The sequence below is a fragment of the Passer montanus genome, unplaced genomic scaffold (assembly GCF_014805655.1).
Source record: "Passer montanus isolate IOZ18808 unplaced genomic scaffold, ASM1480565v1 scaffold36, whole genome shotgun sequence".
NCBI lineage: Eukaryota > Metazoa > Chordata > Aves > Passeriformes > Passeridae > Passer > Passer montanus.
Window position 1 is genome coordinate 8,917,369 of NW_024368374.1, and position 288,358 is coordinate 9,205,726.

Genomic DNA, 288,358 nt, shown 5'->3' on the forward strand with positions numbered 1-288,358 from the left:
ATCCTGAAGAGATTTGGCTGACACCAGTTAAAAACCAGCAGAAACAGTGGTAACCAGTGGCTCTTCTTGGGACAGCTTTTGTGGCAGCTAATGCTCTAGAGAGGTGAACCCTCCTCAATGCTGTGGTTATGTTGGAGTTTCTCCTGACAGTGGAATCTCATCCTGACATAAAGAATAATGGGGTTAACGTGGGGCCTCAGGAGCACCTGGACCTTCAAATGAAAAAATCCCACAGCTGCTCTGTGTACCCAGCAGCTCTCTCTAGCATTTTTGGTGGCATTTCTCTGGACAGGTTATCCTGCTGGTTTTGTCACTACAAACACTGAGATGGATGCAGGCATAGATGCACAATAGTTTTTCTGGCTAGCCCTCCTCGTCATGGCCAGGAAAGGAACAGAGGGGTGCCAGGGGGTCCGACAGCAATGCACGGGGCACAGACGCCCGCAGTCACATCCTCACAGCCACGCTGCTCTGGCACCATCCATCTTCAACACCTGCTTCATCCTCAAGTGTGTGAAACCGGGCAGCACCAACTGCAGCCGCTGAGGATTCTTCTGAATGCCCGTGAGCTACGAGCCAGGCTTTCCCCCTAAGCCTGAGTGCTTCTGCGCCTAAGCTTTTCATCTTCTATCACAGAATTTTGCATATTTTCGTTATCCGTATTGGTGCCTTATCCTCGCTTATTTCCCGCTTACTACCCAAAAGAAGGGGCAAGGGAGGGAGGGAAGGAGGAGCAAGGAGAGGAGAATTTGTTGTCTCTTAGTTTGCCCTCCTGTCAATTGATCAGCAGCAATTCCTTTTAGATAATAACACACAAATTTTCTGTGCATCTCAGCTGCTGCTTTGCCTCTGTGAGAATCTTCTGGGACTAAGCTCGAAATCAGCGAGTTAATGAGCTGTGAGAGCAAAGGAGAGGGGGGAGAGGAGAGAGGGAGGGGGAGAGGGACAGAGGGAGGTACGTCTGAAGATCCAGCTCCCTCTCCAGCTCAGCTGGGAGTTAGGTGCTCAGCTAAGCTGTACCTACAGCGTCCCGGCTCTAGAGCCAAAAACGGGGCCATCCGCGGTGGCAGCACGGCAGCTTGGTAGGATGAGAAAAGAGGCAAAGCACTCGCAGTACCTGCTGTAGCCACATCCTGCTGAGGTCTGCCTTAGGTCTGCCTCTCCCCGCAGCCTTTTTTTACCTCTTCAGACCATCACTTTGGGTTTAAGTACTGCACTGGACTCCATTCTAAAGCAGCTGTGACTGTGCATCTATAGATAAATATATAGCTCTATGTGATACATACATACACCCTCCAGGATGAATGGGAATGGGCAGAAGTGATGCAGCCTTTGACAAGCAGTTTCATGCCCAGTCACACCTCTGTCACGAGCAGACCATTTTTGTGACATTGAAGGTTTGCAAAATGTTAGCTCACGGTCCCAGCAGTTATGGTCCCCCATAAAATGATGGCAGCTCCCCAGGAGGCATAGGGACATCACCTGGGTGCAAGCCCTGCTGTCCATGGCTCACTTTTGTATAAGGGACACCCACTTTTGGAGTTCATCTCCCCCGTTTTGCAGGCAGCACAAAAGAAACGCAGAGTTTGTTGCTTTCTCAGCTTCATAACAAAGCTATCCAGTTCTAAAATTATCAGAGTGAAATGGAGGCTTGCTTAATGTGTGTGTGGGTGTTAATGGAGAGAGAACCGCTCTTATAACTGCCTTAAAAGCTATTTCATAAAATAGTTTCATTGTCAGGGACTTTAAACATACAGGATTAATATCTTAACTGACTGTGCCTCATTTTGTATTATCTCAAGGACAAATTTATAAGATGATACACACTATTTAGTCTTTATAATGCTTACATCTGTAACTGCCATGCTTTGGGAGAATTTTACCATCATTGCTACTTACAGAAAGATATGAACTTGCCATAAACAACTAAAAATAAATTAATCACATTCACAAATATGTTAAGGAGTTAGCTACTATATATAAACTGCCAAAAGCAACCTGAAATCTATATGAAATGAGGCAAATATTGCTTAGTGATATTAAATAACACTTGTATAATTCAGCTTAATTTAAAGCATCATTGAAACTACTAATGCTATTTTGACTTGTAACATAAGGTTGTGTGTTTTATTAAAATTCTTTTACTGAAAATTCTTAGATTTAAAAAAATGTTACAATTATTTTATGGATTTTCTATTTCTTGACATTTCATTTTAAGGATTTGAATTATTTTCTTAGAATACCTATCCTACTTTAATAGGTAACCTCAATGTGCTAAGAAGAAAAAATAAAAAGTACTGATGACAGGATGCCTTAAACCACAGTACTTTTCAGAAAAGTTTAATGCCTGGTAATTTTCTATGCACATCATAGGAATTCCTTGGCTTCTCCAAGCAGAGTTCTCACAGTGTGGGATGCTTGAGGGAAAGGAGACCTTTTCTATGAATGGACAGAGAAAGATGTCAGCTTGTTTAGTCTTGCAAATTGAAGGCAGACAGTAGATATGTTTGTTGCCTGTGAATGTATTAGAGTAAAATCCCAAAAAGCTCTTTCATCCAGTGGAAAATATTGACATAGAAATAAATAAGAACATGTTAAGGAGATGAGAATTGACAGACCTGTGCAGCCCAGAGATCCTGTTTCTCCTGTAGTGACACTTACCTAAGGAAGAGTATAAAAATGTATCCATTCTAAGCTATCCCAAATATTTTGAAATATGGAAATCAAGAAGGGTATCACAAAGCTCTGAGATTAAAGAGGGAATGTGATGCCCCAGTTTTCTCAGAAAGGAGAGGCACGCTATCCTTGTCTTCATAGTTCACCACAGCACCAGACACGTCTCTACTTTCTCTTGGCAGCAGTTCTCCAGAGCCTCAAAGGGAAAAGCAGTCACTTTTCTGGTGTGAAAGAGCTGGGTGGTTCTACAGGAAATGCATCAATATTCCTGACAGTAGGAGCTGAATAAAGAGGGGGAAGGTACAGCAGGACTGATGCACGCCCTGTGGTTTATTAGCTGTTCAATATTTAGGACACTGGATTACCCTCTGAAGGGTTTTCTGATCCATAGTGCTGGACCTAGGCACTGGCTCCATCCCCACTAAGGAGAACAGGCACCAATTTATCCATCATTGCAATATATATGCTGGAGAGTTGAAATAAACTTCCTTTGAGGTTATGGATTAAACTGAGCCTGCTGTGGCAGATGACATTCCTGTCACCTGTCCTGTGGGGGACACCTGCATACATTGCTGGGGAGGACTGTATAAACTTTGAAAAGAACACTGGAGAGGAGATCTACTGGTAAATATGGTCTCCGAAGGAGGCATGCCCTTGCTGCAGACACAGTTCCTCATTTCCATGCCTTGGTACCCTTTCTTGCACAGACTCATCCCTCTCTGTGTGACACAGAGCCTGCTCCATCACTGCTGCCTTCTGACTTTTTGGGGAATGGCCTCTAGACAATTTTATCTACTTAAGTTTGGACACCAAAAAGGTGTAGCTGATTCATGATTGTAGGTGCACACCCCATGAGAAGGAGATGCACCTCCAGGAAATTGTGGTTAATTTGGGAATTTCATTCTTCTCTTTCTTGACTGTTGGGATGTTAAGGCAATTACACCCCTAATTTACCAGCTGCTCTTGGTGTGCTAATTGTAATGAGGATGACTCAGGCAGTGTAAGATTTAAGGTGTTATCAGCTATCAATCATATGTCACTTTGGTGGCAACTTTTATAGCTGAAATGGCTCCAGCCACACAATGACTTATGTGCCAGGCTGCTCTAAAAACTGGCTTGCTAAGGGTCTGCTTAGACCCCATGTTGCCACATTGCCCCCTCTCCTCTCTCCACTTTGGGCAAGGCCTTAGCCCCCCCGAGCAAGCTGTTGTGTCTGCTAGTCCTGTTTTGGACCCTAGTCCCATCCCTGTAAATGAACATCAATTAATTGCTGGAAATTATTTCCAAGTGCAGAATTGTTCCATTGTAGTTGTCTCAGGTTTTAATTCCTTTTTTCTTTTTCATAACATGATGGTTTTGTTGCACCAAGAGTGCTTTGCAAAGGAGCTTTTAAGTGACCACAACCTTTCATGCCTGAAGCTTTCAACAATTTGAAGATAATGATAGACTTAACTTCACAAAGGTATAGATAAAATATCTCCTTGAAAAAGTCCACATTGTCTGAATGATACAAAAAGGGCAGAGAAGAAGAAGAAGAAGAAGAAGAAGAAGAAGAAGAAGAAGAAGAAGAAGAAGAAGAAGAAGAAGAAGGGAATTGTTCACATTTTCATAGCTATGCTTTCTAAATGATGTTCCAGCTTTCTATCTTTTACCTCTGGGTTTGTATATTTTGGTGTTGTCTAAGCCTTGATTTGAACTCACAGACTTTCTTTACAGACTGCACCATTTTTTTGGGAGAAATCTGCTCATGCACAGAAGTCTCAGAAATCTGAGCTATTGTGGAAGGCCAAGGCAAGAGATTTAGAAGGTAAGCAAGGAACTGGCACACTAAGGGATAGTTGAGGTTAGACACTCTGATAGCAGCAATAGCCACCCTCATCTAAAAATACCTAGTAAGATTACATTGACCTGAGGTCCCTGTGTGAGAGCTATTGTCGTGTGAAAACCATGTCTGTGGCTTTCAAGGCAAGTGTATTTGTTGCTTTGCAAAAAACCTTCATCTAAAGAACTTTTCTATCTTCTCCTGTTGCCTCATGCTCTCAACTCCCATCATGTTTTTGTTCTTTCCACTGTTTAATGTTTATCTTCCTTTGCAAAAATAGAAGTCAGACGGGAAACCATATTTTGTGGGTATTCCCACAGTGCATATTTGCATTTTTGAGCAGTATCTCAATAGCACGGTGTTCTCCAGATAACCTGAAATCACAGGGGTTATGCAGGTAGCAATCACAATACTGTGCACAACTGTGGCTAACTATTCTGAGCAAAAATTAACAGTACAAATACAAAACAGACTGACTCAAAGTACAGAGGTTAGGTAGCAACTTTACCCCAACAAATATATGCAGTCCTGGCTCCTATAATCTGCAGGTTAAAGGACAGTCATAGAGACCCAGAATCATAGAATGGACTGGGTTGGAAGTGTCTTTAAAGATAATTTAATTCAAATCCCCCCCTGCCATAGGTTTCATCCAACCTGGTCTTGAGCACCTTCAGGGATGGAGGACCCAGAATTTCACTGAGCAAATTGTTGCAGTGTCTCACTGCCCTCACTGTAAAGAATTTGTTTTCCTCATATCTAAACCTACTCTCTTTCAGTTTGAAACCATTCACCCTTGTCCTGTCACTAAATGCTCTTGTGAAAATTCCCCTTCCTTTCTTGTAAGGTCCCTCAAGGTGCTGAAAGGTCACAATTAGGTGCCCTCAAAGACTTCTTTTTTCCAGGCTAATCAACCCCAATTCTCTCAGCCTTCCCCCCAGGAGAGGTGCTCCATCCCTTTAATCATCCTTATGGGCCTCACTTCAAGAGATCCATGTCCCTCCTGTGCTGGGGACCCCAGGGCTGGATGCAGCATTCCAGGTGGGCTCTCATGAGAGCACGGGGCAGAATTCCCTCCCTCACCCTGCTGACCACGCTGCTTGGGATGCAGCCCAGGACACTTCTGGCTTTTTGGGCTGGGAGTGCTCATGGTTGGGCTGTGTCCAGCCTCTCCCTCACCAGCACCCCAGCTCCTTCTGGGAAGGGCTGCTCTGGATCTGTTCATCCCCCAGCCTGTGTAGATGCTGGCCCAGCACCCCAAGTCCTTCTGGGAAGGGCTGCTCTGGATCTGTTCATCCCCCAGCCTGTGTAGATGCTGGAGGTTGCCCCAGGCCAGGTGCAGCACCTTGCACTTGGCCTTTTTGAATCTCATGGGATTCCCCAGGACCCCCAGTGCTTGAGGTTGTGGGGTCCCACTGGATGGCATCCTGTCCTTCAGTGTGTCAACTTTACCAGTCAGCTTGATGTCATCTGCAAATTTGCTGAGGGTGCACTTGATACTGACATCCTGGGCTGGGGATCTCTTTCTCTGTTGTCCAACCACAGTGAATTTCAGGATATATTTTACAGTCCTTAGGTAAAAGGAGAGAAAGACATTAGTTTCCAAGAAAATCTTTAATCTGAAAATGTTTCAAAAGTCTCAGAAAACCTTCATGTAATCTGACAAATTGCAGCACCTCCAGAGGATTTGCTCAACTTGAAACATTTCATTTTCTTTTTTTTATTTATTTATCCTCTGTCATTATGTGAAAAGGTGATAAAAGTGCCTCCCCTCCCTTTTCTGAAATGAAAGGTATCCAGTTTCCCCAGTGCTGATGTTCTGACAGGTCGAATAGTAGGGGAAAAGGAATTGAGGAGTTTTTGTTTGTTTGTGTGTTTGTCAGATTCTTTTCCTACCTGTATGAGGGCTGGGACTGCATTTAAAAAGACACCATCAACTTTAGATGATAGAAATGCTCCAGAAGGAGTCAGAGGTGAGGGGACTTGCTGGTGCCAGCCTGGCTCTTGGTGGGTCTAAATTAACACAGGCAGAGGGAAGATTTCTGTAGGAGAGAAAGATGCTAACACGAGTATCTGCCACAAAACAGGAGTCTAGTGTCCTGTTTTTACAGCCTCTGGCTTGTGTCCATCCTTTAACCTCCCAAATTCCTGCAGATTCGGTGTGTGGAGATCAGCAATGCCTGGCTCTGACTGGGACTTGGATAGGTTTTTTGGACAGCTTTGCTCTGCATCACTGATGCCTGCAAAAAATCCCTGCCTCAAGGTTTTCAACTGGACCCACTCTTTCCCGGTGTCTTGTTTTCTGATAAATCAGAGCTAAGCAAACAGCCGCCAAAACAGATTTAAAGGAGCCCCAATATAAACAGGAACATTTTGCTGCTGTTTTCGCTTGGCTGGACCAAACACAGCTGCCTGTTGGACTGGGTAAATAGGGAGCAGAGTAGTATTACACTTCACCTCTTTATCAGGGCTCAAGGCAAACCTTTCTCTCCTTTTATTTTTTTTCTATGTTGTGCATATTTTGGAGTTCTTTTTATAAGTCACATTTATTTTAAGTTTCAGTTTGGGTTTCTGGAAAATGAACTAGCTGAAGCTGATTGTGAAATTACTCCCTAGCAAAAAAGGTAAGCAGGAATCATGCAGAAATGATGACAATGGGAAGAAGTTTGCACAAACACACACACACACACACAAAAAGAATCAGTTTTTTAAAACATTATCCTTTGGTTACTGATTATGTGCTTGCATGTTTTAACATTCTCTGTATTATAAATAAACTGGAGTTGCAAATCTTCCATCCTGGACCAGATCTAAAGTTGAGCTGACTCCCCTCCTGCTTACAGTTGTCTGGGAAAAGGGCCAAGCAGGGTGGCCAGGATTTCATGGAGGGGAGTGCTATGAGATCCACCTTCATGCCAGGTCCCCAGCTCAGTTACTGAAGCTGGAGATTTTCCAAATGTGAAGTATATTATGTCTTGCAAAATACATATATTTGAATAAACAAAGTTTATTTACCATGACAAACTTCTGATATTCGCCTTGCACATGCTCAATGGTGGTTTAAAACCTCAGGGTTTCTGATTCCCAGAGGTTGATTGCACACAACAGGAAAATGCTTCCCTTGCTCACTTATGATTTTCCCACCTCATTTATTGGATTTACATACTCTGACATTACAGTACACCCATTCAGAGGGAAAAGTACTTATAGAATGGCATTACATACCAAATTAAATCGTCTTTCTCAGGTTCTAGATACAAAGAGAAGGTCCCTGGCTGCAACTGCTCACAGTTTGGGTAGACAAGGCTAAAACCAGGGGGCATAAATATTGTTTTTAAAAATCACAGATTGAGCAGCCCTCATCAGCCCATACAGGAAAGCTGGGTGAAAGTAGAAACTGGCTTTAATTACAAAGTATCCTTTTGTGTGCAACAAATTTTCTCCTTAACACACAGCAGGTCTATTTCATAACAGTTTGCAGGAGCGCCATATATTTCCTTTCTGGATTATTTTCATTACCACTACCAATGAGTTGCAGCAGGGCAAAACTACAGATCAGTTTTCCTCTCTTGCAGTTTTTATCTAACAAGATAGTCTGATGAAGAAGGAGACCCATTTGCATCACATCTTCCCTCTGCCTTCTCCTGCTGAGCATCCCAGTGTCTCAGTCTCACCCTCTGAAATTTTGCTGACTCCTATTAACTCTGCCATCCTCTGAGCATTCACCCTCCCAAAAGACCACACTCCTGCTCGTCTTTCTTCTCTCTGCATGGTGTTACTCCTGCTGTTTAATGATCTCTAGCAATAAACAGGAAAGGCAGGAGAGTGCAGGGAATGCCAGATCAGATCAGGTCAGATCAGGTCAGGTCAGGTCAGTGTCTGTGTGTCCTGGCTCTCTGGACACAGCACACAAGCCTTGGTGCCCCTCAAGGCCCTCTGTCCTTGTAATGCCCCACACAGCAATTACAGGATTAGGGAGGTTAGAAGGGACATCCTGGCTTATTTTCTTTAGAATCTGTTTATTGATCTATTGTTAATGACTTATTTTTTTCTCTAGTCCCTTTGCATCTTATGTTACTGTCCATCTCCACAACCTCCAGTGGCAACAAGTTCCCAAATTTCTCTATTTGCCATGTAAAATTTTTCTTGCTACTCTCTGTTACAAATTCTTTCGAATTTCACTGAATGCCCACACTTCTGCTATTGATGGATGAGGTGAACAACAGCTTTTCATTGCCCTTACAGTCCCCTTCATGTTTTGTAAGCTTCCGTCATATCCTTCCTCAGCCTTCTCTTCTCCAAATTGAGGCGATCCAGCCTTTTCAGTTTCTCTTAATTTGCAGTTTGCTCCATTCTCCTCATCATTTTAATTGCCATTCCCTATAGCTTTTTTTGATTCTACTGTATCCTCTTCCAGGTGTGGAGAACACACACATCTACAGGAGATCCAAGGGTGCACCAAGTCTTACAGGACGGCTGTTTCCACCAGTATGAGATGTAGGGTCTATCTATTAAAAGCAAAACAACCAACCAAAACAAAACAAAAGTCCCCACCAGAACAAGTACACACAGCCTGAGAATGTCATCAATACTCAAAAATGTCTGTAAGTAAAAGCGGTGCTGAACAAGAAATAGAAAAGCCGCTGAAAAATGAAGATGCAGCCTAAAGAGCACAGGAAGAACATGGTGCTTAACGCAATCAGAGATTTGATATTGAGGTCTTAGGGAAGGCACTACTTGGCACAGTGCCATGTGATAAAGAAATCCCAGGCAGCTCTGGGGTGAAAGGAGCCAAAAGATAGAAAACAGGAGAAAGGGCTTGAGCAACTGCTGGATGCAGGAAAAGGGGGAAATTAAATCAAAACCTTCTCTTCTATGTGTTGTGACTTAAAAGAAGCAAACAAACAAATCAAATAAACAAACAGAAAATAAAAACAAAACAAAGGAAAAGGCTAAAAAATAAATCACATTTTCTAGAGAATACACCTTAATGGCCTTCAAAATTAAGAAGTTAGAGAAAAACCTACCCTGAACCTGATTTTTCACAGTGAAAAGTAATTGATTGAAAGTAGTAACTACTGAGAGTGGAGCCACTTAAATTTAGATTACCACAGGGTAAATTCCCAGTGCAAATGCCTATGATTTTATGAAAGCAATCCAATTAGTCACAAGTGACTAGGACTAAGGATTAAAATCACCCACGATGGGAGAAGGCTGAAAGATGCAATCTGCAGTTTGTGATAGAAGATGATGCTCCTGGAAAAGGGAACAAAAGCAAGGAGACTTCACAAGGGAAGGGAGGTTAGAGAGGGAAACTGCGTTAGCAACAAAAAAGGGAGTCAAAGCGACAAGATAAAGAGAGTAAGATGATTGTGATACAGAAAAGATAAGGGCAGAAGAAGAGAAGAGGAAAAGGGTGTACCATGTAAAAAAACTTCAGTTTTTAGGTAAGAGATTTTAAGTATTTATAAGGATAACCTAGGTGAGGGTAAATATCTGTGCTATCTCTACTCTCATTCCCCATCTACTCCCCACGACCAGCTTAACAATGTCTTAGTAGAATGAAACAGCAGTATAAGGGGCAGGAGAAAGTAAGTTCTGTCTCTAATGTAGAAGAAACATTGATTTAGACAGCAGACACAGCTCTCAGTGAAAAAATTAATCTGGCTAGGTGAAAAATTAAGAAATAATCTCTTTCAATAAACTTGAACAGCAGCAAAATATAAGCAAAGCCTTAAAGCTGCAATTACTTTGGGTGAATTCTTAGTTAGGGCCAAACCTGTAGTTCTGTAGGTGTTTATAACCCTGGAATTCTCCTCCGCAGGCACACATCTATGCTTTACACCCGAGCTACCTTCTGAATAATTTGATGCTAGGCTGCTTGTTCTGGCTTTAGGACCTCATTTATTATTTAATTATGCAACTATTCTTACCACTCTACTACCTCATAATCTTTGCTAAATGGTGTTCCAGATGAGGGCAGAGATCTGGCATCCATCTACAAACCTGCTGCAGAGGCAGAGTAAGAAGGGCAGGTAAGCAAATTTAATCTCCTGCTGCAAGCAGAAGCAAAGGGATGCACAAGGAGGGCTGGGCAGAGCCTCCTCCTTGACTTTCTCCTGCACCTTGTGGCCAGATACCAGGGCACAAAGAGAGAGGAGAGATTCGGATTAGACTGCCAGCATCAGGGTAATAAAATATCTGCTCATTGAGAGCCATGGTTTTGGATGTGAAAGCAGAGCAGAGAAGCCCTTTCCTCTCCCATGTGTGTGCTCAGGATCCTCCCACCCGCCAGGAGCGGAGCCTGGTCCTGACTCCAGGCGAGTGTTTGCAACACCCAGCGTGGGGAACTGAAGCACAGAGATTAAGTGACTTCCCCAGCACTGGTGACAGCCACGAAAGAAACCCAGATTTCCTGCTTTGCTGTTTCCACTACAGGCTCTGCAAACCTCTCCCCTGCTTGTTCCCCTGCTCCAAGCAAACTTCTCCAGATCATTAGCAAACAATGGCATCAGGGTTGCTGGGGCTCAGGCGGGGCAGTCTCCATCTGTTCTTCTCACTTCCCTTTCTCTTCCCACAGAGCTCACTAACTTCTAGTGCTGGTGCCAAAAGCAGAAATGGTCCCACTGGCCGAGTGCATCCCTACTGCCTCTCCCAATCATCCTCCAAGGCTCTTCAGAGGCCCTCCATCTTCTGCACAGGGACAGGGGACAGACACAGAGCCACCTGTCTCCATCACCTGCAGGCTGCATCATACAGTCTGTGGCACTGCAAATGGGAACAAGGATTGTGCCAGCTGTGGGGCTTGGAGGCTTATGGAAAGGTGAATGTGACTTCAGGTGTTTTCTAAATGAAGGGGGTTTTCTTTCTTTGTGCCTGGCATGTGAACATCTGCAATACACTCTACTGATGTTTCTGACATAGATGGGCCTGTTTGAACTGTCATTACCTGAAACCTGAAAAGCCTTTATTCTTGCCTGCCATTTCTAGCACATGGCAGGATCCTTCACTCCAGAGTGATCATTAGCTCCCCGTTAATTCCTCCTCTCTGTTTCATTGCTCAGCGAGCACCCTCTGATCTTGCCGCTCACTCCCCCTCCCCACCTCTCTGAAACAGTGGAAGAGAGTGCCCTGCTACCCACAGAAACACCTTTCCCTCCTTCCCTGTGTCCTGGCAGCCTCCACACAGTGCCTTGTGCCCATCACTCAGGCTGCAACCACCTCCTTTATCTGAGCTTGCCAGCCTTTCCTCTGTCTTTCACTGTGCCATCAAGGTCTAGAGCAGCTTCCTGTAATGTTCTCTGAGCCACTTGTATCTTAATTTCTGCCTCAAGTAATCTCTGCCTCTCGTGAGCATTTTCCACGTCATGTCTTTCTCCAAACCGTATCTTTCCTTGCTCCCATCCCTCACACTTCCTCTGATTCTAGGGAATCTCTTCTTTACTGACTTGTGATTTTAGGGTTTCCTGTTCTCAGGAGCTGGGATCTACAAGCAATGAGATAAAAACTGCCAAGCCAAATTGCTTTCCACGAGCTGGGATCTACAAGCAATGAGATAAAAACTGCCAAGCCAAATTGCTTTCCACCTTCTGATTAAAGTATTTAAGCTAACTCTTGCTCTCTTGCATTCGAAGTGTACACTGCACACGTTGTTTTCTCCTGCTTTCTTTCTCCATCAGGGTTTTTGGACCAAAACCTGCTTTTGATCATTGCTGCAGTTAAGACTTTTCACAAGGAATCTGCCACAGGCAACGCATTTAACAGCTTGACTCTAAAATAACAGTGTGGATATAGGAGAGTCATAAAGGATTTGCAAATGTTCTGTATTGTGTCTTGAAACTACAAAGAATGGGCATCATATAAAAATGTGGATCTAAATTCACAGCACTCCATGTATTTCCACTTGCATTGCAAAAATCAGGATATACTGTGAAGATTGAGCTTTAAATATGTGGACTATTGAAAAGTATGGTTTAGAAAACAGATAAATGGAAAATAAGTGTGCCAGGGGATTTCCATATTCTGTGCTCTTTTAACACTGAGCAGCATCAATATCCAAGTTACACACTTTATTATTAAATTTGTCTCTTTTTCCTTTTAGGAGGGGATAAAAAATTCAGTGAATAGATTAGTTTCAATATATTAAATCTGAGGTTAATGGGAGATTCTCTCAAAGGGTAAACACCAGCCAATATACAAGTATAAATTTTTGCTCATATTTTTAACACACCAAAATGCTGAAAGGAAAACTTATTTTCTACTGGTTTTTAAAAATCTCACTGTCAGTGGTCTTCTCCATGGAGAGAGCTGGACTGAGAGTTTTCCTCTAAGTACATTTGCTGGATTCAGCCCTTGACTGGAAGAATGTTATTTCTCTGTCTTCAGTTGCAGCCAGAATAAACTCAGGTGTGATGGTACAATCTTAAAGGTTATTTTAGGATTGTACCTCTGCTGAGAGACCAAACTTCAAACAAATGCAGCTTTTCATGTGCCTGTGGGATGGAGGTCACAAGAACAGATGTGTGAACATGTCCCCTTCCTTTGAATTCACCTCCTGCATTTGAAATATATCCATGCAGTAGGATTACTTGTGTGCTGAATTGTGTGTAAAAAGTTCTACAGCTTTGGGAACTCAATGGAAAAACAAACTATGGAAAAATCAGGCAGTCCCATGCTTCACCTACAGCCACTCCACCCACTTCAGTCACCTGCAACAGAGCTCTGAGATGATTCTGGTTTCCACTTAGGCAACAATGGTGGCAAGTTTTCTGGACCAAGAACCTGACTTCAAAAAATGTATCCAGGGTAAGTGCACATGGGAAGCGAAAAATTTTCTGCTTCTGCAAATCTCAGTACCCAAACAACACATTTTAAATCCACTGCATTTCTGCATCCAGAAAATCAGTAAAATCAATCTCAGAAATGCTGCTATTGCTCAGAAGTGTGCACTTGCTTACCTCATGAGAAAATATGACATCAGGGGAAGGAAGAAATTGTGCCTACTAAATCATGTAAAGTCATCTCTGCTCAGGAGTTTGGGGTTTGCAGTGGCTGTTGAGTTTTTCAGATGGAGGAGACAGGGGCAATTAGGGGGTCTCAGCCTCAGTTTTGCTGTACGAGCTCCTGTCGCTGTGGCTGCAGTCAGGGTAGGCACCTGTTGAAAGAGGAGTGTGGAGCAGCAGGCTGTTCATGAGCTGGGCTCCAGGCTGGTACTGGCAGAGCTTAGGTCTCATGACATCCCAGACATGTTGAGGAGGATATTGCTCAAAAATATCTGGGAAAGGTTGCAGCCTACACATTCTGTCCAGAAAAATACAGACAGGAGTGTGTGTATGTACCTGGCTGGGTAAGTGCCCATCAAATTATTTTGTTTCTGCTGGGATTGTGGCATTTAAGTGTATTTTAGGCCATGCTGGAATCTCTAGTTACTTAAAGCTATGCCAACCCAAACAAACTCAGTTTCCAGTTTGCAGATAGCTGTATCCAAACTGGTCACCACTGTGGTGTCTGTGGGGGGAGATAAGCAATTCCACAACACAGTTAATCTCTTCTGAAGCAATTTTCTCAGCCTGATCAGAAAAGCATCACTCTGAGCACTAAGTCCTGTGCTCCTGACATCAGTGTGAGCCCTCAACAAGAGTAGTCTTTTGGTCTCAAGCACCTGTTGGACTCCAAGTAAATTTACATTCCCATGAAGTCACTTAGTCTTAATTATACACTGAAGAGTTTTAGCAGAGTTGATCCAAAGTTTGGATGTTTGGAAGTAACCACAAAGACTTACAATAGAAAGTTAGGAAAAAAAAAATCAATTGCTCTTCACATAACACCCTTATTTATCCCCTTAATTAATTTACAAATCTACCTGACAGATGCAATTTTTATTTTCAGCTGTTTTACTTGTGATCTCTTTAGCTGTTTTGTTTCCTAAAGTTAGCCCAAGTAAATATTTGACTTTGTCCTCTAAGTCACTGCATACCGTTGTCTAACCTAATAAAACCTTTTATTTCATTAGCACCAGTTTATCTAATGTTCCAGACTAATTGAGAGTGGATTTCCAAGAAGAAAAAGGAAGAACATGTTCATGACCACAGACACCTCCTCACCTGTTTATGAAAGACAACACAGGCTCTGCAGGACAGAAAAAAATATCGGTAAAAAATACATCTCACCTTTCTGCAATTTTCTCAGTCCATATCAATTCCCCAAAGTAAAAGCCACGTGAGTCATTCAGTGTTTACATAAAAACATAAGCTTGAAAGTAAGGTCGCTATTTTCCTCTGCCCAGTAGGGATTACTGGAACAGATTCTGCACTTCCCTGTGTGGAAATCACCTCTCTTCCTGGGCTCTGCCTTAGCAATCAGAGGGGTGGGAATGCTCCTTCCAAAAGTCCATGTTGTTCTTATGCAGGAGGCCCCAGAGCTGAACACAGTACTCCAGGTGGGATTTCACAAGAGCAGATTAGAGGGGCACAATCAACTTCCTCACCCTCCTGGCCACTCTGCTTTTGATGCAGCTCTGGGTATGGTTGGCAGTTTTCAGTCCTTTTGCCATTCTGGATATAGAAACATAAAACTCAACTTTCTAAACTGATCCAATTTAATTAGAAGGTTGACATATCATTATCACTACTGTGATATTCCTGACTGCTGCCAAGAAGGCCTGGGGAAGAGGATCAACATATGTGTATTTTATAAAATAACCAAATGGTGCTTGAGTGTGTTCAAGTAGAAATTACCACTGAAACCAAAGGGAGCACAGCAAGGATAGAGCATCCTCAGATTCAGAGCCCTTTCCACATCAAAGTGCTACCAAGCTGATCTTGGCAATAGCTTGGATCCCTGTCCTGGAAGCCCATGGGGCACCTCAGCTCTGCCTTGCAGTGTTAGCAGGGCTGCTGTGAGAAGACACCCAGTCTGTTCTGCTGGGCTGGAAAGGAGCCCCAGACCTGAGGAACAGGTTTCTCTCTGAGCCACAGCTGGGGATGGATCTTCACAGGGATAAAGTTTTGTCTTTCCCACGGTACGTAGGTATGAGGCAGCAGGGCCACCAGATGCAAAGGCAGAAGGGTTGGACTTGACACTCAGATTTCTGACAGGACAGCTGCTGAAGTGAAGGTTTTATTTCACCTACACAAATCAAGTAGCTCATCTGGTAATTTTCCTGTTTCTTTTCAGCTGAGGAGATGGACAGCCCTATCCCAAGCTGTGAGTTGCACTCAGGACAGAGGTAATGGAGGCAGCAGAGAACCTGTCCTTTGTGTACAGGGCCAAGTCTCTCCTGCTGAAGCAGATAGGTGTACCCAAAGGTGGGGAAGGGCTGGAGAGAGCAGATCTGCTCTACAATCCGGGGCCCTGGGAGCTGGACGTGTGACCAAGGATTCTCACCTCTGTGTCCAGGAGATTTGAGGTCCTTTGAAACCACTGGATGCAGCAATTCACGATTAGAAACGTTGCACTTGGACAGTTTATAAAACAGAGCGTACAAGGACAATCAAGAAACTGGGATGGTCATGCAAAACTGCTAAAGACAACCAGGAAAAGACCATAAAGGATTTCCCCATAACATGGGGACCATAACATGGTCCTTCTAAGGAGCATTTTCTGAGACATTTCTAAGGGAGAAGACCTTTAAGAGCTTAGCCAGTCTTTTAAGAGACTTGTTTTTCTTTTCATTCTCTGAAAATCATTCATAAATTCCTATTAAAAGTTCATGAGGCTGCCAGGCTACAAACAAGGACACCAAAACACTAAGGAAAAAAAGGAAAAAATTATTATAATAAAATACATGCCCTCTTCTGACTCTTACCTACTTCTGACTTCCTGATCTTTCAAGGTCAACTGCAGATCCAAAGAATGATCTCATGTCCTGCCTCCACAGCCTGGCACTGCTGCCAGGACCCCTCTCACAGCCAAGACTCAATGAAGTTTCAGCCCCATGCTCTGCCCCTGCAAAACTTGCCCTCATCCAGAGAAAGGTGCATGGCTGGCCAGGGACTGGCACAGGATGCACCCAGACAGCTCAATTTTCTTCCCTTTTCACTTTCTCTGTGACTCCTGGAATGTGTTTGCACATGGTGGAAAAAATGCAGAGGAGGGAGAAGCAGCCAGGAACATCACCCTCCTTGCCAGCGCTCAGCTCTGGGGTTGGTAGCTTGTGCCAGCATTGGTAGCCAAAAAAGTTGGAGGAGACCCTGATGCCTGGAGTAGGTGAAGCACAGATTAGATTAACGTTTTGGGGTAATCGTTTATTTTTTAATTAAAAAAGAAAAATGTATAATCTTCACAAACTCAGTTAACACAGGCTTGCAGTGAGAAGCGAAATCTGTTTTGATCAGAAAACTGGCTTGCAATGACTACAAAATTTTTCACAAACTTTCAAACCCATCTTTTCCTCCCCTTTTTCATTAATGGGCATCTTTTATCCTGTCCTAAGCAACAGCAACCAGACTAATTAGTTTAACAAGTACAACAAATGGTTTTATTGACAAAAAAGAACCCTTTGATATATACATTACATTCACAGAGGATTAAATTACACCCTATTATCCATTTTCCATAAAATAAAGATTACTTTGATAAATCACAACTAATGTTATCTTTGGCTGATAAGAACTCAGTACTTATTTGTGTGGCTTCTATAAATAGTGTGTTCTGATTTTTTTTCTTCCCTAAAATAGTTAGTGATACAGTCTGCCAGGCATTTTCCTGCAATTTGACAATGCCACATCTGTGAACCAAGCAGCAAGTGAAAGTTTCATTGTCTGAATATGAAACATGCAACAGTCTCTTTCTTTTCCACCAGCTCCTCTGCAGTAATCTATCAAACACCTTTCAGCCACATCTTGTTCCATCAAGATTTCCTTACTACTAAAGCAAGGTAGTCAAAACAAACTCCTTTTATTAAGAGCAAAGCCTTTGTGGTTCATCTTTCCATTGTATGCAAAGTCAGTGTGACAACTGTAGCATGAGGGGGTTCTACCCTAATTTCAGCCTTAATGCACACAAGATACATAAAATAATGGACAAAATTGTGCATTTTCAGGTGTAAAGGGCTCCCCTGTAAAAGCCTTTCCTTGGCTTTGCACCAGAGGGTTCTGCAGACTGTTGGAGATCTACTGGCACCATCTCTGGGTGGATAAACAGTTGGTGGAGGACCAAGCCATGAGCAATGTCCTGTGTTTACTTCAGACCTGCATTAGCACTGCACAAAGTGCCTCTTTACTAAAGGATGGAGGTAGTTAGGATATTGGAAAAGGATCTTGGTGTGCCAAGAGGTTCACCCACATTTTGAGCATTTGGTAACAATGTACACCAGGCACGGACATCCCCACTGGATCACAGCTCAGCCGCCTCGCTGGGCAACCAACAGCTGAGCACAGCACAGCAGTACACGAGCACCTTCAAAAACTTCCAAGGAGTTTGATTCTGAACAACTGAAGCCCATTTCCTACTGTGTAGTGGACCACCAGAGAGATCTGCCCTGCCACATGAATGGCATCGCCTCTCCTACCCCTCAGGACAAATATCCAAGCTCAAATTAATTTCCCATTTTTTGAAGTTCTTTCAAGAAACACATTTGTTCTGAGTTCAACTACTGCTTTGTATGCACTGGCTGACTCAAAGCATCTCATTTTACTCTAAATATTCAAGGGTTAGAATTTGTGTAGCAGTTGCTGGATTGGCTTGAAATAAAGTTTGCAAAGTTCTTAAGACTGGTGGGGAAAAGATGTAGCAGTTCTGGAAATCTTTACCAAGTAAATTCAGTATGAGTTGAATATACGATTTTTGAAAATCCTCCGAACTTCTCAAACATAACATCAATTTAATATCCATTTGCAGCATCTAACCCTAGCCAGGCCATTTTGGATGGGTGTTATCATAAGCAAATGTCTCTTTTCCCACATTTTCCCTCAGAAGCAGGTGGCAGTGGATTTCAAATAAACCCACACCCATGTCTGTGTTCCTTTCTGGAGGGTGTGTTTTGTTCATGGAAATATGTCAAATCTCTTTGTTTCATTTTCAAAACTTTGTAAGTGTCCCACCCCCTGGGTTGCCCACAAAGTGATTCAGCAAGCCAAGCAAAGGGATCAAAGAACAGTTCCATTTTTTAAAATGAATGGAAAAGTTTAGCAGTTCTGAAAGTATTTTCCCTCGACACATATTTCAAAACATTAATAAAAATAATTACAGTTGAGTCTAACAGACAAAATGCAGGGCTAGAATAATAAATTTTAGAGAACAGGGAGGAGCACTGTGAAATGCTGCAAAACAAATAGATTATCACCTTTCCAAACCTCTGCAAACTCCTCTTTCCCTGTAATAGAAAATAAAAAATCACCATGGCTGGGCTGCTACTTGCTTGCTGTAATTAAAACAACTTTAATATTGTATTTCCTCAGTGGTGTGCACACTTATAAAGCAGGAAGGAGGAAATTGTACATGTAGGAGTGAACACATAGGAACTGCCACCAGCACAGACTAATCAGCTTGGGTCCAACCCAAGCCCAACTCTTTATCTTGATGCTCACTGGATACTCTGTGGATGATAAAGTCCTGGGAACCTGATTCTGTTTCAGGGACGCATGTACTGGAATCAAAGATAAGGTCCTGATGTAACAAATGGAGGAAGATCCAGACCTTGGAGGTCTCAGAGACCCCTTACATACCTGCCACAGGGCCACACTCCTCCTTGCTTATTCCATCTCCTGCCTCCCATATTTTGTGCTGATTTATGCACAGCTGCTGAACTCAAAAGAGAAGAAACAGACCTGCCCCATCTCACACTACACAACAGTCAGAGGGCTGGGTGCTCGCCAGGAAGATGGGATATGTTGTTTCCAAACTCCTTTGGCCCAGAACCCAGCTCTCCCACTTCCCAGGAAAGTGCTCTTTGTACCAGACAACACGTCTGTTCTCAGCACGGGGCTGTCAGGGTGTCACACGCAGGCAGTGCTGCCTGCTGTGGGCAGTGTGCAAACCCCTCTCTTTTCCCACCTTCACCAGGCATGGCCCAGCACAGAGCAGGGAGTTGCTCTCTCCAGGAAAAGCCATGTCCCTCCAGGAAAAGTGATAAGGACCAACAGCAGGAGGGCTGACTGACAGCCCAGCCACAGGACCATCTCTTGAGGCATGGGATGCTCAGGTCAGAGCTGCAGTAACTGGTCTGGAAACAGGCCAGGTACCAACAGCCAGAGTGATTTCATTTACTGCAATGCTTATGGGTCCTCTAGCTGACCAGGGGACTGCAGGTTCCTAGCGTGGAAATCCTGGGAATTTGTAAAATAAAAGGGTCAGAAATGTAAGATGGAAAAGGCAGGTCAAAATCGAATCGCATTATCCTTCCTACTCACAGGAAGGCAAACAAGAGAAAGTAACAACATGAAAGACACGAGTCAGTAAGTCAAATATTTTTATTTATGTCCTTTCTTATTTGTGACCATTGGTCATTAACTTTAATTGCACAGACCAAAATTAACGATTTATTTTAATTTCCCTAAACTACAACTTTTATAGCTTTTGCATTTTTATCAAGAAAAGACAAAATAATGAGTCAGTCTCTACATGGAATCAAAGATGGGAAGCAACTTCTTACTAATCCTCATGCAAGCTACTGATTATTGGAGACTGAGATTGAGCGTTATTTCAGGAAAAAGTTCACTGTTACGACTATGCTCATCTCAAGCTGATTTATAGTCCTTTCACAACTGATGTAATTTTCATATATTAGATAATAATTACAGGCATATTAAGCAATATTAACATTATTAAACAACAATGAACAGCTGCCTGAAGGTATACTATGGCAATGCAAAATCTCAGTAATATAAAGAGACTTACCTGGTAATTTTCCATTAGAGCTTTTCTAAGCTTCTGGAATTTTTTGTCTTATAGGTCTAGAGATTTTAAACAGAGTAAATCTAACATTCATATTTACAGAAATGCCTGGCCCAGGAACTCCAGGGATACTTACACTTTCTATACCAACAAATTACTCCCATTTGGAAAAGGAGCTATTGCTTTATTGTGGCATTGCCACAGAAGCTGCTTTCTGAGCGCACTGAATGCATTTTGTGCAATGAGTCTTCCAAGAGGCTAAAATGTATTGCTGCTGCTCTTTATGTCTTGCTCTTTTGCAAGCATACACTAAGCTGCAGACTTGGCTGCCACCAAGTATGTATTTTATATGTGGACTATTACTACTAATAAAAGTAAAATAAGTTATTCAATATGAATGACTGCTCCTCTCCCCCTTGATGTACATAAAATAAGTCTCATATGATGTGAGACTAAACTCGGGTGACTGTAATAACTCTGTGGCACTCCTACAGTAACAAAGAGAAGAAAAAGTGAAATGCTTCCAACAAAACAGTTCACTTAAATTATCCTTTAAAAACAAATGGACAAAAAAACCTAGTCACAAATCCGTTTTACTTTTTGTTTCCCGAAGGTTTCTCTTTAACAATACTTTCCTAAAAAATAACTATGTTTAAGGAATTTGCAGATAATTATCACAAGACCCAAAGGAGAACAAATATCCTACTTACTTATTTTCCTCTTTTCCTGGAAGCAGAAGTCCCTAAATCATAACTCTGTAATATCAGAGCTTCTACATAGAGAAGCTTCAGCTTGCACCAAGGAGGAAACAAATGAAAGCTTCACTTACGGCTTTCTACACAGCAGACTGGGACATCTACACTCCCCAACTCTCCCACATAAATCCCAAGTCATGTAAACCATGAAAATATTTTGGTGGATTATGAACTGAGTAAATACTTGTACCAGAGCAGATGGACTTTTTCTGTACAGAAAAACAAAACAAAAATCATGTACACATGAGGGAGGAATGGCCACACTGCTGTGCAAACCACTTTCCTAACCTACACTGTTACTGGTCCCAGCCTTAGGAGATCAGCATGTTTCAACTGATATAAGAATTCTTACTGAAAACAACTGCACTAAACCAAAATCCTTCCAGTAAAACATAATTATAAAAATAATTTAAAGCATTAACTTCTAGGTTATATACAAGTGTGTAGTTCAAACATTTCTTTTCCTGGCAGAAAACACCAGATAATACATTGCAAAAAAACCACACAAATTTTGCCTCAAAGATTTTATCAACAGGATTTGCAAAAGAGCATCAAGTACTTTGAAATGATTTATGAGCTGCAAAGTGATGCATGAGTCATTCAAAGTATATCGGTTGTATTAAAATTTCAGTTATCGGTGTTTACCGATGGCAGGCTGAGAAAAAGAGTGAGAGAACAGACAATAGAGCAAATAAAAATATTTGTGAGGTCATAACAGACACTGGTTAAACCTGTAGTTGAAAGGATTATGTACAGCAAGGAAAAAAGCTTTTCTCCTTTTTCAAAGAGATTGCACATTGTCAAGGTCCACTTCCATCACAGAAATACATTAAAATAATTTTCAATCTATATTCTATTTTCTGGCCTATTGAAAGTATTCAAAGACACGGGAAAGACTAGACTTCCGCCAAGCAGATTAAAGAAAACTGCATTCCTACATATTTTAACAATATAGTTACACATCCAAATTCAAAGCAGAAAAATAATTCAATGCAAATACTGAAGAAATACAGAATTATGGATTCTGATTAATCTGGGGGACGCAAGACTATGAAAGGAGTGCCTGAACTTGATGAGGAGATCTGTGTAGGATGGTTTCTGGATCCTTGTATTCATTTGAAGGATCCATCACAGCTGCATATAACTCACTGTAAGCTCTGCAGACGAGTTCTGTTGACTGTTTTATTATCTGCTCTCTAAAAAACCAAAACAAAATAACATAATTTGCAACTTGTAGGGAATATACCTGTACTACAAATAAGGAATTAAAGGTATACATTAAAAATAAACATTAAAAATTAAAAAAGAGGGCTCCTTCTCTCATTGTATCATACACAGATAAACCCACATATATGACTTGATAACCAAGACAGAAGCTTTTTTATTCCTAGTCATGCAAAAGCTAGTAGAAGGATTTAATTTGCATACATCAGTTTCCCACCTGCACTCACCTGTATCTTTTAGAAGACCGATAAACTTAGTGATCTATCTTCTACCTCCAGAGGCTTCTCACTGTGTACACTTTTATCTACTAGAAAATATATTTGATTTGCTTTATCTTGATAGCAAGATTCCATTGTGATTCCATGATCAGACAAAAACTAGTGATAGTGGTCAGAGATTTAAAACACAACCTTTTACCAACAATGCTATGAAGTCTGTATCCTATTATTTTTTCTGGAGATAAATGAGTAACAATGTAGAGACTGAATGCTAAATTTAACTGGAAAGTTTAATATTTTTTAAAGACAACCTAATAATTTTATTTTATATTGCCCATTGAATCAGTTTACTTCAATCATCATGGTGACTGGTGATGGTGCTTACAGTAGCAGATGAATTTTTATCTATTAGCAACAGCAGTTGCAACTATTTTACAGCCAAACCCATGCAACGGGAACTCCAGCAGAAGCTGAAGAAACCAAGGTAACCACAAATACAGATTCAGCCCTGCTGTAATATGCAGCAGAGAAACAAAGACAACAAAACTGCATCCACTAAAATCAGGGCTGAATTCACAGACTGTTGGGAATTGACAAGTTACAGAAATTTCAAAGATCAAGTACCAAAATCTTTGTCTTTACAGGAAACATTAAGGAACAGAAGCTCTGAGAAAGCAGATTAGAGGACCAAACCTGCATTTTATTCTGAGACACAGTATCCAGTTTTCTTTATATACAGCATCAACTGCCAGTACTACCAGGTTATCAGAACACCTGAAAAATAGACTGTCCTTATAATAGCAAATTCAAACCCACTATTATAAGGGAAATATATTCAGGGTGTTCAGGTAACACAACTGTCTCTGACCTCAGCTTGGGATCCCTAAGGTACTGTAACATGACAATCTTCTGTGAAAGCATTGCACACTGAATTTGTGTAGAACTAATGCATCAAATGAATAAATAAAAAAGTTTGTTAAAATATTCAGAGAACAGAACAGAATCACATGTGTTGTTCAATCAAATAATGTCAGTGTCATTAATCAGTACATTAGATTTCAGTTGCCATAACAACGTGATACATTTATTACTAACACAAATGGCAGCACTTGCTAAAAATAGTAATTTCAGCATTCAGTTTCTGAGATCCAAGACGAATGAAAAGAGCTTTTCAAGACCAACAACCATATGAATACATAGCTTAAGGCTTTTTAAATGAGTGAAGGAATTTGAAAGACAAGAACATGCACTGGTAATGTTGGAAGGAATGTTCTTCACAGCTGCAAATCTTAAATGATTATTGCCCATAAGTATATGATACATTGCTCCCTCATCAAAGCATGTGGTTCTGATTCTGAGAACCAAAGCCCTCATAGGTTACAGATCTCCATTTTCTGATTTCAGGAAAAATTACTTCAAAATTGAAAATTTCAACTACTATAGCGAGGGATTAAAATTACAGCGCTGGTTAAATGTTTTGTTTGAATTTTGAGAAAATTCAGAATTTTCAAGGCTTATTTACTATCAAAAATATTGACTATCAACACTGATTCTACAAGCATCTCTGGAAATGGGTATTTTCATTTCAGAAGGATTGCTTGTGTTTAAAGCTAGTTGTTTGAAGGCTAATGGGCTAACTGATTTATTTTGTTTACATTCTGAGCAGAACCTTACCTATAGCATGGATTATAGCAGACAATCTATAATAAACTTCTGCATGTTAGCTGAGTTGAAGCAGCTATAGCAACCACCCTCACTCAAGGCTTTCTTCTTACCTCTAAAGTGTCTACTGCTGCAAGATTATATGAATTCAGCTTAACATGTGCTGAGAGGCTTAAAAAGCTTATAAATGGGATAAGGCTAAGAGTGCCTACATAACCAGTTTATCTTGGTTCATCTGACAGAAGGATTGATTAAGTTCAAGTAATTTCATTGTGCCAGAGTCATTATGGTAGCATAGAGTCTACCTCTTAAAACTGCCTCTGTGTTAGCAATGAAAAGTTGAGGCTTTCAAAACACATTTACTGTCATTACCATTTTTAAATAGACCTACATTTAAGAAAATGCATCAAGAGCTAAAATACAGGTTTAATGCCCTAATGCTGAGAAGCAGGAGTTGTGATGTTTCAATGACATTACTGGTCAAGCTACCCAGTTTGAACTGTACAGAGAGTAGAGCTCTCCCACAACAGGGTCAGCTCTGCCAGCTGAGCTGTGGGAATGGTAAATCCAGTGGTAAGACCCAATGCCAGCTGAAAAACACCAGCGTTCCCTGTGGCCAGCCATGCTCCACCTGTATGGTGTGACACTGGAAGTCTTTGGATGAGGAGAACGTGAGCAATGCAGCACGACAACCTGGCAGCTGGACTAGCTGTAGGCCCCTTCCAAACAAACTGTTCTATTCAATTCCCAACAACAATTATTTTTCCCTTGACACATCATTTTTTAATTGCAAGATGCTGCAATACAACCCCACCAAGGACAAGCACTAGTAATGAAACTCCAAATACTGCTGCAAATGTGATGTACTTGTCTCAGTTTCTGGTATATTCAGTTACCTGCAATCTTCACAAAAGTGTGAAAAATAATGTCAAGGAAAGTTTTTGATCAGTGCAACATATAATTCTCTGACTTTAAGTACAACAGAAAGTCTTCATGTGGTTCACATTTAATTGGAAAGAAATTCGTGGCACTTTCCCTAGCCTTAGGGTTCAGTTATATTCAAAAAACAAGGTAAGAGATAAATAATAAAGTTCTTACTTCCATACTTCAAAGAAGAATTCTCTAAAAAAATACATTAGTGAAAAGTAAAATAATCTCAGCAAAATATTCAATTAGACAGAATGCCAATATTCTACAGCAGAAGACAACAAAGGTGAAAATTCTAGAACTGACAAAGCAGTAGGGATAAAAGAAAACTTGGAGAATTATATATTTCACCTGTCTTTGGAAAGCTTACAAAATAGTTCTAAACCAATTTCCAACTAAGTTGACAAAAAACTGCTGACACAGCAGAATATGTTCAAAATGGAATTACTTTTGATGGTAACTTTCAAACTTCAGAAAATTAAACAATTAGATACTCCTCACTGCTTCAGAAAGAGGAGAGTCCAAACACAACTGAACTGTGACCTGAAGGAAAATGCAAATATCATCACTACTGGTAACTTGAATTCACATCATGATTCACTAAAACCTAATCAAATTCATCTTTGTGATTGTGATCATTATTCAGGCATAACAGAAATTCAAGGCAAGGTACTTACTTCACAGTGGCACTGAGAAGGAAATTCAGCTGGGACATTAACAGACTATCTGGAGCAGACAGATAGCGATCAAACTGAGCCTGTGAGAAGAGAATAAGGGAACATTGCTATGGGATCAACACCTTGCTATAACATGAAAATAGATAAAACAACAATTTTTGAAAACAGCACTGATTACATTAACAGACATAACTTAATTGCCCAAAACAAATTACTGACTTCAGTACTTCTGCCACCAAAATTTTGTTTCTGACTCAGAGGCATATGAGTGGAGGACAAATAATGAGAATCCAGCTTCTATAATTATCCATCTAAGCTTCATATGCATCTGGTGCAGGTACTTATACACCACTGAAGATCACACTGAGTCTATTCGATGCAGAGGGAATACAAGACAGCTTCAGAGCTATCTACTATCTATTCTGTCCAAATTAGACATGTTGCTTGATTCTTTTTGCATGTTTCTTTTTACTTTTTGGCAGGGAGTCACTGCTTATGCTGGGAAAAATAAAGAGCAAATCCTTCACTTCAGGCTTCTTGAACTGCTTCTAAGCCTACTTCTCTTTCTCACAGAATATAGTGATAAGAAGAGCAGTGCTTTGATTCTAAGAAAAAACATTACTCCTGTCTTCAACAGTCAATCAGAAAAATTGTGGCTGCCCCATTCCTGGCAGTGTTCACGGCCAGGCTGGATGGAATTTTGAGCAACCTGGCCTAGTGGAAAGTAGTCCTGGCCCATGGCAGGAAGGTTGGAAGAAGAGGGTCCTTAAGGCGTGTTCCAACCCAAACCATTCTGTGACTGTGTGGTCAAATGGGTGACTACTGAGAAGATGAAACCAGGTCTTCTCACAGGTGAAAACAAAGGAATATTGAACACATTACAGTAAGAAGCATTTCAATTAGACGGTGAGAGGAAAAATTCTTATCAAGAATGTCAACAAATATTGAACAGATTATCAAAAAAACCTGTATAATCTCCAATCTTGGAATTACTCACCAAGACAAGGCCCTAAGTAAGTTTATCTAACCTGTATAATCTTGGAAATACTCACCAAGACAAGGCCCTAAGTAAGTTTATCTAATGATGGCAACCTTCCTGTTCATTCATTCACTGAATAAAATATTCTCAAGCTGGTAAATCCTAAAATCCCCATCGATCCATCATTTATAACAGAGACAAAAATGAGTAATGAAGTTACAGTTCTTACAAATTAATTTTTGGCGGTTTTCTGTCCCAAAAGCAAGGGAGCTTTTGCTGAGAAGGGTATAAATTTAACAAGCACCACATTTGCAAGCATGTATGAACAACTTAAAAGGCTGGAACCTGGAAAGCTTTCAAGCATAAATGGGAGGCAGTGAATCTGCCTGCAAATACTCCCCCTTAGTTTAAATTCTGAAAAACCAACAGATTAGGCTGATAGATGGGATTTATGTGGGTTTGATTTCAGCACACTTAGTTCCATTCTGGTTAAAGTGTGTTCACAGAAGAAGATGTTAAGTAATGAAAAAATAAAACAGCTGGATTCTTCTCTTAACTATTCAAGAGAAATTATGATGTACCACTACAGATAACAGTGTTACTTATGTATAATTTAAAGAGAAGGTCCCCAAGATGCAGCCTTTAAATTTGTTGTTAGTCTACAAGACCATGATAAATAGAAGATATTTTAAATGCAAAATTCCTAAGTTTTAATGAGAATGCATGCTGATCTGAGTAAACCACTGAGTGCTCTGTGCCAGAGCTCTGTTCATCCAACCAGCTTGGGAATTGCTGGTTTAAATCCTGAACAGAAAAAATGGGTTACACTATCATAATTGGGATACATTCAACATGCAAGTTTTTTTAAAAACCTTTTAAAATCTACTTTGTTTCTATAGGTGTGTACATACACTGCTGTATGAGCAGGCCTTTACTGTTAAACTTCTAGAATAAAGCTAAACTTGGCTAAGCAAGAAGAGTGAGAGATTATACATTATTGCCTACTGAACTGTGGTACTGCTATCTCTATGCAAAATAGCCTTCACACACTCTAAGAAAAAATATCAGCTAATAATTTGCTTTAAAATATATTGTAGCTTTCAACTTAAAAAAAACATAACTGTGACATATACCCAGAATCTAACTTCTGAGTAAAGCTGAACTATTTGCATAAAATCAAAGCCTTAGGACTAAGATTATAAATGATAGCAGAACCTATATTTCAAAGCATAGAGGCAAAAAAAGAAACTTTGGTGATTAAAACTAATTAGAGCTAAGTATTTGCTTTTAGCAATTTATGACTCATGGGACAGCATTCGTCTAAGTAAAGATCTGCTTCTCAAGGCTTAGAAAATAATATTCTACTACTACCTCTTCAGAAATAATTTATGTATTGATTACTTCAAGTGGTCAAATTACTACAAACGAAGGAAGTATTCGCAGACATGCAAGTTATCTATTGTTAAAGAGCAGGACTGATTAGATGAATATCTTCTACTACAGATGAATATCTTCTAATCACATAATTAACAGTATTCTTTACTATGTCACAGCCATCACCACCATAATATGAAAGTTATAAATACTTACCATTGCCACCTTCAGGGACACGGAATCCATACTTGACAAATTTGAAAGAGGACCCTAAGAATCCATAAGCGAACAAGGGGATAAAAAAAGGGTCATACTAGCATATAGAAAAACATAAATAATAAAGTCTACAATTCATTCAGTAGGTAATTTTTATTTGGTCCTGCCACAGGATCTTAATTGTTTGGAAACTACCACCATTTCAGTACTGCAATGCTGTTAACAGCTCATTTGTATTCTACAACTCCCTTAAATTAAAAGCTGAGAATATTCAATTCTTAATACGTCCTTTCAAAACCTTTTCTTCCTTCTTCACCATTAAATAAAGCAAAAAATAGCCTTCCACAAGGTCTACAATTAAAACTGAACTGCAAACTGTTGATAATCCAGACTTAAGAGACAACAACTTTGCTCTATCTGCTCTTGGACCATGAAGAATTCAGACCTGCATCCCAGTAAACCTTCTGTGCTAGTATGGCAGTACAATGCACAAATGCTGCTTAACCCCCTACCCAATTCTGCAAATCACCACCTCTACAGCCAGGCAGCTGTACAGACAGAAATGGAAATTGCTACATCCCATTAACAACCTGCCCTAGGTCAACTTGAGATTGGTTTTAAAACAGGAACTAGGCTCGTGAATAGAAAACAAGTTGAGTTATTAATCAGATTATTTATACATTTATTTATTCATCTTTATACATAAAAATCTGTTGAGTTTAGGCACTTTATGCAAAATTATTAGCTGAAGAAACAACATAAAGCTTTCCAACAGAGTTCTGCTTTCTCCAGAAAACACTATTTTTTAATTCTACAAAAGATCACAAAAGGACACAAGCACAGCTGAAGGGAAGAAGGGCTGTATTAACACCTACCACACTGCAACTGTGCTTCACAAGAAAGGGAGAGCGTGAGCACTGAATTCCAGTTTTCAGCTCCTCTAAGAAATCTCAAGTTTTCACTTTGAGAATCTCACTGTCTTGGTACTAGAATAGCTACAGCAACAAATAAGGGTGAAAGAAGAAACTATTTCAAACTACTACTAAACTCATCTGCCAATTTTCCACAGAAGAAAAAAAGCAGCAATTACCAAATGCATGCAGCTATCTAGGGACTCCAGGCATGGTACTACAGGAGGCAATGAAGAAGCTGAATGCTGCTTACACACACAAGTCTAACATGTCCTAGGTGCCATGGGAGTGCTGGTATTCAGAGTGTACAAGACAGGACGGTTGCACACAACCCTGCTAGGCCTGCTGAACACACAGTAAAAAAAGCTGTACCTGTAAGGTGCCTGTGTCTGATAGTCCTGGTCCCATGTGAAAAACCAATATTACTGAACCTTTGCTTTCAGAGGAAGGTCAATTTGCAAAAACATTAGTGCCAAAATTCTACTAGCTGGCAAGTGTATGGTACCACCTCAACATGATTATTCTGTAAGCTCACCTGCTCTGGTTTGTGCTGCTGCAGAGCGTTATAAATGTAACTCAGACCGGCTCTCGTTAGCACGTAGGAAGCTTGCTCATTTATCAGTGTATCTAAATGAGCTTCAATCTGAAATGTTAAGCATAAGGTATTTATAAAGAGTGTGTGAGAATATTAAATGTAACAAGTTCTGGGGTTAAAACGTCTAGAAACACAAATAACAAGAAAAAAAAAAACCACAAATAAGGAGACTGATCATCAAACAAGGAAATACTACAAATACATACAACATAATTATTTTATCCATTTACATCTTTCATATTATAAGCAACCAATAATAAAAATGCAGAGAGTTCTTTCATGTCTGACTAATAAAATAACCTATTTTTTTGTATTTGTAAATATAACACCAAAAAATTAAGACTCTAGCCTTGATCTTAAAAATTCCTACATAATTTTATTTTGCTGTAATTCTTTGAAAATACATGATAAAAACCATTCCACTCTTATTGAAAATATTGACAATAACATGGCAGTTTTTCAGTAAACAAGAGACAGTCTTTTATAAGGAAAATAAAACTGAAACTAAATCATACTCAGAATTGATTTTAAATTCAATACTGATAAACCTATATTTCAAAAAAGTCAACTGAAAGAACAATAGACAATGAAATTACAGTTATCCACTTTGTTTTAATTATCTTAATATAAAAAAACTTGTAAGAGTATTTTACATTCTTAATATAATCTGTACTTTGCAGGAAAACCTAATCCCTAAATCCAGTCACAGCAGCAGCAATCATTTTTCAGTTCAAGCAGTCTCAGAAAGACATTTGGGTATATATACAATATTACTTCATTTTTACAGATAAGTACCCCACAAACTTTTCTTCCAATCCTAAAGAAGTTATAATATATTATAAGTCTAGTAAAATGTAAGACTCTTTTGTCTGATACTTGAAGAGTTCACCTTTTTACTTCCTAAAATTGTTTAGAAGAATACACTTTCCTTTTTAAATCAGAAGGGAAATCTTAATATTTCAATTTGTAGTTTTTAACTGTCTTAGTGAGTTCTTTTTCTATGAAAAATGTTTCTCCTATTAAATATGCCATTCTAACTCTACTTGAATAACCTACTTATGTATAATCTTAAAGATGTTCTTGTATTTGTAAAATGTTTGAAGAAAGTAAATGGTATTAAATGTGTAAGCTTCAGCTCTACTGCTTTTCTGAAGAATAAATCAATTACAACATTTACTGTGAAAGGAACTCTGATAAAAGAAATTAGAAATACCCAGCCAGTTTGGTGAGTTTGTCTGTTTACTTGTTTCAGAGCTAAAAGGTGCTAAAACTTCTGATTAGGATTAGAAAGTGGAAAATGGCTCTCAGTCAATCCTTGCTGATCCCTTCAAATAAAAATTTGTGACTTTTTTCAAGCACCCCAGCTCCAAAGGCTCTCCTGAGATAAACTGCAGAAATATTCATGTAGCAAAATATATACGGGCAGTGGCCAAGTTTTTGTAAGTCAACAGTTTCTAAATTTTGACTTCCATTTCAAAATTGTACCACATATGAACAACTATCCCAGGATGTGAGGAGAAACCAAACAAATGAGAAAAGAGGTAGAAAGCAGGACTGAAGCAGTAATTTCAGCTACACAATATACTAGTACAAAATAGAAGATGATCTAACAGTAGATGATGTACTAACTGTATGATGGAATATAGTCAGCCATTTGGCTGAGCTTTCAATTTCCATTTGCTTCTTCTCATACAGTTTGCAGATAAATATTAGAATGATTATGATAATGAAAATGTTCACTGGTCTGGGTTTATATGCAACTAAACCAAACAAACACAAATCTTGTAATAACTTTTTGTCTGTTTGAAATGAAAGATGCTATCTGCTTATGGTCTCTGATAAGAAGCCCTCTTATCCCACTTCCCTGATTTTGATAATGTTTGCTTTGGGTTGATTTTTATGTTCACAGCACAACTTACACTGTACAAAAATCAGTAATAAATTGATTTTCTTTTGGGGGTGCTAAAGCTTACCTGAAACTGCAACATTTCTAGACGTTTGTCAGTGAATTCAAAGAGAGCCAGAGTAGTCCTCATCATGTAAAGTGAATTTACCATGTAGGTTGCCATATCTGCTGTGCCCAAATTACTAGCAGACATAGTACACATCTGTAACAACGGATCTAGCACACAAGACAGAACCTAAAATAGCAAACACACAGAAAAGAGGGAGGGGAGGGAGGAAATCATGTCACATGAGGCTTCTAACCTCATTCTGTCTCTATCACATATTTATCCCCCAAAGCAGAATAAAGAGGAATGAGAGTTTCCAACTGTGAAAGCAGTTTTCTACTGGATTTGTCAGCAGGTGATCACCTACCACAGTGATGGGGAAAGTATAAAAACTTGACAAGAACAGATTCCAGCCTAGCAGGAGGAAGAATAACCCAGATTAGATAATTGGTAATTGTGCAATCTTGAGGGTGTATTTACTTAATGGAGTAGTAATTGGATAACTGAATTTAGATACTGTGTTAAGAGTAGCACTCCATACTCAACTGTAATTATCCATATTGTTAGTCACCCTGTTATGCACATTACAAACTCTGGTTTGACAGAGAGCTCCAAAATGAGACCAGACAAAAAGATTAATGCTCCATCTACCTTTGTGCACTGAAGTTAACTTACACATTCTTTTTTTGCCCCCCTCCCTCCTCTTCACACACACAAAGCAATCAAACATTCTTGTACCTGTACAAAGTCAGCCTGACGGGCATCCAGTGGAACAACAGATGAGTCATGAGATGCCAGAACCTCCCGTAGCAAGTTAAGTGTCTGATTTAGAGCAGAGCTTGGGCCAAGATCAGGAGGTGGAAGCTCAACCTGAAGAACAAGATTATCTGTTTGGGGTGACTTTTATTAATCTCATTTACAGCAAATACCATCCAGTCTGTCAGCACAAATGCAATGAGCCAACAACAAAATTACATATAGGCATACAGAGAAGAATTTAAATTTGACACTGGACAAGTCTAGCACATTTCAGACAATAACTGCCTGCACCTTTCAGCATAACCATCTCATTCAGCCAAACAAGTGACACTGAATTTCTCATTTCATTCAGACTACATCTCCTTTACCATTTGGAGAAACCCAAACACTACTGGTTTTGGCAGTGAAAAAAATACGTTTACTAGATGAGGTGCCAAAGAGTAGCCACCTTGTTGGTACCACTGAGTTCACTTTGCCCCTCTCCAGAAGGAGGTCTGATGGCCAAAGAAACCAAGGAGAGCACAGCAAACATCTTTAGAGTAGAACACTACAGAGCCTCCTGGAAATGAAACTATACCTGATGAACATGCCAGCAAAGAAAGAAAAAAATCCCATCTCTCTCTTTGAAACCAGGCCGAACTTTCACACTTTGTGCTCTGAAACATCTGAGATACAATACATGTCCCCACACTGTTATCAAGAAAGATTTAATGAAAACTTTTTTCATCCTTCTGAATATAGAATGTTCCTCTATTCTCACATTCCAAAAGAGAGTACACTGAACTCAAAGGACGAATGGAAAACTAAATCTAATAGGTTCAGAGAACACCTGTTCAGCACAAGTAGTCTTGAAAGCATGAAACAAATATTCCAGCAATAAAGTATCAGTAATTCAAAAAGAGGCACTTAGTGCTGATCAGCAGTAAAGTTTACTGAAATTTACAGCACTGAATGACATTCTTTTTCTTTCTTCTTATTATTAGGGCTATTGATGCTCCTGAACACACCATTCTCACCCTTGAACTGGACCATGTTCAGTGATATTTTGGCATTACTTTGAGACTAGCGTTTGATGGAGTTTTCACTTCCAACACACACATAGATCATGGCAATTATAATTTCAGGCTGCTTTGCACAGAATTTTTGTCTCCTGAGGTAGCTAGTGCTCAGAAGCTCTTAAATTAGCTTAATCTTTCATTTGGCTGTTCCTTTACAGTCCACTGTCTTCTAGGTAAGAACTGGGAACAACAAAATGGAAGAAGAAAATATAGTAAGGAAAAAAGATTTATATCACTAGATTTTATTTGGGTTACCCTGAAATTCCTGACTACTGCAATAGAGACAATATTATCAGAAAGTGGAAAGAGAATCAAAGTAGTGCTATATTAATTTTGAATATTCTAACTTTTGACAGATGAATACAAAGTGAGGGCTTTTTTTCAAAATCAAAAAAGAAAATTTAAAAACAGACACTTCAAATTTATACAGGAACCTACGGACTCCAACTCATGAGCACTAATCACTCCTTCTAATAAAAAAATAATTGGTGCCCTGAATGTTTTACATGCACTAAGAGATCATTATAATTTATCATATTTCCAGAAAAATAGGTTTCAAATACATGCTGAGTTCTACTTTTGAAGTACCTCTTTCAGATGCAAGCTAGACAGCAGCTAACTAAAACATGATTAAGGAAGTTCTGCAGCAGTGAGTTCAACTGCATTAAAACATACTCCAACACAGTATTAAGTCTCTAATTTGTTTTGACTATCAGTTCAGTCATACAGAAATGATGCCAAACAGCTCTTCAACCTTTTAAAAAACCCAATACATTGTCCGTTTTTAAAATCCAACATACAAAACTGAAATGAATTCTGAAATGGGTACTAAAAGTTGTACATAAGCTTTAGTACAAAAATATGCATTTTCTTTTCTGCATATTAATCAGTGGGGAACAGATACCAGGCCAGTAATCTTCCTCCAAACATAGAACAGGTTCCTCTGAGAGCAAGTAGCTCAAAGGCTGTCCTACAGAATTTTACAAACAGCAAAGGAAAATACAGAAAAAAGAAAAGGCAGTATCAACAATCCAGAAGTGTGCATGTATTTTGTTTCCCTTTCTCATTTACAGAAAAGGTTACATTTTAATAAAGGGCAAATTTTCTTCTGAAAATACTGCACAGCTCATCAGAACTTTATATACTGCAGTACTTTAGCATTAGAAAGTTAACAGTTACAATGCTCACAAAGGGAATGGAATACCTCCCACACAAGGAGAGGCTGTGTTCTGCCTGGAGAAGAGAAGGCTCAGGGGAGATGTGTATAAATATGTGAAGTGAGGGATCAAGATGGAGCCAGACTTTTCAGTGGTGTCCAGTAACAGGTCCAGAGGCAATGGGCACAAGATTAAGACACAGGAAAACAATTCTTTACTGTGAGGTTAGACAAGTACTGGAAACAGCTGCACAGAAGAGAGGTTTTAGAGTCTATCCTTTGTGATATTAAAACTTCAGCTAGAGCAACCCCTGGGCAACCTGCTCTAGCTGACACTCTGTGTCATGAGCAAGATGGCTGCATGAGATGGTTTCTAGTTTCCTGCTGAGCTCATCCATTTTTTAATTCTGTGATACTACTACCAAATAAAACAAAATGGTCATTTAAAACACAGAACTCCACAGAGAAAACCCTACTTAAAAGTCTCAAATGGAATGTTAGTGGCTTTTATAAGAGCCTAATCAGCATTAAATACAGCCTTTTAAAAAAACCCCACTGGCAGGAGCTGGGTCCGAAGTACTACAGAGGGGGACCTTGTAAAAATGTTATGAATTTTTCATGCTGTCAGTTAACACTGCGCAGCATCAACTGCAGAGTCCATTCTCCTCAGCTGACACGATATTCACCAGCACTCCAAGAAACCTCAGTGCGTGTCTTATCAGAGAAGCCATTTTAAGATTTTCTGGTCCTATCAGGATCCTACAGAGGTCAACAAAGTAGAATGCCTAATGGCATGCTTTTCTTTTCAGCTATCAAGCTGGTCTTGGAAGAAAAAATAACTAGGTTTTGCTTTGTTCTCATGGATCCATTTAAAAGCACAACAGCATTCAGAACACAACAATAACAATCAGTTTTATTCAATGTGCCCCACATCTGATTTTCCCGAAACCTAATAGGTTTCATTCTGGCAGGAATCAAATTATGAAGGACAAGTTTACAATTATTCCCATGCAACATTTTAATATCTCTCTCACTGACAAACTTAAAAGATAATGCAATCACAGCATTTAATTAGCATACATCTACTCTAAAAAGAACAGCATTAAGGAATAATAATCCCAGAACTTAATTTGGGATACTCTACTAATAGTCTTCTAACAGCTCAGACAGCAGATGACTGGAGTTTGGCACAATCTTCATTAGTGCCCTTATGATAATTCTCATTCCATTTTATTAAATGTTTGCAATTATTCTTTCCTGTAATAATTGTTCTGGAACGCTAGTGAAACCAGAGGAAGGACATGTGGGCTTGAAAATTCCCACTCTCCTAATTTAACAGGTGGTCCAATAAAACATGCTGACATCAGTTGGTCTAACACACTTGTTAAAATGCCTCACCAATGGATTCATGATATTAAATAACTCCCATACTGAGGGGACTGAAAGAGCAGTCCAGCCACTCCAGTCCATTAGGTACTCTGAACTTTACTTCCAGTTTCATTGGAACAATTTCTGTTGTTCTGATGATTATTTTCATTCACTATTTTCTCCTGGATTTATAATCATCCGTAAAGTGGTCATCTGTAATGGGCTGTTCTTAGAATCAGACAACGGGTAACACAAGCAGAATCCTGAATACCTATACATTTATTCTATAAGCACAGAGTGAAAAGAACCATGGAAAAGGATAGATAAGGATTTTTATGATAATTCTGATCCACTTTACTAGCACTGTTGGTAGACCCATGGCTGGGTCCAAAAAAGCTAAAAAGCAACAAATACAGACACCATTTTTTTCAGCATAACAACACCAATAGTGGTGAAAAAACATTCCAGTTCAACCAAGAACCAGAACAAATCAATTGCTACCAGAACTAGAAAGTACTGGCAAGAATGCCCAACTGGCTCTGAAGGGTAAGAACCACTAAAGCAAAGGAGAGACACTGCTTCCCATGAGCTGATGCACCAAACCTTCAGTGACACAGGAGATGGCTGGTGATGCACAGCTTCTGCAGGATGTCAACATTGAGCTCTACAGCAGCCTGAGAATCTCAAAGTTGTGAATGGCATTTTAAACCCTAAAAAAAAGTGGCTTTGCAACAACTGTTACCAAGCTTTGTGACAGGTTTCAAGAAGTGTCAGAACTAGAGGGACTCCCTTGTGTACTGCATTTCTTTGATAACAATGGACCTGCTTTCCAGCAGACTGCTGAATATTTCTGTTACAGGGATTTCAGCTCAAACAGAGCTACCTGAGAAGCTGGAATGAGAACACCATAAAAAAAGCTTTCACAGAACAAACAGTTTGAAGCTGAGAGCGGCTGAGTATTTTATTTTCAGATTCCAACCAGGATGCTTGAGATTTTCTTATGTAATAAAAAAAAGTTAATAGCGAAGTGCTTCTGGGCAAACCACTAAGTATTCTGAAGTAACCAGGGATTTCCCGCTATCATTTACACCGATGGCTTGACAACCAAGAGAGAGAATCCTGATCTAAGACTGCCTAAAAGCTCCCATACACCTCCACACTAGTGACACTTCTTATGTAATGTGGGACTCTTCTCAAAAATAGATGTGAAGAGGAAGCTATTTTCTTGTCCTAGAAAGAACAGCCTGAAGTCTCAGTTTCCCACTGTACTTTAGAAATTAAATCCCAGGCAGATTGAAGACAATGCTCAACTCAGGATAATCAATAATCTAGGGAATTAAATTGTCTGTGGCGATGAGGACACCCAATTACCATGCTGTCACTTGTCTCCACCCTAAGGCTGGGATCTTGAGGAGTTAGCATATTTAATGAAACCTGCTTTGTCTAAAAAATGTTCCCAACTAACTATACTTAAATGAAGGATTTGCTTAAATAATATTCTGGTCTATCAGCTAGATACACTAGATACAATGTGGATATTAAAAAAGAGAATTATCAGCAATAATAGATGACACTGAGGAAATACTATTGTTAAAATTGTCTACTTGACAGGCCATTCACCGCTTTCCAATAATCTAAACAGAAGAGGCATTTAAACTTAAAGAAATAGAAGTATTTTTACTTCAGAACATCCCAACAATTGAAAATTATTCAAATTGTCTTAAGGATCATACTTTAATCGAAGTATTGGACAATTGCTGTTCTTTGAAACAGGCTTATCAATGCCTTAAAATGCATAACCTAAATTGAAGTAAGAAACCACAACTCCCAGACTGTTCAAGTGAAAAATAATTTACTAATTTTCCCTAGTGAATACTAGTGAATATTCACTAGCTGCACAACATGAACAGCAATGAAGCTTTTGCAACTGTCTATGTAAGCACAAAAGGTCTATCTTCCAGGGGTTTAATCTCCTCTGAAAAAAAAAATCTGGAAGCAATTGCATTGCATTCATAGATGGCAAGAAGCTGGAAAAAAGTTGGATGTGAAGAAAATCCTACTAATACATATACACAATTTTGGTCTGAGCACGCATTAAAAAAAACACGGTAAAAAGCAACCTTCAGTTTCCTCAAAATGTACAGGCATTGTGACATTCACTACTAAATTTACAAAGACAAATGAAAAGGCATAAAACCTGCTTATCTGTACACTAAACACAAAAAAATAAGTAACAAGATAATTAAATTTATGATAAAAGAAACATCTTTATCACATGGAAATTAATATTTTTCTAAGTGTAATCAGCCTATAAATTTTGTATTTTTTATGAAGGAAAACTAATTTCAGTCATGAAGAGATAAGACATTATTCAATCAATTTAGAAATCCACTCACAAAGGGTAATAATATAAGGTGCTACAGAGGACTATCAAAAACTCAGTTATAAGAACTACACATTAGAACAGGAAGATTTCTTCTCAGACAGAGTTACCTCATTGTTAACTCCCGAAGCAGATTAATAAATAATTCTGGAAGCCTTTGTTACCCATATACCTAACAGTCCTCTAAATCTCTTTAAGCTTTTGACCTCAATTATATTCTGAGGAAAGATCTTCATAAAGCACACAGGCAATGTAATATTGTCGACATTTCAGATTTAATTTATAAATGTGTTTCTGAGAAAGAGCAATATTATGATCTTTTCCCATTACATGGTAGGTTCAGCATGCCATTCATTACTTGTAATAAAACACCACTGAAGGTGGCAGGGCAATCACTGCCTTCATTTAAGGCCAGTAAAAGCAAATTTGACTACTCTATAAACAATGACAGCATCTAGAACCAGCTACATCCAGACTGGGGGCTGAGGGAAGGGGAACTAAGAGGGCAAAGAGGAATACACAACCTTCCCACAGTCACAACAGAAAGAACACACACCCATGGACTAGGGGATCATAATTCCTTTATCATCCTTCTCACGAATTCTACACATTTCCAAACTGAAAACAGTGTATCACCCAAAACAAAACCTCACAGACTGTGAGTTACGTGAGCTGGAAAATCATGCTGGATCCTAACTGAGTATAGATGCAATACTCAACAGGATAAATAAATAAGAAAAGACATGAATAAAGAGATATTTTCAAGCCAATATTTTTTTTTTTCCTTAAGCACTTTGTAAGCAAAGAGCAGGCATACATTTTTGCTGCAGTCCATCACTGATTTCTTTTCGTATAAGGAAAATTTACACCAATTTTATTCTAGCCTACATATTAGGAAATAAAATGGTTTTTTTTGGTAAATTCATGTCGTACTTGTCCATTGCATGCTTCAGGAACAGCTTTAGCTGATTCTTGAAGAAGCATTGATAGCAAAGGAACTATTACAGATATGATCCTGCATTCAAATGGAAATACCCGACAGCAACAACGCATTAAATGCACTTCAGCAGTACGGACTGCGGGTGGCAGCAGCTAAGGAGTAACCCAGTGAACAAATGAAACCACTGAAAGGGGTCACTGGGGTATCTGGGAGAGAACAGGAGGAACTGCTTCTTTGAGAAACTCATTCCCTAGCTCCTGCAGAAAGACAGGAAATTAGGACCAGACAGACTGTGCTGAATGAGGAAACTCATTTGGAACCAGAGAACAATACTGACAAAACTTAGAAAACCTGACTGAGTGGCCAGCAAATTACAAGCCTGCACAAATAATAGTTTCTGGAAAATGAAGTATTTTTTTCTATTTTTTTTGTAGGTTAAATAATTTAGAAATGCATTTACAAATGTCACAGAAATGTTCATATGGTAAAACTACTTTTACAATAGACAGAAAATTTTGGGATATACCTTGCAACTTCAAAAAACGAATTATGCACAATTAACTACTGATCTGATGATGTATTAATACACATTATGCAACTCAATTGCCTGACTTGGCTCTATTGCACTTAAGAAAATTTCCTACTTTTGTTTCTTCTTGTAGATTTTAAAAATATGTAAACTGTTCTCCAAAAGAATATTGCTAACCACAAGATTTTAGACACATATCCACAAAACCCCCACCATTATTAGAGTTAAAATATAAACAGCAAGTTTGTAATGTAGTTCTATGACTAAAATATTGAAAATACAAGACTTAACTTTAGGAAAAGCTGACATATAAACCAGCTATTTACCTAGTAATCTTACTAGACAAAAGGGAAATGCAAGCATGTTTTGAAACATGAAAGCTGTACAATTTTGAAACAAACCTTGTCCATTAGTTTACTTGCATGAAGACTCAGGCTATTAAAGAATATTTTCTTGCTCAACAAATGCATTTCTTCAATTGTTGTCAACAGTGTGGCTGCACTGTTTCCTACAATACCACTGAAAAAAATTAAAATTATTTGACAAATCCAAAGGGAGAACATGATAGTCAGATACTTAAATATAATTTTAAAAAATATTATTTTCAAAGTTTAAAATTTAGAACAAATAATTGCACGGAACAATTCTCCATAAAGGCTAAGAGATAAGCGGATTGTAAGAACAAGTATCATCAAGTATGTCACTAAGCAAATATTAAACATAGGCTATCAAACTTGCATAAACTTTTTTGTAGAGTATTAGAGTTTACCAGATTCTTGCTTTCTTATGCAATAAAAGTACTTCTGTTATCAAAACCAAATTACATAACAAAAAGGGTTAACAATATTCTATCATACTGCCTGTTAGGAATAGCATTACCTCTCTCATTTCTGCCCTGAGATGCTGGGCATTCCCAAAACTGTAAGAATTCATGCCTTGCTATTCCGAGTGTTAAACTATCACACAGCACAGACACCACAAAATCCTTAAATGGCACTACAGGACTATGCCCCTCTCACAGATATACCCTCCCTCTGGCTATAGGAATTGCACTCTTAAGCCACAAACTGTCAGTGAAAATTCATCAGATCATAATAGGACTAAACCTCTATCTCGATTTTCAGACTGTAAACTTGTATTTATATTTATTGATCACTTCTCAAACTGCTTTTTCCTTTCATTAGTAAGGTGGACCTTTCCTATGCAGAAGAAATTATTCATCAAGTAGAAGGTACTTCAGTGGTCTTTAAACACTGTGCTGTTAACAAGACAGAAACCAACAGGTAAGACTGTGTAAGACCTTCCATTTTAACATCACGTTTTCAATTGCACCAAGCTTTATAACCATGGGGAAACAGTAACTTTGGAGACAGCAAAACAACATCAAAATGTTCCAGGACTTTTGGACAATAAAATTAAGACTAGGTCTTACATGTGTTTTACAATAGTCCTGCCATCACAATTGAGGAATTTAAATAAGCTGGGAGATGCCCAAGAACCACTTATCCCAGTCTGCCCAACATCTGAAGTATTTTCAGACAAAGAAGCTCAACTGGTAATATTAATGTTTCAAATTCTCAGCAGTTCAGGGCTGTAGAAGATCTTTCTCCTACTGCTCTTTCTAACCAACATAAACTACAGCATATGCCACAACATATAAATGATATATAAATTAAGAGCTCTGGCTTTTCTCCAGTTTCTGTACTCCTAGGGACCTCTAGGAGGTTGGAAGGTGATCAGTGCATCTTCAACAGTAAGATAAGGGAGTGCATAATTAGGAAAAAAAAGCTATCAAAAAGTTATCAAAACACAACGATTTAAAACAATATTTAAAACAAAACAAAAAACAATCAAACCTCCCAAAAACATGAAGAAATTTTATTTAGTAATATTTTCTCAAAGGGGACTTGACTTTGTCACAGGAAATGTTGTATAGAGTTTTTTTGTATACTACTTGAATCTACACAGAACAATAAAGAAACAGTTATTGTGGCAAATTTGTGCTGTATTCCAAAGCAGTTTTGAGATGAACTGAGGAATGGCAAGGGGTAAATGGTTTCTGCTTGACATCATGTATGTTTGTATTTGATGTTATAGTGCAGAGCAACAACTAAGCAACAAAAGCACTCTTCCTAGCAGATTTGTTCTTACCTATACAATTAGGGAAAAAAGGCATTTTTAAAATATTTTGTAATTTTGCATACCTGATTGTATGGTGGTAGAACTTGAGCAAATTAGAAATCTTGTACAGTAGAACTGCTCCTGGTTCAGCAACAATCACCTGCTCAATTCTAACCTGTAGCATGAACAAATACAAACATTCTTCAGGTCATAAATTCTGAGAGCCAGCCTTCTATGACTCCGTATGCAATATATCTCTGATTTTTGAGAAATAATACAATCAGAAATAAATTTTAAAAGAGAACGTCCAGTTAACTTTAATGTTTGGCTTGAACTGAAGTGCTTTCTGGGCTGCCAAGCATCTGGGCAGAAAACACAAAGGCATATGTACTCTTAAAAAAAATAAAAACTACAAACCCTGCTGTTATTGGAAATTTAAAAATATTCAGATCATTTGATGGATTAATACCAGTACATACTGGAGTCTTCCTCAGCGCTGAATAGCAAGAACAGTTGCAATGCTGCAGAATCACTAAACTACAGCAGTAGATTTCTAGCATCATGCAGAAATTCAGAACATCAAAGTATTAGATATTTTGCCTAAGAAACAAATTTCACCTGGATAAATAAATTCTTCCCTGAAAGGAAAGCATATATATATCCCCTCCAGTATTTAGTTAGAAATTTATAAGTAATAACCAGCTATGTTGATTGTTTATCTCAACCAGGAGATACTGGCTACACAACAAAATGGTGCTGAGTGTCTTTACAGTTGGACAGCTGATGTCTTGTCTCCTTGGTACACACAGTCTCAATCCACTCATAAAAAGCTGCCCCAGGGTCAATCTTTGTGCACTTATGAAGCAGAATAGACAGTGACTTATCCCCGCACTGCTCTCCCACGTGCCTGAGTGTGAAAGGGCTACACACAAATCAGCAGCCACCACCCACTCTCCTGTTATTTGCTGTTCAATAGAACATGATGTGCTGCAGTCCTTTCTTCTCAGAGCCAGCTGTAGGGAAAACCAACCAACATTATGTTTCCTCAATCCTTTCAGTTTGTATCTAATTCACAGACCAAAACCAAATAACACTTTTTAACTCTTATTCGCAATACTTAATGCACAAAGTTTATTTCAACACAAAGGTGAACTCTGCTTTTCAATGTGTCTGTATATACAAAGGTCTATATACAAATATATGTTTCCAGTGTTACCTAAAAGGTCCTGTGGGGATGAATACTGAGTATTTTCTGGTTGTACAGCAAAAGAGAATATGGCAGGCAGGGGAAAAAGAGGGAAAACAATACACTAACAACAACAACAAAAAAACATGAAAAACTGAAAGTAAATCAAATAATTAAAAACTGAACAAGAGAACAGGCAGAACAAGAGGGGGAAAAATATTTTAGTGTGATGAGAGAAAAATAAAAATTTAAAAGACAAAGTGGGAAAAGAAGAACTGCTGCTTCCCATACAGAAGTCTTCACTGCACTGGAGAACCAAAATTTGCAAGCGACACAACCGAACCTCTTTGGGGAAGCTCTGGACTTAGAGCTCCTACTATTTTTCAGTCCTGTATGTCCTGTTGTTAACTGACCATATAACACTACCTTCAGTCCATGGAGGGCATCAAAGACATTTTGCTTTGAACTCATCTTAAATGTTATAGAAAAGATGATGAGTTTAATTTAAATGTTTTTTAGGATTCTCCTTCCTCCATCTGAAATGAGAGGCCTGTGCTAAGATCTACCACTAGGGAGTATTCAAGAGTCACTTAAGTGTCTAAAATACAAACCAACTATCAGTAAGAAATGTGGGCAATTTAGACTGCATGTAAGCATAACTGTTCTACAATGTATTGTAGAAAAACTGAATCTACTACTGTTGTTCCACTGAACATGGTGGCTTGTAATTATCTAATTACCTATTATGCACTGTATCAAGGCTGTTCTGCTTGGGGGCTTCTCAGGGGGGATTTTTTCTACCTTTTTTTTTCTTTCCCCTCAGGAAACAGTAAGTGTTTCATTCTTTTTACTGTAAAGTCTAGACTGTCAGTGAATTAATATAAGTTGTATTCTATTAAAATACAGCATACAATGGAAAGTCTTTAACTTTTCTTTTAACTTTTTTTTTACTAGCACAGTAACTAACCAACAACAATATTTCAGGGGATTATATCTAAAGATACCAGCAGCACATAAGCGTAGAGTTTGGCAACTGAAATTAAAGTTACTGTGCACTTAACTATAAAAATCACGAGCACTCAGATCAAGACCAAAACTTCCTCTGACTTACACAGGAGTTTGATTTCATTCCTAATCACTTTGTTAGAATGCACAGAAATACTGAACTCAAACATCAGCATTCAGTATTAAGAGAACTGATTCAAGAGCACAGAAAGTTTTGAAATATATTCCAAAAAAACAAAGCTGTGGTGATTGTGTGTCTATTAGGACAGGTGTCTTCCAACAGATCAAAAACAAAAAGGTTGTGAAGGATAATCATAATTCTGTGGCAACAAGCACAAAACTGAAATACAACAGATTCTGTCTGAACATCAGGGAATACTTTTTTTCACTGTGCAAAGCAGGTGGCTGAGCACTGGCATATGTTGCCCAGCAAGGCTGTGGAGCCTGCATCCTTGGAAGTATTAAATAAGTCACTAGGACATAGTCCTGGGCAACCAGCTCTAGGTGGCCCTGCCTGAGCTGGGAGTTTGGACCAAGTTTGGACCAAGTGACCTCTGGATGTCCTTTCTAATCTCAATTCTTTTGTAATTCTGTGACTTTCTAAAAGGCACCTCTGAATTTTACCTCTCTCCAGACCTTATTCTTTTCCTAGCAGAAACTTATGTATAGTATCCAAAAACTAGCTGTTCACATTTGAGACTGATTATTTGTCAACTGGGTATGGTTGTTATAGATACAGAATTCTAAGAGAAATTTATTATAATCATATTTAGGCACAGTAGATTTTGCTTTAAAACCACCTGGATTTATACACTGCACAGTCAGGCAATAATTGGTATCAGCTTCATCACCTTGATTACCTCAGTACTTATGTGAAGCACATACAACAGACAAGTCAGTCAATCATTTGATGGATCATCATTAATGATTTCTATCACATGTGTTCCCTAAACTTACTATGGCTGTAGTTTGAAAAAAAGACAAGTACAGAAAGATGTGACAAATACAAAAAACTGCAGTAGCATAAAGAAGGTAATTAGGAAACAATTTTTCATGGTGTCTTTAAAATACAAGAGCAGGAGTTATTAAAACAAACCCAAAAAAAAACAAAACACCAAAACAAAAAAACAAACAAACCCCACAAACAACAAAAGGAACTGGCTTTTCACACAAAAGCTGAAATGTTCACTTCCCTCCTGAAAGATATGTTGTGAATATCATCAGTTTATATCAATTTGACATGTTCATGCAAGAAAACATCTATTGAGATCTATTATATACAAAGAAGTTATGGCTCAGTAAGTCCTTAGTATATTAACAAACAGGCAAGGAAACTATCCTATGGAAGAATGACACAACTGCACAACCTGTACACTCTTCCCTAAGCAAAATGATCACTATGAAAAACAGGTTAGTGAATTACATTGATTTTTCATTTGACCCATTACAGCTATTCCCATACACTTATCACAAAGCTGTAATTTTATACATCAGCACTCCTCAACAGAGGAAAAGTAAACCAAAATCAAGACTCTAATTTAGCATCCTAGTATCCCTCATTATATGACTATTATAAACTGTGAAGGATAATCATAATTCTGTGGCAACAAGCACAAAACTGAAATACAACAGATTCTGTCTGAACATCAGGGAATACTTTTTTTCACTGTGCAAAGCAGGTGGCTGAGCACTGGCATATGTTGCCCAGCGAGGCTGTGGAAGTATTTAGAAGTCACTAGGACATAGTCCTGGGCAACCAGCTCTAGGTGGCCCTGCCTGAGCTGGGAGTTTGGACCAAGTGACCTCTGGATGTCCTTTCTAATCTCAATTCTTTTGTAATTCTGTGACTTTCTAAAAGGCACCTCTGAATTTTACCTCTCTCCAGACCTTATTCTTTTCCTAGCAGAAACTTATGTATAGTATCCAAAAACTAGCTGTTCACATTTGAGACTGATTATTTGTCAACTGGGTATGGTTGTTATAGATACAGAATTCTAAGAGAAATTTATTATAATCTTATTTAGGCACAGTAGATTTTGCTTTAAAACCACCTGGATTTATACACTGCACAGTCAGGCAATAATTGGTATCAGCTTCATCACCTTGATTACCTCAGTACTTATGTGAAGCACATACAACAGACAAGTCAGTCAATCATTTGATGGATCATCATTAATGATTTCTATCACATGTGTTCCCTAAACTTACTATGGCTGTAGTTTGAAAAAAAGACAAGTACAGAAAGATGTGACAAATACAAAAAACTGCAGTAGCATAAAGAAGGTAATTAGGAAACAATTTTTCATGGTGTCTTTAAAATACAAGAGCAGGAGTTATTAAAACAAACCCAAAAAAAAATAAAACACCAAAACAAACAAACAAACAAACAAACCCCACAAACAACAAAAGGAACTGGCTTTTCACACAAAAGCTGAAATGTTCACTTCCCTCCTGAAAGATATGTTGTGAATATCATCAGTTTATATCAATTTGACATGTTCATGCAAGAAAACATCTATTGAGATCTATTATATACAAAGAAGTTATGGCTCAGTAAGTCCTTAGTATATTAACAAACAGGCAAGGAAACTATCCTATGGAAGAATGACACAACTGCACAACCTGTACACTCTTCCCTAAGCAAAATGATCACTATGAAAAACAGGTTAGTGAATTACATTGATTTTTCATTTGACCCATTACAGCTATTCCCATACACTTATCACAAAGCTGTAATTTTATACATCAGCACTCCTCAACAGAGGAAAAGTAAACCAAAATCAAGACTCTAATTTAGCATCCTAGTACCCCTCATTATATGACTATTATAAACCAGATATCTTTGAAGAAAGAAATCTTTGAGAAAAAATCCTTCAGAAGTCAACAATCTAATTCTTAACCAAGGGCAATGAAAATACACTGAAGAGATGGGAGCACAAGTTCTGAAAAAACATGACAGAACAGCTTTTGTATTTAGAGTGCTACGGAAAACAAAATACTTCACCTTCAGAGGCCTGCAGACACCTTCTGTGATGTGCCCAACTACTTCTTGAATATTTTCTTCCACACCTATAGTTAATGCAAACACATGCTAAGATTATGCAAATGTAATTCTCTTTTTTTTTCTTCAAGACTATAAAACAAATAAACAAATGTAGGAGGTACTCCTCCATAAAAAGCATTATGAACTGTGTGTTCTTTTCTCCACACGACTAGTTCACACCTCCACTGTACCCCCAATCTAACCATTAAGAAATAGCTGCATGGCAAAACAGTCCTGGAGTCATTACCTTTCGCTATGCAATTGCTTCCTAGGGCAACACAGTGCGTGGGAATTTGAGGTAGAAGCAGCAAGGGGAAGAATAAATGATTTAGCAAGAAGCTATCTCAGTAAGGCTCAGTATTAGCACTTCATGAAATTAAACTAGAAAAATACCCAAAAAACAACCAGGCTGGTGAGACGCCCAAGGAGCAGCAGTAGCCCCCATCTGAAAGGCCTGACTGGCAAACACACGTGTCTGTCAGTGCTGCTTACTGACGAGCTCGTGGCGCTGTTACTAATGAAGTGACATGTGTACCTCCACACTGCTGCGTGTGCAGCACTGGCAAACGCTTCCTCCCCAGCAGCAATTGAAACTCATCTTTCACAGAACGATGTACAAAGGAGAATATTGCCCTATCTTATCACGAAACACAAATGAATTGTTGCATGGCAACCACTGCTGTCATAAATCAATCAAACTGAAAGCAACAGATCTTCAAGCTCTCACTTCAGTAACAACTCAGAACAGATTTATGGAGAAAGCAATACTTTAATTCTAATTTAAAACTTGTCAACAGGAGTTCATCTTCAGATGGGACCCATGCAATGAAAGTAAACAAACTGACTGTGACATGTGACAGAAATCAGGTGACCCGAAGCTATATTTTGCTTATTTCAGACTGAGACAGATTACCTCGGAGAGTAAAAATAATGAAAGATCAGAGATCTGTGCCAATGCCTCTTTACACCAAGTTACATGAAAAGCCATATAAACCGTAACAACTGAATTCAGTGTGGTGGCTGTAAGAATTTCAACATACTGAACTGGTAAGGTAATAAAAATACACTTATATACTTGAGTATTGATATCAAGGCAAAAAGCAAGATTAAAAACCACAGCGTGCATGCTCTTTTACGTAATGGCTAGCTCTCAGACCTTAGCAATTTACACATTTTTTAGTAGGAACAGTCACACTTGTACTGCTCATCAATGTAACAAGTACCTAGCACATATTTGCAATAGTGTATCTAGACCAGATTGACTGAAAAACAAGTTGTTTGGTATGAAAATTTTAGCTCAAAAAATATACAAGTTCGAATACCAAAGGACATGGAATAAAAATTTTGAGACACCACATGCTTGTGCCTTTGCATGTATTTTCATGTCCAATTAGAATATCTGGATTCCAAAAGCAGTGAAATCTTCCAGCAGAATGGGTTACATAAGTGGTGCAAGTTTGACATAAAAGACTTACACAATAAACAATTCTCAAAGGTCCAAAATAACTTTTAGAATACAGCTCATAACTGAAGATACACTTCCAACTCCTTGCTACACCACATATAATTTTTCTCTGAGTATCCTTCTATAAAAGGAGAGATCTTTTTTGGACTTTGTTTAGCTTCTGTTCTCCATCTGGGTTCCTGTAACTCCACAAAAAATGGGTTTCGACTGCATCTTTTAAAATGCCTGCAATTCTCCATTCCTTGCAAGGAGAAGATTTTCTATGACTGGCAGGCTCCTGCTAGCTATAGAATACCTAAACTCTGAAGAGGAAAACCAGACGCTTTATGCTTGTCCAGCAAAAGAGCTGAACTTTTCTGAATGTTTTCAGCACTTAAATATTTAATAGCATTTTTGGTCAGATTAATCTGAAACAGCTAATTTTTGCAAACTTAATATTTTAAAACTTTTTAAAAAACAATCCTTGCACACTCTGCTTATGGGCTACATAGTTTGGTCACTTTAAAGTAAAAACTGGGATGGAAACATTCCTCAAAAAAAGAAGTGCCACATATACAATTCTTCATCCAGTGGGACCATATCCACGAACAGGTATACAAGTGGCTTTTTTTTTTGTTGTTGTTTTTTGAGAAAAGAAATTTTTGTACAGCTGTGATTTACCACACTCTCCACAGACCTGAAAGTACAAAGAACTTATATGAGAATTTAAACAGAAATCTGAACTCAGTACAGGCACACCTGAAGGAAAATAAAAGAAGTGGTTCCATCTGCAAAAAACTCCTCAAGCTGAAATTGAAATGAAAACATCTGACTGACCTAACTTCAGACAGCCAGGTAGGTGTTTTATCTATGCAGCTCCTTGGGCTCCCTCTATAGGGGAATGGAAAAAAATCCCAGTTGGTGATGAACGTCTCCAGAAATGCTTACATTAGATCTCAAATTTTGTTAGGAAGCACTGCACTCTGAAGATGCAAATCTCTGTCCTTATTTCTAAATGATGTCGATTTGTTAAATGGCTACATGAAATTAACTCAATTTTAACTCTAGCCTGCACAGCCAGACACCTAAAGACTGCACACCAGCAGAGAAAATTCACCTTGAGTTTTTTCGTACCATAGATACCGTCCTAACTACCAACTCAGGACCTGAATTTATAAAGAATATATAATCTCAGGGTACTTTGGGGTTGCACTGCCCATACCTGTTTCTTGTTAAATCTAGTGGTATGCTATTAAGTACTGTTTTGTCTTACAGACCCTTATCACATCACTATCTTTACCACCAAAAAAATTTTTTTCCCAAGACACAGAGGAATAGTTACAGACAGCACCTCCCAAGCTCCCAGTTTTTGCTTCCAGTATAAAAGGAACATATATTTCTTGAAAACTGTGCAACAGTGATAGCAGACCCACTCCTGGAGAGCTTTGGAAAACATATTTTTCCTTCAGACTGAAATACTGAATCTCTTGTTTATACCAGTCTTCCCAGAAAAAGGTTTTATCCTGGTGATTTTTTTTTGTTGTTGAAAATCTCTCCCCCAAATATTTATATTCTCTGTATTATCAGGTATCTTGCTCTGTGGCTGAAATGCTCTAAATATATCTCATTCCATGTTCATATCATCTCAGCCCAACATCCTGTCAGGAGGTCAAAGAACTTTATAGTTAAGCAAAGCACTACACAAAGAAGTAGGAGAATTTCAGAACAAAGCACAGCAGCAGAAGTCCAGCCCACAGCAGAACCAGACACATTTACTTGCTCCACAGGCCCAGCTTTTCTTGAAGGGCTCCCCATTGGTCAGTCATCTACAAAGCACTGCCATGCCTTTTTCTCTACCATAAAACCATCATGAGGCCTGCTTTCCTGTCTCCCTGAAATACTGTTAGCAAACAGTATTGAATTCACTTCCACAGTACACTGTAACTGTGCTTAAAAACCAGCATTCCTCCAATTTGATTTACAACAGTTCCTAAACAGCCTCCTTTTCTCACATATCATTAATTAGGAAAGGCAATTAATACTTAAGCAGTAAGGCAAATCAGAATACATATTCACTTTAAAACCCAGAGTAGGATTGAGACATGACAGCCTCCTTTTCTCACATACCACTAATTAGGAAAGGCAATTAATACTTACAGCAGTAAGGCAAATCAGAATACATATTCACTTTAAAACCCAGAGTAGGATTGAGACATACAATCAGAAGAGCTCACCAGATACTGATCACATTTAAGTTCTTACAATAAGTTTGTTACAATTAAGTACACATGCTTAATTTATAAAAAATATCTTCCTCTGAAACTATGGTGGCAAATCATACTATAACTTCTACAGGATAAAAGTCTTAAAAATATAGGTCCAATCTACTGAAAACAAAGCAAAGGGACTGAAGACCAAGCACGAGAATCTGCAGTTCTGAATTGAAGGAGAGTTTTGTTTTTAAAATCTTCACCTATTTGTAAGTGGCCTATGTCAACCTCCATAAATATGGAATGATGTTAAATGATAGATGAAAATTCCATTTTCCTTGTAGAACAAAGAGGCTTAGAGAAACAAGGAATTCTATTTTTAAAAAATAAAAACTAAACAAAAGAACAAAGGCATAATGAAAATCCTCAACATAATATGTAATGTTTTCAAAGAGACATGCTTTCATATAAATTGCAAACAATTTCTGAACTCTCAATTACACCCTAAAATGTCCCTTTGTAAATATAATGTAAATCTATTATAAGTAATATACAGTAAAATAAATGAGTGCATTTTGAAATACTCTTCTTTTGTTACAGGCCTTTTGGTAGAATGCAACCACCAGCTATTCTGAGATTGGTTTTAGGAAAATTTAAACTCAGACTTGTAACTGAAGCTCAGCCTAAGAAATTAATCACACTTATCACAGACTTACTACCATTTCACAATTTATATCTTAAAACCAGTACTACCTTGAATAGTCACAAGCTTTAACATAGCTTCTAAGTGTTCTTTTTCAGAAGCTGTAGCTTGATGCAACCAGGCCAGCATGTCTCCTACATACCTACACAAAGAAAGAAATTTCTGCGTAAATTAGTGGTTTATTGGTGTCAGGAATTCAAAATGCCAACAACAACAAAAAAATATTATTTTATATACATTCTTGTTGTTACTGTACCTCAGAGGATCATGAGAGTGCATTTCAATAGGGCGGGGAGTACCGCCCAGACCTCCTCTAGTAAGAGCATCTATAAAGCCACGGACCACAGCACTCCTTCTAGCTGTCCCAAACTCATCCAACGTGTATCTGTTATAGAAACATGAAAATAGGTTAAAAAACCCAGTCTATCTTATCACAGTTGATTAGTTCAGCCATAGCTAATACAAGTAAACATTTTTATAGTTCTAGAAATCTTGCATCAATGCTTCAACTATAAAGCATTCAAAACCACATGATGATGCCGGAATTCATATCATCCTGCTCTGCCTATGGTACATCTGATAAACAGGAGAAGACAAATTTTATGTTGTCACCTGCCTGTCTGCTCTAGAGCAAATGTGCAGGATGAGACAAGACTTTTGATACTGCAGACAGGTGCTGCAATATATAGTCTTATACACACACACACACATATATATATACACATGCAGTCCTCTTCTTCTTTCTTGGTTGGATAGCTCTTAGTTTCCAGGCTAAATCAATTACCTGCCAGATTATTATTTGCGGGGATTTTCTACTGAATTTGAACAGTTTTTCTAGTGTGCCTCCTCTGATACCATTGCAAAATAGACTGAAAGAAGTACTTGGCACTGTGTTTCCTATACAGGAGCATTGGCAGAGGCCATAGTCTTGCCAGGATCAGGTTACTATTACTGAAGAAAAAAAAGGGAGCGAGAGAAGAAAATGAAGTGACTGCTTCTGCAGGGCCCTGGGGGGCACCAGGCACAGAATCACCAGCTGGGCAAGGGAAGGGATTGTCCCACTCTGCTCTGCACTGGGGCTGCTTCACTTCAAGTGCTGGGGGCAGTTTTGGGTGCCACAATATAAACAAGACATTAAGATGCTAGAGTGTTCAAAGGAGGGCAATGAGGGTGGTGAAGGGCCTTGAGGGGAAGCTGCATGAAGAGTGGCTGAGGTCACTTGGTCTGTTCAGCCTGGAGGAGACTGAGGGGAGATCTCACTGCAGTTACAACCTCCTCATGAGGGGAAGGGAAGAGGCAGGCACTGATCACTTTTCTGTGGTAACCAGTGACAGGACCTGAGAGAACGGCCTGAAGCTGTGTCAGGCGAGGTTTTGGTTGGATATTAAAAAGTTCTTCACCCAGAGCATGGCTGGGCACTGGAAGAGGCTCCCCAGAAGAACTGATCACAGCATCAAGCCTGACAGGGTTCAGGAAGTGTTTGGACAATGATCTCAGGCACACAGTGTCACTCCTGGGGATGGTGCTTTGCAGAACCAGGAGCTGGACTTCATCATACTTGTGGGTATCTTCCAACTCAGCATGCTCTGTGATTTTCTTGACTCCTCAGAACAGGTACTAAAGAGAACTCTTCCTTGCTCCTCCCATTCCCTCACCCCCAGAAATAAATAAATGAAAACTCAGCTTTTCAATTTTTGTACACATAAGCATCTTGGACAGGTTTGGGACTCCTGTTTGCATATGGTCCAGCTGATTGACAAAGCAGCATTTTATTGCAATGCCTGCAGCACAAGGCTTATTCCTTCTAGGCTACCACATGACTAGTAGGAAGAGACTTATACTCATTTTATGGTTGTTCACTGACTTTAATCAAAGCAATCTTAGCTAGATATTTAATGGATGAACAATTACAGCCCAGAATGCGTTATCTCAAATGGCTTGCTGGTGGTAGAGGAGATGCCAATAACTTACACATGGCTCATTTCTGGAGTGGGCTACCTTTCTGCTGGCATTGAAGCATGAAAGCAAGTGAACGATGGGAAATGAACACTGGTAACATTCCAGTTACATTTGCAAGCCAGAGAACACTTCTATTTTTTTTAAAAACCAATTTAAGCATTTTGAACAACACACAAACTACAAAGGAGAGAAAGAAAATAGACAAAAATAAACATTATAGATTATTTTCCAATGTAACTGAAAATTGTCAAAGAGTGAACATAGTCACTTACCAATGACACCCAGCAGAGGAATATACATATAAAATAATATTAATAAAAAGAATGTCATTCTCTGACTTATTTAAGTCTGCATTTAATAAGCAATGCATTCACATTTAATAGAGGTAGAGAACAAAATTTAAAAGAAAATAATACATTTATTATGGTTTCAAAAATGTTCAACATTAAGTTCAATTAGATTTCTACTCTGCTATATAAAGTCAGAAGGAACCTTCAGTTTTTTTCTTTTTAATCCCAATTATAATATTAAAGAGGTGGGAAAAGAGCACACTGAAGAATCTGGAAATTTCTGTTGAAGCTTTTTTCCTTATACAATGTGCCTGTTAAGTTGAAGAGTAAATATCTGCAGTAATTATAGCATCTAGCATCTGACAACTATCCACTGTCTAGAAGGAGCAGAACTGGAGTGAAAAACCTCAAATCTGTAGAAACCAGTTAGCCTTTTTTTTCCTCCCCAACAAACAGCTATACAATAGATCATTGAATGTACAGCAGTGAAACAGATCTTGTGATCATTATTAGTTCTGAAAACAGCATTCAATAACAATAATTTTGTTTTAAAAAGGAAACTACTAATTTTCCTTTTGCTCTCAGTAGAACAGGGTATAACCATTACAAAATCCTGCATGTTAAAAAATTCAGCAATAACTATTATTTACACAAGAACACAGTATTTACTACTATGTTATTATACATACTCATGTTCAGAGAAGAAAACATTGGATTTTTTTCAACCCAGCTTTAATGTTTAAAATATACAGTAATGATCACTGGGGAAAGAGGAAAAAAAAGCCACCTTTGTAAACCTGAGTGGATGACGGAAGAGGAACACTGCTTTCAGCTATATCTGCATGCATTTTCTAGGAAACAGTTCTCAATTTTTCTGTTAGAGCCAGGAAGTGAAAAACAATCTGAAATGTTTATTTTACATCCCCTACTGACTGTAGTTCCAAAAATTCCACAGTGCAGTCCTTTCGACACTTTTAGTTAGTAAATCAATATAAAGAAACAAGAATTTGTAGATTTGGTTCTAAACTCTTGCCCTTCTCCATCAGATTCACTTTCACCCAATCGAATCACAATCTTTATCAGATGCAATGGCAGTGATCTGGAGGAAAAGTGTTTAGTTCTCACAACAGTGTTAATACACAAAAAAACTATTTAAAATTGCTTTCTTCTGTGACCTAGCTTCTATATTATGAACTCAGCAATTTGTTACTTAAAGGTATACAAAAATTTTTGGAAAGGAATAAATTAAATCTTGAGATTTAAAATGTAAAGCATCAGTACTGCAATTTTGATAATATGCTGTAGTAAGTAATTAAGCTTGATAATCTATGATGAGAGACACGTGTCTGCATCATCTACAGTAATAGGGGTTTTTTGCCCTTTTGGAAGAGGAAAGGTCTTACCAATCAAATTCTGTCTTTGTTAATACTATAACATTAATACTATTACTGTTGTTTGTGACAGAAGTGTCAGAAAAAAAATTCTCTTCTGCAGATTCATTTTAAACTGGCCAGCAGTGGATTTATACACAAGATGGGATTTTCCTTCCTTGAACTATGAAAGCATAACAATGATTTTATGAAGTTTCAAAGCATCATATTTCGAAGTAGCTATTACAGAAAATAAAACTGTATCTAAAAGGAACCCCATAAAATGTTGTGAACAGCATAGTGACTGATCTTTTGCAGCTGTAAAAGAGGGTGTAGGGGAGAGAAGCAAACAAGAAAGGACTCCAATTCCCACCTATGGCCTGAAGTACATACAGCTGGGGAGGTCAAGTGACACCACCTCTCCCTCACGTTAACCAGAAAGCTGACTGAGCATGTCCAGACCTGAGCTTTCTCTCTAACACTGACAGCATTTTTCAGGTCCACATGCCCTATGCATCTTTCCTGTGAAGGGTTCCATGGAGCTTTACAGCATCATGTACCTACACCTTCACACTGACACTCCTAAAGACAGGGGTAGTCTTTGAAAGGCTGCCTGTTACCCTGCTGCCCTGGATACCTGTGGCTGAAAACAATTTTCAATGGTTGCGAAATGTGATGAATGCATTAAAAAAAAAAAAAAAGTTGAATGAAAACCAAAAGCCCAGCAAGAAAAGACTGCAATTCCCAGCTATGGCCTGAAGTACTCCAACAGCTGGGGAGGTCAAGTGACTCCACTTCTCCCTCACGTTAACCAGAGAGCTGACTGAGCATGTCCAGACCTGAGCTTTCTCTCTAACACTGACAGCATTTTTCAGGTCCACATGCCCTATGCATCTTTCCTGTGAAGGGCTCCATGGAGCTTTATAGCATCATGTACCTACACCTTCACACTGACACTCCTGAAGACAGGGGTAGTCTTTGAAAGGCTGCCTGTTACCCTGCTGCCCTGGATACCTGTGGCTGAAAACAATTTTCAATGGTTGCGAAATGTGATGAATGCATTAAAAAAAAAAAAAAAGTTGAATGAAAACCAAAAGCCCAAAACCCAAAGAAGTGTAAATAACTCTTCAGGGATGGTCACCCCAATAAACAGTTCTTACAGTGCCACCTGCTGGTTCATTCTCCTAAGTACCATTTCATCTACTTCAACAACAGCAAATTCAGAATAAGAACAGTAGTACTTTACACAGATATACATATATAAATATCTCTACACTTTAGAGGTCCATGTGTAGGATTTTTTAATAGATTACTGTATAACTCATAATGGAAGACATTCTTACTACCACAGGCATTTCAGTAAGAGCTACTTAGCCTTTACCAATTTTTTACTTTGGGGACTTAAAAAGACGCAATCACATGTTTTGAGCAGGATTTTTTTACTTCAGAAAAATCCTAGAATGAGAGCACAGAAATACACAATTCATTTAAATAAAAACAGTCTGACATTTTACTTTAATTAGAAACCTGTAAGTTAGAAAAGTCCAATGACATTTCCTGTATCGTAATTACGTCAAAAAGACTTCTGCAATTTAAAACAGTCAAAATATCATTTTTTATAACTTAAGTTTCTGGGTAGTTTTGAATTTGGCACAGGACCAAAGTACCACCAGTCTTGGCACTGTAATTCATGCCCATCTTTAAGTTTTATAAGCTCAAAATACTAGCTTCTGTTAGAGATAATAGCAAACACTTACTTGTACAAGACAGGTCTGTCTTGTAAGGCTTCCATGGCTTGAGCGAGAACTGGAGAAATGTCACATGATTCTTGTGTCAATGTCCTGCATTCATCTATAAAATAGCAACACAAAAGCACATTCTTTACCCTGCAATAAATTTTATACAAGCTGTCAAACAAGAAAATGAGTTAAAAACTCAAAGGCTTTTAATTTTGAAGACTTCAGAATATGCTACCTGGGCTAGTTAGTGTTAATACAATTAAATTCCCCTGCAAGCAGTACTGTAAAATGCATGTCCATCACCAATTTCAACAATAAAAACGATTAAAGGAAGCTTACTATCTCTTCATGCCCACATACCAATGTTGACTCACTCAACCTTCAGAATTTTATTGGGCTCTTTTGTAATTTTTTACTGCATTTCAGGTAAACTATTAAGAAAAAAATGGAGCAACTAGTTAAGCAAGCTGTTTATTTTGCCGTTTGGTTCTGGTATTTTTTTCTCTCATCAAAACTATTTACCGCATTTCAGGTAAACTATTAAGAAAAAATGGAGCAACTAGTTAAGCAAGCTGTTTATTTTGCCGTTTGGTTCTGGTATTTTTTTCTCTCATCAAAATAATTATATAATCTTTTATAGTCCAGGCAAGAATGTGGAAATCACATAAACTAAATCAAACATTGACAGAAAAATTATGACTTTTCGTAAGGGTGAAATCACAATTACTATTTGAGGTTTCAGCAGTCAGTGAAGAACAGTTAATGAATAATCCACTTTTATAATAATGAAATTGACCCAAAAAATGAGAGAATTGACAATTAGCAGTTTGGTTCCCTAAGAAGTAAACCAAAGTGTTAATATATATTGGAAGGGGTTTCTGCTAAATTCAATCCACATGAAGAAATTATAGAAATCATCATAATAATAAGCATAAACATAAAAACATTCTTAGTCCTACTTTGAGTCCATCTGTAAAGCCGTTCATAAGACGTCTCTTGCAGTAAAGCCATCTGTTCCATAATTTCCAAGCTACAAGACAAATAAAAAGTTTATTTGCAAATACTATTTTAGGCAGTATTAGCAAAGGCATGTGCAAGTCAAATTAAACATACCATTATTAACATTTTGAGTATTTAAAATTTTTTTGGTGAAATATTCTATACATTTCTGTATATATTCTGTCATATAAAGCAAAGAATGAGACCTTGCTTGAACTTCTGCTTTTAACTGTAAATGGTTCTCTTCCACTCATTTAAACAGGACTCACCCTGCCCTTTGTTGATTTGTTCGGAGGAGAATCTTGACATCATCATGAATTTGTTTTACTCGTCCCAAAGCCTTGAAAAAATCCTAAATAAATTCAAAAACAAAATACAAGCAGTGTGTAAAAGCAGTAATTTCTATTCAAATCTCTAGCACTCTATACTCCCTCTTTCAATTCCACTCCTAAGTTTCTTGCAGATCTGTGTTGCAAAAGCTGCTTTTAAAATTCACACCCCACCTTTGCCACTTAACTTTCATTCCATCTTAAGAGCCTTAGGATTTTTTAGTTTCCCGTTGTATCAAACTTTTCACTCACAAAAGAAAAAAAAAGAAAAAGCACTAAAGATGTATTTGTAACCTGTATTGTCAAGCTGTGAAGTATGTGTGTTTCACATCCATTAGGTAACCCTAGGGAAATTTTGAGGACACTGCCATGCATTACATCACTGTTTCCCATTACTGTTAGAAACTAAAGAGCAAAATGAAACATTGTAAAGTACAATGATTACAGGTTGAAATAACTATTCTTTAAAAAAAAAATTGAAAAAAACCATTTGCAATTGACTAGACTAAGGTTTTCCAGAATAACCTTTCTCTGTGGAGTAACTCAACAGCAGCAGTGGAAAAAAAAAAAAAAAAAAAACGAACCCAAAGCCTAGAAGACAAGTACATATGGCTGAAAAGGTTACTTTATTAGTTTCAGAGTGCAAATGGAAAGCCAGTAACATTTTCAAACAGACCTTCTTATGAAGACATATTTCAAATGCCTTGGAGGAGACCAGGTATTTCAGATACAACTGTTTGTTAAATCTTTTGTGATTTGAACAGAGTTTGCTCAGCAAAGTTCATTCTGGTTCAAGTCACATAAAAATAGATATATTCTAAGTACAAGAGGCCAGCAATTTAATCTACCGCCTTACATCAACTGTCTTAAAGACCATGTTTATAAAAACCCAAAGCACTCTTCCTTTGGGATAAAAGAAAATTTCCAAACCACAGGTCTGACTAAAGGTGTTTTAAGCACACTGGTTGACTCTGTCATAGCGGAAATGCACACACACGATGTTCATGAAGACTACCAACTGAAGCAGAAGAACTGTTTTATCTCATTTACTTCTGCACATTTTTTAGAAGAAGTATCAAAAAGACGAGCCCTTGCTGGCTGCAAACCAATCACGCAATAACTGGCACAGTGTTGCTGTCATTGCTCCCTGCAATGGGTGCTTTCTAGAAACTTGAATGTTCTTTCATGGCAATAGTGGTACAAAAGCATACAGCAATTACTCAAGAGCATAATTATTTAGTACATTCCATTTATGCTTTCATTAGCACTGTTTATGGTTATCAGTTCCATGTTTTTAATAGTGCTTTAACTGCAAACAGGATACCAGTGAGAAATAGATAAATCTGGACTACCTGCTGATACATTACATGAAGCTTTCCATGCAACTACAGTGTCTATTCAGTCTACTCAGTATACTCAATTCTTTCATTATTCAGTTTGCTTTTACTGTAGAACAAGTTTCCTTTTACTGTGTCTTCTTATTCAAACCATAACATATTCCAAATCTTGTTTTGGAAGGTGGCTGAAGTGAATCAGCACCTAATATCCTTAGCAACCAAATAACATTGAGGGAAAGCCTCAGATCATATTGTCCCAAGTCACTGAATACCTATATTCATGAATATGCAAAATGTACACACATGTGCACAGTGGCAGTACTAGAGAGCTGCAAGCTTCTCATTTGCTTTGAGTGTCATGAAGTTTTAAACTATCTTCACTGAAAATTCAGACTTCATAAAGGTCTTTTTAAAGTGTAGAACCATATGAGAACTACTTTGCCTCAAACTGATTACATGAGAGCTCATTTACCTCAAACTCATTACATCATTACACAAACTAGAATTTAATGTTGGTTTTCTGTCTCTTTACTGGAATTTTTCATCACACATTTCAAACTCATCATAAATTCACCATTCTCTTAAAAGGTACATTTCTCCATAAAAATTAAATTGCAAACCAAAAATAATATCTCATGTACAATTCAGTTAGGGCATTTCTACATTTTAGTTCAGGGTGAAGATTTTAATGCTCATTGAGTTACCTCGGTAATTGGCTCATCTTTTGTGCCTCGAAGCAGATTCATTTCATCCGATGTCAGCTGGAATTTTGCTATGAATGCATCTGCAACTTGTGCTTTCATTTCTAATCTCTGACTATAATAAAACAAAGTGAGGAGGATATTAGCTTTTTATGCTTATCTTGAAGACTTATTTTTCATATTTATATCTGCAAAAATACAACCAGCATCAGAAACTGGTATTATAAATTATAATAGCATATTCTTGCCATCAAACACTTGAGTTGCTTTTTCACATAAGACTTTCTATTAAGCTTACACAGATTTTTCAGTAAAGACAATATAGAGTTATTTTAACACATTTGAAAATTACAAAGTACTTTAAAATAATATTTCTTCAGCATTTGTATCATAAGTTATCTCCAGATACTTTGTGCTTGCACATTTGTAACAATTGCAGTTATTACCTTTCAAATTCTCCAAAGAAAGGAAAAGCCTATAGCATCCAAAATTACAAAATTAACCTTAGACTAATCTACTTTTCTGCAGACCAGATCCATTTCTTTGTAACACCACACAGTTGGGATATCAATTTACTAATGTCACAAACAATCAAAATGCAATAGCAAATTCTCTTGTTCCTGAAATAAACACAGCTAGGATGCAATGTGCAAACAGCATCTCATGGGCAGCATTTTCCTGCATATGTTTTGTCACATGCCTTACAACCACAGAAGGACCCAAATGGAATGGACTGGGATTGCTGTAGCAACAGAAAATTTGCTCAAACTGTGGTTTGAGCACACAGTACTCCTGGAAATAAAGAAACTGCTTTTTCAGGACATTGAGAAGGCACCAATTAGTTATTTACAGAAGAATAAAGCTCAATTCCTTTAAGATAATTTCATCTTTCAATGTGATATAATTACTACAAGACAAATACACTGTTATTACAGGGTGGTAAGACAGGTAAGTATACTTCTATATACTGTAGAATTAAATTTCCTTGCAACATCAAAGCTTTAAAAGAAAGCTTTCACTTATTTACCCAACTAGTGTCCAAACTTCATTCAGCTACTAATTATGGAAAACTGGCTTCCCTTCTGTAGATATGGATGACTTTCCCACCTTGCAGTTCCACAAAATCTTTCAGAGATCAGATTAAATGTTTTGCAATTGTCAGTGCTCTAGCACACTGAAAATGAGAGGGAGAGTAATACAAAATCCAACAGTACTTTAACAGTAAAATCTATGAAAATCAAAGAGGAAAGTAAGCCAATACTTCTAAGTTACACAAAAGAGACCTAATGAAAAAGGAAAACCAAAAACTCATATGCTTTAATACCACATCTTTAATTGATAATTCAGGTTTCACTGGGGTCCTAGGCAAATATAATTATTTTATCTTTACATTGACAGTTTTGCAACGCTTGAAATAAAACTATTTCATTTTCTCTAAGTAAACTCTACAATTCCAAATTTTGGGTCTTCATGGAGCCAAATGTTTCTCAGGAAAGGAACAAGATTGATGGAGGATCATTTTAACCAACTCTACAGGCAGACACATTCATGAAAAATCCTGGTACTTTCCAACACAATGGAAGGGGAATGGAACAAGACCATTTTGAACAAATTCAGTAAATTTTCAGCAAGAAGATTTATGTGGTGAAATCTGAAGAGAACAAGTCATGCTGTAAAAGGCAAAAAGACAAGTGGTCTACAGAACATACAAGAAACAGACAAGAAGATATTAACAAACGAGTATTTTAAAATCAGTATTTAAGCCTGTGAGAGATGTTCTGAGGGTAACTATGAAATTCTCACAACACAGATGAAAGATGGGGCAGGTCTGCTCTGCACTAATATGCTCAATGCAGTGATGTGTAAGCCAGGCTACTCAGGCTGCCTCAGCCATCCCTGCTCATCCTTGACCTGTACTGACCTTCCCACTGTGCCAGGACAACTGTTTATAGCATCATGTAGTGAATTAGATCAGGGAACAAATCTGACAGGGAAGAATCCAGCAGTTCTTACTTCTTGGGGGTGGATTACATGTATTTTCTAATTCAGTTTTTAAGGGACTGGGGTGTGCCAGCACCAGGAGCTGTCACAGGCAAAAGGCACTGACCTCACTGCTGCTACAAAACTCTCACAAAAACTACACTCCAGAACTCCTCTGGAGCATAAGAAGAGCTCATTTCAATTGTCAAGTACTAATTACAACTACTACTACTAATCAAAATTATAAATACTGTGACTCAAGAAAACCCTAGAGGCATCAAGACGGCTACTCAAATTGAAAATGAGCTAAGGACACTTAAATTTTAACACAATGAGGCTGCTTTCAACAAAGCATTCCTGTTTCACACTTTGCTGAGCAAGTCTCATGCCACAACATCACCACCACTGTATTTCGTTTAAACAACAGAAAATGTAAATTAGTGAATTAACTTCAATAGCTGCTCCGAGTCTCTCCTCTTGAGATGGAACTCTCAATTTAATATAAACCCACAAAGCTGAAAACAGACTGGATTTCGATAAGAGAAGGAAGGTAACAGAGATGAGAGAAGGCAAATGCAAGGTCTTCTTTGGTTTCAATTAAAATCTTCCAGAGAGAGGCGCAGACGGATGCTGAGAAACTTCTCTGTTCTTTGAGCCCGTGTATCTCCTGAGTGCATAAACTTTAAACTGCTCTTACAGAAGATCTCCATTTATTATTATTTTCTCTTCAGATTTTTTGAATCTATACTTCCATCAAACTGGGGGTGGGAGGAGGTCTGATTTTAAGAAGTGTAGTATATTGGGCATAATGGTTTTCTCAGTTTTCAGGTGGAAGTTGGGCTGTGGTAGAACAAGGAACAGAGTCAGGAACTGTCCAAACAGCATGCTCATGAGTCAGTCCTGGAAGCCTGTGCCCTGTTTTACTCCTTCTTTATAAAAAAGAATAATCTTGCTAATCAATATCTCTCCTTCTGCAAGTCCTCACTCTTTACAATCCTGCCTCCAATCTTGCTGCTATGGAGAACAAGGTTTGATCAAACCCTGTGCTTTAAAGCCATTCCCATCCCTGGTTGTGTCTTGGGCTAAGGCCTAATGCACACTGATGGACTCCATACACTCCTAATAATTAACTTTTACAATATAGAGTCAATACATTAAACTCAAGTACACTGTGCAAGCTAAGCTTCACACTGTACTCAGAAAATAACAACCTCAAGGTGGCAGCAATGTTTCATTCACTTTTCCCAAGCTGGTGATTGGGAAGTGGTGACAAACATCTCCTAAACAAAAGCATGTGTCTGAATTTTGAAAGCTGTTTCTGTTGGGCTCTTTACAAAAAAAAGCACACAGGATTTCAAAGAGCTACTCTGTTTCAGAATCCAGGTTAGCCAGTTCTTGAGATGACTGACAAAGTTGCCTTCATTATCAATCTACACAAGAAAGAGACCCATATCCTAGATGATGGATCAGGAACAAAATATGTAAATTGTACATACCTTTGATCTTTGCCTGGCAGTGAGACCAATAAACTCAGATCTGTATTAACTTTTTTCCATATATATTTATTTATGTATTAATTTCCTCACATACAAGCTAACAGATATTTAACTAGAATTTAATCTATTTTACTAAGGCAGGGCATGGGATTAAAATGTCACTCAAGGCTGCTACAATCATTTCACTACAGTAAGTGCCTAACAAAACACCATGCAGGTAACAACAAAAGCCAGTGTAAGGCTGTCTTACATATAACCCACAGCAGTCAGTACCTGCATGCAGACAACTGGACACTTCAGGACCCAGTGGCCTTTCTGTAGATATAATAATTTCTAAATTCTAAGAAGTGCAGTACAGCTGAGGAAAGGCCACACCACGTTGTTATCCCAATTTTTTTTTCCTTTAACACAGCTAATCCTGCATAAATGAACAAAACTAACAGCTTATGGGAACCCTGTATTGATGCAAAAGGGGAAGTGCCAAGTGTTGGTAGAATTTAGAACTTGGGCAAAGGACAGCATTCCAACAAAGAGCAATTTCCCCAGTTTTAATCGTTACCAAGGAGACAGAATTCTTTTGCAAGAGAACTCAAAAGGCTGGGAAACTATGCACTTCATGCACTTTTCCCTTGAACCAAATACAAATGTGCACTGTTTGTTAGGATTATCACCTAGACAGCTCAAAAATGAGGTGGAGAAGAGCAGACTTTTCCGTAGCTGAATTTTATCTTGCCACCACACACAGCATAAAAATCTGCTAGTTTCTTCTACTTAGGATGAATCAGAGCAGTCATTCTGAAATTACTTTCAATTTGTAGTACTGAAGATTCAACACATTTCTAAAGCCTCAGGACAATGGAGTATTTCTAACTCATAAGTAAATAACAATCATCTTTAACAGACTTGTATAAAGCTGCAAAATTATTTTTCTGTCATGTGAAAGGCAAATATACAAGATTGTGTAACAAAACGGTTACACACAAGCATTAGAAAACCATTCTAAAGAATAAGTAGAGGTGCAAAAGTGCATTTGTAAATGCTGAGAACAAATGTTTTGTTCTGTATTTTATCTGTCAAACATGTCTCTTATTGAAGCAGAACTGAAATACTGTGAGGAGGTATTCAGTGACCCATTCCATCATTATGAATTATTATGAAATATTCTCCTTACTTAAAAAATAGGAAGACATAAAAAAACCCAGTGAATTGTCTGATGTTTCCAGGATACAAGAAAATAGCAGTAACAGTAAAGAAGGCTTTAGTGAGACCTCATCTGGAAAACAGATCACAATCCTTATCATCTGTGTGCAAGAATAATGGATTCCCATTAGACCACAGCTAGCAGGATGATCATGGAAATGGAAAAACTAATTTATCACAGGAGATGAAGGCAGCCTTTAAAACAAAGGACAAGATGAGAAAACAGTCAATTTATATCCAAAAATTAGGCTGGAAATCAAGGAAAGGCTTTTACTGGAAAGAATGAGCTTTGGTAAGTGTTCTATGAATAGTAACATACACAACATACAAAAATAATGCACTAGTTATGTGTTGAATAGTTGATGAGTTTACCAAAGTCATCGTGGAAATAATAGGTGGCAGCGGGAGAGTGGACTTGAACTCAGAAGGTTCCTCCCATCTGTAACACCTATCTGAACACAGCCTGCAATGCTGCAGCCCTGCCATCTCACACATTCTGTGATAAAAATAAATGGGGAAAAATTGAAAAAGCTAAATCAAAACTTTAGCAACAAATCTGCACTGAAATGATTAAAATCTTACCAAACACTAGAATAAAAAAGCTTACATGTTGTACATAAATTTGATAAATTAAATAATTTTCTACTTTTATACTGGTAAGGCTTCCTCTAAATGATGGGTATGCATCTACAGAGTATTTTTGACAAAATTTTCATATGCAGAGCTTTGCAGAAATCATGTGATATATACAGATATAGATGTGCGAACACACGGTAAATCAGTGTTTGGCAATGGTTAAGATCCATGATCCATGGTTTCTAAGTAGTGCACAGAGATTAAGTTTAAAAGCAGTTTATTTGCAATAAACACATTCTTTTTCATCTTGTAAAGATGAGCTATTTGATATTTCCATACCAAACAATCTGGTATTATCAGTTTATCTTTTATAAAATCTATATAAAGTCACTGGAAAGGGGCCTGCTTAGTCTAGCTTCAAATTTGCCATCAAATTCAACAATGTTGCCAAAGGCACGGAAATGACACACTGTTCTCTACATCCACCTGGAATAGAATCAAAACAAATGAGCTTAAGCTGCAGCAAAAGAAGAACTAAATCAGATAGCAGGAAAACAATACAACCAAAATCAATTTGCAGTGAAGACCACAAGCTCTCTGGCCCTTCTATTCCAGGGCTTTTCTTCCCAGAGCAGATCAGACAAACATCAGTCAGAAATGGTACCATGTAACTGATTCTGCACTTCTGCTGAATGTTTCTCCACCTGTAAAACCACACCTCATTTCATACCGACCAAGAGCACTTCATGTCTCAACAGAGTTGCCAGGAAGAAAAGCTGGCAAGAAAATAAGGCTTTGCAAGTTCTCTGCTGGTCATGGCTAGAATGTGACAAGTTAGTTTTGGTTTTTTTCTTTCAGCTCCATTTTAGCTGATCAATTTTCTTTCAGATCCATTTATTCCTCTGCTACACCTTGTCACCTACACTTTACTTTACTACAAATCAGGATAGAAAATGAGCCTCGGAATTTCAAGTCTTCACCCTCTGCCAAATGGAATTATAATTCAGTTTAGGCACTCACTGCTTTTTCTCATGAAGCACATTCGTAAGAATAAATGTAAATACAAGTTTCAAAAGGTCAACACATGAAATACATCTCATCAATGCAAACCACCAGATCACCACTTTTCTTAGCACAGTCTGATAAAAGCAAACCTCTCTAACTTGCCACAAATAGTGCTGAACTTCCTACATAAGTTCCAAATTGACTATGACAAAAAAGATATTTGTTAGAAAAGGAAAAAGGTACCACCAAGACACAACGATGAGAGACCATACTGAAGAAGACGTTCACTTACAAACATTTTTCCTAAGACTTCTAAGGCTGTATTGAGCACAGAGGTGACAGGCAAATAATTGACTAAATTCCAAGAATGTTTTTTGTTATTTTTTAAATAGAGATCAAGCCTGAATGTAATGTGATTCAATTAAAACAAACTGAAGTACCCACTTACATTCCTGTCTGGGAATCATACTAAATTGTATTTTAAAAAGTAAAACAATCCCAGGGCTATGTAAATGGCTGTTTTTGTAATTGATATAACTAACAATGATTCTGACACCAAAATACAAATTTCACTCTGTTTAAGAACACAATTAAAGAGAGTGTAGCAAAATAAGGTAGCTTGTAAAGGTGTTCAAGTGCATAATCTCCACAAAAGCTGTGAAGCAGTAATTTGACTCAAGAACTAAGTTTTCAGAGCATTGTGGTTTTTACTTTTAGAACACGAGTTCTAGTCCTCAACAGCTTTTGTATTTCTGCAGACCTATTTTCAGCAAAGTCCCTGAGCATATACATACACTTACATAACTGCTCTTACTTACTTTTATAAGTATTAATATTGCAATAAGGCAATAAGTATTACCTTCTAGTCTCTCTTCTCAATTGTTACATTGATGACTGTAACTTGTGGCTAACCTCAAAAACAGCACATCATCTTGCACAACATCTTATTATTAAGTGGCTGGCAGAATTACTACGAAGCCAGGATTCCAGCATTCTGCATAGAGTATTTGGAACTATACAAATTATTTCTCTGGTGTGGGAATTACTGAAGTCGGGGACACTTGTCTTCTATGCAAGGTGAAGTAGTTCAGTATTGCAAGTAAGTTTTAGCCTCACACCAATTAAAAAAAAACCCAAAAAAAACCAAAAAAAAACCCAAACCAAACCAACACCAACCAAACAAAAAAACCCCAACACCAAAAACAAATAAAAAACCCCAACAAAACTGGAGTCAAATGTAACAAGAGAACCAGAGAACCAACAAGTCAGAGGAAGCTATTATTAAAATCTCATTTCAAGGAGCAAGATACTTTTTCTGTCAGCCTACTAGCAATAGCATATAAACAACAGATGATCATTGTTTGAAAACAAAATAATCTCTTCATTACTATACATAAAAAACCTAATGCAACCCGAAAGCAATATTAGTGTGCTCAAGTAGAAGTATACAAATCTACCAAAGATAACTGAAGTGGAAGCAGATTTTTAACAAACAAAATTGTCTAAATTAACCAACTCAGCTTTTCTTTATTATAGAAGTTTGTAATTAAATACATTAAAATGAACACTCTATTCAAGACTATGTTCCTGAGAAGCAATAACTTAACCTTTTGTTACGAAGAGATGGGTTGGATGTCTGGACTACTTTATTTCACACAACATGATTCTATTAAGCTATGGTAAGTCTCAGTTTTAAAAGAAAAAGAAATCATCTTAGTTCCTACACTAAGCAGGTACCATAATTTAAATAGTGTGAAGGAAAACAGTCTCCAATGTGCAGTAATTTAACTAGACTTCACTGAAGAAATAAATTCAGAATAAGCAACCGAACTTACCAAATAAATGCACCAACTCTGACATATTCACAAATATAAAAATGCAGTTGTATTAATTACTTTTAAAATTTGTTATCTAAGTAAGACCTTACATTTAGCATTTGTGCCAAAGCAGGTGTAAAGCTCACAAACTAAGAAAAAAAATGCTGCCAAGCAAACACCCAAGAATGCTTAAGTTTTAACTTAAATCTGAAACAGAAATCTGATTTTCTGTCCCAAATATTTACCTAGATATCTTAAAGTCACACATTTCACCAATACAGGAAGTCCCAAAGCACTCATGAGGACTACCTGATGGCAAGCAGCTCTACCTTCAAATCACAAACCTGAGTGACCAGGACAACCAACAAGAGTTCAGGTAAGAAGCTTTGAAAACTGAAAACCATCCTGAACTACAACTAATTATATAGATGATAATACAATGACAAAACTGCTTAAAAAATCTAGTACCCACACAGAGCCACTGAGACAGCCATTCCTTTTTAAGTACAGCAAAAAAAAGGAAAATAAAAGGAAAATAATCTAAATCCCTAGTTAACATTAATACATGAAACACATCTAGAAGTTTACAGTCTCCCTTCAGTTTCAGATCATTGAATAAAATCCTAACATTTTTCCAACTACAAAAACATGGTCAGCTAAAGTAAATCACACAAATGCTAAGCCTAATAGAAAAAGGTAATAGAACAGGTCCAGTTTTCATCTCTGCATTTCAACCAGACAGCATTTTGGGACAACCCTCAGACGACAGAGAAGCCGTGTCCTTCCAATTTCATCACTTACTCATTTGTTGGCTAAAAAAGGTCACATTAAGTTGAAGGCATCAGCAATTTAAGACCTGTGCTTTTTCAGAGGCAAGATTTCAGGTGTTCAAGAATCCCCTAACATGTGGCAGCAGATGCCTCTTCATATGCCTGATGTAAACCAAAGGAATGCATCAGAACAAACAGTCCTTTAACAAGTTGAAAGAACAAATTACTAAAATGTCCCAAATGGAACCAAACAGTCTTCACAATTTTTCTGTCAATATGTTTAGGCAGGGAAAAAATTAACTTTGCTAATAAATGGTATTATGAATCTCCATAACTATCAGACTGCAAAAGTCACAAGTACTTTCCGGCTTCTGCTCATTGGTACTTCATGGTATACTTAAAAAATAAACTTCCGAACTTCTTCCTACATGTGCACTCCAAGATCACACGGACCCTCAGAAGGACAGATTACTTCCTAAACATTTTTCCTTTTCACACTAGGGGAGATGTTCTGTCTTTTAAAGGAATTACCAGAAAGTTTTTTAAGGAAACTATAGTGCAAGTAAGAGGTACTGATGTACAGTCTGCATAATCTCCTTTAATGGAATTTAAGGCCAGTTAACCATACACCTCTTGGGACTGGTCTTGGTATCTCCCATTCTGCTTCGGAACAAGGAATCAAAGCAGCTTTCCTTGTCTTGAGACTACAAAATATATGACCACTTCTCTGTTCTACTACTTCACATACTCATATTCAAAATGATGTATTTGCTAAGACTTCTGCTCACTTACTTTAAATGTCTTTACCAAATCCTTCACTTTATATGAAACAGCACTGCATTTTATGCAGTTATTCTACATTCAATGTTTAAAATACGTACAGATTTTCTACTGAAGCTCATATCATAAACCTACTGATTCTGAAAGCTCACAGAGACCAATGCAAAACCATAATTTCCAATAGAAACTTACTGCTGTAAAATAATTATTTCTAACCTTCAGTGAACTGTATATAATTTTCTGAAGAAAGCTCATAAAGCAAGGTGATTCATTCTTCTACACTGAGAAAACCTGAAGCTGTAAAACCATACATCCTAGCAAAAAAACAATAAACTGCTTGAATCCACCATTGGCTATTATCCCCTTCTCAGGAATAAAAATACTGAAAAGCAAAAATTACAAATCTTTTCTTCCACAGGAGGCTAGAGAACCAATGGAAAAAGTGGTCTGTGCTAGGCTCATTAAACAGCACTCCTATATTTTACAGTCACCTTTAAATATGGTAGAGTAGGTTAGCATCCAACTTTGCATTCCCTCATACAGCCCCTGAAAAAGAGAGAGATTTCCACTGGATACAAAGCATTAATAACAAGGAGCCTGTCAAACTGATGGGAAATTGAGTTGGTCCATATCTGTTATGACACAATATAACTTACATTATCAACAGACTTTAGGCAAAGCACATACATATTTAGCATGTGCTACACTGTAAATTATTGTTTTCCCTAAAAAGCTAATTTTATTGAAACACACACTAACACACATTCTTATCTTTTTGGATCATTTAGCTATAATCTAAGAGCACAACTGAGCTAAAAACATATAGTATTGAAAAAAAAACCCCAAAGTCCTAAATCAAAGTGTCAGAGTCACATCAAAAAGAGAATTCTATCAAATAAATAAGGCAGTATACATACTTTTTAAATAAGGTAGTATACATACTTTTCTGCCTGGAGTTTTGTGGTTTTTACAATCAAGTCCTGGGTTTGTTCCTTTGCTGCCTAGAATACAATTAGAATTGTTAAGCATGTGAAAAACACAAACATATCAACTGTATTAAACAATCTTTAAAATAGGTAATACTTTCAAAGCTTTCTGAGTATAGGCAATTTAAAGAGCATATTCTTTGAAATAAAAGGCCTTCTTGAAACAAGTATTCATTAACTCTCCCTATGTCCATGCAGAAAATACATAAATTTTTATCCTTATCCATATATATTTTCATATTCATATACACATATATTCACACAGTTTATTTTTAATTTGTATTTAATAGAGAAATACTACCAATATTAGTGTAATAGCTCTGATTATTTTGTATGCCCATCAACTATAAATCATTTGCTGTCACAAAATAAAAAAATGAAACAGCTCTGGATGCTAAACTGCCCAGTACCAGTGTCCACTCAGACTTTTTAGAAAAGATGATGAACACAGCTCTGCTAGTCTAAGCAAGTCTTGCTCTACAGTCCAACAGCTTACAGAACTGCATGCACCAAGGACAATTATTAGGAAAAATTTCTTCACTGAAAAGGTGGTCAGGCATTGGAACAGGCTGCTCAGGGAGGTGCTGAGTCACAATCCCTGGAGGCACTTAAAAGATGTGCAGTTGTAGCACTGAGGGACATGGGATGGCGGTGGACTTGGCAATGCTGGGGTGGACTTGATCTCAGAAGTCCTTCCCAATCTAAATGCTTCTACCATTCTAAGTTAGGAAAATCAACACAGCCCTAAATATTGAGTGATGGCAGTGCAAGGGAATCCATACAGAAACAATTCTGCATCATACAGCAACTGCATAACTGAAAGGATTGCTGCAACTGAAGTTAAAGAGTTCTGGAAGTTATTGCTCTGTGAAAAGCTAAAGAACAGCTGGATTTTTTGGCTTCACACTGGATGCCACCAGTGATCCCTTATGCAGAAAAATAGAGACAATTTAACAACAAAAAAATCCTAAAATCAAAATGCATTCAGTATAGAATAATACTGCAAGTGAGGAGATGGAAATGGCAATAAAGACATTCTGTGAATAATTTCAATGAGATATGACAACCATATTACAGCTTGCCAAATTGAAGATGCCAGTCTTGAGACCCCTGAGAGGTTTAACAAAAATATCTATACACACTGATTCATTTCAGCCTATCTGCCACTACGTTAGTTATAACAGCAAAGCAGTAAAGGTACAGGAATGCTTTGATAGGTGAAAGTAGGACTGTAGCAATTCATGCCAAACTTAATTGCAAATTTCAATTAAAAAAGAGGAAATTTGCCTTCTTTCCAGTACTTTCTGGGCAGAAGTACTGATTACCATGAACAATGCCAACAGTAGAACAGCAGAAAAGAATTAAAAGCATTTTTTCTGAATCTACCTAGATATACCAGGAAGCCATTTTTTACGTAAGTGCATTCAAATACACACCAGATATTGTCAATACTTTATGTATGAAATGTAAGAGCTTACATCTAGCCTAACCAGGTAGCTGTCACAAATGAGCCAGACAGGCTAGAGAAATCAGAAAGTTGGTACTTGATGTTTCTTGTATATCCAAACCAGAAATATTTTTCCCTTCCTCCCCACCTCTGTACATTAGTTAACAATTTTATTATACTTCAATTCCACTGAACTCCATTTTACTACTTGCTCCTTCTCTCCCTTTCAGCCACTGTATTTATCAAGTCACTGTCCTAAAATCAGATGTGACAATATATGACTATTTGGATCAGATAGTATTATAAATTTACAAAATAACAAAGCCAAAAAGCTTTTTGGCTTATCCAAATATATTCCCTTTCATGTCCTGCATTTGTTCTGCTTTCTTAATATACTGCTCTCTTTGCACACTTTTCTGCATTATGTGCCCCAAATCCTCCTCTTTCTTTCTTCTATTTGCTCTATTTAGCTCATTTTTGTCTTCTTATTCAGCTTGAGCACATGCCTGCAAGTCTTCCTGTCCTTCTACAGATAAAGTACCAGGGTATTTCACATCTGAGAGCTAGTTCATGAGCTTATTACCTTTACATTCATACAAAGGAAATATGGATTGAATCAAGACAAGTTATGAGTTCTACAGGGCTCTAGAGGAAACCCCCTATGGGGCACAGAACAAAACTACCTACAGACTTTAACAGTAAAAGAAATCTCTGCAGGGTGGCTCTACTCTGGGAAAAGAAAAAAAAAATCACAGACGACAGTTACACTTCATGATCTAAAGACAGAAAAGAGCAAAAATCTGCATGGACACTTGACTCATTTCCACATCTAAGAGCTCAGTCTAACAGTTCCTGAACTGCACCAGAATATATCCACATTAACAATGTTCAAAAAGAGATCTGAGACCTCTGAGGCGCATTACCCAGCTCCTTCCAAAACTGAAAATTAAGTACTGCAGTTGGCTACACTGTACTCTCACATCTCTTGGTACAAGTTCATCAAGCTACAAGCATTTGAACAATGACTGTGAAACCTATTTATCTAAGTAGGAGGACATCTAATATCCACACACACATGGAGAGGAAAACAACTGTTTTCACAGGACTTTTTTGGGGGAAGGATTCTTATTTAGGTATTATAACTTATGTGCTGTACTGGGAACAGGTTTGGTTTGGCAATACATCTACACTTCAGCATCCATAAGCCGTTTATACGCGTCACTGCACTGAATTTTGAATTTGTACCCTAAAACCAAGCCAGATTTAGTAATGCACCATAAAACACAAATGTCCTGTACTCCCCAGTCCTGCCAGGAATATTATGGACTCAGGATAAAGATGAAACAGAATTGGTTTTCCTGCATATCAGCATTTTGAGACAACATTAAGAAACAAAACCAATATACTGAAGATGCCAGATCTGCCTCCCTCTTTGAATTACCAGATACTTTCCTATCAATATACTTGAGATATTTGCATGAACACATAACTCAAGAGATACAGTCAATACAAAAGCCATTTTAAATGGAAATACACAAATTAACCCTTACATCTCACACACATCCAATCTAATAAAATATTTTCTCTCCACTGATGGACACATGGATTTCACATTGCTGTTATCAAAATAAGTATATGGCTGCATTTTGAACTGCAATTTGGAAGAAATTAAAATTACTTCCTTGATACATTTTCTAAACAAGTAAGAAGAAGCATATTAATATCCTAAAGTAACATAACATGCATACCATAGAAACATCTCACTGCTCTTAATCCTCAAAAATAACTCTCGTCCTTTCAAAAGGACGCAGTCACACCTCAAAAGGAAAAATATTCGAAGCACTTCCATTTATATATTACCTTCAAACGACTGGACATGTCTTCACAGCAGCTGCTCATTGCTTGCACATCTTCATTTATACTCTCAAGTTCCTAAGTAAGTTCAAATAACAGTAATTGCATTTTTAATCAGAAGTGCTGTGTCCAGGCCCAGTTCCCCACCACAACTAGATGCCCCAGTTTCAAGGTACATGCTCAGGGCTCCCTGTTAATCAACACAGAGTAATGCACCTCTAAATATAATATTAAGATGCACTCAGGATTTGGATCTGTTTGAAACATCCAATGCAACACTTCCAATAAATGAAACAATTTTACTGTAAAAGTATATCTACTCTGGAAAGTTAAAATCTCTTTTTATCCTTTTTCCTTTTTTTAAAATTTTAAATCACACAGCAGTACTCTTGCAAAATAACTAGTTATGCTGCATCCTGGAAAGTTAAAATCTATTTTTATCCTTTTTTCTTTTTTTAAACTTTAAATCACACAGCAGTACTCTTGCAAAATAACTAGTTATGCTGCAAAAACATTACCTCTTTAACTTGCTTGAATATGTGCACAAATTCCTCATTTATGGCCAGGCTTCGTCGTTCAATGTCTCCACGCAGGTTCCTTCGGGTGCGCAAACTGTTTTCCACAAAAAAGGTCGAGAGAGCCTTGAGTGCTTCCAGCATTTCCTGGAAAACAAAAAAGGACCTTCAGTTTGCATGCAGTTACAAAGAAGCAAGTTAAATAGTCTGTACCCACCTCAAGTTCGTGGTCTTATTAAAAATAAAGCAAACCTAATAAATGGTTTTAGAGGAAAAGCTACCTTAACACACTCCATATCAACTGACAAACAACTAAAATCCTTGCAGAGCCTTCTTCTTCTAACAGAAAACTCTGTCCACAATTTTGCAGTAGCTTTAAGCTGGCAAACAACTAAAATCATTGCTGAGCCTTTCTTCTTCTAACAGAAAACTCTGTCCACAATTGTGCAGTAGCTTTAACCAATAACACTATTTTCTGTAAATGAATGACCTATCCACAACAAGAAAACATTTAAGTTACAAAAAGCTAGAGAAGCGCCCTTCCGACGCAAGTAATACAAACCTCCCTACGATCCGAAGGGATAAAGTAGGAGCGTGGCATGTTGCTGGAGAAGCGAACACTAATTTTATCTGTAATTAACGCCGCAAAGGACCGCCCGCAGCTCCGCAGCGGAACTGAGGCTCCGGCAGGACTCGCCTCCCCGCCGCGAAGCCTGTCGGGGCCCGCGGCCCCTGACGGCTCATCCGGCCCCCACCCGTCCCGCCGCCGCCGCCCGACCCACCTTGTCATTGTCCAGGCGCGTCTCCAGGATCTTGTTGAGCTTGCGAGACAGCGGGTTGGTGCCGGGGGCAGCCGGGAGCCCCGGGGCGGGGGCGGCGGGCGGCGGCGGCGGCGCGGCGGTGTCGGCCATGGCTGCGGCCCTCCCGGCCACAGCGGCGCCTCTCGGAGCGGCTCCGGCGGAAACGCGCGCCGGGCGTTTGGTTCCGGCCTAGCGCAGGCCGGCCGTGGGGCCAGGCCCGGCCTGGTGCAAGGTGGCACTCGGGGTTTTTCTGTTTATTTTTTGTTTGTTTTCACTGATAAAATATAAAAAATGCATGAAAATTAAAATATTAATAATTAAAAAGAATTTACTCACTAAATAAAGGATTTTGAGTGGATGATACAGGGTTCGCTTCATGCGACAACATAGCTGAATTCATTTCACAAAACAATTGTTTTAATTATGAGCACAGCTAGAAAGGAATAAATAAATGAGATCTCTGTTGTATAAGTTCACAGCAGTGGCTGTAATATATGTCAAAATGAAGAGGCTGTCTTGTTTCTGCTGTGCATTTGCTGACACAGAGGTGACCTCCCAAGGTCTCCCCACCGCCCAGAGCACAAAATCAGAGTCAATCAAGTTGAAAAAGATCTCTGAGATCATCGAGTCCAACCTGCGACCTGACAGCACTGTGGCAGGCAGACCCTGGCACTGAGTGCCCCATCCATCTTTCATTAAGCACCTCCAGGGCGGTGACCCCACCGCCTCCCTGGGCAGCCCGTTCCAATGCCCAGTGACCCTCTCTGCGAAGAAATTCCTCCTAAGGTCCAACCTAAACCTCCCCTGGTGCAGCTTAAGACCGTGACTTCTCGCATTGTCACTTGTCCCATCAGAAATGCTGAGGTGCAGCAGAGGGATTTCTGTGGCTTTTCCAAAGGATGGAAAGCGGGCACCAGATAAAGATAAGATGCCATGGAGAGAGGATGACTAACAGTGCACAGCTGTTATATAAGAGGACATGGGTTCCACCATGGTATTAGCTGTGAAAACAGCACCACCTTTCCATTTGTCTGATGGTGTGTGGTCAAAACCCAAAGATTCAAGCCGTAGCTTAACTCTTCAGGAGTTTGGGGATCTCATATTGCTCTTCTGAAGACCCTTCCTGAAAATAACTGCAAGCACATCAAATAGACATTGCCTTTATGTCCAAGGGGGAGCACTGAGCTTCTGAATGGTTTTATTCATTAATTATTTATTCTTTTACTTTGAGTCATTTACCTCAAGGAAAAACTGTATGACCAGAGCCCTTGAAATCTTAGTGTGATGCAGACAGTGATAGGATATTTTGCTATTTAATTGTTTGTTTGCTTCCTCACATGGATCCTCTGCATAAAAGGGCAGCTTTTCTGAACAGCCAGTGTAGTGCCTTGTTTCTATTCTTGGCTTCTCGTCAGCAAGAAGGATTTCAAGCATTTTCAAACACGTTGTTTTCCTCAGTTTCTGTTTCTCATCCACCCTATTACACTGATGTTATCTCCTAGAAGTCCTTTACTTCTGACTAAGCTTCCAGGAGCCAGGATCTCCCTTCTCCATGTCAGAAGAGATAAAACAGCCTGCAGTCATCACAGGTGTAAGCAATTAATATTAAAACATGTCAAGAAAATCCTATTATTAAAAAATCCCCTCCCACCTATAAGCTGGATGTTGTTAGTTGTCTGAACAACGCTTCAAATGTTGTTAACCTGATGGATAAGTTGACAGAGTGAAGGCACACCTTGAAGTCAGAAAGGCTCCAACATCTGAAACACAAATGTCAGATAAGTCACAACCATTGCCAAGTCTTGTCCAACAAGTTATACCACAAACATACAAGGAGCCAGAAAGAATTCCCTCTATCAGTTGGTACATGCATTTCCTTTTGAAGCAACCAGTTCTGTTTTCAGATGCTTCTTCATGGGTGTGCATTTCTTCAAGAATGTGTTTTGTGAGCCAGAATGCTTCTAGCTAATGTAAAACATTGGGCTGACAGGAACCAATGGAGTTTTGAAATAGCATGTGTTTATCTATGCATATATTCTTTTGAAAAAAATGAGAAAAAATAATCAAGGGAGCACTTTTTTACCTCTCACAAGTCTAAAACCTGTTTGTCTGAGGATACCAGTGCTTATATCTTGTTCATCTTTTAGGAATATTAGATGCAGCTATAAAAAGAAATCCTCTCTTTTTCTGATATGAATAATTTTTACAGGGTAGGTTTTTCCTCAGAACAGATTTTTTAAAACAGAAATGCAAATGTAACTGCAACAAAGTCACCATCTAGAACTCAGCTGGTGTGCCATGTCTTATATTCATCACAAAAGTGGGTTTGGCATGACATCCTTACCAATCTGCTTGCCCACCAGCAAACATCCTGTTAAATCAATTGGATGTACGCTGTGGGATAAAATGCTTGGTATTTTGTGATCTGTAACTCCCAGAAGGTACTTTGATTTCAGTGATCAGTTTCTGTGTGTCAATGATAGACAGTTTGTGTAGTGTGTGTGCTACTGCATGTTCCCTTACCAAAGCCTGACACAGCAGCAGAACTACAGGTGTCAGTAAAGACACCTTACACAGGGCACAGGGTATTTCTGTTAATTTGTTTAGTTCCTTACTGTGGTGGTTTCTGGTTTTGCAGGCTTTCCCTCTCAGACTGCAAAACTGTTTGACAGCTGTTAGTGCTGTACCGCTGGTGAAAGTGTTCACAAACCACTCCTTTGGTGCACAGACAGGAGCACAGTTCAGCCTGCAGAACAAGGTGTGGTCAGGAATGCCACCTGCTGTCTATCTAGCCAAAGCTAGCAAGTGCTGCTGTACTTTCAAATGCTTGGGAGTACGTGTGCTTTCTGAAGACAAAGACAAAAAAAAGTTTGTAGTAGTAATCTGAATTTGTTCCACAAAAGGCTAAGTAGTAATAAAACTTCAGTGGATGAATAGGTTGACTGGGGTCAAAGACATGGCTGGATGTATTTCTCTACCCTGGGACGAAAGAGGAGTGACAGAGCAGGACATAAAGAAAATATTTTCTTAAACACAAAGAAGAAGGAATAGCTCTTGTTAAGGGTGTTGTCATAGGCAAATGAGAGTGAGAAAGGAAAATTTCTGTGATGAAGGAAAAAGAAAATACAAATACATTAAAGGGAGGGAGGGAGGGAGGGAGGGGAGGAAGGAAGGAGGGAAGGAAGGAAGGAAGGAAGGCATAATGCAGAATTTACCTCAATATGATGCACAGAGCACATAGAAATGGGAAGCATTATGAAGTCAGGGATGTGAAAGGTCGTATAACAAATGCCCGTAATTAGTTGGATTTTTCTTACAGTATAATAGATAAAAATGATTTGACAATGCTGTTTTGCATACAATTTACAGGTCCTGCAGTGAAGAAGAGTATCTGAAGGAAGCTGGCCATGATATATTGCTGCTCAACTATGTCATCCCTTTGAAAATGTTTGCAGCCTTTTATGCTTACATCCCTATAGATGGTGGAGTGGAACTTGGCTCTGCCAGGCTCTCCACTGCACACAGCATACTCCAAAAGAAATCCACCAGTGCCTTATAATCTTCACTAGTTCTCTGCCATGAAATTATTCCTTGGCTTTCTCTAGTATTTTGATGTCTTCTTGTGCTAAGGCTGGACTAGAAAATGCAACCAATAGGCAGGAGCACATGAAAATGTTCTGTGTCTTTAAGTCAATTAGAGCTGGGTTTTGTAATGATTTATTTTCTTACAGTTAAATATTATAGAATCTTTTCACCAGACCAAATCAATCCATTTCCTGAGCTAACCTTTAAAAAAAATTCAGACAATGTTGACATCATCTGAAAATTGGAAATATGACTCTGTGAATGATTTGGCCAAAGGTCACCCTGACAGCAACATGTAGTCATGTAGTCTGCGTCCCTTGAAGGTCCAGGAGAATGTACAGTTCTGAGGTTTTAGGTTAGCTCATGCTGTCTCACTTGAGGATTTATTGTCGTGCCTCACAGTCAGCAGTAGTGGCTCTAATATATGTGATGCTGAATCAGCCACCTGGCTGAGGAGCTATAAAACTTCTGTTTGTTATAACTCACTGAAAAGATAACACTAGCAGTACAGTGTGCACTTTAATACATACCAAACCCATGAAATTTTCCTGTTCATCTCCTGCTAAAAAAACTCAACCATTGATTTCAAGGGAAGTACTGTATCAGCAAAACTAACAGGATTTGGTCTAAATTTATTTGATTCTAGAACACTGCAGAATAAAGGACCTTTCTAAGCAGGTGGTTGTCTAATCTATGTGGCCACATCCCTGGCAAGGTCAATTACGTTGGTATGGTACTGCCATTCACTTCAGTGAGGGCCCAAATTTCACCTAAGAAAAAAAGAAAGAAAAAAGTTATTTAGATCATGGAGCCATGAGAACAAATATCTGCTTGTGGCTGATGAACTGCATCATCTTAGTGACACCACATCTCTTTGACTCAAGTATAAAGCTAAAATATAAAGCTTATATTGCTTTGCATATGCTCACTAGTATGCTTACCATTACAATAACAATAAAGAATAAAAAACTGCAAAAAGAAAATACAAGCAGGACATGTAACAAATGATAATGATGTGTGCCAGGTCTGCTGACCTATGTCTTCAAGCAATGACTGTCTGCTGGCAAAAAGTCTCTGGAATGTGTTGTGTTTTATAGGTGAAATAAAAATAACCCAAACAACTAAACAAAAATTACAACTATTCACCATCAGACAAAAAAAAAGTACCCTTCATTATGTCCTGATCTCAGCTGAAGTCAATGTCTAGCAAAGAAAATCTAAAGAATGAAACCTAAATTACTGGGCAGTGCCCTCAGTTCAGCTGATCACCAAAAGGCTCACTATGAGATCATGCCAGGGTCATGATGTGCATCATGACAAGCCAAAAGTAGATCTGATAAACTGCAAGAATGTCGACATTAGAAAAATACCTTTTGAGTCAGTACATCAGCAACACAAGTATTGACAAAGACTGCTGCAAATTTTGATGCCAACTGCTGTATTTTAATCCAGACATCTGGGTCAAACGTCCATGTCTTATGGATCTCTATCAAATCTCTTAGTATTTTCCTCCTTTGACTTTTCTGGTATGTTTCTTGTGAACAGGCTCTTGTTGTGATCCCTTAGTGGAAACTCAGGCATTGCCTTAAGCCCCCCCAGCTAGTGATCAAGTATGACTATTCTTCACTGAAGCATTTTCCTTATTCCCAGAACAAATGGGAATAACAATGGGAATGTTATTCCCAATCACTATGGTCACTTTGTTTTTGTAGTTCAGTATATTGACTGGCTGGTCTGTGTTTTGAAGTGGATTTGAATTTTCCAAAGCTCCTTTTAAACTCCTGTTGTACATCTTCTGCCCTCTTGCCTTTTTTGCATCTACACACACATACTTCTGCCACGCAGGCAGGGTAGTATGACTGGCTTCTCTCAGGTCCCAGCAATTTCTTTACCATAGTCAGTATCCAAAGTACAGTCCTTAGGGTTAGTAACTGCTCTCCTGAATCAGGTAGCTGTTCTTTGGGATGCAGTTGCATAAGATGATAAAATTCCAGCTAATCCTACACAAATATTGTAGTGGCACAGAACAGAAAAGATTATATGGTCAGGGACATCTGGTACATAGAAACTCCCTTTTAAATGACAGATAACAATTTTGTCAGGCAAAAGTGTATCTGGAGCCATGAGCGCACAAGGAGCTCTTGAGGGAAAAGCCATAGCTGGGCATGAGGCAAAAATTATATAGCTTCAACACATTGTCTTGTGAAGGAGCACTTGAGGGATGTTGCTAGTAAAAGTTGCAAAAAGCATGTTGATGATCACAGCAATTTTCATAGCAGTAATATAACATCAACCTAATTTTACAGGTATGGGTGTCGTAAATAGCTTTTCTTAGTGTTCATAACAATTCAGTTTGGGTGATTTTAATGGAACTTTATTGCTACTTCAGGAGAAATAAGTTTCCAAAATGCCAGAAGTTGCACTCTCAGACATCTGTCAGGAGCCTAGCCAAACAGCTTCTCAGCAACTCCAGTGTGGAGCTACCTGGTATATTTGGATTTGATTCTTTCTGTAAAGTTGACTCAGAAGTGTCATCTGGGCTTGCCTCAACCATTCATCTTTGTGTGTCAGCTCCTACAGCCCTTCCAAAGCCTTGGCAAGATGCCATCACCCTCAGAGACACTGGAGAGCTGCTGTGTATAAAAATAACTTATTACTTAATGCCTGACACTGGTTGCAGTCACTGCTGTTGGCTGCAAATTGCAAACAATTTCTATGCAAAGATCTGCTCATCTCCAGATGAAATACATTTAAACCTTCAGTTTCTTGCTAAAATGACCTGGCAGCCCTTTCTGGTGGTCATTTCTGCCTTCATGGCTTTATTACAGAACTAGTATTCCCATGACTGATGCACTGGAAACAAGTAATTGTGTCCCCAAGAGCAGGCAAGTGTTGTTTCTAAATTTTGGTATATGTGGCTCATATTTATCCATTCCCAATCTGAAATAGTGGGGACAGAATGAATCTCTGCCAAAAACTGGCTGCCTGATGGTGACTTAGTGTGTCCTGGGATCACCAGTAGGCTGCAGGACATTGAGGGGAGCATGGTGATGGACTGGCTAGTACTGGTGTCTCTCTGTGGCTACACTGGAAGGAAAAAGCACTGTGTGTTTGCTGCTTAGATGAGAGTTTTGACAAAGCAGGAGTTCTGTGTTGGCATCTACTGCAGCTGACTTTGTTGGTGAGGCTGGGTGTACAGAACAGTGTCAACAGCTTTGTGAAGCACTCACATTCCCTGGCAGAAGCTCAAGGAGCATTTCCAGCAACCTCCAATTACAGTACTAATTACAAGAGATTATCAAGTTCCCCAGAATAGACCCCAAGCTTCCTTTTGCATGCAAACTAGCAACAACTTTCTTGTTCATGCAGGTAAAGCTCTCTTCTGAATATCATCTGTCTCAATGTACATCACTTATCACTGTCAACTTTCTTTAAACAATGCCATCTTAAAATATTGTTGTGCATGCAGAGCACATGCCTGTCAAAAAGCAAATGTCATGTTGAGTGAACTGCCAGTCTAGAGGTTTTGAAAGTATATCTTTACGTTAATTTTGATGATTAGAGGCTTCTTTCTGCTTCTATCCCATACGTGTCCTTTTATGTGATAAAGTCTAGAGTTCTAATAATGTAGGCAAGGTTATCTCAAGGAAAAGCATTAGGTGCTTTAACCAGATTGCAGTACTAACTGACAAAATTAACATATTTGTGCTTTACTGAAGAAAGCTTATGAAAATAAATGCCCATGCTGGCCTGGAGCTAGACTTTCCTTTTACTGGTTAAAAAGCAGATTGTTTTGCTGTGGTGTAATTGCTGATCCATTGCTGATATAGTGATATAGGGACCTCTTAATATTAAGTGGTCTGAATCTATTCTTACTCTCTTCAACTTGAATATCTGAACACTTGCAGACAAAATTAAGAACTTTTAGAGGGATACATCTCAACAATCTTCTAACACCTAAAAGTCAGAGGTAAAACCCGCAGCTAACCATCTATCGGACCATGGAAAGAAAGGCACTTTCAGAATGCAGTTCATCCTCAGATTCCCACCGAGTCTTCTCATCTGCATAGAAAACTTGTGCACTGGACTGTTGAGTAGACAATTTTTTTTACCCCTATTTGTCTGACTGTGACTTTTGACTTCTCTGCAAGTAATTCTAAGAGTATGCCCCAGCTTCAGTACTCTGGAAATGAAATACTGTCTTTGAATCCTGGTGTAACCCCTGGTTCTCCTTATACTCATGGGGAAAGGGGTAAAAAACCCAGATTTGATTTTACAATTAAAAAATAAAATATCTTGTTTTCACAGCAAAATGATCTAGTTTGTGCCTGTAGGCATGTGACATATCATGCAGAGGTTTATCCTTTTGGATGACATATCATGGATTTGCCAGTTGAAAAGGTAGAACAGCCCAAGGGCTGGTTTAATTTTTGCACCTGAATCAGAAAAAATGTTTACATTTTCATTCATAAATCAGTGTTGCAGTCTAGTTCATACCTGCTTCTTCTGTTCCCTCTTCTGCTGTGCCTCTTTTCTTCATTTGTCACCTTCTCTCCATCTTCCCATGGAAATCCCTCTCTCAGAAGTATGTGTTTCACTCTGTCACAGACATGCCCACTTGGAATGCATTATTCACCTTCTCAGATACCAATATTTAACTAAATTTCTTTTTATGTGATGGGATTTGGACACAATTTCTACTATCAGTAGTGGAGATATGCCAGCATGCTACCACAGGGATACTGGCTTATGTCTGATTCATTGAGTAGCTGTTTTACAAGAGACTTGAGTGTGAGCAGGAATACATATGTTGAGCTCCATTTTCCAAACTGTCAGGCACTGTCTTGAGGATATACCTAAGTTCTTCATGATTCGTGGACAGAATTTCTGTGTTTTATGAGGTTGAGCCAAAGTTCCTTTATTTTTTTCAGTCACTGAAGTTAACAGAAGGCCTCATGGATGGGTATTGCAGAATAAATTAACTTCAGCTGAAGAAACAAGATGGTTGCAAAGGAAGAAGAAAGTAAATTCTTACTACATCAATAAGAGAGGAGGGATTCATTGCCTTTGAGAATTTGAAGGAAGAGGATAAGGATTAATTCCCTTTTTGTCACTGCCTCAGCCCTATTCTGCCTCATTTTTCTGCAAATATCTAAAGACTCAAGCGATGGGCAGTTATTTAATATGCAGAGCTAGCACAGAGTCCTCTCTACTCAAATATGGAAATAGCTTAGCAAATATCCAGTTTCTCTAAGGCCAGCTTATGGTGTATACTTGAGTAAAGAATTTTTTCCTTAAAAAAAAAAGTCCTTGTTTTAATGGGTAATTTCCCTTGAAAATGGTAAACTGAAAATTAAATGGCAAAAAGCAATTAATTATTGAAATTGTAATATCCTTGTAAAGGTTAAGAGGTAATATAAATGAAGTTCCTGTGAGCACATTAATAGAATTACTATCTTCCCCCTTATAAGTGGTAACTGTAACGACCTTGCTAATTAGCTTTCTCATCAGGAAAAGGAATATTGAAATATGCAGTTATATTGCAAAAGCACAATCGATGAGTAGGTTATTTTGTTACAATATAATATCGAGAGAATACTCTCGCATGCTGAACCTCCCAAAGATGGTTAAGAGATCTTCCCAGAGCACGTATGGGAGATGAGTGAATCCCCCATAAACCAAGAGGAGATGATTAGTGACCTGCTAGAGCAATTAGACATGCCCAAGTCTGTGGGCCCTGAAGATCCACCCCAGAGTAGTCAAGGAACTTGTGAAAAGAACTTGCCAAGCCACTCTCAATCACCCAGCAGTCCAGGTTAACTGTAGAATTTCCAGCTGACTGAAAATTAGCAAATGTTACACCCATCTACAGGAAGGATTGGAAGGATGCTCTGGGGATATACAGGCCTTTCAGCCTGACCTTGGCACCAGGAAAGGTTATGGATGAGAGATCCTGAGTGCCATTGCATGGCCCATGCAGGACAACCAGGGGATCAAGCCCAACCTACATGGATTTACAAAAGGCAGGTCCTGCTTGACCAGCCTTGTCTCCTGTATCTATACCTTTATATCTATTACAGAGATATGTATGTAATCCATATATCTGTGTTATAAATACACATATATATGGATGCTATATGAATATATATGAATATATATACATGAATATATATGTATTACAGAGATTTGTATATAATCATATATCTGTGTTATAAATACACATATATATGGATGCTATATATGTACTGGATTTACTAAGCACAAGCCTTTTGGAGAGTTGTAAAAAAAGGAGCTTGTTTCTTCCCCCATTGAGAAAATGTTTCGGACATTGATACACCTGGAAGCGAGTTCTGTTTGGGTTTCAGCTGACAAGAGCTGGCACTGCAATTCTTCTGTGGATGAATCTCTGCGAGATTTCAGAAGTTCCAGCTTCGTGGAGTCCCTGAGTTCTGTACAACACTCAGGGTGTGATGGGGAGGGGAGGAAATGAGCTTCCACTTGGAAAATGAATTGGCCATTGTCCCCAATTAGAGGATTTTCAGCTTTCCTTTCTAAAAACCCCAGAAATCATTAGCCATATCCTTGGGAATGTGATCTAATAGGGTGACCTAGATGCAAGTGATTGCTGGAACTCACGGGGAGAGGCAGCTCTGCTCCAGTTCTGTGGAAAAATCCTGGGGGAGAAACAGGACACTCAGGACACTGCCTTGAGCCCCCTTCTCAGATACACCCAGTTTAACCAAACCGCTAAAAGTCACCTTTGGGCTCTGCAAAGGCACCTTAGAAGCCTCAGCGCAGTGGCCCAGAGCGGTTACAAATCCCAGAGCATTTATGGAGAACAGAAGCCCGCTCTGCTCTCTGCCCCCGCTTTTCACACGCACGCCCTTCCTCGTCTGCGGCCGCATCAAACGCTGCGGAGGGGCCGGGGCAGAGCCCGCGGCAGCCCCGCGGGGCCGGCAGGTGCGAGGGGCCCCCGGCCCGGGGTTTGCCCGTGGCGGCCGCCCCCAGCCCAGCCCGGCCCCGCCGCCCACCGAGTGTCACTGTCGAGCAGCGCAGCGCAGCGCCCGCCGCCCCGGGCACCCATCGCCGGCACACCGGAGCGCTCCGGGCCCTGAGCCGAAACTGTGACCTCCTGCTGAAAGCTGATCCCGGACTGAGGCTTTAAAGGAAAAAGAAAAATCTTTTTGTTGCGCGTGTCGTTAAACAAAGCCGTGTCTCCAGACGCGCCCGCTTAGGGCGAGAAAGCAGCGCGGCTAGACGCGCTCTTTGTGCGTTCCCCGCATCTTTCTTTACCAGCATCAGGGGAACATAGACAGGTGTCCCACTCCTAAGTAAGATGACACTACTACATTATTGGTATTGGGTCTACATGCACAGAAAGCAGGCTGCCAGTAGATGAGCATTTCTTACTGGGAAATCACTCGTTCATCATCCAGATGTTCCTTATTTTAAAAAGTCCAATTAAGAATAGTGGAAATTTGGTATTGAAACCAATCATGTTTTTCGTGAGTTTGTGCAGGGTTAAAACAGTTCCCTGGTAAAGGAGGATGGGTCTGGGACTGTAATCTCAGAGCTCAGTCACTTTGGCTGTGTTTGCAAGTGCAGAAAAGGCATTCCTCCCTTCAGCCAAGGGGTTGGTGCAGAATAAACCACCTTGGCCTCTCCCACAGCCACCAAGCTTGTCAACAACAGGACACAAAAGAGAAAATCAATAGCTGTGGCTACTATATTAGAGCCTTGCAGAATGTAGAGCTGATGGCTTTTATATAATAGATGATACGTAATAACTTCATAAAGATGAAACAACATACGGAGGGTTTATGGCAAATAATAAATATTGTTTTCCTCTTTTGTTTTGCACTGACATGTTATTTTTATGTGCACCCAGAGATTAAAAGACTGATGTTAGCAACAACAGCATTGTGTAAGACAACTGTCTTTCAGAAAAAAAGGCAAGTTTTGTTATAAATTGTTAGTAAGAGAATTCACAAAATTTATCACTATTAGAACGACCAAAAAAATAAGTGTTGATGACAGGATACTACTAAAATAGAAGTGGAAAGAGGCTTTTAGTTAGAGCTAAGTTTATTGCCCAAGATTCAGGTCTGGATGGGACAGCTCGAAACTCCAGGTATCTAGTTCCACCCACAGTAGAAAACATGCAATTTGTTTGACTTGGGATGACACCATACAGATGGACAGGATCTGGTCACTTGAATTTGTTTTCTTACCTTCCCTGAGAAATTTTCAGGTGTTAAAGTTGAGGTTCTCTTTTCATATCTTTTTAATTGATTTTTTTTCCGTAGCTGCTTCGAGATTGGACATAATTTCAGGCAAATGTACTAATTATCAGGTTATTTCTCTAACAGTACTTGTCTGTTTGGTTTTCAGTGACTGTATTCGAATAATTGGGTTGACTTTCTGTTGCTCCCAGTACATAACCTCAAGTCTATTTTTGTACCTATACCTTCTTTTTTGATTTAAAATCGAGTACAGACACGACCTGAAGATCCAGTTTTGTGAGATGCTCGGAACCATGCTGGTGTGATCACTTTCCTGCAGACTGCACAACCAAAAACAGATGGTGGCCTGAAAGATAAAACTCTTTTTTTTTGGTTCATTTTCTGGTCAAAGACTGAAGAATGAGATGGGTTTGGTAGCTGTTTCATTTTCCTTGGATTCAGGAACATACATATTCCCCTATGGCATATTATGTTGTCTTACAAGTCATACTGCAGTGAAAGAGTCTGTGGTCGAGCCTGTGATGTGTATATTAGCCAGGATTGATTTAGGTACAGTGACAGGATTTTCTGTCTTTATTCTGCAGTGCTGATTAGCTCCATCAAGTCTGTAGTGCCCCAGCTGTAACAGCAGCTTAGTCAATGGATTGAGGAGAAGCAAAATGGTAAAATCTATAAGCATTTTTCCATGTCCCTGCTGGGGTAGTTTTCTGACAATGTATTCATGGGTGTTTGATTCAGCCTGACTTCAGTGGTTGCAGCAGAGAGTAATCCGCAGCTCAGGTTCCCTTGACCAACTATGAAGATTTCTCACAAGTGGATTCTTTTAAAACTCAAAACACCAGGACCAATTTTAAAACTAGCTGCTATTTCAGTATAGACAAGACCATGGGGACCATGTGTTTTGTTATTGCTATATTCTGAGGAGGTATCTGCTTTTGTGGTTGTGAGAAGGATTGTGAATCCTAAAGCACAATGTAATAGCTCCCCTTTTGTTTTGAACAGGTTAGACTGGGACAGAAACATTTCAGCTAAATTTCAAGTAAAATACTTCCAAGCACAATGATTCTGAAAGGTGAATCAAATGTTGATACAGTTGAAGCATGATGAGTTTTAAACATTAAGAGAAAATGGAATGAGAGTTTGGATGTTACCTTATATACACAATGTGTTTAATTTGTTCCTAATCAAAACAAAACTCCCTGGACAGAATATGAATTGTGAAATAAAGCTTATTTCCCTGCAAGCGACTAAGCCATGCAGCCAGCTTGTGGGGGCATTCAGAGAAAGTTGGCAAAATGAGATGCTTCAGGAGAGATGCAAAATTCAATGTACAGTTTCCATGAGGGAAAGCAGAATGGCAGCAGCTCAGGGAGTGAATGTACAGGCCATATAAGGCAAATAAATGAACTGCTGTAGAGATGCCATTAGCAAAGCAAACACTGACTTGGGGACCTTGGCATATATCATGGAAGAGATAAATTGCATGAATAAATTCATGCTTGTTTGCTTCTCCCTAGGCTTCCAATGCCAATTTTAACTGAGAAACAGTTTCCATGTGTGAAACAGAAGTTTTTCCACAGTCATTTTAATGCCAGGCAATTTCTACCCATGTCTGATCCCAACACATGCCTAATTTAGACATATTTATCACAGTTTCATTATAACCCAGGCCTTTGGCTAAGAAAAGAATGACAGACCTCAGTCTTTAAACAATTAAACAACTGTTTAATAACAGTACTCAGTTATTCTCTTTCTTTACATCAAGAGGAGAGTTCCATTAGCACAGTGTTAGCTTAGTATCCCTGTCATTTCAGGCATTGGTAAAATGAATAGCAGGGGATAAAACACCACACTGAGCCAAGTGAAGGCATGTGAGCAGTAAACGAGGAGTGTCTACACTCTCCCAAACGTGCACAGCTCCTTGCAGAAGTGAAGACCTGAGAGCTCGTGCATGCTTGGGGGTGGAGGCACAGCACCGGGCGGAAAGGTGATTTGAGGGGAGGATGCTGGAATGGTATGCTGTGGAGCAGGCTCCAGCTCTCAGCTTTGGGAAAGTCATTCATACCAGCTCCCTTTCTGTCAGACACCCTGTGGGCACATCCACTTTCATGTTTTGGTGTGGATCAAGGGCGTGCTTTTGAAGTGAATCTCCAGATCATCCTCACTTACCACGTTTTATTTTGCCCAGCAGAGGTGGGTACACCGAGTGGATTCAGATAGCAATACAGCAGAAGACAAGTGCCCGGAGTGCATCAGATGCATTCTGAGTTCTCATGGGGCCCTCAGTTCACAGGCCCAACCTGGAGTGAAACTGAAGAAAAAGCTATGAAAAAGTGTGGGCATCACTTAGGCCCTGGACACCATGAGATCCAACACCAGAGTGATCCACATGACTTGCTAATATAGATGTATACTAGGTGGATGTAGCCTTGGGGTAGTCAGCTGTGGGTATGGCTGCTTTGGGCTTATGCCTTCATTGTCTTCCTTGTGGAGTATTTTATTGCATATATTCTAGCATTCAGCCTACATTTAACCCACTTTTTGATTTTTTGAAACATGTTTCCTTAAATAGACTTGAAATGTTAGGGTGGAAAACTTGATCATGCTAGATACTTTCCAATCCATTCCTTATCCCTTGAGAAAGAATGCATTTTCAGTTATATTCTGATTTTAAGACTTTGCATTATAGGGAAAAAAATTGAAGTCTAATTTTAAAAATGCAATAAAGTGGCTTTGTAATTCAATTCTGAAAATAGCTGCTGTTACTATTAAATGGTGTAAATGCAGACTGAGTACAATAAACCTCACTTCCATTTAGCATGAATAATATTAATGAATGGTGTTTAAATTACATGCCAGGACTGTAAAAGAAACATTACCAAAGAGACTTTGCATGTCTGGTGCTGACACAATTTAAACCTGTCATAAAATTGTCTTGTATCTGAGAAATGTATTCACGTTTCTGGGCGTAGAGGAAAAACCAGAATGGGAAATGTCTTTTTCTCCCAGAGGCTCTCTGTGCAGAAGGCAACCGCTCCTCAAAACTTTCCCACTTAAGACACTCTGGGAAAGGGCTGAAGCTCCCGTCTCTCCGCTTGACCTAACCCATCCGGGAGGAGCTGCTTGGTACTGTGATCACATTTGCTCTCTCTGTAGACCAACTCGGGAACTGTTGCGATCAAAATGCTGGATCAGCAGCTCGCATGCAGAGACAGACACAGTTCTTATCACACGCACACCATCAGGAGATTAGCCCATATTTTCCCATGTAAGGACTGCAGCCTTCCTCCTTTCCTACAAATACTCCTTCTTCGCTGTCTTTCTCCCGCTCTCCTCTCCTGCTCTTTCCTCCCCTCCGTCCCCGGCTTCACCGCCCCTTGCACCCCGCACTGAGCGGCCGAGCCCGGCGCCGCCGCAGCGCTCCCGCCACCCCCGCACCGACCGGGCCCCGGGACCCGGGACCCCCCCGTCGCAGTCCAGGGCGGGCTCGGGAAGCCGGGACCCACCCCCGCAGCGACCCCGAGGGGCCGGGACCACCGCCCCGCCCCGCCAGGACTCGGGGACGCGCCCCCGCTCTCCCGTTCGCCGCTCCGCCGCCGCCGCCCGGCCCCTCGCCCGCCCCCGGCCCCGTCCGCGGCCCCGCAACTGCGCCCCGCCCGGGGAGGCGGTGGCGGGGAAGGGGGAGGAGAGGCGGCGGAGTGCGCTGCCTCCCGAGGAATCAAACGGGGGGAGAGAGGAACGCGCGGAGGAAAGGACGGGCCGGGCTGGGGAGGGTGCCGGTCCCGGTCCCGCCCGCCTCGGAGCGCCCGCGTCGCCTCCGCGCCGGGACCGCGGGTAGAGTCGCTTGGGGCGGCCGCCGCCCGCCGGCCCCGCGCCCATGTGCTCCGGCAGCCGCGGCGGGCAGCCTCCACGCCCGGCGTGTCCGTAAGTAGCCCTTCGCTCCCCGGCACCGCGCCTGCCCCCATCCTGGCGCTCCTGCTCCTTCCAGACACCGGCTTTCCCGCACTCCATGCGCGGCTGAATCCCCTGTCTCTCACGGACCCCCTGCACCCCCTTCCTTTCTCTAACCCCTGCCCTCCCTCGCTCCCTGTACGTTGCATTCCCTTCACGACTCCGGATCCTCCAGCCTTCAGAACGTCCTTTCCCTCCCCGACCCCTCCCTACCCTGCACTGCCACATCTCCTGCATCCCCGGACCCTCTTTCTCTCCTGCGTTCCCTTTCCCCGCTCTGACACCCAGCCTAGCCGCTTCCCTTGCCCGTTGCACTGGACCCTCTAGACTCCCTTCCCTGCTCGGCTTCCCAGCCCTCTCATCCTCTTGTCTTCCCGAATCCTTCCTCTCCCGGGCCCCCGTCTTTCCCTTATCTCCCTGCCATCCCGTACCGCTTTCCCTTCCCGGCCCCGCAGTTTCCCTGCTCTCCGTCCTCTTGGGTACTGGGATTCCCCACACTCTCGGCACCTCTGCCTTTCCAGCTCGTCCCCGGCAGCATCTCCTTTCCCTCCCATTCTGCTCCTCTTGGACCCCCTGTCCCCAGGAACCCTTCTCCTCCCGAGTCTCCTGCCCTTCTAGGATCCCCTGCCCCTCTCAGGTCCCTGCCCCTCTCAGGTCCCTGCACCCCAGCCCGCCCCGCCCGGTACTCCCCACCCTGCCGGCTCCGCGGGCGCTGCGCCCGCTCGCCCGCAGTTTTTCCCTGGCATCACCCCGGCGAGTTTTGGTTCCTGGCCGCCGCCTTCCCTCGGGGGAAGCCGTATCTCTCCGCCGCCCCCTCCTACCCCTGGAGGGCGGGGAGCGGGGTTTCGGGGCCGGAGGGGTGAGCCCGCCTCCCGGGAGAGCGCCCAGGCTGTGAGCTGGCAGGCTCCAGGGAGGCAAAGCTGCTGCCCCGCTGGAGCAGCAGGGTTTGTCGGGTCATACCCTGGGACGCTCCATGTTGTCCCCTATTTCCAGATGTACCTCCTCCTGCGATTCAGGGAATGATCTTCCCTAAGTGCTGTGACCCACTTTGGCTTAGACTTTTGGTGCCACGCCAAGACACAGACAGATCCTTCTCTAGATGATGCTTCTAAAGAAATGGTGCCCCCCAACCCCCATGCCTCTCTGTCAAGTTTTTATACCCAGGGGTTTGGCAGTCTGCAGGTTGAAAGATATTTCTGTGGATAGGCTACGGGTAGATAGGTGAACACTTCTTCAGTAGCAGTATAGGCCTTTTTAATATCACAGAAGAGACTTCATTTTCTTAGTGTTTTAAAAGTAAACAAAACTTTTGTGTAGTGCACATGGCTAATTTCACTTACAGACTTTCTCTAAGTTCCCTCCTTGTGCTGAAGTAGTATTCATTTTATTGCCTTTTCATGAATTCACTGATTGGCGCCTAATCATGCTTAGAAGAAAAAGCCCCTGTAAATAGCTATCAGAATTAATTTGGCAGCAACTGTGAGAAATGATCATAAATTTACAAATGCAGTTAGAATAATGATCCAACATGAATTTAACGAGAAATACACCCCCAGCCTCTGGGAACAGCATGTAGGTTTCGGTGACAGTAAAATGCACTCGGGAACACTGATACTGAGCTGAGAGGCTGGGAGTTGTCTGCGAAGGATACAAAGGGGTTATGGCTCCTGGGTTTGAGCTGGGAAGAGGCAAAGAAGAGCTGGGCTGAATGCAAGCAGGAATATGAAGAGAGACTTCTGTGTTTTAATTGTGAGCTCCTTGAGATTGTGTAGGGGTGAAAAGATGTGGCAATGTCTTCACTTACCAGAAGCCCACCTGGAGTTCGGGTTCCTGGCGCTTTGGGACATCAAGCGATGCCAAACAACTTGGAGTGCTGGGAAAAATGCCATCTCATATCATGTCTTTTGGGAGTGTGTTAATAAGTTTTACCTGTGCCACAAGAGTCTGAACTTGAAATGCCTACGGGTTCCTGGCACTTTGGGACATCAAGTGATAAAAGGCTCCTTTTGCACAGCGATGCCAAACAACTTGGAGTGCGGGGAAAAATGCCATCTCATATCACTTCTTTTGGGGGTGTGTTAATAAGTTTTACCTGTGCCACAAGAGTCTGAACTTGAAATGCCTTAGCCATTGTGGGTGGTTTTGTACTGAAGCTGCAGGACCATCTATAAAGCGAAGTACATTCTCCAGGCATTGTAGGAGGAAGGTCTTGCTAATTAAGGATAAACAAGACCTTATCTGTTTTTTCTATTGGTACTGGAAAGATCGGGACTTGCAGTGGAGAAAAGTGAGGCAAGTACACAGGAGACCCCTGAAGGTGGCTGCAGAGCATTCCTGGATGTGCACAGCAGTCTGTTCCAGCTGGGCTGCTGGCCACCACCATCACACTGACCACAGAAACTGGTGTCACTGAGAGTGATTTTAGGGTCTGCTTCCAAGGGTGGGACAGAAAAGTGACACGTTTTATTCAGAAAGGAAAAACACAAGACAGCACAAGTGACATGTCTTCTAGGAAGGAAAAACATTCTGGCAGACAAATATTCTTTTCTAATGTCAGCGTTACTGAACTTGTATTTTTCTCCTTTTTGTGTTTTGTTATTTAATTAGGGACCTTTGACTTCATGATGGGAGGAAATATCCCCCCGGCTCTTCGGATCCGAGCTTCTCCCAGTGTGAGGATTTGTCAAGGCTGAGAGATTCCGGATTATCCATAAAGCCCCTCTAAAATACACAGTTACTTTTGTCTTCCCATCTTGTGGGGTCTTGGAGCAGACACAAAGATGGCCTCCAGCCTCACCTGTGCTGGCATCGTCTGGGCCCTCCTCTCCTTCCTCTGCGCTGCTGCCTCCTGTGTTGGCTTCTTCATGCCCTACTGGCTCTTGGGTTCTCAGCTGGAGAAGTCTGTTTCCTTCGGCACTTTCCGGAGGTGTTCCTACCCGGTGCGGGATGAGAGCCGCCAGATGACCGTGATGGTGGAGCAGTGTGGCCGCTATGCCTCCTTCCAGGCCATCCCGAGTGCCGAGTGGAGGATCTGCACGGTGGTGACGGGCCTGGGCTGCGGGCTGCTTCTCTTGGTGGCCCTGACAGCGCTCATGGGCTGCTGTGTGTCCGAGCTCATCTCCAGGACTGTGGGCAGGGTGGCAGGAGGAATCCAGTTCCTGGGGGGTAAGTGCTCTTGCGGTGAGGGTATGGGGATGTCCAGGCTGTTTGCTTGTGGGGAGACTCTTCTGGTGCTTTGGGAAGAGGAAGGGGTGATTCAAACTTTCTCCTAGCAAGGGAGACCACTTGGCTCCCCCAACGACTGAGCTGCTTGTGTGGCTGCCCGAATGTGGCCCAAAGACACAGTGGCCTGGGCTCTCTTGTGCTCAAGTCCCTGTCTGGTCATTGTGTGACCTTTGAGAGCTGTGTGGCAAGTTGACTTCTGTGGGCCAGCATCTTCTCAGCAGTTTTGTGGATTGTAGTTTCCAGCACAGCATGGCTGAGTTGGAGGTACCTGGAGAAGCATGTGGGCTACAGATCCACATGAAGCATTGTGGTTTGGCAGAGGAGAGGCTGTGTTGTGTGGGAACAACCTCCCTTTCTCCTTCTTACCCCTGTTACTGGCAGAGCTCCCTCCAGCTCTGCTCTCTGCAGCTGCACGTATCTGGCAACAAGCTTTGGCCCAGGTTTGAAGTGTGGGCTGTTTATCCCTGGTGGAGGTGGCCCACCATCTCCTGGGAGGAGCCCTGCTGGGCTGGCTGACCCATGCTGCCTGCTGATGGTGCCTTGGGTTTGTTGGCTCCATGGCCTAGACAGCGTGTGGGAGAATTACCTCCGCTCCTGTTTCTAACTTGTAATTGTGTGGCGTCTTTGTAACTGTAAGAGTATTTGAAGGGTAGGAGACAATAAATAGGATCCACAAGCATGCTTTTTACTGGGCACTATTCCCAGTAAATCATCACCCTCTTGTCATCGGTGACATGCGGATCAGTGGCACTCACTTTTGCCTGATGCAAGCACTCCACCACACACACGCACTTGCCCCCATAAGGTAACGTGCTTCTCTGAGCTTTGGGTGCTGAGGCAGTGCAGGTGCCAGCTTTTTGGGTGCCCTGCAGCATCTGGTCCCAGCCAGGCTCCCTGGCTCATGCCCCAAAGGAGTGGACTCTAGTGGAAGCCCTGTTTCTCTCCCTTCCAAACAGGCGCTTGCTCTGCAAGGGCAGTCAGGTTACATGGCACCACTGCAGCTTATAAGGAAGCACAAGACAAAAACTCCACTAACTGTCCAGCTTGGTGAGGACAGCTGAGGCTGGGAAAGGGCCCTGTGCCAAGCCTTCAGCCAGACGATACCAGTGTAACTCCCTCCTGGCCACAGGGAGTCCTGTCTCCAACTTTTTGAGTAGTTTCTGCACTTTAGAGCAAGCTGACCCCATCACTTCACCCTTCCCTGAGCTTTGTGACACACAGGCATTCTTGTGTTTAATCTGTCTGACAATTTGAAAGTGCAGCAGCTGCTGGAGAGTTAACTCTGCTGGGAGCTGTGGTTTCTTGAAACCTGCTCCATTATACAGTTCCAGCCAGGCAGTTGGGGGTGGAGGAGTTTCTCAGTTTGGTGACAATCTACAAGCCCGCTTTGTCTGACTATTTTCACTTAGAGCTGTCACAGGCTTTAACCACCCCCTCTTTCCAACTGCTATCTTGGTTCATCTGGTTTTAATTTGCATTTGGCCCCTTTCTTGTGACCATGCTCCCCTGTGTGCCTGTGGAGCAGGGCTGGCAGGCAAGCTTACAGCTGTTTGCTTACAGCCACCCCAGCAAACACGGCAGCTCCAGCAGTGGGCACGTGGCCAGGGGATGCAGGAGGAACCCTGCTCCCCATGACACTGGTGTGAGCTGAAGGCGTGCACCCTTCTCTGAGGCAGGATGGTTGCTCCTGGAGAAGGAGCACACCATGGCAACCTCTTAAACTTGTCCAAGCTGACCAGGGAGCATCCCATTCTGCCTGGAAGGGCTTGAGCAGCCAGTGCTTGTTCTCAGTAGGTGGCAGTTCAAAGAAACATGAACCTATGATATGAAATGAAAATTGCCAACAACTTTGCTTACAGTTCAGAAATTAGTTACGCAGCATGTCTAATTTTCCCCTCTACTGGCTTTTATGGTTGTCTCGCATTTCATTCAGCACTGCTGGAATTGTGTAAGAAAAGACCAAAGTGAGGACTGTAATTTCTTAACCTGCTTAAAACCTAACTGTGGGGGCACAAGGGAAAGGCCAGGTGGTGAAGGCCAGTAATTTGGATAAACTGAAGGGACATATTAGGGTAAAGAGGAGTTTCTTACATCCCTCATCAGATCCTTAGCTGCTATAAATCAGTGTAGGTTAATTGTTTAAATAACATGACTACATTTACTCAGATGTCTAACTTAGGCACTGTAATTATTATCTTGTTTTATGTCAAGATAGCCGTGAGCTGTTCACCTTATTTACAAGCAGGGAATGCCATCTCTTTGTTCCCTGTAATGCAGTTGTAGGTGTAGTTGTGTACCATGATGTGGGCTTTGAATGTGGCTTGGTGGCAGCACAGTCATTGTCATTTTAGTTGGTCTCCACTTAGGGATCCAATCAAATAAAACCCTTATAAATATTGGGTTTTTTTTTTTTGGTTTTTTTTTTTTTTAATTGTGAAGTAGAACTCCCACCTAGCTTTATATATGGAAAAGCCTAGGAAAATAAGCAGCCACTGAGTGATGCTAGTAATTCATCCTCTGTGTTAGGACAGGGAGGTGGCTAAATGGTTTCACTTCCTTTTTGTTTCAGGCATCTGCACCCATACCCTGCTGGGGCTCTTGCTCCAGTGCCAGAGGATGAGTATTGGAATAAACCATATTTCTCTTGAAGTTAGAAACCAGCATAAAGACAGGTTCAGTGTAGCTAGTTTATGGCTTTACTTGTGCTCCTTTTGTTTAGGATCCAAGTAAGTTTCTCAACATGATTTAAAACCACAGACTTGAGGAGGAAGTAAGCCAATGAATAATGGATTATTGTGGGAGGCCCAAGAGCAGAGGAGATGTACAAGCCACTGAAGCTGTGGTGAGCCAAAGCTAAAACTTAGTCCAACACTAGAAGCATTTTTACTGCTATGAAGACGTGGCAGAGAGGTTTGCTTACCAGAGGTGGTAAGCAAACAGCCTGATCCTTTTCTTCTAGCACTATGAAGGAGGAATAACTCCAAGTAGGTCAGTGGAATAACACCTGTAAAAAAGTAGTGCAGCTTGTGTTAGCTAAATGGTGCCAAGGTTTTATAGCTGGGATTTCCCCAAGTTGCATGTGGCAGCTCAAGGGAGTGAATTATTCATGAGTGATTTTACCATAAATCTGCTCTTCTGATAAAAATTGAATGGCAGAATCTGCAAGAAATTGCAGATCTAGGCAGAGTCAGAAGGGCTCTTTGGATATTGCTTGTTCCTATGTACTTAGTCTGTATTTACTATTTCAGATGAACATGGCTACAGGGTATACATGCATTTTAAGGTGCCTCTGGGATGAAACATGTCAAGTTTCTGTTCCTACTAGAAAGATTGCATCGTAGACTTTTCCTCCTGTTTGTAATTGTGGGAGCGGCTTCCTTTCCCATACATGATCATGTGGCAGCTCTGTAGCCATTACAGCAATGGCTTGCATGAAAAGTGACGCTTTTAGCTTTTTCTAAGGCCGTTTGGTGGTGGGTGACAATTAGTGGCCAACTCCCCAAGGCCAGCCTTTTCTGCAGTAGGTGTCAGTGGTCTGCAGTCCACAGCTGTCAAATGTCTGCTGTGGGCGCTCAGACCATGCTTCCTGGACATGTCTCTTGGACTGCTTCAAAGAAATGACAACTGAGGTGGAAGTTATGCTGTCTGTAACCTCTTGAGGGCACAGTCATGTAGATAGATACAGTCTTCACTGATAACATTAAGTACAGTGTTTCCAGCTGGTTTCCTTTGTGTGTTTGGAAGGCTGAGGCATATATAATGTAGCTAGAACAGATTGTGAGGATGTAGCTTTGACCATAACTATTGAGGATATGACAGCAGGGAGTGAAGTTTAACAAATCTATCACAAATTGGAGTCTGTAATTATTGATCTTCTTTTCATTGTGCCATGGCAAGTCAATTCCACTTAAATGGAGAAACTAGAAATTTAAAGGTAGGTAGCTCAGATATGACATACTAATTTGGTGAATAGTTTCACTCTCTAAATGCAGAGCAATGATTTTAAGAACATAGCAATATTTTTAAGAACATAATGAACTTAAAGGTTAGCTAGTTTTATGGGAGGCAGTGGATCAAAAGGCACAAGTACTGCAAGGATGGTCAATTTAAAGAGCATTACGCTGGCAAGATGAAGCTTTTCATTAAAGTGGTCAGCACGTGGGAATGAAATCTTCACTAGCTCAGAACTCCCTTTTGCTGGGTAGAACAGCTAAACCAAGCTCAGAATACAGATCTGAGGGAACAAAGTGTGGAACAATCTGCTGGCTGAGACATCTCTCTGAACCTGACACTGTGACCCTGATTCTGAGTGCTACATGAGAAGTGAACCCTTTCCATGATTATGGGGTAGCCATGTGGCTGTCAGCAACTGGCATGTTTACTGTCATCTTTAGTATTCATTGATTCCACTCTAAAGAAGTACAAGTTTTGCTACCCCCTTCATTAAATGAAAAAAGTTTTCAGCAGCATCTATTCTTCCTCTCCTTATTTCTCTGTATTGTTTCCCTTGTGTCTCATGGAAGTGCTGAAACTCCTGAAACTATGGTCCTTGAAATTGTTGGTTAGAAAATCTGGAGCAGGGCGTGGTGAAAGGCACATTTTTTCATTTGAGAAAAAAGTGACACAGTTCCTAACAACTTTTGATTTTGTCTCAGAAAATAAAATGTGACCTTATGAAAAATGCTCTCAGGAGTACATGAAATTGCTGGAGAGTCCTTCTCCAATTGTTGTGTGCCAGTAGAGGCCATCATATTTTCCATCAGCCATAAGGTGCTCAGGGCAAGTGTTTGCTGGGTGCAAAAGGCAGAAAAATATGGACTGATCCCTAAAGATGAGGAGAATGTAGAGTGTGAGGTGATGTTTTGATTCTGTGTTGTCTATAATGAAACCTCAGAGAAAGCCTTTACGATTTTGGGCTAAAGATTCTAGGGAGACAGGTCCAAACAAAATCTGCACATTAATGGCATATTAATGGCCGAATCTGACTTTGTGGTTGAGTTGATACTGAAATGTAAGGGACAGAGGAGGAAAAAACACTAGGTCGTGGCTGTGTGGGGTCATGTAGAGAAGCTCTCCCTCAAAGGATTTGCTTGGGGAAACAGTTAAAACAGTAAGAAGAGGCTTTTGGGAGAGATGGAGTCACTGAAACAAAGTTCTATTTCAAGAAAAGTAACTAGCAGTTACAGACAGCTCTGGGTTCAAGTGGAACAAAAGAGTCTTGGTTCTGAGGCTGGCTAAGAAAGGGGCTCTGGGGAGACTAGTTCCAGTTGACTACAGGAACTAGAAACTTCTGGGAAGGGTTTTTGTGCAGCTGGAGGAAAAGGCACTGACCAGTAACCATTATTTCATCTGACAGCTCAAGTGAGGCTTTCTGCTTTCTGCCTGGAAGACTAAGATCAGTGTAATTTCCTGCCTATAGGGAGAAATTGTAACTGAGAAAAGCCTTGTGGGAACAGGGAAGATCTGAGATGGTCAAGGGACTTCTACCAAGAAAACAGTGACCCCAGACTTGGAAATTGCTTGTGATTCTTCCAAGCAATTTCATCCTTTCCCCCATTTGTACATATTCTTGCCATCTCTTCCTGCAATTTGTACCTGAAATAAAACAGACATTAAAAAAAAAGCAAAAATGTCCTTTTAGTTCTTTCATTCTTTTCAGCCCAAAAATATGTTTGAAAGGCTAATTTTTGGGTGGAGGCAAGGCAGGGTCATTGTTTCTGTTAAACACCAAGGCCCCTTCTTTACCTGCAAGTTAGCTTTTGGGGCTGTTTTGTCACACCTTCCTCTCATCGGATGCAAAACTTCAGTGACTTTGCTGTGCTCCTGTAAACACATGATGGGGCAATCCTCATCCTAGACAAAGACAACCTGCAGGCTGAGTACGGATCCAGCGTGTGTGTGCACATATAGACACTGCAGGAGAGGCAAATGAAAGGACAAGAAGCCTCACCAAGGTAACAGAAGAAGAGAAAACAATGAAAGTGACACTGTTAGAAGTTGGTAGTGAGTCATTATGTGTCATGTCATAGGCTCGTTGATTCAGCAATAATAAAGTCAGCAGAGAACACTGTGACTGCTTAGTCTGAGGTCTGCAGTAGCATGGGTCATAGGACAGCCTTCATATCATTTCAGTTTGAACTAGAGTGCATCTCTGAGAAAAAAAATTCTGGTCTGAATTTAATTAAGTTTGAGAAAAGCCTGATCTCCATAAGTTGTTCCAGTGGTGAATTACTCTGGCTGCGTTTCTTCCAGATCATTAATGCAAATGTTAAAAATATAGCACCAAGAATATATCATTGCAAAATTATGCTTTCTCAAGGAATATTTTGTCTTTTTTCTTTTTTTCTTTTAAGATCCGTCACTTAGGTTGCTTTTAATCCATTTAAGCTGTGCTTTGTTGTGGTTTCTTTACCAGAACAACCTGTATAGAAGCTGCTTTGTAGCTGGTGTGTTTCACACTAGTTATTTCTTCAGTTTTCTCTAGCAATCCACCAAAGGATTAAATGCAGTGTATAGTTTTCCAGCTTCATCCCTTTCAACTAGACTTTGCTAAACTGAATCCTCTGACTGCTTGTGCCTATCTTCATCTTTGCTTCTCAGCACTACAAGGAACCTTCATGTACTGTGGGACAGCATAGAGTCAAATTCTTGGATTTATGTTGTAGTCTGTTTTTCCGCTGCTGCAGATTTAGATTTGGAGCCCAGAATAAGACAGGGAAGTATAACTGTTTGGGAAGATGTTCAGGACAAGAGAATTTAGACAGTGAAATTATCTTAAAGATTCAGTAGCATATGTTTTATTGAAGATAAGCCAGCTCTCTCTCTGCTGTGTTCAGATAGAATTAAAATATGAGACAAATTCAGGATCGAAGCCTGAATGTAATAGATGAACCAATACAATGTACGTCCTCTGTCAGTTTATAAAGGACATTACTTAGATTCCTACTGTCTTAATTAGATAGGGACTTGCATTACTTGAATCTTTCCTGAATGCAGGGGCCATCAGGTCTGACTGACAGGGAATCCAGCTAGCAGGTGCTTACCTGAAAGAGGTAAAGAAAGGTGCACACTTAGATTCTGTATATTTTCAAGAGATGATACTGTTTTGCATGGTTGCCTTCACCTTGGTCACAGAAGTTCCTGCTGCTGCCTTGCTAAAGGCTGCGTCCCTGGCAGATCTCACAGCACAGGTTTTTGTGATATTTTCTCTAGAGTCCCACTGAAGGAAACCTGGTTACCAAAGTTTGCAACTTAAGCTAACACTGACCATTTTAACAAAACTGGTTAGCAAGGAAGGATCAGTAATAAACATCACTGGTGCTAAGGTGCAGAAACAGTAGCTCTGAGGAGGCGATCTCTGCCAGCAAGGTCACAAGCAGTGCAGAGCAGGCAAGGGGCTGTAAGGCTGTTGAAACAGAGGGGATGTAAAACGAAGAAGACAAATGATGTGGAGAGTAGCCTTCATACTTAGCTTAGTAGTTTTTTAATTCTGTCCTCAACCACTTCAGATATCTCTTCTGGTGTTTCAAAATCTTCCTTAAAAATCATCAGGGCCCTTACCGGCTGCAAATTTTTGTGTGTCCTTTGAAGTCAGTGACACTTAGTACAAATTACATCACTATTTCTATTCTAGGATTATTGGATTTGACATTAGTCTAAAACAAGTGTGGTTCTCATGATGACTTTCTTGTTGAAGAGCTACCCCAGTGAATTAACTTGTTTATACTGAATTGTTTTGAATACATATTCATTTTGGTTTTTTTTAAAAATTACATTTAATCCCAATATAAATTTTGACTAAATACAGAGGAAGAAAAAGCCCCATGCAGAGTTTCAGCCTGGAGCAAATTCTTCAAATAAGGTTTTAGGTGTTTTGGAACCACATTTAAAATGGAAATTCTGATGTATATATATTAAAAAATATGTTGCTAAAATACTGGGAAGAATCTCTTTACTTCACTTGTTGTCCTATTAATGTTGAATATAAAAGTGGTGTTTTGAATATTGCCGCAGCTGTGTTGCGTTTAAGCAGAATTTTGCATTAATAACAGAATTTTTGATCTAAAGAAGTCCCGGAGTGCTGTTTTATATATCTGTAGAATGAAGTTCAGTCTTCCTGCTTTGTTATCCCCTTTTTTTATTACAAAGAAACAATGGTGCTCAGCACTTCTGTGACACTTTTCACTTCAAAAGGTTTTGCTTGCATAACTTAATGAAATTTCAGAAAATGTGAGGCAGGGGACCAAAAAATCTATTTTGCTGGTGCGGAGTCAGAGTAAATTCAGAGGTACCTCATTTCAGATCCTTCACATTGGTGTTGATTAGAGAAGAATCTAGGTTGGAGTTAGAAATTTTGTTTCTGCATTGAAAGATCTGGCTTGTTTTGCTTCCTGAGATATTTCAGTGGATATTTGAATATTGATGGAAACTGCATTTAGGCATCAAAATGTTTCCATATTTTCCAGTGCGAGTGGTCATATGTCCTACAGACAGGACAGAATTGTTCCTAATGGTGTATTTTCCAGGATTTTCTCCAGTCTGGTGTTAAACGTCTATGTAGTTTGTATTTTTTTTCTCATTTCTCTTAGGAAACTCAGCTTACTGTACATTCCACATGGAATTTTTTTCACAGTATTCAAACTGCATTTTCTTTTCCTTGCTCACATCCTTTTATTTCTGCAATGCATGTTTTTGCCTTCTAAGGACTTTAACTTTGGCTTCACAAAGTAAAATAAGGCAGTTTTCAAACTCTATCATCTCAAGGGAGGAAGGAGTAGAACTTGAGAGTAGCCAATGTATTGATTCCATGCAGCGAGCAATTAGGAAGGAGTGTGGTGTAATTAATAAACACAGGATGTATTTGTACAACCAAAACTCCAACCACAGCTGCTTAGCTTGTGGTGACCATCATGCTGGCTGACTTCCTGCTCAAGGATTTCCTTTGGCACTGTGGAACACCTTTGTTGAGTTCAGTGATATTAAGCTTTTTATGCTGCACAAGTGCGAGGTCCGAAGTGACATTCAGATCATATGAAGAGGGCTTTAAGTCACAGAGAACCAAGAAAGGATGCTCTCCTTGTTTTTGGGATGACTCTGCCACTACAAGACATCACAGGTCAGAGGGGTAATATTGCATTTGACAGATCCCTTCTAGAAGCTGTCCTGTATCTTCTCAGGCATGAAAAATTTGGCATGGTCACTGCACCCAGACAATGCTGGTGGTAAGGCTGATTCACTAGGCTTGATTAGATCTCCTATTTTGTTTGTTCCACTGTCAGTCCCCTGATGTCACAGGTACATCTGAGAACAGAGGCAGACATTTTTCCCCTCCAGACTGGCTTTTCCTTAGAGCCTGGCCTGTTGAAATCAACAGCAGTATTCCGCAATGGAACCCAGGGGAAGAGAGGATCTGGAGCTCAGTGCCGTTGCTACTTGTTGTGACTAGAGGGATTTGGGGGAGGTTGCTGCTGGGTGACAGTGCACAGACCTTCCTGGGATACCAGATTCTCCCTAATTCCCCAGGTATGGAATATTAATTGCATCAGGACTAACACCTTGACACAAAACTCTTTCTTGGGAGGATTACTGTACCTTGAGCTGAGTCCACATTTTCTTGCGTAAGCCTGAGAAGCCCCAGTCTTTCATGAGGACTGACCACTTTGAATTTATTTGTGGGCACAGTTCTTTACTAGGAGGACAGACTTTTATGTAAGCTTGGCAGTATTTTGTAGGAATATGAATAAAATTATAATGAATGAAAACCTAAACAATAACTTAATAGAAATCATTGTTATTTTATCTTGTGGCAGAATCCAAAGAGCTTCAGAGAAAATTAAGCAGAAAATACAGAATTCTGGTAAACATGGTATAGTTTCTATAGCAATGTAAAGATTTGACCCCTTTTTTTGTAAGCTGACAGTTCCGTTGTCTTGCATTGTTTCCCAATAAAGATGCCTTTGTAATATAAATTTGTATTGTTAATTTGAGAAGAACAGTTTTCTAATAAGTGCAAAGTGAGAAAATATTGACGTAAAGCCATGAATGGTCAATCTGGAATAACAGAAGCTGCTTCTGAAATGCAGCACCCTGTGAAAGGATATGAAACCTGCTAACATAGCCATGTATGAGAAATGGCCTTACAACTTCTGAGGAGAGCACTGCCTGACTTGTTCACAAGTACAGGTTTTTGTCCAAGTCTGCAGTCAAATGAAAGCCTGTTTATGAATATTTATAAATTTTATTAAACTGAGAGCAAACTTAATATTCAGAGCGTCACAAGTCATTCAGGTTAGGCACAATACAGTTGAATGCCAGTCACTGGGAATGGTTACTAGGATGTACTAAAAAGTGCTCTGTGTTGGGGAATTTGTACAAACCAAGGTAGAGTGATGTTGAGGGACCTTTGTGAGTGTATCTGTGAGAGGAAATTTATTTGTTTCAAAATTTGCTCTGACTCAGCCCAGGTGCTGCTACATGACTATGAGCTTTGAATGTCATTTGGAGATTAGTACAATCTGTCTGGCAAATTTGTACAAACATTCCCAGGTGTACCATGTTGCTTCTGTTATGGTTGTTGTTATAATGTATGAAAGTCTTGAATTACTTTGTGATAGCAGAAAAGGCAGAGGCAAGGGAAAGGCTTTGCTGCTCCAAAGAAGTCCTTGCTGAAACAAAGTCAAATGGGGAAATTGAGGGAGATTTGGGTTGATTTAATTTTTAATATGATGAGAATTGATGCTGACCCATTTCTTGTATGCTTTGTAGAGGACTAAGTAAAAGGAGACCTATAAATGTTGGCTAAATGTATTACTTTCAGGGGTAAAGTTCAGATGATCTTTATTCCCCTAAACACTCTTATACTTCAACTGTGTCCTCAGAAAGGTATGAGCAGAGGAGGGAGCAGTCAGAGGCCGGGGCATGTGCAGATAGGGAAGCAGGGGAAGTGGGAATGGAGAGGGCTGTGAGAGGAGAGGAACTTCACGTCATAAAATTCCATTCGCCATACCTGCAGCCAGATGGATTCTTCAGTACTGCTCACTTGCAGAGGGTATTTCAGATGTGGCATGGGTTATGCACAATAAAATCAGAAACTTAAGGCTTCTGTGCTATAGTGTGTTTTAGATTTCAAGGAATTCTGTTGTTTTCAAGTTCCTTTTCTGGCACAGCAGTGAAAACATGACAAATGGCACTAAATACTGGCATAAAACTCTTACAGCCAAGACAAGCCCTGAAACTATTACAGGCACATTCTGCAAAATTGAGAGGTCATGGTAAAAGTCAGGGCATTTTTCTAAGAAATATTTTTAAAAGAAACACAATGGCTGGCTTTGGAGAGCTTTCTTCAGTACTGGAAATCTCTCTTGCTAGAAACTTTCTCTCCAGAAAGTATTCCAGCTTCACCAGCAGACCATTAAAAGGAGAATCTAGCTAATTAGGCCAGACTACAAGTTCAAGCAGGTTGCAATGTTAAAATTCATCAGCGAGGTAAAGGTGCAGACTCTGAGCCTCTCTGTGTTGTCCAGAGCTAAGACTGCTGATAACTCCCTGAACAACTGAAGCAATGAGTGTACTGAAGCTGTTTCCAACAAAGATGGACTGCACAGATTTTTTGTCCCGTGTCCTTAACTAGAGTTTGAGGGGTTACTTGCACAATGAATGCAAGCAGTTCTGTTTGGGAGATCAGGCTTTTCTTATTTCCAATTTACAATTTCAACATAATGTTGTTATAATAATTGAGAAGCAAAATGATTCCTTTAGAGGCTGCAGTGGAGTGATGCTTTGCAACTGCTCTCCATGTGAGCTCCGCTGAACAGAGTCCTTCTCCTGTGCTGGCATCATCTTCTATTTCATATTTCCCTCTATTGACTTCATTGCCCAGGCTGTGGAAGGGGACACCATGACTGAAGGTAGTTTATGCTGAGCCATTAACAACTCTGATTAGCTTGTTCCTCTTTTCCATAACAATTTGCAATAAAAACTCAGGAAAGAACCGTGCAAGGGCTGGGACAAGCCATACACTGGAGATGGCAAATTCCATTTCATGCTGCTAAGCCAGAGATCCGGTGCTAAGAACACAGGAAGCTGGGAAGATAAATACTGTAACTTTTCATCTCATGCATAAGAATTGCAGTCTGTTTTGATCTAGTGATAGAAAAAAGTCATTCTGCTTATCTCATCTAACATAGTGGCTAGTCTGATTACAAGCTTCTCTGCTTGGCACTTTTTAAAATTCAATTTGGCTGCCTGTGCCCTTGGCACACAGTGGGTTTCATTAAATTTCACAGCAGTTAGTTTTCATTCCCTCTGTGACACCTTTTTATCAACATTTGACTCTAGTGTAATTTCAAGCAATTGTGCTTTTTTTTCTGAAGTGCTTGTACCATAATAATTTGGCAGAGCAGGTGGGGGAAGACAATTCAGACACTGTTGCAAATCTCTGTACAAAAGTAATATATGAGAAGCCAGGTCAGCTTGCAAGTGTTTTTCACATATGACAGCAAAAATGATCTCCTTCCCTTTCTGTATCATTGAAGACTGTCAAAAGTGCAGTTAAAGAGCTTGCTGTAAGAGGCAATTTTATTTCCTTCAAGCTAATCACAGCTTCATTTTAAAAGCAGACCTAGTGGATTGTTGCTGGATTGATGACCCAAGATTGTTAGACAAGCCTGCAACCCAGAGTGCTTAGCAAGTCTGTGTGAGTTTCCTTATCAAAAACAGATGAGGAGGTGTTTGGTAGGAAGGTTGTGTGTGTGTGTGAGCACAGGAATACAGACAGCAAATGCAGTTCTTTTCCTTTCAGTGTTGGATGCTCAGTTTTTGGTAGGTGGGGTGAGGCAAGACGAGCACCCCAGCATGGACCTGGCATCTCTTGTCCCCCTTGCAGAGCGACACTTTCTCCAGACAGATACTGGGCAGATTTTTACAGCTATGAGTGGTTTTGCCAAAGTATAAGTGGTTTTCAGGTGCAGTCTAAAAGGTCTTTATTTGCAGAGCGCAATGCTAGCCCTTTTTCATTCTGCCAAACTGAACTTCCAAAAATAATGTGTTATGGTTTCTCAGTAAAATTTTAAAAAGTACCTAATTAAAAATTAATTCAAAGTGAAGCTTAAAAGTTCTTAAAAGTGAGCCTGCATTCTGAGGTGACTCAGAGACCAACAGATCTGTGCCTCTCTGCCAAGGCAAGGGCAGCCAAGCTTGGGAAAACATAAATTATTTTCAGAATGAGACTTCCAATTGAGGAAACTTTTCCTTATGCCCTTTAGAAGGTGTTTGTTCTTGTCCTTTTAGTTTAACTAATGGAATGTCTTGCTTTCCTCCATCCTAAGGTCTCCACAGTGCCCTTGTAGGCAAAGGGTTTCCAAATGTACACAGTTGTGAGCATCCTGAAACAAGTCAGGTTTTTCTTAAACACCTTAGGAAAGCTTGAGATTATGGGCAGTTCCCCAGATTCTTTGCAGGAGAGACCTTTGTCCTCTGTAGTTCCTGGTGGGAGAATACCTGGTGGGAATTTTCCTCAAGGCACCCCCTTCCTTGGCGGTTCCCCATGTGATGGGACTGGTCAGTCCCGTGCATGCACTGGCACAACACTTTTTGGTGGATGGGCTGACTGTAGTTTACATTTTAGTCAGCATCTTGAGTTCCCTGAGAAGGAGGAGGCTTAGCTCTGCCAAGAAAGCAAGGGAGTCTTTGTGGCAGTGACTCTGTGCATCTACCGTGTCTCTGAGGGGCAGTGGCTGCTGCAAGATCTGTGTGCTCCAGGTGCCACTTCCGAACCGTGAGCCGGGTACCCAGCCAGTGCAAATTGTCACGGTGCCAGTGAAACTAGCCCTGACCTGGGTCTGGCTGGAAAAGATGGCCTCACCCTTTCTTCTGGGAATGGCCTTTCCAGAGCACAGTTTTCAGTGCATGAACCTCTGACTACAAACTGAAAGCTCATTTTGGTTTTTCCAGGCTGGCTGAGTACATTGGTTGGCTGGTTTATGGGTGAAAGCGTAGCTCATAGCTTCTGTGAACATTTTTTTCCTACTAAGCAGAATATAAGAATACAGATTATTCTTTGTCTTAGCATGATGGCTTGAAATACAGAATCTTGGTGTTTCCAGCATGAAATGTGCCAGTGTAAGTAGCAGACCTAATACTATGTAGCAGACTGTTCAGCAATAAAATTGCCCTGAGGGAAGTTTCTTCCTCTTCCACAAAATTAATGAGCATTTTATATCCTGAAGTCTGGAGATTCCTATAAATTTTATACCTAGCATAATGGTAGAGGTTTAAACCACAGAAATCACATTATGGTTATGACCTAATTATGCAGAGATCCAAGACACAGGATTTTTGATCCCCATATGGGCCATTCACTTAAGAGGGGACTCAATGATCCTTGTGGGTCCCTTCCAACTTAGGAAATGGTTGTTATTCTGTAATTATTTGATTTTTTTTTTGGACTTCAATATTTAGAGAGAAATTTTTTATCAATGTGGCCAGCGGCAGCTCTGAAAGAGTAAATAATAAAAATATTATTTGAGAATGAAAATTAATGCATACCTTAGAAGAGTTATATCTTCATATTTTTATCTTAGAGGACTTTAATAGAAGGCCACGTCTTTTTGCTTCGAGATGATGCATTTCGTTATCAGTGCTGGTGATCACTTGACCCTGTGGGCCTAGAGAGAAACAAGTGTCAGTGCCATGTGGATCCTGACAGATGTCTCTGAGCACTTGCAGGCCTGTATATATATGCATTCTATGGATATTTCAAAACTGATTAACACTTCAGAACCTGAGTTAAAGTTATACTTGGCATTTCAGTAGTATCAAGGCAAAATTAATCAGAGCTCAAAAGATATGCACTCTTACTGACATGCTAGTGACAGTGAAAATATAAACCACTGGGAAATATCCTGCTGAAAGACAGACTTTAAACTGGATTTTGGAAGGGGATCTGCAAAACTGGCTTACTGCCATGGACAGACTCTGAGGTGGTGTCTAATAGTGTAGCTGGCATTTAGTGACTAAGGTAGCAGCTTAAATGACTCAGGGCTCTGCCAAGTTATATGTCCTGTAATAAGTCACTGCAAATCTTCTTACTTGTGAAACATTAACATATTAAATATGCAAACTAATCTCTTGAAACAGTTCAGATAAGCAGCATTTTTAAATGTACCCAGTCAAGTGTTTTTCAGCCAATGAAGCTCAGCAAGCAAATGCTTTCATCTCAGTGGCTCTCATGAGAATGGTCAAAATTTATACCTGGTTGTGAATTTAGGCTGTGTGACTGTTGGTCTTTGTAGTAAAAATAAGAGAGCAGAATGAATTTTTTTCTCCATTAGTTTTGTTTGTCTTTGTTTTAAATAGGTCAGCGATAATCTTTACAAATTTCAAAAGATGTTAATTCAGCCTCAGTGAAAGCTGTTAGGATCCAGTTTGAAAAGCATCAGATCAAATAGGATGCCTTTTCAGAAATCGTGCTTTTTATTTGTTCTGTGAAATGGAGCCCTAAATGAGGGACAAGCAGTAGTTTTGCTTTAATGGCACCAAGTACCTGTAGGAAGACATGATGGACCCTGTGTCTGCAGAAGGGTGTCTCTGTTTCCCAGCAGAAGGATGGTGTAGCCCGTCTGTCTGTTGTGAAGCTGGCCATCATTTTTAGGTGGAGAGGAAGCTTCAGCTAATTGTTTAATTAGTTTTGAAACTACAAATCTTTTGCCATATTTTTGTTCTGGAAAAAACACCCAGTGAACAGGGCAAAAGTAAATAACAAAGAGAATCTACACAGAATCAGCTGCCACTGCAAACACTAAAGCCAAAGCTAGAGAAGACCCAGTAGGCGGTGATGTTTGGGGTGAAAAGGGGTTGGACTTAATTAGTTTCGCCCCCCTAAATTTTATATTTTTTTGCTTGCTCATTGTGAAAATTGTCTTAATTCAGACTTTGGCAAGAGTGTAACAGCCTCCACTACTTTCACTTACCTCTGAATTCAGAACATGGTGACCTGTGTACTGATCCATTGGCACAGTGACCTGGATTTTATCTAACATCTGGAAAACATTCATGTCTCTCTCATGAAATCTCTTTGATTCCTCTTCACATTCCCCACCCCGTCCTTCCAGGACACTTTTTTTGAAGCACTTTATGCCATATCCAACAAGTATTCCTTAGTATGCTACTAAGGAAGGGGTAGCATGCTAAGGTGGTATGGTAATGGTTGTTCCCATTTAAATCCAGACTATTTAGATTCTCTTTAAAGTATGAGAGATTTTTCTTAACCTCTGAAGACACAAGGACACAAGGACAATGGAGAGTCTTCTGTCGTTCAAACATGGTGAGAGGTGCTGTTTCCAGACTGGGAATATGAAACCACTTCGAAAATAGAGTGGGATTGCTGTAAACCAAAGGGACTGGTAGTGTGGTTTTCAGAGATCTTGAGAATGGGAGGCAACTGTTGCCACAGGACCATGGTTTCAGCAGTTTTGAATGTGAATTCAAAAGTTGCAATCAGATTTTTTATTGCAGCCTATCTTCAAGTGCTCACAGGTAGAACTCAGAAGACAGGTGCATCTCTAATGAAGCGAATCAGTCTTTGAGGTGGATGAGATGGGCAAAACAGGATGGAAAAATAGAGAAAGATTTGATGGAGAATAAGACTGCATAATTGTTTTTTTTTTCCTTCACTATTTGAATACAGTTTGATGTAATCTCTGGCAAAGCTGATTGACAGAATTCTATATTGTAAGTTATAGAAGTATCTTTCTGGAAAATCTTTATCTTCACAGTGCCTCAGCACAGATGCAAGGAATAATTTTCCCTTTTACTGTTAGGAGGCTAGAAACTTATTGAAGGTTACATTTACAGAAGTGTTGAGTGGAGGCCTTCCAAGTCTTAGGTTCAAGCGTAGCCACTGACCCAACTGTCATGTGCTGCTTCCTTATAGTAGTTCATGACTAAAGGATTATCTGCCTGGCATTTTTGAGGCAGATGGGAGTTTATACTGTGTGCAGCCTGAGCTGATGGTGACCGTGCAGTGTTGGTCACAAGCTAACACAGACTGTTTCTCAAGGAAATTTACCCTGTTGAGCTTCTTACTGCCATAATTAAATGGCTTTATGTAGTCCAGCTGTACAGAAGGCATGTCCTAACTGAAAGACACAGCTAATTTTCTTTCCTTTGTGAAGCTTTTCTTGCAGTAATGAATACTACCCCATGGTTCAAAAGAGGTCATAGCTTCTTTTATGTACAAAGATTATATATGCTTGTTTAGACGACTGGTTTTCAACTTTTCCTGTCTGGTTGACTCCCTAGATTGCTGAAAAGCATGGCTGAGCTTGCTGTGCTTAGTTACCTTTTGTGGGTGATGAAACAAGAGTCTGTGACACCTTCTGTGGTCTTGGGTCACTCCCACTGAGAGACCATTTTAGAAAAGAAAACATTTTCCATGGATATATTTGTAGGTTAGAGCTGCTTGGTTATGTGTCAGTATTTAAAGGACATTTTATTTTTCCTGTGTACAAGGAACAATGGTCCTGTAAACTTCTGGCCAGAAAAACAAGCAAACATGCAAACAAGGAATAGATCTGCCACATAGATCATAAAGGAGATTTTGGATCAAAGATCTCATAGAGCCATTAAGTGGTCATCTTATATATCTGTATAATATACAAAACCTGCACATTTGTTCTGTTATACAGATATGTATTTAGAGGGTTAAGGCAATGTGGATTATACATTCTTTCAAAAGCTTTGTTCAGGTATTTTGTCCCACTTTCTAACTGGATCTTTCATGGGAGCAAGCAATGGCGCTGCAGAGTACCTGGCACTGAACAAACAACACATTGCAGCAGGCTGCACAACATCATATTTACAAAGAAAGAAACATTTAAGACCAGTGGTGGACCAGCACCTGGTGGGAAACCAGTGTTTGGAACCTGATGGAAAATTTACCATTTGTAGGAGTGGGATCTTGATACACTGAGCAACACAGTGACTTGGAGTCTGCATCTGATAGCTGAAGAAGGACCAAGACATTGATACATCTCACTGCAAAAACTACAAGAAATCCTGTATAGCTGGGCCTGCCAAGGAAGCTAAAGTGACCCTCTGGCATGTCCCAGGGATTGGGGTCTCTATGGAGCTGTGACTGTAAAGAACAGGGGAAGCTCTTTTATGTTCTGAGAAATAAGAAAAAGTGCCAAACAACATAGTTTTGTGAAAATGTGATTGCAAGATTAATTGGCACATGCATTAGCAAAGGACACAGAAAATTTGCATTTGCTTGTGGGAAGAATGAGTCAGAATGACTTTGTACCTGTTTCCTATTATGCGTCTGTCACACGTATTTAATATTTTTAGTTTAATACTTCATTGTTTTCTTGATTATTTTAATTTTCTGAGCTACCTCAGTGTGAAAACATATCACGGAAGATGCTGATACTTTTTATTTATGTAAGATGCTTAAATTATACTTCTGAAGTTACTTACCCAGCGTTTTATTTATCTTGCAGTCATAATTATTTAGTGCCTCCTCCATCTGCTTTTATTTAATTATGACTGTATAGACAGCAGCCACAAAGATAAGCCTCTTCAGGTTGATCTGTTGCACAGAGAGCTTTCTGTGCACTGTAATGAGCCTGCTTAACACCTGGCAATTGAACAGACTTTTTTTTTTCTATTCAGGACGGTTGGCATGATATCAGGCATGCAGTGATGTGACTTGGTTCTCACATGTGGGGCAGACTCTCTCTGGCCATATGAAAAGGACAGGTGAAAAAAATTAGAATTGCCCGCTGCTTTAACAGCCCAGTTCAGCTCCATAACCCAGTCTTGTCAAATTTCTGGAATTTGATACATTCTTGTTTGAATGTCTTCTTCAGCCTTTTTCAACTGTTGCCAGAAAGAACCTCCTACTGAAGTTCTTGCTGCTTAAAATTCAAGAGTGCTTTCAACACCCCCTCTAAGTCAGGGTTTGTTACAGAATAAAGATATTCCTTATCATGCTACTTATTTAATATATCCTTTTTGATGCTGTAAAGAGTGATGGAGAGACTGGAGTCTGTGTATGCCTGTTGGCTAAAATTACACTCTTACACACCTGTTCATTGCTAGGACAATATCATTGATTCCCATGGGATTTCTCCAGGTTCACTCCTCATGTAACCAAAATCCAAATATGCACCTGCCTCTTTTCTGGGCGCATAGGCACAACCCCAGCTCCCTTTACAAAGAAATTATTTTAACCAGTGTGGGCTATTTGTCTTTAGCCTTGACTGTATCTTAACTCTTCATGGATGTGACTTAGATCTACAGTTGCTGAGGTCAATGAAAATAAAAGTTAAATTAAAAGTTTATCAACAGTGTTATCACTAAAAATATATGTACTGTGTGTATACAAAGGTAATAGTTTGCCTTTAGTTTTCCTTATTATACCTTTCTTTCTGTGAGCAATGTCCTTTAAATTAGTGTTGTGACTTTGAGCCACTAACTATTTCCAAAAGTGCATTTATTTTGTAATTTAAAGAAGCAAACGTTGCAATTAATTCGACAGTAGGATAAAATCTGTTTATTTTGATCCAAACATTGGAAAAATTCCTTGAACTTAACCTTAAAACAATGATGAATCAGCCTTATTTCTCAGTGGTTGCTAATATGACTTGGATCTGCTCTGCCTTAATCCTCATCATGCCACTCAGCTACCCACTGTGAAATAAAAAAGCAGCTCCCAGGGAGAAAGACAGAAAAAATTGCTTTCAAAACTTGTTTTTTAAAAATAATTTGCAAGAAACTATAACTTTTTTTAAAGGCTTTTTTAAAGGTTCCTTTCTTCTTGGTCACTACTCATGGACCTTGTGCAACTTCCTGGATGCATGAGGGGAGAGCAGTGGACATTGTCTAGCTTGATTTTAGCAAGGTTTTTGACACTCTCTCTCACAACATCCTCACTGGCAAAATCAGGAAGTGTGGACTGGATGATTGGACAGTGAGGTGAATTCTAAAAGGCAGGTCCCTGAAGCTCATAATCTGAGCCACAGGATCTAGTTGGAGGTCTGTCGCTTGTGGTGTCCCCCCAGGTTCAATTCTGGGCCCAGTAGTGTTTCACTTACTCATCAAGAACTTGGATGAATGCGTAGATGCCTTTTCAGAAAGTTCACTGACACAAAGCCAGGAGGAGTGGCCCTTCAGAAGGACCTCCACAGATTGGAAAGATGGGCGGAGATGAACTGTCTGGAGTTCAGCAAAGGCAAATGCAGGTTCCTGCACCTGGGGAGGAATAACCTCATGCACCAGGACAGGCTGGGGGCTGACCTTTGGGAAAGCAGCTCTGTGGTGAAAGACAACAAGCTGTCCATAAGCAGCATCTCCTTGTGGCCAAGAAAGTCGATTGGATTTTGGGGTACATTAGGAAGAGCATGGCCGGCAGGTCAAAGGAAGGAATCTTGCTGCTCTACTCAGCCCTGCTGAGGCCACATCTGGGGTGCTGTGTCCAGTTCTGGGCTCCTCAGCACCAGAGAGACATGGAGATCCCGGAGCAAGTCCAGTGGAGGGCAACAAAGATGATGAAGGGACTGGTGGAGGAAAGGCTGAGGGATCTGGGCCTGTTCATCCTCAAGAAGAGACAGCTGAGAGGGGACCTCACCAATACATATAAGAATCCGAAGGAAAGATAAAGATGGAACCAGGCTCTTCTCATTGGTGCCAAGCAATGGCACAAGAGGCAACGGGCCAGGAAGTTCAACCTGAATGTAAGGAATAATTTTGTTTGCTGGTGTCTGAGCACTGGAACAGATTGTCTGGAGAGGTTGTGGAGTCTCTCTCACTGGAGATATTCAAGAGCTGCCAGGTTCAGTAAAATTTGCTCAAGCAGGATCCTAAGTGATCATGGAGCTTACACCAGATGACCCACTGTGGTCCCTTCCAACCTTACAAATTCTGTGATTCTATGAGATGAAGGAAACTCTTGGAAAGTAATTGAAGCCTGGATACTCCAATGATACCATGTTGGTTTCCCTGGAACTTTGGGTCTCCTGCTGTTTCGCCTCAGTCTTTCCCATAGTGGTTAAAGACATCTTTGACATAATTTCTATCCCTTTCTTTGCACTGATCAGCAATGTCACCTGCTGGTTTTGTATCTGTGTGCTTCAGATTATAATGTGTGTTTTAGTATTTTCTGTCTTCTCCAAGAGGTAAGTACTTTGGGCCATGCTTGTGCTCCTAGTACACTTTGGAAAAGTATTATGGGCATCTAGTTCTCATGTTCTTTTATTTTTCAAGCCATTTATTGCTTAAAAGACCAGTGCAATAAATAGCAAGCTCAGTAGCCAGACAGGAAATTCTTGAAAACTTGTACCTTATGTTCTGATCAGCTTGAGCCAGCATAACCAGATGCAGGGGGGCATCCTCCTCTCCCAGCCTCACATCCTGATCCTGCTGCCCAACAGCTTTCCACCACGCTGCCACATCAGGAACTGTTCTGCCTGAAAACTGACTTGAGAAAAAAAGAGTTATTTTTAGCCAGATCAATTCCCCTGTTTGATTCCCAGCATGGCTGCATAAATGTTTGTGCTGGCACAATTGAAAGCATGCAGTGAGAGTGGGAATGAGCAGTCCCAGATCTGAGGAGGAGGATGCCAGGAACTGTATGCACCACCAAAATAATGTCTGTGCACTTGGAACCTTAAGGTATGACCCTCTGTTGCAGCATCTGTAGAGTCCTAAAAGGGCTGTAGTATGTAGCACTATATGTAAATGCAGGTGATGATGAATGTGGAAAGTGAATGTTTTCTGCCAGAATACTTGAGAAGCAGCAGCTGGAGTTACGGAGCAAGAAGTTTTAACAGAGCCTTGCTGAACCTGGGGCAGTTTTTTTTTTAATGTGCTCATCACAGAAACAGCAGGGTTGTCTCTCATTGTCAGATTTTCCTAAGTGCACACTGCAAGTGAGAAGTACATGTGATAAACAAGGTTAGGTGCTTAATTGCTTAGAAAGCAAATAACTTCTATTACAATATATTTTTTCAATGGCAGCTTTTAGGTTCCCTACCCTGTAGCCTCTGTGACCAAATCCTTAGTCACACCTCGAGGCTGCAGAACATTGTCATTATTCGGTGGTTAATGCAGAGATTTCAGTAATCCTCAGGGGGTAAGTAAAAAACAAAAATGAAGAAAGGAAGAAGGAAGCTTCCTGCTGATGAGATTTCCAAAGCCAGAGTTTATGCACTGTATATTTAATGAGCACAGGTGAAGCAAATCTATTGTTTCTTTCCAGGATTGTATGAACCTTGCATTCAGGAGTTATTTTCAGTGGGATTCCTGTACCCAATATTTAAACAGTACTTTCTGGAGGGAAGCAAATAGATCTGAAATTTCAAGTCATGGATCTTTCTAATGTGGTTTTTCAGGATTAATTTTGCATGTAATCATGATACAGTTTGTCTTCCCCAGCAACACCAAATGCCATAATACATCACTGCACTTTTCTCTGAGAGCTGATTGCTACTTAAGGCCTGCAGCCAGGTTGTGCAAATTTGAGGCTTTTTCTCTTCGAAGTATACTCTCATAAAAAAGGCATTTTTTCAGAGCTGCATCAGCTGAAGTGTTTTTGTTATTATACTTGGGTGCTTTATGATGCTGTTAGCATCCTCCTAACATACTATACCAAAATGATCCATTATGCCATGTTAGTAGCTTCACTATTTAATCTGCCTTGCATTTTTTGTCTTGTATTTTAAACTTAAGACACGGTCTTCTAAATGTAACCATCTTCTCTTTGTGGGCGTAAAACCCACAAAGAACATGTTCACTGTGGATTGCAATATCTAACACTTTTTGTTTACAAAAGGAAGAATGGCAGGGGTATCTATGTTCCCAGGGACTTTGATCCTCTGGAATCTTTCTGTTTGCAAATAATGGAGCAGGAGGTGTCAGCGGCTCCAGAAATCTTACCAAGTTACAAAGAATTGCACCAGTTTCCCAGAGTGAATGGAATCCATGCAGTATGTTATTGAGCACCAACAATTAAGATGACTAGTCTTTGTGTCTGCAAACATAAGACCCCCTTCCAGAGACACAGTGGATTTCAAATCTCTCCCTTAAAATGCCTTGCAGTGTTATTTCTTTACACATCTCTTCTTTACTCTGCTGTATATTTGCTTGCTTGAAGTCCAGTCAGATGTCTGACACTGGCAGGTAACTATGTAATTTTCAGAAGAATAAAAATATCAAAGCCACAATACCAAAATGACAGCTGAAGTTCAGTGTGCTCTATTTTAGCCTTCTCCTCCCATTTCTAATTTGCAATGGGATGCTGAAGTTAGCATCTACTGCACGGCTGCCCATTGTGAAGCTGGTGCCCACAGTCAATCACTTTTTCTATGGAACCAGTGGGGCACAAGGGGAATTTCATGATCTCAGTGACAGTGATAACAATGCAGAGTCAGATCCTGACATTCAGGAAAGCTGGTGTTGAAGCTTGGCAGTCAAACAAAAAGAGCCCAGTTTTAAACCTCTGTGATAAATTATCCTAACACTTAGAATTAAATGCGGAGTTGTTTTTAAAATGTGCACAGTCACTCACATTGCAGCGGGTCTTTCTGAAATATTTTATTTCAGAATAGTTACTGTACTTCAACAAGGGTTGCACAAGCAGTTTTAAATGCTTCATGATAATGTCTTAAAGGATGCCATAAACATAGCAGAGCAGCTTCTTTACAGGCAATGTCATTCCAAAAATAGTATCTCACTACTCCGAAAGGCTGTTCCAGACCCTTGGTCCTTTGGTGGTTAGAAGTCTTCTCCTGATCTTCAGGATGAATTTATGTGTTCTTAGTACATACTTGTTTGCTCTTGGGCCAATGTTGCACCTTAGATTATACGACTGCTTTCCCCCTTTGCTCTAAGCCACTCTGATGTATTTATATAGACAGTAATTTCAGCTCAGGCTTAACTTCCATTGTTTACTTCTGTTCTTTTTTGTTTAAAATCATGGGTAGTTTCACCTCCTCTTTTGAGACAGGGTTTTCAGTTGTCTGTCTCACTCTGTTAATCCTTGACAATCTTGCACAAGTTTATTGCTCCTGTTTTTAATTTTTGCTTCCCTCAGTTTTTCAGGTGAATGGTTTCAGCCATCGGTTGGGGTGATCTATGCAGTGAAGGGGGATTGGCTTCTCCAGTAGGAGCTTGGTCCCACCTGTGTCACATCCCATCTATATTAAGAGACAATACATAGTTTGGAGGTGCCTCTGGTCAGTGTAGAGAGAGCCTGAACAATTAGCTCATGTAAGATACTTCAGTTTTAGCTGAAGTTCAGTGAGATGAATCCTGCTGCCTCTGGACAACCTTATTTGGTAGCAGTCTCTTGCAAGACCAGGGGATGATCTATGAGTACACCCATATCACACATTGATATGATTCTCCTCCTCCAAGCTGGCTTCATAGGGCATGAAAACACCTTGCAATCTTTTTGAGAATCAGTTCAATGACACCATGGCATAATGCTTTATCATCTGCTATGCTCCACTGCACTGAGTACATCCCATAGGACAACTCTAGATGGAGGTGGTTGCCTGCTGTCCATGTGGAAGGTCTGTTCCCTGATTGATTATCCTTCTGCATTTCACACTTCAGATCATCCCTGCATAAGAGAGCTCTGCCTGATGAATGCTAATATTGGCACTACAGGTTGTGCCTTATTTAACATCAGACTCACATTACTGATTTCCATACTTCGGTTTCAAGATCTTCACTGGATGACCCCTTGTCTGTACATTTAAATGATAGGAAACTGTGAACTTGCTCTCATGGATAGTGACAGCATCTTTTGTTCACTAATAAGGCTTGACAATTAATTGTGAAACTTGTGTCTGCACAACAAACAATTCAGAACACGTGTGGCATGTAAGCCCCATGTTCTGGATTCAGTAGATCTTTCTTTGACTCTCACTCCACAGGCATAAAATTATGCCATGAATGAAAGAACATGCTTGAAAAAAGGACTCAAGTGTGCTGCCTTGCCAATGTAGTTTGTTAATGTCTGAACAAGTGTAGTCGAGTTTCAATTATTTATGATAATATCTTCTAGCCTGCCAATAAAATAGTGTAATAGGTTTTTTAAGAGTAATGAATTCCTAGAAATATGAGATCTTGTTACTAACATAAATTAAAACTCTGCTGTGAAGTGGGATGAGTAGTACCCTTGGGGGTAAAGGGGTTGTTGAGTTCTTTAAATGTGTGGATTAGCAAAATGAGAATTAATGAGCTGTTATTATTTATAGAAGCAACATCTGATCAGTGTTTCCTCATAATTCATACCTTCCAAAACCTGGCTTTACTTTGCTTTTTCTCAGCTAAAGGCTTTAGACTCAGTAATATTTCTTCTACAGAACCAAGATTCAGCAGTATTTTAAACAGGTTCTCCATTTTATGCTAGAATAATTTTTCCTGATTTATTCTGTTTTGCATATAATGGGTCAAGTCCCTACTTAAAATTCATGTAGCCCCATTCATGTGAAAGAGTCTTCTAACAGTTCAGAGGTACAACAAGGCAGCTGAGGAGATGCCTGAGACCAGGACTCAGATCAGAGGCTTCCTTTGTGATCCTGACCAAGACTCTCAGGGTGCATTCATCCACCTGCAAGACAAGATAACTGCATTCCTGATCTGTCTCTACACTCAAAGGAGAGAACAGTTCATCAATCAGAGGCTATTATTTATACCCTAAATAGTTGTCCTAGATGATGGAGGCTTTATCATTTGTCTGTGCTCTGGTATTTGGTGCTCTGCTTCATCGTGCTCTTTCATAAGTGTCAGAAACTTGCCTGAAAGTCGCCCAGCTTTGGTGGTGATTCCTCACTGAGAATTATTTCTCAAGTAATAGAGCTGTTTCTAAATGCTTTTTTTGGTGTAATTATATTTGATAATATTTGGCTTGTGTAACTCCTAAAACAGCTGCAATTACATATTATCTGTATTGCTGTATCTGTAGTGCTTATATATACTGCTATTCCTATATAAAGGAGCAATGCCAGTGAGTTTGGCACCAGGAAGAAATGGAAGGTGACACACCATGACATACACTTACATATGCTATGTCTGTCTGCAACTTCAGTGCTATCTCAGCACCTCTGGCTGTGTTTTGTACTGTCTGAGCCGGTGAAGTATCTGAATCACAAAGCTCCACCACTTAAGAGTCCTCCCTTAGTGCTGATTTCTAAGCTTTAGACTCTGTGATTATTTCTGATCCATAATCTCATTACATAAACACTCCTATATTGAACAGTCTGAGTCACTTATCATGCTGTAAACTAATTTATTCCAGTCTCTTCTGAATGTGTTTGCTTTTGTGTTCTGATGGATAGAAATATCTCTGTGCTTTCTGTGTCTTGCTGCTGGCATCCCATCTATTTCTGCCACTTCCCAGGCCGGCTGGTATTCTCAGAGAGCTGCTGTTTCCTTCAGTGAAAACACCCCGTATTTCTCTGCTGCATTTCCTGGCTTGTTCCTAGTCCTACTTTTGATCTCCTTTTAATTATCTCTTTAGTCTTAAGTATATTTTCTTTCTATATCCTCAAGATGATATTTAGTGGTTTCCTTGATGGTTTAGTCCTCACTTCGTATGCCATATTACAATAACCCTAGCTCAGATATGTAGGTGTCTTTTCCTATTATTACCATTATTATGTCTGCCACATTCATTAGCAACTGGCAGCCACAAGCTTTACATATTAAATAGTTTTCCCCTCAAATACCCTTTACTTCTCCTCTCTCAAGTTTATTTTCCTCTCAGTGTTTGGGACAAATTACGTCCATAACTACATTAATGACAGTGGGAGCTATGGGTGTAAATCTCCCTTGTGCTGAAAGGAGAATGGGCCTCCAAGTCTCTTGTCATCTAAGATGCATCCTCGTGGGCTTGCTCAGTGCTTCCCCTTTGGGGTTTCCCCCTGTCCTCTCCCCCTGGCACAGAATACGCAGCTTGCAGGGAAAAATGTGGCGCAAGTCATGGTGAATTAAACAGATATCAAAATCCCTACTGAAGAATGGATAAGCTATGGTGGAGAAGTGCAGAAAGCAGACAGACAATAAGGAGATGAATGCAAGCTGTGCTTTGAATAATTAAATGAAACATAAATAAAACAGTGACATGATTTGTTTCCCCACTTACCTTGTGAATAGGAGACACCAGTCCTGATTCTTCCTTACTGGAAGGGAAACATCAAGTTCAGTGATGTTACTCCTGATTTGCAGTGAAGAGAGTGAAAAAAAAGGCTTTATTTTGAGATACGATATTGAGGTAGTTGTTGGAGAATAATGAAGCTACTGGACTGACTAAAGTCTCCTGTTACAGCCTGGTATATGTCAGGGCAGAACTCACACTTTGCCTTCATGATAAATTAGTACTTATTCTGGAGCAAATATATTTATATATATATTATGGTACTAACATGTCTTATGAGTGAGATGGGAGACTGAACCATGACAGAAAGAAAACTGCAAGAGAGTTAATTTATTTGGCATGGTAAAGAAGGCTATTCTGTAAGGTATAGCAGATTATAATATAAGAAATAGTGTCATATGACAATGTTAGTAGAGTGCCTTAACATATTCAACAAAGTAACCTAACTGAAACAAAAAATCTGACCACACTGAAGTATACCTTGAAGGGTTTTTTTATGTGTTTTTCTTCAGAGGTCATAAACAAGCCACTGAATATTGCTTTTTGCACATAGTGGAAGGCACTAAGTTGTCGCATTGGTTTCAGTAGAATGAGATGGCTTTTTGTGCAGGCATCAATTTTATTATTCTTTATTAATTTGCTTGGCATCCAAACAGGACTTTGCAGACAGACACAGTAAGGTTTTTACCCTGAGGAGCATAAGAGTGTAATTAATCCTAGCAATGATTTTAATGGGACATTTCAGGCACTGAAAATTACATCTTGATTTTAGAATCAGATGTAGAGGAGAGGTATGGACCGGTTTTGCAAAATTGTGGTGTCTGCCCCACAAAGCCCAAACTTTTTCCCTCCCCTTTCAGCATCTTTCTTAATCTGTGGTCTGTTGACCCTTTGCATTTGGGCTTTGACATGCAGGAAGGGAGAAGAGCTGGAGCTGTACAGCTGCAGTTAGGCTCTCCAAATGTCCCTCTAGGAAATGCACAGGACTCACCAGCTCATGGTGGAGCTGTTCCCTCCTGGTGCTTGGCTTGACTGAGATGTAGCTGCTGTGTGGGTTGTGTCCTCACAAACAATCACCTTGTTCAGCAGAAGATTGGAGAAAGCTGCCTAATGCCACATCTGGACAGCAGAACACTCAAGTTCTTAAATATTTTCAGTGTTTTTCAGTGAGACTTAGTGGATTATTACTGTCATGTATGAGTTATTTTTAATAGTGCCATGGTTCTAATTTTTATTTATTCAAGACAGATTCAGTCCTGGAATAAGCAAGCACAGCTCCAAGGCAAACCCTAGGGTCAAATATGAAGTAAGGCTCTAAAGATCCATTTGGCAAGAGGATGGGTACTGGTATGTGAGAAAAGGGCATGACAGAGCTTTTTAACCCTTTTGTGGGTTTGTTGTAATGCTCTTCATACCTGTGCTTGTAGTTGTATGCCTGTGTAAGGATTCACATCCATTTAAGTGGATGGATACTTGAGCCTAGAAAGTACCATTTATGAGTCAATGGCAGTTCACAGGTGATGCACCATTAATATTTGACTTGATTGAAGCAATTTTGAACACTGAATTAGAGAAATTAAGACTTTACTCAATCTGAAACTAGTTTAACTGGCTTTTTTTGGTTGAAATTTTTCTAATTGAAAATGTAAAATTACAATCTGCATTAAAATTACAATAATCATAATAATGATACCCAGATTTTATGTAGCATATGTATTTCTTATTAATGGCAGTTTCCAGTTATGATGATAATATATGAAATAATTTCCATGGGCTCATGTGCTTGCTATAAAAATATAAGTTCTACCCATAGTCTTTAGTGAACACTTTGTTATGAAGAATCTATAAAAAAATGGCCACTTGGGAAGCAATTACTAATAATTACAGAATCCTTCATCACTGCTTTTGATCTTTTGCATGCATGGATCTAAACCCCTAATATTCACGTTGCTGACAGTACAGCATAGTTCAACAATAGCTTTGATGCCAATAGGAACAAAAGGGCTTTTTAAAAATATTCAATTCAGCAATTACTGTCACAGCTCTACTCCTTAAATTTAACTGTGTGTGTTCTTTGCAGTTAATGAATTCATATTACACTTTAGAATTCACAATGCTTTTCCCAGCACTTTTAGTTTTAAGGTGTGAATTGTATCAATAGTGATATCCATCATCACTAGGTGTTTGCTCTGTGGGCGGATGGTGCTCTCTGTGCAATGTGTGCAATTACTTTTGAATTGTAGACAAGATAATAGTCAGGCCATTTCATGCCTCAGGCAAGGGACATCTGCCAAGCATATAGTGTACTCTATCAATAAGTCTTCAATCTTTTGCATCCCATGAAATTAATTTTTCCTGGGGCTATAGATAATTTGTCTTGTCTAATGAAAGTACAGCTATTTCACAAACAACAGACAATAATTCTGGAAGCTTGTATTATAGAAAATATTTTTCTTCTTTTTAAATGTGAGAAGCTGATTTGTTCAGTGAAAAAAGTTTAATTATGAAAATAAAACAGAGGATGTGTCAAACACACAAACACCTGTCAAGGCAAAGGTATTTAGAATAGGTCTGGAATGCAAAGTGTGTCCATAAAGACATATGGGATATATTTCTATATGATTCATGTCACACATGTCTTATATAAATAATGTAAGGTGAAGTATAGCCAACATTGTTCACTCATTTGTAAGCTACAACTCATTGTTTTTTGTCACTTGAGACTGGGGACCAGGACAAGGGACCATCCTGCCATTCAGCATCTCAGCAGCATCTCAGCGTGCTCCTGTCTGTGTTAGAGGGTGCTGCTGCCTGGTGCCCGTTACTGGCAGGTCTCCAGGGCCATGGAGATGGGCTGCCCTGAGTGAAACTGCAGACATGGGCCCTTGCCTCTTGAGGCAAGAGGTGCACGGTGCTGTGTCCTGTGGCCGGGGAGCACCAGAAGCTGGACTGCCACTGGTGCATGTGCCATCTAGCAAGGCTTCTCTGAATGTGGGGCTGGGTTTGACCTCTTCTCCTTTGCAGAAGTTTGGTGCTGAGGCATTCTTCCAGCTTTAAACTCACCTGTACCTATCTGGCAGATGTCTCTGCCTGGCTGTGGGGCCAAGGAATCGGCGTAAATTTAGGATTAGGACTGTAAAAACTCTACATAGTTAGGCTACACTGAAGAACTACAAAATCCTGGATATGGAGAAGGTGAATAAGGGCTAAACCTTCAGTGCTTCATCGTGGGCAAAGATAAACATCCCTCAGATGGACTGCTTGGGAGACATGTTCAAAACCACCAGAAGAAGGTGGTTCCCTGTATAACAGACAATGAACCTATGGGTTTCGCTGCCAAAGGGTGTTATGAATGCAAAAGTTCAAGGAGAGACTGAAAAGGAGTACTTGAAAGAGAGATTTACAAAGGATCATTAAGGGGGTGAAACACATAAGGTTTTTTAAACCTTTGCTCAGTTGAAATGAGTAAGAAGCTGAGATAGTGTGTGTTGGGAAATGTTGTAAATGTTCCCCCATTTCTTAATTTGCAATGGATATGGCTTATGGCTCTGCTGGAGGCTGGAACTGGGCTAGACAGACCCTTTGTTTGCACCAAATACATCCTCATGTAAACCACAGCACTGGGGTAGAAGGTAGCAAGGCAGGGAACCCCCTGAACAAAGGCAGGCATCTCTTAATGCCTGTCCTGGAAAGATGACAGTATTGGAAATCAGTTGAAGTCATGCATGTCTGGGGCCTTCAGGAACAGGCCCTGAGATCTGTCTGGCTTGGCAGTCCTTTCTTATCCTTTTAAAGCTTTTAAGTAATTTATTTCCAGAGGATTTTGAATGCCTGCTATGGCAGCTGGAAGTTTGCCACTGTTGTTCTGCATCTGTATCTCTGGGGATTTGCTGGATGTTTTGGTTGAGTCAATTCCACTTTAAATACACTTCAAATTTTAAATGGTGATGCCAGCAGCAGACTCAGTTAGCAACAACATAAACAAATAGGGCTCCTTCATCTCTGTGTGGACTCTTGTGCCACAATTCCCAATATGCTTCAAGAGCATGAAGTGGCTGTAGAGTTTCAATGACCTTGCTTATCTCCTTCTGTCAACTTAAACATGAAAAACTCCTTAATAAATCATGTAATTACAAGTTACACAGAGATAGGAGTCTGAAACTTGCAGTATTAGGGTTCTACCTGTAATTTGCTTCTCCTGAAGCCAAAAAATTATGCCTTGTGTGCCACTGCTCCCCCACCTTGTCTTTTGCATTCCCAAACCTTGTGGACTTTACAGAGGACTTGTGAGCTTCCTTCTACATTAATGAGTGCAGGTTTTCAGTCTCCGGTGAATCAGCTTTTGTCCTGTAGGGTTTCCACTGCTGGGCGAACCACTTTGCTTCTCTTTGGAAATTTCTTGAAGAAAAGCTGGGATACTAGAAAGCCTGCCTATATTCACAACTGAATCAGTTGGTTTAACAAAAGATATTGTATCTTCCTGAATACTTCATCATTTTGAGATCCTTCAGTGGTCTCTATTATAGCAGAACTATGTTGAGAAATGGCCAGAGCAGCAGGAAAGCTATCAATGGTTTATTAAAAAACACATTAACTCTTTTGATCACAGAATGAGTTCCCATTTTTATGAAGTTTGCTCCATTTGGAAATAACTTTAAGTGACCTTTACAGTAAAAGATAGATATCTACGTTTTGCATTTTCCTTCTTGTACAGAATACTGATAGATAGTCTCGAATAAGAAAATAAGATAATAATATATCTATGAGCAGACACGTATTGGAGCAAAGGTGTTTACAGATAAGTTAATACCTTCATATTTCTTGGTTTTATTTAACATATATATTTTAGACCTGACCCTCTCTACGTTGCAGAAGAGAGCTCTAATTTTGAAGGGAGGCAAGGCCATATCCTGACTAGATGAAGAAAGTATGGGACCAGGTCCTGCCTCAGGACCTGCAAGGAGGTTAGGCTGAGTGAGACCCATGCTGCAGAGCACCCTGGTGAGAGCCTTCCTGGGCTGTGACCATCTGAGACATCCTTTGCCTTCTTCATCCTGCTAGTATGGTACTATGTGATATTTGACCGCTTTTGCAGTGCTCATCACCATACTGACTGCCCACAGGAATTATTGTTGCCTTTATTCCCCCCACAAACTCAGCAAAGAGTAGATTAATGCACTTTCTGTTCCTTCTACTTTTCCTCCTACTCACTCATTTGCTTTGGGCACCAATAAACTCAGCAATTATAGGAGCAGCAGCAGCAGCAGCAGCAGCAGCAGCAGTAGCAGGAGCAGCTTCCAAACAATGGATTTGGCCAATAAAAAAGGCATTCTTCAAACCTGCACTCTGCTGTTCAGCCCACAGTCAGAACAAAGTCTACACCTCCCAGCAGCAAGGAAGGCAAATGTGCTTAAACAGAGGCATGCAAATGCTCTTCCCTTCCTCCCTTGCAATTGGTAAATACTGAACTGGTTTGCAAACCCAGCTAAGGGTGAGGAACTGTTTTCCCCAATGTGTTTAAAAAAGGAGCTTCACCTTCCTTTGTATGGGACAGCACCTCCAGATGAATAATTTTGAAGCTAAAATATTGGAAAAATCACCTAAGAAATGAAAACAGGGGGATGGAGAGGCACTTGATGGGGAAGACTGCCTGCCCACACAGGGGGCTCTGTATTTTACATTGCACTGAGGGTGTTTCATCCCCAGCCTCAGATTTCAGAGCGTCACACTTGGTAACATTTCATTAGCTATAGCAAGGGGAATGCTGCAAGAGCTGACACATTAGACCAAGCCAAAGCTTTCTAATTTGCCTGTGTGAATAAATTAGGGGCTTCACAGGCTTAAATTTTATTATGAGGTACAAACTCTTTGAATAGATATTACCGTTCTCAGGTGAGTCACTGTCAGAAGACAGAAAAATTGAGGTCCTTTATTGCACACCTCAACAAGGTCTGCTGGATCTCACCATCATCGGGGCAAAAGGATATACAACGGTCACCAGTCCTTATTCCTTTCCCAGAGTTGGGGAAAATTGAGTTTTCCTTTCATAATATATTACATGCCAGCTTAGAACCTACCAAGATTTATAAGGCCAGATTCTAGCCTCAGTTGGCTTCAATGTGGCAGCACTTAACATACATCTAAGGACAGCATAGTTCACCTTTCAATGAGTCTCCTTCCCTGTCTGTTGACAGGCAGTGTTTTAGATTTAAGATTAAGTTGCAAAGCCAGAGTGGAGACTTTAATGAACATTCCTTCTTTTTTTTTTCTTTGTTCCCCTTAATCAGAACCAACACCAATAAATGTCACTCACACTAAACATTTATATATTTCTGCCTCCTGGATGGGAACTTGTGGGACCCTTTGCTTTGATAGTCACTGCATCTGAGTCATATTTTGAGTTTCTTAACCAGCAGGTCTGTTAGTTTACTATGGCTTTTTCTGAAGGATTAGTTTGGGGTGTCCCTGTTGGCACTCTTATAGAGATTGCCCTGTGGACTGTATTTCCTTTGTGTCTGCAAAAATGCCACAGGACAGATGAGAGGTGTGCCTTCTGCAGTTAAAAAAAAAAAAATTAAAATAGTATTGCCAATTGAGAAAGTCAGTGAGGACTTTGACCTTTAGAATGAGCACTGCCAGAAATAAAATAAAGTGTCAGGGTGTTGTAAGAATTAAGTGTATTACTGAGTCTAGTGGGAAGGAGTCCAGCATCTTAAATGGAGGGCACTGGAGTCTGTTGTTGATTACAAATGACACTGCAATGCAAATCATGAGTGATGTTTCAGGCTATTCTCCTCCCTTCTTCCCCCTCCAGTGATCTCAGTGATCAGTGTGCTCATTTAATCCAAGAAGGAGTTAAGTCTCCCAGAGATGCACATTGACCCACACAGCCAAGCCAAATGTGAACCCACAAAATCCTGAAAAGCTGGAATCTGTTGAACAATAGGAAGAGAGAAAATCCTAGGAATCTAATCTTTGATCAATGTAAAGCATTGCTTGTTAAGGCAACTGTCTGTAGGCTGGCAGGGGGAGGGAAGCAGAATAATAATTAGAAAAGGAGTATATGAGGGCAGTTTTTCTGTCTTAATATTTGCCTCCTTCTGCCTCTCAGAAGACTTTGAAAGTGATGCAGTGCCTCTGCTCCGTTCCTTGTATAGACAGGATGAGGGATTTGCTATTTTAAGAATGTGGACTTTGTCAACGCCTGTCTAAGTCCACATTATACAGGGTGAGGATCAGCTATCTTTCCCTGTGTTTGTACCAGGCCATGAAATGCAACACTGGCTGATGAATGCTCTCTAGCCATCCTAAGGCTGATACCTGATGTTCCAAGAGTACACGAAGAACAAAATAGGATATAAATCCCTTCTTCTAAAACAAATGTAAGAGGAAATGTAACTCTTCTGTAGGAAGGGAATTTTCATTTCACCCATGTGTGACAGAAGGTCTGTTAAGTAACCAACATGCTCAGGGCTTTGAAAAGGAGTGTAACATGGTCTGCAGACAATTATATTGTACTTTAAACACATGAATTATCAGCAGAATAGGAAGGAGAGTATATCTGAGGAAAAATATCTCCATAAACCATAGTAATAACAAGGAGGCTGATCCTTCCTGTCTCTCATTTGGACTTTCTGCTGCTGCCCGTTCTGCATTGCAGTGCTCATTATAAGCTGAAAAGTGGTTCTGAATTTTACTTTTAAACCACCAGCAACCATTTTGCTACAAAGCTGAGCCATTTATATTTTCTAAGCCTGTCCTCATGGGTATCAGAACAATACTGTGAAGAATAAAAAGAGCAATTGCCATGACTCTTCTTTGAGAGGGGTGAGTGTTAGCAACTCATTTGCCCCGGGAGCTCAGTTGCAGTTGGAACTGAGGGGCTCAGTGGTTGGGTAGTCCTCTGATCCGCGCAAGGCCGTGTGGCAGAGACAGAGGCAGAGGCAAGGGCTGAGATCAGGAATTTGTGGATCTCCAGACAGACTTCCTTCCACCCCGACCTTGAAAATTCAGCATTCCAAATCCCTCTCCTCATATGCATTATTTAATAAAGAAGAACCTTTTCTTAAATATTCAAAAAGCCAGACACCTTGCATTTCTTCTCTCTCTTCTACTGTCTTTGTGATTCTCTCTCAAGAGCTAAGCCTATTTAAGTTTCCTATAATGATGCATATTGTAAAAGTTTATTACAACAGAATTTAATGGCTGGGAAGCAGAAGTCTGCAGACTGAAACATTGTGTCAAAGGTAACCTTTTGATAGAAAATTTTGCAGTCATGGTAAATTTAATCCGACTCAAGTATTTAACTCTTCACAGTATATTTCTCATATCTCTCTGAGGTGGGGAGAAAAGAGGCTTGATTTCCCTCCTGTCTTGCATAATTATTTATACTTCTGCAAAGTGGATACAAAGGTCTCCAGAATCTCAGTGGCGGGATTTTCCATGCAACTTCTGAAGAAGCTGAGAAGCACAGAAGGTATCAAGCAACAGAGAACTGGGGGATAAAAATCTCCATTCTGTTGCCTTAACACAGGTGTTTAGCATCATTTGAGATGGGCTAAGGAGCCTTACCTGGCCTCTAGCTGCCGCTCCAGAGCTGCATGGATTTCCCATAGATCTTATATCACACATGCCAGGCCTGTGAGCTGAGATACCCTAGGGAATTTTGGGTGGCACCAAATGCTTATGTTTAGGCCGTTGACTCAAGTTCTAATTAACTTGACTGCCTGATTCTGGCTGCATTCACTGAGATGAGAGAAATTTGAAGTTTGTTATAGGCAGTCTGAGTATAGCCTTTAGTTCTTGCTCGGTGGAAAACCAACTAACTTCCATCACACAGGCTAACCTATTTGGTAGCACTTTGGGCATCTTTTAGACCTTGCTGAATTAGATGTGAGCTCAGAGAAGGAGAACACAGGCTCAAGCGAGATCTTTAAAAACCTACTGTAGACTTACTTGCCTTGCCTTTGCCATTTGCCGGGATACAAGCCCAAGAATTGGAGAAAGGATTGCCTGGAAATCAGGGTTTATTTCTTTTCTAATCAGCTCCTGGATGCTTGTGATTAAATATTTTCACAGCTTGGTACCTCAACATCCTTTTCCAATAGCTGGGGGTCATGACACTGACATCCCTTCTCATGAGTTTTGACAGTTATGGAAAAGACTGTGATATCATCTGATTTTGGGAAAAACTGAATAGACAGTTTGTTAACTGTATTTCCTTGAGAAACTAGATCCTGTGTGTGCTTTCCCAGCTTCAGGATCATGCTATGGATGGATGCACTATCTTCTCCTCTAGCAAGTAAATACTGCATTCTGTTACTCTGAGCATCGAATTGTGGTATCTGACTTGAAGTACAACCAGACAAAAAGCACTGAAATTCTCTGAGGTATGATTGTTACCAATCCCCATCACAGGTGTTATAAGGCTTGATCTAGCATATATAATAATCTGACACTTATCTAGTGAAGTCCTTGCCCACTTTGACCAAGTATTTAATTTTCTCTGTTGCTTATACTTTGGTTCAGTCCTTTACTACTTATGACTTCTCCTAATTACCTAGAAAACCAATTGTGTTTCTTCTATTAGAAATTCTTCCACTGAGAACTTTCATGACCTGTAGTGCACATCCTGAGCTCCAGCTGACAAATTACCTAGAAAGGGAGCCTAAGACTTCCCATGGCCAAGTGAGAGCAAATTATCTAGTCCTAGAGCAATCATTTCTTCCATCAAAAAGGACATTGACCCCCACCACTGTCAGGAATACTCACTATATTTATGTAAAGCCAAGCTCAGTTTTAACACAGTATTTGACCTTGGCTCCTTATGTTTATAATTTTCAGTAGTTATGAAGGTGTAACGCTCTCTTAGGCTGTCTAATATGATTCTACAAAAATTACTCTAAAATTGGGAAGCTATTTTAAGAAATGGAAATACCCTTTTTTGAAGGTAATTCGAACTATTTTACATCATGCCATGAGACTGACATCAATTTCAGTGCAGTGAGATTATTAAAAAATCCCCAGGAAAATACTGATCTTTTCTATTACCTTGTCTGATGTTTCTGGTAATATATTTAGGAGGTGAATTGAAGCAACACTCTGTAGGTTTCATTAGTCCAGCTCCCCAGTGGATTTTTTTTTCTGAGTTCAAGGCTCAGAAAAAAAAAATCTGTTTCTGACTAAACAATTTCCCTGCTTAGTCTTCTAAAACGTTTTGAAGTACAGAATTCCTTGGTTCTCTTGGTGTGTTGGTGGTAGATAGCTTTCACAGCTAATTCTCCTTTAAGTAGAAAGAAGGCCATTTCCAGGCTCAAGGGTAGCTCCTTCTTATATGTTTAATTTGGTTGAATGACTTCAATTTCAATGTTAAATTTAATATACTTGTATTAAAATTCTTAATTCCTTCATGTGATTAGGAATCTTGTCCTCATATGGACTCACCTATGTTTGATTCCAGAAAAATTCTGCACAAAGCCTTTTTCAGACTTAGCAGCAAGCCTCTTTGTATTATGAAGTTGACGGAGAGACTGGATCAGATTAAATAGCATGGGAGAGAGGGAATGGTGGGAGGCATACCCCAGTAAAGCATACACCAGCATGTGCACGTTGTGTACGGACACATGTTCTGGGTTTGCACAGCACCCTTCCTCCATGCTGCTAACATCACTAACTGATGTTGGCATTGTGATGGGGGCTGTGAAGGATATCTGATGAAGCTTTCCTAGGGGATAAGTCATTTTTCAAAAAAAGGGTATGAAAAGTTATTACTTTGTTACAGGAAATTCATTATACAAGACGATGGGCATGGGGCTGATAGCCACCTCCTGCAGAGCAGTAATCCTTTGTCTTTAGGATATATAGGCGTGACATTATCACAGCCTCTTCTAACAGGGATGATATTCAGCAAGTGAACAGGGCTCAACTGAGCCACTGGAAAGCTTCATTTGATGTGCAAATGAACGGTCCTGTTCAATAAGGTACACATGTCCCAAGTGTGTGTACATGAAACTCCACTTAATGTCTGCCAGAGCCTGCAAATAACACAGTGTATCAGATAAGGACTGGGTCCCCTTGGGGGACTGCTTATCTTAATGTCACTAGCAGGAGTAAATTGAGTTTTCAGTCTGGAAAAGCCTTTCATTCAAAGTGAACAGCTTTGACATGTGCTGTAGTCCTGATTAAGGAATAAACTCATGAACCAAAGGTTGAAAATTATCATACCTAGCCAGAATGAGCAGGAAGAAGCTTTCTGGTATATTCTAAATGCCTGTGTCCCTGAGAACAAAGATTTTAGCAAAAAAAAATCCAAACAAAATATTCACATGTAATCTTTTCATCATGAAGGAACAATAAAAATATCTGCACTTGCACAGCATGGAGGAAAGAGAAAGAAGTGAGATCGTGGAGGAAAGAGAAAGAAGTGAGATCTCATCCCACTAAAAGACACGCAAATGTCCTGTATGTGTCTATTTCTTGCCAAACTGTGAAACTCAGACAAGCTGTTACTGTTTCCAGGGAGGCTTTGTACCTGCCAAAGATCTACCCAGAATATCCTAAAATTAAGCCAGGGTGACAGATCATGTCTATAGAAAGAGCATAAAACTTTAGATGATATGCTGTGAGCTGCAGTACAACATAAACAGGCCTAAGTGAAGAGGCTTAGTACAATGGGAAAAATCAGATAATGCCATTAGAAGGAGCAACTTTATGTGAAACCAAAATAATTCAGTTTATGTAGTCTGCTTCTGCTTAAGACAGAGTAAACACAAACAATCTTGATTTTAACAGAACTGCTTGGAAAAATAAAGGGCTACTGAGTCTGAATAGAAGTGAAGAAGTCTGGTCCTACAACGTGAAACTAAATAAAACCAATCTTTCTCCCCTGAATACAGGAACTGAAAGAGTCTGTTCTTGAAAACATCTATTTTTCTGTACTCAGAGGCTGTGTGAAATAATTTCCTAGTGGTAGACAGATCAAATTCCAGCTATGTAAGGGGTACTTGAAAGAGTAGAAGCATTTGAAGTGAAATACTTAGAGTTAGATTCAGGAGGGTCAGGACTAATTTGTGAATCATCAAAAGGCCCAAAGGCAACCCACATATAAGTGCTCAATTTTGTGCTTTAGTTTGTCATCATCATAAAAATTGATTCTCCTGTGCTGCATGACTAATATTTATAGGCAAGACTTACTGATGGAATGGGGGTTATAATAAAAGCTTTTGTCTGCCCAGGTAAGATAAGGCTCATGCAGAAATTTACCGTGCTCTCGCTGCTCAGTGGTAACTCTCCACAGAGTCTCTCTACTGGTGGGATTTATTGCACATATAAAAGTATATATCTTGCTTAAGCCTACTGGTGTAGACTCGCTTGAGAATCAGTCTGCATCTAAGGAAACTATTTCACATCGAAGCATTTTCAGACTTTCCCAGTCTAGGTGCTAAGTTTGCTTATTGGTGGATTATTTTGGGTTTGCATAGGAGTGACTGGAAAGAGATTTTTGGCCAGTAATGGCCAAAGGTTACTTATTATAAAGATAAAATTTTGTCAACTGCAGAGATACAGAAGATACAGCCTGAAAATTAGAGAATTAGATTTATATAAAAGTTTCCAAATAAATAAAAAGTAAAATACAATGTAATTTACTAGGATAGTGGCAGAGAAAAATAGGGAAGTAGTAAAAAGGAATAAAAGTGAGACATACAGGAATGTTGGCAAAAAATGGCTTTTATTTTATGGATGCAATCACCTTACATAATTAAATGAGGCTTCCGAGGTAGGGGTCAGTCTTCATTCATGCCACCATCACAGAGGTGAGGAAATGATTTCCCTAGGGAAGGCACTGCAAATGACAGCAGAAAAAACCCTGTGAAAAATCATTATAAAAAGTGCAACCACTGCACTATCTTTCACTATGGTTTAACCCATTCCTGTACACCCGGCAATAAGCCATGCTGCTTTGAAGTATTCTTGCTCTCTTTTGTCTTTGTGATATAAACCATACCAAAAGCCAGCAGGTGTAGTGGGCCAAAGGGATTTTCTTTCAGCCATGTCTCATGATGTTGTGGTTAAATGCAATGATTGTACAGAATCTTGATGCTGCAGGGCTGGCTGCTATTTGTTGCACTAATGTCTTATTCCTCTTTTTTCCCTCCACCCCTGCTGTGAGCACTAGTGCAAGAGGCAGAAAGCAGGGCAGTGCAGAAAGGCCCCACTGTGATCCTTGTTCTGGAGACATGTGTTAGCTCTCCAGTGAGTATTCCAGAGCCTGCTGTTTCAAAGTCAGGCTTCTCTGAGGCATGCTGAGTGCTCTTATCCACTACCCATGACATGCCTTGAGTCAGCTGGAATGCAAAATATGCTTGTTGGAAGTTGCAAGAAGATTGTGTCAACATTGTGGGGTTTATCATTTAGCTCTCTGGTTAATGTTCTTTTGTAGAAATTCTCCAGATCTCTTTTGCTATGATTTGATGCTGATTGTTGGGAAAATAATTATTTGAGTGCTGATGCTCTGTGCTAGGCTGGTAGCACATGTGACACAGATTCAAAGCCTCTTAGATGTGACTCTTTTACTGGACTGCCTGAACCTCTGGAGGATGAAAGTGCTATGATTTCATGTTCAGGTTTGAAGAGATTTGCCTTCCTCCCATGTTATTCCTGTCTGCTTCTTGCCTGTCCTCATAATTATATCTGGCACTTGATTGAGATGGAAGAAGATGAGCAGCCAGATGTTGCAGTGTCCCTCATGCCTTGTGGGCTATTTAAAACCTCACTCACATTTTAAGCCCTCCTGCACTCATTTTACACTGCAAAAATTCACCACAGATGGCGTGATGGGAATCTGGTCCCTGATGTCTTTATGCTGGTGGGGTGATTCAAGAAAGTACAAAGCCCCTGTGACAGCCTTTGCAGATAGAGGGACTTTTGAGTACTTGCCCCTCTCAAGGGTGAGGTTGTCCCCAGCAGCGTCCATGCATTTCCTTACCTTGTCCCTCCTCACCTTTCCCCTGTGTCCAGAGATATGACCACCTGTGTAGTGGTGTGGGGCTTGGTGAGAAGAGGGAGATGCAGTTTTTACGGGCACAGTTGGGAAGCAGGTCTGCAGAGCTGCCCCTTTAGGGTTGTGTGGGGGTTGGACATCTGCAAGCTGCACCTCAAAGGCTTCTGCCTTAGAAGTGCTGCCGTTAACTATCATTGACTTGTGCTAAGCTTGTGTCTGTACTCTCATAAGCATTATGGCCCCTGCACCCCAGTTTTCAAAGGCACTGAATGTGCTCAGGTAACCAATTCATTCTCACCAGTCATGGGACATGTTTTCTCACACTCTTCCAGCCTGTGTTTGCACCTGTCAGTAGATCTAAATTGTGATATCGCATTGGGGAAAATGCCTTTTGCAGAGCAGAAGTTATTTACCCAGCAGTGGAATATTTTGCTTGACTGAGGCAGTCTTTGATCTTTTGTTCTGGGGCTTTAAGCGTTGTGCATCCAGTCTCCAGCAGAATGGTAGCTGGAGCCTTTTGTAGGTAATCTCCTTTAAAAGCCAAGTCACTTTGGCTACCTCAAGGTCTGAAGATTTCTCGTTTATAAATTACATGATTTTCTAGGAAGTGGATTCACATTTTAATCTGCATTTGAACATCTACCTTGCAAATCCATTTAAGCAGCTTAAATTATTTGGCAATGCAGTGGAACCCCAAAGTGTGAGTTAGCTTTTCCAAGGAAGATTTTTCACTCATGCAAATTTGGGTTTCAAATACCACCAGCAGAAAAGTAGAACAAAGAAGGAGGAACTAAACCACCTAAACAGAGATTTCTTATTACACCTGGTTGTCTTTGTTTTTCAGATTGTGAATGAACCACCGAATGAATGCACAGAAACACTTCCACCCTGGTAGTCACCTATTGTATAATGAATATACCATAATTCATTTAGAAAAATGAAAATACTGGAGGGCTCCAGGCAGCCAATTAAAAAATTTTCCTAAGTTCAGATAATGCCTCAAGATCTATTTTTATACCTGCTGACAAATTAGGCCTATACTTTTTTCCTTCCTGAATATAATTCTTGCACAGTTAAACACGCAGTAACTTTCCATTGCTTTGCTCTGATGTTTTACTGTTTCAAGTGTTAAAATACAGCAATTCACAAAGAAATGGACCAAAGACAGGTAGCCAGGTAGGTGCATTTTTCTTCTGCAGTCAGATGCCTCATGAATCACTGCCCTTGTAACAATTTTAATTAACTCAATATGTTTCCCATCAGGAATTTAAAACAAATAACCATTTCAGAGGGAGTTACTGACTTCGTGCACCTCTCACGAGCAGCAATATTCATACAGGAGAAGGAAGAGTTTAGAGAAACTGCTTTAAGAAACGTTGTGTCTCTGGAGCTGCCTCTTTCACAGCTCCCTTTCTGCCTCCAGCTCCTGCCTATGCAGCATTACTAATTTACCTTGACAATTGACACTCGTTGTGTTTCCAGCAGCAAAATCTGTAGTGACAGAGTGACTTAGCGTTTCTGTGTTTGCTGGGAGTGCAAAGGGAATTGTGCCGTGTGCTGCTGCCTGACCCTCATTATGTATTGCATCTGTTCTGGCTGGGTGCTGAAAGAAGTGCTAATTCCTATCTTGCCATCTGCCTGGAATTGTCATAGTCCTTCAAAGCCATAGACGCATTTTGCGTTGTTCCATACGATTTCTGCATTTAATGGGGACTCTGAGAATCTTTTGGGTCATGTGTCCTGGCTGTAAGATAGAAGGTAATGCAGGAGGGTCTGCAGCCTCTCACGTGCCTTGTGGGTAGCTGGATGTGAAGTCCTGATGTCTCTTGGGTGGGAAAGAGGCTCTGTGTTCGTGCTGTGCACAGCATGGGGTCCTGCTCATGGAGAGGCACTGAGGGACAGCGAGTGCTGCAGTCCTGAAGCCATCCCATGTCACCTGGCAGCTCAGCAACACTACCAGTCCTGTCCTGCCACCTTTGCATTTTCTTTAATAAACTCAGGAAAAGGAATATGTCCTCTGGAAACATTGTGCCAGAGCTTAGGCTTGAGGAATGGGTGAGAGAAAGAGGAGGAGAAATCCCTCTGCTTCAAAATTCAGCTTTAATTACTGCCTGTCCCCGGCATGACTTCCATCCCCTTGGCCAGCACAGGCTGCAAACAATGGCTATGGGTGAAGCCTCCAAAGTTAAATCTACATCACCAGTAAACAGCAAGCCCTGGTGAGAGCAGCTCCCACACTGATGGCAGTGTGGGGGGGTGTATGAGCAAGCATCCCACCCATCTGTCTGTCTGTCCACCATCCATCCATCCATCCATCCATCCATCCATCCATCCATCCATCCATCCATCCATCCATCCATCCTTGCTGTCACCATCACTACCTTTGGGAATTCACTACTTCTAGCCCAGCTTTTCAGTGAAAGCACCATGGAGAAACAGCCAGTGGCAAGCAGAGAGTATTTTTTATTTTACATAATCTCAGGAGAATCTCCTTCAACACTGGACACCAGTGCAGGGCCAAGCTGTCAGCAGCTCGATGGGACACAGATGTGGCACAGCAAGGCCTGATCTGCCTTAGTCTGTCCTGGGAGAAATCCCATTTATCTTCTCTCTAACCTGCTCTGGCACATAGGGTCTGACCTTAGCTGGCACCTGCTTATCTTGGCAGCTGCCACCAGTGTGGGAGTGCCCCGAGGCCACAGCACCTGGGCAAGGGGTGGGGGAAAGGAGATGCTGCAGAAGGTGACTGTAAACCTTTATGTGGACACTCTCTCTGCCTTGGGAAATCCCTGAGCTACAAACTCTTGTTACAGGATAAAGCTGTGTTTTCTGCACAAATATCTCAGTATGTTTTCTCTGGAGTCATACCAGTCTGCCAGCATTCTCCTTTGGCCCATCTCACTGGTTCCTGGGCTGGATGATCTTCCCATCCTGACTTGGCCAGAGATAGAAATTTGCTCTGCACCTGGCATTTCCCAGTAAAGCAAATAATAGCTAATGAGCTCACTGCTGACATTAAACATTTCAGAAGGTATTTTTAAAAATAATTCTCTTTGTTTATAATTATATATATATATAATGATAATTCTGTTTGCTTCCAAAAGAAATGAAGCTATGAAAGCAGCTGCACAGACTTTACATAGAGACCTCTGAGAGAATGAATTTGTAGGCTGCAAATTTGTAGATGGGTTTTTGTTGGCTTTATCAGTTAGGTTACAAATAAAAGCTTTGACATGGGTAAATGCAGTCAAGCATGTGTAAAATCAGTGAGAAAATTCTCAAAAATCCAATAATTGACAAATGCACTAGGTCACACATGTGTAGTTGAGTTACTACAGTATAAGTTATATTAAACATTTTGAATAATCTAATTTCAAGAAGATCAACAGACACATGAGGTCATCTGGGTTTTTCCTGATGGGAAATAAGTGGGAGGTGTCAGGATGTGCTCCTCTAAAGGATGCAAGGGTGAGAGGTGTCCTCCATGGAGGGTGGCTCCATGCCACCAGGCCTGTGTTATTTACTGTCACAGGGACCAGTGGGGATGGAGAGAGGCATGGATAGCCCTCTGTGGGACAGGCTGGCACGGACATCCCCAGCACAGCCCAGCACAGCTGCTGCCTTTGCCCCTGCCAGGTTGTCCAGCTGAACATCAGGAGGCTTTTCCCCCCTTCCCTCTGGGAATAATTAAGATTTTTCCTAAAGCAGGTCTGGTGAGGAAGTGGGTTTGCCACAGGTCATTTGGAAACATTTGCTAATGACCTCCTTGGTTCCAGTGCTGAATGCTAATTTACATTATGAATTTCACTCGATGGCTGTGCTTTCTGCCAGAAATGCTGACTCAAGATGCCATGAGGTGAAGCCGTTGGAGCTAACAGATATTTAGTAAATCTGCTAAAGGCTGCACTAATCAGGACAGAAAAGGATAAAATTTCTGATTAGAAGTGACATCATTTTACTTAATGTAATTTCTTAAATGCTTTTAAGGGTGGCATCACATTGAAGCTTCATATAGTATCTGCATCTTAAAGCAGATAAGTTAAAAAAAACTTGCATATAATATTCAGATCTAATCTTACCCTGCCAGCCAGCAAGTTTCCAGGAAAAGGAGTGGGGACCTGTAATTTAATAGCATTCATTATAATTAGCAATTGATGCCAAGAGAAGAAAATGTAGAATTAGATGTACTAACTTTGAAGGGCCTGAAACAAAGGGGGAATATGCATGAATAGCTGGAGATTCCTCAGATAATAGTAATGTCATAAATTTAGAATATTATAATATACTTTCTAAAGCAAAGTAATTTCATATTCCAAGTAGAGAGCAAATACAAAGAGCTTTCCTAAAGCATGCTGTAGATTAATGAATTTCAAACAGCAACATCAAAGTAAATCTAACAATAACACTGCCACAAATAAAAAATATGATGGGAAGCAGTTAAAATATAAAGACAAAAGGCCAATTTTTTCTCACATTATCCTGGTGTAAATCCAGCGTAACTTCGTAAATCTCCTCTGCGACTCTGGGTCTAGAGATGGGAGTGACAAAGAACAGAATTTGATTCATGCTTACATTAAAAGAGTATAGAGCCATGAAAGAAAAAAGCCTGAGGGTTTTTAGGAGATGAGAGATCTTGAAAGCAGGGAGAGAAATGCTCTGGAGGAAATGCTCGGAAAGGCAGAGCTGTCTTTTGCTATAGCGTGTTGTATCCCAGCTTGCTGTAGGATCCTTATCCACATTCTGATCTGCAAAGCACAGGAGGAGTCACTCCAGAAACCCAGTGGATCAAAAAGGACCTGAAGAGACAGATAACTTGTGTGGGGTTTGGAAACATACAGGCCTGCGGGAGAATGTAAAGCACCCTTATGAGCTTGACTTTGCTCCTAGAGAAGGAAGAGGGGAGACCTCCAAGACAGCTGTCTCCTGGGTCACCTCTGTGCATGCTGCCTGTGCCAGTGAGCAGAGCTGGAGGTGGAGGGGGCTCGGGCTGGCCGTGGTGCAAAGCCACATGAAGCAGCCGTGGTGCACAGCCCCTGTGACTGGAACAGCCCCATGGGTGTCTGAACTGCAGCCAAGTCGGGGGTGAATGCAGAGTCCTCCAGGCTGGGACTTCCACACCAAGGGAAGCAGACAGGGGAGGTTCCCTGACCCATCGTGACCAAGGCACCTTCTGTTTCCAGTGTCAGCCACTTTGAGCCAGCTGCAGCTTTACCCTCAGGTGGCTGAGCAAATGGATGATCTCCCTCTGCTGCAAGGCTGATTAGAGGGGAATCACTGGGTCATATGCTGCCACTGCTGCCTCCAAGACTCTCACCTCTCCCCAGGCAGTGGGAAGGAAATGAAGGAAGTGACTTATGCATCCCCAGAGTCATCAGTAATGCGTGAGACACCTGAACATTGCAGCTGAAATGAATAAATATGCACATGCATCCACTTACTGGGGTGACTTAGCAAATGCATTCAGACAGTAAGATACTGAAGCCTGCACACAATGAACATAACTAACTATTTTTGCTGGAAGCTGTTCAATTGTTACCATCAGGGAAAGCACGGTTAAGGCTGACATGTCCTCTCCCTTCTGTTAGCTTTATTCTCCCTTCTAGTGCTTCTGCCATAACAAGCATTTACACACGTACATAAAAAAGAAGGCTGGGTAATGATAGGACTTGGCAGGACATGTTATTTGGGTTCTGCAGCAACCTACTGAAGTGCCACTTGCCAGGTTGCTATTCAGCCTGAAGAGATCAGGCAGTCAGTGTATCACATAAAAAAGAATTGCTAAAAAATAGAAAGGACTTGTGTCAAACTCTGAGGAAGTATTGATTGAAGCCAGAAGCGGAGTTAGTGCTTCCTTCAGTGTTTCTAATCTGTCTAAATGACCCACACAAAGAAGCCAGCTGCAGACTGCTTATGTTTGCTCTTACCTGTAAGTGAAGAGCAGGCAGCAAAAAAAAATCAAAGGCATGTCAGATGTGCTGTGAAACTGGGTCACTGCACAGCAAATGGTGTTTTATGTGAAAATATGAAGAAAATGATGGGTAAAAACATGAAACACATGAACCTAATGAGAACAGCTCACAAAGCAAAGCCTTTGGAGTAGCAGTTGCCTGGTTTACCAAAAGAGCTGAACAGTTGAGAAATCAGTTTCCAGGAAATAAATCAAAACCTGAGACACTGCTAAGATATCTGGCTACTCTTCAGTACAGGACCATTGTTTTCATCATATGGCCTATGGTCAGGGAGAGGATAAGCAGGATATGGCACCTGCTCAGATTTCCTTGGATTTCCTCAGATTTCCTCGTTTTCAGCTTTGTAGCCAGTCTTCCAAAGCAGAAGAGAACTGAATTTAGTCCTTTTTCTGGTGAGAGCTGCAGAAGCTTGTGTCCATTAAGGCAAAGGGAGAGGACCCTGTGAGGCCTTGGGAGAAATCCCATTACAAAGGCAGTAGGGAATTTTAAAGCATTTGTTTTAGAAGTTCTGGTAATATCCAGTGTAGTACTTGATCGAACAAAGAGCTCCTTGTTAAAAGCTGTCAGCTGCTCCAGGGGACTGGGAGGAGGAAATATGGCAGATCTGGAGCAGGCAGATTTCCCTGGTACACAGTGGGAGGTTTGGGGATGCTGCATGCACTCCTTGATATGAATAGGCAGTTGCAGGTCAAGAAGTTCTTTGGGATTTGACTGAGGAATGTCAGATGGAAAACTGGGGAAATAAATTTTAAGTGGAAAACTGTGAAAACTTATTTTTTCTCCTTGTTATTTCCAGGTCGTGGCATTTAAGTTCAGGAGTAACTCCAGGACATTTCTTCTAAGTGGGTGGGACACTGCATGCCAAGTTTCAGCAGTAATGAGAAGGATGAGTTTGGAACACACCTGCACATTCCTATTCTTTAGTCAGGAGCCAGAGGACTTCTGGGGTGGGATGTAGTGTTGGGATAGAGGGTGGTGAGGGTGTTAAAAGTAAGAAATCTGTATGACCTAAAGTGGCAGTAGCCCCCAGCAGCAGGGAATGGAAGGAGAGGTGGTGTGAACTGGATGTCTTCACCAAAAAACTAGGTCTCCATGCACATACAAACAGAATAAAACATATTTTCAGCTGGCATTCCAAGCTAAAGCCATCGAGGTAGAAACACACTGGCGTTAGTCGGTAAATCATAAGTTGCCTTCTTGGAGGAAATAGAGCGTTAAATAGAAAAGCTAAGTGAACTCTGATGAACCAAATGGCCTAGGCTTGTTCCATCATTGTTTATTAATTGCACCAGGTGGCTCATTTTGTGTCTCAGAGTAGATGTGAAGAAAGAGCTCTGCTCTTTCTCTGAATTGTCTCTTGGGCTCTGGTTACTGGAAGCCTAAAGTGATAGTGACAAACTACCCTCCCCAGGTGTTCTCTGGTAGAGAGGTTTGGGAAAAGAAGGACTGCCACATGGATACCGAATATGCAGAAGCCACCAGAATGATGTACAAATAGAGGCTCAAGGGGACATGGAGTTTGTTGCCCTGCAGGAACAGAGTGAGGTTGTTGGGGTGAAAACCAGCTCCTCTGATAAACCACCATGTCAGAGATAGGTCTCCACTGCTGCCTTTTTCTGTATTGCTTCCTCCTGAGGGCAAGATGGCTTTCAGAGAGATTCTTACCCAAATATGGGGGTAAGTGGGTGAGGGACAAACAGCAAATACACTTTGCTGTAAGCCTGAGCTCAGAAGTCCCCCTGTCTTTATTTTAAAATAGGCTTTTTGGCATCAATTTTAGGTGAACAAGTTTTTCTTCAGCCTTCAGCTTCTTTTCTGCACTCACCTCAGATGCTACTGATCCACCACAGCGATGACAGTTCATCCTTTAGATGGAGGATGCCAGTTGCCAATGCAGAGTATTGATTTCTGCTGATTGCTAATGAGTAGGTGGAACTGGAACTTTGCATGGAGAAATTGAGCTGATTCAGGCAATTGGAAGTGTTACTCAGGCCGGTGGAAATTTCCTAGCTTAGCATTTATCTGTGAGCTTCTTTGGTACAAGCAATTCCCTAGGGAAAACGTCTCAGCCTCTCTTTGCCTTGGTCTCTGAAGCAGGTTTGCATGAGGCTGGTACCTCACCCTAGCCTAGGGCAGGGAATTCAAAGGAGGGGATCAGCTCTCACATCAGAATATGAAACTACGTGACATATTTGTATTTTTAAAGCAGCTGCTCTGATCTGTTGGAAGTTCATCTGCCTTCAGAATAGTATTTACATGGATAATGTAGTGCACCTCCAAGGGTAGGCAAGCAGCCACCTCCCATTCAAACTGATTTTCATGGATATTATATCTGCACCAACAGTTAGCTTTAAATCCTAACTCCTGATCTGTGTAGAGTAATTTCTGGCTGGTCTTGAAAAAAAAAAGGAAAAAAGAAAAGTCTGCTTAATGCAAGATGCAAGCAGGACAAGAAATCCCTCCATATGAGTTCTAAGCAATGGATCCTCTGTCATCCCTTGAGATTTATTCAGCTAAATTTTTCTATTTTGATGTATCTCCTCTGTGCTTTGATATATTTTTCTCCCTGTCAGCAAGTCACATCTTAAGCAATACAGATACTTTGCAATTAAACAGCATTTTGAAGAGTCAGTTTCCCCCTCCTCTCTCTCTCCAGTCTTCATCTGGTATTATGCTTGCAAAGTCAGTGGCAGCTGGAAACTAATCCCGTTAACCTCACTGTAGGATTTCCGAAATTAACTTTCTAGAGAGGAGAAGAATCTTACTTCTTACTGCATGTTGAGACTTCAGAATTACTCCCTTCCCTTGAGCCATACTGCTTTCATATCTCCATAATGGATGCTGTATAAAACTTAGGACAGGTATTCGTGTTGACAGTGTTAGTCAAAAATCATATTAGGATGTCAGTATGGTCATGTGGGATAAGATTAGTGCTCCAGCTGATCAGGATCCATCTTCACCTGCTCTAAAGGAACTTTTAAATCGATTATCTGTGCCACCTGATCTAGTGGGAGGTGTCGCTGCCCTTGACAGTGGGGGTTGGGACCAATTTCTTAACATTCCATGATAACCGTCAAATTTTTCTCATCTTCGATTTGATAACAAGAATTAAGCGTGATTTAGCACCAAATTGATTTTCCAAGTCTCTTCTAAAGGGATGGATAGCTCAAAAAGGTGTCCTCTGTTTAGTCTAGGCATTTCTCCACACAGCTACGTTATTCTGTGTCTCATGTGAAAAAAAAAAAAAGAGGTTACATAAGAAAGCTTGTTTGGATTAATTTAGAAACCACATATATATATTTATAAAGGACCTTCTTTCAGCTCATTTTGTGGCTTGGTTTACTAAGTTTTAAGCAGGCAAGATGACTTTGCCAAGAGCACACAGGGCCCTAATGTGTCAGCTTTGATGAGCTCTCTGGTCCTGGTGGGTGTAGAGGTGTTATGGATGCTTCAGGCTGTGAAAGAGCAGCTGAGCTGCCTCTCTATGCTGAGAAGGCAGGATTGCCTGTAGAAAAACTCTGTCTCAACATGCTGCAGCTTTCTCCTTTGTTTTATCCAAAGGTGAGAAATATTTATGAGTCACATGGCTCATGACATGGCAGATGTACAGCAAAGGTGTGCGTGACCTCGTGCTGGGGAGGAGTGCTTGCAGCAAGCTGGGTTGATACCTCTGTGTCTGCAGCCTCTATCTGTGGCAGGAGCACAGGAATGCAAGGTGGCTTGTAAATAAATTACATCACTTGGATGGTATGAAGGCTGGATGAAAATGTTTTGTATTCCTTTCCTGGAGGCTCCTAGATGTGCAGGATAGCTGTGCAGGGGCCTGGTTGTTGTTGTAGTTGTTGCTGCAGGGCCTTAAGTTTGCTGATAACATATGTTAAGTTCGGCTTACAAGGAGATGCACCAAAGGGGGTTGGCAGTGTGAAACTGTAATTAAGCCTCCACAGAATTTGGGCTTCTGGGGCATGTAAGTTAACAGAGAGAAAAGTTGGTTTGACTTTAATGGAAAAGTACCTATGGTGAACAAAGAAAAACTTGTAACTGGTTCATCAGAAATCTGCATTGTGGAGATTTTTAGGTTTATTTATGTGTTTTGAAATCAAAAGTTTGTCAGGTGAGATGGGCTTCTCAGTCAGTGACAGCATTCAGCATTCATGGAGAAGATGGCTTTGCTCCTAACCTCTTCCATACCTAAATACCATTCATCTCTTATATGAAGGACAAGGGACACTTGGATCACCAAATCCAGCCCTCTGACATCAAAAGCAGACGTATGGTGTGCCAGCACCACTGGCCCCAGTGGAACCTGTTCTCTTACCCATCCCTCCAGTATTCCTTGGCAGCACTGGTTCCTCAGCATGGCAAAGGAGGGGAAAGCACTCAGCTTGCATTCAGAGGGCTTTCTGGGGCAGGACAGCTGCTCACTGGGACTCAGATGCACCCCTGCTGCCCTCTCTAGCCCACTTACCCTGCCAGGTAGTGCAGGAGTCTGGGGCAGAGCCCTGGAGCATGGTAACCACTCACAGCTGGAGGAGAAAAAGGGTTTAAACTCCTAAATCACAGCACATGCTCCAATTTCTGTACAAGGGAGATGTGGGGAAAGAGCTTGCTCTTGCCATCAGATATTCCATCTGCCCTTAATAACCTATGATCAACTAATTTTTCATCCTCTTCTGTGTGTAACGTGGCACTGGGAAACAATCACAGATCTGATGTTAATACACAAATAGTCAGCAAGCTAGTTAATCACAGCATTCAGAAGGCTCTGGGCCTGCCTTGCTGTTTGGCAGAGATAAATTAGGGCATGCAAGTGATACAAAACAATATTTTAACATTATTAAAACCTGATCCCACATTTCAGAAGCTATTATTCCAATAGAAGGTGGAAGTCTGCTTTTCATTCTTTGTATTGGATATGCATACATACGTGTATGAGTAATTGACACTGCAGGCAGTTTTTCTATTAATAAAGCTACTGTATATCAATAGAAGTGATTAATGGCTGCTTTGTCCCCAGATTACATGAGACTATTCAGTGCAGGGCATATAGATCCTTCCCCTGTGCCTCCAGAAAAGCAAAATAGCCTGGTCTCTTTAAAAGAGGACACAGCAGTTCAGGGGGCACACAGCTTGTGGGCTGCTGGGCACCTGAACCTGTAGGAGAGGTTGCAGCAGATCTTGTGTCTGCAGCTCTGTCATTGGTGTCTTTGCAAACTTCCCTGCAAAGTTTTCTGGGAAAGGTCTCTGTAGCCCCCAAATTTTGTGAGTACCGTGGAGGAATGAGCTTGTAGAGAAGCTTACTGGAGTTTGAATTGTGCCTTTTAAGGAAGACCATTGCTACATGACTGGTTCAGTCAAAGTCCCCTGCACAACCCTTTGCAAACTGCTTTGCCCAGAGGGTTTTGTGACAAAGGTCACAAAACCAAACCTTTTTCATGACCCTTTTATGCAATGATGATGTCTGCATTAGTAAAGAAATCTTCCAGGAGATCTTTGGTTTCTTTCAACAGCAACAGTGCTAAGTGTTGATATTTTGGCCATTCAGGAAGGGTTCCTCACTGCAAGTAATTCAGCATGCAAGCCAGTACAAAATGAGCATATCTTTAAAGTCCCACAAACACAACTTAAATTCCAAACACATGGCCAAGACCCTCATAGACATCAGGTAAGAACCATTCAATGTCTTTATTGCATTTAGGCTTCGAGCTGGCCTTCTGTGTGACATGAGTTGCCTGAAGAGTGTGTAGGAATTCAAAGGATGCAACTGTATATCTGTATTAAATCTTTTTTCTTATCAGGGCACCAGAACAAAAGCTACCATATCTCAACATACTGAATTCTTTACTTTTTTGATTATAGGAATTCAAAGGATGCAACTGCATATCTGTATTAAATCTTCTTCTTATCAGGGCACCAGTACAAAAGCTACCATATCTCAACATACTGAATTCTTTACTTTTCTGATTCTCAAAGTGTTTGCTCCGAAAAGGACTTGCTTGTTGCAGCAGAGTTGGTGGAAGGCATTGTGGTCTAATCCCACTGGATGAAGGGACTTACTTCTTCCTCAAAAGAAGCAAGGGGGCCTAGTAGTGAAAGAGCTTTTATGAGCTTTTGGATGATGCTGGGATATGAATTAGCTTTTGCCTTTAGTAGCATACACCTTATCACACAGTTGTGAAGAGAATTGCATATCTGCAAAAGCCAGTAGTTTTAAAGATAAAGCTCTTCTGGGGGGCTAGTAGTGAAAGAGCTTTTATGAGCTTTTGGATGATGCTGGGATATGAATTAGCTTTTGCCTTTAGTAGCATACACCTTATCACACAGTTGTGAAGAGAATTGCATATCTGCAAAAGCCAGTAGTTTTAAAGATAAAGCTCTTCTGAGCAGGAGCCAGGGGCACTGGCAGAGTCACTTCCCAACAGTACTGTCCTGCCTTCTTATCTCCATGGCCTGTCAGCCAGAAAGAAAAGCTGGTCCCAGCTGCAGCACGTGTTTACTTCTTTACCTGCTCATGGCACTCAGGTACCTTTTTTTGTCCCCTGAGGACTGTGGTATTCTGATGCACCCCAGGGCATTGCCATGGAGAGAAGAGCATGTACAGAGCTGGCTAGAGTGGGAGAGGTGGCTTGGGAGCTACAGAGCCTTGTTATTTAATCTACACCCCAGGTCACCATTATAAACCCTGAGCCATGTTCTAAGGCTGGAAAGCATCAGGCTTTTCTTACTGCAGAATTGAAAAATACCTAAGCATAAACTCAGGACCTCTGAGAGTTGTTTTTTTTTAAGCAGTGTGCTTACCACATTGCAGTTTTGGGAGTTGGCCCAAAAATCTCTCTGAGGCAAGACCAGAATATCATCCTTATAAACACATGTGAATTGGAAAGGATTATAAGGATTAATGAATGCTCATAGCTCTCCTTAGGTAGACACTGACTTTCAAACCTGAACCAAACCACAGTTTTTAAAGTGAGTAATACTGAAAACTTAATGTTACCTTCCAAACAGCATCCCCTCAGTGCTGTTGTTCATTAGTTGATAATCTTCCGTAAAGCTTTATGCTTAAGAACACTTCTCTGTGAAAGCCCAAACCACAGTGCTTCCTAGTTTTAATAGCAGTTGTGCCATTGATGTCAGCTGGCTTTGGGTCAGGCCCTAAATGCTTATAATATTGAATTTTATGGCAACTGTGCATTTTCCATTGAACTCATCAACAACAAAGTGGTCTCCCACTGCTTATTGGAGAAAGGGGAGCTCCACAGAAAAGTAAGTGAGGAAAAGCCTCCCAACAGTCTTTGTGTAATTGTTGGCCACCACTGCTGCTGCTTTCATTATAGAAAATGTTTCCTTAAAATTGCTATGCTGCTGGTGTCGCCCATTCTCCGGTCACTGCCTGACAATATTAATAAGGCAGTGACAAAGTTGTGTCAGAAAGTTCCAGCTCTTACTTTATTTACCCTTGAGGGCAGATACAATCTCAGGAGGAGCTTTGAATCCTATTATGGCAAACCGTGGCTGCAGTCGCAGGCTGATGAGATAGAGAAACCCACACTTCCTTGTCTGGAAGTGTTATTAATAATGTTTCTGAGGGTTGTTCAGTTATTTTCTAGTTTTTTCTCAAATGTAAGGCCACCTTCTATATGTATTTAATATAAATACTCTGCTTGGGATGTCCTTCATAGAGGATAAGAGAGATTACTGTAAATGATTGGAAAGGGTTACTTGCTTCTGTCTCTGGGCCCAAACAAAGCCTGTGACTCCAAGGATCATGGACCAGGAATGCAGCAGATTTGTTGCCTATGGTCACTCCAACATGTGGCAGAGAATGCTGACTCTGCTCCACTTTTGATGTGAATGGAAGCTGCTTGCATCAAATTGCAACAATGGATGCTGGGACCTTGGTGGGGCCACAGCAGCCCACTGCTGGACAATGATGCTTTTGACAAACCGGCAGCAAGGCAATTGTTTCCAGCAACAGCAGCCCCCACAAAACTGGATAATGGGATTTTTTTTTGATGCAGTCCCCACAAGAAATTTGTTTGCTCAGGAAACAAAGATGCCTAGCAGGACTTTTAAGTCTATAAATGAGACCGTCTCTTATCTTCATATTTACAACATGGCTAGCCCTGTCATCTTTGATAACAACACCAAAAGGACTATTTGCTTAGAAAACAAGGCCTCATTGTTCAGGAAATTACCATTGAAATTTATTTTATTAAGCCTCTTCTGTTTGGCTGACCATGGTGTGGGAGCACTGAGACGCGTACAGAGCAGAAAGACTGCTGAAGTCTAAATCAGACTTTAATAAGGGAATGCCATGTTTCATTTAAAAGATTCTCATCACCTTCCTCTTTGTGCCATTGAGTGAAAATAAAAGTAGGGCTATAACTACATCACTGCCTCCACTCCATATTAGCTGTGAGATCTCTCACATTTCTTTCCACACCTTTTCCACTCCTCCCTAGCTTTGCTGCTTGCTTAGCAGGCTGTCAGGATCTCAGTGCCCTCTCAGATAAGCAGATGACTAGCTGTGGTCCTTGTTCATTATGGGGTGACAAGCTTAAGGAATAAATACCTACAACATGGAAAGTTTCGTGCCTCAGGGTGTCAGCCTGATGTGGCTGGGTGGAAAATGAGGTGGCCTGAGCTTCCCCACTCTCCCTGGAGCGTGAAATTGGACAGAGACTAACTCTGACAGATGCTCACCCTCTTTGAGATCTTATTGCTGCTCTCAGACCCATCCTGTCACATTTCTGCATTATGCTCTTACAAACTAATGTCAAGTCTTGCTTCTCCTTAGAGTGCTTGACAAACATTTTGGTCCAAATCCTTCTTTTTATTGCCCCTAAGCATTTTCTTTTTTTCATTCCTGTATCCTATGACCTTTTTTTCCTAACTTTTAATTTTTTGCTTCAGGCCATTCTTCCACATATGTTCTTTGACATACTTCTTAATTCTTTTTTCCTTTATATCTTCCTTGGGATCAAGCCAGATGATCCCCAAAGATTTGTAGGACATTCATTTCTTTGGCCTTCCCTGAATTCCTAGTTACACTTTTGGTGCAAACCAAATTTTACAGAACCCCCATAGAGCTCCCAGGATTTCAGAGACGTTCTGTGTACCCATTGGCATGACTTTGGATAATGGCACCCTAAGACTATAGTTTCTTCAGGCAGGGATTTTTTTCCTCTAAATTCTTGTGTCTGCTAAATCCCTGGACCCCAGGCTAAATGGTGTTGCATGGTTGCATCAGTGATGCTTAGGTCCCCCAGAGTAGGTCCTAGGGTAATTTTTGAAACGGTGAAAAATAGAGCAGTGGGGACAACCAGTGGCTCAGAGCTTCAGTTCCATCCCTACACCTCTCTCTTAAAGGACTGCAATTATATCTGGTCTTCAGGAGGCTGTTACAGTCATTGCTAGAACTGAACACTGATCCTGAAATTAGTGTATCGTTAAGTGGCAATAATGGAATTGTAAAACTGAAATGAAACTCCTGTGTCACTGAACTTAGTCTTCTCTTACCACAGACATTTTACACAACTTTACCTAAAAGGTAGATGCTTTAGTTTAAGATAGCAGTTTGCCTTCTTATATTAGGAAACTACATCACTGAGAATGTTGCATTCATGACAGGATTTTGCCTTTTGAACATGAAACTGTGATTGTAAAGGATCTCTCATCCCAGAAACATCACCGCTACCTCTGGAAGTGGTGGGCCCATGTTCTTCTTTGTCTCACTGGGCTCATTCTTGTCACCTCTGCTGGACAGCATAAGCTTTCACAGATTTGCACTGCTAGACATCCTAGGTACATCATGCAGCTGGAAGTTAACTTGGATGGAAAAAAACACCCTAAAAAACCAAGAAAGGGAACAATATTATCTGACTTGATGAGATGAGTCCTACCATGCAGCAATATGAATTCTAGAGCCAGCACCTTGACACAGCTGGAGAGAAGAGCCAGGAGAGTTCCAGAATACCTCTTCTAAGCAGTGTGGATTTATGCCAGGTTAAAGTGACTCTTCTCTGCAGCCTTAAAATTGCCTCTTTTGCTCGCCTTCACAAGAGACAAGAATGAACCAGCTGCACTTCACTATGCTTTATCTGATGAAGCCTTTTTCATGCTTTTCATAAAAGTAGGCAGCATTGTTCTGAGTGAAAGAGAAGCACAGTTTAATGGGAAAAATAAAGGCTGAGCACTTGATAGTTAAAGTGACAGCTATTGGTGTGGGCAGGCACTCGCTGGATGCTGCACATTTGTCTTTGGCCCAGGCAGCAGATAGGAGTGCAGAAGTTATTCTCTGAAGTTCTCTGAAGTTGTTCTCTGAAGTTCTCTGATTATAAAGATCTCTTTATCTGGAATAGCTGTGAATATATATCCATAAGAGGAAGCCATATTCTGCTTAAACTGCTTTAAGCCAGTACACTTAGCAATTAGCCATGCTCCAGCTTTTAATAAACACTTATCAGAAATATTTCATGGTAATTTTTGATCAGATACATGCAAACATTCAGTAGCAGCATTCAATGGAAACTTCAAAAGCTTTACCACTAAAGCTTCTCAGTGATTCTGAATTCATCTGTAGGCAGACTGATCAAAAGTGAACCGATATTGGCATCTAAATATAAAAGATTCAGTTTGTAACTGATCATGGTCCTTTGTAAAGCCAGATAAATAGGAGTTATTTAAAGGCTTTAAACATATTTTTATTTCTTATCTTGTTTATTAATATTATCTGTGGCAAGATGCTGAAGAAAAGCACAGGATTAATCTGACCAATTTATCACTTTCCACTATGATGTTAATTTATTGTACGTGGAAGTCCATGGATACACCAAACAACATATTTTTTAGTGAATATAAACTCCATTATTTGTCTTCTGGTGTGCATGGCCAAAGGGCTGATCTTCAGGAAACAGTATAAACCAACAAAAACCACTGCTTTATCAGCATGCAGTAAACAGCAGCTAATGCAAGTTTGTAATAATAGACCATCATAACAACCTTTGAAATGGGATGATCCCAGTAGGGATTGACATCTGTTATAATTATTTGTACTTAAGTAAAAGCACATATGGGACGGACCATACTTAAAAGGATGAAATCAAAGTTCAGTCTAGATGTTACTTGCCAACCCAAAGTTTCCTGGAATTAGCACAAATTATAAAATATGTTTGATCCTGCCTCAGAGCAAGGTCTGGTCATTGCATCTTTGATACCTTCCAACCAAAGGTTATGATTCTGTGGAGTCAGTGTAAAAATATAATGGAGCAGATGAGCATTTCACCTGGCAGATCAAAAGGGCAGAAAGATAAAGTGACACCAGGCAGTGCTATCAAAAAACACAAGATACAGCCAAAAGCACTTTCTGTTTCATTGTCCCTTATCTCCTGCTGGAAATTTTTCCTACTCTGTAGTTCCCTCCTCTTCTGTATTTCACACATGCTATACTGATTTGCTGATTTGTAGTCGTGGCACTTTTATTACCCTTTACATCACCCTTGAGTGTAGCTCACACAGGCATCACTTTCCAAACAAACACAATTGTGGAAGTGAAACAATACAGTGGACAAGTGCTTATTGTTGACTTTGAAGACCTGTGGCTGTTGCATGTCACCTTCATGGTTTTGAGTTATTCGTTCTTGCCTTTTGCTTGTGTTACAGGCAATGTCCCCTGCTTTCTTTTCCAGGTAATGTCTGAGCTTTATGCTTCTTAATTGCAAATCACCATGTATTTGTTGGTTTCTCACGGGCAAACAGCTGGAAAGTCAAAACACATTCACGTGGTGGTGCCAAGCACAAAAGTCTTCACTGCTGGATTAAATGTAATGCTCTTTACAGAAAGAAAATGCTGCTACCAGTGCAGCTGAGGCATGCAAGGAAAATCATCTTGTAAACACAAAATTAAAAGAACTATGACACATTTTCCTTTCTCCCTTCTTCTCTCTATTAATATATACCTTCTGTATTTAATGTCTTTAGCAATAGCATGAATATTTCTTGCTTTTCTCTGTCATCACATCCTTGAATAGTGAATACAAGTTGTATGAGTGTAAACCTTATTTGCTGGCTTTGTAAAACAACAGCTTTTCTCATACACTGTCCTTATGCTGTCAGACCTCGGGGTGTTAAAATTCTGTTCTTTCATTTCAAAGGTTTTTTTTCTGTCTGCTTTGTGTCGGTGTTACAGCCTTGTGCCTGTGGCTGCAATAGGTGCTTTTGTGTCTGCTGTGTAGTTGTTAGTGCTGGTGCTTACTCTGCTGCCTCCTGTTTCTGGTGAAATCGATGGTTTCAGGTCCTCTTTGATCTGTGTTAATTACAGAGGGGCATGAAAACAATGTTAATTGTTCAGTTTCTGACTCCAGTTCTTGTCCTCAGATACAAATTTCTCCCATATTGACTCTGTGAATGCAAACACGTGGGTTTTATCCACTGCTGGACTGTGCCCTTGACAATTTGAGCAGCAGCTTGTTCTGCTCAGTCATGTGCTGACAGGTGCAAAACCAGGCTCCTTATTTCAGAATTGCTTCCTGTTAGGTGTGAAACCTAAGCAAAGAATTGTGTTTCAAAAGGAAAAGCTTATATTGTTTTCTGGATGTTTATACCCCACTGTGTAGGTATTGGTCTCTCTGTAATGGGCAATATTAATAATTGACAGAGGGCAGGAAATGCAAACAGATTTAATCTTAGCATCATACATTTATTTAACAACAACGTATACATTTTTAATGGCATTATGGATTTTTAAGTAGGGGAAAAATGTGCGTTCTCTCACTGGGTTGTGATTGAGGTCTTACATTCCTATGTGGGAGAAAAAGGTCAGACCTGACCTCGAGGCATTTAAACACAATCTCAAATAGCCATGATTGTATTGAAACCTACTAATTCTTTAAAAAGTATCTTCAAAGGGAACTGTGTTAGGGTGCAATCACTGGGATATATTTCTTGTAGGTCTCTGAATTGCTATCTAAACACAAGCAAGATAGCACCATAATAGGTCTTTATTAAGTACCCTATTATTTGAGGGGCAGGCATGTACTACCATTTACTCGATTGAATAGCTTTTGGGAAAGTATACTGGCAAAAACTTCCAAGCTAATTCCCAAAGCCAAACATGATATGAGAGCCTACTCTATTGTAGACTCTACCCTGTTATTCAGAAATAATCAATCTTGAATCCACAAGTGACTGAAATACCTTTGAAAATACAGGCCATAGAAAGTTTTTCTCATCAGGTTTGAACGTGCCCTTCTTGGGCTAAGTGCTTTCCAGCCCAAACTGTTTCACACAGTCTTTTCAACTGGATCCAGGGAGTCCCCATCCACAGCTCTTGTTGGCCCCAGCCTTGTGCTGTTGCTGGTGTTTGTGAAAATACATAGCAAACTGAGCCAGGGAACTGGCTTGGCTAAAAAAAACCAAAAAACCCAAAACCAAACCCAAAACCAACAAAACCAAAACTAAGGAAGGAGGAAAAGAAATAAAGGTCATGGAATTCCCTGCATTTGCCTCCACGTGGCACACAGATCACTGGAGGTAGAGAGGAGAGGAACTGCCCTTTGGCTTAAATGACAATTGCTGGAAGCTGTTTAACCCCAGCCTCAGGGTGCAGCCCTTCAATGATGGCAGAGTTTCATTGGTCATCTTAGAACATAAATTCCCTGATCTGGGCTTGCTAAAATGGCCTGGAGCAGAGCTTCTGCACTCATGGAGACCTGGTCAAACTGTGCTCGACGGCAGGTCAGCTGGAGGTCACTGTTGCAGTGCTCACCAGCAGCAATTGTCTCTGAAAGGGTCACTAAGTCATGTTTAACATCTTTCTAGCTGAGAAGACACCTTACCATTATCTTCAAGATGACCCCAGAGAAGTTCAACCATTTATCTTGCATTTTAGCTAATTTGTTCGTAAAATAGATGTAAAAACATTTGCCTGCCTCCAGTATGACAGGCATAGCAAGCAATGGTGGCTAGGGACTTTCTGAGGAAGCAAATTCATTTTGTCAGAATCAGATGTGAGAAGCTTTTGCTCAGGTCTTTGACCTGAATCACTTGACTTTGGGACATCAGTTGCAACTTTCAAACCAAGAGAGCAGCTCTAACCAACCTGTCTGCTGCCTGCTGTAGAGAAGGAGTGGTTAGAGGTTTGGTGTCAGCATTTCATGATTTTTCAAGAGTCAATACTGAGATAATTCTAAAGGAGGACAGGAAACAATTTTGAAATCTCAGGAATTTTTAAGGATCGGCAAACATGTTTCCAGATCATAACTCTGAGCAGCCAAAAGCTTGGGGAGGGGTAGGAATTTTAAGTGCCGTGAGGGCTGTAAGTGATAATAAGTGTTAACACACATAAGTGTTAACACACACACAGACACACACACACACAGAGGTTTTGTTTTCCTGCTCTCGGATATCTTTGGCCAGAAGATACAACAAAAACCCTACTGCACACTTTGCCATGGAAATATTTGTGTACATGTGGGCAGAAGCTGAAGTCGCCTGCAGCTGACTATGGGTGATAGTTTGTGTTTATTTTGTGGTGGTTTCTTAGACAAAGTCCTTTGGGGATCAGGGGCTTTCCCAGCTGGAGGTAGACTGTCAGGGCTCAGATGGGAATTATTCCACAGTGACTTGTGACACAGATACTCCCAGCTCAGCTTCACAAGCTTTCCTCCCATGAACAAGCCTTGCTTGGACTAATTGTTTCATTGGATGTCAAGGAAGATCACTTCCAGGCAGGTGAGAGCAGGATAAGGTGAGGTCTTGTGCTTTCTCTCTGGTTTGGCTGGACACAGAATGACATCATGAAGGTTGGAATATTCCACAGTGACATGTGATACAGGTGCTCCCAGCTCAGCTTCACAAGGGCTGTTTCTGCTGAGCTTTTCTCCCACGAATAAGCCTTGCTTGAATTAATTGTTTCATTGGATTTCAAGGAAGAACACCTTCAGGCAGGTGAGAGCAGGATAATGTGAGGTCTTGTGCTTTCTCTCTGGTTTGGCTGGACACAGAATGACATCATGGCTTCAGGACCTGTAAAACTGCTCTAGTGCCAGGTTCTGTTTGAGTTTAATATGCCTTCTTTCATAGTGTACTAACTCCAAGGCCTGTAGCATTACTGAGCTTAAGGACATTGCTTCAGTGATGTGGCTGTAAGGGCTTCCAGATCAGAGCAGACTGTAGTCTGCTCAGCCCATACTACAAATAGTAGAGCTCAGCAATATGCATACCAGTCTGTTAGAAATCCATTAAACATCTCTGTTTCAAGATGGGATAAGACTGCGTCTAACATCATTGCCTTGGAGCATTTGTGCCCCTGCAGTGACTAAACACTCTCACTCAGCCAGGTGAGGTCCCACAGAGAGTCCTCACAGAGCCCAAAATCAGAAATCCAACCCCCCTAAACTCCCAATAACAACTGTCTCTGCCTAAGCAGGATTGTCAGCATAATTTAAAAAACAAGATAAAGAACAAATAGAGTCACTTTCTGAATTAGTGAATAGAGAACTCTCTCTAAAGTGCTGCCATTGTTCCTGAGAAGAATGATTTTGTCCAGTCCCAGTTTTACTTAAGGAGAGATATCAAAGGAAGGAATGAAAGAAAGACAAGCTATTATAAGCATGAACACTTTCATTGCCCTTCATCCAGAACACTGAAATCTGTAGGAATATTGTGTATGTATCTGGCAGCAGAATTGTGCCTCATCATTTGTGGCTTCTCTGTTGTATTATTTTTTTCCTCACTTTGAACTCCTCCAGTTCTTTTAAGCTCTTGAATAGATGTGGTGACACAATGGCTTTCCATGCCCCCTGCCACTGCCATGATCCTTCTGATAATTTTGTCTCCTGAACCCCCTCTGTATCCTCAGTCCAAAGTTTAAATCAGGTGCTGACTGCAACTCTTTCAGCTGTGTTTGGTGGAATTTTACTGCTTTAGAGTCATGTTAAATCTGATATATAGCTCAATCTACACTGCCTACAAAAGGTAATTGTTCAATTTTATTTTTATGGTGCTTCAATTTACAGCAGGTAGTTAGATTTTGTATAGGTTTATGCATTTCAGATGGCAAAGCCCCATCATTTTAGTGCAAAACTTTCATGTACCCACCTGCAGACTGTATTTTAAAAAGCCTGGCAATTTTTTGTTCTGGGTTCTGGGACAATTTTGTTACTTCCTGTGGTTTAATATGATATAGGATTAATTATACCCTATGGGTAACTCTGCAGCTTTTGTCTTTGTGTCTGAAAAGAATATTTTAGAGGTGTCCAGCCACATGAAGTAGGTGGGAAACATTCTCTACATTATTACTTTGTCATTCTTTAGCAATGGACTGGCCTTTGCTATGTTGTGATGGTTTTGCAGCTTCAGGAATTGGATGTGAATTTTTCCTTGTGATGGGCTACTTTTTCTGTCAAAATTGTATTACTGGGATCATATGTTACAGATATATTATGAGCCTAATGAACATCCCAGCCAATGAACATCATGACGTGCCACACTTAATTCAAGCAGATTAACCTTATGAGATGCTAAAAGAAAAATAAGTTGCTGCCTTTGTACGAGACCTGGATGACAATCTAGGTTAGATGGCAAAGCAGCAGAAGGTGAAGCAGTTTGGCTTTCACAGACTTCACAAAGTTTAATTTAATAGCATTCCATTAAGCAATAAATACTAGAATAAGAGTCTGTGGGGTGTTTCTTGTTGTCTTCTCCATGCCAAAGCCTTATGTCTTTGTGTACTGGCCCACTTCAGCATTACACAGGAGCAAAGAACTGTCTGTTCTGATGCTGTAAGTGAATTTCACCTAATATCCTCTCACCATAATGGTCAGTGCATCTGAAAATCCTTCTGGATGCTTCATATTGGTGCTGAAGGGAAGATCACTTTCAAAACTTTATCAGTTGGGAGCATGTGTGTCGTACAAAATACCTCATGCTTTTTTCCCATACCTTGGATGTTGCTGAAAGGCTAGCATAAATAATTTCTTCAGTGCTAGCTGTTGCTCTTGCCTCTTTATCATTAATAAATTCAATAACCAACATCTCTAGCATGGAAATTATGGGCATCCTGCTGTTAATCTTTTTCTACAGTAAAAGAAAACTGGCTATCTTTGATCTCAGTCTCTTAGCCACTTTCCAATGCATGACGAAACATTACCTCTCATCCCATGACTACTCACTTTTAATAAGTCTCTAGAGAGGGGCTTGGTCAAAAGCTTTTGCAAGTTTAAATAAATGGCCTCAGGTGGTTGCTAAGGGACAGGGTGTTTCAGCTCTACTTGTGAAAACTTCAAAATGGAAGAATATTTGCAGGCCAAGTTTTCTTAGTCCCCCAAGCTGCAGGAGGGGCATTTATCTTGTCTGCCTTTAACTGTCTGCATGCTAGCTGCCTAAGCTGAGTTAGTTACCTATGTCTTCATAGGCCATGTCTTCAGTCACTGTAGAGAGACAAAAGAACCTCCACAGGGCAGTTAATTTCCTCCTAAAGAGGTGTCTTTAGAGGTTTCATTTGACAAGATGCTGACTTCAATGACAGACCTGGTTTAAGTAGTTTCTGCTCCTGAATTTGCAATTCCCATCCCTTTGGATGTGCTGGTACACCTGTTGCTGGGACCATGCTGGAAGAGGGAAATGGAATGGATTTTTTTTTCATTTTTAACCTCACGAAAGACTCTTGTGAAAATTAAGGATATGGTTTTGCAAGCCTGCTGAGCTGATTGAATGGCTGATTGACACTGAAAGGTGAAGGTCTGGGTCATCTTCCCTCTGCCTCTCTAACGGAATGGTCTGATTCTCCCTTACATGTCCAGTTTCCATCCTCTCTCTGTGTCAGCACAAAGCTCCTGTACTTGCATGATGAACTTGCCAGGGAAACTATCAAATGGAATACAGGCACTACCAAACATAATAATTTCTTTAGATACACTGTGACCTTGATTTTGTTGTTGCACCCACCAGAATGATAACACTGGTGGTCACAGAAGAGAGCATGGAGGAGGTTGGGCCAGACCACTTGGTAGTAGTGTGTGTTTTCATGGATACAAAATGCCTCACGGATCCAGATCCTTCATAGACACTGGGTGAAAGTTAAGGTTATGTTATGCTTTGAAGAAGGTTGCCCAAGGCTGTAGCCAGGTATTCAAAACCTGACTGAACACTGTCCTGAGCAATTTGGTCTATCTGGCCCTTATTCAGCAGAGCATTTGGGCTAAATAATTTCAAATGTTGGTACTTTCCAACTGTACAATTATTCCTTGATTTGTGGGACTGTTCCACAAAAAGGCTCTTTTTACACTTGGCACATCAGTTGTTAAAGTCAGGATTAAAAGCATGGTTCCAAAAATACCTGTAATGGAAGGATTAAGAAGTGGTAAACTGGACCACAAAAGTGTGAAAATTGACTTTAGAGTGGTAGGAAATGGAAATCTTATAAACAATTTTTGCTGTCACAGTCAGTATCTAGTTGAGCAACCTTTAAAATAGTCTGGAGAAATTTTGTTCACTCCAGCCACCTATTTCACTTCACTGATTGAAGGGGGAGGCTTGATGAATAGCTCAGATTAAGTGGCTAACTTTCAGATGGCTAAAGTTTGTCAAGATGAGTGTTACTATAGGCTGCTGCTTGTTAGTGCTACTTGAGACCCAGAATGTAGCAGTTGTGAAGCATTGACTAGAATAGCCTCAGAGGGCTCAGGAAAAGCCTTTCAGAATATGGTAAAATAATTTCACTCCTGGGCTTGTTTTTTTGATGTTAATGTAATGCTTGGAAAACTTGTCTGATCACAGCACTTTCCTGATTTCCTGTCTCAAACTGATTTAAGTGGGGACTCCATTAGGACATCAGAAATGATGTGGTAATTTGGTGTGCTCAGAGCCTCTTTACTTATTTAAAGAGAATTAAGGCAATGAGTGAGCCATCCATTATTTATTGGTAGCTCTTAAGAAAGCACTATGGTAGATGCTGTTGCAGACAGACATATCATGTGATTGAAAAATTAAAGTCTGTGGGTGACAGTTTCCGAAAATTGTTTCAGTCTTTCGAAACAAAACCTTTCCAAGCTTTGATAGCTTTGAAAAGATTGCTTTGGAAACTCTTTCTAAATTTTATGAAGTGGTATTTTCAGATGGCACAAAAAAGCCACATAAATTCCTCTGCATCCTAAGATGCCCCGATGTTGTACATCCTTAAATGAGGAAAGCCAGAAGGTAGGTAACCCACCTGGTACATAACCTAGCTTTTATGCAGCCTTCAGGGATGAACTGTGTCCCTGATTCAGTGGCTAGGAGAGAGCAGGACCATTATAGCCTTACCTCCTACCACCTTTGTGACTCGCTGATCGCCAGGTACTTCCTAAAAGCAGAACCTCCTCAGGGAGGCTGCAGATGTGGTGAGTCACAGTGAAGAAGGGATCCAAGAAGAGGTACCTTTTCCTTATCTATATGCAGAAGTCTCAATCCCAGTTTTTCTTGCCTTCTTGCCAAACCAGATCTTGTTAGAATCTGACCCATGTGTTGCTGTCTAATGACAAAACCCTACTTACAAATTACCCTTCTTATACTTAGTGTACTTAGTATCAGAAGAAGGTAGAATGTATCATGTATTTATGAGATGGAGTCAAACTGATAACCAATGGCCCTAGAAACAGTGTAAGTTACAAAGATACTTAGGCTAAAATGTTAGGCTGGGGACTCATCCTAGCTTTGAATGCTTGCATCATTATGATTATGACTGAAACAGATGTCTACATGCACTCTAGAAGAAGGGGTTCCTGGGCTCTAATTCATCTGGGTGATTTGAATCATCTTGTTTTGGTGCAGAAACTCCAGTTTGTGCACCAAAAGGTTTCTCTCAGTTGACTGCAAAGGAACACCAGGTGGTCACATCCATGTGGAAGTGAGTATCCTCCCGGTGTACAGCAACTGCAGCATGTGTATGTGTGTGTGTGTGTATTGTACCTTTCTCTGTGTGTATGAAAAGTCTTCCATAAAAATCAGATTGTTGCAGCACAGCATATGTAATAAAAACTTGAATTCAACTGGACTTCAGGAAATGAGAAAATCAGTGTGTGACTAGAGGAAAAACATGAAGGAGACATTACTGGTTTAATAGCACCAAGACTAAATATAACTGCTGGGCTGTTCTTTAGACTTCTGGAAAAGAGGTCCAGTCTGTTGTTCCTATGAGTATTTCACTAAAGAATGCAAATCCCTTGCCAGGTGAGATATTTGCTTTTAAGTTTCTGCACAATATGGAGCCGTTCAAAGTCATATTCCAGTCTGTTATTTGTATATGTTGCAATACTGCCTATTTTTTCTAAGTGTCTTACCAATGTGCATAAAGGTCATTACGTGCAGCTTGAGCCAACTGAAGATTCTCCATCTGTATTTGGAAATCACAGAACTGCTGTGTCTCTACATAATTAGTTCAAGCACGGAGCCAGACTAATAGGACTACATAGCTTCCAGATTGCATCTGACTGGCTTGGAGAGATGGAGACATCAGAAATTTAAGCATGTACTCTGTTGGATTCAGGAATGTCTAAGTGATATCAAAGACTTTTTTCAGGGTTTTTTTTGGTTTCGTTTGGGTGTTGTTGAGCGTTGTGCAAAAGAACTAAATGAAAACAGTCACTGGAGTGGATGAGGTCTACTTTCTCTGTAACTAGTTATGGCCCAGCACTGAAGTGTTCAATAGAGAACTGAAATCCTTAGAGGAGATTGGAATTTTGCCACTGGGTTTTCCTGCTGTAAATATCACTAACTCTGTGTTGTGCAGGCAGTCTTCATTGTTTTGCAGCATCATTACCTGACAAAAACTGGAAACTTGCAACAAACAGAAAATCAAAGGACATAAACCCAAGGTACCTTTTTTTGTTTCTGTGTGTTTTGAAGGACCAGTTGCTCTGCACCAGCACTGGAAATGCTTCAGTTTGTCTTAATGCATATCAATACAAAAAACAATCATTATCAGAAAGTATCTGGTTTCCATTGGCACAAAAAATTAAAATTAACTAACTGTTGTGGTATTTTTTAATATTGTTTTGGGCTTTTTTCTACTTTCACAAAACCTGGATATTTTTCACCTATAACAAACAAATGAATATGTTTAGCATTTCTCCATATACTTTTACTGTTCATGGTGGAAGCCCAAGAGGATCTTTATTTTGTAACTTTTCCTATGAAAGTCGAGCTGATGACACAACCCCCCCACCCCACCCCCCAATCTGAGACTCCTATGAAGAGTGTCTGGACCTTTCTGAAGTTTTGCCTGTAGGAAACATTTAAAAAAAGATGAATCTGCAAATTCTGCAGAAAAGAGCAGTTAGTGAGTAGTCAGGAGGTCTCCTGATCTGGTGCCTCTCCTACTCTTTTTAACCTTTTGAATGGACATAATCTGTAGTCTTGTGAGCATGCATCCATGACCTTCAGCAGCATCCCCAGAAAAAGTAATTATTATATTTAGGCACCAGGGACACAATTTGCTGATGCCCCGAATAAACAGTAAAGAATCTTATGTTACTGGCCATTAGGTTTGAAGATTTCTTCATCTTTTCTCATTCTACAAGATCTGTAAAGGGAGGGGACATGTTTAATGCTGCATCTTCATAACTACAGGAGGAAAATAAGGAGCAGAGGAGTTTCTTATTCCCTTGCAAGAGCTTATGTTCCAAGCTGGAGTCTCAGCCAGTGTACATATATTTTAATTCATTTGTAAAAGGTCATTTCTACTAATGAACTTCCTCAGAAATTTCCCTTTGGCTTTACAGTGTAGACCCATGAGATTAAAGTCCTTGTGCATGGCATGAAAGATGGGACCTGTTTTAATTGTAATGTGTTGTTTGCTGACCATTAAATAAAGGTGAAATAAATTGTCCATTTCCTGTCTCCAGGGCTGGTTGTTTGAGCATATTACTCATCTGGGGAGAGTGCACTGTATTGCCAAGGCTGAGAGCACATACATTTATCATTAGTAACAGCACAGGGATGAGATGCTTTCTTGTAGCCTTGTCTTTTGTTTGTGAGATTAACTTGTTTTCAACATTGCGAGTTCAATGTTAGGGAACAACTCCATACTCTGTCATTTAAGAGCTGAATATCATTTTCCCTCATGTAGAATGCAAGTTCCTGTCCTGAGCAGTATTCTGTTGAGATTTTACAGTTGTCATTTGCTACTGAAATGGTGTATCAAGTATAAATATAGGGGGAGGCAAGATCTTTTCACTATGGGAGTAGGTTCATGCTTTCTTTGCTCTCTTCCATTGGCTCTATTTTGTTTGCCAGTGAGAATATTTCCTCTGCTGAGTTTATGGACTTGGGCACCTTTAATCCAAAACCTGACATTGCCATAATGTCATAAATGTCATAAAACCCTGAAGCAAAGGCATTTGGTATTTTGAGGTGTGGAGTCTTTTTAATCTCCTCTGATCCTTGCCCCTCCTGTGACGTCTATTTATTTGGGTGCCAAATATGGATTGAAATGCATGATATTGTTAACCCTTTGGCTTTAAATGGTGATAGGTTTGTTACCTGCTATGACAGGGTGGAGAGATGGGACAAAGGAGTGATACAAATTAAAGTGAGCAATTATTCTGCCTAGTCTTGTATGGAGTCATGATGTAGGCTTTGTTTTGTTCAGTGCCTAAGGAGATTCCATGGAGACTTCTTAAAAGTGAGGTATGGGCAGGTGCAGGTGAAAAGGAGTGAGGAGAGCTTCATTACAATCTTTAGGCATTGGGGCAGAACTTGCCATCTGACTTCCAGCTGGAGGTCCTGCAGGTTCCAAAGCCAGGTTCCAAAGACTTCGGTGGTTTTGATCCGTGTGTCCTTACCAGCCACACTGCCGTGAATCCATGGCAGCCAGAGGTCATTTTTAGCCTTGCATCTCCAAAGAGGCCCTTGGGGAATATTCAGCCACTGCAAAGAAGAGGACTTGTGTCTTTTAGGTGCTTGTGCCCATCTTGCTAAAGGTTCCACACTTCCCAGAACCTCCTGGTTTCTCTGTGACAGAGGACAGAGCAGTCCCTTTGAGGCAGTGATGCTTTTATTCCCAGTCTCACAGAGGACAGTGCAAACTGCTGGTGATAGAGGAGAGGAAACCTGAGTGAGGAGGGAATGCAGAGGCTGCCTTGAGTCTGAATGGTCTCACACCAGTCCTCACCCTCACACATTGGACGATGAATATTACATTTATTTCTGTGTAACAAAGGATCCAAATTCTTACTGCTTCAGGTGAAAAAGTTGGAGGCAGCTCCAGGGCACTATGTGAAAGGAAATAAAAAATCAGTTGTAAATTATTACAACCCAGTGGAAAAAGGAAAAAAAAATCAAACCCAGCAAAACAAAACCCCAGACCATTGTCTTTTATTACAATGCTAAATCAACAAGAAAGAACATAGGTGATTTGTCAAGGTGGAATCCACATTCCTTACAACATCCAAACTTTCTTTCGTTAGAATTTCAGTAATCTGATCAAATGATTTTGCTTTATTAATAAGGCTTTATGCAAATGAACCCCCCAAAGTGCTAGTTCCTGCTCACAAGAAATCCTGTCTGCATGGAAATGGAGTAGTTGTGTAACTCTCCTTCTCAAGGTGAACACAATTAAATGTAAAAATCCTAACAGACCCAGGGCCCTCAAATCTCTTTATATAGCCACAGTGATAACTGATAATACTTAATGCTCTGATAGACTTTCATCTGTGTTGTTGAAAGACAGCACAAAGGCAAACACAAACATACACAGCTGATCACAAACAGCCAAAAGAAATTTGAACTGCTATGTTGAACAAAAGCTTTGTCCAAAATCAGGTGATAATCAATTCCAAGCATAGAAAAAACAAAGTTTTAAAATATTTTAATGTCAGCTGCACAATCAATACTTTTCATATATTGCATATCCCATTTTATTGCACTTTCTGTTTTTGTTAATTCCCAGCTCACCATAATGCTTTGGAACACCTTCAGCAAACTTACTCATTTGTAAGGAAGATTGCCTCAGTGATTGCACCTGCATAGAAAGGAGAGGAGAGGAGACCAGAGGAGACCAGAGGGAGACAAGGTCTGGGCAGCAATGGGAACCTCTTTGTAGCCAAGTAGATCTTTTGGGAAGAGAAAGAAAAGATTTAATGGAAGCTTTCATGTTGCTTGGTTATGAAGCACATTGAAATGTAATATAGGTATAATATAGTATAATACTGGATGGTGGTAGACAAGTGTGGAGGGGGCATGATCTGTGTGGCTGAAGTCTAGAGGAGACACAGACCAACTGTACCACAGAGAGAACCCAGAAGGTGCTGAACCTGAAGACCTATTAAGGCTTCCTGGGGGTTCCTTCAGAACTTTACTGAGAATACCACAGCTACTGGAAGAACCAAAGACCTGTGAGCAAAGGAACCAGAAAATTCTTCGGAGTTAAGAGGGAGATGGGTTAAACCTCTTCAAGAACTGCTGTTTTTTCATTAAAAATGTTTGAATATTCAGGTCTTGGAAGCATAATTACAATGCAGGGGCTGGGATGGCTCAATCCAGATTCTGTGTGGGAGAAAGATGCCAGGGCATACCAGATCATCAATTAGACTGTGGCTTCCACAGGTTGTGGATATTGTGTTTTACGTTGGTTCTCTTTCCCCTCCTTCCCTAAAAACATGGACTAGAATGTGAAAAAAAAAAAGGTAAAGTTTAATAAAAGTTGTAATATGTGCTAAAATTTACTGAATAGCTTCTACATAAGGGCTAAGTAGGTAGGATTTTCAAGCCTGGAAAAGAGGTTACTGAAAAGGTTATGTGAAAGACTTTAAAAAAAAGTGAAAGAAAGAAAAGTGAATAAAAGACTCTCCTATTCATTAGAAAAACTGAAGGGCATCAAAAAGTATTAGCAGGCAGTGAGTTCAAAACAAACAAAAGGAGGTGTTCCTTTACCCAGGTAGTGAGAAACGTGCATAGCATTGCTTAAAATGCTGAACTGTCTCTTTTATGAGAGTAATTCATGGCAGGAAAATCCCCCAAGGGCTGCTGAGTATAAGGGCATTGCCTCTGGCTCAGAAAGTCCTTGAGCTGCAGAGTCTGCAAGCCTGGAGAAATGATCTGGAGAAGGGTCTGTAACAGACTTGCTCTGTCCTTCTTCAGATGGCTGGATGGGAAACTAGGGGAGTCCTTAACATGACCCAATAAATCCCTAATTTTCTTCTTACAGTTCAGGAAGAGCTTCTATCCTACTGCATCTGTTTCAAAGACCCATCTCTAGAAGGATCATCTCAAAACCTTTACAAATGTCTTCCTGTTCTTCCACACACACGTTTTGCTGCTTGCTGGTTTAACCACATGTATTGCACACTGCTGTGGCTGTGGCCTGGGAGGCTGGTGAGCACAAAGGAACAAAATCCTGTGCTTATGCTTTTAAAGTATGTTTGGAGTGCATTTTAAAGCACCTTTTTTTCTTTATTCCCTCCCAATCACAAACCCACTGGTGAGCTAAGTGCACTGGGTATAATTGTATGTGTTTGTGATAGGGGAAGCCATGGAAAGGTAAAGATAGCATAAGCTGCCATGGGAAATTCCTGGGTCCAGTGTTTTTCAGAGAGTATTGCAAGGACTGTCAGCCCCTGATATGAAGATAGCCACTTCAGAGCTGCTCTAATTTATGCTTATCTTTCTATGGGCTTTGGAAAGCAAGTGACAGGAGAGCAGCACACTCCAATTATGCCCTTGATGCACTCCTTATCCTGAGGACCATAAGCACGACAGCCTTTATTCTCTTTGCTCCTTGTGTCTGCTCCTTAAGAAGGCACAGCAAAAGGGAGAGAGGGAGGAAGGGAGGGGAGCCCTACATAGGTAGCAGAAGGGTGATTTCTCCTGGTTTTAATTACCTTTGGGATTTTTCTTTCTTCTTAGATTTTCATATTTCTAAAAATGCAGCATCTTAGTGGTTAGCAAAGCTCACTTATTTTGTCAGAGTAAGATGAAATTTCCAGCATAATGGAGAATCAAGCCTGCTAGACCTTTACAGGCAAATTGGTCAAGAAGATTTCCAGAGCTGCTTTGTCTTGTCATTAGGAATTCCTCCATTCTCACCATTATCAATTCATCCTCTATATCCCACATCCTCTTTTCTATTTCACATCGGCAAAATGAACAAGACATACCATTCTTACAAAAATAATATATCAACTGGGGACTGACTGAGATGTGATTTCATTCCTCACCACCTTCTCCCTCACTCTCAGAAATGTTTATGCTTTCATTCCTCCCCAGCCTGCCAGGAGCAGCCACTAAAGCATTTAAATGATGAGTCTGTAGCTGGGGAGAGCAAGAGGGTGGTCTCCTAAGCCTGGTTGGGAGTTATTAGTCCAGGTTAATTACTAGGGGAATTTATGTAGCGAGCATCCATCAAGGCTTAGACACATCAGATTCTGCTGTATAAACTGGCCTGTGCCCAAACTGCATAAGATGGCTTTTGTCTTAATATTGTTACCATGATTTGCTAGCTGAATGTGTAGCTCAAACATATTCTGAAAATGGGAAACTCTGGCAAAAACCATCAAATATTCCATGACTGTGAATGTCAGTGTATATTGAATGGAATAAACTTGGACTGCCTGGGGTTAGTGATAAATTATAACAATTTGGAGCTGGTGGGGTAAGGTCCAGCAATGGATTGTAACATGCTGCCTTTGCTTAGGGTTACTGAATCATGTCAAGGAATTATGGAGTCAAGGATAGTATGCATAAGCCAGTTTTTCTGGTGGGACTGAGGCAACGTTCTAGACCAAAGCAGGTTTGTAGTATTTCCTTTATCAAAGCAGAAGCTCTTTTAAATACTTGTGAACAGCTGAGAATTACTCCCTGCTGGGTCTGACTTCTTGAGAAGGCTATATTTGTCACATAAAAGTGATTGGGTGGTCCATGGTAATAAATAGTGTGTGTAACTCTTCCATACAAGATACTAAAGAACCAGAGGCAAAGAGCACTGCAAAATATAAAATTATTAGAAAATAATTAGTTGGTGCCCAGGCTAAAAATGCGACCTGGCCTCATCATCCTCTGTCATTTCCCTTGTCTCCCAGTTCACCACAAGAAGCAGCTTCCAGTTCATCCACAGCTTTCCTCTTGGGCTCTGTGGAAAGCATCTTGTTTGGCTCAAGCTTAGGGGGGTTAAGAGACAGTGGGTTGGGTCTTAACCCATCCTAGACAGACAAGGGTGTGTGGGATGTGGGCTGGACTTCCTTCCTTATTTCTTTAGGCACCTGCCCCGTGCAATGGCATTGAATGCCAGTCCCCACTGAGGCCATCACACCCAGGATGCTGGGCCAGGTGGGAATGTAGGTGGGCTTCAACCCTCTGCTCATGTGCTCATTGAACTGGGTGCAAACTTTGGCTGAGGGGATGCCTCTGGAATGTGAAATTAGGTAAAATTATTTAAAATTATTTAATGGCAACCAGAATCTCTTAATGAAACTCAGTGACCTGCAGCTTAACAGTTATAGTAACCAAATGTATTTTAAGAAAAAAGTCTGAAGAAAATCAGACTATTAAATGTTACACAAACTCACCCTTTGCTTGGTGAAACCACACTGTTTAAACTTGTTATAGCACTTCCATGTCTGCAAGATGCAGAGTGCACAGCCGTGGGCTGCTGGAAGGGTTCTGTGGCACACACACAGCTCCTGTGACCTGTGGCAGCGATCACTCCCCGCCTGTGTCCCCGGGCGAGGCGATAAACCCGCAGCGTTTGGGCTGCCTGGCAGTCGAGGAGCCCCAGTCACCAGCCCACGTTCCAAGAGCTCCATGTCTCTCCTGCCAGCAGCACAGAGCGGAAAATCTGCTGAAGGCCTGCCTGGCTCAACTGGCTTTTCCTATTAACATTCCTGCAGTGTAAACCTTGGCAAGTGCCACGTAGCTGGGCGTGGGTGGGAAGAGGGGAGGGGGGGAACCCAGGCATTCCTCTTGTGATGGGACAGCCGTAATGTGGGACGGCAGTGGTGGCAGGGACATCACCTGCTGCTGCTGGCAGGGGACGAGACCAAAGGCAAGAGGAGGAAATTGGGCACAGGGGGAAAGTAAAGTCAGGGAATAGGGAAAGCTAGGGATATAGAGTCCACAGGTAGCTTGTATGTTTTCTATCTCTGTTCCCCACCCTTGCCACCCACAGATACTGTCACTCGTAAGGATCATACACTGAACCACACCCTGAGGAACACCAGAGAAGGGCCAAAGGCTTTTGGAACAGCCCCATGAGGGGCACCACAGGGTGTGGGGGGGGGCACATGCACAGGGCTCTCCCCTCTGGCAGGAACAACGTGTGGTGAACTGACCACCCCTATTCTCCTTCTCCTTGTGGTGCTGGGGTGGGAGGTAATGATGGGATGGAGGAGGAGTAGGGGAAAGATGTTTCTAAGATTTATTTTACTTATCATTATCTTGTTCTGATTTTGTTAGTAATAAATTCAATTAATAACCCCATTTTGAGGCTGTTTTACCTGTGATGGTATTCAGTGAGGGATCTCTCATGAACCTTGTATCAACCCACAAACCTTTGCTATAGTTTCTCTCCTCTGTCCCTTTGTGGAGGGGAGTGACAGAGTGGCTTTGGTAGGTGTCTGACATACAGCCAGGGTCAAACTACTACACCCTCCTCTGAAGAAAGAAAAAGAAGTGGATACCAGTGTGGTTATCAGGGAAAACTTCATTCCCTCAGGGCCAGCAGATCTCCTGTGGATGGAGATGAGGTTTATAGCATATGAAGACTGTGCAGTAAGGTCGAAGGTTGTAGATATGTTGATAACTATAAATTTCATGGGAGAATTCTTCCCAGCACCCTCCAGTTTTATGGTGGAAAGCTCAATACTTCTGCTCTTGCTGGAGCATTGCAGAGTGAGCTCTGTGCATCAAGACTGACATTCCCAAGTGGGCCATAATCTGCTCTCACATAAGTAAATAGTATGCAGCTGTCACAAAAGCTTGCATGGATTCAGGGCAGGAAAAAGAGAGGATGAAGATATGTGGCCATTAAAATACTTAATATTCAAGTGAGCCTGATGTTCTGTGGAGCTGACCCAGAGTGTTTTCTTGTTAGGAAGAGCAAAGCCAGCCAACTGGATGCTTTCCTTTCAAAGTAAGTGACATCTCTAGCTGATGCTCTCTGGTGCCCTGTGCTTGTGTGCTGGAGGTGAATCAGGCACTGTCTAGAGTGTCATTGTAACACAAATCTTCAAGTGTCATCCTCAAACCATGAATCTTTTCAATGTCCTTCAGCCAATGAATTGACTGATTCCCTCTTGTCCTGATTTGCTCTGTGATACTCATCAAATATGACTTTTTCTATAGTCTTTGTGAAGTCTGTAGTTACCCCATGGTAGGTAAGAAGAACACACCTACAATTAATTGATCAGCTTTTAAAATATTTGAAACCCAATAACAAGTAAATAAGCTTAAGGGACTAGTCTAAAGACAAATGATCAAGAATGCATTTGTCTCAAGGTTTTTGCCAGTTTGCAGCTGGCAATTTTGGAGGCTGTGGTTTTAGACAGAACAAATGTGGATTCTACCTTGGTTAACAAACAATACAATACTAATGTAATACCAATTACAGATAAACATCTTAATTAAAAACTGAGGAAAGCATGCTTTGATATTTTCTAGAAAGTAGGATTGGAATGTAATCTGAGTCTTTACAAATGCAATAGGGAATAACAGCTAATCTTGATGTTCTGACAAATTCCTCATAGAAACAGCATTTATTTTGAAACAGCAGAGCCCTTATGCACAGGAGTAGTTCTGTCTTCAGAAAAACTGCCTACCATCTTGACAAGAGAAATCAGTGTTTGCACTCAAACACAAAACATATGACTGTTTAGTATGTCCTGAAATGAAAAGCATGTTTTCCAAAAGGAGGCTAAAAGGCTTGTCTATATATTATTGAAATGTGGCAAATGCTTTACACAATAAGGATGTTGTGGTCACACAGTCATTTAATATTTGCTTGCTTCTCACAGATACCTGTTATTCAGTGATAGCTGAATTTGGACACAACACAGGCAGAGTTTCTGAGTTCCTTGCTGCTCTCTGGGTTGGGTGGGTAAAAGCAGGAGAATCCTAATGAAGTCCTACTGGAGACAGTAGAGGTCAAACAGCAGTCAGGTGTAACATTTGGCCAGGAGGTTTCCTAAGTATCACTCCCCACATCCTCGGGTGCTGCAAACACAGTGAATCACTGAGCTCAGTGGCCTGTGTTGGTTTCTCCTGGGATGTTCAGGTCCTGCTTTTCTGCCACTTTCTGCAGTGGCTTTTTATGCATCAAAAGGCTCTGAATCAAACCTCTAAGTAGTATGTAGGATGAAAAGTACAATGAATTTAGGAGCAGCTACCCAGGAAGCTAACTTAGCAATAAGAACTTGATAATAAAAGTGCTCGATGAGAAAGGGAACTGAAATCTGAGAGTAGTTACACGCCAACAATGGAGCACAGAGGAAATGTTTGAGGCTTTCAGATATCCCAGCTGATTTTTGATGCTGAAAAGATATCAGCTAGTCGAAGCTAGCTGCACACTGGAGACTGGTATGAAACATGCTGCAAAGTCTGTCTTCCAGCTGAAAAAACAGCCAAGCTATTACAAGGCAATCTGGCTAGCATTATACCTTTTAATATATTTCCAGACTAGGTTCTGAAATCCCCAGAGGATTATGAGCCTCCAAGTTCATCAGGGTTTTGACCTTTCTTTCATTGCCATAGCAACCAAAGCTGTCTTTAGTGTTTAAATTAGTTAATCAATTGCAGTTCTTGATTTATGTTCATTGGCAGCAGCCATCCTTGGAAGTTATTTCTTGACTAATACGTGCTTTTATCACAGGAGGGTATTCCCACACTCTGGTTTAATAAGACCCTTTGATAGAGGAATTGACTTCATCATCTGAATTCAGTACCTCATCTAGAGCCAACTAGTATGAATTACTGTTATAGTTTAGTTTTGGTGTTTTGGTTTTTTTCTGCCTAGAATCATCTTAATTCTGGTTTACATTCCCTTAGAAGGAGATGGGGGTCACTTGGTTGGAAAAAAACACAGGCTCTAATTGCTTCCATTTTATAGAATGCTCCACCTTTCCACTGCATATGAATGAAATTGCAATGCAGAAATAAGTTAATCACTTCAAACAACTCTTTTGAATGAGATCAAAATATGAATCATTAACTGTCATGGTCTAATAATCCCTGATTCTTCTGATATGGCATGGAATAAAGGATTAAGGTCAAGGTCATCAACTGAAAAGCCCTGAAATTCAGGATATACATTGGTTTTACTGTGTGGGTTTGGGTATATTGCTGGAGCCCTTGGCAATGTGCTTCCTGGAGCTGTAACATGCAGCTAACACTTACACTGTGCTCATATGGAATCAGAATGTTTAAGTGGTTTCCTGCTTCTCTATTTCTTCTGCTGTTAAACAGATACTTCTGCGGAGGTGCAGCTGCTCAGTTCTGCCTGGCTTAACAGAGGCACAGGCTTACAGGGATGAGAAGGGACCTCTGGAGTTCTCTAGCCCAAGCCCCTGCTCAAAAAAAAATCCTGCAGGTTATTCAGGCTGTGTCCAGGTGCGTTTTAAATACCTTCAAGAATGGAGATCTCAAAACCTCTGGGCAGCCCTCAGCATGACACTGCCTCACCTCTGCAGAGATATATTTCTGAGGACTGCACTCTCCCACCAATATTTGTTTGTACAGTAATATATTTTTACAGTTTTGCACTTAAACCTGCTTTGTCTCCCTGGACAATTGGTGAAGTCAGGCTTTGGCTGTGCACATTCTGAGAAATGCATGGTCTCTGTGGAAGCTCTGTATTAGAAGTAATTTCCAAATTCTGGTCAAGTTCTGATCTGCAAGTAGAGTTTTCTTGCTCTTCTACTCATTGGTAGCATCTTTAAGAACGACAAGCTTGGAGAAAGATGGGAATTTCACTATGAACTACTAGAAAACAAAGATAATGTCTTCTCTGTTTTGGCAAGTGCCCACAGCTAGAGTCCTGGATGTCAAGGCCAACCATATTTGGTTAAAACACTGAGCACATGCCTCTTGTAATGCCTATCAACAACACCTATTATTCATTGGTGTTTCGAGAAACTCATAGAGTTTGCAGTGCCAAAGCACACGTGTTGCTGAATGGTGAAAAAGTTTTCAGTGATGCAGAGTGGAGCGTGCTGTTTGCAGAGCAAAAATATAATCCCTGAAGTCCAGCATGGTGATGCTTTCTGTCCCTTAAACTGGTGGCCCCTGGGGACATGTTTGTCTGGGCTGGCTTCTGACAACATGACCTCATCATTATGCTAAACCCATGTTCTTCCTGTCCTTACACAAATAGTCTTGCAATCCAAATGAGCACACTCTTTGTTATTTTAAAGAATGGCTGGTACCAAAGCAAATCATTTTTCTTTTGATTAGCATTTTCAAAGGATAACCTTCGTGAATTTTCCACAGAGGCATTTGCTTCTGCTGCACAGTGCATCTGGTTGAGTTTTAATCATTTAGCAATTCTTGGCCTCAAAATGCTACTGTTCCTGGGACTTCTTGAAAGCTGTGACATGATGGCCAGTGGGGACAATGCCTTTTTTCTGATGTGTGCTCATTGCAGGATAGGATTCATGTTTACGTCCCCTGTTTACTACCAAGGCAGCTGCTGTTGAGGGGAAGGTGAAACCAAACAAGAGGCATGTTTGTAATATGCAGTGGCAACACATCTCTGAAAGGCATGGGACTAAGTGCCAGCTCAGGGAATCAATAAAATAGAAATAACTTTTATATGCTTGCTTATGGCTTGGACATATTTCCCCTGTAACTCCGAGGACTTTAATTTGTCTAAGTGTTGATGCAACTGTGACCAAGAAGTTGAGGTTTTGCCATATATATCAGGCACTATCAAGTGAACTGACAAGCACCATATTTGCAGTTTCTCTGGACCAACACTATCCATTTGCAGAGGGATTAATTAGTTATGGTGCTCAGAGAAAGGATTTCCGTAGTAACTTAAGGAATGTATTGCTTAATATAAAATAAATGAAGTGGGAGAGGGTATGTAGACTACGATGCAGCTTGCTCTTTTGTAATATTTAAGCTGATTGCAGGGATTCAGAATAGCTCATGTATCATTTTGGCACCCGTCCTGAGCCTTTTAATATGATCCTATTTTCTGACGTGACTGTGGCCGAGGGACCCAGGCCCGTTGTGGAGGAAGCAGAACAAGGCAAATGGTGCTGGCCCTGGGCCAGACACGGCGTGGTCAGTGGCTGATAGTGACTCTCACTGCTCCAATCTGCACTGCACAGTTTTGGTTGGAGTCGGGATTTCTCGGGGCCACTGGGCACTGTTTAAAAGTAACTATAAAAACAAGGGCTATGGTGGTCTGTCCATAAAGAAGAGGTTAAACAAGATGATTTAGGAAGACAAGGTCACTGCACCTCAGAGGAGGTTTGTGTTGGATTTTTGAACTCCTTCTTGATACTTTGGTCTGACATGGACTGCATGTCCTTCTGTGGCAACACTAGGGCACCACAAGTGTGTATGGGATAAGCTATTCAGACCTTGGTCCTACAGGAAACCTTTTAAATTATTGTGCAGCAGCACCTCTTGTGAGAGTGAAAGTTTTGTGTGAAAACTGCCTAACAAGGAAAGCAAGGCGAGAGGAACCTTGCAAATAAAAAATAAGATGTAGTGGTTTCTCATTTCCAATAACTGGCACAGAAGCCATAGGATGTTATCTGAAAAGTCAAACTGAGGAAAAGTTACTGGATGAAGAAATCTGTGTTAACAAGCATATGCAAATTGAAAAAAGCAGAGTTTGCCTTTGATGTCCAAGTTATCTGTTAATTGTGTGCAGATAAGGAGTGATTGTCTCACACTGATTTCAAGTTGCATTTCCTTTCATTATCCACCAAACGTTGCTACTTTTCTCTTTTTTGCTGTGCACTTTGCTTTTTCTTAGCTTTCTCTGCTTTTCCCCTAGTTGTTCTTTATTTAAAGAAATTGCAGAAACTTCCTATTTCTGTCTTGCCATCTGGTCTAACTCCACAGTGGCTTTTGTGCTAGATCACTGCCACTGGAACAGCATAGCAGGTATGTACCATTTCAGGCACATACATTTTCCAGAAGCAGCTGTTACAACAGCGGGTTTTGCTTGAAAATGGAATTTCAAAGTCAATTAGGGTGATAGTTGCTTGGACCCAGGATATTTAAAAGTAAGGCACAATTAGACCAATATCCTTTTCAGATTTTTGAGGGGTTTATTTAAAGGAGAGGATTCCAATCCTTAAACCTATTATTCTCTTTTAATTTTAAGTATGAGAATTTAATAATATAATTTTCTCCTTTCCTTCTTACAGAGAAGCTCTGCTTTCCCTTATAGACTGCCTTCCCTTGCTGACACAGTATTCATCACTGTTTATCCAAGTGTCTTCCTTCATGTGACTAATCATTTCCATGTGTTTTCCTTTTCACCTTCTCCCTAAGATCAGTGGGATATTCAGAGACATCATTGTGCAAGTAGTAGGAAGAGGTTCTGTTTGGGTAGTGGATCTTTTTTTTTCCTAATCCTTGTTTTCAGCTGTTTATTCCCCCTCTTCTAGTTAGTGCACAGGGGCTTTCATTTTTCTCCTTCTTGTTCAATTTGCTTTAATACCCTTCAACATCCTCAGTCATTCTCAGTACACCTCCACCTCCCAAATAAGCCGAGATCTGAGATGATTAATCATGGCATAGCAGTTTATTTTCTCTAAGGTATACATAGCTGAGTAAGATTTAATGGGCTTCAAAGGACAAACTCAGAGAAACAGCAGGACATTTCAATTATCTCTTTGGAGAGACAGAGGAATTGTCAGGAAAGCAATAACTGTGATACAGATAGATATTGCAGTGAGGGGAGAGGATTTGCTTGTAAAAGGCATTAGCAGGGGACTCCCCTGCTGTCTGACACCTGACAACAGGGGTTGCTGCTGAAAGCCTGTTTTTAAGACTCGCTCTAGCCATGCTGTTCTCTTCATCCAGGGTTGTTTCTAAGCAAGTGAAAGCTCAAAACAAATTGACTTTTCCAAATTACCCGAGCATGGTGTTTCTTGTTGATTAACGAAAGCCCAGCAGCCAGTGAACCAGATGATGACAAAATTAGGCCCACACAGCACTCAGTCCAGTTCCTGCAAGTCTCTGCACCAAGCAGCATCCCTCCTACCCCTTCCCCCCACCAAGTAGTTGCTGTGTTGAAAAGCATGACTTTTAGTCATCCTTAAAGTATTTGGGAGCTTGCCCTGGGATTGCTGAAGACATTTTCAGGATGAGGGTCACCAAGGGGGGGGAATAGTGAGAGCCCAAACCAGGTATTACTCTCAATGCCAGAGAGGTGCAAGCTTCTGTCCCCTGGGAAAGCTAAACCATACCCTGGGGGCTGGTTTCTGTCCTACTTGTGGAAACTTTTATTAAATATGAAGTACTTAAATAGTTGTTGCACTAGATGGAAAAATAGGAGTTTCCCCTCCCAGGCAGTCTCTCTCACTCTTTGTTTCACTGAATAGTTATTTCTTCCATGCAAGCCCAAGTGCTGGGACACACAACGGCTGACCTCAGCACAGGGCAGCTTGTGTGAATCTGCCAAAAAATGAGCGTTTTTGTTATTCAGAGTGTTGACACAGAAATAAATTTGTTTGGAATTTTTTGTTTTATTGGCAAATACTAAAAATACCCCAAAACCCCATATTTTTTACTTCACTTGATTTATAATAATTATTTAACAAGTCAATGGGGTTTTCATTTTTGATTCAGGGGCCAATTATCACATAATCCTGCTAGAAATAATTACTCAATAATTGTTTCTCTCTTGCTGCACTTTCATTGCAGAACTGTTTCATTTTCAATTTTGGTGCTTTACTTACTTGACAAAACTGCCTTCATTTTATAGCTTAATGCTGTTGGACAACACTATCATCTGCTTTTTCATTTTGTAACACTGTTTAGCGCTAGATTCATGTAGGTAATGTATACACTGTGTAACAGCAAATAAATATCATGGGGTTTGCTGGAAGAAAGGTAATACAATATTTGAGAGCCTTGTTCCCTGGAGAAAGGAAACTGTAATTGTTTCCAGAATACGCTTGCCCGATGACTTTTGAGCTTCATAGTGTGTGGGGCTGAGCTGCCCCTCTGCACTGCCTCCCCACAGCAGGCTGGGTTCAGCCCTGGGGAAGGTCTGTAGCACAACCCCTGGCTCCAGCTGGGAAAGAGCAGTGCGGCTCAGCCCTGGAGCTGCTGGCTGGGGCAGGGCTGGGAGTTTGCAAGTGGGTGCTGGCAGCTCCCCCAGTCTCTCTTTGGGGCAGCAGCATTGCCTTGTATGCCTGCAGCAGTTCGTGCAGAGCTGTGAGAGTTGGGGATTTGGGATTGGATTTCCTCCACCCTGGCCTCACGCCTGTAAGTCCCTTCTCTTCTATTCTGAGTATTAGTAGCTGCTAGAGCTTGGTGGATTTGACCTAACAACACGTTGTAGCCACAAGAACACACTCCATCCATCAAATACCTCGAGGGGGAATTGCTGAGTTCATGAGGGTGAATTGCTGTTCTAATCTCCACAGCCTGCAATGGTTTGGGTAAAGGAAGCTCACCACAAATCACAGTCACAGGTGTTTTTTTCTGAAATCCAGAGGTCATAACCCATGGCCAATGATTTCAAAAGTAAGCAGTGATTATGGTGCCTCACGGCTGGTGGGATCTCCTCAGGAAAGGCTGATTTCAGAGTCTGAGCACTTAATGCCAGCCCTGGGTTCAGCTGAAGCGTGTTAAACCCCCCTCATTTCATTAGTGATGCCTGATGCAGCATGTGTGTCCAGACAGGCTCTGGGGGAGCAGCTCTGCTTCTCACCAATTAGTTATTGGAACAGAAATCAGGCCACCATTCCATGTTCATTAATTCTGGATCTTTACACTGCAAAATCACCTGGCTGTACCAGGGGGATCCAGGATGGGCGCTAATCAATGATCTTATTCCTTTTGAGTTTGCCAAGGTGCACACTGAGCTTTGTGCTGGCTGTTGGGTGGCAGATGACATGTAGTCCAGCATGAAATTGCTTTAGGTCCTTTGAAACAAATTCTTCAAGTAAAAAGTAATGCTTTCAAAATTTTAGTCCAATTTGAATAAATGTAGTGAATTTTTACCTGCTTCTTTATACTGTGTACCTATTGCAATTCTTGCTCTGATACAAGGCACCTTATAACTGAACAAAGAGTCTTGTAGACCCATGCCCACATGTAATCCCACACAGTACTTCAAATCCTGAATACACCAGCAGCACCCCGTAACCACAATTCACGCTCTTTGCAGAAAATTTCCTTCTGCTCTCCTTTTACCAGCTTCATGTTTTTGTCATTTGCTAAACAGATTGAGGATTCAGACAAATAGCTTTCCAACAATAACTAGAGGTGGTAGCAGCCATGTCAAGGATATTATAAAATCCTGCTGTCTGTGCTGTTTTGCTTAGTCTTGACGACACGGCCAAGGGAACCAAGCACTGAACAGAAGGCATGTAAAATCACCTAAGTCAGTAGAATGACAGATAGCAGGCTTTGTCCTTTTGCAGATCTTTATGAATGCTTAAAATTATGGCTGGGCTTGGATTAAGCACCATTTCAACCAAAATATTGCATTTGGGTCTATCAGACACTGAGTCATTTGAAAGATGGGAGAACATTTAATCTTACACCCACACAGACATCTTCATTTCCAAAACAGGATCTCTGCTGACGTCTAATGACTCTCCAGTCTGTGTTGAAACTGAATGCTGAAAGGAAAATACATCAGTCAGCAAGGGAATGCTAAAACTTACTCTGTATTTGTTCAAACATCATTGTCAGCATCTCTGGCTTTTGAGGATTTATACATGCTAAGTATTCTGCGCAATATTCTTTACAGCCTCCAAAATCTTTCCTATGCATTATTTTTTTAACTCTTTTTTTTTTTTTTTTTTTTTTTTTTTGAGTCCCATACCAATATTTGACTAGTCACTTCTTTACTGACTGAAATAAAATACTCTGATTTTCCACAAGATTTTCCTCAGCCTGTCCTGGATTACTGATTTCCTTCATGTCTGATCCCTTTTGATAAGTCATTTGTCCCCCTTGAACTTGACTCAGACAAGCTAGAAAATAGAATGAAAAATTGAAGTTCTGGAAACTGCTTACTGTGTCTCCTATGAGTTCTCCTTCATAGATGTAGTTCATTTCTGTTGTGCTTGACATATCAGGTGGTTCTAACGGCTTTCCTCTTTCAATGGCAAACTTTTCTCGAGTACATTTTTCATGATGTGTGGAGATTTTGTGTGAATGTTGTACTTAGTCACTGTTAAGGCAGACAGTTGTCAGCAAAGTAAAGGGATGGTTTTGGATGAACTCTAATTTGAAATAATTTTGAGCCTGGATAATTGTGTCACTTCTTTAACAGACTTGGTGGTGTCTGAAGGTGACCATAGCTCTCATGAGGATCAGAGTATCCTCTGCAGCCTTTGGCAGTGCTGGGACTGAGCTCTCCTGAAACTATCCCCAAAAAATCATCTTACTTGGCAGCAGACCAAGAAGCCAAGAGATATAGAGAGTCACAACAAGACCTAGTTCAAGCAAGCAGCCATCAGCTGGGAAGCTCACACGATGTTATTTTACCTTCTGAGTGTTGTTGTGTATGTGCCTACGAGAATGGCAACCTTCAGGGGAAAAAATGAGGTCCAAGGCTTAGAGGTGGCAGCTGCCTGGGCTTGAGGTGTCTGCTCTGGAGACCTACTTGAATATCTGCCAGCAGAATGAGACACCTTACAAGGTTTTGTAATGTGTGTTTGCCTACTCTGGCAAGCCTGCATTGAAATGGCGATTTGAGAACCCCTGGGGTAACTGAAGTTGCAGAGGCTGTAACCCAATCCTTCTCTGGCAAGCCTGCATCGAAATGGCATTTGTGGATTTGAGAACCCCTGGGGTAACTGAAGTTGCAGAGGCTGTAACCCAATCCTGAGGAATTACCACTAAACCCACCCCCTCTGTGACCCTAAAACCCCATTCATACAGCTGCAAGCTGGCTCAGCTGAGCTGTTCTGCTGCTGCAAGCCTCCCTCCATCCAGGTGTCTTACTGTCACTGGGGAGGGTCACACAACTGTTTCTGCCAAGTGAAATAACACAGTGAGTCTCTGCCTTCCTCTAACCATTATTTGTGTCTCACTGAGTCCTGGAGAAATGAGTTTAACTTTTCCTGTGGGGAGACATGAGACCCGGCAGCAGATGTTTTTTTCCCCAGCAGTTTGATCCCTGCTTTTTTTTTTTTTTTTTTCCTGAGAAGGGACAGTTTCTCTTTATTTTCTTTATATTAGTTTTCATCACCTGCTTTTTCCTTTTGTTAGTGAAAAAAGAAGAAGAGCTGATAGGAATTTAGAGCAGAGGGTAAAGTGGCAAATGAAGTATTTTCACTAGCTGCAACTCACTTTGAAAAATGGTTTATAACATAACCAGCATCTGTGTGTACAGAAGAACAGTGAATGATTTTGTCCTTTCTGTTCTTTGGCACTGACCCACTACAGCTCCTTTCAAAGCCAGTTTTTTAAAGACAGAAGACTGCCTTGGAGAGCAGCCTTTGATGCACAGGCATAGGCACCTGTGCTGTGCTGGGAGCTGCTGGTTTGTTATGACCCGGGTAAGAAAGGCACTCAGGCTCTGCAAAGAATCACTTCAGGTGCCATTTGGTGGATCCAACACTATAAAGGCAGTAGCATAAATAATCTTGTCTGCTGTGAGATGCCAGGGATGCTGAGCTGTGTGTGCAGTGTGGAGCTCCAGTCCAGGTGCAGCACTCCAGGCAGACCCTCTCTCTGCAATGCTCACCCCATTTTAGTAATTTCAGCTCTTACAGGGTGTTCTTACAAGAAAACAACTCCATTCATCATTTCCATTGCCAAACAGAGAGAGGATGTTCACGTGAGGTCTCGTTGCTGCACAGTGAGATAAAGGCAAGGCCACACAGGTGTGGAATCAGTGGCACAGAGTGGGAGCTGCCTCTGGGATCCCCCACTGTCATCACTCAGCTGAGTCTACCCTGCACCAAGGGAGAGATGCAGCACAACACTGGCCTGAAATGAATCTGCATTCCTCATGCATGGCTTTGTCAAAAGGTTCTCATTTAAAAGAAGTGTCTTAATTTTATTTCAGCAGCAGCATTGCTCTCTGCACTGTCATGTGTTGGCTAATACTGCGTTAAGCTCTGTGCTCTGTAGCGGGTTCTTGTGGTGGATTAGCTGAAGTTTTATCTGTTCCTTAGAAAGAGTATATCATTGTCAATATGTTTAGTTTCTCTGAAAAATCAAACCATTTAATATGAAAAAGGTCGTATTTATAATTTATTTCTTAAAACAAAATCAGGGATGAAAAATACTGAAATAAAACAATCCAAAATTTCAGATTTTTTAATCCTATTAAATTTCAATACATTGAAAGTCACAGATTTTTAATAGATTCAAATTCTTCTGAATAAGTGACAAAAAAACCTATTGAACTTGTTATTGATGTAGATTGACATGATAGTTCTTTTGTTCAGTTGCTCTTTTTGTATGATTTCTTAAAAATAGATTTTTAAGAGGGGGAGAGAACAAAAGAGGATGAGGGAAGAAGGTGGAGGAGGAAGAGAGGGAGAGAAAAGAAAAGAAAAGAAAAGAAAAGAAAAGAAAAGAAAAGAAAAGAAAAGAAAAGAAAAGAAAAGAAAAGAAAAGAAAAGAAGAAAAGGGAAAAGGTATTCTAGCTGTAAGTATTCCAGTTTCCCTTTCTGGCCTACAGTGCCTAGTTTAATTTTCTTCAAATAAAAAAATGGTAGAAGAACTGCCATGGTGAAGCTGAGGACGCATCTTTTTGACTTTAATCATCTTCAGCATGTTATGTCTGTAACTGCTTGTACCTACTGCTCAGCAATTGCATTATTCAAATCTGAACTTTATGTCTGACTTTCCTTCCAAAGTTTGTCAGAAACTATCACATTCAGAATTTCAAGTACAATTTTTTTTTTTTACTAAAATGTGGATTAAAAAGACTGGCCCAATTTCCAAGTTAAAATATGAAGTATTCATGTTTTTGCTCTATATAGAGCTATTACAAGAAGAAGAAACTTAGAAAGATTTACAGGAGTGATTGGCCTCATTTATTAATTGGTTCCACTCATTTGTCCTTGCGTCTTTCCCCAGGTATCAGGAGTGTTTCCTTCACTTTTTGCACCCTTGGAATTTTCTATACAGCCCACAACTTTTGTCTCCTCTAGTTTCTCCGAAATGCTTATTTGTTTCACAGTGCTCTTGGAGCCATAGTTCAGCAAGTGACATTCAGGTGGGTACTATTCCCATCTGACTAAGAGTAAGACAACTTTATAACTATTTGCTTACCTGTCACCTGGCTTGTTCATTGGTGTGTGACTTTTGGTTCAGTTTCTTAAATAGTTCAAGGCAGCATAAATTAAAGTCAACAAACTATAGGCTTGTTTCAGTCAGTGTATGAATATTGGTGATACCAGAGCTGAAATTGTGGTTAGTTTAAAGCACAGAAAGTTGAATGCTCAGGAATCAAGGTTAAATTCTCCTTCATACATTTTTTTATAAGCCCATATAATCTCTTGACTTCTCTTTCTTTTTTTTTTTTTTTTATATAAGATTAATTTTGATCTCTGAGCATAGAAGTAAAATGATCTGTCATTGGTATTTCTTGTGCCTGGCACACCCATCATGGCATACTGGCAAAAATGGTTTGTCTCTTCTGAAAACTTCTGGCTACAACAGAAACCTAAGTATGTCAGGTTTATAGCAGGAGCTCTGTGAAACTCTGTGTAATTAGTGGAGGCTTAAAAAAGTTAAAACGAGATGGTCTAGAAGTGTTTGAAGTATGGCTAATTCTTTTCTAAAGTTGTTCTTTCTTCTCCTTTCATATTTTGAATTGCAGAAATTGTGGGGATGAGGAGGCAGGGCATCTGAAAGCCTTCTTCACTTTTAAAAGATTAAAGAATCCTCCACCTGCACTGCTCCTTGTGATGCCAGTAGAATTCTTGTATTTGGGGCAAAGATAGAGCTGTGGCCCAAAGGCTTGGAAGTTTTAGAAAAATACAGGCTTCCTACTTGCTCATTAAGCATTTTCTTTTCTTATCTACAAATGTATGCAGATAAGCTGCTAATTATGTGGACCCATCTGTTGTATTTAAAGTGTGATAAATGTAGATCCTAAGTTTGAAGCTTCATAGAAGCTTATTATATTTCAAGACCTTCTTTTTAGAGTATGAATTTTAGAGTACTATATGCATCTGGAAAAAACTTTTAAGAGTCTGTGGAGGTCTGCATGTTTCCTTTCAGATGACTGTGAACTGTATTTTCCTTCTTTTTATCCATGACAAAGAATTTTACTCACTCTGGCCATACCTCCTACCATTTTTGAGGCATCTGCTCCTAGCACATCTGTTTAACCCTGTGGGGAGAAGTGCTTTCCTTTTTTCTTCAGCAGAGACCTGTTAACTGCTACAGAAGATCTTTTAGCTAAGTATTTCTACAAATCTATTTGCCATGTCTCATTTGTGTGTCTTTTGTGACATTTTCCGGCACAAGCCTTGGAAAGGAGAGGGAAATGGAAAGCTTCTTAAAATTGAAGTGCCTGATGGTCAGGTGGTAGAATTGTGGTCCCCAATTGGAGGGATTGTCAGCTGGGTTGTCAGAAATTTACTGTAACTTTTCTTTCAGATTTTGCAGCAGGATTAAAATACAACGGGTCAGGGGGAGATCCAGGTGGTGTATTGCTACATGAATTGGAAAGTCCCAGGTATCTAATACCCTATATTTTCTCTTCCAGTTCAAAGCAATCCCATGTGACACATGGCTTGCTGAAGGAACACTTCTAAGCATTCACATTTTTCTCTTAAATGTGCATTTGGAAATATGGATTGCTTGTATGACAGCTCTGGAGAGGAGACCCCTGAGATAGCACAGTGGGTTTTCCTCGCTCCTTGCTCTGCCTCCCAGCACAGTCCAGACTTGTTGTCTCTCAGAGTCATCCTTAGAGAGCAGAGTGACAAGAAAACAGGGATATTTACAGGCTCACAGTTTCCTCTTGTGGTCCAGCAAGGTGTGCTGCTTTATGGAGATGCCAAATACACAACAGCCATTGATAAGAAAGTCCCTTAGCCAATGTTAGAAAATACCAGACGTCTTTCAAAGAAGGGAAGTGGCCATTTTTCAAACAAGGCGAACCAACAATAAATAAGGACGGGAGAAATAAATCTGTGTTTCAGTCAGAATGGGTGGCTTCAGCTATGAATAGCAGGATAGAACTACAGGAGCATTGCAGCAAAGTGAAATGGTGCCTTCCTGTTCCATTGCTCTGTGTTAGAGACACCTGACTGAGGGGCTATAGACAGCAGGGAGCTGGTTTGCATGCAATCACTCAGTCTGTGACAAGGCCCTTCAATGTGGATGTTGAAGCAGTCATTGCATGGCTCTGTCCTCAGTTCTGCTGCAGATCAATGACTCTGAAGGTCAATTGACTTGACCTGTGTCAAGTAAGGACACAGACTGAGTGAGTATGACTTGACATCTGCTGCTTCAGAGAAATGGTTTCTTAATGTCATCATGATAGCTCTACCTTAGCTTATGAGGAAAAAGTGTTAAGGGCAAAGTGCCTCATACTGTATACTTGCTTGTACATGATAATATCTGAGTATTAGACAGAAAGCTTGCTGAGGGTGTCTTTCCTACTGAAAAATAGAAATTGGTATGATTTTGCTGTGAAATCACTGTAACATTCCTTTTATTTTTCTTAGTCCTTTGTAGTGATGGAAACTACTGTTTGCTTTGATTTCTATTAGTTTGCTCTTTTTCCTGAAAATATTTGCATGCTGAAGCAACTCCCAACACATCACAACTGACATTCCTCAAAAAAATATGGCTGAATTAAAGCTTAGATCAGATTCAGAATGTGAAGCCCTTGAAACTTTGTGATGGGCGAGCTTCAAAAAAATGCAAACCTCACCCAACAGTGAGTTGTCAGGCATCAGAGAGGTCTAAGGAGCATTCTGGGAATCTTTCATCATCCTCAGTTATTGACATTGTGTTAGTTACTACATAACTGCTTGGCCATAGAGAAATACTTCTCCATGGAATTTAGCCTGCAGCAAGGTAGTGCCCCTTCACATTCTCATGGTTACTGGAAGTGAAGCTTCACAGACAGGTTAAAAGATTTGACAGGAGGAAGATTTGACAGAAGATAGGTAATGTCTATTGAAAGCAAGTCCTACTATATCATCCAAGTGCTATCAGGCATGTGTAACCAAGTCTGAGCAGCTTCAGTCTGGCAGACAACAGCCATTAAAGCTACAAAGAAGTGGAATCGATTTATATTTTGCATATTGACTGCTGCACTTTCCAGGATACACCTTCCTATACTGATGCTGTCACAGTCCATATGCCAACAGCAGTAACACCCTCAGCTTCCCTTCTTGTGGATGGAGCAACAGAAGGGTAGCTAATACAATTTGACATCCAGGCTGAGAAACTCCAGCATCTGCTGCAAAAACTGGCTCACATATTTTGAAAAGGTTCAGCAGAGGTTCTCCCCCCTCTCCCTGTCTGAGGGGGTTATATAAAAGACTTTTTAATATTAAAATATTTCCTTTTTTCTATGTGGTCTTTAAAATAAAGCCTCTGGGGCTGTTAATATCTCTGATGTTATAGCTTTGAAGACTGCATAAAATGATTTTAAAGGAGAAGCTTTTAAAGGACTCGTCCATTTCTAACATTGGCAATCAATCTAGTTTGTAGCTCTAGTTATAAGTGGAAACTTTGATATAACACAAGTTAAAGGCAAAAGATTTTACATGACAGTTTGAAAAGACACATATTTCTAAGCGCTGAACTTTCATTTGTTAGGATTTCATTTAGTGCAAGGATGCTCTTTAAAACTGCAGCTGTCTCACTGCATTTGGCTGCAGATTGTAGAGTGTAAAAGATCTTTCTTTTATGTAGCTAATTCAGTAAAAAGAAAAAAAATGAGCTAATTCTACCTAGTGACGAGTCCACAAGATTTTCAGCACATTAGCTCCTGTGTCAGCCTAGAAGGAGAAACTATGCACATTAAGCTTATTTTTTTTATAAAACCTAGAAAGAAATGTCTGATAAAAATGCAAAAGGTGTTTAAATTTACTTTAGTCTATAGGGACTTATGCATTGCTCTGTGGAAGATTTTAGGGGATGAAGCATCCTGTTTTGCAACATGGCTTCCTCATTTTCATTTCTTAGAATTCAAAATATTCTCATACTTTGAACAATAACATTTTGTCTCCATATTTGCAAAAAAAAAAAAAAAAACAAAAAAAAAACAAAACAACAACAAAACCAAGGAGCTGAAATGAAAGATGAGCATTGGATGGTGGTTGTGACACTTTTATGTTGTATATGAGAAAGATCAATTGACGCTAAGAGAGGAATCAGTCAGGTAAGAGGTTCTTATCTGACTGAAGGGACACTTACCCCTTGGAAGGAAAATTTAAACTTTTGTTATGAGATCCTGGAATTCTCATGTCCTGTAAACATACTTGAGGCATGGTCTTGCAGAGGCAAACTTTCACCCTCATTTTAGGGCACTGGTTTGATCTTCATTCTAAGGAATATTTTAGAACGAAAGGGGGAAAAGTTTACTCTTTGACAAATGACAGATTCCGGTATACAATCATTTAATTCAATCTCTTTTATTCCACCATCTATAATTGCATTCCACATCTCAGTTGCTCAAAGGTTATTATAGCAGCATGAGCACCATCTCCACAGAAGGATTAGCTGATGGATTTCTTATTTCCAGATCAATATGAATCTTCTGGTATTGTCAAACTAAACAGAGTGCTCTTCCAGCATCTTTTCTGTCCTTCCTCACGCTTCTTTAACTTTTTTGTAATTTACTTTTCACCATAGATGATAATGTTTAAGTACTTCTTTATCTAAGAGGCATTTTTGGGGGTTTCAGTTGCATTATTCTAAAGAAAGAAATACTACTTAAATTGACTGCAACTTTCTAGGTGGAAAGGATATTGTAACATGAATTCCATGTCTCTATATTTCTATACAGCTGTACAGCTATCAGTTATGTCTCTTATATTCTCTTTGGTCTGAAATCATATTTTGTGTGTGTGATACTATATATGTTTAGATTTCTTATTTCCTTCAATGTTTTTGTATAATTTCTTCCATTTACATAATTCCTTAAACTCCTTCCTTTTTTTTTTTTTTTTACATTGCAAGACACTCTTTTTCTTGATGCCTTTGTAACATCATGTACAAGGAAGGCTATATACCTATGACATGTGACAATTAATGCATTACAAATACCCACACTGACTAAACAAGTTTTCTGGTTTCACAACATCAGTATATGGTACATTCAAGGTTGAGTGGAATAGGGCTTTGATGAACCTGATCTAGTTGAAGATGTCTCTGCTTATGGCAGGGGGTTGGATCAGATGACCTTTAAAGGTCACTATCAACCCAAACTATTCTATGATTCTATAAATCTGATTCTATAACATTTGAGCCATTATTCAAATCTTTCAAGGAAATTATATTAATATGGATGATACTGTAACCACCCTTTTTTAAAGACAAGTAGTCAAAATACAGTCTATTGCCATTGTTGCATCTGTTTATATTTGATCTGCATCACTGATTTACAGTTGTGCAATATGGAATGACAAAAACTCTACCTTACAAGAATTGCCAAAGTAGTATGCAGCAAGCCAAATAAGGTGTAGTGAGAGCACCTGAAAAGCATGTATTTCTTAGCTGAACTTGTAAGATGGCTTACAACTGGTCTAACCTTGTGATGTAAAACAACAACAATTTATCTGAAACACATAGCGGCAAAATTCTTACCTTCAAAAAGAGACCCGAGTCTTTTCCCTTCCCCAAATGCAAGCCTGGATGCGTTTATGAATGAGGTGGGAAAATTTGAGAGAACAATAAAGGACAGTGGAACAATAAAAATCTCCCCTTCCTCTTGGAATGAGTCTTTCTGATGAAGAGACCAGAAGTGTTTGCAATGGCCTGTGGGGTCCTGATCTAAACCCACCCCTCACATGTCCCTGGCTTAAGCCAGAGAATGGTCACATCCATCCGTGTCCCAGCATATCACAAGAGGACACAGCAAAAGTCACACAGAGAAGGTGAAATCTGTAAGGCCTTACAGTCCTGTGATGTCCATCGGAAGGTGCATCTGCAGACAGCCATGAATGGAGTTGTTGGGTGTATTTTCCTGGTGATGGACACCTGTCCCAGGACAAAAGGCAGGCATCCTGGCAAGTTTAATTACCCAAAAGGTCCAGTACTGACAGGGTATCTCTCAGAGTGAAAACCAAAGAGGAGAGCTGAGACAAATTAGCAGGGCAGAGTAGTAAAGAGTGTTGTCACATGTACGAGCCATTGAAATAATGTTTTTATGGTGGTGATTAGCTCAATGGCCTTGTAGCTCATGTGCAGAATGAGCACAACAAAGCAGGGAAGGGGCGTTCCTCTGGCTCTGCTCTCCCCTTGCCTTCAGCAGCCAGCCACTGTCTGGTGCAGCCCTTGGAGTGTTGATTTGATTCATGGCATCCAGCACGTCACCCAGGATTTATGCTGTGTCAAGGGAACCGTAATCCTCTGTTTAAAGTGTTTGTGAAGAAAGGCTTCATGTAAGTCAGGCACTCTGTTGCATTAGGGAATGTTTATTGCTACTCTGATGGAGTACTTTCAGGTATCATAACTTCTGTCAGACCTGAGCTCTGAGCAGGGAGGCATAAATATCCAGGAGAAGGCTGTTCCTGCTGAACAGGCTGTTCCTGCTGAATCCTCTTCAGCAGGATTTGGCAGCACGTGTGCATAGCACTGATGGGCATCCTCTCCCACAGGACTTCTGGGGTGATATAAGGATACAGACAGATTTGCCAACATGACTGTTCATCTCAGCACACCATTTGGAAAGATGCAGGAAGGAAAAGGAGGAAAATGGAGAAGACTTGCTCAACTGTAGAAGTTTTAGGAGGATGGAGATGCCAATCTAACCTTGTGTTGTCATTCCTGGCAGTCACTTCAGCAGACCCAGATTCGGACCATTCACCTAGAAAAACCCAATTTACAGTCAATACTGAGGAAGCCATACTTCAGAGATTAAGAAAGGCCTTTTTTCTCACCTCTGCATGTATTAAAGTCATGTGAGACCGAGCAAAGAGCAGAAATAGAAAATATAACCTGTCTCTCAACACTGAATAATTCACATGATTTATTTAGCATCTTCTTTGCCAAGTCAGAAAACAACACATTATTACTCTTTTTTTAATCTGAAATAGCGGTGCTTGCCTTGCTATCTCAGAGCAGCCATGCAGTGTGCACCAAATATAACAAGACCTATTTTTCCAGATGTGTTCAGCTTAACATGAAACAGAGACTGGCTCTTTGTTTTCCTAATGTGCTGGTGTACGCTTTGCTTTCCAAGGGGAATGGACTTTGAGCCAGGCTAGTTACTCACCCATAGATGGAGCAGGGTTAATGTTCAGATGAAAATGAAAATAATTATGATTTGAGTAGATCAAATTTCTCAGGGTATGAAATAATATACTGGGCAAAAGCTATAATTCACATAGCACAGTCACCCACTAATGACATTTCTAGGTTGTTTCTGACTGATTTCAAGACACTGTGCCATAAAATCTTAATGCATTTTATGAGAATAAGCGTGTGTTTTATATGTAATGATCAGCAAGCTCCAGGGCATCAATGGAGAAGTAAGGGGCTTTCTTACAGCATTTTTGTTGTATGATTTAATGTACCTTAGATTTATTTTTCTCAGCTGACATTTCTAAATGATAAGTATTTTTTTTCTGCCTGGTAGTGTGGCTGGAAACAAAACCATGCTGAAAATAATATAATTCTGTATTGTACAAATGCAGTTAATACTCTATTACAAGAAAAACATTCTAAGAATTTTTTTGTGTGCGACAATATGCAACTGCTCAATACACCAGGAGATCTTGCACAAAGGGAGTCTTGTGATGAAGGTTTTGATTGTTCCTGGAAAAAAAGCAGCCCTATGGATTTCATAATGATTCATAACGGAGCAATGCATAGCAACTAAGCTGTTGGGGTCTTTGAAGAATCTCAGTGCTTGAAATTTTGCATGCATTAGAAATATTTTCCTCCATATTAATGGAGTTAAAGAGCAGTGAGTTAGGCGTAATGGGTCTTCTATTATCAGTTAAAAGTACTCCTGAATTAACAGAGTTGTTAAGCAGGCTTCTGGACAGCTGGCTCTGCCAGGACCATGCAGAGTTGGTGCTAGATGGAACAACATGGCCCACGTGGAAAGGTTTCAAGCTTCGGAAGGGTGGATGGTGTGGACATACAAAATGCAGTACTCCTGCATCCTGATGTGGGGTTTATTTAACAGCATGATTGATCCTGATGGGACAGCTGTGTTTTGCTTAACTTTCAGAGAAAAAAAACCATCCCCATAATTTCCTCTTAGTTTCTTGACTGTGCATTAATCTACTGAATAGATACTTTTGTTTGTGTTCATCTCTTGATCCCATATACCCACTGGAAGTTCCCTCACAAACTCCTCTCCATCACATCATGTCTTTGCTAGCTTGCACCAGTTATCTCACATCTCAAAGAATCATGGAATAAGCTGAGCTGGAAGGGACCCATAAGGATCCTCAAGTCCAACTCATGGCCTTGCACAGCACCATTCCAGAGAGTCATGCCATGTGCCTGAGAGTATTGGCCAAATGTTTCTGTCAGAGTTGCTATTCAGCTCACAAAACCTACATTTCCTAGTTTACAAACATTCCTATTTCCAAGCACCTTTTTGGCTCTTGTCCCTATCATTCCTCCTCAAACTGTACCTGTTTTTTTGTGAATTTTCATATTTGGTTAAGGCTGTTCTGAAGAAGAGCTTTCTTCCTAAATTTGCCCAGTGAGTCCACCTAGTGAGCTGGGCTGACTGACCAGTCCCAGCAACCTGTAATCCTCAGGAAATAGAAAAATAAGATGAAGCTCGTTGTCCCTCAGTCACTGATCACAACCTCAGCTGTGATAACTTGTGATGACTTAGGCCTGGGCCCAGTCCAAGCAAATCTGATTTAGGACTGGATTGCTCTGAATTGCTCTGGTGAAATTCAGGTGTTTTTCTCCCTCTCCCCTGTCTCAAAACACTAGCTCTTGCTTTAGCTAAATTATTTTACTCAGTACTTTTAAATGCTGAAAATGTAAAACATGGGTGCTTCCCTGCATAAGGTGGTCATACTGGACCCAGTCCATCTAATTATTATTATTATAATTATTATCACTCTCTGAACTTAATATTAAATGGGAATGTCAGCTCTCTATCAAAATAAGCATATCTGGGACTTTAATAAAGCTGGATTTCCATAATCCATGTGCTGGCCATTGTGGAATATAATAGTCTAATTAAGCTGTGCTTTGCACCTTTCTACTCTTTTGTGTCAATCTCATACCAAGCTCTGGATTAATTTGACTGTTTACATGCTATAAATCCCACAGGGGGTTTTCCTTTTGTGGAACTTTGATGTTAATGCAAACGAGCCAGTGAGTCCTGAAAAGTCAAGGCTGTTTAATTTTTTTGAGATACCACAACATGGTGGTTTTGGTGGTTAAACCAGTTATTTTATTTGAAAAACTTAGGAAAACTTGCAGCTGTGACATGGTAGCTCAGGGACTCCTGCTTTAATGAGAGGCATGCAGATGTCTGTTATTCAAAGCATAAGATAATCATCAGTGTCTGAACAAATTCAAACTGATATCAGCTTTTACTCATTTTATTATGCAATTTCCTCTTACTCCATCTGTCATTCATATTATAAAAAGGAGATCTGTTTATAAAGTAGAGGATTTACATGCTTCCTGGAAATAAAACTTCAATAACCAGACCGTGGCATCTGGTTTCCACAACCATTGATAAGAACCATTGTGATCTCTTTCTTAATGCAGGCATAATCCAAAGCACATTAAAATGTCCTTGGAGTCCAGCTTATTCCCACTGAACCCTCAAAGCCACTGCAGTGTAAATAGTGGCCCCATAGTATTTCCCCTTATAGCTCTAATAACTGTATTCTGATCCTTCTGTCTTGTATCCAAAAATGTGCCTGTAAATGAAGCTTTAGAGATGCATGAGTAGTGTAATTAAGTTGCATAGCAGGAACCCCTCACAGCATTTTTCATGTCTAGAAAAGAAAATTATGGTACAATGCAATTTTTAATGTCCTGGAGAAGTTCAAAGGGAAGAAAACCAAGATGCATTCATTAAACACTTTGGTGTTACCAAGGCTTCTTCTGCTTCTTCCCACATCATTGTTGCCAGTGTATTACTTAGGGCAGGCTGCATATGATGGAGAGAGAGGCTAGAAATGAAGGAACGTCCATTAAATCCATTCTGTGGAAGATAAGAGGGATTTCTGTAATGCTTTAAATCTTCAATACCATCTCAATAGCTGCAAATACCCAGCCCATTTCTGTCCTGAAGGACCCTGAAACATATCCAGACACAGGCACAGGACAGCCCTGGGTCCTGATCCTGCTGGCAGGGCAGAGGGGGGATGTTTTCACCTATCTCTGGACTGGAACATGGTCCTTGGGGCAGCACGAGGCTGCTGCAGGGGGTTAAAGTTCACCAACGGCCTCAGTGATAACAAAGACTCGATTCTCTGCTGGAAGTTCAAGACAGAAAAGGGGGAAGGCAGGGAAAAAAAGAGAGTGTGTTGTCAGGAGCAGTTCATTCATTAATAAACTTCTGGGGGAGGACAAGCGGGACTTGGCTGTGCTTTGGTGTTCTGCTTTGAGACCAAGCAAGCGTCTTCCTCTTCCATTACAAAGATCTAAGGCTTATTGTTTAATGCAGTAATAAATATTGCATTGAAATAATTGGCAAAGTAATGCCAATAAATAATGCATTTCTCCCAGGAGTTTAGCTGAAAATCTAACGCAGCCCCTGCACACATCACAACATTCGCTGTAATTGGTCACACAGCTGTTGTTCCTCATCAGCACTGTTTTCTCTGGCTTGGCTTTAATGTAGTGATTTGACCTAATTTTTCTCTGAGTGTCAAATGGCTGCTCTTGGTTTCACAAAGGCAGAGAGCAGGGCTGCCCACCAAGCACATCCCATCCTGGCACAGCCCACAGACTGCTGCCTTTCAGGAAAGGTGCTGCTGTGCTCCACATCCGTAAGTGGATTGTGATAATCTTCTTGACTATAAAGTTGATACCAAGGAGCAGCATTAACTCTTCTTTTTCTGATAAGGTGAGGAAGGAGAGCACAAATAAACTTTTCAAATCTTTCTCTTCTGACATAAGCATTTATTTCATTTGCTCTCCGATGAATGCAATATTCTTCCCAGGAGCTGAAATAAATTTTACTTTATAATGATGTCATACTTTTGCTGCTCTTTGTCTCTAGCTTCTTCCATCTGTATTAAATCAGTCACTCTGACCTGTAATGGGTCACCTAAGATCTTCCTGCACAGAAACTGAGGCAAAATAGTTTTATTAAAATAAAAAAGAAAGGTTAAGGCAGGCAACCTTGTGATGATTTTCTTTTACTGAGGGAAAAAAGAGTTTTCATGACTCTGCTAAGAGAATGTCTTAAGCATTTCATTTCTTGCTGATGAGCTGCAGCACCTGTGGCTGATACCACATCTCTATTCGAGGATGGAGTCAGCCTGCCTCTGGACATGTCCACCTTGGAAAGTTATAGCCATCTAGTTTCCCATGTCTGCTGTAACAGCTGGGAAAGACGAGTGAAAACTGAGTGAGTACAAGGGGACATAGAAATCCCTCTTATCTTCCACAGGTTCTGCATATAGTCAGCCCAATATAGTCTCCAATGTCCCTCGACATGGAAATATCCATGAAATGTAGGAATAACGTTGGCTGTTAAATGTAAGGGCTTTATTTGCCCCATGAAAACTGAGCTGCAGTAACCCCATGGGAGGCACTTTATCTGTCACAAATACCAAACATTTTGATTTTCCCTGACCTTCTCTTGTCTCTCTCCCATTGCTATGAGGTGAATTGTTCCTGCAGGCAGCTTGCTCCTACCTTCTGATATAAAGTCGTCTTTTAGTAATACACCATGCCACCTTTCTCTCCTCCCATCAAAAAGCATCAGTATTCTGGGTCTACCTGTAAAACCACCATCTGTCAGAGGAAAGAGGTGTGGCTGCGGGATCTGTAACCTAGGCAGTGATAACAGGTAAAGGGCTGTCCCTGATTTCAAATGCTGGAGGAAGAAAATCATGCATAGCATTCACCAAAGCAAAATGGTTTCTTAAAACTATCAAGCTTCCAACTGAGGCAATTCCAGCCCAGAGAACACTTCAGAAGAGAATACAAATACATATTTCTCTGTCCCCACTTTTCATGGGCCCTGCTGGAAGAATTCCATTGATGTTCATTAGCAGCAGTGAGCTTCTGCATTTGAGAGGCATTTTGACTGACAGAGAAAAGCAAAAACAGCCCAATATAGTCTCCAGTGGATCTCAACATGGAAATATCTATGAAATGTAGGAATAACGTTGGCTGTTAAATGTAAGGGCTTTATTTGCCCCATGAAAACTGAGCTGCAGTAACCCCATGGGAGGCACTTTATCTGTCACAAATACCAAACATTTTGATTTTCCCTGACCTTCTCTTGTCTCTCTCCCATTGCTATGAGGTGAATTGTTCCTGCAGGCAGCTTGCTCCTACCTTCTGATATAAAGTCGTCTTTTAGTAATACACCATGCCACCTTTCTCTCCTCCCATCAAAAAGCATCAGTATTCTGGGTCTACCTGTAAAACCACCATCTGTCAGAGGAAAGAGGTGTGGCTGCGGGATCTGTAACCTAGGCAGTGATAACAGGTAAAGGGCTGTCCCTGATTTCAAATGCTGGAGGAAGAAAATCATGCATAGCATTCACCAAAGCAAAATGGTTTCTTAAAACTATCAAGCTTCCAACTGAGGCAATTCCAGCCCAGAGAACACTTCAGAAGAGAATACAAATACATATTTCTCTGTCCCCACTTTTCATGGGCCCTGCTGGAAGAATTCCATTGATGTTCATTAGCAGCAGTGAGCTTCTGCATTTGAGAGGCATTTTGACTGACAGAGAAAAGCAAAAAGAGACAGATGTACTCACTGGGGAAGGCTTATATATAATTGAACATGTAAACATTTGCAAACCACTGTTATTTTTTACAATTGTATGAATAACATTTCCCTTGACTTGTGCTCATAGGCCTGTCAGGAGTTATGTAAAGCTGGGTACAAAGCAGCTGCCCCTGATTCACTGCACCACAGGCTCTAGGCATGCAGCGAGTCACTGGTGGTGTTTTGTGCACCCCTGCTTCGAGGTACTGCATCAGAGCAAGGGGGTGCATCACTACAAGGGGGGTGTCAAAGGCACATTTTGCCATGGCTCTGTGGAGCAAAAAGACTTTCTGCTGCAAACTGTCTGCCTAACTCCTTTTTATTATGTGAAGGGTCAATAAAGGAAGTTGTTTATGGTCTTACACTCCTCTACCTATGGAAAATACCCCAAACAAGCTGAATTAGTCTCAGCTGAGTGGCAGGTCAGGATAGAGAGTTCTCATAAGGTGTCTCTTGGGACAGTTTGTAAGGAATTAGAAAACATTCGCCTTGCCCAAATTTGCAAAGGACTTTTTTAGTGCCTGATATATAGTAGATCTATTAGATTATTTTCAGCAGCATATTTTCAGTACTACTGCTTGCTGGAAGGAGTTTCCACAAAAATGAGATTTGGAGGAATTTTCACACCCCTCCCGCCCCGGTCAGAGTAAATGGGTTCTGAGTTTTGATAATGCTCTTTGTGAGTACAGTGGCTATGCTCAAAAGGAATATTGCAAGGAGAACACCCTTCTTACCCTGGGAGTTAAGCTCTCTTCAGTGGCATACATCGCTCACCATGGCAATGGGAATTGAATTTTCCACTCTCTGAGCTCTCCTGGATACTTAAACCAGCATCATGTAATACTATTGTGGCCGGTGTCATTGCACCACTGAAAACTAAATGAATGAATAAATTAGAGGCCTGGCATTTGGGATTGCTGAATTGCATCCAAGCTTTTTATTGCAGCCATGAGCTCCTTTTGCGCTGACAGACGGAATGATGCTTATTAGGCAGTTAGGCAGATCATTGTAACCAACTAACGTGAGAAGTACGGGAGCAGGGCAATACATCAGAGAACTGAGACAGGATTATCTCTTAAGAAACCCCTTTCCAACACCAATTGCCTTTTGACTGCAGGGCCCCTTCTTATAACACAACAGTTTATTCTTCCTTATTGATGCAAGTAATCTAAGTTTATGGCTCCTGTCACAATCTTTTCCTCCTTGGCCTTTTAACTGCCTTGAATATAGAAGCTATTCCCATCTTCTCGAAAGTTTGTGCTCCTTCAGCTTTCAGCTTTCATCCTGCTCCTATTTTGTATGTCTCTGAATATCCCTCAATGTCACATTTGCAGCACTCAGTTCCCTCTTTTGTCTCATTTCTGTGCAATTGTCTCCAAGGCTTTTTCTCAGCCCCATTTACTGTGTTTCTCCACAGCCACTCTCAGCTGTGGGCAGCACTGCAGGTCCCCTCATCTCTGCCCACCTCTCCAGGACTTGGTCAGGTGCCACAGCTCTGTTTAGACACCCTTTATTCCCTTGATGTGTCCATATTAGGCTCCCAACCTGTTAGTGTGGTTGCATGGAGGGTTCCAAACAGGTTTGATTATTTGCTCAGAATGATTTACTGGTACTTGAGAGGGAGTGGCCCTTTGCCCTTGGCATGGCACTAACATTATCCATCAGTATGCCAACTTGGAGAGTTAATACCAGCAGAATAATAACCCTATAAAAAGTTGTGATTCTTTTCTGGCTGGTGTGGCTCCCTGAACTGGATGTTCAGGGTTGATGTTAGCTTGAAATTGCATGAGGGAAAGGGGAGAAAGGGAGTAAGAAGACGCAGTTGGGAATGTGTAAATGTGTCTAACTATTTTTTTCAGAAAAGGCACGACATAAGATCCTCTGTGATATGAAATTATCCCAAAGTCATATTTTGTGGCCATTAACCAGTGTAGAAGCAGGCTGCCGTGGGGAGGAGGAGCAGTCCTGTTGTGTGCCCCTTGTGTTGCCACCTGTGCCTGTTCGTGGTGCACTGCACGTGGTGAGCTGGAGCACCTGGAGTTCAACCCAGGGAGAGAGAATCCCAACTGCTCAGCTCTCCACGTGGCCACACCAAGTGGCACTGAACACCTCCTGAAGGCAGTGGTGAGCTGTCCTGCTCCAGAGGAGGCTGCTGTGCCTGGAGATGCCATTAGTGTTTGTTGTGTTGTTTGTTCTCACAGTTTGGTGTTTGTGTGGTGGGGAATGAGAGGCAAGCTGAGTCTTTTTCTCCTCAGTGGAAATGAAAGGTCAGTGTGATGGGACACAAAATTGTTGTGTGGTATTGGGAGGCAACCTTGGTTTAGTGTGTATGCATACACAAAAAATTGTTGTAGGAGAGCTCTTAAGTGCAAATGTACTTTCCTGGTGAGACAGAGATACAAGCCTCCATTTAAGTGCACCCCTGAAATCACACCAACCATTTGGCTGTGGAACAGTTGCCCCAGGAAAGCCATAAACCTTTATTGCTTGGAGACCTTTGAAATTGGACTGGACACACCATGGTGTTCAGCACAGATTAAAGCAAAGTGCTTCAGGGAGCAAAGCACAGCAGACTACCTCAGGGAATGAACCACCCCTTGGGAGCAGGGGACTGGATGCAATTGTACATTTCCATCTCCAGTTTTTGCAAATCTGCTGCATGTTAGACTCAGAGACCTGAAACACAGTCATCTGCTGCAAAATACAGTGGCACAAATCTTTGGTTTTAGTTATCTTAAATTGGATTAAGTATCACTTCCAAACTCTCATTTCTGACTCTATGTTGTTCCTTGTCTTCAGGAAGCAAAAAATGCTCATTTTCTACAAAGCAGCCACGTAAATGCTTGTGGCAATATCCTGTTGGGACAGGTGAGGAAGAAGTGATGATGGGAGTGTTGCGAGGAGAAGGGTGCAGACAGGGAGGAGGAAGCCTTTAGACCATCCCTCAGTGACAGCCAGATGGGAAGATGGCCTTATTCTGGTTCCTGTTGTTGATCCTGTTGAAGTTACCCTGACACTGCCAGCAGGTTTTTCAGGTGGGAATATCCAGACTGTGAGCACCCCAACCTTGTCTTGATCAGGTTTTATGTAAAGGCTGTTTCCAGAATCATCTTAACCAAGAGTAGCAGACACTTACACTTTAAAGTTTAGTTGTTGTTTCTGCCTGAAAACTGCAAAATGTTTCTCATATTTAATTTATGCTTATTTAATTTTTTAAAAGGAAACAAAACATAAATAATGAGTTAGAGTATCGAATCTTCAAGTGACACTTTTGCACGGTTTCCCAGGGGCATGTTGTTCCCAATTGAGGCATGTAGGTGCTGAGATTATCAGAAATAGAGAGGTGCACAAAATGGAAAAGATATCGTGTATTTTGCTCATTCCTGTAAACACAGGATTTGTCAGCCAGTTGGATTATACCTGCTTATCACATCCTCTGGCCATTCCCTATGGCTCCTGTCAGAGAAACACTTAGCGGTGTCTCAGCCTCTTCAGATCACAGCTGGATCTGCTGGGTTAAATGGCTAATTGAAGGTGAGTGCTTCAGTGTGCATTAGTCAAACCCTGTAGTTAAAATGGCAGATAATTTCCTTGTAGCTGCATGCAAAGCAAATGTCTCTGTTTCTCTTGTTGGTTGCCATCCCCAGAGCCAGCTATGAAGGGCTGCTGATTTAATTGCATAATCTAGCAGGGCTCAGTGGCAGGGCTCTAACTTAACTGTAACTAAGGTATTTATACTACACAAACTTTTATTCTATGCACTCATTCCACATTTGTGTTGGGCCACATGGGGATATCGAAGATGCTGTAGACCTAGAAGTCTGCTGGAATCTCAGACTGTGTAATTCACTGTGGTCATTAGGACAATAGCTGAGTAATGTGTCATGTAGTGAATATTGCTTAGCGTTGGTGCCAGGAGCTGAACCTTCAGGCTTCTGCAGCACATATCACAGTCTGTGAAAGTAGCTGTACCCACTCCTCCAGGATCAAGGGCTGTGGTGAGCTATGCCCTTGGAAAAGTTGGGTTTGTTTATTTGCTTGCTGTTGCGATTTTTAAATCTTTTTAACACCCTCTCTCAAGATCTCAAAGCAACACACAGAGGCAAGAAATCCCAGTGCCTTTTGGAACTATTATCCTGTCTTCCTTATGTAGGGAAAAGAAGGCTTCAAGAGGCAATATGAGTAACACAGTGGTTGCACAGAAGTCTCTGGTAGGGACAGAAGTTGGCTGTAACCTTTGGGATCCCCCAGGTTTCTGCAGTGATCTTGGTAACATTTCTCAGTCATTATAGTAGCAGCTTTTGCCTTTAAAAGTTAGTACCACGTCAGTTAAAGGCAAAAATAAAGCAGTCTATACATATATCTATGTATATTCAACCCCATGTCTCTGCTGAGTTGCTCACATTGCTCTTTAAATCCTAACACCAGAGAGATGGTCAGAGCTGTTTTGCTCTCCTCCAGAGCCTTGACCTGAGCACTAGCAGTGTCTGGAAGTTGCACCAGAAAGGCAGCGCAGACAGGGTGAAATGTGCTCCTTGAGCCTTGACCCTTTCTGCTTCCTTACTGTGAAAAGCCTACAACCGAATATTCATTCATTTGTATTCAACCTGGCTGTTCTGCTTTCAGACCTCCTTTCTTGTCTGCAGCTGACAGGATGTCACGAGGAAGTGACATGGCAGTGACACTCCATATGTCATGGTCCACTTCTATTCGAACTTGATTTTTATCTAGTAATGAATCAAGCCACAGGAGTCCAGTCTGGGAAAAAAAGTGTCCCAAGGAAGCAAGCTGAAGCTAGGAAGTTTTTCAGTCCATTTGGAAATAGGAATGCATTACAATGCACTTTTTCCCTCCACAGCAGACCCCGGTATTCTCTCAAGGTAGACTGGGTACAAAAGGGGTTTTGCATTATTTATTAGTGTGCCTCTGTCAGACGTAATGAGGGCTATAAAGTATGTAAGAGTTTATAATTGGCTATCTGCACGAAGTAATCCTAAGGGGGCTGTGTAAGGATCAAATAAATTATGCTTCATTATAGTAGTTATGCCAAGGATATTAGAAAATTGTTTTTGGTTGGAGGAAGAAAAATAAGGAGAAGCAGAAAACTAAAACTCTTCGTTACTTCCCAGACCCACTGCTGTCAAAGATTTTACAGTCTGAGGGAAGATTTCAGTATTTCTCTTTAAAATTCCTGATGTGTTCGAGATGCTAAATAAGCAGTTGCCAAGATACTAGTACAAATAATGCATAAATGGAGTTTATCTAAATTGTTTTATTAATAAACTTCACTGAAGTCTCCCATGCAGTTAAGCAGGAATCCCAATTCCCCATTATCCGCCATTGGCACATCAGCTTTCAGAAATGAAACTTTTATCTCTTCCTCTCAGGGGGACAAGAATGCTTGCCCTGCCCCCTCCTCCTTCCTGGAATCTAATTATTGTTCTGATAATTCAAAACAAGAATTCTGTGGCAGTAAAAGAGAGAGGAGAAAAAAAAAAGATGAACTGCTGGTCCTGGAAGCTGTGATAGTATCATTTTAAAATGAATATTTACGTTTTAGAAAAGCCAGGAGTAAAGGGATCTCCATGTTTTTGACTTAGTTATATGGCTCTTCTAATGCTTTTGGATACAATTTTTGTTACAATGGAGGTGCCTCTGGAGTACATAAGTTAGACAAGGAAAAGTCTTGTCAGACCCAAGAGGGAGGGAATATCCCTTCCTTTAAAGCACTTGCTGGGTATTATTCTAGTTTTAAATAGAAAGTCAAAGGACGACAGGGTTTCTTTCATGATAAAATATACTTGCTTTTCAACAATTCCCAGCAGTGAAAATCACTCCTGCTTTTGTATATTAAGTGTAATACTTTCACAAGTCTAAAAATATATCCTATAACCCTTATGAGACCATGGTTGCTCCAGTCCCTGTCCAAGCCATAAAGGGAGCTCATGTTTTGAAATGCTTTAGCAGACCAGTGTTCTGTATGGACAGCATTGTGTGGAAAGCAGGAGGAGGCAGCTGCTGGGCCCTGGAGAAGCAGAGGGATTGCAGCCTCTGTAAGTAGCTCAGCTCAGCCTGCATACCAAAAGCTGCACTCCAGCTTCAGTCAGGGGCTGTTTGCTGAATAAATAACTCTGTCCAACAGCTTTGGCTTGGGATCGCTTGCAGGTGGTTTTATTTGCATCACAAAAATCATAGGATGCTCATTTGATATCTGAGATATAAATTTGTGGGGACTCAAGCAGGAACCAGCTACAAAAGTGGCCAGTGAGGAGATGGACAAGTCACAGGAGTCAGCTGGTTCTAAAAGAAGAATGCAAACAATAGTCAGTGTATGAGGAGAGTTGAAAATAAGGGGCTTTTCCGCCTTGAAGACTTTATAAATGGTCTAAGTACCATTGTTAGTGGCTCCTGCAGCCATCTAACACTCACCTCATAGCCTGCTCATTTTCTCCTTCATTTTTTTTCTCAAATTCTCTCTCAATCCTTTTAGAAGGTCCAGCCAATGCTGATATTGCTCCTTAGCATTCTCTATTCCTAGGTCCAAATAAAAATTCATGTCTTGTATCTAGGAATTGCATGCTCCATTCACTAAGTATTAATCCATTAAGCCAATGATCTTGTAAATTGGAGCAGAACTATTGAGTGCTGGCGATGGTATCAAAGCATTGATTGGTTTTTACCAAGGACAGCCTTTATAGTGAAGAGTTTCCAGAAGAGCCTTCCACTGCTCATAAAGCATTATTTCTAAAAAGTTTTTAGGAAGAAGGGGCAAAGATGAGCTCCAAGAGTCACACCGTTCATTTTAGGGTTTTGCTAGTTGGTATTATCACCCCCTTCAAGGTCTTAATTTCATTTAACTCTCCTTTTGGGTTCTCTCCATTGAAAACAACAAGTTTGATTCATTTTTCGACTGCTGTCATAATATTCTGGCATGGCTTTTTGTTTTTTGAAGGGAAAATTCCAACAGACTGTGAAGCCAGCAGCCACAGAAATCCTCTGGGATGGAAAAAGAGGCTGTATAGAATGGCCAGTTCTCGCAGGGAAAAAAAGGAATAAATTGGGCCTGCTTAATTTGTTATAGAGAAAGGTGGTGCAAAGAGGGAAGAAAATGAAACGGTTTCTCAGAGCTCCAGTAGAGGTTTAGCAGAGTCCATGGTTTAAGGGGTGAGCTGGAATTGCCACAGGAAGATTCTGGTTAGACAGTGTGAAAAGCTTCTGTAGCAGACACAGAGCCACAAGAACAGAATCTCTTAAAAGGTAGTGGGATCTCCATTGTGGGGGGCCTCTTAAGAACAGATTCAACAAACGGATCTTCTGGAAGGTACAAGTAGAGCTCATCCTGACTTTGAGGCTGAAAGATGATTTAAATAACTTCTTCATGTCCCTTCCAGCCCTAGTTTATTAACTGAACTTTACTGAACTAATTTCAAAATTATTTCAAAGGTGGGCTCATGAGAAGGGAGAAGCACACATTTCTTCTCAGTTCTTCCCTCTCACACACTGGTTTGCATTAACAGAAAGAGTCAGGTTTGTTTGAGACGTTAGTAAGGTTGTCCATATGGATTCTCTCTGAAGAGGATAAGTGACAGCGCCAAATTTTTCTGAGCTGCAGATGTGCAATATATTTGTAACAAACTGCAGCTCCTATCCAAAATCATATTTATCACATTTTGTGGCAAACTGAAAAATGGGATCTCTTTGAGGAAAATTGACTCGATAGAGTAGTTCTTCCCTCTGCAAATTGGGTCAGTTATTGAGTTTGAATGCCTTTGGATAGGAAGCACAGAAAAAGCTGTGTTTTTATTTGTTTTTTAAAATAAAAATATTTTTTTTCTTGGATATGTCTCGTGATGCAAGCTTTTCAGCATATGAAAATCATGCAGAATAAAACAGAGAGTCTAACAGTGGGAAACAGTATTTTGAGTGTCACACAGTTCTAATTTTAGCTGTGTTGAATCTTACTGTCCCTCTTACTGAAAACAAAGTAGCTGAGAATGGGGTAATAGTTGGTTTTAGTTTAATTGAGGAAGCCATACGAACAATCGATATCACATGGAGTCTGTTATTGCTTAGATTTAACTCCATTTCTTTTGATTTTCCACTGTAATTCAGCACAAAGGCAAACAGCACTGAATGCACCTTTGTTCATGCATAGATTAATTCATGTGCTTAGCTGCTTGCTCTGCAAGTAGCCTTGTGAATGTAAAGGGTATTTAAAAAGCTGATAAAAAATGCTGCATCTACAGCAGCAAACAGTAAATGAAACTGACCTCTTCTCCACCAGCTCCCCTGTATTTTACAGCACCTTGCTGGCTGAGCATTATCCATCAGCAGTGGATACACTGTACAGATAGAGATGCAGTTGATGGCTGCAGGCCTGTGTATCAGCTACGCTGCTGGTGTGAACATTTTTGCAGAGTAGAAGACTTAAACCTGGGAAGCACCAGTGAGAAAAGCATAAAATGAAAAGTGATTCTCAGCTGTGCTTGATGACTGCCACTGACTTTTACAGCATTATTTATCTTACTCTATATCCTATCTAGAGAAGTGATTTCCAAACTCATTTCATTTGAGGGGTCTTAGAGACTATCCAGTAGAAATGAGGAGCCATTCAGTTTTTATTGCAGGTATAGATTTCCTAGTAGCATGTATGAACTTCCTCGGAAAGTACCCTGTGGTTTGCCAGAGGGTCTGCAGAGTGTGTACTGAAAATATGACTTTAAAGTCTTGAGTATAGCTGAAGTTTTACTGAGATGTGCAGTGGCTGATCTTCTATTAATCCACAAACAACTCAAGTGAAATAAAATCAACCAAAAGACCCCAAACTTTTAAACAGGTTAAAATCCTGGTATGCTGGATACAGACTTTGCATCCATTCCAGTTTCCCCACTGGATACAGCCTTTGTGTCCATGCCAGTTTCCCTGTGATTTTGGGGATATGTCACCAAATAGGAAGTGTGAAGGAACTGGCTAGACATGTTTTGTTTCTTTATTCATCATCTACAAAGAATTGCTTTTTAATAAATTAGTGAACTAATAGGAAAAGCATGGAAAAGCAATTTTTGGTTTAATCCATGACTGAATATTTCCAAAAGCAGTGGAATCACTGGAGTAGTGCTCAAGAGTCAGGGTGTTGCAGACTTAGTCCTTAAGTTCTTGTTGAAAATATATGAGGATGCCTGTCCATTTATCCATTTTTGTGCTTAGGCTCCTTCACTGATGCAGGATATATCTCCTTCATTCCCTCCTTACAGTCTTTCAGGAGATCAGTTAATGTACTGGGAAATCCTTCGAGCATGGAGCTTCTGAAAAGTTTTGTCTAGTTTTGGCTAGTTTCTGTTTGCTATTGAAATTCATATTAATGAAAAGGAATATGCCTTATCTACTATGACTACATGGGGAGTTATGTATTTTGGGAAGTTAGTTATTAAACTACCTTTTATTAATTACAGTAGGCACCCTTGTGTTTCTAATGGAATTATTTCTATTTAAATACATTATGCCATATGCCATATGCTGATCTAGACTCTTTGAACTGTCAAGTATTTGATTCTGAGTCACAAAATGACGGGGTGAGCACACAGATGGGTTGTCACATAAAGAAGTCTGATGGCATGTGATAACGCTCAGGCTTTTTTTTTTTTTTCTTTTTGCCATAAAGCTCATAATGTACAAGCATTGATCATGGCTTGCCAATCAGAAATGAGCTGACAGTTAAACTCCAGAGTGTTTTCTGGAGCTCTTCAAGCGTTTCAGTTCCACTCTGCAGATTCACTCTGTCTTTAACTGGACCATGTCACATCCTTATCAGAACAATTGGTGTCAATCATTTTATTGTGTGACAGACTCTGGGAGAAATGACACAGAGACTTGCCAAAGCTAGTTCTGAATGGTAGCAATTGAGGCAGACCAAGGACATTTTGAGGCAGCAACTTTTTCAATACAAATTGTTTTCTTTTAAAGTCAAGCATACAAGTTTATGCTCAGGAGAAACACAGTTTTTCCTTCAATCTTTTCCTTCTTCCTTAAAATTCAGATAATTTCCCACAAAGGAAGAGAATTGATGACAGGAATTGAGATATTTGCATCTTCAGGGCAGAATGAGGGCAGAAAGATAGAAGATAAGGGATAAAGAAAAGTGTAAGTAACTTTGGGCTGGGTTCATACACTTTATAAAAGTGTTTACAGCACAGCTATTTTCCCTTGAGGGAGGTTTCTAAACTCACATTAAGATCAATAGATATCCAGGGTGGAACTCATTAGGCTAAATCTAGATGCCTTGCGGTGTTAGAGATACCCTAGGGTCTGCAAAATCTATGTGTGGGCTGGCAGGCATGACAGAGAACTTAGGGGAGCCTTCCACTGCTCTGGAGAGGCAGCTAAAGGAGCAAGATAGTGAACAGCAATTAAACTGGCAGAAGGTGACATATTTGGGTGGCTAAATCCCACTCTGGGTGTGTACTGCCAGTGGAGCAGAAGTCAAGTCACTGACCTACAAGTGCCTAGTGCCATATGAGGTGCCTTTGGCTATTCCACCTCCAGCTGCTAATCCAGATGCATTGGCTTTGCAGGCTTCCTCTTTGTCATGTCTGCCAGTCCCATGTGAATGTCTTTGCTGTCTTAAGTGTTATGTGAGCGTAGATGTATCCTAGTCACAGACCTATGTTTATGCATTCTTTAGGATGAGAAAAAATGTCTTCTAGACTTCTCTGATTGTACTGACAAAGATCTCAACTCAACTGCCACTGCAGAGGCATTTGCACAGGTTTGATGTGCCCTGTGTCCCCTGAGGCACCTAGAAACGAAGCATCTCTGGGGTAGAAAATTTCCCTCTCTGAGCCTGAAGCACCTCTGTATTAATGAGCACACCAGCTTTGATCAAACAAAAAACAAAGTGGAGTGATGTTTCATCTGTCAGAAAACTCCCACCTGCACCCTCCATTGCCCCATGCTCTGTTATGGTGAAAGTGAGGGCTGTGACTCTCCCATGACACAGCACTTTGCTGACTGGACACTGTCACACATTTGTCATACCTTTTTTAGGCTTCTGCTGCTGGTCCCACTTTCCAAGAGCTCCAGCAGGCAGGAGGCATTTCCTGACTGTGCCTGTTTGCTGGGGTTGGGAGCCAAGCACGTGCCAGGCAGTGCATGCTCATGGTGTGGAGTAACCCAAAGTAACACAAAAAGTCTCGGGAAAAGTAGGGGGCTTGACAGTCAGAAAAAGGGGGGCTAAGTAAAGTCAAATGGTGTGAATTAAAATCTGGAGCTCAGAACCAGAAGAGAAAGGGTGGTGGGGTTTTGCACTTGGCAGAAAACCTTATTTCTATCACATTCAAGATTAAGCAGTGTTATTGGAGGCAAGATCTGCAAGCTGAAGGTTGAAGCATTTTATTCCTTCTGGTTTGTGCTGTTCTTATGCTTCATTTTGCTTTGTGTGTTGAGAGTCCCTCTAATGTCCTGCTACAGGGAGGCTGTGTCAGAAACACTTTGACCTTGAGTGAAACCCTGAACTAACTTGCTGTCTCACATGTCACGACACTTGAAAGAGGAATGGGAGGAAATTTGGTGCAGCATAGAATTATTTCTCTGTTTGTACTCCCACTGCCTGGACACTGGGGAGTCCCTTGCTGAATTAATTCATATTTGTGAATTGACAGGATTGTACCCTCTCTCAAATGAGGCACATTAAGCACAGGCTCTATAAGGAACCAGTCAAATGTCCTATGTTTAGTGACTACTAGCTAAAGATAGAACTTTTTCCCAAAGTGTTGATCTTGTGTTTAATCCTAATAAAAGCCCTTTTCAGCTCCAAGTCTGGGTCTCCTGAGGGACAGATACTAACAGCAATGGAAGGGATTGGTGTGATAACGTTTCTCTAACAGAAGAACAGCAGAGACACCAAAGAACAAAGTGATGGTGCTGAGAGAAGGTAGAAGTGTAACCCTAAAGAAGGGGTGTTCTGGGTCAAGTTCTGGGAGGGGCCGGTATAAAGACACTGTCCCTCACTGACTGCATTGAGGCTGGACTCCCACGGGCATGGGAGCCAGGCTGCCTGCAGCTGGCACAGCCTTGCTCCCTTCTTTCTTCTCTTGGGTCCTGCTGTTCTTCCCAGGCTCTGGAGTTTGTCATAATCTGTTCTGACCCTCTTCTATCACTTCACTGTTGCTTGGTATCAGCTCCTGGAGGGTTCTTTAAACAGGGACTTCAGAAGCCGTGTCTACTGGAGTATTTCACATCCCAGTTTTTAACCAGATCTTCTTTAAGCACATTGTTGGCTAAGGTATGTCTGAAAGAAACAGACCACTTCAGATGCCAGCTCCATTTTACTTTCACACTCTGGAGTCCCTTTTGTAGGAGGTAAATGCTTTAAAATCATCATAAGGAGGTGAGTTTTTAAATCACAAGAAACATAAAGTCAAAGTCCGTGCCGCATCTAAAAATTGGTTTTGTTTTGCTTGTCGAGATTTGACTTGCTTCAAGTGACAGATGGGAATGTGAAAACTTTCTATCATCCTTGAACATTCAGGCTGGCTAATAGAGAAAAAATGTGAAAGGAAGAATCATCATTAAAATGGTCTTGAAAGCGATGACTTCCAAATTATTGTCTGTCAGCTTCTCCATATGGCCTGAATATCTGTCAGATGAACAGTATACATTAGAAATTCCTTACAAAACAAACAAAAAAAAGGACAAGTTTTCTTTTTGGTCAGATCTGCAAATAAAAGGAGAGAAAGTAGATAACGGGGAAAAGAAAAGAGGGAGATAATTTTAAGTAGATATTTCTCACTAAAAAGTGACTGTACAAAAAGAAACCTTCAGTTCTGGTTTTATTTTTCTTTGCAGTACATATATCAAGTCTGGCCCATTCCTTTTGTTTTTCTATGTGAAACTACAAATTGGATTTTTACAATGGCAAGGCCCACTGAAGGGCTCTTTCCTTCTTTAGAGGCTTCCCCGGGTTCCTGTTACAGCAGTGCAGACCCCTCTAACTGCTGGGCAAGGAGGCCTTTATGGTGCCCAGCAGCCTCTTTCACTGCATTCATAGGGTATAACTGTCTGGAGCTGAGGATATACAAAAAATGAATGCATGTAAAAAGCTCTTAACAAGCTCATAATCAAGGAAAGGCACCGAGGGTTCAGTTACCATTTTAAAGTGCATTTTGCAGCAGCAAGATTCTGAGTCCAAAGCTAAGTGCCTCATTCAGTGCTATCACCACCTCTCTTTATTCATCAAACTGATGGCTTTCATCATCAGACTTAGCTGAATCATGTGCTTAGATTCACCCTAGGCAAGGGAGAAGGAAGAAGACTATCGAAGGTTTGGCTTTATTTAACAGACTTTTGGGGGATGCAATCATCAAATGGACTAACAAAACAATCAAGAATGAGCCATTTAGAAATCGGGGAACACTGTGCCCTCAACAAGTGAGAGGAAGAGCTGGGAAACAGGACTTTTAGCTATGAAAGGTCAGGACAGTTGCAATTCATTTATGATCTGATGTCTGCATGGATTGTTTAAGGCACATCAGGCTCCCAGTGAAGCCACAGCAGCAATCTGAGAACACCCCACCACATGGATTTGCAAGTTTCCTTTGTTGTGCACTGGCTTTTGCTGATAGGTCTTGGTGTTTATGAGTGCAGTCATTTTGCCCACAGCAAAATCTGGTTAATGGCTCTTGGTTTGTTAATCCTTCTCTATTTATTGTTGAAGACTTGCTCATATACAGGATATTCTTGGAGATATTAACAGTGCTTAATATTTTACCTCTTGGAGCAAGCTGTTTGCTGCATGCCACAAATCATTTCTTTATCACTTCAAAGATGAGACCTAGATCTGTGCCAAGCCACTAATGTAATTACTGTCCCTTCCCTGCTGCATCCACCATATGCAGAACCTGTTATATGTAATTATTTTCAATCACAAACACCACTCCAGACAGACAAGATCATCTTTCAAGTGCTAAGTGTTACTAAAATACGATCATGCATTATACTCACAGCAAGTGACAGAGAAGGCAGTCTGGATGGGACAAGGATTACTCTGGATTGTTTAATATTAAGACATCCACTGTCTGACCCCCTGGTTTGCAGTTTTACAATCTGTAGGTCTGGGCAGCTCCTCACTTAGCCACGTAGGCTGGTTTTAGATAACTTTTTGAATGGATCCATCATTCTGCATGGACCACGCGAAGAGCCTAAGGGCTGTCTGGGACCCTCTTAAATACTGAAGCCAAGGTCTTAATTCCAGCTTTGGATTGCCAAGGCTGGTTGTGCTCAGCCAGCCCTGCATGTCTCTCCCCATGCCTTGCTAGCACGTTGAGCCAGATGCAGTATTCACAATAGCAGTGTTTCACAGAGCAGGGCAAGGAGCCTGTTTCATTCCCAAATATGGAACCTCTCCAGAAAAGCTGGTCTGTGACAGTGCCAACACCTTCACTGGTACATTGTAGATCATCTAAAAAAGCTGGCAAATGCCATCAGCACCTCCACTTGCTGACTCACCCCATCCCACTGACTGGGTCCCGCACACCTTGAGGCTGCAGCCCCCTTTGTGAAGGTGCCATTTAGGGATCTGCACATTTCCTTCCCCTTTCAATTTCTTTTCATGACTGCAGTGGATAATGGAAGATGACAGAGGGTGATAATTACAGCAGATTATTGGTTTTGGTTTTCTTCCTCTTAAAAAAAATGTTATAGGCATCCTAAGCATTTTAAGCAGCTGTAAAGATGGGTGTGGTATCCTGGGTAGCATAGCTGGCTAAATGCAATAACTGTAGAGCAGGCCAGAAAGTGACTTTTGAGCTAAACTAGTAACTGCTCTTTACTGAAGCTGCAAAATTAGCTAAATGATTTCCACAGGGTTTGCAGCCCTTGGATTCAACTTGGATCTTTCACTGAATGTTGCAGCTGTTCAGCAGGATCTACATCCTCTGTGATTAAATAAATTGGCTGTGAGCGTGTATGAATTATTAGTGGTAATGGTATGCAGCCTTTTTGCTTTTGCAGGATCTGATCCACACAGTTGCATACAAACAGGGATGGGTTGATTAGAAGGGAAGGAAGGGACTGAGGGGCTTTTGTCCAAGTCCTGTTACCACCACGGGCTTTGAGGCACACTCCACACTTTCAGTGCATAAAATAAAGGAGCCCAAATGCCAGTTGTCAACTGCAATGCCCATGCAGACCAAGGCAGCATCAGCCCTGTTGAAGTCATGTAGAATCCTGCTGAAAACAATGGGATATGACACAGACATGCTCATAGATATAAATATACCTCAGGGCATAAAGCAAAGCTTGTGAAACTTTTTCTTGCTGACTAGCAGGCTCTAAATCTTTGTGGAAATCTTATGCTGATGGCAAATCCCTAAACCTGGCCTGAACCTTGCCTGCAAGAAGTACTGGAGGACACAAGTGTTTTGTCAAGACACAAATCCACAGCAGGTGCATATGCACCACAAAAGGGAGCTGTCTGAAGGTCAGTCAAACCAGCTGAAAACCAGTGATATCAAGGATATGTCAGAGCAACAGCTTCAAGTCTTGTGACCAGTGGGTACCTGTAACAAAAAAAAAAAAATAAATTGTATAAGCCTTTTTGCCAGATGGAAACTCCTGGCACCCTGTTGGTCTCTGAAAGGTGCTCACACAAAGAAGTGTGTGAGCTTGCCCATGGCTTTGTACCTTGTCCTTTGCACATAAGCATGCTTATATGTAAAGCACCACTCGTGCTTTGGGGTCATGTGGCAGCACCAGCAATAGGCAGCAGTTTCCCATTTGATCTCATCATCCCGGGCAGTACAGACTGTGGGAATAATTGTACAAGCCTTTTTGCCAGATGGAAACTCTTGGCACCCTGTTGGTCTCTGAAAGGTGCTCACACAAAGAAGTGTGTGAGCTTGCCCATGGCTTTATACCCTGTCCTTTGCACACAAGCATGCTTATGTGTAAAGCACCACTAGTGCTTTGGGGTCATGTGGCAGCACCAGCAATAGGCAGCAGTTTCCCATTTGATCTCATCATCCCGGGCAGTGCAGACTGTGGGAAGAAAAGAAGCTGCACTGCTTGCTGACTGGTACTTCACAAGTGAAACGCAGTGCTGATAAAGCCCCTACCCAGCTGGAGAGCCAGCTGTCACTGGGATAAGGAGGCTTTCTGACATAGTTTTCCCTTATTTGGTTTATCTCTTAATAGGAGGCATAGCTAATGGTGAGGCTCAGTGGTGACTGCTGTGGGCTGGTTGTTAGACAGTGTTGGAATGGCTTGATAAGGGCCAGCATCCATGTGTGAGCTCCTTTGGAGCAATTCAACATTACAATATATTGCATTGCTAAGGAATTTCTGACTGAACCCCAGAATTTATTTTCACTGAAACTGGGCTTTGAACTTACAGATATGGGTGTACAGAAATGGGAAAAGAGAGGCCTGAATAGGGAAGGAGATAAATTGCCAAGGTTTGTGATCACTGATCCACTGTAGCATCAGAGGCAGAAAGAGAGAACAGGTACTCATGTTTGGAAAAGGATGAGCTGTGTTTGGAGAGTGGCAGTGGAAAATGCTGTGTGCAATACTCGTGGGAAAAAACCCAAACAACAACCTGTTGCTGCAACAAAACCTAAAGAGAGCTGAAAACAAACAGTGTGTGAATGCAATGGGCACTAGACACTCTTGCCACCTGAGGAGAGTAATTGGCAAGGGCTGAGTAAGAGCTTGTTCTGGGTTTGGAGGAGCAGCATTGTTATGCTAATAGTCCTTTCACTTGCCTGCAGTGCTGCTGTTGTGCTCTCCTGGAAGAACTGGGCAGAAGTCTTTCCCAGGACCTGTTTGTAGGGAAGGGCTGGCCGCAGTTTAATCTGGTCCAAGGCAGTTGGGTGCAAGCCTGCCGTCCCTCCTACCCTCTGCATACATCTCCCTGCCCTCGAGGTCTCCCAGACAGTCTGTTCAAGTGCAAAAGTTGGTTGCAAACAGCCCAGCCTGGGTGGTTCACTTTGGGTAGAGCAGCTCCTGAGCTGTGGCTGCCCCTGGGCAGGGGTCAGAACCACGGCAGGACTGGCTGGGGCTGCCAGAGTCTACCGGTCTGTGAAGCTGACTCTGGCATCTAGGGTGCTCTTCCTCCCTTCCCCGGCCATTCTCATAGTCAGTGGTGATGTTCCTCCTTGTCCTATGGGGTCCTGCCCCTTCCTAGGACACCACCCATGCTGTCTGTGCTTCACAATACCTTTCTTGCTTTAACAGTTCAAGAGACAATCAGCGGGGGCTTTTTTGAGAGTCTTAAGTTGTCTTTAGTAAAAGTAGACCCATTTTGGCCTAAATTCTCTTGTCTGAGAAACATGCTTTCTGAGAATTTAATTAGAAGTGATTCTCATTTACATGGATTCTACCAGCTGCCCTTAGCTCTATGGCCCTAGGGGAAAAAAAAAAAAAGAAATGATACTGTGAAAGATATTAGTGAGGACATTAGCAGCAACTATACCCAGATCAGGCAAAGTTCTGAAAATACCTAGCATTCACATGTCCTTAATTGCTTTTCTCCTGTCACAGCTGTTGGGTGAATGCTCCATCTGAGAGAGGGCTGCCTCAGGGATTTCTTTTTCATTATGTGATGTATATATGGAGACAGGAGCAGGCAATGACTGCTCAACAAGGCAAGGAAGAAGTAGGCTTGAGCACCAAGAAGAAAACTGAACATAGTGGAGGAAGATCCAGGAAGCTAATATTTGGCTTAAACAGAGGCAGACATGCTTGGAGGAGCAGCAGAGAAGCTGCTGAGCTGTTTTGCTAACAGCCAAGATGTTAAGAGCATTAAACATCTGAAGAAAGATGAGATACCACTTCTGGACTTCAGGGTCTTGTTCAGGTGTGTCTTTGAGCAAATCAAGAACATAATAAAATGATTTCCATATCTTACAGGAACATCAGCAATATGAGAAGCTTAGGAATCTTGAGAACGAAAACAGTAGGAAGGAATGGCAAGTTCCAGGCCCTGAGCCATCATCCCTCTCAGGACTCCTGTTAGACTGGTGTGATGTCCACTGTGATTCTGTCACAACACCCAGGACTTTTCTGCCCTGAGAGCACGGCAGCAGAAGTGCTTTGCCATGGAGCACTGCTCCTTATTGTCAGGAGAGGAGGAGTAAGATTATGTGAGGTCAAGAGGTATGCCCAAATGCAGCGTGACAGCTGTAGGGCTTGAAACCTTGTGCTCTACTTAGCAGGTAAAAGGCACCCCTGCAAACCTTCGGTTTGCTTGGCTTTACAGCCTGTGAAATGTCAGGTGCTCCTAGCCCATTATCTACACAGTGCTTTGTTTCCAATCTCATAAATAAGATCTGACACAAAGGAGGTAACATTTAAATGTTGTAATGTACATTGAAAAGTTCTCTCTAGGCTGTGTAAAATGCTTTGCCAGCTACATCGGCCTTTTGGCAGCTGCTGCAGTGACAGCTGAGAATGCAATATGATAAAAATGCCACTTCTGCAAAACAGTCATGGTGCATGGGCACATTGCTGATTCCCTGTGATGTCTTGTGAAGGGATGGGATTTGCCAAAACACGTCTGATGGGGCAGCATGAGGGCTGGAGAAAGCAAAGCATCTTGTGAATGTTAAACCAAGTATGATAACATGACTCAAGACCTCAGTTGCTTCCACTGAATGAATGAGGAAAACTTTGTGGAGTGTGTACCTGTGGTATGCATTGATCAAGTGGTATGAAACCACTACTCCCTTGCTTTTGAAAGAGTGAAAAACAAGGCAAAATGGCAACAGGTTAGCACAATTGTCAGTTTTCCTGATGGAACCTATATGGACCCTGATTGGTTGTTCTTTTAATTAATCAGAAGCAATCAGCTTGTAAATGCTGGCATTAACACTTCTATTTAACCACATGTTGTGTATTCCAAACTGCATATTAAGCCATTCTGGAGAGTAGAAGAGGAGTCTAAAAGCTCTGAGATAAAAGCTTCAGAAGCTGAGCATGGCTTCTGATGCTGAACTGCTCAGACTGGCTCATCCCACAGACCACCTCTAAAACACTTCTTCAGAAGGCAGCAGTCCAAATGGTTTTAATTTTTTTTAGGAGAAGAAGAGACTTCTTTTTCTCTGGGATTCTCAAACTGCAGTTTGACACTGATTCCCAAGTGGCAGCCTGTGTTGAAGCTAATGGCAATTGCTTGTATAAACTTTTATCTCCTTTTCTCTCCATAGGTTTGTTGATTGGCTCTGGTTGTGCCCTCTATCCTCTTGGCTGGGACAGTGAAGAAGTCAGACAAACCTGTGGTAACCTTTCCAACCAGTTTGAATTGGGTGAGTCATAACCAGAGCACCTCAGCCACATTAGACTCTTCTATGTATTGGCCATAAAAGCAAACTAGGATTTTAAAAGCACAGGCTTGGGGAAGCAACCTACCAGTGTGTGGTAGGCTAATCATATTGAATAATTCTGGAATGGTGCCGAGGCAGGGGATTTCAGATGGATCTCTGGAAATATTTTCCAGAAGAACATTATAAAAAAATATATGTATATATGCATATTTTAAGAAATAAATCAGATTTAATGGGCTTGCAATATGGGAGCTAACACTCCTGGAGGTCTTGACAGGGTAGAGAGAGGCATCCTGTCACAGCTCAGGTCAAGGTAATTCTCCATGAGTGCAATTGACTGTCTTTGAATTCTGGGATGTTTATGGCCTTCTAACACAAGCCTAGAGTGTATTTGTATGTTACTCACATACTTGGGAAGCTGGCAAATAACACTTGCACCCTCTGTTTGCCTTCTCCCAAACAAGCTACTTGTCTTACTGCTACTGACTGCACTGAGCCTGGAGTGAGAGCCAGGGATGCAGCCACACCGGGCTCACACCTGTGCTTTCTCTGCAGGGGCTCTAGAAAACAAGGGAACAGCAGAGACCTAAGGATTAAGCCATGTGGATGATCAGGATCTGATGTTTGAATGCGTGTTGAATGAATTGTTTAGCTGGAAGGATCAATGCAATTGTCGATCCCTTGTCTATAAGTATCCCCTGATCCTGTGCTGCTTGAGGAAGAGGGGGATCTGCAATCCTCCTGAAGGACTGAACACTTTGACTCCCCACAGACTTGAGAGCTTCTGCTCTTAGAGCATACAGAGCTCCCCATTTCCAGCTCTGGCAAGCTAAACCTTAGTTAAGCATAGAAATTCTTTGCGTGAAGGACTTGTGCAGGGTCTGACAGTAATCCCAGCGCAAGGAATAGTAGATAAAAATGGTCTAATGGGTTAAAGAAAAACCTGCTGCATCATCTCTTGATTTTACACTGATGTTCCTGTCAGATTTAGGATAAGAAGATTTGTTTCCATCTCTGAGGTATTTCTTGTCAAGATGTGCAATAGAATTGAGGTTGACAGATTAAAAATTAATGCTCTGGGAGAGATGCTCCAGGCCACTCCCCCTGCAGAATTCTTGTGGTGTTTTGAGTGCATTTGATCTGGTAGGGGACCAGAAATTCTCATAACCAGTATTAGCACCCATCACTACTGTGCCACTGATGTCTTACCAGCAACCACCTATGGTGTTGCTTAGGGGATGTGTAATATACTCTAGAAGCTTTACCTTGTTATTCTGAACTCTAATATCCTTCTGTGCTGTTGATATTAAATTTGCTCCTCAGCAAAGTATAAAAAGTTCCTGCAAATTTTTTATTCACCTAACAATAGAAAGATTTAAACACAGAGGAGAGAGAACAATAAGAACAGAAATGTGTAGTTAACTAGCAGAAAAAAAAAGTTCCAGAACTTAGATTCCCAGCTCCATGGAAAGATGTGTCAAAGGATGTAAAGATCTAGTAGAAAGATCGGGCAAAACTCTGTGGTAAATGTTGCAGGGCAGATTCAGGTTCATCCCTGCCCATGACCAATCCTGTGTGGAAGCCTGAAGTAGTTCCTGGCCAGCCCATTGATCAGTGCACCCTTTGAAAGGCCAGCTAGCACCTCACTGGTGCACGCTGGTTCCTGCTCTTCCATGCCAAGTATGTGAGCAGCTCTGCTTCTGGGGCTCCAGCTTGGGTCCCATGTTTGTTCCCAGGTGCAGAAGGGTATTATCTTCCAGATTATTTCTCTGCAGAGTCACAGAAGATGGGTGTTGTGACAGTGTGAGCTCTTCGAAGCACTTGGGCAGTTACAGACTCTTTCTCCTAAACACTGTCATGTCCACAGTCAGAGCAGTCTCCAAGACCACCTTCACTGTCTCAATCTTGACTCATGAGTCAGATACTTGCATAAATTGAGTCACTCTGCCTTAAAAGTCAGTGAAGAAACCAATGTGAAAAATGTCACCTGGCAGCTTTCCTTCCAGGTACGCATGAGGACCATGAGAAGACTTGTATTAACTGTGAAGTCTCTCTGTGTTTCCTAGAGCTGGAGCACACAGCCCCTGTGTGACACATGCCTAGACTTGACAGCAGTGCTGGTCTCACTGATCTGTTGCAATCGTATGTCAACACATTAATTAACAGATCATAATAAGAGCTGAAATTTGCTGCAGTGATTTCTGCTAGGCAGCCCTGCCACTAAACATCTCCTTTCCACATACATTGGCTTAAATACTTGGCTATGATTTTTTTTTAACTTAATGTCAGTGTCTGTTTGATGGTGTGTTATCAAAACCATCTGTAAAGAAGAGATACTGTCCGAGGGCCATTTAATGACCACGCTGCTAGTCTTTCATAAATACCTCTTGGTTGATGATAACCCTGGCCCTCTAGGTCTCTTCTGAATCATTAGGGGCTGGCATACTCATTATAGCCTACAGGCCAAAAATGATGTTTCAAAGACTTAATCTTACTAAGTCTCAAGACAAATTTAAGTAATTATTGCTTTCATTTGAATATTTAATTTGATTAAGCTGCAATGATATGCTTTCTGTTCATAAGCCTGTGAAATGGGTTGTCTGAAGAACCACGCTGCATTCAAAATCTGCTCTCAGAAAATCTGAGCTGCTGTGAGCCTTGCACTGGTTTGCTAATGGGAGAAAAGGTGATGATGGGAGTGTTGGTCCTGCATCCCCTGCTGCTGTGGGTGCCAGTGAGGATGACACAGAGAAGATAATTCAGCTCCTGGTTGCTCTCAAAGGAGATGTGTTCACAGGAATGCTGATCAGCAGACAGCATTCAGCCTCCTCTTCCAGGATGGCAGAGCAAGTGCTGCAGCCTGGGCTACAGGGAACATGTGTGTGCAGTTGGGAGAGGGTCAAAGCTCAACAGGTTCAACCACAGAGCCAGCAAAGGTGGGGGTTCAGCACTGATGCTTGTTCTGGACTTAGAAAAAGTAAGGAGGAAAAATGGTGGAGTTTGAAGGTAGAAAATAAAATCCAGGAACTGCAATCTATATTAGAAGAGGATCAAGAAGAACAAGAGACAGGTACAGATGAGGGACTTCAAAAACTCTCTTGAGAAGCAGCTGAATTGTGCACTGAGATATGTAATGTCAACCAGAAATATACTAGAATAAATAATTAAATGAAAACTTTTGCTTAACAAAAACATGACGAACTCCTGCCCCCATAACATGCTCATAACTAGAGAGAATAAATAAATAGCAATGCTAAGAACCCAGAAAAAAGGGCTAATCTTTAGTGGGTGTGCCAGATAAGAAATGCCATGTCTTCAGGCACTCTGAAAAGGCATTAGACTAATAGGCACTCCAAATAGTGCTGAGATGGCCCATACTGTGAAGAGGAGACCCCTCCCTCCACCCCTGCCAAACACACACATTTCTGTGTAGATTCCAAAGTAGTATTTATAAAGGCTGCAGGAAAAATAACTATGCCTTTAAGTTGATTTGAGTATTCTTTTCCAGAAAACCTGAGCTGACAGTGTGAAATATCCAGCATTTTACTGCTCTCTTAAAAAATTTATATTTATTTGGTTTTTATTACGTGCACTATGTCCACAAGTGAATCCTTGCAAAAGGATTCACTTAAACATTTATGTATTTAATTGGGCTATTTTTTTTCAATCAAATAAAAGTGGTTGTATAGCTCCATCTCTGACAAAGAGGAGTTATTCCTCAAATGAAGATACCCTGCCAAGGACAACTCCATTTGTTGATTAAATTAAATTCAAGAGATGAGCTGTTTTGCAAAGGGGGATGGGGAATAACCTCCATAAACAGACACCACCACAAAGATCTCCATAAAGAGCCTGGTGTACCTGTAGAGGGGCTTGCTCCCTGCTCTTCTCTAGAAGTATGGTTTTGCCATCATGAAAAGAAGCCCACTGATAGCTTAGGCCTTTGACAAATGACCTCTTGCAAATCTTGTTGAGAGGTCAAGGCCATGATAGGTCTGTCCTGTGTTGCTCTGCTTGTAGTTCCCAGCTTCCCAGCAGTCAGCATGACCTCTATGAAAGTCTTGGAGCCCCGTTGCCTATTGCAGCATCCCATCTGGATCACAGGTCACACATGGAGTGGATTTCCCACTGAAACACTAGTTTATGAGCAGGAGAAATCTTCTACCACTGTTTTAGGGTGTTAACGCCTAGAAATAGGGCAATACAAATAAATGGGGGCAAGGAAAAAAGAGATGCTTATGTTTTAAATCAGCACAGTTGCTTGCTCATTGACCGAGTCAAAGTCTGTACTCTAATTTGGCAACAGGGTAATAGTGCCTGAGGTGGAGACTGGAGTAGGAAATGAGCAGTGCTCAAAGGGACTGCCTCTCACTGAGGATGGATCAAAATCATCATCTCTTGTCACCATGCAAACTGTTACTGTTATGTTGCATTATTCACACCCTGGACTTGCCTTGTGAGCCCATTCAGGGCAGCAGTGATGTGGCACAGCAGGATGGAGCTGCTGACTGAAGGGTGTAAAAGTGAGTCACATCTACGAAATCCCTGGGTCTGCAAAAGGAATTAGCAGGCAATTTCCCAAAAGAAACCGTCATTATGGCATATCATATAGCACACATTCAATTTTGCTGAGCTAGAGGCACTAATGACATTTTGTTTTCATTTCTAAATGTAATACATGAGAAAAACATATGGAAAAGGAGTGTTTTATCAGGAAATTCATTAACGTGAGGGACTCTGCATTAAGCTGAGAGTATGCAGAAAAGTGAAGACTGCACTAGACATTTGCAAAAGCTTCCACATTCTATATATTTAAGCTGTGTGAAGAAACCTTCTATCTTGCATGCTTGTTTTAAAGGGGCAATGTGCGTGTACATGTGTGAACACATTTGTATTGGTTTTGAAAGTCTAAAAATCAATGTGAGACTTTATTTTTGTCCATTGACTTCCCTGGATAAACATGTGGAAATTGCTCGGTTTTACATGCTGATTTCTGTTGTGATGGGTGCAGAGGCAGCCAAGTTCCACAGAAGGTCCCAGAGAGGTCAGGGCATGCTCAATTTAACTCACAAAATCAAGCCTCAGCTGGCATCTGGTGAAACAGCACTACAAGTCCAATACCAAAGAGCCCAAACAGCAAAATATTTATCTAGAGTAAGATTCACTTACTGAAACATAGATGATTCATGTCATCACCAGCCACCAGCTGCCACTTCCCAACCACCAGATGTACGAAGTGATACCAGGTACTTATTAGCCAGGAGAATGAAGACACAAAATTTAAGATAAACTCCATTCTTTAACGGAACTTTTTTTGAACTACATGTAAGATATTTTTTCTTTTTTGACAAAATACAGCAGCTCTATCTCTTCCTTCAGGGTCAGAGACATCCTTGGCCTGGGGGTCCAGCTGCAGCAGCAACCAAAGCAGATAGCTCCAAACACACACCTTTGCTTGCCATCTGTGGCATCCCATCTGTCTGTGGACTGCTGTGAAAGGGCACACGTGGCCAAAGCCGCTGTCTAGACAGAAACTTAAAAGCCTGGCTCCCATCCTGAACTAAACAAGTAGGTGGATTGGCCTCAAAAGCTCTCTGGAACTTCTCTTGTGATGGATATTTGTTTCAAAAAATCATTATTATTAAGGTTCCCCTTTGCCCCTTTTAGAGGGCTTGAAATATCTTAAAGAAAACCATTGACTTCATAATTATTTTTGCTGTGGAAATGTTAGAGTAAATTATCTTTAAAGCACTTTCCAAGCAAACAGTGAAGTTACTAAAACAGCATAAAAAGAAAGCAGAAAGCAGTATGGATGTAAAAAAGGCTTTGTCAACTATTAAATTTGTCTTAGGTGTCATCATTTCAGCATCTGGCTGAGTGTTGACACTGAGTGCCAAAGAAACAAGAAAAGGATTTAGAAGGGAGGACAATTTGTTAGAATCCTATTAAAGGCAAAACATTCAAAGGTGTTTTTTTATAAGCAATCTGTCTGAAAAAGGCATTTTTCTTGTTTGCAGATCCTCTGCAAACAGCACGGAGATTTCATGCATTCATTTTTTGACTGGGGCTGAGCACAACCTTTACACGCATACTTGAGCTGCAGCTGCTGAGTTCTTAGATAAATGACTGAGTAAACTACCTGCTAGTAAAGGAAGTATTCCATCAAGAAACATTTCCTCTTTAGTGCTACCCAAACAGCTTCCATTCTTAAATCTTTTTAAGATTTTGGTGACTATATCAAGGTCCACATATATTCTGTCTAACATAAGGAGAAACTATTTGCAAGAGCGTGTAGTGACAGGTCAAGGGGCAATGGCTTCAAACTGAAACAGTAGGTTTAGATATTTGGAAGAAATTCTTTACTGGTGAGGAACAGATTGCCAGAGAAGCTGTGGATGCCCCATCCACGGCAGTGTTCAAGGCCAGGTTGGATGATCTGAGCAATCTGGTCTAGTGGAAGGTGTCCCTGCCCATGACAAAGTGGGTGGAACTAGATGATCTTTAGGGTCCCTTCCAGCCCTGTTCATTCTATCATTCTGTGATAAGGCACATGCCTTTGTTGCCAGTATTAGACATGGTCATGCAAGAACGTTCTGCAGTCAGTAGACATAAGCAGCAGCATCCAGAAAGGGACTCAGACCACCTGGAGCAACTATTTGGTACACTTTATTATTCAAAAAGTACAACTGAAGTGATTGTTTAGAATCCCTTCCCAGTTAAAAGGAGAAAAATAGGAGCTACCAGAGCAGGGTTCATCTGCTGTACTTTACATGTTTACTGTAAGAGGAAATACAACACAAGTGACTTTTCTTCTTCCTTGTCTCTGAAGAGAGTCTGGGGTATTAGTCCAGTGTGAATCTTGGCATTGTGTATGTTCAAAGAGAGGGGAAGTTGATTTCACTTCTGCAGTAGGTGAGCTTTCTGCTGACTTCTTGCAGGAGGATGAGAGAACTCCTCATAAGCAGCACATAAGCTATTTGCTCCTGGGAATTTGAGCATTGTAATTGACACTGGGTATTGGTTTCTCCTTCATTGCTCCATGATAAATGCATACCTACAGCAAATCTGAGGTTTGATTAAACAAAATTATGTGATCCTCTAAAGAAAGGAGGATTTGATCATATATATATGTCTATATTCAGCAAGACTAAAGAATTTCAATTTGGAATTTTTTTCCTCACTATTTTACCTTTCAGAACTTTATGAAAATTTTATGCATTTAGTTACAGACCAATTCTAAGTAACCAAAATAGCTTGAAAAAATATACATGCATTAAAAAATAATATATTTTTTTAAAAGATAAATCCATTGAGAAGGTCATATCTGGAAAAGAAAAAGTAACCAGCTCCACTGAATTAATTGGTTTTTATCAGGCTGTTTGCTGGGCTGCAGTTTTACCTTATATAGTGTTCTTTTTTTGTTTCACATAACTACTTTAATTCTCTCTGGATGCATTCCAAGTTTCAACTTCTTTTCCTGCTTTTGCAGCTGATTTCACATGACAGTTTTTCATTGTTACTGTGTCAAGAAAAAGATCTTCAGCTATTTAATTTATCTTGGCTTTGTTTCAAAATAGGTTTAACTTCTTATTAATTAGCTGATTATCTTTTACATTCATTTATTTCTTTCACATTTCCAAATCCCAGTATATCCCTTAGCATCATGCTTTTTTCTTTTTTTCTCTCTGACTACTTTTCCAACACCCTGATTGATTATGTCAATTTGCATTCTCTATAGTACTGTACTCTCATGTGAATCTGTTAATTAGAATTCCTGCACAACTTCTTGGAAGTAGGAATTGTAAGTTTTATTTTTGAAGGTATATAATTTTTTCTCTACAGTCTGACTAATTCTGAAACCTTTTCTCCTTCAACTTGGAAAATAGGCTGTACTTAAGGTTAATTGATTAGAGTTTGCCAAATACTCCAGACTGCGAGTCCAGGATAGTCTTAAAATTAACAGCAAAAAAGGTAAAAATATTTAAGATTCTAAGTCTTGCAATTAAGAGGTTTGCATCCAAGACACTTTGGTATTCAGGATATTTTTTCATAAGTGGCAATTATTGGTTATTTTAGATGAAACCATATGTTATTTCGAAGACCTTGATAACTATATGTGATAATTATTTATAAGACATCATGAATAGAAATCCTGGTAAAATTACATTCTGGCAACTGGATCCTGGCACAGCTCCATGGTAGATCAAGTATCTACGTATTTTCTGTTGCCAAATTTTACTCACTCCCATATTTGTCTTAATCTTTATTTGCCTATGTATTCAAGTGGAGCAGGGAAGAAAGGGGATGCATATCCTGGCCTTGAGGATCACATTAGAAATCAGGAAAAGACATGGAATTGCTTTTTAGTAAGCCCATTCATCACTGCAAAACTACCTTTCCACATCTACTGATTTCTTTTGGTTTAGTAAATGCTGTCTTTTGTTCCATGGGACTCTTTTCTGTAAATATTCTTTTCATAGTGTCCTTGCTCTCCATAATTTTTGTCCTCTGTCCTCAGAGACCATGATTTTTCTCAATCCTCTTAAGAAAGAGTGGAATGTTTCCAGTCTTTCATTCCTTTATTTGCTTGGAAAATGGCCATCCATGCCTATAGCTGCAAGCTCCATGATTCTATTTCAGTGTTCATCCTGACACTCTCTTGCTGCCAATCCCAGTAAAATAGAGGTGAAAACAAAGTTCTTAATGGCTGGCTACAAACATATCTGAGCCAGCTTGGACAGTCCTACTTCAGTGAACAACCAAAAGCTCCAATTATTTATGCTCTCTTAAAAAAAATAAAAAAACCAACTAGAATTAACAAAGTTCTGAAGTGCTGAAGCCACAGCTTCTCCCTTGATACTGACCTGTCGGTGAAGACTGATTTGTTAAAAGCAACACCAGTTCTGTGCAGAGAAGCAAGCTGCTGTGGTGCTTGTCATCTCTATCAGCTAGAAGAGCACTTCAGCTGCTGGGAATTTACTTTGGCACAAACTCAGATCTAGCCCATCTTAGGAGCTAGAACATGAGCACATTGTTGCTCGCACCTCCACACCCTCAATGGATGGGGACTCCTCTACCTATGTCTATATATGTGTGTATTCCAATGCATCTTTCAGGGGAACAACAAAACTTTTGTGCCTTTTTGTGTGTGTGAAAATTGACATGCTTTCAACAACTCTTTAATTCTACAAGTATTTAGGTAGTATTGCTTCTCATTTTAGAACTTTGACATAAAAAAAAAAGAGAGGAAACTGCAGTTCTGGATATCTAATTTTTTATATGACAGGCCCCATGAATGCAAACTGCTCTATTTGATGGTTGAATTTAAGCCCCAGTTCTGCAAATCTCTTCAACATTTTCTTACCACTGAAACATGACTAGTCCTGCTGGTGTCAGTGCAGTAATAGCTTCTCAACTCTGCTTTTTATAAAGCTTTCTGTTCCTTTTAAAATGAGTGTTTTATATCAATGTGAAGCAGAAGTCATTTTACAATTTAAACTGCAACTAAATTACCCAATTATTGATAACCAACAATCTTCCTTTAGGATGCAGCAGACTAAAATAGGCCAAAATGAGAACACCAAAGCAGAAACAATAACTCAAAAATGTTTTCCTCCTTGTGTAATATAGGGTTATAAAATGCCTGTCATTGTTTCATTTTGACACATGGCTATGCAATGCAGGCATTCATTGCCATGGGTACCTTTGAGATAGATTATCTCTGGTCCTTTATCTATCCTTAACTAAACTTGCAATGAGAAGTATAGCTAAGTCCTATACCCTCAGACATCTGCCCTGCTACAGGCTCTTTTTCAGCACAACAGCTTGAAATTCTGTTCTGCTCAGCATCATCCGAGTACAGATCAAGCTGCTCTTTCCAAGGCCTCCCATTGCTCTTGACATGGGCATGGAAATAATGGCCAGGTTTATTGCTGTGTTATTATTGCTCTAAGGTCAAGCTCCCAGCTCTTTCATCCATTCTCCTGCTCTCCCATTCTTTCATTTGTTCATCTTGACCCAACTCACACTTGTGAACTACATTGCATTTGTTAGATCAAGAGGCTGCCTGCCTGCCGTGCCTCAGAACATTAAGCAGGGCAGTGGTCCTTTGGGTCCTTTCCTTGGGGAATGGATCATGGTCTGGAGAAATAAATGTTATTCTCTTCAGGCAATATTGAATGTGTGTGTTGTATCTGTTGAACACATCTCTGGCACTGATTTAACAATTCTTTCTTCTTAATATGTACACACATACTCTCTCCCACTGCCAAGGCACAAAAGCTGAAATCAAACCATATAAAAAGGTCAAATTTTCTTCATTCTATCATGCTTAGGTTACACCTTTGGGCAGTGCCACGAGGTGAATTTTAAGCTCTTTTTAAAATAATATTTTGACATTTTGTCTACCTGGAAACATCATGATGAGAAAAATTTACTTTTTCAAGATGCAACTACAATTCTCTAGTACTTTTTGGAATATTTCACAATTTAAAAAGACCTCTCAGATGGATAGGTCTGATCACCTATCTTGTGATAGATCTATCCATCTCATCACAAGAAATGCTGTCGCACACCCTACTCTGGATAAACATGATAATTTTCAAAGTAATCCAGTGATTTTAAACATCTGGTGTAGGCTTAAGTCTGTTTTTCAAATTCCCAGCAGGAGCTAAGGACAGGGTGTGTACTCAGCCAAGGCAATAGGTGGCTCAGAGACAGGTCTCTCCATGGACTGCTAAGTGATTGGGCAAGTGTCAGCATCACATCGGGACATTGCCAGGCTCTTGACAGCTCTCCAGGGTTTCTGATGGCCTTTTCTTCACAAGTCAGACTCTCTGTGCAGTCTTCTGTAAGGAAGACAAGAATGTGCTACAGAGCACAACTAGATGGCAAAACCAAGTAAATCTCTCTGTCTGCTCCAGCACATTAAGGAGAGAGGGTAGTGAGCTCAAGCCAAGGCCACAAGTCCTCAAATCCTCTTGGTCACATCAGGATCTTTGTTTCACTGGACATTTTTTAAATAAAATTTGTGAGGGTTATGAAGAATAAAAAATTGAAACAAGTATTGTTCTTCCTGCTGTGGTGTCAGATCTTCAAAGTGACCAGGAGCATAAGTGTTGCCTCTCACTAATTTCTCCTTACAAAGCCTGCCAGACAATATCCTGCAGTGGTGGTGCTGTCTGCCTTGAGGCATGCAAATGCCTTGGACATGTGAGGATGAACAGACATTTTGTGTTTCTTGTGCCTGAGGCAGGATTAGCTGAGTTGATAATTGCCTGAACCTCAAGCCTGGCCCTTGGGGATGCCATTGGGACAGAATACCAGCATGACACCTATTTCTAGATGCAAACTCTGTTGAAACCTTCTGTTCTCTGAATGGAAGAATGGTTTCTGCTGCTTTTGGGAAGGTTGGGAAAGAAGTGTTGCATTGCTGCTTGTGTCGTACTGAGAGCACTCACTGCTCAAAGCAGGGTGATATCACCCGAGGTGTCCACAACACAGAAAGGACCTCAGTGCTAACAAATCCCAAGCACTCAAAAAAGACAAAGATGATGCAGCCCAAGTGAAAATAGCTTTTGAGATGGGTTGAAATCCTGAGGAGTAGCAGCAGCTGTCTTCTTGCTTTTGGAGATCTCTAAAGAGGCTTCCTCCCTACTGCAGCTGCTCTTTCCCTAATATCCTCCCCTACTGCAGGCACAGGGCCTGAAAGGAAAGTAATCACTTTGTGGTCCGCTATGGGATTCCCCAGCACCATTTACTGTTGATGAGTTTGACTGTATAAAGATACTGATGCCTTTAAATTATTGAAAGCCATGTTGTGACACTCATTGACAGAATATCAGTGACAGAAGATCAGTGAATTTTTCAGCAATGGGTTGTGACCTTGGGGGGGGGGGGGGGTAGGGAGATGTGTCTATTTTTTTATTTCTGGGCTTTGTGCTTCCTTTCCCCCAGCAGCCCCCATACAGGTGATCCCCTTACGCTGTGCTCCTTTGGGGATGGTTAGGGTCGATGCCTGTGTGAGGGGATGTGAGAGGTCCCCCATGCCCTGGGTTATGATCACCCAGCAATTCTCAGCCGCATCCAGTTTCCAACTCTCCCGTAGCAGTGGCAAAGCCTGAATTAAGCCCTGCATTCCCTGTCGGACATGGGCATACAAATAGGCTGAAATCTCCGAAAAGTGTTTTCCTGGGCGGGCAGAAGGGGAGGGTGGCGGCAGCAGTGTTTTCCCCCCCTTGTAACGCTGACCCTTGTCCCTGTGTTTGCCTTGCAGGGACCTGCCACATCGGCTGGGCCTACTACTGCACGGGCGGGGGCGCGGCGGCCGCCATGCTGGTGTGCACCTGGCTTGCCTGCTTCTCGGGCAAGAAGCAGAAGCAATACCCCTACTGAGCCGGCCCCGGGCAAGGGCCCTGCCAGGCTCGCCCAGGTCTGCTGGACAACAACCACGGACAAGGAATTTTCAAGCGCTTTCTCTCAGGAGCAGGACGGCGGGCGGCCCCGGGGCAGCAGGGAGGTGAAGGGTGGTGCAAAGCCACCCGGCCGGGCTGGGCAGGGACTGGCTCTCTCACCCGAGCCTGCTCAGGGTCTGCTCCACAAAAGTATAAGCAAGGAAAACTCTGCTTTGGCAAACGGTGAAATTCTGCATGCACCAATTACTGGACAGGCTGGTGAGGGGTGGCAGCGCCCGCGTGCGGGGGTAGTGCCTGGCAGCCCCTCAGTGCGGCGCTCCCGAAAGCACACACGCACGCACAGATGTTGACCATGGCACAAAACAAGTAGGGGGGAAATTTTTTTTGGTGCGATTCTTCTTTCTTTTCCTTTTTATTTTCTCTCCTTTTTTTTTTTTTAACTTCTCTCTGGTGGTTTAAGACTTGGTGTTGCAACACTTTTTAATCTATACGTTAAACTTAATAAAAGGACCAATAAGCCACTTTATCAGTATTTTGTATAATCTCTACACATTTTTCTTCCCCAAACATTTATCCACTGCTTATTCAGCTCTATATAACTTTTATTAAGACTCTGTGTTTTCAGCATTATTACAAAATGCAACATAATTACTTGGCATATGTACCCTTACTATAGTACTTTTTATGAAATGCAGTAAATGGACATTTTCCTGTCCATTGGAAATTCCACTCACGGTACTGTAGAGCTCTGTTGGTTATGTACAACTAACAGCAAACTTCTTCCAGACATAGATTTCTGTTGCTGTTATGTTTAGCTCATTGATGTTGTATTGTGCTGTACCATGTTTATCATTTCAATATTCATTTTTGTAAAATATATATATAATATGTGCTATTTTATGTTTGTATTTGAAAAATCTCTGTAAATAAATTTTTCCTTGATCAATACTTGCAATGTATGGTTGTGCCAGTAGATGAAACAGTTCCTTCTCAAATCTTCACCGGAATAATTCTCAGAAATACTCACAACTTCTATAACCATGCTCTATCCTTTTACCCTGTAAAACACAGACACATTTAAGGTTCAGTTACACTGCCTGAAGATAGACATCTACTGCCACTGGAGACATTCTGGCATATTCCACATTTTTTCCTGCTGCTGTCAGATGTCCTGAGGGATTTCAGCAAGACCTTTCCCATTTTGTCCTGGCTGCTGTGGACTCAGAATTTCACAGAAAACTGTCTATCCCAGTTTAGCCATCTGAAATAAGCCTTTACTTCCTTAATACCAATAACTCTGATCAAATACCTACCAGGCAGCATTCTCTGCACAGGACACTGGCACTGTACATAAAAAACATAAAAAATCAATCTTTAATTTTCTTCATTTTAAGCAATGTGAACTTAATTTATAAGTTCATAATCAATTTATTTAATCATAACTAAAATAATGTTATTCCCTTTCAAATTTGTTTTTCTGATCCTTTTTTCCTAGTATTATATTTCTGTTGTGTATATTTAGGTTGCCATCTATGTTTCAGTTGCAATTCTGGTGGTTAATAACACTCAAGAGCTGAACAAATCTGGCATCATGCTACTGCTTTGTACATAGCACTGGGCAGATTTTTGGAGAAATGTGGAAATAGCAATGTCAGCTTACAGTGATCAATCCTGATATCACTCAATGGAATTTTATCGAGTTTTATTACAGGCTAAGCACTGTTTATTTGCTTTATGGTGCTGTGCAGTGAAAACAAAATTGTACCTTCACACTCCCAGATTAGCCCATAATAGCCCCATCTCATCTGACTGCACTTCTGCTGAGTAGCACACCAACCATGCTGTGGGGATTTGCCTTTCTGCACGGTCTTCCTGTAGCAGCAGCATGAAGCAGGAACTCTTCCCTCCAGATTCCAGGTTTTAAGGCTCATCCCTTCTTATGAGCACTTGGGACTATACCCAAAGCTCCTGCAGGAGGTCAGCAGCACCCCATATATCCTCACAGTAAGTATGAAATGTACCTGTTAGAGTTGTGGATTGCTGCTTTATTAAAACTGAAGGAGATATAAACACAACTTTGACTGTGGCTCCCCTGACTGCAGTCAGATCTTTGGCAGGTGTATCTCAATCAAAACATGCTGCCTTTGTACACTGCGTTACTGTGGAAACATGTCTTTCCTTCCACTGAAAATGTGTCTGGCTATAAAAAGTTTCTGTGACCTGGCTATAAATATGTGTGTTACTATTCCGCATTTGACTCTTGCAAGGTTATATCCTGGACTGTGCATCATGAAGAGCACTTTGACTTTTTTTAGATTCTTCCTATGCTTGGGTTCAGGCTTGATTTATCATGACAAACTGGAACCATACAATTACTTCATGAAGAAAATTAGGGTTTTGTTGCAATGCAATACCATTATAGCATGACTGAATTTGTATACAATCTCCTTTTTAAATTTGGGCTTGAATAAAATGTCAATTTTTAATAATGAAGCCAATGACATATGCTGCACCTGCTTTGAAGCTGTTTATCATATAGCCTTCAGCTGCTGTGGTATGAATAAAGCAATCACCGCCTAATTAAGTTTGTCCATATTTGTGCATTTTGGTTCTGATATCCATTTTGCACTAGAATATAAATACCATTTATTGTCATGGTTATCAAGCCTCACAGCTACAAACTCTAATAACTTTGAACTGGCAAAAGATTGTTTTCGATTTCAGTCTGGAGTGTCAATGAAATATTTACAATATTTACCATGTTTAATTTTCCATTTATTTATTCTTGAAGATGAGGAACTTGGCCTTGTATTTGTCTAAACAAAAGAGGTAAGCTTGCACACAGACCTAGGTTACTGAATTTTTTCCTTGCCATTGCTGGCAATTGTATTCCATAATGCTGTTCATAAATTTATCAAGCTGTATTTTAGAACTGTTTAAGCAGTTTTCCCCCAACAAAAAAAAATTTGGAAATTTATTGCAAAATCTCATTCTTTGGGTGATTATACACTTCCTGTCTTCCAGACCACCCAGAGGTCTTAGTCCACTTCCAAAAAACACTCTGGGAGCTGCAAGTTTCATCTGCCACTCCCAACTAATACAGGAGTTATATATATGTAGAAAAAAGTCCTGTAATTGCAGACTACTGTTCATTATCAGAAGCTGTTTTAGGACAACAGGATAATTCAGGTGGGAAACAACCTCAGAAGATCTGTGGTCCAACCTCCGAAGGCAGGATCAGTCATAAGGCTACAACAGGTTGCTTATGACTTAATCTCACCCAATTTTGAAAACCTCCTAGGATGGAGAAGCACGTCATCTCTGAGCAGCCTGTTCTACTGCCTGACTGTCCCAAGAAGGAATGACTTTTCCTTATAACTGATCACTTTTTTCAATTAACAATGAGTGTCTCTCATCCTCCCTCTGAGAATAACAGAGAAGAGCTCACCTCCATCTCCTGCCACCTCCCCATGGGTGCTGGGTAGCATCTCTTGGGTTAGTGTGTGCCCCCACAGCCATCCTTTCACCAGGCTCAGTAAGTCCTGGCCTACATCACTGCAGAGCCCTGTTCCTTTGCATGTGCAAGGCTTGGCATTTGTCCTGGTTGAATTTCATAAGGTTCCTGCAGATTGTCTCAGCCCTGTGGCTGGCAGCCCTACACCTCAGTATATTGCCTGATCCCCCCCAGATTGGTCTCATCTGAAAACCTGGTGAGAGCACACTCCTCCACTGGTAAAGCCATTGGACAGGGCAGGTTCCAGAACAGTTATGTGGATACCTCACTCACTGCAGACATCCAGTTCAAACAGGAAACATGACCCTCTGAGCCTCATCATCTTCCCAGGCTTTAACCTCCCCATCCAGACCATATTAGCCCAAATTTGGTGCGAAAAACCTGGGAGCCTGTGTCAAAAGCCTTGCTAAAATCCCTGCAAACATCCACTGCTCTTCCCTCAGTCACAAATCCAGTCATTACACCATGGTGAGTCAGAAGGGCTTGTTTGGAATAAATATAATCTGACTGGAAAGGCACTTCATATATAAGCTGGAGTGGGGCAAGTGCAGGTGGAAGAACTTGATGCAACTTTATTTACATAAGTTGAGTCTTTGGGAATGACTGTGGGAGAATATTCCCCCACTCAAATCCCAGAGAGCTGGGGACTTTCCCTATGCATCTTAATGTGCACTGCCAAGACTCCAGTCCTGAGCACTAACACAGTATTTCCTGAGAGGAAAAATGCAAATTGTGTCGTTCAAGTATTAAGTCAGTCATGTCTGCATAAATATGAGGCATGTGAAGGCTTGTCTGGAGTTTTAGAGAGCATTAAGCTATTTCTATCAAAAAAGTCATTGCTTTTCAAGACAACAATATTAACAATTTTTTACTGTGTGCCGTAGAGTTTGCTCTCTCCCCAAAACATAAATATATGTCTGACAAAAATCCCCAGCCCTTAAAAAATGTTTTGAAGTTATAACTCCTGAGGAAATTTAACCCCTCTATTTCCTTTTTCTTGAGGGAAAATCCAGAAATCAGTTGTAACTGCAATTTATCTGTCATTCATTGAAATAGACTGTGAAAAATATCAAACTGAATGACAAGACAGATAATCTGTACATCAACATAAGCATTAATTTTTCTCTACATACTTAACCTTTCAGAGAGACAATGGTGAAATTAGATATGTCTTTTTTTAGAAGTGACATTTAAGTGTAATCCCTTAAGAAGACAGGATTTTAAATATATGCTTTTGAGTATTAAGTGTTTTTATTATTATTATTGAAATAATGATGGCTCAGAGAAAAAAAAAGGAAAATTTTGAAACAGTTTCAAGCTCACTTGTCTTAGTGACAGAAGGATGGTTATTAGGCTAACATATAAATAGATGGCCTTTTTTTCATGTTCCTCACCAAGAAACAGAATGTTCATTGAAATTTAAATGGTTATTTTAGCTTAGCAAAGACAGGCTCTGACTCCTTCTGTGGACAATATTGAGACCTTTTAGTCTGCTAGAAGTAGCTGCTGTGAATGTCAGTATGTTGGGTATATATTCTATGTTATGCCAAGCATATTAAATTAGGTAAATAGAAAATGATAGGAATTCTGAAAGGAACATATGGCACAGCTTCATTATATATATCTACATCACTAGGGCCCAGTGCATTGCTGCCTGATTTCCTGGCTGTCTAAGAGCATATGAACTATAAGTAACTCTGCTCTAAGCATCTTCCATCACACAGGGACATCTCATGACCCTCAAACAGCTCCTCAGCAGGTGCTGTGTCCTGTACTGACCGTCACCAGATGCACAATCATCTGGAAACGTGCACCAAGGCTGAGTGCCTCCCCAGTTTGGCTTGGAGGGGCAACGGCGAGGCAATGCTATGGCACAGAAAAGCCCCATCTCACCCAAAGCCTAAGCCAAAGGTAGGTCTATGTTAACAGTCAGCTGCTCATACCATGGGGGTGGGAGGAATTTTTGCTGTCACAGGAATGCTCCTGTCTGCAGCGAGACGTGGCAGCCACAGCCCAAGGAGTGAGTCTGTGGCCACTCAGACAACTTTACAGACATTTTTCTCACAGGACACACATGGAGGCCAGTGCCTGCGTTCCCAAGAGAACACATTAAGGACAAAGAGTGCTCCCATCTAGCTTGCCCCTCTCAGAGGCAGTCTCACCCTCTGCTGCCACCTGGGGCAGAGGGCAATGCCTGTGCACAGCTCCTGCAGCAGCTCTTGTGTGAGACCTCTACCAGCCCCAGCTCCAGGACAGAAGCCAAGGTGTTTTGTGTGTTCCATGTGCATTTGCCAGCTACATGGAGTCCTGCTCTGCATGCATGAATTTCTTCATCCCCTTTTCATTCTCCAGGAGCTATAGGTAGCTTTGGTTATTCTCATACCAGCCAGCAAAATCAAAATTTAAGTACATTTAATAAAGAAATAAAGTATATTTGTTTTGCTTGTAGATAGTTAAGGTGTGAAGCACTTCTGCTCTAGCTCATCACCGAAGAACTGAGTATTTCATCAATTTCTACACAGGCATGGGTGATTTTCTACAAATTACTCTGCCACTAAGCTCAAGAATTTTATCTTGCTGCTTAAAACTCTGCCAGTTGTGACCACTTTTCAAAACCTTGGGCTTATGACAGCACGGTGGCTTCTAAAGGGAAAGCAAGCTCTTCATGTGAATACTTTGTTCCCTGTTAAGGATTTTATTCATTCCAGTAGGAATGGACCTACTTCATTTGTGGACCAAATTTCATGACCCTGATCCAAAAATTACGGGAGCCTATGGCAAATAGTCCACTGACTTAACTCAGGCATGGATTCAATGGGAAAAATGCGGTAGCTATTGTTTATCTGGCTTTTTATTATGTTTTTGTAAAGTGCCCATCTTTTTCCCTAAGGAAAACATACAGACATACACAGACACACAATTTATAAGCAAAAAAATCCCTATATCTTCTTGGTTTTGTACTTATCTAAATGTTTCTTGTGATCTGAGAATAAACTGAAACAATATTCTACAAAAGTAAAATCTATGTGATGTCATATTGTCAATTAGTGTTTATTTAGGAGTTATGTTTTCAAATATCAGAAGCTCTTAATAAAATAACGCTTTGTACTTATTTTTCAGATAAACAAACTGCTGTATTTGGATAATAAGGCATCTTTTTTTTTCTTTTTTTTTTTTTTTTTTAACAAAGGAAGCCATCTGTGCATCCTTATCTTGCCTCTTCCAGAAGAAGAAACAGGAAAATGTATTAATAAACATAATGAACTTTTCAAAAAATATAAAGTAAAATCTGTTATTGATGTCAGGCTGCAGCTCTCTGCTGATATTGCTAGACTAGGTGTGTCCAAAGGGACTCTTTCTACTGCCAAATGGAAATTATAATGAATAGAAAGTAGAAACATGGCCTTGTACTGGGGGTTTACTGTTGACCCCACTACAGGGTGGTAGTAGATGCCCCACACCTGGGACTTCCTGCTCAGTAACTCTCCATATAAAGCATTTGGATTATTCTCTTCCATATTATAGCAACAACAGTGTCAGTGTATTTTATTTGACCAGCACTTAGGAAAAATATTTCCCAATTTATCAGTAGGGCCCAAGTCCTAACCTAAAGTAAAGTAACTACAGGAAGAGTAAAGGACTTTCTTCCACTCAGTGGTGGTATCTTTTGGTAGGGAAATTGAGACAAAAATCTCAATTAAAACACAAGCTATAATTAGGATAGTACATTTGAAATTATGAAGTGCTTCTTGTGTGGAGTTCTGTGGCTATATTAAGAATTGCAGTGTGAGATATTTGTTCTCAAGTAGCTGTCAACATATCATTTGTTTTCTACACTTCTGGGATTAATACCTAATTATGGTGCACATAGAAATTAAAAAGACATTAAAGTGCCTTACTACACCTACCTCTGTCTCTGGCTAAAATCAGAACTTGCAGAGACTGCTTCACCCTGCTCCCTCATGTTGGCTTCAGCAGGTTTGTGTGCCTGACAGCCTCCTCAGAAAGTGCATCCACTGAAAGGCATGCTTTGTGAGCAGGGTATCTGATGCTGTTTTCCACATCACACTCTCCAGACCTCTGCTAGAGCTTGCTGCTGCATGGCATGGCTGTCACTTCTGGAAGGTTTCAAGCTGTCTTTTACTAACTGATCAGAGTACCATGTTGTGGGATAATACACTAGTTTAAGTGCTTAATTTCCAGAGCATTTCTTACACCCCACTCTCTTGAAGACCATTGAACAACAGTGACCTAATAGTTGTTATTTTTAATGTCTATTCTATTTTTTTAAAGTTCTGGGGCAACAATACTAGGAGAAGTCACACTGTGGGCAACAGACCCATCTGTGGTAATAGGGAAGAAGTTAACTTTTCAGAAATAGCACGTAGAAAGTAAAGGCAGCCATGCCCAGATGTGCAGTGACATTTCAAAGAGGAATAGCATTAAATGTTTAGCTATGCAATTAAATATTAATCAATCTGCATTTGCTGTCTGTGTGTAGCAGTGGTATTCACATCTCTCTGAAGAGTTACTCTGTGTTTGTCATGTATTGGTGAGCAGTTTCATGGCTCCTCAGTCTGTAGTTACGCCTGCTCAGACTGTCAATATCAAGGAATGTGAATTATAGGGCAGATTTCTGGGCCAGCCTGACTCTCAAGGAGGATCTGAAAGATATTTTAGCTAATGGAGTAAGATTACCGAAGCATACCTTTCCAGGAGCTGATTTTGTGTGACCTGTGACTTGCAGTGTAGCTATGCTTAACTTGCAGCTATGAAACCAGCAATCAGAGACCTAACAGATGACTAGATAAAAGCTGTTGAAAAATGATAGCTGTCAGCAAGTAATATAAGCTGAAAACTTGTTTTTAAGCAATGTTGATATGAAAATTTAGGCACTTGAATGAAAATAACTGCTATAGAAATTCCAAACATACATCAGCAGTGTGTTGATAGTCAGCTTTTCAGTAATGTCTGTTCCAGGCAATAGACATGGTTTTGTTTCCAGGTTATCCAATATTAGGAAGATTGAGGTCTAATTAAATACTTATTAAGCCTTGCACTTCTCCATTCTTCCTTCCTCTCCATTTTTTGCTCCTACAAGACATTGATCTTCCTGGTGGAAGCCACTGTATTCAGTGGTATTCTGTCACTCTGTACCTGGACATTTCAGGATTGTTTTGTTGATTTTTTTTTTTTTTTAATAAAGGTAAATGCTTTTTAGAAAAGATTCAGCAACCTATTTTGTATGCAGTTTCCTTTGGGAGCCACAGTAAAACTCCTGTGAATGCAGCACGCAGTGCTGGGTACTTCACTGGCCTACATAATTAGGAAACATTGCTGCCTCAACTTCATTCAGACAGATGATTTCAACAGTCAAGAAGTAAATGTACTTAGAAGCAAAGCCTGCTGTTCCTTTTTCATTGCCTCTCAGACAGCAGGACCATTCAGAGCTGCCTCAGCACAATTACAAAATGTTCTGAGCTGCTTGGAGCCATTTCAGTCAATCTGAACATTTATTTCCTTTCATGGCAATGCAGAGTGAAGGTGCTGACAGACCCTATTCAGCAATTCACAGCCCAGGTTCTGGGGCAGGTGGTTTTAAGCTGCCCAGTGTTTTAAGGAGCACAGGTATTGCTCCCTCATGCTGATACTTTAACCAGCTATGACACTGTGGATGGGGAGAGGTCTCAGGAGCAGTGGTAAACTGGAGATCTTCTTTTGCTTCTTTGCATCATGGGCCCAAAGAGATGACAGGGTATCTGATACCTGGTGACTGTAGACCACTGAACATATAAGAAGAACAAATAAAAAAAGTGTTGATAATTTTTCTGCATACTTTGGATAGCATTTCTGACAACAGCTGAACTGGAAAGGTGGTAGCCTTGGACTCTGACTGCCACCCTAATGGCCATGACTACCAGCTGAGCCTCAGGACACCACAAAAAAGATGTCATCCTGCCAATATGGAGAAAACACTTTCCATATTAGAAGTATTTTTCCTCCCTACTTACCTCTAGGAAAAAGAAACACTCCTATGTTGCTCAGGCTTAATTGTATAAAAAAATCCTACCCCCACCCCTTCAAAAATCAACAAAGGCTGACAAATGTCCTGAAGACCTTTTTAATGCCTAAGAGGCATGCATTGTGGCAACTGTTTACTGTCTCCTGAATACTGGAATCTGTGATAAGCCATTTGTTTTGTAGGGAAACAATGTCACCTCAAGTAGCTGAAGGATATAGTAGCAACTTTCCCACATTGTCAGCTATGTCAGTTCCCCTTTATCTTTCAGCTTCTTAGTAGCTTTAACTCCCATGTTAAAAACTAGTACAAGTTAAACAGAAAATGGCCACAAACATGTTAAATATGCTCCTGCAATGCTTTGAGGATGTAGCTGTTGACTTCACTAATATAAAAACTAGAATCTGGTAGAAACCTATGACTTTTGCACAGAATATGCGAGCTGGCTTTTGAATATAGGCCCCATTGCATTATTATTCTTACAGCCTGAGGATGTTTCTTTTCTGGGAACTGACAGAACTTGAGGTTTCTTAAGGAGGCTTTGGATTATAGGCACAGCATGGGCTCTGTCTTGTGAGCCATGTCTAATGAAAAAAATCAAGGAATTCTTGAGTGTTGTCTGATCTCAGTTCAGGACTAAACCTCCAAAAATCTCCATAACACTGGGAGATTCCATAGCTTTTTTTGATTTGTGGATCAACTGCCTGTGGAGAAGGGCATCTAAAAATAGCTGAACGATGAAAGGACATGCAGGGGAGTTTTAGCAATGGAGGAGCAACCTGAGGGAGGCAGGAAGAAAATTGGACTGTCTTCTGAAGTGTTACTGCTGCTGACAAAGTACCCACTTATTCTTAGCATCCAACAGTTCAGCACAAAAGGGCTGTACTTAGAGGGAAGCAACAAATTTATCATATCAATATATCTTATACACTCAGCTGTGCTAAATTAAAACCTCTAAATGAACAATATTGAGACTCCTCTGAGCAGTGGCTCATGGTCTTGGGCATGTGAACTCTGAGAACTGAAATAAACTAGCCTTGGCATTCCAAGAAGACCAGAACATGAAAAACTGAAAGTGAGCGCAGACAGATAGAAGCCCCAGGGTATCAGGGTCTACACATGCCTTACTAGCATAGTTGGGGAAATATGCACAAAGCACAGCTGGAGCTGGAGAGGCAGGCTGATCCGGGCATGGTTTTGGTCCCAGGGTAGCCAGGTGTTCCTACCAGAGGCTGTCTCCCACCTGGATAGCATGATGTCACCATCTTTACTGCAGCATGTGTCACCAGAGCCACGCAGCTCCTGCCCTGCACCCTTACAGGGCGTGGGACTCTGCTGAGTCTGGTTCACCATGGCTTTCCTTTTGTCTCACCTAGGCCAGGCAGTCCATGCTGAAAGTAACTCTGCCTGGGCTCTAGAAAAACTCTATGCCTTCACACAAGGTACAGAGGACATGCAGCAAGACAACCTACATCACTGAGAAACTCTTAGCATTGCTACACCATGGCACCATGCAAAAGGATCCCACAAAGGAGGCAGAGGAGCCCACTGAATCAGTGTCATTAATGAAGCTCAAGCATCTTTCTTGGCACTCATCATTAAATGCAGAATTTTTCTATTGGCAGGTCTCAATGGACTTCAAGAAGGTGCCTAGTGGCTCTCCCCATTTGAGAGGCAGGGAAAAAGAGGCAAACACTCATGTAAAATTGCCAAGAGCTACCTGTGCAAGCCAAAGGCAGAAACAGACCTATGAATGAGGCTCTATCAAAAAACTGCCTTTTCCATGAAGCATCATTGCTTTCTGGTGGGGTCCTCACCTGCATCTTCCAGGTTTTATGAACATGCCTTGACTAACAGCCTCTAAATTTTTCTTTCAATTACAATGTTCCTCAGATGGGAGAAATTTCCTTCCAGGTGATGTCTGGCTTGAGACCACTTCTCTTCCTGGATGTGGTTGCTATGACAGGTGCTCCTGGTTTGGCAAATCCTCATCCTGCCAGTCCTTTGCAAAAACAACTCTTGCATATCTTGTGTTCTCCAGGAAATCAAAATATGCTCCTGTTTTTAGTCTTTTAATCTTCTCATGTCTGTATCTCCTTTTGTTTGGAATCAGTAATGTTAAAGCAGACTTGTAGTGCCAATATTTTAACAGCAGGTTTCAGAAAAAATATCCCCACCTCAGCCAGTGACAGATTTAGAGTGCTGTATTGCTTAGGTTGCTGAGAAGAGAGGCTTGGGAATATTCTTTTATGGTTTGCCTTTGAAACAAAAGCTCTTACACATAAAAATCAGGAAGTCAACATTACTTAGCAAATAAATGCAGCTTAAGTGCTCTTAACTGGAAGTAGTTACCATAAACCTTCCTTCTAAGAAATCTGCTGAGCATTTTTCTGATACTGTGAACTGGAGTTCTGGGTGGACTGGCAGAATGACTGTGTGTGCAGGAGTGGCGACTCAAAGGTGTTGAGAAAAGTCGTTTTAGCAAATGTTACAGCCCACAGAATATATATTCTTTCACTGTCCCCCACTGCAAAGCACGTGAACACACATAACACATGGGCATTATCTTTGTTTAAATTCTTGTCAGTTCTGGTCTGCACATCTCCGTGCTGTTAAATGAATTAAACCCAGATTCCCCTTGCCCCCTGACTTATCTACATTGATTTGCATGTTAATAACTCTCCTTCCTTCCATCAGTTTGTTCTACCCTCTTCTTGATTTTCTCTCCATGGTAACTTTGATTGAGTTCCTTGCCCTTAGCTCACAGTGCGGAGAAGAAACTGAAGCAAGGTGATGCAGAGGAGCAGGTGACTCTGATGGCTGTTTGCTTTCACCACCATTGCCTTTTCACTGGTCAAAGCCATGATGAGCAAGCTGACTGTCTTGGATGTTTTGGATGCCTACCAGGGATGGATACCGGTCTACCCACCTTCCCTTCCCAGAACCCTGGTTTTCAATATGCAGTCAGGTGGTGTTCTGCATGCATTTATGTTTTGTCCATCCCTGAACCATGATGGCTGCACCAGTTCTGTAACAAAGTTTAGCTTTTAGCTTAGATCTCAGCCTACCCTGACTGAGGAAGCCAGCTGAAAGAATAACCAAGTGTAGTAATACGCATTTACTCACACCTATGCCTTCCAGAAGCTGTAAGACAAAGTGGTCCCTCTAAACCAACAGCTTTGTCCTGCAAGAAACCAGTCAGCTGTGCAAGGATCATTCTGCCTATCTGTTGGCAACTTGTGTGGGTAGTCTGTCTGAGCAGGTCTCCTCTTGGGAGGAAGACTTCCAGTGCCAAAGAGGAGAAGGCTGGCTGTGTGCCACAGCCCCCAGCAAGATCTGTGAAAAACATGCAGCTACTGGTCCAGCGAATCTGGTCCCTTGTGTTTCGTTAGTTTGGGGCATGTTTTCAGAGTTGTGTTTGGGGCAGGAGGGAAGCTGCTGCCATTGTTGTACAGTTTCAGTTGAGTTTTCTCAACTTCCTGGTGGACTGCCAAGGACTATGAGGCTTAATTTCCCACCTTTGAGTTTCTCTCCCCCTCAGGATCTTCCATCTGCTGCATTTCATGTTGCCCAGGTAAAGCTATGCTTGCCAGCCTTCCCCTTCCAAAAATATTGCGGAGTTTGTTTTGGTTCCTCCAGATTGTGCTGGCTTTGACTTCATGTACTGACTCATGGTCCTGCTGGTCACCTCCATCTGATTCCAAAGTTTTCATTATCTTCTGCTCTTTGCAGCTCTGTGCAAACACATTTGCCTCATAAAACATAGCAATCTGTTAATGTGGCCACTGTAGAGATCAGCATTTATATTTAGTAACATCACTTATCAGTGCAGGATTTTTTCAGTAAAAGAAATCTAAAAACAAAAAGATCATCAGTTGTTCCGATGTTTTTTCTCCTCATAGACTACAGAGAAAAAATATTCCACTGAGATTTCATAGGCAAGCAAACTAAACTACATGCTTGGGGTTTTAAAAAAATTTTTATTTTACATACATTTCCCAAAATACATTTGTATTTACATACAATTCCCAGATAAAAAATATCTGACATATATTGTAATATGTTATTTGCTGAGTGCCTTTAAGTTGGCCTAGAATTGTGCATAATGGAACCGAGAACCTGAACACAAGACAGAGTGGAATTAGCTTTATCCCGAGTCCTTCTTGCAGAATGTAAAAGAAAGCAAAGTCTCATTTACAGCATTTTCTTCATGCATTCCTGGGAGTCCTTGCACATGAAAAATGCCAAGTTTGCTGATAGGACCTCAATGGATCAGCTGCATCTGACCAGCTTAAAGCAAAAATCCTTGACAAGCCTCACATTGTAGCTATAACTCAGCGATATCCCAGTTTAGGGCAAGCACAGCTCTCACTTCAAAGCTTGTTCACTCTGATGGTGGACAGCAGGAACCAAATCTGGGAGCCCACCAGCTGGGATTGTGTGGTTTAACCAAGTGCCACCAGCTCCTCGCTCCAAACTGCCTCTACCCTGGTGAGATGAGGACAAGAGCTCAAAAAATGTAAAACTCATGGCTTGAGATAAGAAGAGTTTAATAATTAAAATAAAGTATAAAAAAATGATGTTAATGTTGGTGATGATAATGATGAAAAGGAGAGAGAGAAAAAGAAAGGAATAAACCCCAAAAGAAAAGAAATGTACAGGAAAATTGCCTACCACCTGCTTAGTCAGGCCCAGTCAGGCCCTAAGCAGCAATCAGCCCTTTCCAGACAGCTCCCCCAGTTTGTATATTAGGCATCACATTCTAAGGTATGGAATATTTCTTTGGCGAGTTTGGGTCACCTGTCCTGGCCATGCTCCCTCCCAGCCTCTTGGGCACCTGGCCACTGGCAGAGCATGGGACATTGAGATGTCCTTGGCTTAGCGTGAGCTGTGCTCAGCAACAACCAAAATATCGGCGTGATACCAACATGGTTTTCATACAAAACCCAAAACTCAGCACTGAAACTCAGCTACTAATAAGAAAATTAGCTCTATTCCTGCCAAGACCAGTACAGATGGATGGGATGACAACTTGCCCCACATGCACAGTACACAAGTGAATCCTTGCAGACCCTTTATCTATTTCTTGCCTGAGGATCAGAAGCCTTCAAATAAAACAAAACCCACAGATTAAAACCCTTTCCCTTGGAAGATTGCCAGACCCCATTCTGTCCTCCCATTACTCTTTCACCTTCAAGCTGGCCTTGTTGCAGACATTCATTATTCATTCCCTCTGTCCCAGTTGTGCATGCAGCTGGTGGGGCTTAGCAGCCACCTGGGCCAAACCTGTCCCACTGCTTCCACTGCCTGCTCCATGTTCCCTGCACCATGTCCACGTTCCAGTGCTGGCTCCTCATGAGTTGGGATGGTTGCCACATGCTGTCATTCTCCTGTCCTTGCTGGGTGCTCCTGGCGTACCCGCCCATCGATTGTACCGAAGTACAGATTGAGCACAGCAGGCACCAGAGCTTTTGGTAATTGCACCCCAAGGCTATGAAATTCTCTGACAGCAAATCACGCTGCCAAACACAGGCTGCAGCATTTCTCCCTGCTGAAGCATGTCAGGCAGAGCAGTTGGCATTTGTGCCCTTTCAATCTGACAGCACCATGTCAGCCCAGGAGGGGCAAAGCTGTTTTATGAAGACGTCTGCTGCCTTTTCAGCTGCCAGCAAATACAAGGATTGGGATTCTTTGCCCTTCCCTTCATTCAGTGTCAAGTCTTTCTTGGATCATGTTTTTGCTCAGAATTTACTGCAATTCAGGTGTCACTATGTCCTATCTCTGGTCTACCCAGGTTTCAAAGAGAGCAAATCTTTATTGCTCAACATTATGGACTTATTTGTCCCATGTGAACATGAGGAAAAAAGGGAGAATAAGAGACAGGTCCATACAGTTCCGGTTCCAGGTGGCTAGCTCCCAAATGGAGATAAGTCTTTCTGCTCAATCCCTAGCTGATATGTTTAATTAATCCTGCTTCAGCATTGTTCATGATTTTTCTCTGTGAAGAGAAACTACAAAGGCTACAAAGGACTCGGTAAAACCAGAAGGATCTGATACTGTTGTCTGTCAAACATTTCCAGTATACCAGATGAACACTGGGCTGCACTCTAAATATTTTTTCTGTGTTTTTCAGGAAAGACTAGTGTGTCTTCCACAAATGCCAACATTAATTTGCTGAAGCTGTGTGAAGAACAAGTTTTTTAAAAACTCAGGTGTACAATTCTTGTCACTTCTCCAGTTTTTGTTTCTTTCCTGTTCCTGGTTAAACAAGAAAGCAGCAACAATTCCTTTAGTGGCCATGCATGTGTCTGTGCTGGAAAAAGACCAGGGATTCTCCACCATGCTTTGGAGTACAGTGAGACTAGGTTTGTGTGGCTATGGTCCTGTCTCCATGGAGGCTCTGCAGCTGCAGGTGGGATTCACCCCCAGGGCAGGCTGATCTCCAGCCTTACCAAGTCACCAAGGGTCTCTCAATCTGTCTTGAGGTTTCCTGGTGGCCTTTGATGCACACCAAAAGGAGGGAAATCTGGATGTTGCAGGCAAGAGAAGAAAGTGCCATGGAGGGCCTTGTATCTGCTTGGAAATGAAACACACAAATTCTCATTCAACACATCATACAGTTGGCATTTGTCACCCTTAGGAGTTAAAAAAAATGCAAATATTCAGACTCATGGTAGTAAGCAAACCCAGAGATTCTGGACTCCAGAGATGGGTTGGCTGGCAAAGTGCCTGCAGTTTTAATCTTACTTCACTCTGTCTGCATGGTTAGGGATTAATCTCCATGCTATAGCTTTTCCAACTAGGAACAGGAAATGTTGGTCACCTGTGTCAGAGAAGTGTTCATGAGGATTAACAGGGGGTTTGGGCTTTTATGTAACAGATTCACAGAATATTTTGAGGTGGAAGGAACCCAAAAGGATCACTGCATCCAAATCTTAAGGAAATACAGGGATTGAACCCCCAACCTTGGTGTTATCAGCACCATGCTCTGACCAACTGAGCTCATCTCATAGACCATGGGGTGAGGGTTTTTATATGACCTAAGGCTGAGCATGAAATAAAATTGGCTTTGCTATAGGCTCCCACTTGAAATATTGGCATCAGAGCCATGATGTTTTGAAACCAAGTTTTTTTTTTCCCTCCTTGTTTTTCTTGACATGGAGACTGAAAGGCTGTAACACAGCCATGGCCCTGACCTATCCCTGAACAAGGAGAATTTGGTTTTCAGCAATCTCCCGTCGGAGAATGCAAAACCTTCAGCCTGTTGGCATCAAAGTCTTGGCAACAAGGAAGGAGCCAAGCGGTTTGGTTTGCTTAGTTCTGCTTTGGTCTGATCTGGCTCCCACAGAGAGAAACAGATTTATGGAAGAAGTTCTCTACCTTAACACATTCAGGCAAATAATTAGCACTGAAGTGGCTGCCTATGCCACAGTGTCTGGGAGCTTCTTGCTTTCCACATAGCTGCCCAAGCTGTGTCTTGACTCCAACGTGCCCAGCAAGGACAGGCACATTTCTCCCTTTTCCCTGCTCCTGTACATTTTTGCCACCACACTGCAAACCCATCAAACCAGAGACATGACACACACTGACTCGGCGTGGCAGCAGCCCACATTGAAAGACATATATGGATGAAGAAATTCCATAGCCAATGCAAAAGGGTGTCAAGCCCCTGAGAAGGCCCGGCTCTGACTGCAGTCCCAGGCTCTAATATGGAATCATGGCATGGTTTGGGTTGGAAGGGACCTTAAACATCATCCAGTTCCAACCCCGCTGCCATGGGTAGGGACACCTTCCACTAGACCAGATTGCTCAAAACCCCATTTAGCCTGGCCTTGGAACACTTCCATGGATGGGGAATCAACCACTTCTCTGAGCAACCTGTGCCAGTGTGTCACCACTTTCAGAGTGAAGAATTTCTTCCTCATATCTACTCTAAAGCTACCCTCTTTCAGTTTAAAGCCATTTCTCCTTTTCCTATCACTATGTGTCCTTGTAAATATCTTAGGGTTTGTTCAGATGGGCAGACAAGTTCCCATTTCCCTGCCTTAGTACAAGTGTACCATAAACACAGACTTTTTAAGGACTGAGAAACCTCAGAAGAAAGTGTTACCTGGCAAGCTGTCCCAGCTGGCGCCTGTGCAGCCACAGAGATGTGCCATGGGAGCAGGAGACTTGCTTGCATTTATTCCTAAACATCCTGCATAGTCCTCTGAGAAAACATTCAATGTGAAGAGACTTTCCCTCCATGCAAAATCTAATGTATTGCAGTGACAGTAATCTATTATGTAGATTTTATGGATCACTTATACAAATTACAGTGAAACCTCAGCCTTGACTGGGGTTTAAAATAGACTGAAATAATACAGCAGTAACAGCAATAAAAACAACAGCGGCAATAATAATGAGCAGATAAAAAATTATCCACTTAAGTTCCTCCTCTCTACAAGTACTGGATAATAAAAAGGTATTTTTAGCCTGAAAATTATTTAAGAGAGTTTTGTCTTTATTCTTTATAGTTTCAAATATATTAGTAAGGTTCACAGAGTCCTACAGCATTTTAAGACACAGAAAAACCACATTTTCTTCTGAGCCATCAGGTTACTCTTGTATGAAAATAAGTATTTTAGATTCATGTTTTTCAGTTTGTTGAAACACATAATCCTGCAGAGGAAAACGTCTCTTTTTAGTAACACAGTGTATTAGAGGTCCCTTAGAAGGGAATTCTCAGCACAGGTTTCACTGGCAGTGTAAGAAACCTACTGAAATATGTATTGTTTTTGTGGTAACTATAGTTAGGGCTCCCCTTTTTTTGAACAACCTAAATCTCATGGAGAGTTGTGCCATGCTCAAAACAAAACACTGAACACTTTTTATCTAACTACTTTAGCCAGTGCTGCTAAGAAACTTTTACAAATGGCTTTATGTGTAAAGTATTCTTGTATCACCTGAAAGCAGCCATCTGTCTTTCTTCTGCCTTTCCCCAGTGAAGACAGTAAAAAAAAAAAATTATTCCATTTACTCCAGGCCTGTTTTCTCCTTTGCTTTCTGACTGATGCACTTTTCTGAAATGGCAGGCAAATTCTCACAGCACAAGTGGTAGCATTCTGTGAATAGTCATGAGTAAACTCCCTCCCAAATCTAAGCAACTGGACCTTTCAGAGGACTTGAAAAATGTAATGCCTCTGCCTGTCCTCCCAACTGTTATCACCCTTTCCATGCTTATGGGTGACATGTGGCAAGAGGCACACAAGGATGGGTTCCTGACTACCCCCCTAACACAAATATTCCATTAATTTCTTTTGAGGATGCCCTTTTTCCACTTCACAAGAAAAAAAAAAAAAAACCAAGAAAAGAAAAATAATAATCCTTAATTGGAATTAAAATAAGAATATAAAATACCATTTTTTACCCAAAGATGCAAACAACTTGGAGGCATCACTGACTGCATATTTATATCTTCTTTTCCTCTTTTTTTTTTTTTTTTTTTTTTTTTTTTTTTTTTTTTTTTTTTTTTGGTGTATTGGTGGGTTTTGCTTTGAGGTTTTTTTTGGGTTTTTTTGGGTTTTTTGTTAGTTTCTTTTTTTGTTTGTTTTGGGGGTTTTTTTTGTTTTTTTTTAATAGGGTTTTTTGGGGGTGTTCTTTTTTTTGTAGTTTGTTTTGCGGGATTTGGGATTTTTTTTTTGTTAAATCAGCTGGGTATTTATTTGCTCAGCAAAGATATCATAACACTTTGAAACTCTTAAATGTTTTAAAGATATTTCCTCCCATTCAAAGAACTGACATGCTTGAATTGTTACCAAGCAAAGATGGATGGGCTCATTAGGAAAAGCCCACAAGTACTTGGATGGGAGAGGTCAGGCTGGCAAGGGTGGATGCTTTCCCTTAGACGCAGGACCCTGAATCCTAGCAATCCAAAATTGGTGGTAAAGCCTGTGGAACAAGGGCACACAGCAGGGCTAGGCACAGCCAAAATAACTTGGTTGCCATGGCATGTAGAGTAAATATTGCTGCGAGTTTCTGATGGAATGTCTGCAGCTCCCCTGCCTTTTGTTGCTTGATGCACTTTCCGATAGCTGAAACACAATAGAGAGAACTGGTTGGAGTATCCAACTTGATTAATAACCTCTTTTCTCAGCAAAACTATTGTTGGGCACATTCACTAACTAATCTTTATTATAGCTGAAAGCTGCAGAAGGATATAATCATTCCTAACTGCAACTGCTTGTAGGTAAACTGAGACAGTCCATAGTCCTAAGCATCACAGCCACTCCTGCAAATTACAGGCTTTTGAATCATACAGTTATGTATGAATAATGTCACACAATAGCAAGTGTCTGAGTGATAGATGCTTACACCTTAGATAATCTTTTTTGATGTGAATGAAGAGAAATAGACTTTTTAAGGGCTTGATCCTAATTTATCTAATTACTTTAAGCTGAAATTAAATTATTCCCAATCTATACTCCCTGGGAGTGCATGTTTCTAAAAGAGCTTGATTGAGTTTATCAGATTAACTTTGTACCCATGAAAAAACCTAGGCCAATGTCCTCAGGGCTGATGTGTGCTTACCTATACCCTTTTCCTGTGGGCTCCTTGGCAAGGTTTTCATTTATGCCAACCCACACTCTCCCAATCCTTGCCCAGGCACAGCCCTGTGATTGACATGTTCATAGGGATATTGTCATTGGGAGGACTAAAACAGGGAGGAGAGGCTTAGTGAAGCAAAGATAGTGTACCTGCATGGACATGGGCATACCAGGCTACTTGGACTTGGGATCTATGCATACTTCTGTCCAGTTCCCCTTATGGGCCTAGGGCTAACTTTTTATGTGCTTGGATTTCTTGAAAACACAGCTAAAATTGTAACAGCCCTGCATGTCATTGGGTTTTGTGTGCTGAGCTCCATTTCCCTGGGTGGGGGTCTTTGAGACTGTGGCATGTGCTTGTCCAAGAAAAATGATGACCTGCCATCCTGTCCTGAACTCCCCATCACCTGAGCGATGTGGGGCACAGATGATGCCTGGTGGCATCCTATGGCTGTGCTGAGTGCTTGTGGCATCTATCAGTGGATCTCACCATCTCCCTCCCCTGGTCACGCTCTAGCCCTGGCTTTGACATGGAAACAATTTGGTGCCTTCAGCAGATGGCATCAGGTGCTTGATGCAGGCAAACGGGCACTGGCTGATTCCATGGGTCTCATCACAGTTGTCTCTCAAGTACAGCCATCAGCTTCAGTTCTGAAGGATGACACTCAATACACCTTAGAAATATTGAAATGTAATTAATTCAGACTTCTCTGGCTGCTCCCGCTCTCTGAGCACACTGGATCCTCTCAGGACTCCTCTCAGCAAATTCCCTGTGCTGTCTTTTCTAAAATATGCAAAGGACCACATTTTAATTTCTCACTATTTTCCTTGACTTGTATTTACATCATGAGGCAGGAGGAATAGAAGGTCTGCCACCATATTACTCATTGTGTTATACCTCCTTTATGCAGTGCTGAGACACTATTTTGGGGTTTACTCCAGCTCCTGCTGTTCTGTCACCTTCTTCTGGAGCACCTGATCATGGCTATCGGGCAGGAAAGGAACTTTTAACCACTGTTTTAACTTTAACTTTTAACCACTGTTCCAGTGGTTAAAATTGAGGCAGTTATCATTCTGACTGCCTTCAATCTCCTCATTTTAATTAGTTGCTCCTTCTTAACCACTAGATGCATGGATTCTAAATGGGCTTCTGCCTTCACTTATACCTAATTAGTGTCTATTAATGTTTACTCTTAGAAGGTGTTTGTCCTTTAAACACCACCTTGGGTGTCACATTCTAATTTACGCTTCTGTTTGCTGATTTTATTTCATTTAGAACTGTACATATTTAAGGAGTTTTGTTGGGCTGGTGTTGAGCAGCTGCAACCCTCACACAGAAAGCATTGTGCATCTGCCAGTATGAAAAGTGATACATACAATGACATGTGGTATGCAAAGATTTCAATTAAATACTCTGATTAAGGTTTGATGTTGCAAGAAGACGCTCCTCTATAGACATTTTAAAGTCCCTTTTCTCCTTACTTTTGTGTGTAAACTAAAAGCACATTCCTGATGACAACGGGAGTCACTAAAGAACACGAATCTGGTGTTCCCTTCTCAAGCGATACATGCTTTTAACAACTCCCATGCTACCACAAGAGATTTCTCATCCACTCCTTGGCAGCACACAATTTGCACTGCCATGGTTTAGCTAATTAGCTGTCAGCATATTCGGAGTCCACATTTGCAGCTTTATTACCAGAATGAAAGCCACACGAATCTTTTTTTTTTTTTTTTTTTTTTTTGGGTTTTGTTGTTTTTATTCTAATATACTTTTGGATTTTCTATTTTTATCGTATTTTCCACAGTTCTGTGTGATTATTGCTTGATGTCTGTAAAGTTCAAATGTGTACCACCTGCCTCCATTAGTCATCACTGTTTCTCTGTCAAAATTCATTGGTGCTAAGTGACTATTGCCAAAGTAAACAGAAAATGTAACTGGAGAAGTAGAACACACTGTAGTATTTGTTGGTTTTGCCTTTTTTTGCGATTGCTCTGTCAGCAGTCATGCTGAGTGAGGGCATTTTGTTCTTTTCTTCTTTTGTTTGGAGGCTTACCAGTCCCGCTGTTATAAAGGATTTTAATGCAAACATTTACATTTCAGCTAGTTATGGCTATTTTCCATCCTTTTCAAGCTTGTGCACACAATGAACTGCTTGGCAGTAAGACTATACAATAAGCTTCTTTCCAATAAGTGCTTTACACTTGTACATTTTTAGGAGAATACTGCTCCTTGCTGTCTTATCTGTGCCAGAGGACCACATGAAAACCTGTATCACGGTCCATTCCTCAATGCTTCTGTCCTCTGAGATTACTCCACATATGAGGCTTCATCTTATTCTGCCTCAGGATAGAAGGGAAATGTGTGCCATGCTGAAGTTCATGGCAAAGTTCCTGTTGATGTCAAGGAGGCCAGGTTTTCATTCAGAGAGATTTGGCATCAGCTTCACCGTGGAAGTGTCAACATGTACTGCACTGATAACATTCTTATTTTGTCAGTGCCAAAGCGTACGCCCACTCTATGTCCAAACAGGAGAAGAACCCAGATGGTGCCATGTCACACTGCCATCCAGTTCCATTTCAAAAGAGTTCTAGTGCCAGCTCTGATCAGTGTGTTTTACTCTAAATTACTATAATGCTCTGGTAGACAGATCCTAGGATATATGGCACACTTAACAAGATATGTATAATAATTATTCACAGCTGAAACAACTCAACAAATTCCTTCCTTCCTTCCTTCCTTCCTTGAGCTGCAGAGGCACAGGTTTGACTTTCTTCCCCTGTCCTTGTTGCCTCTGTAGGAAAATATATATCAACCTGAGCAGAAGGAGAAGTCTGGAGAGCTTTTAGACCAGAGTTTTTTTACTTCACTGCTTAATGAAACTTAAAAAGCCATTACAATTAAATTACAATTTATTAGAGTTGAGCATGAGATTCTAAAACATAATAATAAACAACCTTTCTCTTAAAATCTGTACTCCCTAATGAAACCTAGCTGTATCTATTTTCATTCTTTCATAATTTCGTAATAAAATAGAAGAAAATGCAAAGAACTTCCTGGAGTTTCATTTTAGCTTGCATTACTGACCACAATGAACTTCATAGAACAGATCCTGTTTTAACTGAATTCAGGGCAAATCCAAAGCAATTCCATTTATTGTGATAGATTTATTTAGAAGAGCACTGCCTGACCTTCCAGCATCATGTTTAAACTGTGTGCAGCCAAAGCAAATTCAAGCTCCCCTGCAAGCTATGGTGTTATTTGAAATTTTTCACATCTTTTTTTGCCTGTGTGCAAAATAGATCACCATGCTCCCAATACTTAATAATCTTGGGTTTTTGAAAGCATGGTCTGCACATAATTAAATACTTTAATCATTTTTGAAAGTAAACCATGATATATATTGTTAAGGCTTGATATGTGCTATGGATGTTCGTATTTATATGCTAAATCTATTATATCTATGTTGCTTTTACTATTCTTAGAACCATTCTCAGCATCTTTTTGTAGCATACATGGCTGGAGGAGGTGAAGAGTCCCCTGTTGGCAAAAGTAATGCATGTTTCATCCTTGGATCCTGGCCAAGGGCTATGTAGCCTTGTGATTAATACGTTAGCTGCATATTTACAAGGTAGAAAATTCCCCTTCTGCTGAGCTTGTACTCTTGCTGATATTAGTATTTTTCATCTCTTGCTGTTGATTATGGTTTTCCATTTTTTCTGTAACAAAATTGAGACAAAAAATACTCAGACATATTTCCAAATATTTAATACAGCCAAATTATTGTAAGTAGAAAGATGGGTCTGACATTTTATCATATTATGGAAACACAGGAGCCCTATTATACACAAGAGAAGCATCTTATTTACAGCTTTGAAGTATGATTTCCAGAAACATGCAACAATTTCTCCATGTTTCATCTCTCAGCTTTTTGCTAATGAGCAAAAACTCAGTGAAATTTCCACTCCTGTAAAATCAAACATACAACACTAAAGAAGTGAGGGAACCAAAAATATTGTTTTGAATATCTGGCCTGATTCCTTGCAGCTCTGCCTTTTTTGTTAGCACGCTGTCAGGTGTGCAGCTGAGCTTGTAGGACCCTGTAATTTTTACCATTAGTCCCAGTTACCTCCAGACCCTAACCCAGTTTGCTTCAACAACAGCTCTTTTCTAACAGCATTTCATCCATTACATTTCATCCAGCCAAGTACTTATTTTCCTAACTTGGCTTCTTGTTTTCATATGTAAAATGTTTTGGATTGGGTATGTATTTGCTGACATCTCTGTAGGAGGTGGTAAATTGTTGACATTAAATACCAAGACAATTATTTTTGCTTATGGAAAACTGTCTAATGTCTGTTGCAGCAAGGCAGCAATATTTTTCTGTAGGAGTATTGTCACTTTTAATAAGCACCCTAGTGGTTTATTTTTCAGTGTGACATCTGTCTCTTTTCCTTCTTCCATTGAGTTTATGTATCGTATGCACATAGTGTTTGATTATTCTTTTTCTTGTTTGTTTTTTGCCTCTACCTTTCTGAAAATTTACTCAGTTATGAAAGGAAGTTCTTTAATGTCTCACTTGTTAATTGTTGTTATTTATACTTTCTTCCCCCATGTCTTCTGTTATAATTCAGGAGGGGAAAGCAGACTGAAAACCTGTAAGTAGATTTGCTGCCTATCAGGATTTTAAACCCCTGATCTGGACCAGTGTATAATTTTCCCAAAAATCTTGGGAGCTCCTTTCAGGGCCTTGAAGATGAACTGAGAGCCTGAAATCCACAGAGTGAGTGACAGAGGGTCAGAGAAAAACTGAACTAAAGCCAAATTCTTGTTGCACTGTGTATGTCTATGCTAAATCTGGATTATATTAACAATGTTTGGCAAGGTAGACCTGCTCTGAATAGTTAATTTCCAACCTCTTTTAGTCCATTGAACCAGTAATTGTCTTAGGTACAAGATAGAGTGTTAGTAATTCGCATTTGATCCCTCAACTCCCACAAGGACAATCTCAAGCTCTCAGTAAAGCGCCTCAGTACAAGACCTGTGCTATAATTGCAGGCTCTCATTTAGTGCACATCTTGACCTGCAGGATAGCTGTGTATCCTCCACATTTCTCTCTCTGACTGTTTGCTGGAGCAATTTAATGCAAGGCTGCAAGCACTACCTGTATATACAATTTAAGTAGGTCAACTTCTCTGAAAAAGTGCTGAGTTCTCAAGTGGTTGGAAGCAATAATCACTATTCATGAGCCTTGCCTATCACTCAAAGGTCTTGTTTAGATCAGACAGATCTATCGTGTCAGCTTCTGTACAAAGACATAAAAAGAACCTCTCCCAAAGACTTTGTAACAAGAATTTTAGAGTAGATAAAGTAATGGAAGGAGAAGGGGAAAGATGGGAAAAAGCAACAGTGAGCAGCTTGAGACATCATTTAGTAGAATGTTTTAGATATATGGCTTTTGTTTAGATGCATTGTTTTTGTGATGCAATGTGTGAAGCCAAATTGTGCTGATACAATGCACCCTTTGTAGAGCACAGTACCTGAAAAATCAGTGTTATTTTCAAGGAACAAAGGGATTTCTTGATTTAGGTGGTTTTAGGGTTCTTGGTCTAGGTTTTAGGTCTGTCTGACTGCGAGTTATGACACTCTTCCCTTTAGGCATGGCAGATAATCTCCTTCCCCAGGTGGAGCAAGGATCCAAAGATCTTTCCCTCATGAGAACAGGGCAGAGAGTAATAAGAAATGTACCCGTGGTTCATTTCTTCCTATGAGCCTGATCTGTTGGGACAAGAAGATGATAGGGATCTGTAGCAGGCCAACCTTGACCCTTCTAATGCTTCTAGGCAATCCATAAAGCACAGATCCATGAAGTTTCCAAGCTACTTCAATTTATGATCTCACCCTTAATAGTTGATATTGTCAGTGAGGATGCTGATGATAGTGACTGTGAATGTGAAATGTTGCCTTAGTTGCAAACAACATTCCTTAGAAACAAATATCTGTATAAGTAGTTCATGCATTAAAGAAGTTGTGAAAACTTGGAAACAATGCAGAGAGTAGTGACAGCAACTTTTGAGGAATAGAGAGATGCCTTATAATGAGAGATGCAAGGAAATCCTTTTGCTCATTGCATGCAAAACAAAGAGGCAACTTACATTCTAATAGGATGAGAAAATATTCAAGTTTTTTATTATTTTTCTTAACATATCAGAGAAAAACGTGATAAAAAACAATGCAAGGCTGTTAATGCCAATCAAATGAAAGGTAGGAGTAAAACATGCATTTTCAGCAGCAAAGATGAAAAACTGCCAACCTAAGAGGGGCACATCTGCCTTTTACTTCATCAAGAGTGTTTTGGTCTAAAGCAAGCTTCAGTAAGACTGTGGCGGACTTCACATGGGAGGGGAAGCAAAGCACACTCTGCATTATTCAGAAATTTTAGCTACATAATCTACAAGGTTCCCTCCAACCTCATAGTCTAAAGCTCTGTTAAGGTTAAGTGCCATGGAGAAAAGTTGTGTTTGAGAGGAGACAGTCAAGTCTCTACTAAAGTTCCCGTGGTACTCAGGGTGATGTTGTGTCCAACCTGACCCCTTCATCCTTGTAAGGCAAAGGGAGGACAGTGACTTCTTCAGTGTAGGTCACAGCTGTGCTAAAGGAACAGGTCTAATTTCAGGATTTTTATTGATTTAAAAGACACTGAGGACTTAAAATATGTTTTCTTATGTGTATGAAAACTGTGATCTACACAGCAGACATTTTGGGGGTGTGTCAGATATTGGATCCCATCCTGAGCTCTTTTAGTCTAAGGCTGCAGTGCTAAGCATTAATTCCAGATTCTGGTTTGAAAAACATGGATGTCTTTCTGCATTTTGAGCCCCAAGCCCATGCAAAGCCATAAGCACAAATCACATGTGTTGCAGCCTGATTGCTGAACCAAAAAAAAAATATCCAGAATCATTGCCAGAAGCAATTTTCCAGTATATGTTTGATACATTGAACAATGGACCCTTTGCCAGTAATACCCAGCACATGAGAAAAGTGGTACAAAGTCTGATAAGAGCTGTAAAGATAAAGCACTGTGCAATAAAGACCAGAACTGAGCTGAACAAGCCAGCTGAGAGCAGCCTACACAGGAAGCAAGAGAGAGGTTATCTTTTGTCATTCATGAAATTATGCTCAAAATCAGTCAGAGGGTAGCAGAGGAGCCCAGTGCAAGGTGTTAGCAAGTGCACTGAGGAGGACTATCTTAAAATTTTGAGCAATAAATGGATAAAGAAGTGGTGGTTTTAGGTAAAGGAAAGCATTTAGAGTTATTGCAGACTCAACAACTGATCTCAGTTGTGGCTGGGTGGGATGGGATTAATATTGCCTTGATTTAAGAATTTCTTTACTGTTTATTTTGTTTCTAGTATTGCCTGAAGTAATAAAATGAAACAGTTCAGCTTTCACATGAAATAAAAGTTGAATCCTGTTCTTTCCCCATGTATAGATGAATGCTCATCACTAGGACTCATATAAATTTGGAGCACTTACTGCCAAAGCTCTTTTCAGAACATCTCATGTTCAGATGATGAAGCCCTGCAGCACAACTGTGAGGTGCAGGAGAGCAGAGCATTGCCCTCATTTCTCTGACAATGGGCCAGAAAGGTATAGGTAAGGGCTTTATCATGGCCACAAGTTCAGAGAGAATTAAATGGGACAGAAATATCAGAGATCCTAAAAGATAAGCTAATATTGCCTAGAAAATCCTCCTACAGACCTACAGGTGGGGAACACAATGAGCTGTGGACAGCATAATGCTTCAGTGTCAGGAAGAATGATCAGGGCTCTGCCATGAACCATCTCAGGATCTTCTCAAAGGTTTCACTGATGGCCTGTAAAATGGACTGTAAAACAGGACTGTGACATTTCATAGATGAGCTGAGAAGGGCTGAAAATTTTTTGGAAGGTTAACCTTCCAAGAATGTTGACAAATGGATTCAAAGAGAGAAAATAAATAGAATAGATCGATTGCACCAAGGACAAGTTTCACTCAAGCAATAAAGGGGCAAACTCTGGATCATGTTAAGGAAAAAGCAATTTACTTGGGCCTGCTGTGGATGAAGCAGGGGACAGCTTTGGATCTTCTGGCAAGTGTAAGAGCAGTTCTAAGTGCTGAGGTACCTACATCCCACCCTGTCATGTTAGCCCCTGTTTTAAGAGTTTTTTCTACTTAAAAAGGGTCTATTTGCTCATATTTGGTTCCTCTAGATAAACATGGTTTCCATGGAAGGACTTTCCCTAGAATTTAGTGTTGAAAGGAATTAGATTCAATTTGCGTCTAATATTTTAGATCCCATTTTTACACCAAAGCCAGCTTTACAATAAGCCCCCAATTGCAGAACATGGATAGAGCTGCACATGCATTTTAAGAGACTCCCTTCTCTGACATGCTGCTAGAACAGAGAGCTTTGAAACATCATGGCAAAAGTTTCTTACAAATTGCATTAAATCAGGAGCTCAGGCTACACCAGGCATTAGTTCCACCAAGACTTCATCCTCTGAGTTTACCATCTGTTATTTAAAGCATGAGAGTTGCTTCTTCTCAAAGACTTCAGCTGAACCTGCTGCAGTGCAATTTAATTAAAACACTTGTTTGGGAGAGGGGTGGACTGATTTTTGCTAGCTGGCATATATCTAGGAGTAGCTAGGAGCATAGTTCTGTTCCAAAAACTACTGTAGAGCCATTAGAAAACTTGTACTGCCTGAAGAACTCACATTCCTTGTGGTTATTTCTGACACATGAATGGTACAGTCATCAAAAATGTGAGAAGCATGTGCTAAAACTGGCAAAATCTTGCTTTTCAAGACATTCACTGGACTTCCTGCCTGCAGCAAAATGAAGAAGAATTTGCCACATTAGTATTACTGTCAAGCACTTGAAGTTTTTAAATTACTTTTTCTTTATGCTTCAAACGAGTTGCAGCCTAAGGTAGTATAGGCAAGACAGGGTCAGGTATTGATTCACAAGACATAAAAAGTAGATTTGTTTTCCTCCATTTTACTGGTCTAAAGCTTGAGCCAAACCTGTTTGTGAGGATGTGATAGTGGCAGGAGGCCCAGTTCTGATATTCAGCTAAGCAAAGCAGACTTCTGCCCAAATCTTGAACACCACATATGTGAATGATCAAAAACATACTTTAAGGAAAAACAATTCCCCAGCTTTCACACTTCCTGGCTTCACTGGATGGAGAAAACTCCTGGAGTTGCCAACTGCAGCCTGGGAAAATTTTTTGCAGTGGAGTGAGAAAATCTGACAGCATGAATGTTCAAAAGTATGAATGTCTGTATAGGAAAGCCTAGGAGAAGGTCTTATTTTGCAAAAATGAATTTCTGAAGATTGTTTAATGGTAATTATTTTCAATAACATACTGGATTCTGCTTTCAGGAAGTTTTATTCATTGCTTTCACTCTTCATGTTAGAATACTGAAGCATTTGTTCAATCAAATAAAATCCAAATATTGATATCTTAAAGAGCAAAACAGCGCTATCAGGTTTTCACATTCTGTTTTATATAAGTGGCAAGTAATTTCCAAAACACCTTAAAGTCAAGAGAAAAGTTTTAGCAGTGCTATATTGCCCTGCAAGTACTTTTGTGTTTTGCTGATTACGACCCCCAAAACCTGGCTCAGTATGGGAGCAGATGATTGTAACATGTCAGATAGAAAGAGAGCAACTTCTTTCAGACTTTTCAAATTTGCTGTCAGGAAGCTAAAGTTGATACCAAAGGACTAGAAAGAAAGAGCTCAGTCATTTCAAATTTGGGGTTCGAAGCAGACTTTGGCTGGTTGCTTTAGTGACTGGAATACAGCATCCTGGAATCTAGAGAAAATATCTTGGAGACAACAGATGAAAAAAAGAGTTAAAAAGCTGCCTACATGCAGCCAAATGTGTTTGCTGGTTAGTGCAGCCTTGCACTTCTGTGACAGCCAGTTTCAGAAATGCAGTAAGGACAAAAGCAAAGCTGTTATCCTGTGCAACTCTATGCTGAATTCTGTAGAGTTTGAAAAGTTTTTTTTTTTAAGGGGAATCCCAGAATTCTGTGGGCACATACTAGGTACAGTCTGACCTCAGTTACTTCAACAGAAAAATGAGTGTGGAATTTTTTTCAGGTTACTTGAGCAGCACCCTCCATAGAGACATTTCCCAAAAAAGCAGTATTTTTCTCTCCCCAGCCCCTTGCTGCTCTTTCCCAGCCATACAGCTCTCCTTCACTCCTGCAGCAGCCTGGGTCCTATGGGTAGGAGGGCCTGCTCCAACTTAAAATTAGCATGGCAATACGGAAAGTTAAAAAATTATATTAATTTGATATGAGGAACTGTGGAGGAGAACAAATGGCTTGGAGGCTGCAGCTTTTAGTCACAGCACACTTGGAAAGGCTATGTGGGCTCTGACTTCAGCTACTGGCCATTTACATGGCCTGTCAGCTCTGTCTCTTTGGCAGCCATTTCTCTTTGCTTTTTAATAATAGGGGAGAGTTAACCTCTGCAGAAAATGCCATTTCCATTCTTCCTGAGAGAAAGCCCTCTAATTTACTTTTTTACTTTAGCATTTTTCTTTCTGTAACTTACCAACTGTACATCAGACCAAGGTGAGAAGTAACACCAAGCCCTGGTTCCTTTCCACTGTTCACCCAACCAGCGTTGATTGCTAAGACCAGCCTCTTTTTTATTTCATTTCCTGTGTGTATGTGTTAGCCAAGGTAAACTCATCCCACACCACAGTGAACATGAATAAAATAAATATAGGAAGCTTATGGCTTTTTTTTAAGCTGGGTGCTATTCATCTTGCTGAAACAAACAACCAGAAATCCCCTGCTTGGCAGAATGCGTTTTCAGGCCAAAATAGAGCTCTTGTTTCTCTAATGTGAATTCTGCAAAGAATCGGTATTGCGTAGGAAAATTTCAACAGCAACTAAGCAGACCTGCAGGGTTTTCATAGCTGACAAGAAGGACTAAAGTGGAGGAAATTCTGCCCAAATCCATATTTCTCTGCTACATGGAGGCCTTGGCTATTTCCTCCTCATTCATAAGGTCTGTCCCTGGGCTGGCTTTTCCTATGGAGTGCTCTGAGACCTACGGTGCTCCACAGGCAGTTCCAGTGCCTGGGTGCAAAGACAAGTTTTGGACACAGCCAGTCTCAACAGCAGTCTCAAAGACACTCTTATCAAATGACCTCATTGTACAACACACTTTTGAGATGTACCCACACACTGGGAAGAGCATTTCCCCGAAAGCCCTCTTCAGGTGACTCAAGGTTCACCTGAAGTTTGTGACATGGCCTTTTCCACACCAATAATTCTCTGAAAACTGCTTTTCATCATAGCTCACTAACTCATTCCTGTCTGTTCTCATTGAGGAAGGGCCAACTTTAAAAGTACCTGGTGGCAATCCCAGAAAGATGCAGTTTCAGTGTATTACTGCATGCAGCTCATCAGAAATTTCATTTTCCCTCTGGAGATATTCCCCTGCTCCCCCACTGCACAGCAGGCTCAAAAGAAATCTTGAATTTATCAGCAAAACAACTGGCAACTTCCTCACAGCTAGAGAATTTATCTGCAAATGGAAATAGCTGAATTGAACCAGCTGCACACCAGCTGGAACATTTTCACTGCAGCAATTTGTAGCAGAGGAGAATGTTATGTATTTTTTTAAAACCTCTCTTAAAATTATCACAGTAATAGTCCCACTAGCTGAATTCGGGGGTTTGTGCCAGTGGGTCTTTAGAGGCCCTAGGGTTCTGATGTGTTTTGTGGTTTTTGGTTTGGTTGGGGTTTGTTTTGTTGTGGTTTGTTTTTGGTTTTTTTTGGCTGTTGTTGTTTTGGTTTTTTTAGTTTGGTTTTGGTGAGTTTCTTGTATGTTTGTTTATGATTTAGTTTGGCTTTTGTTTTCTTTCTCTAAGGTAGTGGTGAACTCCAGTGTCCTCAAAGAATATACTGGAGTAGAGAGTCCTTGTTGTCTAGGTATTCACAAAGAAAGGGAGAATCCAGGCAGCTCTGATTGTGACCACTGTGGGGACAGTTGTAGTGGGATATAATTTTCTGAACTCATCTCGTTCAGCGAAATTTTTCATTTACATTGTCAAAATGCATTCTTGACCCCAAAGCAGAAAGGCCACTCCAACCTCAGACTGCATTTAGTTATACCTCAATGCTTCAAACAGAAAAATCAAAGACTGGCATTCTTACCTTTACCCTGCTTCACTGCCATTGGGATTTCCTTCATTGCAGACTTCCCACTGGTCACATTAGGATTAGGATGTCTAGGAATCAAGAGACGTTGACATAGTGAATGTTCCCCTGGAGAGTTATCTGGCATTTTCTTTCCAAATTAGGATGCTTAGCAAGTCTGGGACAGAAAAACTAGAACTGCACCCATTGGTACTGCAGATGTTATAAATACAAATGGATAGTCAAAGGTTGTTAATTTTTATGTGCATAAAATGCACACACAAGAGAAGAATATAAACCAGACATAAAACAGATGCATGGTTTTCTCTAATGCTGTGCTCATAGTATTATACCAAAATATTACGCTGAATGCTGTGAAGCTCTTTCCCCCCACTTATTTATTTATTTGCTTTCTAAATGTTTGTGTGTAAATTCAGCTCTTATTAAAGCTTTTGCCTGAGATCACTGCCTGTAACAAGCTCTTGAAGAGGCTGGCTCTGCAAAAACTTTCCTCTTGACATCTTATGGAATGCATTTTTTATTCAGGTCTGAAGATGTTCTTTTAATTCCAATGGGACTGACTATACATCCTCCTTTAAAAACAAAGCAAACAACAAATTCCTCTGGTTCTCTTAGGAATGAATTAGTATCTCATTTCTTTGTGGAAAGGGTGCATGAAAAAATTCTATGTCATCGTGAATATTGTGAATTTTCCACTTTTCTAGAGATAATGTTGTTTCAGCAAAATAAGTAATTTCCTGGGGAAGTCTGACTTTCCTCGCAACACCCTTCTGCTTCTATTTTTATTCTGAAAAATACATCCCAGATACATTTTATTTGGTAAAATTTGATTATACTCAAAAATAAAGCACTGTCATGCCCTGAAATGTTTTGATGTGAGCAGTTTAAGGTTAAAACACAGTGTAAATCTTCTTTTTGACTGTGCTCTGAGTCTCATCTGAGAACATAGAGCTCTCATCATCTGCCAAGTAGCCTCATCCAAGGGCAGAATGAGCATCTCAGGCATTGTAATTGCAATTGTAATATGCCATGCCACGGCTCTTTGGGTAGATGCACTTCAATGTCACCTTGATTTTAAATAAGGCCTTTCAATTTGGAAACAGTAGAACCTTTTGTTTCCATGTATCAAAAAAAACCCCAAAAACTCTTGGAGAGTTTTCAGAACTGTTTTCAGAGTTTGTTCTTCTCATTCAGCTTTTTGACCTGATTTAAAGGGGTAGAAAGTGTCAGAAGTGATGGAAAAGGAAATCCAAATTTTTTTTGAAGAACTATCTGTGTCTGCTGTGCAGTGTCATTGCTTGCCAACATCATTGTCCTTGTCCTAACAAAATTTATACAGCCATTTTTTGAGTTTTGCTGAAGTAAAGGCCGTGGGACTTAGACCGTGTGAGAACAGATAAAGATAAAACAGGAAATCACACTGGTACGCTGTGTTGGACTGCATACATGAGGCAGCACTCACACAGGTAATGGGAGAAATTTTGAAATTTCCTGCAGATGGCTTTCTGAAAATCAGCCATTAGCTGAAGCGTGAACTCTAGGGCTCAGACATATTCACATAATCTCTTTGAGAATAGTTCTCCATACTGTCAGAGTAAAGAAGGTCAAGTCTTTGCCCTGCAGAGCCATGCTGCTGGATGGGCTGCAAAGATGGATTTTTTTCTTCCTGTAGACCTATGAGTGAAAATTCAGTAGCTGGCCCAGAGAGGTATTACTTACCTGAACAGAAGTCTGAGATTTCAAAATTAAAGGGCAAGAGGTCTCCTCTGTACTCAAATGCATAAATTAATTACAGCGTGAGGACCACAGAGGAAGAGAACAACTGGTAAATTATCTTGTCACTGAATGTAGGAGTGCAATAATGAGGCACGCTGTTACTTGTCATTCATATTATACAGTAGTTACTTCCATACCCTGCACTATTAAATTTTTAGTCCGGTAAAGTGCATTTAATAATCTGTAGATGAATAATACCTACAACATTTAAAAGAAAATAAGATTTATACAGTTCATACCACCTCTGTCCTTATTCCTGACAAAAGGCTTCAGGTATTCTTTTTACTGCAGTGAATATGAATTAACATGGATAAGAAAAATCCTAATCTATGATTTGTCTGTCAGAAATCTTGTACATTTTGCACATTGAGCATCCCTAGTCATTTCTCATGTGGATTTCAGCCAAAATTTCCTCTAAATTGCACTAATAATGTTTGATTGAGTTTGTCATGATTTGCCTTCCAGGTGAGTTTTGTCTCTTTGATCACATGGGGAATTTTATAATAAGATGAAGGTAACATGGTCTTAGAAAGCAATGTATAGAAGTACCTACTTCACTCCATTGACCATAGATTCCCTGACTCTGCTAAAGCTAAATTGCTAAAGCTGAGTGAGATAAACAGTACTATTATTTCAAAGTTGGTTGGTGTGGTGGGTTGAGATAACCTAGAACAAAAGGTATAAAAACAGACCAAAAGGCTTCCTGGACATAATTCTTGTTATGGTTTCAAAAAGAAAGAAGAAGAAAAAAAAAGAAAAAACAAACCAGCTAGGAGTCAATTTTAAAATGCCAGCAGTAAAGAACTGATCACCACCCTTGATATGTCATTCCATTCCTTAATTACTCACAATTGAAGCCTGTACTTCATCTCCACCCTCCAGCCATTAGATACTTGCCTGACAGACTGAAGCAAACATAACCAAAGGCTACATCCCCTAAGAACCCATATAACTGTGATTGTATCACTGTCTGCCTTCTCCTCAGTAGGCAACATAGACAGAGGTCCTGGACCTTTTCCCTATAAACTGAAACCAAAGCCATTCTTCAAATTCTGGGTGGAAGACATTTAATTCAAACTATGTGTTAAGTCACCAGCTCATCTAGTCTTGACACTGAGATTTCAGAAGTGAAAGAGCAGTAGGTGTCAGCATGGGTGAAAGGAGTTGTCCTCTTAGGATTTCTCTCAGTTATTAGTGATAGAGCTACATGATGGACTTTTGCTAGATGCCTAATCAAGGCTAGGGGACAACAAATATATATGGTATACAAAACCCAAAAAATCATTCCCTAATAGATTAATTGTATGTAAAACCTACAAAATCATTCCCTGATAGATGAATTTACAAATATGGGTGACTTCTCAGTCCTTCTCTTTTTTATTAAGCAAATGAGAAACAGGTCACAGACTTTTAACAAATTAATACCCAAATTAAAATCCTTCCTGTTCAGAGAAAGCATGGGAAAATTCTGATTCAGAAAATTGCAAGCATCAAAATAATTATAAAAAATAGGCTGAGTTTCTACTCAGCTATAACCAGAGCATCTCCCCTGTGGCAGCATAATGTTAAATATTCCATTTCCAGCCTTGGAGTGATTTGTTTTATGTATTTATTGAATAATATTGGTATGCTGATAACCAAGTTTAAAGATGGTTATAAAATCCTTCTGCTGCAGTCAATTTTCTTTTAATGTTACAAATAATAATAAAAAATAACAGACCACTTTGTAAATCACAAGATTCTTCCCTCTCAAATCCATAGAAAAAACCCAAAAAACCAATTCAAATGATAATGTCATGCCAGCTACACATCTACTGGGAGAGGCATCTTTCATGATGGGATAGAAGTGTCATTTCAGTCACTGACAAAGCTTTTGCTGTGGTCTCTACAAAAGAACCTCTTATCTTATCACTGAACACAGCTGTAAGCTTCACAAATGTATGCTGCAACTGCCCACCTCCAAGTCCTATTGTAAAAACCATCAGTAGAAATTTTATATGCAAATCTCTGAACAGTTTGTTGTCCTTGGGGCAAGTATGGCAACTTATCAGGAATTTAGTGATACTTGGAGATTACCCACCAAGCAGTTCTTGATAATATGGGTGAGGAGAGCTCATGCCCCATCACAGCTATTGAATGTTGAGTGTAAAGTTTGTTTAACCATACTGATGTGGAAAACTTTGGGGTTAGAAGGAACATAGGGATAAATATGAAGACTTAGCTTAAGGCTTCTATACAGAGGTAATATTGTCTTCCATGTGCTTACTAGGCAGTCCAGAAGGATTGAAGGATTGCATTTATTTTGTGTTCCATTAGTTTTGGAGATTCATGTTGTTTGCCCTCTATAACCCTGCTTGTTTTTTAAATATCTGTTCTCCAGGGGACAGTCCTTTGGAGATATGGCTTGCACCTTGTTTATGGAAGTATGATGAATTCCACCTTTGCAAGAAAACCCAAGAAGCCTGTGCCTTTGCCTGAACCCCTTTTTTGTTTTCGCTCCCTGTTCTACCATCTAAACACACCCCATCAGCCCAAAGCCACAGGTCTCTTTCTGTAGGGCTGCTGTCCAGCCTCTCACCCCCTAATTTGTGTATATAACCTTGATGACTCCATACCAGGTGGAGAATCCAGCACTTGCTCTTGTTCAGTTTCATACAGTTGGTGATTGTCCAGCTCTCTCCAATCTTTGCAGATCTCTGTCATCTGGGAAATCCAGAGCTCCTCCTCAGCAAACTTTGTGTATGTTCAACTGCACTGTTCAGATCATTGATAAAAATAATAGAGAGCATTTTCCCCAGAATTGTGTAATTTCTCTTTCAAAGACAAGGTGTTCCTCTCCTACTAATGTTTGCACCAGTTCAAGTCCAAGGCATGACAATATCCTTGATAAACACATAAGGATACACAAGCTTCAGTAGTGATCTGTAGAAATTCCCATATGGAAAATCCCACTTGGATGATTTGAATCATGCATGAACTGAGTGTTCCACTGGCTGCCAAAGTAATTTGGAGGGTCTCACACAGCTGCCTTTTAGGGGGATTCAGCTAATTTCACTTTAGCAATGGAAAAGTTGTGGATCTGAGCTGTGTATCACCTGAGTGTTTTCTCCATGTCATGTAGAAAAATAGGCATTTTCAGAGAGCTGGGAATCCCACTAACTTGAAGACACTTTTCAAGCATGAGATAAGTTTTCCTGTACAGTGCTTATATATTTATATGTTGTGGAAGAACTTCATTTACTTATAGGCAGCAGTGCCTAATTTCCAATGAGGAAAATATTTCCACTCTGCCTAACTTTAAGTACCTAACTATAAAGCCTAGAAGGCTGGGTTACAGTTCTTTGGATGATAGTGTGGAATGCCAGTCTTTTCTGAATTGTCCTCTAAGGAAACCTGTCTCTTCTTGGTAATGCAAGAAATTGCTCATCTAGGCACTCAGCATTATGGGGTTTGTGTCCTATCTGTCTTGGTTATACAGCAACCAGGACTGTGCCATTTACCACTCTTTATGGATGAAAACTTTTTTGAGTGCCAACTGAAGATGATACTGTTTTGGTTTTTTGAGCTTACTACAAGACAGGACTGGTTTGTCAGACATGCAGGACAGCCCACTGTACAGCCTCTGCTAAGGATAATCAGGTAAAAGTGGAAAGGAATCCAGCTTCATGCTGCATTACAGTTTGAAAAACCTTGTAGTAACACCATGTGCCTAAACTGAACCTGGCAGCCAAACATACTGTGACTCCAGATTGCCACAGTGCTCCATAAAATCCCCAAACATGTAATTTTGAGCAGAAAGCATTTTTGAAGGCAGGAAGCCTGAAAGGGAACACTTTTCCTTGGAAGCATAATATGCCATTTCTTTCTATCAAGAGTAAAACCTCTGCCACTGAGTACCAGTGAATTTGCACCTCTACTTTTGCAAGGCAAGATTCACCTCTAACTTCGTCCTCCAGCTCTGAAGACAGAAATGGACTGTGAAGTCTTGCAATCTTCTGGCAGAAGCTGCAGTCTTGCAATCTCAATGATTGCATTCAAACAGAGATAATAAATATGAAGACTGTGATAGAATGGACATTTCTGAAGGAAGTTGCATTATTTCAAACTGCTTAAATGGTCATGTTTGCCTTTTATTTCAGCTCACAGTCTAAGGAGATGGAAATAGAAAACATCCAAAAAATGATATACTGTGAAGTACATCCTGCTTGCATGTGCATAACCATCACTTCTAGAGCAACCATTGTATCTAAAATAAAATCTTTTGAGATTCCAAGTGCAGAAAGACACTGTTACTATGAGCATCTGTGAGCTTCAAAAGCCATTACAGAACAGCCATATTGCAAGGAATATAGAAACCAGATTTTGTGCCTCATTAATACTTTTCTGTTTTGTTTTTCCCCTGGCCTGCAGAGGGACTCCTGGTGTGTTTTGGACTTATTTCACTTTGCATAAGCAACTAAATATTCATTGCCGTAGGGACATTTCCTTCAACCCATATGTGTACCCCAACTTCCAGGTTCTGCAGACAGCTGCTCTCTAACTCAGGAAATATTATTTATTTCATGGTTTTACAGGAAGTGGAACTGCTTCAGGTGGGGATGATAAAATGAACATCAGAAAGGAAAGGCTGTTTCTGAAGAATTTTTTGAAGAAGTTCTGCCTGTTCCTACTCAATTTCATACTATACACACAAAGTTCCGTGTTTAGAAAAAATATCATCCAAAAAGAAATTTCCCAAAAATGAGTTTCTGAAAACAAAGATTCTTACCAAATTCCAGTAAACAAAGTATATGTACTAGCTCAATATTTTATCTGGATTTTATGTTAGGTGGAAACAGATTGGCTTAACCGTAAGAACAGGAAAAAGATGAGACAGCAGGAAGCTGTCCCTTAATGTCTGAGTTTCCTCTTTCAATAACACCATTGCTTTCAGGTTGAGCTGAAGCTTCACCAGTTGAAATCTCTTTGTAAGCACACAAACCAACTCCAGAAGGTTGATACCAAACTGTCTGGTTCATTATTCTCTAGTTATCTGCTGTGAAGATTTCTTGCACTGTCTGTTGAAATACCATGTACAGACATTGAATCCAGTCCTGAGTCCTGATTGAGATGTGGGCTGGTTCTGCCTCATAATTCTGTGCTGCCTGCAGGGAGTAAATGAAATTAAACAGCTCTGTGCTGGTACAAAATATCCCTATGGTATCCAATGCCATTTAGGCTTGGAATCCAAGTTTTGCTATATGTAATATACTTTCCAGGCTCAAGGGATAGGAGGTGAGAAATAAAGCAAAGATAGGCATATCAAGACTAAAGAATTTCCAGGTTGTATATTCCCACATTGGTGGTTGTCCCCGCTGCAGTGAGAAGTGATTTGGTGTTCGTCTTTGACAAGTTATCAACAAGACTATTTGTTAGCTCCACATCTCTGGTGTCCTGCAGATGTGTAAAGGGCAACTGTGTGCTCCTCAGTCATGTGAAATTTTACCGAAGACCAGCAAGGTCCAATATTAATTAGACATTCCCCTTAGACTTGACCCAGAAGCGATTATACAGGACAAAAGAGGGAAGCAGCCATCTCCTCTCCAAGTGCCTCTTTTCTAATTATTTTAAGAAAGCAGTGTTCAAAAAAAAAACAATAAAAAAACCAAAAAAACAACAACCAAAAAAACACCCCACACCAAAAAAACCCCCTAAAAAAAAAACCCTAAAAAAAAACAAACCCAAAAGAGATGAAGAGTTCAGCCTAATATGTTCATGCAAAAATAGGGGAACAAGGCTTATTTGCAGATATCAGGCTGTCTTTGGGAGGAGCAAAACTGGTGACTCCAATCGCACCAGGGAAATGATTGTCCTGGTCTGTCTCAACCTTTCATTTCCCAGGAGTTTTTCAAGACAGAGCTAAAGGTGTCTTCTCTGATGGACTTTTTAACATCAGCTAAAGCTATGTTTAAGTGCCTGGAACAGCCCAACATGCCTGCTTTGATAACAAAAACATTTCTTAGCAGTGAAACTTCTGTTTCTTCTGTGATCTTATTTGCACAGCAGTCTAGTACTAGACACAGTCAAATCCTGAGCAGACCCTCTCTGAACAATCAGAGAAGGAGAAGGTATGAGAAAGAAGGAAACCACTTGATCATCTGTTTCACAATTCAATTTGCAGGAGTTAAAAAACATGAGAAACAAGAAGGAACCAAACAGTAGGTAAGACTACCATGTTTACCTCCCATATCCCAAGAGACCAATGGAATAACATAGCTAATACAGAACAAAAGTGATCATAAACACTTTCTTTTTCTCCCGGAGTAGGTAGCAATAGATAAAATAAATTAACATTAGCTGTCCAAAGACTGCTGTCTTCCTATCTTTCTGCAGGTAATTTTATGACTGTAATGTTGTGGCATGACCCATAGAAATCATTTAACTGTAAACTTGGTAATCAGTCTAAGCAATATTTATTTGGTATTTCCCAGGAAGAACCTTGGATCTCAGAAACAGTTTTTCAGAGCTCTTCTACTCATTTATGCTTGGAAGCACATGGATTAATTAGAATAAGGTTATTTCATGCCTGAAACACTATCCTGATAGACTACAGCAACTCTTACAACACCCTTGTGATCTACAGTATCAGTACACCTGCCATACATTTACTTTTTGAGTGATTGCCTATGCTGAAGAAGAAAAAAGTTTCTGTAAATCTGTTCACTAAACCAAATACCTGCTGTTGCTGTTACATGGACTAATGCACATGGCAGAATATCACAGATCCCTTCCATCAACATGTGTGCATATATGTGCCTGCACAGATACATAAATAAAAATATTTATAGAAAGGAATGTAAGAAGTATTAATAATATTTTGTTTTCTCTTTTCATTGTAATTTAGCACTGTCTACTTTAAGACAAACTAGAAATTAATAATCTAGCTCTGACACTATGGGAAACGCATGTATTTGAGTGTGTACCCAAACTCACATACCTCTGATAAAACCCCAAATATTCTTTGGGTTTATTTCTGTCATTTCCACACATTTTCTTGCATCCCTGCCTCCCAGCCAGAGACAGAAATAGATGTAATGTTGTTGAAAAATGTAGTGACTACATCTTTTTATTTCCTCCTAAGTGGCCCCTAGTTTGGCAAATGTCCTCAAGACATTTCCAAAACCTTTGACAATTACATGATTCAGATCAGCATAAACATGTGCACTTTGAGGGAGGCATCTGCTTCAAAGCCCACCTAAACACAGCAGCTTTTCAAAGCTAAAGCATTTGCTGTTTGAAGTTCTGAGATGGGTGCTATCTTGAAAAGTTTACGGAAGGCTTTGAACACAGGCCCCAGTGTCATACACAGGAGGAGAATACCACACAAAGATGGGGAATCAGGAATGCAGGCTCCAGGATACTGCCAGAATTTTTTCCACCCTCATTATCCCTGTCAAGCTGTGCAGTGCCCAGCGCTGGGTGCCACACACTGTGAAGGTGGGATCTGAAAGAGTCTTGTCAAGGGGAGAAAAGTGGGAAAGTTTAAGGCTGAATGAAAAGAAGAGCTACAAGCAAAGACTGCTGAGGTGAAACAGATTGTTAAATCTAAAGAGGAGAAGACTGAAGAAGAGGAGCATCTTGCAGAATCACCATTGCTAGTGTCAGTAAAGAGTACTTAAATATCAGCTAGATAAACAGCCAGGAAACAGGTGCTGATAGATGGTATCACCCCCAAGTGAAGAAAGGACCAGACAGCTTCCATCCTGATGATTTTATAGCCATACTGACAGATCTTCACCTGCACAGTGTAGTTTCTTCCCTTGCCTTTATTTTTTATTTTTCAGTCAAGTAAGTATATAAGCTAGCAATGTAAAAAGGAACAGCTTCAACAGGCTAGACTGAGAATCTGTGAATGAATGGTTCATTCCACAATAATGATCTGGGGATTTTCTGAATAACTAGGATAGATCCAATCAAATAATTAGCAAAATAATTTAAATATAGGCCAGGAGAGTATAGCAAATATAAAGCTTCAAATTAAAGCAGGTAGCAATCTAAACTGCTGAATTAAGCGAGTTCTGAGAAAGAGCCTGAGCCCTGATGATCCACAATACTAAATAGTTATTTTGCTCCCTGCATTTCTTTTGGTTCTCTACGGGTGTCTCTCCAAGAGGAATCTACTATGGAAAGAGCTAGCTCTAAACAGTGTGGACAGTGTGCAACTGTACCACAAGACTTTAATGATAAGAATCAGTTCTGGCCTTTTTTCCTTCATCACTACTGACAGTTGCTGTGACCTTTTCACTTGTTTTGCGCATGACAGACAAATTCCTTTTGAATGCAGTCTTTTCTTTTTTCATTATTTTGAGAAGTTGAAAATAAGCAAAAGCCAATTCCAAATAAGTAGTTTCAGTTTTCAAAGACATCTCCTCAAACTGGTTTAGTCCAGCATTTCCGCGTTTCAGACTTAAGGATATATACATATATAAAAATATATTTTTATATATATATATATATATATATGTATATATGTATGTTGGTTTGTTTGTTTGTTCCATTGCTAAACTCAAAAAAGGATAAAATTAATCACTAGTTTACATAGTCCTTGTCTTCAAAGACCTCTCCTTCAAGAATGTGTGACAGCAACTTGTAGAAAGGCAGAGTCGATGTCTTCAAAACAACACATTACTTGTTTTTTCCTCAAAGCATTTCAAGTGAGATCTAAATCAATAGCAGAGTTTGCTCACACATGTGGGGCTCTGGGCCTCTCTAAGCTCACCTCTGACAAGTGGAAGTGGCTCATAGCGTGTGCAGTGTCTGTGCTCTGCAGAGTATGATGCCCTACAAGGCCCTGGGCTGACACCATGCTGGCAATCTTTGGTACAGATAGCTATTTCCATTTCTAGGCTGCCTGTTTTAAGTGCCCTATGAGTCTCTTAAAGTTAACTCTGGTGTCTCTGCATCATGCTGAAGCCATTCCTGCAGATCCCTGCTGTCCTATATTTCAGGCTCTCCAACATCTATCCTGGGCAGACCCTCTACCCCCACCTCAAAACTCTCCCTTCCCATGGTATTTTCAGTTTTAGCTTTTCCTCCAGCCTTGGGAGGAATAACACCTTCTAGGCTGACTGAGGATAGCTGGGTGGGTGGATAGCTTCTCCCCTGGAGCAAAGACGGGAAAAAGAGAACAAAATCTTCCACAAACCCATATGATTAATGCTGCCTTATCTATATAATAAATCACTTGTCCTTAGCTCTTTAAAAGTTTAATTCTTTAAAAAGGCACTTACAGCCTCCCTTTATTTAACCCTTTGTATTCAGACAGGCAATTCAGAGCTGGGTAGAGGAAAAAAACATGCCATCTTTACAGTAATTCCTGTTCAAATGTCAAGATTTTCTTTGCTGATTGTAACAAATGCTGGGATATCATGCATAACAGCAGTTAGCTTGCCCATCTTCTTTTTTGTATTATCAGACTTTCTGGTGTACTGATGCTGCAAATACCTAATCAGTTCATATCTTGCCCCATTTTTCATGAGCCTGAAAAGTGACTCTGTCTCATCTTTCAAGTCAAAACTAAGGCTTGAAATTGGTATTAATGGCTTCCTAAGGAAAGTGCATGCAAGCTCTGTGAAACTGGAAAACATCCCAACGGGGAACTGGAGGGAGAAACAAACGAGAAAATAAGGAAGAAGATGAAACATTCTTTAATGATATCCTGAAAAAGAAAAGAAAATTCTGTCTCCTCAGGGGCAGGGTCCTTTGGGGAAAATGTAAGCACAACTACATACTCTTCCAGCAAATATCTTCTTCACTAGTACATGCTCTGAGATTGCTTTCAAGTCAGCTGCTTCCCAGGAGCGAAGCACTAAGAGAGTCCCCTTGATGTGCATGGATGTTTTGACAGGCGTGGGAGCTCCCAGGAGGAATCAGGCAGGAGCCTCCAGGCAGCTGGGGCTACACTCTGCAACCTCTGACTGCAGGGAGAGGGTGCTGGCTGTGCCCCAGCCAGGCTGAGGGCATCCATGGGCACCTCACGCACACCTGAGTGCCCCTGGTACACCAAAACTGAGAGGGTGCTCAGGAGCCTTTCCTTTATTGACTTTGCTTCTGGAGAGAGGGGATGGGCTGATTCAGTACATCAGGTTGTGTGCTTTTCTGTTCACAGGAGGTGTTAGATGAGATTACAGGTGGAAAACTCACCTGTGAAGCTCTGGTTGGTGAGTTAATATACAGTAACATTGCTCTAGTGAATTTTGGGCACCAAAGGAAGGAAAGAAAAAAGGAATCTATGCAGCAGAGCATCTTTCAGAAGCTCCTTATGAAAACAGGCCATCTGGCTTCACTGCAGTGCATTTGTTAACTCTCCAGCCTACTACTCTTCCCCTGCTGGGTGACACATGCTGAATCTGTCACACAACTAGGACAAAATTATAAATAAACAATGCTGCATTCAAATAAAACAGAACTTTCCCGCAGTAGGCTTACAGGAAGAAAAACGAAATCAAGAGGCAAATCCTTGTTCTTTTGTGTGCAGGATAGTAGGTCCTTGTTCAGCACTGGAAAGGATACATGGATCTTCTCTCCCTGGAGGAAGGTGCTTTTTGTTGAGTGCTGCTCCTCATAACTGCAGATGCAGACACAAAAGTACTATTGATAACGACCACTTGGGCTTTTTGGGATCTCAACCACTGTCATGGGCTTGTTTTGCTCTTCATTGGCACGTGGTGAGAAACAGCTTGTAGTGCTCCAGGTTTTAAGAGCAATGAATGCAGTGGGGAAGCAGAGAGGTGAAGTCTAATATCAAGTTAGTAGGAGGAATGGAAAGGAGAACCAGAGATTCCAGTAAAGCAGCTGGAGTATGGGATTGCACTTGCATCACTATTTGTGGGGATTTTGTATGCTGTCTCAGATACTGAGCAGTCCTCTCCTTTCCTCTTATATAGTCAGAGATCTTCTCCTGCATCGAGAGACTTGTGGGTATGAGAAACCCATCTGAACTGAAAAATCCATGTAAGCCAAGATGCAACATAAATATTTAGGACTTCTCGACTCTCGGTCATGCCCCCTTTCAGAAAGAAAGCTGAAGAAAACTTACATGCCAGGTCCCTGGCAGTCAATTCCATCCATAAACCAGGCCTTGTATGCCTGTGAACTATGGCAGTGTAGTGATAGCTCATAGTGACACCTCCTGGGAAAGACAGAGGAAGATTTCCATAGGCCTGCGAGTCAAAAGGCCATGTTAACATTGGCTGCAAGCCACCATTGTCTGTAAGCAAAAGCTTTCTCTAGGCTGGAAAGGTAAAAGGGCATGCTAACTGGGGTATTCTTCTATTTTTTTCATTCCTTAAGTCTATATCATTCAATGCCTGAACAAATAATATTGTGAAATGGTGCAAAATTGTTGCAAGCTAGATTTCCCAAAGGAGGTGGCACATTTGCACAGCCTGCAGTGTTCAAAGGCCAAAAGCTGGGTTGTTAAAAGATTAAAGACTTCTTCTACTTCAATCTTCAAAAAATAAACACCCAGTTGGTCTGCTTTTGCCCAGTTCAATGTTCTGCAGCTTATTTGAAGTCACAGTAAATGAGTGGAATTGCTTTGGATTCACGTTCATGCGAGTAAGAGATAAGCTGGGCTCACGGGGGTGAACAGATGGGACCTGAAGCATAATTAAGGTTGGAGTGTGAGTGAATGTGTATGTGCATGCACAAAGCACACAGCTAGGATGCCTCTCCTCCACACACACAATTCCACAGAGGCTGCACACACACAAAACACTTAAATCAGTTTAAAAATGGAAAATTAAGAAGAAAGCTGTAGGAGCTACTGAGACTGTGGTGCTATCCCATGGGAAATCCCAGCTGCTTTTAGAGCACTGGGCCACCAAAAGAAACAGTCTGCTACTCTGCCCAGTACTGGCTCCAGGTTTCTGCCCACAAAACGCTGATCACAAAGTCACAGAGAAAATGGAAAGGTCATGATTGTACTAGCAGTTCTGGAAAAGTCAGGGGAGAGAGGTGGAACCGGCACTGTTGCCAACAGAAGGGACTTTGATGAGCACAAGGCTGCTATAGGATATCACCGTCATTTTGACCTCCTTTAGACCCATTTATTTCAGGAGAAAATCTCATGGGTTCACTGGAGTGACACATTCATCCAAGCTCCCCAGAAGAGCTGGGCAGTGTTAGCCCATGCAGCACCACCAGCACACTCATACCCAAGTTGTATTTTTTAATGCAAGCCACTCTTAAAAATTTCTGTAAAATTCAGACTTGGAAACATCACAAGCTCCCTCCCATGCTGAAAATCCCCAGAGACCATAACAAAAAATCTGGTAAGAAGTGTACATCTCCCCATTGTCTACATCAGGAGTTCTGCATCCAGCTCTGGTGTCCCCAGCACAGGCAGGACATAGCCCTGTTGCAGCAAGCCCAAAGGAGGGCAATCAGGTTGGTTAGAGGGGTGGAACACCTCTCCTATGAGGAAAGGCTGATATAATTGTGTTTGTTCAGCCTGGAAAAGAGGTGGCTTTGGCATGGCCTAATTATGACCTTCCAGTACCTGAAGCAGGTTCACAACTAGGATGATATTGACAAGAACCAAAAAAGTTACACTCTGCTCTGCTTTAAGCACACAGAAGAGCTTTGAAAAAGCCAAGAATGACCATGCTCTTCCACAATGTGACCATCAAAGGGCTCATGATGCACTTGGGTACCTTCACAGCCTCCATCAGGTCCTGGAGAAATATTAGTGTCAGGTAGTTCTTTTGGACTGGGGTGCTCACATCCCGAAAAGGGGTTTCAATACACCCCTTTGAACTAACTTGTCACTTGGGCCAATAAGAGGATTTACCCCACTGAACCCTTGCTCCTGCTAGCTCCCTGCTAGCAGGAGCAACATTTGAGCACAGCACTGAGCAGAAGCTCCGATCCAGCACAGCATGTTCAGGGATGTATGAACACAAGTAAACCCACGCTCTGACTGGGGATCCTTAGGTGCCTCCTGCTGCTGCCAGGGAGTGTCCCTGGCAGGAATACATTTGGTTTTCCCACAAGGAGCTGGGACTCAAACTTGCCCTCAGCTGTTGTGAATGTGGCAGCACTCGCCCCCCTCTTGCATACCAGACAAGCCAGGAGCAGCTCCTGTCAGTGCTGGAGTTTTACATCTTTACCACACCAGAGCCTCCTTTCTTGCAGCCTGGCTGCCAGAAGCCAAGGCTGCTTTCCATTATTCAGGTCAGAGTTCGCTCTCTGGTCTGTGGGGAATCAGACTCCAGGATCAAACACTTCTCTCTGTTTGGTGTTGCTCCAACAGACGTGCAAGGGAGTTTTGTTTGTGTAGAGACAGATTTGTCCCTGGGTTGCTCCTGGGAAAGCTGCACAGCATGCTCTGGAAACCATGAGCAACTCTTGTTGGAGTGAATGACATTTGCCAGATTTAATTTATTCAAATAAGAAACATATTCATCCATTTCCCACTATACACTGTTTATAAAATCAGTGGTGCAGCATCTCCAGAAAGTCATGAGCCAACTGCTGCACATGACCTGCTTTGGGATTCAGGCTGCAACAGGAAACTGGGCTTGGAACAAGAATTCCCTCGTAAATGAACTTTTGAAACTGGATCTACATTGTGAAATATTTGGATATTGAGCAATGGAAGAATGTGGAACATAAACAATATCAACTTCTTCCTTTGAGCATTAGCAAGCTTCAGCAAGCAGGCTGGGTTCTGCTGTGATACAGGTCACACAAAGAGGCTGGCGAGGAAGCAGGGCTTGTTGGGGTGTCTTTGTCACATGCTGGTTAGATTGCACTCCTTGCCTGCTGGTAGCCATTCCTCTAGTTACTAGTGTGGGTGAAGCATTTGCAAGTGAAAATTGGTAACTGTGCATTTGCTCCTCAAGGCTCTATGACAATACATTCTGTCCTGCCTACGATTTTGCTAGGAAGTAGGATTTGCCTGCTCAGAGGGTGGGTTTGTGTCATCCACCACATTCTGGACATTCTGCTCAGAGAAATCTAATTTAATCCGGGATTACTTGAATGTCCTACTGAGCCCCACTAGGCTTTGACTTGCAGCAATGAAAAGAGGGCATGCTCTTTATTGGCTCTAATTCAGTAATGGCCCAAAGCTGCAGGGAGCCAGCTCAGACCTCAACAAAATATATTGCTGCTTCACCCAAGTAAGCAGAAGAACATCATGCCCTTCTGGAAGCAATTATGAACCAGCAGCTCAACACAATAAATAAAGCCTTTATTTTTTTCTTCTTTCCTAGTAGCATCCCAAAATTTTTTTCCACAAATGATGCAGATTTTTGAATTACACAAATTATACCTATCAACAGTAGCTTTGATGTATTCAAGGGTAGCTTGACAAGCAAAGCCTCAAGGAAGAGCAGAACACTGCATTGCTTGGAAGAGACTGAGTTAAAAAAAATCTCTTCTACCAGGGTCAGTGCCACAGCCTGAAACCAGCTGTGAGCTTTGGTGTCATCACAGAGCTGCAGTAACACCTTTAAACAGTGTGCTGACCTTCACGATTGTCTTCCCAAGGATTTATCTCCCTCTTATCCCCCATCTCCTCCATGGTCACTCTGGCCCACAAGTCTACCCACTGATTTACTACTCCCTAGGGAGACTGCCCTCACTCTCCCTAAGGAGTAGTAAATCAGCAATGATGAGGAGGATGTAACTGTGTCACTGTCATTCAGTAAGCACTGAGGACACCGACATGCACTGGGCAGCAGCACAGATCCCACTGGAGACATGCCACCCTAGATCCCATGAGCATTATGGCTGTCCTGAAACCCCTTCACAATTAATCCTTTGGGTTTGCTGTCATGAGCTGAGCAAAAGCTGGTGTGGGCACACCACTGAGCCAGTGCCACAGGTTATGTGTCCAAGATATGTGTAGGTAAGAAGAATGCTTAAATTTAAAACATCACCTGAAGCAAACCTGGAAGCAAACTGACCGTGATTCTTCACTGATTCACCTAGGCTCAAGATTAACAAAGCACTTGCTTTTTGTGCATCTGAGCCTCAAGAAGCTCTAATCCTGAAGAGCTTCTGTCCAAGTGTACCATAAGAGACAAAGGGGTGAGGACACTTAAGCAGTGAACCCTAGAGATGGATGCAATGAGCAATGGCCTCAGCAGCTGCCCTGCCTGTCTCTGAGATGCTGCAGTGCAGGGTCTGAAGGAGCAGTAAGTGCAAATTTGCAGATACGTGGGGAGAAATCCTTCTCAACCAAGAGACAGCATGAAGACCCACGGTTCTTTGTGAAGACATGCACAGGTGAGAACATGCAGATGCTGGCAGTCAAACCTGAACTGGATACAATGCTCTCATGCCTGAATTAGGCAGTGGCTGAAGAGCTTTGGCAAGGTGGTAGCCTACAGCTGTTCAAACTGGAGGAGAACGTCTCATTGATATAACATTTTAACTTTCAGCTTCCAAGCATACCTATTTTCATCTTTGTTTATATACAGAGTTGAAGGGTGGCACTGACTGAGGTTCTCCCATCTCCACTGACCATGGATTTGGCTCGGCCACACCTAAGCACTCTGCACACCTAAGCCAGCAAAGCACTCCTGCATGTTTATTCTTAAGCAGGTGAACTGTCCCATTACCTTTGTGACTCTTGTATGATACATTCTTTAGTGGATCTACTGTTACCACAGTTATCTCTATTAGTTTTCATCTCATTTATTTTTCCATCAGTTCCTGGCCTTTTCCCCTAACCCTCTCAGTTTTCTGATAACATATGTACTTTTGAGTGTTACATCTTTTTGGTTCTCCAAGCTTGCATGTGCATAGACCTTTAATTAACAGTGAAAGGGTATCCAATAATTAACCAGTACTGCAGTATCGCTTCCTTCTTTCTTATTAAGGGAAGACAGATCTCTGTTTCATAAACCTACACCACCATTATGGTACTCCAGAATGTACTCATTAAGAAGAATTATACAGACAATTAAAGATTGTCATTTAATTTCTTCTTTTTATTCATGGTTAGGAATGTGAATGATCTAAACATCTAAGTTAATGACATGGTTTTGTAAGGGTGTTTTGTCTGGCATATTTTGCCAGACAGCTTCCTTGTTGCAAGAAACACTGAAATTAATTATCTTATTTTCCTCATTAGTTATCACAGATGAATAATTTCTAGGTATTTAACAGATCTGGTATGGATATAGCAGCTAAATTTCATACCCAGCACGGCAATACTCAACAGAGATATTGTTTAGTAGGAGGATGTTTTTGTGCATTCAGCCTTGCCCCCACTGATCTAAAATTAGATCTTTTCTGGACTTCAGTGTAGTTTAAAACCTGGGCTGAAAATAGGAGCCAGTATCTCTTTGGTGTCTGGTAAGCACCCTTCAGCCAGGTTTTCTGATAGCATGCTGGAGCTTCCTTCCTGTCACAGACTAAGATGTCCACATCCACCCCTCTCTGCCACTTTACCCCTAATCCTGATCTGTGCCTGATGCTTCATAGGTCTCTGAATACATGAAAAGCATTGGCTTTGCAGCCCACTATCCCAGAGTATTCTTTTTCCATGCAGTTACTCAGCTGACTTGCAATCTTGCTGTTGTTTCCAACTGCATCCCTGAAGTTTGTAAACTTCCAGTACACTGCGGCATGCAAAATTTCCTTAGGTACCCCACATAGATTTATCAGGTGCTCACACCTATCCACTAGAAGGACTGAAAGAATATATTTCCTTACAACAACAAATAGTCTGAAGATCTGACAATAGACGCTCAGATCTGCTCCATATGAGAGTAATGGTGGGATGGTTTTGTGACCATGAGTCCAGGCATGGAGGACACCAGACTGGCTGCTGACAGGGTGCATGCAAGTGGCCAGAAAAGTGGTTGCTGGAGTCCAAACTGGTGGAAAGCTCTGTAGTTCAGCCGTATATCAAGCATACAAATTTTGCAGATCAGAAGGGATGGTAATAATTTCCCTAAAACATTGTGCATCAAATCTGATGGCTGCCTTGTTTGGGGGGTTTTATTTATTTTAAAGTAAATCTTCATTTCCTTTCCAGAGTAATGCCAATTTTTTGTTCTATAAGATTTCAGTTTCCTTTAGGTAAGTATTGTGAAGAAAATGATGGGATCCCTGGAGTGTGGATTCTGTAGCATTATATTTTACCACTAATGACTGGATCAGTTTCCACACTGATAGCATTATTTACCATTACTATTACCATTTACTCCCTAGCCATACTATATGAATCAGGCATCCAGGGTCAATTAGTGCTAGTTGGGGAGGGTAATATGTGCCTTTCTCTGCCCACTCATTAAATCTATCCTTTTAAAATTGCTTATGGATAGTTTTTCAAGAAGCACCCAGCGAGAGGTCTGGGATAGATGGTTTTAAGCACTGTTTGCTCATTCAGTGCTTCCTGCCTGGACTCAGCTGTGTTGGGAAGCAGCAGAGGTGACTCAGAGGTTTGGACATGGCTTGTAATTTCAGTTCACACAACCCACAAGCACATGATTTCTTTTTCCACATTATTACTGAGTTATGCTACAGCGAATCTTAATGACCCACAATGAAATGCTTCCCTACACCAAGCAAGGAAAACCACTATCCACAAATTCCCCATTTTCTTTCTCTTGCCTCTATTAAAATAATTAATCATGTGGGGGAAAAGCACACATGGGCTTGCTGTGAGGTCACAGTGAAATGATACATCAGGAAGGCCATAAAAACACTATAAACATAAAATTACCAGTAGTGGTAAAAAAAATAAAAATCAAACCCTCTATAAAATAAACCAGAGAAGAAGTGAAGACCTCCACTGACACACAGTATTAGTATTTGCCAAATGAGGGACTTCAGCAGGGAGCACAAGTGCTGTGCAGGAGGGTTTTTGGTGCTCAGGAGGCAAGCAGCAGGTGAAGCTGAAGAGAGGGAAAGCCTTTGCCCCAAGTCATGTTGAGAGAAGGCATGTTACAGCCTCACCAGGGCTGGCACAGCTCCTGGCATCCCCCACCAATTGCTGGGTGTCAGCGCAAGTGACAGCTGTGTGTATCTTGTGTCACCCAGGAGGGTCCTCAAGGACATAACCAGGAAAGATGTTGCCTGATGCTCATGCATTTTCTCAGTTTAACATGTCCCTGCACTAGTAAGCCAACTTTTCTGCTAGGCTAGCAGAGAATTGCAGCACCCAGCCTTAGTGAGTACGAGTGCCCATTGCTATTGAAGTAGGTCAGGGAAGAGCAAGCTGCCAGGCTGGACACGCTGTGCCAGTGTGGGTGAAATCTGTTCCTCTCCCAGCTCCTGCTGTTCCCAGGAAAGGCACAGAGGGCACTCACAAGTGAGCTTCTGACAGTGCTGTGCTGCTGCCAAATGATCTTCCTTCACAAGCACAGGCAAGGTGGGAAAAGGGAGAGAAGGTGTTTGCCTGAAGCAGAGGTGGTCACTGCCTCTGACCTGGGGCTTCTCAAGGAGGACTGAGACTGGGCATTGACTCTGCCCTGTGCTGTGGGGAAGGATTTGTCCATGTGTCTGCAATCTGGGCCATATTCACCTCCCAGCGATGGGGCACTGGGGCCCTGCTGTCCCTGCCTGCCTGCTGCGTTCTGCCACTCCACACAGCTCTGGCATGGAGTCTGCCTGCATTAGCACTGCAGGGCAATTGGCCTGGACAGTCTGCAAAACAAAAATTATATGGTACACCCCTGCAGTGAGAATGCATTCAAATGCCCACAGTCAGATGAGAAAATATTTTATTTGCTGATGGAAATACCATTTTCTTCTGTTCACTCTGCCTGCCTCACATAATTCAGAGGTTAAGATGGGACTGGTATAACTTAATACTACCAGAGGCAGAGGTAGAATTTCATGCATGGGAAGGAAAATTGATTCTATCTAAATATATTTCTCCTTATAAACCTGGTTCTTCTCCAGTGGGCCTTGAGGAAAGCAGGAATAATACTAGAACAAATCTCTTTATTGCATGTGCTGACTCAAGGTGCTAGGTCAGATATATTTACTAAGACAGCCTTTAAAAGCATGAAAATTCACAGCATCTTAAAAATATATATAGTAAGTAACAGGACATGATATTTGCAATCATTTCTTTATTACATCATGTTTCATCATTTGCTCTAATTGAGTCTTGCAGTTTTGATCATGTCTGCTTTGTAATTTTCTCCCTCTAGTCAGTCAAGAAAAAAGGATGATATGGTAACAAAAATAAAATTAAGATTCTGTGGCTAGGTAAAGAGCTGGAAATTAGCATGGACTAATTTACAAATAAATACAAATATGCATGATTTACAGGAAGGAGAAAATGTGCTCAGAATGCAAAATACAGCAAAATTTCCGATCATAGTATAACCCTGGAGTGCTATACCCCTGGAGTGTGGAACTCCAACAGAAATAAGCAACAAATTTCACTCTGTGAAATGAATTTTAATTGAAGAAATACAGAAGCAGAGGAGAAACTACTGATGAAATGATAGTGCATCCCCAAAGGAGCTTCTACTGGGGATAAACTAAAAGGAGTTAACTGTTTGGATAGAATCCAAATAAACTTTATGTTTCATATTACTTGTTTCTTTTTTCACAAGGGAAAAAATAAAAAAACCAACCGGGGTTTTTACCTTATTAATGGAAATCAATTAGAAACAGTCCAAAAATCAAATAGAAGCCAAGTGAAATGCAGAGCTGACTAGAAGCTCTGAAGGAAATGTTCTTTGTCTTAACTAGGCTATTAGAAAACAAAATATAGAAGCAGTAAGAGCTTCAAAGAAATGCAATGGACCAGGTCCAAATCCCAGCAACACACTGGGCTGGAAAAGATTCACTGGACCGTCTAATTTATTTAACACTTTCAATTCCTAAAAGTGCACCAGCTATAAAAAGTACAGCATATATTAAAAACCACATTGCATTTCTTTGAAATTAATGAATGACTGCTAAATTTGAGCTCCTATTTTCCATTTAAAAACCACTTAGTATAACAAGTATAACAAGAAGCTAAATAGTTTGGGTTGCTCAAAGCAGGGGAATGCAAACAAAAGAAATCTTGGGTACTGAAAGATTAAGAATGACTATTTAAAGAAAAAAGAAAAGTTACTCATGCAATTTTATGCTTAATTCTGCTAGATAATTATTGTTTCTCTTAAATGCAAGTTTTATCCTAGTTTTAAGGGTAAGATGCTGAAGTTAAGGTACATTCCCTCTGCAAGGCAGAACTATTGTCATTCCATGTCCCACACTGTGTCAGAGCCAGCTTCATTAAGCCTGCTACCAGAGTGAATCCCAGAGATGGGCGTGTCAAAAGGAAGGAGGAAATGCACCTTCCTGCCAAGGTGTCTAAAGGCCATAGAGAAGAAGTCTCCTCTCCCATTCCTCAGTGACTTTTCCTGCCTCCCTCCTGTTGCATCCTCTGCACCTGCAGGAAGGTGGCTTCTGCTATCTCAGGGTTCAAAGCTGTATCCCCTTAATAAGGAAATCAAGAGCTAGTTCTAAATCAGTCTCAATGCACTGGCCTCACTGAGGTTACACAAACTAAATCAACACACTGCAGAGGATACACAGCATGTCAAATCCTTTAGAAACATTTTGGAAAGGTAGCAAGGCTGTAGACACTCGTGGCTTGTATGAAGAGGGTGAAGTCTGAGTATGAAGAAGATGAGTCAATGGGAAAATAGCCACAGAGCAGGGTCAGGACGTCAGGGTCAGGAAACACACCTTGTGCATCCACACAGGGATTTATCCACACGTCTGTGTTCTGTGTTACTGACAGCGCCACGTCTGCTTTGAGCTCAGGCTGGGACATGAGCTCAAGTGACCTTAATTCCCCTCAAGAGCAGAAAACTTTGTGTCATTAGGACATCAGGGTCAGGAAACACACCTTGTGCATACACACAGGGATTTATCCACACATGTCTGTGTTCTGTGTTACAGACAGCACCACGTCTGCTTTGAGCTCAGGCTGGGACATGAGCTCAAGTGACCTTAATTCCCCTCAAGAGCAGAAAACTTTGTGTCATGATCCACAAATCCACCAGAACCTCTGCACTGTGCTTCACCCAGCAACCTGGAAAACTATGAATGGCTCTAAGAGCCCTATTGATGGCCAGCAGGAGAGAGGAAAGGGGAAACTTGCACTGTCTGCAGATGAACAAGAGACTTTCCTCTCTATTGCTGCCAAGCCAGCACTTTTCATCAACATCCAATCAGCGCCAGAAATTCCTTAAAAGAAAAAAAGAAGCTCTTTGGAGCAGAGTCCTTTTGTGTGTATCATCCCAGAACACAAAGGGGCCCCTAGCTCTCAGGAGGGCCTCTTAGGTATTGGCTCAGTATCACAAACTGTAATAATTAAAATAATTTATAGTATTATTTTTGTAAGTAGGGATTTTCCCTGTCTTTCTCTCCCTCTGGAACTTTCCAGTTTAAACGTGAATACAATGGCTTCTTCCTTACTGCTGGAAAAGCAGAAGAAGAGAAAAGATTTTTGTTGTTGTTGTTATTGGAGAAGATACCAAAGAAATGAAAAAGAATGTTTATATTCCCATTGGCCTTTGTGCAGCTGTGAGCGTCTCAAAGGCAAGACAGGAGCTTGGAGAATACACTTGGAGCTTGGAGAGATGTAAAACCCAGGCTCAGCTTTAGCCTCTCTGCTGTGCAGAGACAAAGCACCAGTCTAAATATCTGTGTCAGTGAGTGTTTGCATGTGCAGGACAAAGCAAGAGAGGTAAGAAGATGCAGGCAAATAGAAAAATGAGAGAGGGAGAAAATGGATGGCTACTAGGGAGGGACTAGAAAGGGGAAAGAGAGATATATCTAGTCACAATATATTTAGTATAACTGGTGCAAATATTTCACTTATAGCACTTTTGTTGAAAAACTATATTAAAATAAATGTTTAGAAATGAGGAATTTCAGTATTTATATTTTTTTTAATGCAGCCTAAACTCTCCACTTCATCTTAGAATTTGAGTTTTACTCCTTTCTCATATTAGAGCAGAAAGCAGGAAAAAATCTAACTGATAATAAAATGGAGGAGAAAAGAAGTGGTGACATAAATGGAGAGGGAAATTGCAAATCTGAAAATTTTGATAATTCCTGTTTCTGACAAAATGTATATATCACTGAGCAAAAAAGTGTTCCTGTTAAAAACTAACATTACTCTCAATTATTCTGCACAGTGCCAGGCTCATTTTTCAATGACATCTTGTTATTATTATATATTACATTCATTACAGGAGAGCCCAGAGGTTCTCAAGCTTCTGTCATGCTGAGTAAGTACAATATTTAGGAAAGATTATCCTCATCTTAAAGAAATGACAAGTTAACTAGGGGCAGGATGCAGCAAGCAGGCAAAGAACATGAGAGAAGATGGAGAGGAGGAATAAGGAAAGGGGCTGTGGTGAGAACAGGAGTGGCACAGCTGGAGGGACTTACTGCATATTTCCAAGCTATGGGCTCTGGTGTGTCCCCTAGAAGTCACCTTCTCCATGATCAGTGAGTACAGTGGGAATGAAAGGGCAGCTGAGGGTGGTTGGATCCCCATTGATACAAGAAGTGTGGTGAGTACAAAGCTGCCACTCATTTCTCCCTGAGGATTGAGTCATGCTGTACTTGTTTATAGAAATCCATGCCTGCTCCTCACTCCAAGTGCCAGGAAAGGCTGAGGACTCTTCTTTCTTCAGCCTTGGACCGCAGTTCACCTGTACCAGCAAGGCACTGCCATGCCCAGTGCATGTCAGGGAGCATCTTCTCATGTGGGAGGTCTCATCATCATTTCCCAGCACTGAACCTTTGCTGTCTCCCATTGGGTAAAGGACAACCACTGCTGGCTACTTTGGAAGCAGTATTTTGTCTGCTGACTATAAAATACTGTAGCTGCATACAGCTAAAGCCTTGATATCCTGGATTTAGAGACAGCTCTTTTAGAGAAGAGAAATTCTATCTTTTACCTCTCTGGGCTATTTGCAGGAAAATATCTGCTGCGGAACTTTCCACTATGAGTAAAAGTTCCAGAAAATGTCTCCCCAGCCTCTGTTATTTGAATTAAAGTATGCTGATTGCTGATACACACCCTTGTGACTTTCCGAAGACTTGAGAAAGACAAAATTAAATAAAAAAAGAATAGCAATTTAACCACCTCTTTTTTTTTTTTTTTTTTTTTTTTTTAATAATTCCCAGGGGGTTTTAAAAAAAAAAATAAAAAAAAAAAAAAAAAAAATTTAACCCCCCCTTTTTTTTTTTTTTTTTTTTTTTTTGTATAATGACTCAGAGGATGTATGAAAAGAAAAGTTTTATGGTATTTGTCTGAGATTTCCCATGGTTGGTAAAACTCCCCCAGTAACAACTGCTTAGAGTATCACTGTCCAGAAATTTTAGCATTAGCAGATTTATGTCTTTTCTGTTACCTGCAGCAATAGACTGCCTTTAAAAAATCCTCTTGTTCTCTAACTACAAATTGAATTTCAATAAATGTATGTAATATAGCCACAGGAAAGCACAAGGCAGAGCTATGTGCAGTCTTAGAATTTTACATGCAGTTCTCATTGCCTCAGAAGTTTGATCAGATATTGTCCAATCTTAATGTATCTGTGCTCCCTGGGCTAGAAGAGCAAAAGACACCTGAGCTGAAACCTTCTGTTCTAGTCAAATTAAAGGCATAAAAAAAATGGAATGACAAGTGGAAGCACTACAATGGGCTGGTGACCTCTAAATTCCCTGGCTGGCTAGTAATAGGAGAACCTTGGCCTGCACTCAAACATCTTAGGGCTGTCATAAATTGGAAGAAGGATCTTTGGGATACACTGACATAGCTGGCATATTTCTAATTTCTTCAGCCTTGCTCATGAGATTATACAACCTTGTCGCATGACAACCTCTGCTTCCTATATCAGGTGAATTTGCTGCTCCAAAAAGATGATTCAATGGCTTTCTGCTCCCTTTACACCTGCAGTCTAGTATAAAGCAACTCAAGGGAACTGGGCTTTGAATGCCCGGTGCCTGAGTGCTATTAAATTAGCTACATCTACCCATTAGGCTCCCAGCCTCACCTGTGGCAATTCTTCACCTTTGAAAGGTTGCTATTATTCTCATAATTATCTGTACCCTGGTAGAGGCTGCATAACCACACAGCTTTAGCATATTTTTAAATAGACATCAATCTTAGTGTGTAACAGAGAGCCCTGTCCAAATTGCTTCAAAGGGTCAGTGAAGGCCCACTTGCAGGCACAGTCCTGCTGATACCTGTGAGTCTGTGGTGGTTAAATAAAAGAAGTATAGGTGTGTGCATCATCATTGCTTCAGAGATGTGGCCTGAGCAGTATCCCAATTCTCCTTTCTTCCTCCTATACTGGCACATCACTACAAAGCACATTTTCAGGAAAGCTTTGGCAAGAGGCTCCCAAGCTGTGGTCTGTGCTGAGGGGTTATCAGTCGGTCTGTGAAACTGATGTTCCACAAAAATGTTTTAAACTTATGAACTCCCTCTGGCTTTGCGGGTGGTCTGGGAAAAAGAAGGTTGAAATTGTATGAGCTGTTTGATAACCAGTGGTTTAGGCAACAAACTCCCACTGGCATCAGAACAGGCTGTGGTTAGGAGCTAAGCACAAGTGCAGCCATGCACAAAGGTCCTGCCAATGCACACAGCTTTTATTTTGCCAAGAATCATCATTATCCTGCTAACAAAATGGTGATCATGGTCCTGCCATGCACCATGCAAACAATATACAGGCAATGTCAGCAGACAATTCTGTGTATTTCCAGTCACATATTTTCTGTGGATTTGGCTGTGCCAGAGGTGGCACTGAAGTCCACAGGACAAGTGAACAAACCACTGCTTATGCCAAATGCAATGGTAAATCATAGTGTCTGTGATCACTTTTCTTCAAAAATTGAGCATAAAAACAGTCATCTGTGTTTGTGGACAAGGCTCCTTCACTTCACCATCTGCAGCATCACATCCATCTTGGAAATAATAACTTGGCAATGACTGGCAGCAGAAGGTGCCTGTGGCATCACTGGACATCATTTCAACATCCAGCTCCTGCGGAACAGGATAGGAATGACACCATGGTCACCACTGATTGAAAGATAATCAGTACTGAAGGTAACATTTGGAATTTTAGGACTCCCTTTTAATTGGTGAACATGAGATAATCAGTGTTGACCTCTAGTACTGAGATAGTCCAACATTCCCCTTCCAGAAAATATGTTGCCCATCAGACTCCACAAGTGCAGGTAAACCCTGACTTCTAATGGCTGCTGTTACATGTAGCACTTTCAAAATTATTTATTAACAATAACCCAGTAGGTTCCTCACTGGATTTTCAAAGGATTTCATGACAACTTTTCTCCTTGATTCACAGATACGTCTGGTATTTCTTGGGACAAAGAAAGATGAATTTAGCTCAGTTTTGACCAAGCTACCTGAGTTTTGCAAGTAATAAGAGCTCATGCATTAAATCCCAAAGCTCACAGGTTTGTTCCTCGCTGGCTGAATCTTCATGACACATGGCCTTAAATTTCTTACAAGTACAAGGCAAGGATATGGAGTAGATGCCACTACTGAAGGGAGAGTCATAACTCAAGAGCTTCTACGTGGCAGAATGTCTTAATGACACAACTGAGAACATAAGAGGCTGACCTCAGAAAGTGAAATAAATGAGCTTGCCTACCACATTTTCACTTAAAAAGTCAGTAATGATTAGAAATAAGTGGAGATTCACCTTGGAGCAATATATAATTTAATACAGACACATTTTCAGCAGAAAACATAAAGCTGAGAATTACTGAGAGTGGAGAGAAAATTATAATAAATTATGCAAGTCTATAGGCAGAGACACTAATACTAGATATCACAGAAAATCACATTATTATGTGTGAGCACAGCTCCAATAACATACAGTGATGTGCTGGGACAACCTGTAGACAAAAAAAGGTTCTGACATGCCAGCTTTGGTCACAGTATTTCCTGTTTAGCAGAGGTGGCCTTGGCAGATCATGTGGGATGATTATACTAAATAAAATACAACAGCACTGTCACAGTGTAAGCACTGAGAAGGTGACAATCCCCAAATGAAGCACTGTGTGGTGGCCAGTGTGCCGCCACAAAACAACACAAAAAGGCACCTCAAGGAGGTACAAAGTGCAGCTTACCGCCCTTTTCTGCCTGCAGCTGGCCCCAGTGCCAGCACGGCAGACAGGAGAGCAAATTACACCGTTTGAAAGCTTTCCAGCTAGGGCTAAATTTTAGTGCAATGCAATTTAAAACCCAGTAATCTAGGACTGTAAGGACAGTTTGGCCTGATTTTTAAGAGGAGCAAAGTAAGATTTGCAAACCCTTGGTTGTATTCAGGTAGTTTCTGGAAGAAGTTATTTTTTCAGGAAGGCAAATAACATCCCAGCCAAGTCAGAGCAGGCTTGTAGTAAATAAACTACTTTGATTATTGCTGATGATGAAAATACAACTTGGTTCATCTTTAATGGGGAGATGGAATCTTTAA

The 288,358-nt window shown here is 40.7% G+C and overlaps 2 protein-coding genes across 3 annotated transcripts; one reads left to right on the plus strand and one right to left on the minus strand.

The window, feature by feature from the left end:
- Positions 1–19,887: 19,887 nt before the first annotated feature.
- On the minus strand, positions 19,888–75,785 carry COG6 (component of oligomeric golgi complex 6). 2 transcript variants are annotated; one of them, XM_039716692.1, is made up of 19 exons: positions 75,657–75,785; positions 74,878–75,021; positions 74,366–74,437; positions 71,015–71,073; positions 60,452–60,563; positions 58,351–58,433; positions 58,042–58,112; positions 57,101–57,194; positions 51,981–52,109; positions 51,775–51,866; positions 47,329–47,393; positions 42,217–42,308; positions 40,414–40,531; positions 32,558–32,689; positions 31,841–32,008; positions 29,808–29,915; positions 28,362–28,415; positions 25,793–25,872; positions 19,888–22,280 (listed from the first exon to the last, which is right to left on the minus strand). In XM_039716692.1, the coding sequence occupies exons 1-19, from the start codon at positions 75,783–75,785 to the stop codon at positions 22,133–22,135; spliced, it is 1,950 nt and encodes a 649-aa protein (XP_039572626.1). In that variant the 3' UTR covers positions 19,888–22,132. The 2 variants fall into 2 exon arrangements, with proteins under 2 accessions (XP_039572626.1, XP_039572627.1); XM_039716693.1 differs by lacking the exon at positions 75,657–75,785 and adding an exon at positions 75,437–75,568 and having other exon boundaries at positions 22,133–22,280.
- A 15,382-nt stretch (positions 75,786–91,167) lies between these two features.
- On the plus strand, positions 91,168–228,707 carry LHFPL6 (LHFPL tetraspan subfamily member 6). The gene is made up of 4 exons (XM_039716685.1): positions 91,168–91,426; positions 94,061–94,618; positions 215,223–215,321; positions 227,614–228,707. Exons 2-4 carry the CDS (start codon positions 94,234–94,236, stop codon positions 227,730–227,732), a joined length of 603 nt encoding a protein of 200 aa, XP_039572619.1. The 5' UTR covers positions 91,168–91,426; positions 94,061–94,233; the 3' UTR covers positions 227,733–228,707.
- The last annotated feature ends 59,651 nt before the right edge of the window (positions 228,708–288,358 follow it).

Coding starts and splice junctions, on each gene's coding strand:
- COG6 (XM_039716692.1), bottom strand. CDS start 75,785: ATGGCCGACACCGCCGCGCCGCCGCCGCCGCCCGCCGCCCCCGCCCCG. Junction 57,195..58,041: donor GCTTTACAGATGGACTCAAA/GTAGGACTAAGA, acceptor GCTATTTTATAG/ATGAATGCAGGACATTGACA. Junction 22,281..25,792: donor CTTCTCAGTGCCACTGTGAA/GTAAGTACCTTG, acceptor TTGGTTTTTTAG/AGAGCAGATAATAAAACAGT.
- LHFPL6 (XM_039716685.1), top strand. CDS start 94,234: ATGGCCTCCAGCCTCACCTGTGCTGGCATCGTCTGGGCCCTCCTCTCC. Junction 94,619..215,222: donor AGGAATCCAGTTCCTGGGGG/GTAAGTGCTCTT, acceptor TTCTCTCCATAG/GTTTGTTGATTGGCTCTGGT. Junction 215,322..227,613: donor TTCCAACCAGTTTGAATTGG/GTGAGTCATAAC, acceptor TTTGCCTTGCAG/GGACCTGCCACATCGGCTGG.